Source organism: Carassius carassius, chromosome 47, assembly GCF_963082965.1.
Source record: "Carassius carassius chromosome 47, fCarCar2.1, whole genome shotgun sequence".
Classification (NCBI taxonomy): domain Eukaryota; kingdom Metazoa; phylum Chordata; class Actinopteri; order Cypriniformes; family Cyprinidae; genus Carassius; species Carassius carassius.
Genome location: NC_081801.1, coordinates 20,313,074 through 20,601,431, shown reverse-complemented (window position 1 = coordinate 20,601,431; position 288,358 = coordinate 20,313,074). Strand labels below are relative to the sequence as shown.

At 39.5% G+C, this 288,358-nt stretch overlaps 11 protein-coding genes and 2 long non-coding RNA genes across 18 annotated transcripts in view; 4 read left to right on the top strand and 9 right to left on the bottom strand.

The window, feature by feature from the left end:
- LOC132130232 (protein sprouty homolog 3-like) overlaps positions 1–6,974 on the bottom strand; it is a 7,869-nt gene extending 895 nt beyond the window's left edge. Inside the window, exons 1-2 of the mRNA XM_059541939.1 lie at positions 6,391–6,974; positions 1–2,075 (exon numbers count right to left, since the gene is read on the bottom strand). The exon at positions 1–2,075 is cut by the window's left edge and continues 895 nt beyond it. Of these exons, the coding sequence (XP_059397922.1) occupies positions 1,156–2,007 (852 nt within the window). The 5' untranslated portion in view covers positions 2,008–2,075; positions 6,391–6,974 and the 3' untranslated portion in view covers positions 1–1,155. The remainder of the gene's footprint in view (positions 2,076–6,390) is intronic.
- Positions 6,975–19,624: 12,650 nt separating this feature from the next.
- Positions 19,625–47,463, bottom strand: LOC132130082 (protein POF1B-like). Of its 4 annotated transcripts, XM_059541724.1 has the most exons (15): positions 47,178–47,463; positions 47,073–47,129; positions 46,770–46,976; positions 41,068–41,136; positions 30,166–30,380; positions 29,686–29,719; positions 29,134–29,214; positions 28,609–28,701; positions 27,486–27,599; positions 27,208–27,360; positions 26,447–26,566; positions 25,503–25,631; positions 24,284–24,354; positions 22,449–22,572; positions 19,625–21,599 (listed from the first exon to the last, which is right to left on the bottom strand). In XM_059541724.1, exons 1-14 carry the CDS (start codon positions 47,322–47,324, stop codon positions 22,452–22,454), a joined length of 1,611 nt encoding a protein of 536 aa, XP_059397707.1. In that variant the 5' UTR covers positions 47,325–47,463; the 3' UTR covers positions 19,625–21,599; positions 22,449–22,451. The 4 variants fall into 4 exon arrangements, with proteins under 4 accessions (XP_059397707.1, XP_059397706.1, XP_059397705.1 ...); XM_059541723.1 differs by having other exon boundaries at positions 47,073–47,463; XM_059541722.1 differs by having other exon boundaries at positions 46,770–47,129.
- Positions 47,464–67,278: 19,815 nt separating this feature from the next.
- slc25a14 (solute carrier family 25 member 14) lies at positions 67,279–78,770 on the bottom strand. 3 transcript variants are annotated; one of them, XR_009428679.1, is made up of 9 exons: positions 77,936–78,051; positions 77,057–77,195; positions 75,998–76,092; positions 73,117–73,202; positions 71,004–71,099; positions 70,723–70,847; positions 70,405–70,618; positions 68,270–68,588; positions 67,279–67,995 (listed from the first exon to the last, which is right to left on the bottom strand). XR_009428679.1 is itself a non-coding variant. In XM_059541812.1 (9 exons), the coding sequence occupies exons 2-9, from the start codon at positions 77,997–77,999 to the stop codon at positions 68,547–68,549; spliced, it is 861 nt and encodes a 286-aa protein (XP_059397795.1). In that variant the 5' UTR covers positions 78,000–78,031; positions 78,610–78,770; the 3' UTR covers positions 67,279–68,546. The 3 variants fall into 3 exon arrangements, 2 of the variants coding, with proteins under 2 accessions (XP_059397795.1, XP_059397794.1); XM_059541812.1 differs by adding an exon at positions 78,610–78,770 and having other exon boundaries at positions 67,279–68,588; positions 77,936–78,031; XM_059541811.1 differs by having other exon boundaries at positions 67,279–68,588.
- A 3,303-nt stretch (positions 78,771–82,073) lies between these two features.
- Positions 82,074–83,910, top strand: LOC132130856 (glucose-dependent insulinotropic receptor-like). Its single transcript, XM_059542696.1, has one exon. The coding sequence runs from the start codon at positions 82,795–82,797 to the stop codon at positions 83,908–83,910; it is 1,116 nt and encodes a 371-aa protein (XP_059398679.1). The 5' UTR covers positions 82,074–82,794.
- A 27,230-nt stretch (positions 83,911–111,140) lies between these two features.
- Positions 111,141–114,778, top strand: LOC132130723 (G2/M phase-specific E3 ubiquitin-protein ligase-like). The gene is made up of 11 exons (XM_059542517.1): positions 111,141–111,406; positions 111,499–111,782; positions 111,939–112,002; positions 112,190–112,238; positions 112,336–112,388; positions 112,563–112,649; positions 112,973–113,289; positions 113,365–113,546; positions 113,815–113,987; positions 114,119–114,333; positions 114,419–114,778. The coding sequence occupies exons 2-10, from the start codon at positions 111,653–111,655 to the stop codon at positions 114,315–114,317; spliced, it is 1,254 nt and encodes a 417-aa protein (XP_059398500.1). The 5' UTR covers positions 111,141–111,406; positions 111,499–111,652; the 3' UTR covers positions 114,318–114,333; positions 114,419–114,778.
- A 271-nt stretch (positions 114,779–115,049) lies between these two features.
- Positions 115,050–116,445, bottom strand: LOC132130346 (uncharacterized). Its single transcript, XM_059542034.1, has 3 exons — positions 116,017–116,445; positions 115,384–115,604; positions 115,050–115,270 (listed from the first exon to the last, which is right to left on the bottom strand). The coding sequence occupies exons 1-3, from the start codon at positions 116,271–116,273 to the stop codon at positions 115,080–115,082; spliced, it is 669 nt and encodes a 222-aa protein (XP_059398017.1). The 5' UTR covers positions 116,274–116,445; the 3' UTR covers positions 115,050–115,079.
- A 22,068-nt stretch (positions 116,446–138,513) lies between these two features.
- On the bottom strand, positions 138,514–184,326 carry siah2l (seven in absentia homolog 2 (Drosophila)-like). The gene is made up of 2 exons (XM_059542088.1): positions 183,732–184,326; positions 138,514–139,666 (listed from the first exon to the last, which is right to left on the bottom strand). The coding sequence occupies exons 1-2, from the start codon at positions 184,182–184,184 to the stop codon at positions 139,115–139,117; spliced, it is 1,005 nt and encodes a 334-aa protein (XP_059398071.1). The 5' UTR covers positions 184,185–184,326; the 3' UTR covers positions 138,514–139,114.
- A 6,103-nt stretch (positions 184,327–190,429) lies between these two features.
- On the top strand, positions 190,430–190,671 carry LOC132130098 (uncharacterized). Its single transcript, XR_009428675.1, has 2 exons — positions 190,430–190,509; positions 190,542–190,671. It is a non-coding gene; the product is annotated as an uncharacterized LOC132130098 (long non-coding RNA).
- A 61-nt stretch (positions 190,672–190,732) lies between these two features.
- LOC132130097 (transcription initiation factor TFIID subunit 9-like) lies at positions 190,733–194,735 on the bottom strand. Its single transcript, XM_059541751.1, has 7 exons — positions 194,593–194,735; positions 194,238–194,319; positions 193,972–194,108; positions 193,732–193,866; positions 192,761–192,842; positions 192,450–192,560; positions 190,733–190,972 (listed from the first exon to the last, which is right to left on the bottom strand). The coding sequence occupies exons 1-7, from the start codon at positions 194,626–194,628 to the stop codon at positions 190,809–190,811; spliced, it is 747 nt and encodes a 248-aa protein (XP_059397734.1). The 5' UTR covers positions 194,629–194,735; the 3' UTR covers positions 190,733–190,808.
- Positions 194,736–209,115: 14,380 nt separating this feature from the next.
- Positions 209,116–212,664, top strand: LOC132130573 (ras-related protein Rab-24-like). The gene is made up of 8 exons (XM_059542318.1): positions 209,116–209,250; positions 209,510–209,578; positions 209,657–209,735; positions 210,536–210,603; positions 210,689–210,788; positions 210,887–210,937; positions 211,023–211,082; positions 211,384–212,664. Exons 1-8 carry the CDS (start codon positions 209,134–209,136, stop codon positions 211,446–211,448), a joined length of 609 nt encoding a protein of 202 aa, XP_059398301.1. The 5' UTR covers positions 209,116–209,133; the 3' UTR covers positions 211,449–212,664.
- Positions 212,665–214,578: 1,914 nt separating this feature from the next.
- On the bottom strand, positions 214,579–253,363 carry LOC132130254 (histone-lysine N-methyltransferase, H3 lysine-36 specific-like). The gene is made up of 18 exons (XM_059541954.1): positions 253,229–253,363; positions 251,411–252,035; positions 249,817–249,887; positions 245,273–245,339; positions 244,507–244,630; positions 244,197–244,397; positions 235,539–235,718; positions 235,182–235,338; positions 234,821–235,079; positions 229,141–229,204; positions 227,869–228,048; positions 227,501–227,657; positions 227,215–227,398; positions 216,657–216,920; positions 216,423–216,564; positions 216,234–216,340; positions 215,833–216,034; positions 214,579–215,512 (listed from the first exon to the last, which is right to left on the bottom strand). The coding sequence occupies exons 2-18, from the start codon at positions 251,759–251,761 to the stop codon at positions 214,992–214,994; spliced, it is 3,231 nt and encodes a 1,076-aa protein (XP_059397937.1). The 5' UTR covers positions 251,762–252,035; positions 253,229–253,363; the 3' UTR covers positions 214,579–214,991.
- LOC132130438 (histone-lysine N-methyltransferase, H3 lysine-36 specific-like) lies at positions 227,012–228,104 on the bottom strand. Its single transcript, XM_059542148.1, has 3 exons — positions 227,869–228,104; positions 227,501–227,657; positions 227,012–227,398 (listed from the first exon to the last, which is right to left on the bottom strand). Exons 1-3 carry the CDS (start codon positions 228,074–228,076, stop codon positions 227,125–227,127), a joined length of 639 nt encoding a protein of 212 aa, XP_059398131.1. The 5' UTR covers positions 228,077–228,104; the 3' UTR covers positions 227,012–227,124.
- On the bottom strand, positions 249,049–250,471 carry LOC132130439 (uncharacterized). The gene is made up of 3 exons (XR_009428703.1): positions 250,424–250,471; positions 249,984–250,165; positions 249,049–249,102 (listed from the first exon to the last, which is right to left on the bottom strand). It is a non-coding gene; the product is annotated as an uncharacterized LOC132130439 (long non-coding RNA).
- Positions 253,364–288,358: the final 34,995 nt, after the last annotated feature.

Genomic DNA, 288,358 nt, shown 5'->3' with positions numbered 1-288,358 from the left:
TCAATTCAATCCCTTCTTTCTGTCAGATGACATAATAGTCTCCATTAACCTCATTTTCTATGAAGCATTCAGGGCCAACCAGAGAACCAGAGGAAAGGCAAAGTCCTTAGAAATGCTAATGTCCCATGTATGGCATAACCAGGGAACCACAATGGCTTCATTTTGCTGATACTGCTCAGATCTGATGTTAATCTAAAGCATGGTCCTACAGGTTGTTTGGCCAATTTGTCCAAGAGCTCTCAAAGTAATGGCTTGTATCTCATCCTGAGAGCACTGTCAAAGTTGGACAGACAGTCCCTTTTGATGTTTGGTCCCACAATGTGGTTGGATGCAGATACAGTCAAGGATCCTATCGCTGTTGTTGAGCAGTTGGAAAGCACAAGGGGCACCAGTGGAAAAGAGAGTTGAGGATGTAATAGTGCTTGGGAGAGGTTGGCGTCAGGCTGCCCTGGGCTGGAAACCTGACCAGACAGTTTATCTTTCAGAGTAGCTCCTCTAAAAAAAAAAAAGAGGCTTCTGCTGTCAGCAGATGCCGTCCTGAGACTGCACACACATACACACATACACATATGCACACATACACAAATGCACACACACACACACGCACACACACACACACATCTTTCTTCTTCCTTAACACACAATCATGCACACAATGTCTCTCTTTACCACTTCTCTTGAAACACTTCCCTCTTAAGTGAGCTTAATATTCCGATTTTTTTATGGTCCCATTTTTGGTGTCAAACACAATTGACTTACATAGGCTAGAATGAGCCAGCTTGCTTTTTTTCATTTTCAAGTTTTTTTCATTCAGTAAGGCTAAAGAAGACAGACTCAGTGCTGACGTTGGTTGACAACTTTCCATGTCTAGACAATCCTTTTAAGCAGTACAGCCTCTGCATTAATTCTGATAGCGTACTCCCTGTATGTTACATACGGTTCACATTACCCAACTCTATCCTTGAAATCTAATAAATAAATAAATAGACAAGGGTTTACTAAAAAAAATAGGGAAATAGGATACATGATGATGGACATGATGCAGGGAGGCCTGATTTGTTTAGAGTTGGTCAGTTCATTTAGCAGAATTCCCCAGCTGTTTCAGCATCAGAGGTGTCTCCTAAAAGGAGGATTGCAAGAGGCTCATTCATGTTGTCATACAGGCTTTTCCATTTTTTTACGAAAGGCCGCAGGGTTGGTGGCAGAGATCCTGCGGCACACAGTGTTGGTGTTGCTGCATTGGCAGCCGGGACGGGTGGCACGATCGTAGCCACGCTGGCACAGAGTGAGGCACAGCTTGGCAGGAGGGTAGCAGCACAGGCAAGGCAGGCAGAGTGCCAGGAAGGCCATAGCACTCCAACGGGAGCAGGCATGAGCTGGGGCACAGGAGCATGGTCGGTCAACACAGTTGTCCTCTTTATCTGCAGAACAGTGGTAGAACAGACCCTTCACACAGCACAGGCAGGTGCCGTACTCCAAGACGTTTTCTGCAGAACATAAGCAGCGCTGGCCACAGGTCCAACAGGAGGGCAAGTTACGAGGGGCACAGCACTCCTGGCATTTGCAGTGGCCGCAACGTTCACAGATGAAGAGATGCAGGCCCAAGTCCTCACTGTCAGCCAGTCCTTTGCCCAGAGACTCGGGTTTCAAGTCACCTTTGGGCTGGGACCTCACTACAGTTGCTAGACCAGAATGGGAAGGCGTTAATCCAGTAAGAAGTCTCTGATCCGAAGCAGCACTGCCACGAGACATAGAGCTCACGGTACTTGAGCGACTTAAGTGGGCCAAATGGGAATGTTGGTTCTGACTTTGACTGCGAGACATCTGAGAGTGTCGTTCATTATATGTATAGATGAAACCAACCTGAGACGCATGCTCCATTGCCACAGGGCGTTCCACATAGTCATTATTAGCCCTTATAGCACGGATCTGGTCAATGGACAACACAGGGACCTGCTGAAGATCCAAGCTTTCAGGGTCCATCCGAAAAGGTGGTACTGGATCCATTCTTTTAGGGCCACCAGGGTAGGGGCTGAGCTGCAAGGCTGACCAATATCACGGTACATCGGATAAACCTGTAGCAAGAAAAGAAAAAAAGGCATCATTGTTAGATTCGAAATCAAATGAAATAGTTTAAATTCAGTCTGCATAATGTGTAATTATTAAACAAATGTTCATATGAATACTTTTACTCTTTTCAGATGGTCCATGGCTAAAGCTATGGTTATTATTAGACACAGAGGATTGAGAGATAACATCACTGACATCACACTGTAATTTAGCATCTGTAGAACACAGCTGTTGACACAAGGGAATGGAACCAGAGCAAGGAATTTGACAGCAAATTAATTGTGAGAAACTGGGGAACCCAAAAGACTTAGTGTCAGTGTCCTGAGGTATCTCTTCCTCAGCAGGAGGAATTTGCTCTAGCCCCTCCCTGCAGCCTTTCTTTTGTTAAGCCTTATCCTCCATAAACAGGAACAACATGGCTATTGGAATGTGCATGGAACAAATCAGCATCCTGGAAATTGAGAAACATGCTGCTTGCATTACTGGATGTCATAGCCAAACAAGACCTTGGATTGCACTGGATTAGATAACAATTGGTTTTGCTTTCTTCCATCGAGAAATGTACAGATGTAGAGAAGATCACTTTGTGATGTTTGTCAGACTCTCAGACAGTTTCAAAAGTCAATGTGTGATAAGGATAAATGCAAACATTTTAGATAGCCTTTGAAGAGACTCGACAAGAAAAGAGAACTGCCTCTGCCATAACAAGCAATGGAAATCCATACACAACTCCTAGTCCCCATGTATCCGGGGCACAGTCAGCTGAATTCCTGGCAAGAGCCCTGAATGCTCTCGCAAAAAAAGGTAAGATAGCACTACCCCCCATGCCAGAAACTCAAGATAAGGAGGCCCAGGTCGGAAGCACAAATGCATTTACAAATTACACAGAGGAGGAAAGAGGCGTCCTGTAGAGTAATTACATCAAATCCAGCAGAGAGCTGTAGTCAGGCCCTATCAGTTTATCTAATTGTTGAAAGGGGTCTGCTGTTCATTTCCATGAGCTCATTATTTGGGGCCTGACTTCGACAACAACATTGTACTTTTGGTCTCGGATTTGCAGGCAAGCCAGAAAGGAAGTTTTGGGTTAGCTCATCTGTGTCATGTCAGGCACTTTTGGTTGCATATTTGTTTGAGCATTTGCACATGTCCTCTCCATGTGGTTTTCCTCAAGTGTGTCAGCACTTGGGAGCATTTATCACTTGCGGTTACACTGGAGTTTATTTGGAACTTTCCACTGACTTGCAGTGCTCTTGTGTAAAAACAGACCCAAATTACACCTCAAAATGTTGCATTTCCTGGGCTCTGAGAAAAAGTACAAAGAAAGTTTCTAAACTATCACTTTCCAATGAACTGCCTACTCACCATTAACTCTGTCCACAAAAGTTCCTCTCAAGTGATCATTAATGAAATACCCTTTTATTCTGTGAGTTACTTCCCCTGAGCCAGACCATTTGGAAAGCCACCATCCATTAACCGAAAACCGCCTCCCACTAGCGTTCCCCAACCACCTCCATGCTCACTCTGTCAATGAACATGACACATTTGTAAAATAGGCTGTGAAGCAGAAGACCAGAGCAGAAGCTGCTATATAACAGCCCATGACACAATCTTCCACCCCACCCAAAAGCAGCAGCAAGGGTGCCAGAGGATTGATAAATCACAATCCAGCAGCATTGCAGGCAAGGTGCTGACATCAGGAAGCCCAGCAGATCAACCTGCCACTCAAACCCCCCAACAAAGAGCACTCTACTCCTCCCTGTCGAGACCCAGAACACTCTTTAGCCCGGCATGCCCCAGACCTCACACCAGGGTGAGGCTGTAATGGGGCTGGTGGTCTGGTCTATCATGTCTCTACAGTGGAGCTTGCACAATTGTTTTTTCTTAAACAAATTCTGTGGATAACTGCTACTTAAGTGCCTTCCAAAGTGCTACTGGCTGTTGTTTAGAAAACATTCAGATTTGGGACATGTTGATTCAGATGAAGTCTTCTCATTCGCAAGCTCTTACCATGACCTCTTAAAAGCATTACTCCAAATGAGCCAGCACCTAGCTGAAACTGATTTAGAGTACAGTTTATTTTAATGGGGCGATGACTGCAATTGAAGGAAAGAGGAAGGTTAAACTACACTACTTCAGCATTCATTATGAAATGAGTCTGTTTAAAACAGCTGTCCTGAAGGCAGAGTTTGGGATCTGTTTCTGCAATCCAGCATTCATCCAAAGCATGTTGTTGTTGTTTTTTTTGTTTTTTTCTCAGGTCTCACTTCTGAAGACTCTATCCTCTAGTTTTCGCTGGATGGTTTTATCATTTAAAAGGATACGCTGTATCTGACTCTCCAAACTTGATGGCATATCTCAAATTGGATGAAGTAAAGCAAATCCAATAATCATTCACCACTAATGGCGGTCTGTATTTCTCTTTTTCTTTCAGGACACAGGAGCCCTGATCCAACTTTGTATCACATTTAAACCACTATAGTAGAGGGGAATAGACATGCATAAAAAGTAGAAGGGAGACTGTGAGCACACAAGAAGATAACATATTCTAAGACAACACCTGTTCCAGGTTAAGACACACTTTAAGTCACAGAACCATGCATACAGCTCAAACTAAGCGAGAGACAGCTGCATCTGGAGCACCACAAAGAGAAAAGGAGGGGAGAGAGGGCAGTGTTTACTCAGCCCTGCCTGCCATGAGGGGTAACCTGAAGACAGGCCCCTGCGCTTTGGGAGTATCAGTGCTGAGTGAGCTGTACCTCGCGGCTCTGCCCCGGGGCTCCTTGCACCCGTTACCTTGCACACATCCTTGGCCAGGGTAATCCAATCCAAGGCAGGAAGATGGTGAGAAGAGCATATTATTCATAAACGTCACCACACACCACTGACTGAGAGTAACTTTAAACCGCCAAACAGGGAGGAGAGAACAGGCAAATGAGAAAAGGCAAAACATTTGTCCCGTAAAGGGTCGTTGGACAACAATGGAACAGCTTGAAGATTTTTCAGAATGTTTATCTATCAGTGGGTGTGGCCATCAGGTGAATGAGGTGCTGATGCCACCCGTTTGTTTGGGGGCTGATGGGATGTGGGCCAATGACATCATGCTGTGGTGCTATTTTAAAGTGTCCAGTCTCCTTTCATTGACCCCTGCTGCTGCTGATAAGCACCCAGCAATTCTGCAGTGAGCCATCAGGCCAGTCTGACTTCCTGCAGGCTAACTTTCATTAGAGATATCCATTTTCCATTTCTGCTCTCTCTCTGACTCAGATAGAGTGGCAGATTGGCAATTGCTGACTGAGGGTTGATTAGCTGCTAGTCACAAGGGGTAAGGGCTGAGGGCTTCACAGAGGGCATATATACGCTCCTAGAGGCCAGGCTTAATTGTGGCAGGTCTTGTGTTGTCAGGCACCAGGACCCTGGGATCTGCCCCTCTCACCCCTCTGGGAACACAGTGGGATTGAATGACAATAAACTGTATGAGATTCCGGATATGCAGAATCCGATCCCCAGGAAGGACTGAAATAGACACTGCAGACAAGCAAGTTTGGGTGAGAGAGAAACAGAGAGAGACTGAAAAGAGAAAGGGGGAGGATCACTAAGAGAAAGGAGGAATATATATCATAAAGATAGACTCAGTGAGAGAAATACTAAAATGGCTGACAAACTGTGATGTAAATGTAAAACTGTAATGTAAACATTACAGATGAATAGATTAATATTAATAAATTAAACTATTATGGCAGTATAATCTGAATTAACTGACAGAGTGAGGAACATTTTAACACATTTGAAAAAGTGTTGTTGTAAACCTGCGGCATTCACAAAATTCACATTCTTTTTACCGGCGTCTACTTTAAGAACTTTATCTTTTAGTTCCAAACACACAGAAATTTTGAAGTAGACCGTTGTAAGCATGCATGTGTGCAGCGCTGTCCCCTGTCCTTTCCCACTTCACTTCCAACCTCTCCATCATCCTCTAGCAGCACAAACTGGGTAGTATTGACATCTCCGACCTTGAGGACAATCAATTCCATGCCTTTATGCCTGAAGCCCTGTGCATTGGCTGGGTCAGAGTAGGACTTGTGTTTGGGGAACTACGCGACACAGAGATATTCTCTCACTTGAATAATATTCTACTCCCATTATATGTCAACTAGATTATATTTCATTCAGAGAACATCTAGAATTAGATCAAGAGAATCTCAAGAGAAAACCATTTGAGCTTAAAAAATAAATAAATAAATAAATAAATAAATAAATAAATAAATAAATAAGACAGATTAAGGTTTAGACTAAAAGAGATTTAAATAAAAAAGCACTTACCCCTAAAAGGAGGGAGATCCATTTTGCGGCAAAACAGTATTTTATGTCTGTTTCTTTCTTTATTGTTTTCTTTCTTAACTTTATGTTTTCTTGAGCAGTTCTTCTGCCTCCAAATGCTTCTTCAAAACTGCCCCACACGTGCAAGCAATCCTGGTTCCTTATTGCTCAGTCATTCCCTCTGGAGAACAGCAACAGCCTTTATCAGGGAACAGCTAGAGCACTGCATGTTCAAAGAGCAGTCAGAAGAAAGACACGATTCTCGTGGAAACGAGGGCAACATGTCACACGAAATATCCCAATTTATTTGTATAAGAAACAACAATGTCCCGGGGGCAGAGTAACAGAGAGGAGCTTTGCTTTTCAGAATTACTTCCACATAGCAGTGTGGAAAGAGTACAGCAGTGGCTATGTAGTTTGTCTTCTCTCAGTATGAGCTGAAAATGTGAATGCTAGAATGTCTCTCTCTGACTCTCTGTCTCTCTTTTTCTCTCTCTATCTGTGTACGGTCAGCGCTTCCTGCTCATGCAATCATCCACTCACTACCAGAGTCTGTGTGTGTATATGTGTGTGTGTGAAAGAGAGAGCGAGAGGGTGGGAAACAGTGAGGGAGAGAGGGAGGGGAATGGGACGGGGAGGAGGAGGAGGAGGAGGAGGGGTGGTTGGATATGAATGGTAGAAGGAAGGAGGCTGGGCTGAGGGGGTTGGTGTGAGGGGTACTTGGTTTTGCTGGAGATAGTTAATGGCTAAGTGGCATCATCGGGCTGAAACCCAATCTCTCATTTTCTCCCCCTCAGGAACTGTTCTATATAATTCCCTGAGCTAAGCCTAACAAGATGGACAGAGGGAGGGAGGGAACAGGAGATAAAGAGAGAGAGAGATGATGAAGACAGTGAGATAGAAAAAAAAAAAAACGAAGATATGAGTCAACAATATGATAGATGATGAAAACAATGAGGGAGGGAGATGAGAAACACAATAACTGACAAGAACCTCATAGAGAAAAATGCATCAGTTCTTGGAACCATAAAGAGATGGACAGCTCAGGCGGCATTCTGAATACATATCAACAGATCCATTCGTGCTAATATTATTCTGGGATACAATAGCGCCAATAAGTATTTGGGCACTTATGCTATTGTTAAAAGTATGTAGAGTCTGTGCAATAGTAGCAACATATCGCATTGTAAATGAATATGAACAATGAAGCATGTAATGTAATGATTATGATACTTGTGTGAACTTGAGGAGAAATTACTTCATACATTTATTAAAATCACTTTGACACAAACTGATTAAAAGTCAAAAATAGGGTTAGAAAAATTAAGTTATCTCTGGGAAAAGATAGCATTTGTTTGCAGATGCCACATGGTTTGATAATGTTTCTAATGCAATAAAAAGTTGTTTTAAGTGTCTAAAAGTTTACAACTACATTTTGGGGGACTGAATAAGGGAAATAAGTGCATGGCAACTTAAACTTCACAGTTAATGACCATGTTTATTTCAGGTGTATGAACATCACATGCCAATTTTTACTCTAAGAACTTCATGTGGTTGTAGACTCCACATTTGGGAACTCACTGACCCATTCTGATGTGTTTGTGCCAGCTAGCAGCTGTCCTAGGGCAGGTTACATCCTAGAACAGTGAATAATTCAGTGTCTCAATCGAGTGCATGACAGATTGGAACCCAGCCCATGTTCCTTTCCACATCACTTTAGTCATTGCCAACAGACAACAAACTGCCTTATCATAATAGCAGGGAAATTTTCAAGTATGAACAAATGAAAATTTAGATGAAAGTAAAGATTATTTTTGGTCTACTGTGTTGAAAGCTTTATCATTTTCCAAAATGGAAATAAACAAAAGGATAATGTGAATGCACTGGCTGGAGAATAAAATATACAGGATAATCATATGTGTTTATGCCAGACTATTGATAGCACATGGGAGGTATCTCCAAGGTAACAGGACACATTTTGTGTGTATGTGACCAAATGTGTGTGTGTGTGTGTGTGTGTGTGTGTGTGTGTGTGTGTGTGTGTGTGTGTGTGTCTGTGTGCGTAATGGGGCAGGAAGAGGGATGCTTCCTGGCTTCCTGTCGAGGGAAATAGCTAGGATGGCCAAACAGTGCAGAGAGAAGAGAGTAAATCAGGTTTCTCTATATTAAACACGCTCAAAACGCATGACAGAACAGCTTCAGCCCAAAAAACTGAATCTCCGCATTCAGTTATATATATATGTATAAAAAAAAAAAAAAAAAATATATATATATATATATATATATATATATATATGACAATGTGTAAAAATCCAGTGCAATTAAAAATAGTTAACTATATTTCATCATACTTAAGTAAAAATATGCTACATACTATACTTATGTTAATAAATTTAATATGAATTACAGTAAAATATTTTAAAAGTTATTTTAAGTAAGTTTTAAAAATAGACTTTTTAAACTTAAAAAAAAACGGTCATGAAATTAAAACAAAACAAAAGAAATACTTTCATAAAAGTTCTCACATTTTATTTCTAACAATGTTAAGGTTAAAATTTTATAAAAAAAAGAAAATAAATTGAAATGAACAATTTAAATGTAAATGTATGATTATGTTAGGCTAAGACAGAAAACATTTTTTCTGTCAAACCTATAAATTGTTAATCTTATAACGTATTAGCTGATTTTATACTCGTTATACAGAAAATATTTAATTATTTACAGTTGTTCAAAACTGACCCAAGTTTTTGGGAATATTTATAATGGATTGTCAAAGGCAAGCTCTAGATACTTTATCAAAAGCAATATCAAACTGATGGAAAATGGATAGAAAATTTAATTTTTTTATTACTGAAATGAAAAACATTTTCTAATTTTAATTGATTGTTTTGTTTGGTTTTACTCTGAAAATAAGTCATAATGTACAGGAATCTGATTGGATTAGATCTTTAAGTAGGTGTTTGTCACAAAAATTCAACTGAGTATAAGTATCTGTTTCAATAATATTGGAATGAAGTACAAATTTTCCAAAATAATACATTTATAGCAACGACGTAAAATTACTCCAGTCCTTTTTATCTTCTCCCATCTATATGATGCAATAGCATGTATCCATCTCATTTTCGATCAGTAGGTGTGTGAGTGTGATGGGCAACATTGACTGGTTTGCATTTTCCCCCAAGGCCTGCCACTGCCTCAGCCCATTGCAATCATACTGCCAGGGAGGGAGAGAGAGAGAGAGAGAGAGAGAGAGAGAGAGAGAGAGAGAGAGAGAGAGACAGAGAGAGAGAGAGAGAGAGAGAGAGAGAGAGAGAGAGGCAGGTACTGGTGAGGTACTGGGCCATAGAAGGATCAATGTAAAATGGCCTGGTTAATGACCGGCACACAGCTGACAAAGTCATTCATTTCTGCCGGCACTATGCATTCTGTGTGTGCGTGAACAAGAGGGATTTGCACGTTTGTCTGTTTGAAACCAAAATGAAAAAAGGTAAAATGAGAAAAAGACCAAACAGGCTAGAAAAACAAAAAAAAAGCTCAATGGACTTCTGATGTTGGAATTTGATAAATAGAGAAACTGAGAGTGTTTGTGTGAATGTGCGTGTGTATCCTGTTATGACAGTGTCAGTGTAAAGATCACTTCCCATGTCAAAGCACCACTGCAGATGAAGCTGTAATATTGAGTTACAAAAAAAACCTCACTCATGGCCCTGACTCATCCAGATCGGTTAAAGGGATAGTTCACATTAAATAAATGAATATTCTTTCGCCATTTACTTAGCATCGCCTTGTTCTAAACCTGTATGACTGTGGGACATAAAACTGTGAATTTCTGAAGACCATCTTTTCAATGTAATGAAAGGGAATGATATCTGAGGCTGTCATGTTTCAAAAGGACAAAAAAGCCAGTGTTGGGGAAAGTTACTTATAAAAGTAATGCATTACAATATTGTGTTACTCCATAAAAAGTAACTGATTGAAGTGACCTGACATACAGCTAAGCATGTTGACCCATACACAGAATTATTGCTCTGCGTTTAACCCATCCAAAGTGCACACACACAGCAGTGAACCCAGACACACTGTGAACGCACACCTGGATAAGTTTACACTGTGGTACCCGGGGATCAGTTGGGGGTTCGGTGCCTTGCTCAAGGGCACCTCAGTCATGGTATTGAATGTGGAGAGAGAACTGTACATTCACTCCCCTCACCTACAATTCCTGCCAGCCCAAGACTCAAACTAGCAACCTTTGGATTACAAGTCCAAATCTCTAACCTTTAGGCCATGACTTTCCCAATTAGTTTCTCTTTATGGAAAGTAATGCATTACATTCCTTTTGCGTTACATTTTGTCACCTGAGCTGGGCTTGCTTTGTTTTTTTTTTATAACAAAAAAAACAAAAGTTATATTTTTGGCAACTGTATAGGGCCATTCACACCAAAAGTTAAATTAATAAGCATCTGGCTAAAGCATCTTACTCCCAATTTCTCTCAACATGGGGACAGGAGAGGTTTCCATGAATAAATTGGAAAACGTCTCAGGTTACGAATGTAACCATGGTTCCCTGAGTAGGGAATGAGACACTGCATCCTCTAGGGGGCTCTATGGGGAACACTTCGTCGTGACCCGTGTCTGAAGCATACATTGAGAAAAAAACCATTTGTTGGCCGGCGACTGCCTCTGACGTCACTACCGGCGCGACTATAAACAGGCACCGGGAGAACACGTCATTCCCTTCTTCATCTGAAGCTTGCGTCCAAAGAATGGCAGGGAGCTAAAGGACGCAGTGTCTCGTTCCCTACTCAGGGAACCATGGTTACATTTGTAACCTGAGGAGTTCCTTTTCAAGGGAACTTCGAACTGCGTCCTCTAGGGGGCACTATGGGAAACAAGTATACCCATGCTACCATGCTGAGGGGAGTGCAGGCAAGAATCATGGCGAACACTAAGTACCAACTCTACCATTTCCATGGGAGTTGCCCCTGGGATGTTTAGACGGCTGTCTGTGACAGTACCCCTTAGGGCTAAAGGCCTAAGCTACATACCCAACTTAAAATAAACCCCAGAAAGCAGCCTTAACCCCACACACTCAAGTGGAGCTTATACTTCAAAAACAACTGGTCAAGCCCTCTCATCCTCCTGCTCTGTACCACTGAGCTACGTAAACACCACAGTCTGTATCTGATCACAATTAATGCCCCCAATTAATACAATTTTCCCCACTGCCCCTCTGGCAGCCTGGTCCCGTACACTCATGGAGATACTTACAAATCATCACCCCATTACACGGACATGGGCAAAGATGTGAACACACACACATCAACAAGCCATCAAAACACACCCCAAACTCCTCTCGCAACACACAAACATGCATTCCCTGTCCCCCCTTCGCACCACGTAATTGTCACTAATAGTTTGGGGATGAAGTATCCATATTCCATTAAGTGAATAGAGCTCTCTGATTGGCCAAGCCACTAGCCCCTTGGAATAGCCGAGCTGGCCGCCAGCCAGAGGCTCATTTCCTGCCGTGCTGAGAGCCTCCAGCCACTCCCGCTGCAAATGCACTTCCTGACTATGTATAAAATTTTTATTAATGGCCAGGAGTGCATCAGCAAAGGCTCAGCGAAGGAGAAAGAGAGAAAGAGAGAAAGAGGATGACAGAGATGGATGGAGTGAGGGGAAAGACAGCATTAAGTATGATTGAGAAAGATGATTGAGGGAAGAAGGAGAGTTTCCAGAATGCCCTTTTAAGAACATCTTTAAGACAGTGCAGATCTGCCGTAAGTGTCTGTTCGTCGTCTCATAAACAGATAAAGGGAAAGCAGAGGAAGAAATGGGTAGATAAAATGAAAGACATAACTTAATGAATGAGTATGAGAGAAAACACTTTGAGACTCCAGTATGTCCTAATAAATATTCTGTTTGGGGTCCAAGACAATGGCTCAAACTGTTAACATTTAGGGGTATGCTAGTTTGGAGATACACTCTTAGAAATAAATGTACAACAGCTGTCACTGGGGTGGTACACTTTTGTTCCTATTAGGTTCTAATATATACACTTTCAGTACCAATATGTATCTTTAAGGTACCACAATGGACAGTTTAGGTACAAATATGCACCTTTTGAAAATGTACCACCCCAGTGACAGCAGTTGTACCTTTATTTCTGAGAGTGAAGGCTACAAAACCTAGGTATATTGACTGAAAGGAGGCTGAGAGCATGTGGAAAGATAACACAAATGAAAGCAGTTGCTCACCTTTTCCCTGGAGAGGTCAGGAGGCTTATGACCGGAGATAGAGAGGAAGGAAAAAGAAGGATAGCAAATGTCTAGCCCCCCCCCCCATCAAAACCATGACTTGACGGACAAGCACATTTCTTAAGAAACTGAGCAGCACAGAGTAAGAAAGGTGAAGTGGCTGAGGGAAAGGGCGAAGAGGACTTCAGTGACCCTTGACAGGAGTCGTAGTTATAGGAGCAAGGGGGTCAACAGGTCATTCGAAGTAGATACACTGAGACTTTAAAGAAACTATTCATGCAAACATCAAATTCTGACTTTCTTTACTAGAGTTAGGTATAGACACAAATTACATGATTCGATTGAGTCAGAGTTCCCAATTCAGTTCGATTAATTTGAATATATGTCAAGTCAAGTCACCTTTATTTATATAGCACTTTAAACAAAATACATTGCGTCAAAGCAACTGAACAAATACCCAATACATGTCCAATACAGTACGGCGTCAATTTTCCTTAGGGGAGAAAAAAAAGCTCAGCTGGCTGTAAATTATACAGAAAAATCTGTCCATTGGTTCTATAATAGTGCTTTGTGAAAAAAGAAGTCCACTTAAGCATACTTTTAAAAAGAGCACTTATTATAGAAATTAAAGAATGTACTTGAGTGTGAAGTGAATGTAATGTTTTCAGATACTTAAAATTTAATGTTACAATTAAATGAAAATGCATTATAGTTTATATTTATACTAAATGCTGTTAATTAAACTTAGGAGTGTTCTCTTTTTTCCCACTTAAAATAGGACATAAGTACATCTTATATAATTTCATAATTATTATGTAATTCATAATTATATGTATGTGAAATATGATTAAAGTGTAATGTTGAATGTACATACATGGTAAACTAAAATTTACTTTAATGTCATTCTGTTGAAACTTGTATGACATGTATTTAAATATATTTGCAAATACACATTGATGACGTTGCAATTTAGTGCATTTAAAATATAATAAGTTTGTGTACTTTACATGTGCTTTAGTGTGTTAGTCAACACATCAAATTAAGTGTAGCCTACTTCTTTAAAGCTTGACAAAAGATTAGTATAACAATAATTTAAAATGTACTACAAAGTAAAATGTTTAATTTGACCTCATTACAAAGTGTACATGAAATTCATGAAAATGTACTTTAAATAAACTTAAGATACCTTTTGTATTATATTATAATATACATTATGTTATGTTATGTTGTATTACAGTATATGCAAGTACACTGAATGCAAGTAATGACAGCAGTCTAAATTCAATTGCTATTTCACTATTTTCTAGTTGACTAATGCGTTATGGTCACTGAGGTAAATTATATTGTCGCGTGACAAGGCTGGCCAGCTATAGCTGTATACAGTGTAGAATAAAACTATTAATATATGCTGATGTGACAATGGAAAATGATGTTGGTGATGGGATCAGTCATTCCGCAGAGGAAGCTGAGGGTGTTCTGCTGACATGATATGCGATTATGAATATTAATTATTGAAGTGCAGCAAGAAGTGAGGAAATATGAACCTGGGGCGGAAGCACTTCTGTCTGAATCAGTCTCTCTCACTGTTGAGTGTAGAGTGGACATGGCTTAATAGCACATCCAGAAAAACTTACTCAAAGCTTTTGCTAAAGTCTCTGTTGAGCAGTTTCAAGATGCCCTCAGTTCACCCCAAAAATCTATCTATCTATCTATCTATCTATCTATCTATCTATCTATCTATCTATCTATCTATCTATCTATCTATCTATCTATCTATCTATCTATCTATCTATCTATCTATCTATCCATCTATCCATCCATCCATCCATCTATCTATCTATCTATCTATCTATCTATCTATCTATCTATCTATCTATCTATCTATCTATCTATCTATCTATCTATCATTCTGCCATTCTATCATTCTACCTATCATTCTCTCTGTCCATAAGGCCTATAAATCTACAAGGACTTGTAAATGCTTTCAGAACATTCAAAATATTGCTTTTCTAGTGATACAATTGCATTCCACACATTTATTTGAATTTCAATTCATTATAATTCCGCTTCCTTAAAATCTTGATTGCTACATCAGTTCAAATTCAATTCAGTTCAATTCATGTTCAGAAATTCCCCCACCAAACATAGCATTTTTATTGATTCCAGCATTTATATGCTGCCAGATGGGCAGCTGTGGCCTAATGGTTAGAGAACTGGACTAGTTACTAGAAGGTCGCTGGTTCGAGTCTCGGTGCTGGCAGGAGTTGAGCAAGGCACTGAACCCCCAGTTGCTTCCCTGGTGTTGGATCTATGTACTGCCCCGGGTGTGTGTTCACTTCTCACTGCTCTGTGTGTGCACTTGGATGGGTTAAATGCAGAGCACCAATTCTGAGTATGAGTCACCATACTTGGCAAATGTCTTCACTTTCATTTCCAATCAAGCTACAATTATGTCAAAATATGCAAAACGTTTAAATAGGATTTAGTACATAAAGTACTAGCTAAAAATAACCCTAACAAATGAATTGGCAATTGTATTCCTGCCAGGTAAAAAGTGTAATTTCTACCAAATAATAAATTGAGGGGGAAATTACAATTTTTGAATGAGTAAAATGTTCAAAAAAAATAAAAATAAAATAAAATAAATAAATAAATAAATAAAAACAGGACTACTGTGTATGTAGGTTGGACATTGTTAGGAGACAAATTACAGTATTGAGAGTCTGAAAAATGTGTTTTAAATCCACAGAGACAAAAGGACATGTAAGATGCACAATTGTGTGTTATTTACATCTGAAATACAAAATGAAAAACAAAAACCATATTTTGCATGACATTTGTCTATTTATGCAAAAGCAGCACCAACTGAGCATTGATTAGGTCAGCTACAGCTCAACAAGAAAAGAAAAATTTCTTTTGTTAAACGAGTCTGCGCCTATTCACATGAATCAGTGTCTCTGGGAAATGGGAAAAACAGACTGTGAAAAAAAAGCAAGCATGCAAAGGATTCCAGACACAAACAGACACAACTAAATAAATACAGTGGAGACACACTAGAGAAACAGAGGAAAAAAGATCATGGAACACATGATTTACACAAGAAAAAAAACATATCCTGACACACACACAAGCATCCTCAGAGGAAGCAGCAGCACACACACACACACACACATGCACATTCATGCTAGGGTGGCCCTTATTTTTAGACTTTTGAAATCTTCTGCTCTCACCCGCCCAGTCAACGCCACTTCATAAAAAAAGGAAACATCACAAATTGCAGAGATTGGACTACATTTGGGGTGTGCTCAACAATATTGAAATTCTGTCTTAATGACCATAACAGCCCTAAATTAATAATAATAATTAGACTATTACTAAACTGTGAATACGTTTAAAAACGAGAACACAGAACAGTGTTGTTAGTCTTAAAATGTTAAATTACGTCAGTACTGATGAGCACTAACATGTAGCACTGTTGCGCTTCAGGCGTCCCGAGTTCGAGTCCCAGTTCGTGGACCTTTCCCGATATTGTCTCCCTATCTCTCTCACACTTTGCTTCCTCTCCACTTACTGTCCTATCGAAATAAATGTATAAAATGGCAAATAAAAAATTGTGCTCTGCATTTAACCCAACCAAGAGCACACACATCAGTGAGTAGTGAATACACACACAGAGAACAATGGGCAACCATTTGCTCCAGCACCCAGGAAGCAACAGGAGGTTCTGTGTCTTGCTCAAAGGCACTCAGTCATGGTTACTGAAGGTGGAGGAAAGTGCTGTACATTCACTCCCCCACCTACAGTTTCAGTACTGAGGCTCGAACCCATGATCTGTGGGTTACAAGTTTGACTCTCTAGCCACTAGGCCACAACTGCCCCTCAAAAGTTTATCAGTGAACAAAACCTCTGCTAAAAGATACATTCTGTGAGCATTCCCTAAATGGCATATTATCTGGATGTTTTTTTAGCATACATTACATACCTCTAGTGGAGAAAAAAAATGAGGGGGTGAGAGGTTAACATTTCCAGTAATAAAATAAAATAAAATAAAATAAAATAAAATAAAAATGCGCCCACAAGGATAAGGACTGTGGATTTTGTCATATTTGTGGAGACATATTTCCCCAGAATAAGGTATACCTTGAACCACACACACACACACACACACACACACACACATAAAGCAACCAAGAGAGAAAAACCTTAATGTTTCCTCTTGAATAATCATCTTAATGGTAAATAAAAGGCACTTTATAATTTAATTATAATGCAAAGATGTATAATAAAATACTGTATCTAGCTAAAGTCAAAAGCACATACAAGTGTGCATGAGAGATGGTGTGTGGGTGATAGAAAGAGAGAGAGAGAGAGAGAGAGAGAGAGAGAGAGTGTGTGTGTGTGTGTGTGTGTGTGTGTGATATATATATATATATATATAGAGAGAGAGAGAGAGAGAGAGAGAGAGAGAGAGAGAGACTGAGCAGTGTCTGTGAACCCAATATCCTCTGTGGCCCCAGGGGCTGGGAGTGCACAGCCAGTGCAGGAAGAGATGGGCTGCATTATCCACATCAAAGCTCTGAATTATCAGCCATAATCAATGCCTTTGCATTACAGCCCCTGCTCTCCCAATGCACTGTACAACACAACACGGCCGTGGGATCATCCGGAGAGAGAGAGAGAGAGAGAGAGAGAGAGAGAGAGAGAGAGAGAGAGCAAATGAGTGAAGAGGAAATGTCATTATGGGGGGGGAGTAGGTATTGGTGGTGTTAAGCACCTTGCTGATGGGTGTGGGATGATTTTTTGAATAGGTTCTGCCAAATTTGAGCTGAAGATCTGAACTGATATCTGATTACGTCATTATCTGTTATTGCATCTCTCTTTGTAAATGTTGCAGTATGGTGAAAACAAGCTGCTTGTCTTTCAGGGCAATCATATATGTTTTATTAAATAGACCACTGGTGATGTTATATTTAACAAATTATATTTTTGAATTTCAGCATAATTACAGTACATGCACATTGACTATATATATATATATATATATATATATATATATATATATATATATATACAGGGGCGTAGTTTATGGGGGGGATGGGGGGGAGGTAACCCCCCCAATATTCAAATCCATCAGTTACAACCCCCCCATTATTTCAACATGAAAATCACAGTAGGCTAGATCAAATGAAAAATATAATATGAAAAAATAGAATTCATTTATTTTGTAAAAATAATTTTGTTCCTAATCAAATATGAGTATGTCATAATAAATCAGACAAAAAATACTCCCCCTCCATTGAACCGATTGGTGACGCCCAACCAATGAGTCGCACTTTCACCAAAACAAGCGAGTGGTGTTTGAATGGGAGAGCACACGGTTAATGTTAACGCCAAAAATGAAGAGAAGCGCTGCACAGCGGACTATATTTAACTGCTGGTCAGAGAGGGATGCAAAAAAAAATAAAGCATGTACTGAGAATGAGGTATGATAATATTGTGTAATAGTTAGTACACACCACATATATTTTAGCTAGCTAATCCATTGCAATGTATTTAGCTATAACTATCAGTATAACAAGTTACCAAAGCAGCTGTCTGTTTTGCTAGTATATTTTTCAATAGTGTCTGTAATTATCAACGACAAAAGTATTCACATCGGTGTTTGTTTTCTTACTAAATTAATCTGACTTTTGAACGAATTGGATGAATTAACGATTTAAGTGGTTAACTCATTAAAACAGTGAAACACTGCCGCCTACTGGCGGTTTCAATACTTAATTTCTTTCTTTTGATAATCTCTACTATGTTAGAATTTTATTAATGATGATTACACACAAATTAACAACGTTATGAGGTGTATAATCTCTTAACATGTTTTTATAACAGATTCGAGGTAAATATAGCTGCAGGGTAGAAAAGTCAGCAGAGGGAGAGGAAGAGCAGGTGATCAGGTAAAGAAGATGCCATTCAATCAATAAAATAAAATAGGAAACAGTATAGAAAAACAGCAGTTTTGTAAAGTTAGGCTATACATTAATGCCTTTAATGTTTTAAAGATGTGTTTCCCTTTAGAAAAAAAATTAAAATGCATTAAGGTGGAATGTAAAAATCTTAAAATAAATGTCTAAATGTTGTCTCTTTCATATTTCTATATGTTGAATTTGTAATCAGTTAAAGCATGTTGCCAGATAGATAGATAGATAGATAGGAAGAAATAAATTATCCAATAACAATACACATAAAAAAATTTTTTTTTGAAAAAAATAACGGGCAGCATACAACGTTCAACCCCCCCCCCAATGTTCAAACCAAATCTACGCCCTTGTATATATATATATATATATATATATATATATATACAAGGTAATTGTTTGCATTTTGAAAATGATTATCATAAGAAGCATTTAGAGGGAAATACTTTCATTTACTCCATTTTATGATACGAATGAATCATAATGATAGTCAAGCCGCTTTCAGATGTAATGACCTCATTGTTCAATTGGTTTATTATTGGTTGGGGAAGTTTAATCGCTGTCCTGTGATAGAAAGGAGAAGTTGTTGTTTAGCGCCCTCTGGGGACTAGATTACCTACTTCTTGACTCTTTTCTATACCTACTTTTTACCAATTTATTCTATGGTTATTATTGTTGACTTTTGGTTACTTGAAACTAAATTAACTTTAATAAAGTAAAATATGGAATCATTTTTATTTAAGCTAATTTAATAGAATAAATAAATTAATAAAATCTATTTAGACATATAAGAAAAAGAAAAACTGAACACATTTTGTAAAACTTTAGGCAGAAAACATAAAAATACAATTTAATATAAAATATTCACTGTATACAAATAATAGTAAAATAACACTGATTCATGCTGAAATAAATGTTATTATTGCAATGTGTAAAATTCCAATCTAAATAGAAGTAGGAAACGAAGCTTTGTACTGTGGAGCTCAGAGAAATAAACACCCTCAGGTGTCAAGAGGTCAAAAATCTTTATTTCAAGCACAAACAGTTACAATATGTAAAGTTACACCAACAAAAGAGATAAATGCTGCAGATGTAACGCACTGTAAAGTCTAAGAATTTAAAGGGGCACTCCAACACATTTCAGTAGATAAGATGCATTTAGTCAGGATATCACATTAAACATCTTTTTTTTTTTTTACACAGCATTATTCTACTGTTCTAAGAGAAGAATATCTTTAGTCACATCAAAATGTTGAAAAAATGTCTACACATCCAAGTTACCTGTAATGCTACAATCTACCACTTGATGACATCACAAACCATTCGTTCTTTGCCACTCTCAAGTCTTGCATGCCACTAACAATGGCACTGTAATGTAAACCTAGAAAACTCCACACTCAATACATACATAGCAATTTCCCTTCAAGTGTCAGTCTTATGAAGAATAATAAAGTGAAAAAAAGAAAAAAAATTGATTCATGCACACACTGCAGAAACATTCAGTGCATCATGACAAAAACATCCCAGCAGTTTCAGATTATAAAAACAGAAATGTTTATGGAGGCCCCTATAGCTGCCAGCGTTTACGTAGCAGTTTTTATGTTTGTAAATTGTATATATAATAATAATAACCAATGTTTAGATATAGGACAAAACTGACCATTTGACAGATTTAACTTCCATACAGTATAACTGTGAGAATTTAGATAGCTTACAGAAATCAGTGTTAGCCCATGTTCTACTAACCACTTTAAAACAGTAAAACCCCTCACCAGCTAACATTAAAAATTAGTGGTCTCCCGAAGCATCAGCCAGACTAATAAATAAGCAGATATTTGGCATTGGCTGAATACTGTGTTGGCGCCTCCTTGTGTCAATTACAATATCTGACAGGTTTAGATAATGTTATTTTCTGTTTAAAAATATTCCTTATTTTTGTGTTTGCATTTTCTATGGTTTCCATATACACTACTGTTCCAAAGTTTGGGATCTTTTTTTTTTGTCATTATTATTATTATTTTAAATGAATAGTTTAGAAAGATGCGTTAAATTGATCAAAAGTAACAGTAAAAATGTTTACATTGTTACAAAAAAAATGCATATTTCAAATAAATGCTGTTATTTTCAACTTTCTATTTATCGAAAAAGATGTGGAAAAATTCTTGAGAAACAAATTAGTTTATAACAATGATTTCTGAAGGATCATGTGACACTGAGGACTGGAGTAATGGCTGCTGAAAATTCAGCTTTCCATACCAGATATAAATTAAATTTTAAAATATATTAAAATATAAAACAGTTATTGTAAATCCAAAATAATATTTCACAATTTTTCTGTTTTTATTGTTTCATAAAATAATAGCATCCTTGGTCAAACTTTTATATTTCTATATAGTGGGTCATCCTGCTCTCCAGATATCTGCATGGGCCATTGAAAACATGCATCGGTCGACCACTATGACATATATGTATAATTTTCTACATAAAGCATCACCTCTGTGACATAACAATAAAAAAAGAATAAACTGGCATAATTAATACACCCAAATGAATAAGAAAATCAACAAAACCAGCAATCATCTTTTACATTACAGACAATGCTCAACTTTTATTCCAGTCAAGGTAAATGATAATTGCAAATCATTTTTCGCCAAATATTTACATGCTTGCAATAGTATTGACTAGAGATTACTAAAGGTTGTGGTGCATCATATGAAAAGATGACTCAACAATATAAAAATAACTATCAGTAGTCACACGGTATTGTAATAAACAAGATACTTCTGAAAGACTTTGTGTCAGCTGTTTTAGTTCTTACATCATACGGCATTATCCAATTCCAAAGCATAAAATCTAAAAAGTCAGCGCAACTATCACCAAAAGGAGCCACTGGAAAAAGAAGGCAGCATGTAGGGAGAGAGGAGGGGAATGAGATTTGGATGGGGAAAACAGGGAGGCCTCTAAATCTTCTTCCTGTTCATTCCTGTCAGAAAGAAACAGTTCTTTAAGGATTGGTAATAACAGAACACAAAAAGGAGGAATTCACCAGACAGTTGCGCCATATTTGCATGCTGTATCTTAGTGGGAAAACGTATTCTTATTCACTGACCAACTGATAGCTATCTTATCTAACTCTGGGAATTCCCCAGTCAGCATTTACAATTGCTCGAGATTTGTTTTGCATGGTACTGTGTAGTATGAATGATAAAATGTTGCTGGCAAACTTCTCGGACTTTCTTCGTAGTAAATTTTGAATTTCAGCCCAGTCTGTGCTCATTCTGATATGAATATGTGGAAACTCAGTGGATACAGACACGTTGGCTTCCTTCCCAGAAAGTACATCCAGAAATGAGACCAAAAATCCTTTCTGAAAATATGACTACAAGATTTGTCAGCTCAACACATTCTGTAAAGACATTCTGGCACTGTAGGTGTCGATGGAAACATTCACTGGGCTATAGACCTGAATCATACAGCTCATGTTGAAGTTTACATTTTGTCTTAAATTATAACAAGTGCAAAATCACAGCACCTATATTTTCAGTGGTCTTTTGTTGTGCTTATGCGGAGACAATTCTTCACTTAATTAGCAATGTGATTAAATATGCATTCTGCTTTATTTCATCATTTTGTTTTTTCATCTATTATTGTATATAAAATAATAAAGTAACTGGCAAAAAAAAGTTATTTTGTGACCAGTCTAATGGTAAGTTGGGCTAAAACATAAAACATTTGATCATTTATATAAGCCCAATTAAATGACCATGGTAAAAGGCATTTCTACACTGCTCCTACAGAAATGTGTCACCTTCCAAACAATTTCAAGTCTTACAATCTAGATGACTCGTGAGGTGACCCCCGTACTCTCGATGACGACAGTCCTGTCCTCTTTAATGGGTGCGGTATACTGGTAGTCATCACTCAGCAGACCCAGAAGAGGGTACTGGTTCATGTATCTGTTCCATGATAGGAAAAAGTTTATAATGATGATTAGGACTGAACTGCAGTTTAGTTTCCACATGGTACTTATATGCAATAAACATTAGTGGTGTAACGGTACGTGTATTCGTACCGGACCGTTTCGGTACAGGGCTTTCGGTATGGTGCACGCGTGTACCGAATGCAATATTTTGATTGCGGAACATAGGTACATTTTTGTGTTTCCAAACGAACATATTAAGTGGCGGAAGTCTCCGTGTTCAGCGGAAATCCCGCCCTGCAGCTGATTCTAATGCCGGTGACACACTGGCTGCGTGGCATGAGCGTGGCGTTTCTGCTGCGTGTCAGTTGCTTCGCGTTTTCTGTGTCTTTACCAAGCTGCAACCTCCCGCTCTCTCTAGTGAAGCCAATAAGGAAGTGACTAAAACTGCAATTCATCGACTGGCCGCTTGAGGCTGGCTGCAAAAGAGAGTCAATCCCATAGACTCCCCATGTTAAAATGCCCAACTTTACAGCAGAAAAAAACAAGTTTTCAGCCTGGTGCAAAAATGATTTTGGTCTATATATCTAATTTTGCCCCTCATGACAACTGTGAGGGGGGTAAATTTTTTTTATAACTCATCCGTTTAAATTATATTAAGCCTTAAAGTTCTGCATAATTAAGGGCATGGCCACTTGAGTGACAGGTGAATTGCCACTGCTGTCACAGCCGTAGCGCTAGGTGGGCGTGGCTTCAGCAACCAGCTCCCGCCCTTTTGCCCATTTTCGATTGTCTGGGAGAGTCGCGCGGTGACATGCTGCCAAGATGGCGACGGCTCGCTCTGCACACTTTAGGCTTCAAAAACTCTCTTCAGGAGTCTACGGGTGACGTCACGGACACTACGTCCATGTTTTTATACAGTCTATGGTCTTTACACACCAGAATCATGCCTGACGCGGTGCTGGCGCGCTGCTGCTACTGTAGGTGACATAGAGGGAGGCCGCCGACAGACCAGGATCTTTTCTTCACGACAACAATATCTATACTTCATGTTGAGCATAAATATAAAGCCTAGTGATAAAGGACACCGTCAACAGTATTGACGGCAAAATAGACTATGTTTGACAGGTACAATATGCCAGCGTGTCACCGGCCTAAGGTTTTCAAAAGGCATCACGCGAGTGTGAACATCCCTACAACTAGGAAAAAAAACGATTGTAATTCAAACGCAGCTCCCGTCGGCATTTAAACAGACCTTTGCTCTTAATTCTGATCGGTCCAACGCAATAACAAATCTGAGCAGGTCTAAAAACTGAAACTGTTCATGCTGCACTTTACACTTTGGAAAAGTTATATATATTTTTAAATATGAGCAGGCCTACAAGCTGGGATTGGTAATGCTGCTCTGTAATCATAGTTATTTATTTATATTTTTCATTATATTTTATTATATGATATTGGTTTAAGTATTTTATTTAGTGGAGAACTTTGCAGCAGTATTTTATTTCTTATTCTTTTTTTATTTTATTATAAATTATATTTTATTATTTATTTTATTAAAAAGTATTTTTAAAAAGTGTAAACAAATTGTTAAAAAAAGTTTATAGTAATAAACAACCTGCAGTTTAATGTTTGAATTTCTTTCCCTTACTGTACCGAAAATGAACCGAACCGTGACGTTAAAACCGAGGTACGTACCGAACCGTAATTTTTTCGTACCGTTACACCCCTAATAAACATACACACACCTCTTGGTAACGACAGTCCTCGTTGTACTGCTGGAGTCGTCGATCTTCTGCTGTTTGAGTCGCCTGATTTCCTGAGAGTGCAAGGTCATAGGTCAGAATGAAGTACTCCATTAGGAAAGAAGGAAAGTTATCTGTTCAATTTGTAAAATGAATTCACATTCCTCAAGAGTAATGAGCCTGAGGTAACCCAGAGATGGAGGAAAACGAAAGAATCTCAACTATGACATTCTTGCTCATAATAAGGGTTCTTGATCAGGATTTTTGAAGTCGATCACAGGAAGCAGTATCTGTTTTTAATTTAAGGGATGAAGGAGGAGGGGGGCATTTTTTTGACATTTTTCTAAAATATACAATTATCTCACCTAAATGTTTGATCACGCAGTGCATATTGTAACATAAACATAATTTTAGATTACAAAAAAATATATATAATAAAAATAAGTTGCTCCAACTAATGGATTTGGAGGCTTGGAACCAATTTATACTGTTTTTCAGTTCAAATCCGCATCTATCATAGCACACGTTAACTTACTTAGCATGTATAATGACCAAGAAAAAAAAGCTTCAGTATTCCTTAAAAATAATAAAAACAGTTAAATGCAATTTTAGAATGTGATGCAAACCTGCAATAATTAAAAGTTAAATAACACAAATATCCTTTATGTATTTAAACCCATTTTATTAACCAGTGTCTTTGCTGCTGACCTTCAATGATCCAATTCAGCCATACTAATAGGCAAAAATTACTCTAGATAAAGATTTGTGCTGCTTTTTTATTGCTGAAGTGTGTTAAACTTTCTTCTTTTGTGTTCTATTGTACAGAGGTGAATTTACTTTCTTTTCAACTAGCAAACCCTGCCCAGATTAAAAAAGCAATGCAAAAGTAACATAATGCATTACTTTCCATAAAAGTAACATAATTAGTTACTTTTTTAGGGAGTAACACAATAATGTAATGCAAAAGTACATTTCCCCAACACTGGTTACATAGCATGACAGAAAAGGGTCAAAAAGGCGGCGAATCGACACATTGAGCTTTATGTTTTTCCAGCAGGCATAATGCTGTCTTTTGGTCAGTGATGACGACTATAACCCAAGGAATCATTAGGAAAATTTCACTCATCCGCATCACATGGAAGAACTGATAACAACTGCATTGCATGCTTGTTAAAACAACATTGACAAAGCATTTTATGTCTGTATAATAGTGTTGACGTACCTCCTCCTGGCGTCTGATGAAAGTTTCACGTTGTTCTAGTTTAGACAGAAGCTCGGAGATACGTATCTCCAAGCTGCTGTCAGAGGTCTGTGTAGTGGTGCGCTCGGTCTGGATCTTTATAAGCTGAGTCTAGAAAATAATAAATAAATAAATAAATATATGCTTTATGCATTGAATGTAGAATTTAGTTTTACATCTATTGACTATTGAAGAATTCTACACTATCGTTCACAAGATTGGGTTCAGTTTGATTTTTTATTTACTTAGTTTTATTCAGAAAGGACATATTCAACTGAAAGTAAGTGACAGGGAAGACTTAAATATTAAGCAGCACAATTGTTTTTAACATTGATAATGTTTCTTGAGCACCAGATGATTTCTGAAGGATCATGTGACACTGAAAACTGGAGTAATGGCTGGTGAAAATTCAGCTTTGCATCCCAGGAATAAATTACATTTGAAAAACTATTCAAATAGAAAACAGTTATTTTAAATTGTAATAATATTTTACAATATTACAGATTTAACTGTGATGCTAATCAGATAAATGCAAACTTTTGATTGGTTGAGTATATGACACAAATTGTTTGGCAACCATACACAGCCTATATGGATAATTAACTATATTACTGAATGAAACTATTTATTGAACATTTGAGTCTTTATCATTTGGTCATAACACTATTTAATAAAAGCAATAAGCAACTTAAGGCTGTGTATTATACCAGCTTTACCGTAGTTAAGTGGGTTTTGTCTAGAAACACCATCATCATTTAGTACATTGAGTAAAAATTCATCTCAGTTCAACACATTCATTCAACTCCTTTCCATTTTTTGTTTCCTCCTAGGGATGCCCATATGGACCATTTAATGTTCACGTAATGAAGGTCTGTTGTCAGTTGGTTGAGCATCCCTATTTCCTCCTTATTTACTTATTTATTTACCCGCAGATTCTTGAGTTCTCTTTCCTTCTCCTCTCGTAGATCTCTCAGCATCTGTTCATACTCTCTGGACAGCTCCTGTGTTTTGATTTGGACAGTGGAACTACTGCACTGCCCTGCCAACTATAGAAGAGATAAATCCAATAAATATGACCTTAGAATTTACACAAGATACAAGACTGCTTATAATAGCAGTATTTAACAACAATACTAAAACATAATATGAATAACATGCAGAGTTGGACTGGATGAGAGATTTATTTGGGCTGTGAGTTTGCAGTGTGAATTCAATGCGCTGAGTTTAAATGTCCATGAAACATCTTCCTCTTGAGGTGCCTTTGCTGCATACTTCACTGCACACAAACATGCAGTGTTACCAGTGTAGTTTGCGTCATGAACAACTGACTTGGTGTCGGTTCTTTTAATGAAAAGTTTAGTGAAACATGCCAGCAGAGATTGTAACTCAATGAACCATCCATTTAATTTATGTATATCTGGAAATGAACGGAGAACTACTCTTTTGAGTTATGTCATGTGTATGACAGTTTTCTTTTTTAAATAGTTGTGCATGTAATAACATGCAGGCTTAATTAAATTTACACTTTCACAATCAGTTTTTGTGATAAGTAGTATTTAAATAAAAAAAGTTTTAAAATATTTACAAAAACAGCATTTTTGTTTATTATGCTGCTAGTGCTTTGCTCATTTTGGTCTCTTACTGAACACATGTGATTGAAATACAGTTCATTTTGAGATTTGCCCACCTTCTTCCTGAGCAGCTCGTTCTCCTGCTCCAGGGCCTTCTTGCCGCCCTCCAGTTCTTTAATGCGGAAGTCTTTGCTCGGGTCTTTGCTCTGCATGGTCAGTAGCTGACTTTCTAGAGTACGCTGAGCATTATTACTTTCCTTCACAGCAGCCTGAGAGAAAGAAAGACATGAAGCTCAGAGATGGATCTACAAATGTCATGAGTGTTATTGATGTTGTATTTTTTGCAGAAGTTATGAAAAGCGATTGAGTGACGTTTTATGGTGGCGCCCCCTACCTGCAGTTGTCTGTTGTGCTCCCGTACGGTCTCCATCAGTCTGTCATATTGCAGAGCCTGATCTGCCTTGAAGCTCAGATCTCTCTCCAGCTCCTCCTTCTCACTCTCAAGACGCTGCACGATAAAATTAACACAATAAATCCAAATGCTACCAACCACATGACGCATGGTTAAGGTCATAAAAATAGGCTTACGATTTTTAAAAGGGATCAATGCTTTCCGTAGTTTCAGTTTAAGGCGAAATTTTCATGCAAATTTGTCTGCTAACATGGACAGGCTGATATCTTCCAAAAACCCTGAACAAGCTAAAACTTAAATAAAATATTGATTCAAGTTTAATTTAAATTAAATTTTGTGAGAAGAAAGGGACAGTGATGAATGTTCAATGGTCATAATTACAGCTGCATGGTTAATCAAAATAAAATGAAATTGTAAAATGCCTGGATTATTTTTTTAAATACTGTATGTGCTGCATACTTTAGAGTAAAGATAAGAGTCAAACTCGCCCTCCTAAAACGTCTCCTCATTCTGACAAGCCCCCATGTCTACATCACGATGTTGGAAGATTTGCATATTGCAGCCCAAATGTTCATGAAAGATAGCGTAACTTTTGTTCTCACTGTTGCCGCCACTGCCATGTTGTGGAGATGCTGTTTGTTTCGTTATGAAAGCGAAACTAATTTGTTTGGTCTTCCAAAAGAGGACACAACTAGAAATCAGTGGTTAAGTTGTATTTAGTTGTATTTGTTCCAGAAAAGTTCAACCCAAATATTCAGATGTGTGCAGCGCATTTTACAGAGGACAAGGACTGTTTCCTGAACCAGTAGCCTACAATGCTTGATCACACCATGTTGGCTAACTGACTGAAAAGATGTGCATGTATTTGCAGTGACACAATGATGATGGTTTATGTTTAACTAAACTTTTTTTAGCCAAACAGGAAATGAAAGCTCTGGAAGAGTCACCACTTGCTGTTGTGATATACATTTGTGATATATCTCAATCTAAATGTATGCTTGCAAGAACAAGATGCAAAATGTTTCATCACCATATCTACAGTGGATACTGTTTCTACAGGACAGGAGGCTTTTGGCTGGTTTAGTGGTAGAATAACCATACTCACCCTGAGATCGTCCTGCATATGCACTAGCTCCTCTCGCAGACTGCTGAACGTGGCCATCAACAGACGCATGGTTTTATCAGCCGTCATACGGGTCTAGATGAGAGAAAGACACTTTGTGTCTGAAACTACTTTCGGTATTTAAAATTTTGGGGTCATTCAAAAACATAAAACAAATGATAGCAATAAATCTAATTCAAGTTGAATGTGTCACACATATTTCAGTTTTATAATGTGATATATACTATATACTATACTGATATATACATATCTACTTTTAACGTACTCCCTTGTGAAGTAAGTTTCAAGTATGATAATAATAATAATTAAAAAAAAACTTTATTTGCAATAAACTGAATAACTGTGTGGCTGTGCTGTGCCTGGAGGAACAGGTGTTCCTGGGACAGGCTCATAAACTAATAATCTACTGCTGTTAGAGGTGTCTGAGGGTGAGGTGTACTGAGAGGTGGGTGGGGTTGAGTGGGAGAGGACAGGGCAGACATTCAGAATGTTTCCATACGCTCTCACCTGCAGCAGGTAACGGATTTGCTGCTTAGTCAGTTCAGACACTCCTTTAGGAATGACACTCTCTATTTCTTCTTTTTCCACCTGCACACACACACACATACAGACAGACATATACACTTAAAAATTAATTGTAGATATTCTTCAACAAAGAGCTGCAGGAACTATATTACTATATTAAATGTACAATACATGCAAGTGAATGCTTAACTAATAAAGTAATGGATTATGTATTACAAGCTACTTAAGGTTTTCTTATCAAGAAGTTTATTTAAATGAATGGTCGGCATGATATCAGGACAGCCCAAAAATAATGAAAATGAAATAAATTAAATTTAAAAACATTCTCCTCATAGAAAAGTGCATTGAAGTTACTATGTGTATGAATGAATTACATTTTAAATTTATTTTTTAACAAATGTCAAAAAATGCAAAAGTGATATCGATGTCATACAATAAGGTTTAGAATTAACCAACTGAAACTTGAAATCCTTTATGCAGCATGGAAAACTTTCAGCTAACTCCACAGGAACTGAACAGTTTGCCACTCCCTACCTTGTAGTCAATGGTGGTGTCCAGGAGGTGTTTCCTGCAGAGAAAAAGCACAAATTGAATGAGTCAATAAAAAAAAAAAAGCCTTAAAGCAGAGGCGTCCAGAGGTGCTGCCGTTCTCACAATCATTTCTAAGGTGTAAATTACAGAACCTCTTAACTTGCAAATGATTCACTGGATTGAGCATTGCTCTTAGAAGGTTTTGGACGAGGTGTAGAGGTATCAGGTTTTTGATCAGTCTAATGAGTCATTTGGGAAAGTGACTGCAGATTAAGTGAACAGATGAGATTTTCTTTTTAGATAATGGTCTGTAATTGGTTTTCTTAAAATGTGTCAAGTCCTCAATCATCTAGATTGGCAGGGTTAATGGTTTCTTAGGGTTATCTGCATGCAAATCTTCAACTAAAACACACAGGGAGAAATTTGCTAAGAATGAAACATTGTGCTGGATTGTTGATAATAAATGAAAAGAAGCGCCTCTACCTTCCGCGGATCTTGGCCACATGCTCGGAGATGCAGGTGTGAATATCTGAGTTCTTGCGGTAAACCTCAGCAAGAAGCTCACCAAAGAAGCGGTTGTCCATCTTGGCGACTGGTTCCACATCGATAACCTCAGTCTTAATCTCACAATGGCCATTCTTTATTTCTCTCTGGTCCACAACTTCCTCTCGAATACTTGAAGTCTCCACAAACTCTGACTGGAAAAAGGGTGTGAAGACAGGATATTTTGAGTGGGAGTGCAAAACTTTACTTGAGTTACAAAAGATGCTTATGGTGTAACCAACTAATCAGCTAGGCAAACAAATCAGCTACAGGATCAACGCGGCTCTTCCTTGTAGCATGCAAAATGTGATTCTTACATAAGAACAGGAAACTTCACAAGAAGCCAACAACCTCTGTCTATGTATGCTTAGAAATTGTTCAAGTACGTGTAAATTCTTTACACTAGACTGTGAGTGAGAAACATCAGCCAGTCCACACCTCGAAGAATAGTAAGTGAAACACCACACCCCTGCATATCGACCAGATCAGACACTCCTGAGTGACTTTGCTAACAATAATCGTAAAAAAAAAATCTAACAAAACTACATGCCAGGAGCTGAGTGGACCATAAATATTAAAGGCCTCCTGGGGAGCTGCAAAAAAATGTGACACATGCAGCAACTAAAGCTGTTGATTGGAAGGTTCTTTATGCAAATCACCTTCCAGAAATCATTAGTAGTGGTGGAGATGCACAATATTATTGGCCAATATAAGCATTTTTTTAAATGATCTGCATTGCTCTGATTTTTCAATGTCAACTCAAATTAATTTGTAAAATGCATTTCACAACACATAATGTTCAAAAGCAGCTTTGCAGAACATTATGGTGTTGTAGTGCATAACGTGGGGCACACGAGTATACTGTATGTATGTGGATAAAGTTGGACATACTTAAAAATATACTCCAACCTTATATTAAGAGTTGGACAATAGTATATATATATATATATAATTATATTCTACGATAGAAAAAAAATCTGTCATGTTAAAATTCAAAGACGTTATCCACCTTTTCTATTGTAAAATATCATGTTTTGATGATTGTTTTCTCTTTTAAAATTAAACAATAGTTAAAGCTTGAGGTGTGTCAGAGTGGTCAGGCTGGATTCCACTGATCCGTCAGAGAGAATCAAACATTTAAGGTTCATTCAGGGTCTAGCTTCACCCAGAATTATAAATGAACTGACACTACATGAGATCTTATGTTTAAATATTTAAATCGCGTTGACATAACTGTAAGTCATGTACCCAGATGACATTACTCTAGTCATGATTCTGATCCGTCATTCCTTTGTTTTCAACTTTAAGTGACGTGACATTCAGCCAAGTATGGTGACCCATACTCAGAATTCGTGCTCTGCATTTAACCCATCCAAAGTGCACAAATACAGAGCAGTGAACACACACACACACACACACTGTGAACACACACCCAGAGCAGTGGGCAGCCATTTATGCTGCGGCGCCCGGGGAGCAGTTGGGGGTTTGGTGCCTTGCTCAAGTCGTGGTATTGACGGTGGAGAGAGAACTGTACATGCACTCCCCCCACCTACAATTCCTGCCGGTCCGAGACTCGAACTCACAACCTTTCACTTGCCAGTCCGAGTCGCTAACCGTTAGGCCACGACTTCCCTTTATGTCTGAATCTCACCAAAAATTGCCCAGGTCATATTTCACCCCAAAATCAAAAGATCAAAAAATATATATAAAATTAAACATTTCTAAAGGCAAAACACTACGGGCAAGAAAAAAACAAAAAAACAATGATTTTCAAAAAACAATAACCACCAAAATTTGGCACATTTACTTTTCTCCACAGTGCATACAATCTGCACATTTAATTAGTGTGTTTGTTTCCTGGGATTTAAACGTGTCTTCTTAATGTTGCAAGTTCCACGCTTTACCAGACAAGAAACTGCAGCATTCCGAGTGTATCTGTTCTGTCCAAGCAAAAAGTTAAAATTTAACAGTAAATCAAAGAGTAACTTCTGTCCAGGTGTTTGCAGGCGTTAGCATCTGTTTTTGACAGCGGGTGTGTTGGTCGTTGAGAACATTCCACACATTCTGTGGCAGAAAGACCAGTGACAGTGTTAACTGGGTGTGTGTTTGTGAGTACTCGCTACGGAGACCGCTGTGCAAAACCGGTTTAAAGCTGCAACAACAATGAGCCAAGCATGTTAACAGTTGCACATAATTTGTGGTTTTTAAATGATTAGCTAAAACCTGCCAACCTTGGAAAAATGTTTTTAATACCATCTGTGTATTTTTGCAATAATAATAATAAAAAAGAAACCATACACTCTAGCACACTTTTATTACAACTCTAGAACACTTCTGGACACTGCAGAAAAACATGGATTATCATGCCTACTTTAAATTTCTTTTGAGAGAAGTATTTTTTTTATGGATTGGCCATTATTTAGTGCTATGAATGGAAATCCCCAGATATTGCTCTGGCTGAATTAAAACACAGAATGTTTTGAATGATGAAACAAGAAGACAATAAACACTCGACTGCTACAATGTATAATTTATCTGTGTTCTTCAAGCCAACTTGGGTATTTTCATAATGTATATTTTAGAGATGTATTGATCGATCGGCCAGGGATCGGAATCGGCTGACTTTCCTCATAATCGGCCCAGATCGGTGAGTGACCGAACAAACTCACTTCCTTCCGATTTCGAGCCGGTCCGTTTTGTTACAAGCAGCACATGCAATAATGTAACATCAGCTGGTGTTCTGTCGATTTGTCCTACCCGGTCAGATTTTCCTACCTCCCACTAAAACAGTGGGTAGTACAATTCGACAACCAAAAATGCTAGTGTAAAGTTTTGGTTTATTAACGTCTACACCTACCACAACCCTAAACCTACCCTTACAGTAATGCAAATACAGTAATTATGTGTTATATTCACGGTTGTAGCTAGAAGGAATACATCTACAGGAAACCAACAATAAATATTATTTCCTCCCAATTAGATTGCGTTTTTATTAAAGTCTACACTTACCCCAACCCTAAACCTACCCTTACAGTAATGCAAATACATTAAATATCGTTGTTTAGCATGAGAAAAAGGACGTGATATTGATGTGCATTCTCACACTGTTCTCTCCGACGACCACTTCTTTCACACACACGTTTCATTCGCTCCGGTTAAATGGTGCTTGTATTGCACATTATTTAAGTCATTCCCAGAGGTTTCATGCTTACACCAAAAGCACGCTCAGACTCAAACAGCTTGTGAGACACAAATACCAAAATGAGTGGCTAACTGCACTAAAATGTTCAAATACAAACATTAATACAAAAATATGTCAAAATGCCCATCTTGTAGAGTATCCAGGCAAACACAGTCAGTTTGAGATGTTAAATGTTAAATAGCTGAGAAAGAGAAGGTATTTTGTGTAACAGTATATTGGGTCAGTGGATAAACTCTTAAAGGGACCGCAGTCCAATATTCCTTCCGATGTCTGTGATATAATTCAAAGAACAAAATAACAAAATCACTTTCTACTCTTGAATTAATACATTTTATAACTTTAAATGGTAAGCACTAATTTGAATTTAACTTTTAAGACTACAGAATTTACTTTTGATAAAAATTTACATTTGATTATTTTCTGTAGTATTTCTTATCTGAATAAAAACTTACTTAAGATGAAAAACTTGTGGGTTTTTGTTGTTGTTTTAAGAAATGCATTGAAGAAAAGTAGATTTTTGTTTGTATTTGCAGTCAATTATATCTCTTAGAGAAAAAAAATGCAATCGGCAAAAATCGGTATCGGATGATCACACTAACAAAAAAAATCAGAAATCGGAAATGACCAAGACAATTGCAATTGGTGCATCTCTAGTAAATTTATAATCCACTGTTACAGTTTAGAATATATTTCTGCCTCATTCTGTGATAAGAAGCAATGTACATCAGATCACAAAAGGAAGTTATTTCAAACATTTGAGTATGTTTCAATGATCTATTTTTTGGTCAACCGGTTTAGAAACGCTTCCCTTTTCACAAGACTGTAATGACACATTCATTTTTTTATTAATGTATGTACATTTATAACACCATACTTTGTATAATAATACCTTTGGATCAAATAACATAAATTAGCAAATCCTAATGCAAGGGTGTTTCTAATACATAATCTATAGAAGTGATGGTAATTGGTTTTTGAAAGTCATTAAAACACTATCATGGAGATTTTCTTTTGCTATTTGAGCAAATGGGAATGCAAAAAATATATTTGCGTTAGTCTCCCACTCACAGCTATAAAAGTTTACCCAACCATGGTGACTTCTGCTGCTGAGAAACCTGGGAAATGTGAAAAAGGTCCATTACAAGGGAAGATGTTTGGAGTGTGTTGCTTTTTCAAATGCAGTATGCATGCTATAAGTGGCAAGGCGTTTGCTCATCTCAATGCGTAAACTCAGGGACACACAAAAACAGAGCCAGTTCAAAGAGAAGTAAAATGCACAAAAATTATTTAAATGCAAACTACTAATGTACTGTACTTGCTGAAGAAATCAGTCTTTTTTTGGATAGTTTAGAGTGACAAATCATACCAGCGTCTAAATGTGTACAGGTTGTCACGTCTGTTAGCTGAATGTAGAGTTGTGTGAATTAAAGATTATGTCCGGGTGTGTTCTTACAATATTAGAAAGATAAGAAATAATCAATGATTGAAACATACTTTGGACATTAGGTACTTTTAGCATCATACAAGTTGCAGCAGGTTCTGCACATAGCAAGCAAGGGCACATAAAAGAGTTTAGTGCTTCACAGTTTAGTTTCACTTTCTTTTATATGCAAATACCATCCAGTTGTAATGTTGTACCCTCATTTCCCACAGCAGCATTGAGTAACTTCACAGGAATGTGCAGGAAGTGCTTCATTAAGTTGCAATCTTAAAATAAACATTACAGCAGATCCATACAAAAAAATTTTTATATAGCACCATCTGAAAAATACTTTGTGCTTGGCCTTTAAATCATCTGTAAGGGTTTTAACTTTAAAAGTGACCAACATGAAATCATAATTAGGGCTGTGTCATTTGATTAATAATTTTCATCAAATTAATTGTATATGTAAAGTCAAAGACTGAGTCCAAATCAATTCACACAGGACCTATTCTTGTGTTTTTTTTATTTAAGTAAAGCATAAATTTTAAAGTCATTAAACTTTCTGGAAATTTACATATGGTTGAGCAGGAAAAATGGTGTACATTTGCTTCATGTAATAATTACCCAGGAATTAGGAACCGTAGCTTTAAGTGTCCCTTCACTTTGATGTAAATATATAACTGAATAAACAGCTATATATTATCTAACTTTCTGATAAGCCTATTCGCAAGAATTATGAGAAAACACTGTTTGAAGACAATCATTGCTACTAAATCTGTGACTGTATTTCCTTTCTGGCTTTGACTTTCCACAATATCTTACTGTCTGAAAAATAGGTCAATGTGTGAGCCAAAGTCAGTGAGCCAGTGTAAGAACAGCAGGTCATTGCTTTAATCTACAATGAAAGGAAGGAGGAGGTCAGTTTTCAAGTTGTCTGACCGCAGGGAGCCAGTGGAGCGAGATACAGAAAAAATGAGAGATTTAACATTTAAAGGAATGAAGGTACCTTTTTAAGCATTATAAAATAACATTTAAAAACGATCAGTTCTCATCAGCCACTGTAAAACAATATGATTCCAAACTATTCATAAGGTGATGATTGTTCTAAATGAAAATAAACTGAATTCCAGAAACTTTTTTACTGTTGTTGAATATTTTTAAATAATTTTGCCATTTATAATCAAGCAATCCTGGTTCCTTTAGATTAAATTTAAAAGACAAATGACTTAAGGTCTTAACTGATTTGAAAACAGCCAGTTCAAATGCTCTCATGGTCCCAGGGACTATACGTGTAAAAATATGAATTATATTTGTACATTCTATAATTCCATTGCACCATTAAATGAAAACTTAAAGGTGCAATAGGTGATTGTCTACAGAAACATTTTTTTTGTTATACCGGTTGAAAGTCTCTTCACATCCCGATAGCAATCATTAAGTTAAGTGGTTTAAATTTATTTATCGGTATTCATATATTCTGTAGGACCAAGAAATGTACGTCCAATCAATATGCTCTGTCCAAGTATTTAAAATAGCTTTCCTACCTGCCTGTAAACATATGTATCTGCATACCTCCGCGCACCCTGTTCGCGCAGACAGAATGTCATTAGTGCATTCACGCACGCTGTGCAGACAGAGCTCGAACATCAACAACCCTTCCTTCCTGGTATTGTAGTACTTTTAAAGTTTCTTGCTGGTTAATGACATATGATGTAGCCCAGTAGTTCCCGACATGTCTCTCTTAGTTAACACACCTGATTCAGATGACTAGCTTGAGCTACGTGAATGAACTGTGTTCCAATCGATATGATCCCTACACCATGTTCTTTGCTCCTTACTCCCTGAGCAGGGGTTTACTTCACTTCAGAACATGGACTGGAATTGGGAACCGCTGATGTAGCCTATTGTAGTAATGTTGTCTATGGTATTCTGATCTGTGAGCATAAATGCGTTCAGGGGGCTTGGCTTTGGAGGGCGATTGCAGGGAGGGTGGGAAGTTCACTTTCAGTGCTATCAGGCTAATGTTAGCATTTACCAAGATCTCCTATTGCACCTTTAACATGGTTTTGCATTAAGATTTTAGCTCCAAGTCACTGGTTTGCAAGAGTCAACCCTAAATCATGAGCTGTCAAGCAGTCAAATCATGGGAAAGAGTCAAAGAATCAAGTATTGGATTTTATTCAAGTTCTTAATTTAAACATCTAACTCTTACAAATTAAAAAGCCAAGTCCTTCTAATAACGCATACAATTATGATGACAAGCGGTTTTTCTAAATTTGTTTTTATTAAAGACAATACGCATAAGGCAAAATGTCTTTTGAAAATATAAAACATTTAAAACTTAGGTAAAACAATTACTTTGGGAAAATCTGTGGCAGAGAATTGATCTATATATATATATATATATATATATATATATATACAGGCTTGGGAGGGTTACTTTAAAAATGTATTCCGTTACAGTTACTAATTACTTCATAAAAAAAGTATTCAGTAACGTAATCCAAGTACCACAAAATGAAAGTAATGTAACTGATTACTTTTGGATTACTTCTGGATTACTTCAAGGTCAAATATTTTTTTTTTAAAAACAACAACATTTATTAATTAAGAATTTCACAGCCCTGAATTAAAATATATGTAAAGGACTATACAGACATCTAGTGCATGGTATTGGTATTAGCTACAGATTATTTTGTTTTATTTTCAAGAAAATATAATAAGAAAGAATTTAAGACAATGGAAATGTTTCTTCAACAGGAAAATAGAGAATACAAATTCATTTTTTTTTTCAAGCAAATATAGTAAGAACTGAATTTTTAGACAATGGAAATGTTTCTTCAACAGGAAAATAGAGAATACAAATTAATTTTTTTTTTCGATGAAGAAAGTGTTTTCGTTGCTGGAAGGCACAGTTTGCACTGTACAACAATGTTGTTTGCATTTTCTTCTTTGAAAACAAAATAGCAGCGGAATTTCCATGAAATGAACACGTTTTTGCCCGCGGGCAGCATATCGTTTAGCAGCAGTGATTCAATCTGCGTCTGAGGAGATTGTAGACAGCTGTTATTAGCGCATGCACCAGCGGGTGGCACACGTGACTTGCGTGAGTCATTAATCAAGCTGCGCTTAATATAGTGTTATTATGCCAAAATACTGATTTATTTAGTTTTAAATGAAACCATTGTAATCCCCCAAAGTATACCCCCTTTTTTCAAAATGTAACTATAATCTGATTACTACGTTTTTTGCCGTAACTGTAACGGATTACAGTTACTGGATTTTTGTATCCTGATTACGAAACGCCGTTACATGTATTCCGTTACTCCCCAACCATGTATATATATATATATATTAGAGGTGCACGATTTTGAGAAAAAACCTAATTGCGGTTTTTCTGACAAATATTGCGATTGCGCTGCGATTTTTGCGTTCAATGCTTTTAAGTGCATAAAACCGGATCTGGATCTGGCCACGGCACGTCGACATATTTTACATTTAGCACTCTTTTGCTCTACGTCGTTCTTCGCGAATCCAAAATAAGTCCAAACAGCTGAAGTACCACCCTTCTTGTTAACCAAGTGCTCCCCCGCTTCCTCTCCCGTCACCGAAGAAGTGCCTTCGGCCATTTCTGCGCAGTTACACAAGCTTTTTCTGGAACAATTCGAGGTAAACGTTGTGTGTTAGCTGCTTTTCTGCTGACAGAAAGCCGATGCACTGCATACAACCTTGTTTTCCCATTGCCATTTCTAATTGGCCAGCAAGCCAGGAACGCGAGATTCGACCATTTTGATTGGCTAATAGGTTTGTCACTCAAATGTCAGAGGCGGGGGAAAAAACCTCAGACTCCTGAGGTTAGGTTATTGCGGGAGTTAAAACCTCAATATCGATGCGATAAAGGTTAATCGTGCAGCCCTAATATATATATATATATATATATATATATATATATATATTTATATATATATATATATATATATATATACACACACACACACACACACAAACAAACACATCCAGTGTCATTAAAGTGTTCGTTACCCATTTCTGAATTTAGTTGTGTTCGCTGTATTTGTAGTAGTAATGAAGATTTTCAACAGCAATCAATCAGAGAAATTCAGACAACGATCATATCGAGAAGAATGGATTCAGTCTGCAGTTAGTCATTTTAAAGACGTGTTACAACAAGAGAGTCTCGTCAAAAAAAAAAAAAAATTATGACCGTCATGCAATTGTTATATTCAATATTTGCCTGTTTCGAGGGACAGTGATAGTGTTTTATTGAAACATTGGTGCATTATAGAGAGTGATCCAAGCCTCAAGGAATGTTTTGACAAACCACCTCTTTTAGTGTAAATAAATAAATAAATAAATAAATAAACACCTAATCACCTAAATATTTTGGTTAGAGCTGATTTGAAACCTGCTCTTCATTTCTTGAAAAAAAAAAAACGACCATATTGGAATTACAGATGTGGTAACTGTCAACAGTGCAATTTCACATATAAGACAAATACATCAACCTTTACACATCCTCGCACCGGAAAAAAAATGTAATATTCGAGGCGCTATTTCGTGCAAGACGGGCAATGTAATTTACCCGTTGCATTGCCCCTGTGGTCTACAGTATGTTATATAGGTAAAACTAGCAGACATCTGAAAACTCGAATCTCTGATATATTTGATTATTAATCGTCATTTTACATAGTTGAACCAATTTCTGACCTTAGCAATTATAATAACTTCTGTATTATTGAGTCCACTTCACAATAGTTGCTTCAGTTCTTGTATTACAACATTAAAGAACCTCAGCATTAAGTTACACATTACACTTCCTTCTCATGAAATACTCAAGAACTCAAGTACATTTTTGCATTCATCACTGCATGTGTCAGACCAATAACATCATAATGACATCATGTGAAACTCAATGCTACTTCACATTACAAACCTAAAATTTAAGACCCAAGTGTGTTTGAGTGCAAGACGCCTACTTCTAACAAAATCCTCCTTGATGTACGAAACTTGAAGCTGACGATAAGCTCCCCACTCCTGTCCCAGCATGTCTGCAAGCACAACCCTATGACAACTCTCTTTAAATCATTGCGTGTAATACTTTTCAAACTGCTTTATGAAAGGCTGATGGATCAACCTTACATGGCACACACTAGACGTCCACATCCATTGGTTAAATTCACAGAATGAATTTTCAGCACCAAAACAGATCATCTGAAAAATAAAGCTGCTAGAAAACTGCTAGAAACTCGCAAAATTAATGCAACTATGTTTTGTCTTCTGTTGCGTAACAACTTTTATGTTTGAAAGACCTGTGAATTTGTACAATAAAAATACATACAATCCTTCATAAATTATGGATATGTATAAATGTCAGAGACTGACCTTATGACTCAATACATACAGAAATTCAGTAGCAGCAGGTTTTTCAGTTTAGAGTTTTTTATTTTTCACATTTTGGAATGTATTTGTGATTTCTTGTTTATTAAAAAAGAAATTTTAATCTTACACTGTTTCCCATATTTCATATAGCCTAATTTCATATTTAGATAAATACACACAACATGTAAAAACAAGTACACTGACTTTTGAAAAACGTTATTAGTGTGATCACAGCTCTGTGGCATGTTAAAATAATATATTACATCGTATAAAGCAAGGTGTTTATTTGGTAGTACACATTTAAGCTCTTCCAACATACACCTGTCATCTTCTCATCACCTGCAGCCTGGTTGACAGCAACAGTTGCATTAAAGGGCAACTCCTTCTAACACTTTCCTTGCAATATTATGACTATTATTGGATCCAATCTAAATGGGCGTTAATACATTGCCTCTTCTGGGAACTAAAGAGTCCATTCTTTCTGTCAGACACACCCTAAACCCTGCAGGTACAGCACTTGTGCTCAAACACATAAATTGTTGTCATATTAGCATGTGCGTGCAACTACACACTAAAGCTTGGGTTACATTAAAGCTTGTTCTCCCCGCTCAGCTCAAAAGCCAGAGGCATAAACAAACCCAGGAGAAAGTGTGTGTAATACAGTACCTCGTGTAAAGGCATGAAAGTCAAGTCAAGGGTAAAATAAGGTGTGTGTTTGTGTGGTAACCGTATTGTATTAGCAAATACAAACAGTTTTCTGCCTTAAACATTACTGTTTATATGTGCCTGTTTGCATACATGGTAAACGTTATTTCATTACCTCAGATGGTGCAGGGCTCTTGACTGGACTGGATGACTGGCTAAAGACAGATGATTGTCCATTTATGTCCTGAATACAGAAGAAGATAACATCAATGAATAAGGGCTTCTTAAATGCATTGTCTTGTGCTAAAAAGTCAATATATATATATATATATATGGGCTGGTAATTTAATGTGTTAATTAGATTAATTAATTATGGAGAAAAATAATGCATTAAAATTATTAACGCATTTAACGCACTTGCCCAGCCCCAGACCTATGTGGATCATCTGCCATTTCATACAGTCGATTGATGACTAATATGAGGCAGGGGCAGGGCAACATCTTACTGCGTGATGGGGCCTAGAAAATGTCAAGAAATTCAAGATATGGGGCAAAACGCCCGTTTGAGATTGAGTCTCATATTTACATCACATATTTAAGAAATATCACACAAGAAGTAGGCTGTCCAAGATCACACTAGTGCATAATCATCTTATACAGCAGTTCATTATGAAGTTTATATTGTGTTATTTTAGACAAAATTTTGTCTGTTTTGCTCAATTTTGCAGAACAGAAGATAAAGACAAAGCAGCATTGTTCATCTCCGACCAGCCCACAGCGACATTTCATTTCTTAATTTATGTTTTGAATTAATTTGGTGAACCATTTGGCACGTTGAACCTCTGGCCATAGTCGCATTGGCTTTGAAGTGGAGCTGCACAGACCGATCGGTAGCCTGGGAAAACCCAGACTACTTCCGGCGAATTTCAATTCTCTCTACAGAATAGTCTGGCAAAGAGGACTATCTAGCTCGTTTCTGTGCCGCCGAAATCGCGGCACCAATCAGAAACGTTGAGGCGGGCTTTACACGATGACGACAGCGCAGCGACGGTAAAGCAGATTTTGTACATTACAAAGATGGATGCTGCAGAGGAACATTCGTTCGAAACTGCTATCGCGTCTGTTTTAAGTGATTTAAACTTTAACTTTGCATTAAAACCAGAGCAAAGAACAACACTTGAAGCCTTCATATCTAAAAAAGATGTTATCGCATACACGATACTCTGCATACGTCATCTCCTTCATCGCTCTGATTGGTTTTAGGTCTATCCAATTGCGCCCAGAGGCATTTGAACGAGGTCTGTCGGTGACGCACCTTTAGAAACGAGACGTCTAATAGGCTTTGCCAGACCCTAACTCAGTTTCAACTGAAAAGGGTCTGGTTTTAACCAGGCTAACCGATCGGTGTTTGACATCAAAATACCGCGAGATCGATTCAAAAGCACAAGGATTCGTCTGCTCTCTAAGCTCTTGCGGTTCTTTGATGTCACACACCGATCGATCTGATGGTGATGATCCGCTTCAAGTCGAACAAGCCTAATGATTCAATGAACCATTCATAAAGAACCATTTACTTGACTCCTGAATGAATCAGCCATTTGAACGAATCAAATGAATGAATAAATGACTCGATGACTTAATCATTAAGACATTTACCACCACCTACTGGCAGTTTTAGTTTATTATTTAGAGAATCATTTCATTAAAGAAATAATTGTATATTTTTATAGTAATAATAAAAATTAAGAAAATAAGTGATTAAAGTTATTGTTCACCCAACCAAAAATGACAATTCTGTCATCATTTACTCACATGGGCCAAAAGAGTAGGCTATATGTAATACATTTTGATAAAAATGTAATAAATTTTATCCTTTTTGTAATGCCTGTTTGATGCTTTACACAACAATGATTTTAAATGATCTTTCGGGAGTAATTTCTCCAAATTTGATGTGCAATTAATTCGATTAATTAATCACCATATCATGTAATTAATTAGATTAAAAAAAGTATCACTTACCAGCCCTAGTATAAATATATATATATATATACACACACACACACACACACACATGTGTGACCCTGGACCACAAAACTTCTTAAGTCTCTTTTGAGGTCTCTAAACCTCAAAAGTCTTAAAGGGTTAGTTCACCCAAAAATCTAAATTATGTCATTTATACCTCATCCTCATGTTGTTCCAAACCCGTGAGACCTCCGTTCATCTTCGGAACACTGTTTAAGATATTTTAGATTTAGTCCGAGAGCTCTCAGTCCCTCCATTGTGTGTACGGTATACTGTCCATGTCCAGAAAGGCAAGAAAAACATCATCAAAGTAGTCCGTGTGACATCAGAGGGTCAGTTAGAATATTTTTAAGCATCGAAAATACATTTTGGTCCAAAAATAGCAAAAACTATGACTTTATTCAGCATTGTCTTCTCTTCCGGGTCTGTTGTGAGCGCATCCACTGCAGTGTAGTGATATCCGGTTCGTGAATGAATCATTCGATTTAACCGGCTCTTCTTGAACCAGTTCACCAAATTGAACTGAATTGTTTTAAACAGTTCGCGTCTCCAATACGCATTAATCCACAAATGACTTAAGCTGTTAACTTTTTTAATGTGGCTGACACTCCCTCTGAGTTCAAACAAACCAATATCCCGGAGCAATTAATTTACTCAAACAGTTTACTGACTGAACTGCTGTGGAGAGAGAACTGAAGATGAACACCGAGCTGAGCCAAATAACGAACAAAAGATTGACCCGTTACATAAAAAAAGTTAACAGCTTAAGTCATTTGTGGATTAATACTTATTGGAGACGTGAACCGTTTCAAACGATTCAGTTCGATTTGGTGAACTGGTTCAAAAAGATCCGGTTACACTCGATTGATTTATTCGCGAACCGGATATCACTAAACTGCAGTGTTTTGAAATCTCACAACAGACCCGGAAGAGAAGACAATGCTGAATAAAGTCGTAGTTTTTGCTATTTTTGGACCAAAATGTATTTTTTTTTTAATTCTAACTGACCCTCTGATGTCACACGGACTACTTTGATGATGTTTTTGTTACCTTTCTGGACATGGACAGTATACCGTGCACACAGTTTCAATGGAGGGACTGAGAGCTCTCGGACTAAATCTAAAATATCTTAAACTGTGTTCCGAAGATGAACGGAGGTCTCACGGGTTTGGAACGACATGAGGGTGAGTTATTAATGACATAATTTAGATTTTTGGGTGAACTAACCCTTTAAGTGTCAATTTTTTTAAAATAAATAAGCTTTCCACTGATGTATGATTTATTAGGATCTGACAATATTTGGCCGAGATACAACTATTTAAATATCTGTAATCTGAGGGTGCAAAAAAATCTAAATATTGAGAAAATCGCCTTTGAGGTTGTCCAAATGAAGTTCTTAGCAATGCATATTACTGATCAAAAATGAAGTTTTGATACATTTACAATAATGACAATTTACAAAATATCTTAATGGAACATGATCTTTACTTCATATCCTAATGATTTTTGGCATAAAATAAAAATCTAAAATTTTGACCATACAATGTTTTTTTGGCTATTGCTATAAATATACCTCAGCAACTTAAGACTTAAGATTTGTGGTCCAGGGTCACATACATACATAATATATATACATATATATATATTGCACTGTGCACTAATTTTTGTAACTTGTGTCCTTAAAAGATTTAATGTTTTTTGGTTGTTTGGTTATAAATTCAGATTTAAAAATCTATAGGTACAAACTGGGAAAAAACACTAAATTTATTATATTATTATTATTATTATTATCATATATGTTGCAATAATTATAAGTTATAATTATAACAATATCAAACCTAGGTTAATTTATGTATAATGTAGCCAATATACAGTGAAGTGTTTTATAATTTTGTATGTTTTATTTATAGGGAAGCTTTTAGTTGCCATACTTTTTACTCCGGTGAAGAAACAGAAACTTTGTTGCCTACAAATAAACCTTTGAACATGTCCACCATTACTGCTCAGAAAAAAAAAAGAGTAAAAGAAAAAAAAGATATAGTTCAATAAACATACACTGATTAACAGCAGGGTGTGGTATCAAAACCGTTATTTTGTCAGAGCAGAACCTGATTTGAAACCGCATATTACAGGCTTTTCAGGCTAATTATCATAAAATTTAGCATACAATAGCCTTATACATAGGCTGTAGACCAAATTTTACTGAGAGATGTAGGTCTAGTAATAATTAGGCTAGCTAGTAAGTTTTAAAAATGTGACTGCACATTAAATGGTCATATCTGACACTTTGAATTTCTAATTAAATAAATGTTGTGTAGGTGTGACCCATATTGACTAATTGGTCTGTAAGCTCAATGTCGTTTTTCATAAAACTTGGTAAAATACAATTATGGCTTTATTTTTTAGTCAAAAGTTATGAGCGTGTAAGACATGCTCACGAGCACATTATGTTATTTCACACGCGTAAAAATGAACCTTCAGCTGGCATGATAAAAGTACTCCTGGCATACTCTCATAGGTCTCATTCCCACTCTTCTTCGGTGGTAACTTAACCCAACTCCGTGCTTCCTGTAATGAGAGCTATCAATCAAGGTACAAGGATGTCCCTGTGTGAAAGTGACCAATCATAAGAGAGTCAGTGCCCTCCTTGGTTTCCGCCCCCAAATTGTCAAAAGTCATGTAGACTCGAGGAAGCAGAAATCAGCTGAGCAAGCAGAAATCCACTGCGCGAGCAAAACAGCACTCTGCGAGCAGGATTCCACTGTACAAGCAGAGTTAACCTATTAGGGTGTACTCACACTAGCCAGTTTGAACCGTGCCCGAGTGCGTTCTACCACCAAAGCGCGGTTCGTTTGACTAGTGAGAGTGCTCCGTACCGTGCCTGGGCGCGGCTCGATTGGCCGGCCCTGGCCCGCTTGGAAGAGGTGGGCCAGAGCATGGTTCAGTTGGACTCGGGCGCGGTTCGCATGCAGTGTGAGCGCTAACCGTGCTGGAGCACGGAACAGGACGGGTGGCGTCACGGTTTTGTGACGCTCCAAAAGCTCAGCTGGTACCTTGCAAACCTCCTCTTACGAGCAGCACGATTACGTGAAAATTTTCGCGCCACTAAGGCGACACATCTATTTAACAACAGGCTGTGAGAGTGCTGTGGACCACCGTGGACCAAACGACACAAAATTATCCACAAAGAAAACCGAGCGATGGACTCCATTGTGTTCAGAGAGCGCCGCTCTTCCTGTTTATCCCGAAACCGTCGAGCACCATAATGACGTAAGCGTGCTCCGGCACGAATGCTGAAACCCTATGTGAGTGCAGGCCAGAGGGGGAGTGGGGAGGGGGGACAATCGTACTCGGGCCCGGTTCATGGCAACCGTGCCTAGTGTGAGTACACCCTTAGAGTATGCCAGGCGCTCGCTCGCAGCTACCTGTAAACCTCTCGGTTGTTGAATTTGTGCGCGAGTACTTTTAACATGCCAGCTGAAGGTTCATGCGCGTGTGAAATAACAATGTGCTCTTGAGCATGTCTTACACGCTCATAACTTTTGACTAAAAAATAACGCCATATACAATCATGTTTGGTCATCGGGGGCGCTAAAGAAACCTAAAACTTTTGAATAACATTATGTGTTGACGTTTAACTTCATACAGCTGTATTGACACGACAGCATCTTATCAGCAACCTCTTTTCATTTGCCTTTTTTTTTTCTTCACTTTTCCCAACTACCTGGAAACCCTTTAAGCAGTTACATTGTAAATTCTATATATTAATTAATGTAATTATATTTTAATGACATGTAATCTTTCGATACTAATGTAACACAAAACGAAAGGAAAGAATAAAAAAATTATACTCACTACTTGTCTGTAGACATCGGTTTCGTCGACGCTGCTGACGCTGCTCACGCGCTGAACGTTCTGGAAGTACACAGGTTGCATGACGCGCGGCGCCTGACTCAGGTACATGACTGACTCCGCGGGCCGCCGCTGCTGTTGCAGAGGCATCAGGTAACGCGCACCCCCGTACGTCACGTTGCCGTCCACTTGGCTGTTAATGTACTGGACCTGCTGTAGCTGAGCTCCCGTCTCCACTTGGCTGTTAAAGTACTGGACCGGCTGTAGCTGAGCTCCAGCCTCCACTTGGCTGTTAATGTACTGGACCGGCTGTAGCTGAGCTCCCGTCTCCACTTGGCTGTTAAAGTACTGGACCGGCTGTAGTTGAGCTCCAGCTCCAACTTGGCTGTTATAGTACTGGACCGGCTGTAGCTGAGCTCCCCCGAAATTTACCGTTCGGTAAGTCTTCGAACCTTCGTTCATCCCGACAGGAGTGGATGTCAAGACAGTCTGTGTGCTCGGTTCCGCCACGGTCATTGTCTTCATTGTCCTTACGCTTTGGGAGTACGGTAGAGTCATTTCTGCGGTTGTGTAAGTCCAGAAAATTAAGTAATAAATACCATTGAAATAAAAATGAGTTAGGTGAAGTTAGCGAATCCCTTATGCGTGCCGCTTCCCTACTCCTGAAGTCTCTCCGTTGAAGTTGGTTAAATGAGAAGAGGCGTGTTTCCCTTATCACTCCACCCTCAGCTCAAATATCCAACTATCTGAAACTAAGGCACAGATACTACACTCCTGCAATACCGGAGACAGCGGTTTCATGACAGCATTTCTAGGACCTAGTGCTTGACAATAGTTCAATTCAATAAAAAAGATGTAATTTAAATTTTTAAATAAATCTCTTCTGCTCACCAAGCCTGCATTTATTTGATAAAGTACAGCAAAAACAGTAACATATTTGTACAATTTAAAATAGCTGGTTTGTGTTTGAATATATTTTAAAATGTAATTTATTCCTCTGATATCAAAGCTGAATTTTCAGCATCATTACTCCAGTCTCAATCATTCTAATATTCTGATTATCAATATCTTAAACAGTTGAGTAATTTTTTTTTCAGGATTCTTTGATAAATAGAAAGATACACTATTATACACTATACACATTATACACTATACCATTCAAACGCTTGTAGTCAGTAAAAAACTTTTTTTTTTTGGGGGGGGGGGATGCTATAGAAAATTAATACTTTCAACACATATGTTTCTTGAGCAGCAAATCAGAATATTAGAATGATTTCTGAAGGATCATGTGACTGGAGTAATGATGATAAAAATTGAGCTTTGAAATTGAATTGATTGAAGTGACATTCAGCCAAGTATGGTGACCCATACTCAGAATTTGTGCTCTGCATTTAACCCATCCGAAATGCACACACACAGAGCAGTGAACACACACACACACACACACACACACACACTGTGAGCACACACCCGGAGCAGTGGGCAGCCATTTATGCTGCGGCGCCCAGGGAGCAGTTGGGGGTTCGATGCCTTGCTCAAGGGCACCTAAGTCGTGGTATTGCAGGTGGAGAGAGAACTGTACATGCACTCCCCCCACCCACAATTCCTGCCGGCCCGGGACTCGAACTCACAACCTTTCGATTGGGAGTCCAACTCTCTAACCATTAGGCCACGACTTCCCACAGGAATCACAGGAATAAATCACATTTTAAAATATTTCCACATAGAAAACAGTTATTTTAAATGGTAAAAATATTATAAAATTTTACTGTTTTTGTTGTATTTTTGGATGAAATAAATGCAGGCTTGGTAAACAGAGGAGAATTATGAAAAAAAAATTATTCGGTGCTGATGGCCTCGTGGTCAGTGTGGTCAACGTCAACATGTAGTGCCGTTTTGCTTTGGGCGTCCCGAGTTCGAGTACCAGTTTGCGGACGTTTCCCTAACCCACCCCCTCCAAATATAAATCTAAAAAAGATAAATTCTGTAAAAAAAGATAAATTCTGTAAAAATAAACTTTACTGTTCAAAAAAGTTTGACTGGTATGTTATCCTAAAGTTAATTAATAAGGTGAGTCTTAAATGCTTATTTAGCAGTGATTTCTTGACAGTTTTTATTAGGCTTTTAAAAAAAAATAGTGTTCATATCAATATCAGAATTATATTGTATCGACTGAAATTAAGAAATATATCATGATATAAATTTTGACCTTATCGTCCAGCCACACTGGGACCTTAGCCAATTGTATTCCAACAGATGAGACCTGATTCACACATCAAACAAATTAACAGATGCAAAGACTAGATTCATGGAAACTTTTTAGCCTACACTCTAAATAAATTGTGCTAAATAGCTCTAAAAGTGATTAATTGGCTTGTAATTATAGGGAACCACTTTAAGTGCTACAAAGTGTCAAGTGTAGAACCATATGAGGAACCCTATTCTCCTCCTGAGAAATCAGATATGTTACTCCACTCTAATATATTTGCTTTGAATGGGAATTTATACAATGGCAAAAGCTGTTTTGAATCACTTTTATGCTTTCTGAGGTCAAAAAGTCTTATTTGGGGGCCCTGGAATATTTCCTAATAGGGGGCCTTGGGGGCAAAAAGGTTGAAAGCCACATTATCTTTGGAAAATACACACTGTATTTTAATGTTGTTTTTTAAATCTTTCTAAAGTATCTTGTCCCAGCCACTAACCCAATGGCTGGGTAACACAAAACTACCCAGAACTGGAAAAACAACCCAACATATGAGTGACCCAACAGGCTCAACCCAGCAGTTGGGTAGAAAAAATAGCCCAGCATGTTTTAGAGTATAAGAGACTAAGGCCTAGTTCTCATGTACACAGGTATTTTTATAAACAGAGTTTTTTCCTCCTTCATTTAAATTAAATGTATCATCCATACAAGCAGGGTTTAAAACAATCTACATCCACATGAAAACATAACAAAATATTTCCTGGCATCATATCAGGTAGTTGTCTAAACAGGTGGGTTTATGATGTGTGTAATTTATAGCCTACATTTCACTAACATTAGGCTAGTACTGTTAGCCCCTGCAGTTGGTTCACACCCTGCCGGTGGGTAGATATTGAATTCTTCTTTGCTTAATGATAGTTTGGTACACCAACTTAATTGATATTGAATAAGCTTTTGTCTTAGAACCGATGAACAGCCACTAGGTTATTAGGTTTTTTGAGCGTTAGTGAGGAAGACAAAATAATAATAAATAAATAAATCGTATGAATCGTTTCATTTAAACAAACCCAAAAAATATAAATATGACGAGATTTGAAGAAACGTGCTAAGTTTGCTATTACATTGATTTTTGTGGAGAAATATATAGATTTGTTTTAATAATTATTCATCACTTGATTTTTTTTTTTTAAAGGGGGCATGGGGCTGATTATAGGCGGACCTCCCAAGAGCTTTGACACAATTCGAACACTGCTGTCAAAAGAGCATGCCAAACCAACAGGTGGCATTATAACCCTAACCGTAAAGCCATGTTGGCCAATCCTGAAAAAAGGTTAGCACAGTTATTAGTTATCCAGTGTTGAACAGACTCGCCTTATGTAAACAAAGGAGATAGAGTTCCACAATCTTATGTCAAACAAAGATAAAAGTGCGCACTCTGACATCACAAGCCAAAACCTCTGGTTTCACCGTTCACCGGAGTTTTCAAAAATTTTCAGTTTGAGTGACCTGATCCTGTGTTTGCGTGTGGACGAATGGCCAAACCGCACAGAAAAAGCTACTGTTTTGAAAATACATGTGTTTGTGTTGATAGGGCCTAAGAGAGAGTTAAAGAACCTTCAAAGAACTATGCAGAGTGTTTAACAGGTTCTTCATATGGCAGTGGTTCTATATAGCACCTTAACCACCCAAAAGAACCGCTGAAAAACCAACTTTTGTGTGTGTGTGTGTGTGAATTTTTAATGTAAGAGCTGGATTGAACATGAGGGTGTGAGGTGGTGTCAGAAATCTATATTTTTTATCCTATTTAGCTGTGCAAACAGTACATTGTGACACAAGTCATTCTATCAAAGGAAACTGATTTTAAAAGCAAAATACATACTGAAACAAATTAAGTTAATATTTCAAGAGGGTTACCAATGTGTATGTTTAGTGTTAGGGATTGATTAGGACAGTAATTAAATGTATACAATTAAACAACTAAATAATTACTTAAAAATAATACTACAAATAAAGAATTTAATATATCAAATGATAAAAAATAGTATAAACTGCTAATACATACATGCATACCAAAAAATAAATAAACAAAATAAAATGGAAAAATTATAGGGTCCTAGAACCAGACATGGGGACTTGTGACTTGGTGACTTGGACTCGAGTCGACTCGAGTCGCTATTTTTATGACTTGTGACTTGACTTGACAAAAAATAAAATACTTGAGACTTGACTCGGACTTGGAAGTTAAAGACTCGGGACTTGACTTGACTTGAGACAGGATGACTTGAAAGACTTGAGTGTTAATCACATCATGTTTTCAGTTTGAATATAAAATATACAACCCGAATTCCGGAAAAGTTGGGACGTTTTTTAAATTTGAATAAAATGAAAACTAAAAGACTTTCAAATCACATGAGCCAATATTTTATTCACAATAGAACATATATAACATAGCAAATGTTTAAACTGAGAAAGTTTACAATTTTATACACAAAATGAGCTCATTTCAATTTTGATTTCTGCTACAGGTCTCAAAATAGTTGGGACGGGGCATGTTTACCATGGTGTAGCATCTCCTTTTCTTTTCAAAACAGTTTGAAGACGTCTGGGCATTGAGGCTATGAGTTGCTGGAGTTTGGCTGCTGGAATTTGGTCCCATTCTTGCCTTATATAGATTTCCAGCTGCTGAAGAGTTCGTGGTTGTCTTTGACGTATTTTTCGTTTAATGATGCGCCAAATGTTCTCTATAGGTGAAAGATCTGGACTGCAGGCAGGCCAGGTTAGCACCCGGACTCTTCTACGACGAAGCCATGCTGTTGTTATAGCTGCAGTATGTGGTTTTGCATTGTCCTGCTGAAATAAACAAGGCCTTCCCTGAAATAGACGTTGTTTGGAGGGAAGCATATGTTTCTCTAAAACCTTTATATACCTTTCAGCATTCACAGAGCCTTCCAAAACATGCAAGCTGCCCATACCGTATGCACTTATGCACCCCCATACCATCAGAGATGCTGGCTTTTGAACTGAACGCTGATAACATGCTGGAAGGTCTCCCTCCTCTTTAGCCTGGAGGACACGGCGTCCGTGATTTCCAACAAGAATGTCAAATTTGGACTCGTCTGACCATAAAACACTATTCCACTTTGAAATAGTCCATTTTAAATGAGCCTTGGCCCACAGGACACGACGGCGCTTCTGGACCATGTTCACATATGGCTTCCTTTTTGCATGATAGAGCTTTAGTTGGCATCTGCTGATGGCACGGCGGATTGTGTTTACCGACAGTGGTTTCTGAAAGTATTCCTGGGCCCATTTAGTAATGTCATTGACACAATCATGCCGATGAGTGATGCAGTGTCGTCTGAGAGCCCGAAGACCACGGGCATCCAATAAAGGTCTCCGGCCTTGTCCCTTACGCACAGAGATTTCTCCAGTTTCTCTGAATCTTTTGATGATGTTATGCACTGTAGATGATGAGATTTGCAACGCCTTTGCAATTTGACGTTGAGGAACATTGTTTTTAAAGTTTTCCACAATTTTTTTACGCAATCTTTCACAGATTGGAGAGCCTCTGCCCATCTTTACTTCTGAGAGACTCTGCTTCTCTAAGACAAAGCTTTTATAGCTAATCATGTTACAGACCTGATATCAATTAACTTAATTAATCACTAGATGTTCTCCCAGCTGAATCTTTTCAAAACTGCTTGCTTTTTTAGCCATTTGTTGCCCCCGTGCCAACTTTTTTGAGACCTGTAGCAGGCATTAAATTTTAAATGAGCTAATTAAGTGGATAAAAGTGTAAAATTTCTCAGTTTAAACATTTGCTACGTTATCTATGTTCTATTGTGAATAAAATATTGGCTCATGTGATTTGAAATTCCTTTAGTTTTCATTTTATTAAAATTTAAAAAACGTCCCAACTTTTCCGGAATTCGGGTTGTATAAATTATTTTTAAAAATAAAATTGATTACTCAGCTGGAGTGCAGGCTGAGAATCGCGTTGTCATGACTGGATCAGGACACTATCATCAGTCCTCTCTACCTTACGCACACCACGGCCACTTAGATCAGATATCACATCAACATCTCAGCTTGAGGGGTACAGAGGGTCATCGCTTTTGTCGTCAATGCTTTCTCCTTCTTTCCAAAGCGCTCGGGCAGTTGAGCTCCTGAGGCGTCTGCCGTTGCTAAGCAACCATGACACGCTCTCTCCTTGAAGACGCGGGAATTTCAGCAAAGGATACATGGATTTGCTGCACTAAAAATCGCTTGCAGCAGCTCTGCTACTAAATTTATTATAAAATGGCAATCCATATACAGCTATGATCAGCTGTTCCTTCATCTTGGCTGAGCTTTCAACGTTGTTACGGGAAAGGATGAAGCTGATTGGTTGGTTCTTGTCACATGACCAGCGGTGCGCTTGCGGCTCTCTGAAAAGTTGAGATGTTTTTAACTCGACGCGGTGCGGGCGCGATTGGAAAAAATGAGCGTGTCGCACCGCGTGTGCGTCGCGACCGCGTTGCTTCCATTATGAGCGCGCATACCGGTGGCGCATAGGCTACATGGTGGGATAGGCCACATCGTGCTCGGCTTGCAGACAAGACTCTCTGGAATCTTATATTTTGCAAGTGCAATACCTTGTAATAGAGGTAATGACTTACGGATTTACTCTGAGAGAGAGATTGTGTGTGTGTGTGTGTGTGTGTGTGTGTGTGTGTGTGTGTGAGAGAGAGAGAGAGAGACAGAGAGAAACACACTCGTGCTTCACCTGATGAAGGAAACCAAAACTGAGTCTGACTCCAATCACAACCCCAACACTCAGAAACTAATTGACAAAAATCTGAAGTATAATTATGATGAAAAATGAAAAAATGAATTTGAGCTCCAAACCAAACTCCAGTGTTATTCGGCCCTAAAGAGAACCACAAAACTGGCAAATTACTTATCACTCAAGCAATTAAAAGAAAGACAAATCCTTTCAAAATATCGACTCTGTGATCATGATTTGGAAATAGAGATTGGTAGACATAAAAGGTCCTGGCTACCGAGAGAAGAGAGGCAAACACTGTGAGCTGAATCAAACAGAGGATGAGAAACACTTCCTTCTTGTCTGTCCCAAATACAGCAATACAAGAGAACCATTCTTCCCACAGTTTGAAGCTTTGAATCGTTCATTCTTGTCTCTAAATGACTCAGAGAAACTTCTCTATATACTTGGAGAGAATGAGACGGCAGTCACAATAGCTGCTAAATATTTATACACCATACACACCATACGAAAGGGATAATTTATTGTATTCAACTGTTTTATTTGATATTCTTAATTGTATATAATTACTATTATTAATATTAGAAATAGTATCTGCTGTTGCTATTTTGATTGTATTGTATTTTATTGTAATCATATTTTATATTTTATTCTGTATCTAAATGCTTTGGCAATATTGTAACTCAAATGTCATGCCAATAAAGCAACTTGAACTTGAGAGAGAGAGAGGAGAAATGTAAGAAAGTTTAATGTTGTATGTAAACTGTGTTTGAGGGGAAGTTGTGGCCTAATGGTTAGAGAGTCGGACTTGCAATTGAAGGGTTGTGAGTTCGAGTCTCGGGCCGGCAGGAATTGTGGGTGGGGGGAGTGCATGTACAGTTCTCTCTCCACCTCAATACCACGACTTAGGTGCTCTTGAGCAAGGCATCGAACCCCCAACTGCTCCCCGGGCACTGCAGCATAAATGGCTGCCAACTGCTCTGGGTGTGTGTTCACAGTGTGTGTGTGTGTTCACTGCTCTGTGTGTGTGCACTTTGGATGGGTTAAATGCAGAGCACAAATTCTGAGTATGGGTCACCATACTTGGCCGAATGTCATGTCATGTCACGTCACATCGTTAGAGAGAGAGGAGAGGAGTCTGTTGGATGTTTAGCTGTTATTTGTTTTATGGACTCAATGTTGAAAATGTAAAACATTTCAAACACAGAAGTGAAAAAATAAATAATTTTATGAAGTTACAATTTTGTTTGATTCCATGATGTATTTTACTGAACATGAGTATTTACAATGCAAATCCAAATTATTTTAATTTACTGACAGTTACTTATATATTGTCTTTTAACTTTATTAAGATCAGATTCTGCAGGTAAAATTACAATAATAAGGTGACTTGACTTGGACTTGACTTGACTTACTACAGGACTTGACTTGACTTGACATAACTTGTGACTTGACTTGACTTGCCCAAGAAAAAAATACTTGGGACTTACTTGAGACCTGAAGGTTAAGACTTGAGACTTACTTGAGACTTGCACATGTGTGACTTGGTCCCATCTCTGCCTAGAACTGCATTCCTGAACCTACAAACTCTGGTATTGCAGGAATACCCTGTCCAGGGAGGAGGTAAAATGGCAGCGGATGAGTTAATGACTCTCAAACATACTGTTTTGAGATGCACCATTCCATCTATGAGCTGCTCTATCAGAGTGCCATGAGAGCCCCTCCTTAGAACAACATTTTAAAATCCATGCTACTGTATGGTAAGTGTGAATGTTTAGTCTTTGCGCACTTTCTGAAATCCACTCTGTGGTAAGTTCGCACGCTAGTATTCTGCATTCTTTCTAAAATCCTATATGGTGAGGGCTTGGCGTGGTTGCTTCGTGCCCTTTCTTGAGTTGGTAAAAGCCCCGTTCATCTTGGCCGTCACTCCACCTATGGGTCCTCGGATACCTATCTAAACAGGGTGTTGCTACTAGAGATCTGTTGAGACAGCTCCTTCAGCAAGCGGTAGCCCCTGTGTGTCAGGCAAGACTTCATATAAAATGCTAGGTTCTTAACTGTATCCCTTTAAAGGAATCATTCACAGACAGCCATCTTAATCCTTGTTCATTGTTCAAAGTTGACTACCCTTTCGTTATGTTCGGGATGAAAACATCCACTCAATTAAACTGCTGTAAAAATGTGTCAGATTCATATTTTTTCTCAATTCTTTTGCATAAATCTGTTAATCAACTTCAGTCCTGACCAAACTACCAAATGTTTTTTTTTTTTAAAAATCCAAGATTTTAACTCTTTAATTGCCAAGTTCATAAATGATATCACTGATTTGGGGGGGAAAACACACAAAATAACTTATTTTCAATATAAAAGTAATTGTGACTGGATTTTATTTTTACCTCTATAACAGTCTTGGGCATGTCAAAGATTAGTAGCAACATTGGCTTTGATGCATTTTTAGTTTTTGGGCAGCATTAGATTTAAATTTTTTCTCCCTAATTTGTTATTGGTGGCTGTTTTTGCCCCATTGACTTCCATTATAACGACATTTTTTGATTGCAAAGCCATGACACCATATAATCATGCATTCTTGATTATTTGTGGTTTTCCCTTTTGGGAAGAGGTAAAATTTGTTATTTTTACAGTTGCTCACTAGGCGGGACCATTAACCCTTTAGATAGGCCTGTGCAAAAAAAGGCTTAGTTTCTGGCTTGTATATGGAGTTATACACACACAGTGAGTGTGTGTGTGTGTGTGTGTGTGTGTGAGAAAGAGAGAGAGAGAGAGAGAGAGAGAGAGAGTGTGTGTGAGAGAGACCTTTGCGCACTTACCTTGATGTATTTAAGAAAATCAAAATGTACACCTCATCTCTCAGAACTACATGGAGTAAACAAAAGTGTATTTATGCACCTGCTGCCTTTTGATGGTGGTGATAAGTATAGACTAAACAAAAGCAAAGTATGTGGATTTAAACACTTGCATGCCATCGTGCTGGTCATTTAATTATGAGAAGAGCAGCAAGCAACACGAGAAACGGCTTGACTTGTACTGACGTTTTAGAAATGATTATGCAGATGACCCCCCCAGTGAGCTGCAGCTTATTTGAAGTTGGTATTGCATTTTGGTTCATAATACATTATGTTCATAAATTTGATGCAAAGTAGATTTTTTTTACAGTTTTAAACTAAGTTTTAAACTGGCTTTACCATCAAGAAAAGACGAGCATTTCACACACAGATCATTTGTACTTTTCACCATCAAAAGGCAGCAGGTGCATAAACACACTTCTTTTTTTATTGTTTACTCCATGTAGTTCTGAGAGCATGAGGTGCATATTTGGATTTTTTCAGATACATCAAGGTAAGTGCACAAAGGTCTCTCTCACACCCTCTCTTTCTCTCTCTCTCTCTCTCTCTCTCTCTTTCTCTCTCTCTCTCACACACTCACACACACACACACACACACTATAATTTGCTGTTATACTCCATATAACTCCATATACAAGCCAGAAACGAAGTCTTTTTTTCGATCCAATCCAATCCGCTTTATTTATATAGCACAATTTAAATAAACACAAGGTTTCCAAAGTGCTGTACACCACAACAATAAAAGACACAATAGGATAAAAAGATAAAAGTAATAGAATAAGATAAAACAACATGAAATTATATAAGTAAAATTAAATCAAATAAATAAATAAAATGCACTGCCCACACAACACATTTAAATCACATTAATCACGATTACCTGGTGTTAAAAGCCAGAGTAAAAAGATAGGTTTTAAGCAGAGATTTAAAATGAAACAGTGAGGAGACTTGTCTGATGTGTAGTGGCAATTCATTCCATAGTTTTGGAGCTGCAACAGCAAAAGCTCTTTCTCCTCTGAGTTTTAGCCTAGTTCTAGGCACTGTCAGGAGCAGCTGGTCAGCTGACCTGAGAGAGCAGCTGGGAATGTAGGGGTGCAGCAACTCGGTGAGATACGGTGGGGCAAGGCCATTCAAGGCTTTAAAAGCAAATAAGAGTAGTTTAAATTGAATCCTAAAATGAACAGGCAGCCAGTGGAGTGAAGCTAAAATAGGTGAAATGTGCTCATACTTTCTTGTGCCAGTTAAAAGAGGAGCAGCAGCATTTTGAACCAGTTGCAGACGGGCAATGGAGGACCCATTAACCCCCAAATAAAGTGCATTGCAGTAGTCCAGCCGAGTGGTCACAAAGGCGTGAATTACTGTCTCAAAGTGCTGTCTCTGAAGGACTGGTTTAATTTTTGCCAGCTGCCTTAACTGGAAAAAGCTGGACTTCACTACGGCTTTAATCTGGTTGTCAAATTTAAGGTCAGTGTCCACCTTTACCCCTAGATTAGTAATAATTTGCTTGTGATACTGTGCTAAGGAACCCAGATCAACCAATTGGGTCACAGAAGTGCCACTACCACTAAAGACCATGACTTCTGTCTTTTTTTCATTAAAATGTAAAAAATTAAGAGACATCCAGGCCTTAATGTCATGTAAACACGCTAGCAATGGCTTAACACAGTAGGAGTCTGACTTTCTAAGAGTGACATAGATCTGACTGTCATCTGCATAGCAATGAAAGTAAATAAATGCTTCCTGAGAATTGAACCAAGTGGGAGTAGATAGAGGGAAAATAAGAGAGGGTCAAGCACAGAGTCCTGTGGCACCCCATGAGACAAGGGAGCAGTCGAGGAAACAGAGTCAGCAAGGCCAACACAGAAAGTTCGCTGGGACAAGTAGGACCTAAACCATTCTAACGCTGTACCACTGATGCCCACCCACTGCTCCAAACGAGTAATCAGTATTTCATGATCTACTGTATCAAAAGCAGCAGTCAAATCTAAAAGTACAAGGACAACACAGTGACCCGAGTCAGTAGCTAAAAAGATGTCATTAAAGACTCTTAAAAGTGCTGATTCAGTGTTATGTAATGTTTTAAAACCGGATTGGAAAATCTCAATAATATTATGTTCATTTATAAAGTCCATGAGCTGGGAATAGACAATCTTTTCCAAAATTTTAGAAAGGAAAGGCAATTTAGAAATAGGCCTAAAATTAGCCAAAACAGTAGGATCCAGCCCAGGTTTTTTCAACAAGGGCTGCACAACGGCATGTTTAAAATGAACAGGAACCACTCCCGAGGACAGACTGCTATTAATAACTGTAGTAAATGATGGTCCAATAGTCGGGAAAACCTCTTTAAGAAGTCGAGGAGGGACAGTATCATCCAGAGAACCTGAGGGCTTCAAATGACCAAGAATCTCCTGCACAAAGGGCAGAGTCACAGGCTCAAAAGTGTCTAGAACAGCAGAGCAGGGGACAAACACTGAAGGATCGAAACCAGGGGGTGCAATAAGTGCTTTGGCAGAAAATACTTTATCATTGAAGAAATGGAGAAAGTTTTCACACACAGCCAGGGAAGCATCAATTGCAACAGTCGCAGGTGCATTCAGAGCAGAATTAATAACCTTAAACAAAACACGAGGCTTGCAGGAGTTCAACAGGACAATATCAGAAAAATATTTTCTTTTAGCCTCTCTAACAGTGAATTGGTAATGGCGCCAGCGATCCCTCAATATTTGAAAAGACACTTGTAATTTGTCCTTTTTCCACTTTCTCTCAGCTCTTCGACACTGCTGTCTGGAAGCACGGATGGATTAATTCAGCCAGGGCTCTGACTTAGTTTTTGTCCGTCTGATTTTTAATGGAGCCGCTATGTCAATGGCAGTTTGACAGGGGTTAATAACTCGGCAAGTGCGAGCGGCAGCACGAGGTTTAACTGTTTGACAGCAAACAGTAGCTTCAAACCGTACCGGCATGTGATCAGAGAAAAAAGCATCACAGATCTCCAGATTAAAAACAGGCAAACCATAGGATAAAACAAGATCAAGTGTGTGACCACGTTCGTGTGTCGGCCCAGTTAAAGATTGGAGAAGATTAAAAGAGTCAATGATATTTAGAAAGTCTCTCGCTAATGGATTCTCAGGGCAGCATACATGAATATTACAATCACCAACAATAAGTACCCGGTCATATTTAGGCATAATATCTGCCAAAAACACAGAGAAGTCCGTTAAAAAGTCTTTGTTAAATTTGGGAGGCCGATAAACCACCGCACACAACACCGTGTGCGACTGACCCAGCTCAAACAGACTCAGTTAAAGGCTGGTCGGGGATGACAGCGATATCTGCTTGCATTTAAAATCACTCTTAAAAACAGTCGCAATTCCTCCTCCTCTGCCAGATGTCCGGGGAGAATTAAAATAGCAACACTCATCAGGTAAAAGTTCCGTAAAGACACTGAAATCACCAGCACTCAGCCAAGTCTCGGAGATAAAGAGGAAATCCAGATCCCGTGATATAAAGAAATCCTTAAGGATAAATGTTTTATTCCCAAGTGACCTGGCGTTAACCAGGGCAAACCTAGCCGGAGCTGGTGGTACAGGAAAAACAGCTCACGAGGAAGCACGACACAGAGGCCGCAGATGCTCCAGATTCACTCCCCACCAGCAGAGACAGGGAGAGCAGGGGCCGCGGGGTTGGAAGGCCACATCGGAACCCGCCACCGTAACCAGACAGGAGACAACAGGGTCCAGAGAACGTTGAGCAACACACAGGCGAGGACCAGCTCCATATCCACCTCGATCGGGACGTACAAACACCACCCTCAACCTCACGAGACAACCGCTACGCTTCTCCCCGCGTCGGTATCTTTTTCGTCGAGACGGTAGAGCAGGAGTGCGGCGGAGGTATGATGGAATATCCGAAAGGAAGGGAGGCTCAGCCCCCCCCCCCGTAATAATCCAATTTGCGCAGATTTCCAGCCGTTATTCTCAGATCTAGCAGCGTTTCATACAGCAATAGAGTGTTGACAGTATGTACCAATGTTAGAAACAGCAGAAACACATACAACAGATGGAACGGCTGACGGCATGCCTGACACAATGGCGCCATCTTGCCTCTCTTCTTTTTTTGCACAGGCCTATCTAAAGGGTTAATGGTCCCACCTAGTGATCATCTGTAAAAATGACAAATGTTACCTCTTCCCAAAAGGGAAAACCACAAACAATCAAGAATGCATGATTATATGGTGTCATGGCTTTGCAATCGAAAAATTGAAAAATGTCGTCATAATGGAAGTCAATGGGGCAAAAACAGCCACCAACAACAAATGAGGGAGAAAAATTTTAAATCTAATGCTGCACAAAAACTAACAATGCATCAAAGCCAATCTTGTTACTAATCTTTGACATGCCCAAGACTGTGATAAAAGGTAAAAAAATATCCAGTCCACAATCACTTTTTAAATTGAAAATATGTAATTTTGTGTGTTTTTTTTCCCCAAATCTTGGTAATTAAAGAGTTAAAATCTTGGATTTTTAAAAAAAAACATTTGGTAGTTTTGATCAGGACTGAGGTTGATTAATAGATTTATGCAAAAAAAAATGAAAAAAATATTTATCTGATACATTTTTACAGCAGTTTAATTTAGTGGATGTTTTCATCCACGAACATAATGAAAGGGTAGTGAATTTGCCCAGAGTGTACCGTGAATTTTCGAAATATTTCAAAGCATTTTCCCAAAATATGGGTCAAAATAAGATTTGTCACCAAAAATCATTCCATTAGCTCAAACACAGAGAAAGTTGTGGCAAAAATAAGACTCAACTTTACCCCCTAGTGGACGAAAACGTCCCCAACAACGCATAAGGGTTAACCTCCCAGGGGCAACTCCCATGGAAATGGTAGAGTTGGTACTTAGTGTTCATCATGATTCTGGCCTGCACTCCCCTCAGCATGGTGGCGTGGGTTTACTGTTCCCCATAGCGACCCCTAATGGACGCAGTTCGAAGCTCCCTTGAAAGTGAATGACGTGTTCTTCTGGTGCCTGTTTATAGTCGCGCAAGTAGTGACGTCAGAGGCTGTTGCCGTGTTTCCACTGTCGAGCTTAAACCAGGTGTGCTAGTGCGTGCCAGGGCCAGTCGTGTTTCCACTGTCATTTCCGGGGCTTGATCGTGCCTCGCCGGGGCTTCCTCGGGGCCAACGGCCAGGGATTTTTGGCCCGACGAAAGATAAAAGCTTTAACACCAGTATTAAAGACTTTTTAAAATAAGTTGATATCAAAACTCACTCTTAGTCAGCAGCGAGTGTTTGAAATAACTTGATCCGATGTGGGTTATGATCACCATACAAGGCAGAAATATTTAAAAGCGATGTAAAAGACTATGCACGATAAACCTTAATATTACCATAGTAAACATGGTAAATGCAACCACTTGGAGAAATAAGACGTCAGCTTCTTATTCTCTATCACAATTGTGTTTTTATTTAGTAACATATTTTATCTGTCATAAGTCTCAAGAGTTTAGCTCCGCGTAGAATATGTCATCAAAATAAAATAATGATTTTTGTTCGGGTGCTTTTATAAAAATAGAGAGTCAGCTCTGCGGATCATAACAAAAAGCAGCTATAACACCAGCATTAAAAACTTTTTTTAATAAGTTGAGCTCAAAACTTACTTTCAGTCGGCAGCGTGTGTTTGAAATAATTTGATCCGATGTGGATTATAATCATACAAGGCAGAAATATTTATAACATTACCATAGTAAACATAGTAAATATGACCGCTTGAAGAAATCAGACGTCAGCTTCTTTTTCTCTATCACAATCGTGTATTCATTTAGTAACTTATATTATCTGTCATCTGTTATCTATCAGTCTCGTTTCGAGAGTTTAGCTCCACGTTGTCTATCATAAAAATATAACAATGTTTTTTTTTGTTTTTTTTTTCGGGAGCTTTTATAAAAATAGAGAGATTATCATTCATTTCAAATGTGACATATAGGCTACTGTGGCTACAAATAAACAGAAACGGACTCGAGCGTTTAAAATAAATAAATAAAATACAAATAAATTTATTTCTGTGTGATTTAATTTTGAGTCCTGATAAATTAATTCATTATGATCAATGTATCACTTATTCTATAGTAAAACAGCGATGCTTTTGAATATGAAAATTTAACAAAGCATACAAACACAAGGCCACTTTTATCATGTTCGTTTTGTGATCGCGCTAGTTCCAGTGACTTATTTTTTAGTTTTCTGATAACTTCTCTTTGTTGGTGAAATGATGAGGTTTCGTGATGTGTTCCTGAGAGGCGTGTAAATGGCGTGTTTTAGTGATGCACAGCGGAGCTTCAGGCCCGACTGTGGAAACCCTGCGCTATTCTGGCCTCGGTGCTACTGGCCGGCCCATTTGAAGCCCTGGCTCGCACTGGCCTGACAGTGGAAATGCGGCTAATGTATGCTTCAGACAGAGGTCACGAGGAGATGTTCCCCATAGCGACCCTTAGAGGATGTAGTGTCTCATTCTCTACTCAGGGAACCATGGTTACATTCGTAACCTGAGACATTTTTCACTTATATACTGTGGCTGTATTAAAACCTAATGCATTGTCTACATGTCTACATAACATTTCTGGTCAATTTTGTCAACTTAGGTGCAACTGCAAATTTGCTGGGGGTATTAAAGATCACTGTTGGCACCCCCCTGTATATTCTGTCTCCTAACACTAATCCTCACAGGAAACTTTTTCAAGTCAATAACTTAGCCTCTGAATTTTTTTTTATTATATCTGGGTGATGTAATTTGCTCACAAGTTCAGTTGTTTCCCATATCATTTTTAACTGCATAACTTGCTTGTATGCATTAGCAGATTATTCCAAAAGCCCAGTAACTTGCTTGTGCTTGGAGGTATTCAAACTTATCAGGGGCTAAAAATGTGCAACTTTATTGCCAAGTGTGCAAAGGAATTTGTCTTGGTGACAGATGCTTCCAATGCAAAAACAGGTCAACAAGTGACAAGACACAGATAAAAATACACAACTGATAAAAAGACAGTAGACAGTATATTGTATGTACAGATGTGCTATATACAAATTATGCAAGGGAATGTGGATAGATGTAAGATTTATTAAACCAATAACATATGTATAATAAACATAAGTATAGATTCTTAGGTATTGCACGTTTTATAGCTTCGCTGAAACTCAAACATGAACATGATGATGATAGTGAAATGCAATCTTTAATAAATCCACAGGCAAATAATACACATTTTTCCTGTTTTTTTGTTTATAGTGGAAGATGTCTGTGTGGCGGGGTAGGCTTGGTTCAGCGAGATCTGCAACAAGAGAGAGAATGAGGAGACGAGCGGTGGTAAGTGGATCAAGTGAAAGACGATTAACACCTGGGTCTCATTACAGTGATTGGCGTGGGGAACCGGCATTTAAGCCGGCGGAGGACCGACGAAGAATGAGAGAGTTGGGGACTCGTGGGAGTAAGGAGCTGGAGAGCTACATAGACAGAGACACAGACACGAAGACTGCAGTAGTGCAACGTAGAAACGGACCGTGAAGGGCACGCGCATCTGGCGCGATTGTTTATTTGTTTTATTATTTGCTAAATAAAGTATCCCACAAGCCCCGTACGCCGACCCCGGTCTGCTTCCTCTTTATAAGACTGAACCTTATCACAGTCTGCCACTTGGAAAACAAACAATTTTAAAATGAAAATGACATGATATTACCACTAAAACAATGGCTTCAGAGGATCACTCATTGGCTCATTAATATGGAAGCATATGGGTAGCAATATTCAATTTGGAATGTAATATGCAAAATGACAATGCAATATGTAAAATGGCAATGCATTTCTGTATTTACATTTACATTTTCCAATACATTTGTGCAACGTTTGGTGCAAAATGAAAATTCATTTTCAATTAAGAAAAATAGCATTTGAATGATAATTTTGCCACAGTTTTTGCTTGAACATGTTATACATATCTAATAATTTCTGTAATACATTTTCATTTTAATTTTGCAACTTATAAAGCGTTAAAGTTAGTATTCATTTTACATATTAAAACTAGTTTGTGAAATGGCAAATGAAAATTATGTAATTTAATTTTCATTTTCATTTTGCACCAAACGTTGCATAAATGTATTGGCAAATGTAAATGTAAATACAGAAATGCATTGCCATTTTACATATTGCATTATCATTTTGCATATTACATTCCAAATTAAATCTTGCTACCCATATGCTTCCATACATTAACCATTCCCACTCCCTAATATAATTATTTTTACTTGTTTTGCTTTTGGATTTATATATTGAAATGTAAAAATAACTTCAACTTTAAGTTCAACACAGTTTTGTACTTTAGTATGAAGTAGCAAAAGTTTTGAAAATACTCATTGGAAATACATGAATTAAACCTATTCACCTTTTGGGATTTTTATATTTGGTGGTGAAATTTGACTATTTTGCATCTCTGTTAACAATCTCCTCAGTTTCTCTTGAATGTAAATCGAACATTTATTCACAAACATAACACTTTTTTATTTATTTATGATAGGTTAAGCTTACCAATTTAGGTTTGTTAACTTTGACTTGCTGTCCATATTTTAATGCATTGTTTTCCCGTCTTTTTCTATTCTGCACTGACTGTGTTTGTAACAATATTGTTGAAGGGAGAGCAGTTGTGTACACACTTGAAAATAAAACACATTTTCGAATTAATTTAAAATGCTAAACAAATGCTTTTTTTTTAATGTCATTAAATAATAATTTTGACAAATTGGCAACCCCTATCTTAACTCACCTAATATTTCTGTTTTTCAGATTGTACACTAATTATTTGTGATTTAAACTCAGTGTTTAGCCGTAAGTTTTATATGGGTTAAAAATATGGAGCTATATTCACAAAACATTTTAAGGTTAAAAATAGCTTCTAACTTTCCAATATAGGATAAACTTTTAAAAATAATGGATGTGTCAATCCTAGTTTTAGGACTCATAAATTTTATGCTTTTGATTTTACAAAGTATTTTAGAAATAAATTCAGCTTCTATATCTGTGAAAAGTTAGGGGTAGTCACAAAGACTCCTAAGTCACGAAGAGCAAATCACAAACAATCCTAAAAACCTCAGAACATAAACATCTTGAAACATTTTATTATAATTTCCTTTCAATTTATGTCCTTCTTTTCATTTATAAGTTGGGCAAAAAGTAACAACTGTTATTGGTTCCAGTTCGGATTTCTTCTATGTTTGCACAATGTCTTAATATCAGCCATGATTATTCTAATCTGTTAAAAAGGCTGCCTATATGCAGATCTGTGTAAAAGTTGGTCTCAGCAGCTTTGTGAACAGGTTTTAAGAGGAAACTCTTACCTTAGAATTTCTTCTGCTATTTATGAGAAGTCTTAGCGGCTGGTAAGATAAAATGGTTTGTGAACTCCGGAGCAGGCTAAACCCTATGTAAGTGGATTGTTTCTTTAATTGCTTGATTGCAGAATGATTTTATATATTATCATTAAAATGAATCACACTTTTTTTTTAATCCAATGCCTGTAACTTCATAAACTGCATTAACAACTCATGCATTAAATACAATAATCATATGTTGTTGTTGAACAAGTCATACTATTATTTGCTTCTACGCCTCAATGGGACTAAATGGGACCTATAACAAGCAACTTTCAGTGAACATCGTATTTATTGTCAGGGTGCATAGTTACATTAGACAAAGCAAAAAAGAAAAGAAAAAAAAAAGGCATTCTTGATACAATTAATTGTATATTCAAGCAAAATATCATAATAAATCATGTTTGTTCTCATCAAAAACACTTAACCAAAAGAGTGGATCACAAAGAAACTGGCAATTGCAAGCAATTATAGAATATATTAATGTTTGCTGCAAGCTGGGAAATAAAACAAAATAAAGCCATTACATGATATATTAATGTTCAATATTTAATTTCCAAATATATATACTCCATTTAATTCTGCACAACTTCATTATCTCTCATTTAATCGAATGTATTTGGGTAATAAGTTCTACAATTTTCCCTAGTTGTACAACAGTATTGTCAGAAAAATTCATCCTGATTTCAATTATACATCCAAACGCACACCCCACAAATTGAACGTACCTCTACACAAAAGCACCTTTCATTAAATGAAAGCTTAAATAAAACAGTATTTAAAAAAAAAAATTTTTTGAGCAAAAACAAAAAAACTACTGAGAGAGCATGAGATACAGCATAAGAGGTTCTCATCCTTATGATCTGTGAGTGACTTAACAGTAAACTAAAGTTAAAACATGGATGCATTGTTTAATGTGGTTCTTGGTCATTGCTACATAATGAAATTAGCATTTTCAAAAAAAGTTATCTAGAGAGGAATATATCATGCACCATGCTGTAGTCACCAATCTAGAAAAATCCAAAGTTTGGGAAAAAGCAATTATAACGAACATGAAAACCCCTGAATAACCCAAGCATTACATACATTAAACTTGTCCCCTTAAAGTCATATGAAGAACAGCTTGACCATATAACTTAAGCAAGAATGTTTGCTTAGAGGTTTACAGTACAGTCTGATATGCATGTTAAAGGTTATGAACAATATGGACAGTAAATTATAGCAGAAGTACAACACTTCATGTTTGGCTAGAATACCATAAAAAAATCAGGCAAAGGCATAAATATAAAAGCAGGAAGTGGTAAGCCTTGAAATATGATGACATACAATGATGAATATGTAACAGTACTTTCCCAATAATAACAATAATAATGTCACTTTTAAAAACCAGCAACATCAGTGCAGTTCTGGTTTAAAACACGTTCACTTTGGCAAAGAGGCAAGCAATAAAAATGCAAATGACACCCTTTTCTACAAAATCTGGTTGAAAATGAACAAACAAAAACTATATGTGCTAATATTTTATTCTATAGTACAGTAGCAGTATTTAAACACTTTTGACGGCTGCCAAAATATTTGACATTTTACATGTGCTTCTCAGAACACACGCAAATAAAGACATCACTGAAAAAAAGTAAAATAAAAACTTGTGCAATATCACAAGTGCTTAGAATTCTGTGCATGTTCAAACAAACTTCTAACCCATTTTCATGGAGCTTTTCACACGTCCTTGACATAATATGGGATACATGAAGCTTTTTTCACATGTTGGGCCTTCTAAGCGTAACAATTTCTGAGCAGTTTTGAATTAAATGTGACAAACTTGCACAAGAACAGACTTAGGCTACATTGAAATTGGCTCATGTTTTATGAATAAGGCCCAATGATCTCAACGATCCAGGATATGAGGCCACACATCTCCCTTTACTAGTTCCTTTGGTATTAATTTGGGCTGCATGCAATTTTGCAACATGCCAATTTCTATCATATCTGCAGTCTACAGATGAAGCAAAATACATACATCACTGAAGCTGTGTCTGCATGTTAAATAAGGACAATGTCTAATTAGGAGTGCGTGGACCTCAAATATCCCTGCTTATATTCAACAACTGCATTCAGTTCTACACTAAACTATTGCTTTGCATCCCCCACATGGCGGATGTGTTTTTAGTAACTTATGCTACAATTCTAGACTCCCAATCCAGTGTAGAGAAACTATGCCTCGTAGTTTCCAGTTTTCGCTATAGCCCTTTACCTCAAATATTCACCAGTGCTGCTCCTATCTGACCAAGCATATATGATGAAAACACCACTGGGCCTAAGAACATGGCGGGGATGGACAACATAGCTGCCAGGATTGAAACACAAAGCATTTAGGTTCAAAAACAAATATGTTTAAATAGGTCAAGTATGTACAATGCAAATGAGAACAAAATACATTTTCATTCTTAAATAAAAATACTTATAGGTGCGTGACGGAGAAGGGATGGTAAATGCTGAAGGACAGAAGCCCCAGACACATACACACAGCTCTACAATGGAAGCTTCTTCAGCTGCTCAAAGGTGATGAAGAACTGAAACTTAAGTCAAGGATCACAAGACGACCATTACAGACTCTGTAATAATTTTGGACATTCTGGCTGTGTGAGATTTTGTTGTTGACAGACTATATGAAGTGCAAGTTGTAAAGGCTCTGCCCTCTTCTGGAAAGATGGGTGTGGAAGCAGCAGCTAATTTGCATTTAGTTAAACACTATGTTTTTGACATCAAAGTGGTGCAAATTTGACATGCTATAATAAATGATCTCTGGGGTTTTTCTAGCTGAAGTTTCACAGACACATTCTGGGGACACCAGAGACTTATAATACATATTGTAAATGGAAGCATGCATAATAGTAAAGTAAATGGCTATATTTAATAATATAATACTTGTGATATATTTAAGGAACAGTTGTTCCAAAAATTAAAATGCTGAAAATGTACTCACTATCAGTCCATCCAAGTTGTAGAGGAATTTGTTTCTTCATCTGAACAGATTTTGTGGATTTAGTATTACATCACTCCGCAAGTAAAAGTAAAAAATATCCTTATGGTGCCCCTGATACAGTGTATGCTACCTGCGTTCAGCTCATAATCTCCTTTCTTCGTGTACAAAAAGTATTCTATAAATTATTTGCGGTTAAACCACTGATGGCAGATGGACTATTCTGACGACATCTTTCATACTTTTCTGGATCTTGACCGTGTAACTTACTTGGCAGTCAGTGGGACAGTCACAAGCCTCCAAGTTTTCATCCAAAATATCTTAAATTGTGTTATGAAGACGAAGTATCCCTTTTAAGTTCCTTTAACATCTTAATTCATTTATTACAGAATCACAGCCTTTTACTTTACAGGACATTAACTGATGGACTGGAATAGTGTGTTTTATATTAGTGGAATACTGTGTATTTTTTTTTTTTTTTTTTTTTAAATCAGACTCTCATTTAGGTGGCACTCATTCACTGCAAATGATCCATTGGTGAGAAATTTTGATTTACATAAACTGAAAAATTAGAGTTCATTTTTGGATGAACTATTCTATTAATGCAAACACACTTACACAGCACATTTTTTGTGGCTTAAGTGTCCAAACACTTTTTGTCCATGTATAAAAACAGCCAACAAATTGGGGGGCAATTATATGCGGTCAATTAAAACGGGACAGAAAACGGTGTACTAACTGTAGTAAAGAAAATGTCTCATGGCTTGGGTGAAAACGACAGCTAAATTCATATTGTAATATGCTGACCTCTAGTGGATGAACTATTACTACTATTACATTACAAAACCAAGGACATTTTTAAGTGCCCCATTATGCCACTTTTAAGGTTTATTTTGTTTAATTGTATAATATTGTTTTGTGAGTCTCCTACAATAGGATCACATGCATGCAAAGTAAAAAAAAAATGCTTTAGTATTTTACAAATATGCATGTAACCACCTAATTTTCCACTATTTCCACTATTCGTTCGAAGCAGTTCTAAGATTCAATCTCTCTAAACGCCCACCGCCTTAGTTTCGTACTTTTGAATGCTCGATAGAAAATATAAACATCTGTTAATTATTATACTTGTGATTCAGTGGAGCCAGCTGGTCCAAATAAACAGGATACTGAGCCACATTTCAAGAGTAAAAATTTAGTGAAACTCCCAGAGTATGAATATTTAATGGATCAGTGGTAGAGCTAGCAGCACAAAAGGTTGTGGGTTCGATTCCCAGGGAACACATGTTAGGTAAAAACAATGTTAGCCTGAATGCACTGCAAATCGCTTTGGATAAAAGCATGTGCTAAATGCATAAATTTACATTTTTTAATTTAAATCAAAACATTTTATTGTTAAAGGATACAATTATGTTCCAGGGCCCCAGACGAAGCCAGTTGGGCCAGAAGCCTTTATAGAGAGCAAAAAATCCTTCATTTTTCCAGGTCTGCATGAGTCCATCCAGCGTACCCTTGTACATAGGGTTACCCGCGAGCACACGTTGATTCATCATACGTGTCCTCACCACATCCACTGGGTTGGAGGCTAAAGCACCTGCCAGACCACACGCGAAACTGGAACTAAATAAACAAAAGAAACTACATGAATCCTCAAGAAGTCAAAGTTTGTGCCGTATTAATAAATCAAATTTTGAATTAAAGCAATTACTGGTAGAAATGCTCACATGAAATGAGTTAACACAGTGTCTCCCATGAGGCCTGAATGAATCAAATGCTTCTTGGTGATGTCATAGACTGGCAGCTCTACACCCACCACGATGGCCGCTCTCTGTGCTGTAGGAATTACACCCTGAAAACAATGTAGACAACAAAGTATTAAAGCAAAACCTATAATGTGTTGCATTTAAAAAGCTGGAATGCTAATGAATAACTCAGACAACCTATGGCCACATATTTTAAAATCTCAACACCGATGTGCAAGATGAGACATAACGAAAGCACTCACCCTCCACAGGCCTCGCGTGCCTTCAGTCTGGTAAATGTTGATGAAATTAGACATCATGCTTCCCTGTAACAGGCTGCCTTGAGCCTGCATGCGAATCTGAAAAGCAGAAGAACATAAGAAAAAACAAACTCTGTGATCTGTGTTGTAAAAACTAAAATTGAGGTTAAAGCTAAGGCCAGAAACACATTTAATGCAAGTTTGTACACAGTGCAACAGGCATACATACTAAAGCATGGGCATCTGAACTATTGTATGTGGGTGGGACAAGACCTACGATATTCGACCCATTCACTTTTAAAATCTCTAATTCAGTTTACAGTTCTGTTCCCTTTTCAGAGTGCCATCAGTCAAATCCATTCCATTTGAGGAATGCCCTTATGAATTAAACTCCATTCTGCATTTTAGCTACAGCCTTGAGATCCACACTACTGCCACCTCAAATTCACTCTACTTGGCTCATTCGGAGTCCATTTAATTAAACTCCATTCTCCGTTTTCACCACTCGTACCTGAAGAACTCCTACGACACAGCATCTTGGCATATCTGCTGCTCAGGGGTCTGTTCTTTGTTTGTAGATAACTCCGTTGGCTGAATTTTATTTTTGATGATTTGACAAGATGCAGGATTGTTTGGTTCTTTGAAGCTCATCCTGTAGTTGCGGTCATATCAACAGGTCCGTTAGCTCAAACCTTCTCAGGAGCAGCCTTATTTCATGTAAACCTAGGAGTTGTGATCGATCATCAGTTAAGCTTCACAGACCATATTGCTACAACGACCTGGTCCTGCAGATTTGCCTTATTCAACATTAGGAAGATTGACCCTTCCTGTCAGAGGAAGCCACACAACTTCTTGTCCAAGCTCTTGTTCTCTCCAGACTGGACTATTGTAATGCTCTCCTGGCGGGCCTTCCTGCATGTACTATCAAGCCTCTTCAACTGATCCAGAATGCAGCAGCGAGAGTTGTCTTTAATGAGCCTACTTCAATCTTATGTGCCCTCCAGAAGCTTGTGTTCTCCAAGTGAACGACGCCTTATGGTGCCTAACCAAAGAGGTTCAAAATCGCTCTCACGGACCTTTTCCTGGACTGGTGGAATGACCTCCCAAACTGAATTCGAACAGTCTTTACTCATTTTCAAAAAACATCTAAAAAGGCACATCTTTTTCGCCAGTACTTGACCAACTAATACTAGCACTTACCTTTTCTTCTCTATACTATTCTTGGAGGAAAAAAAAAAATCATAGCTACGTGTTCTGTCCTAGACTAACTGAGACTTGTCATGGCACTTGTATACTGTTGTTGTTCTCTAGTTTGTCTGATTGCTTCTATTGTTCTCATTTGTACGTCGCTTTGGATAAAAGCGTCTGCTCAATGATTAAATGTAAATGTAAATAGGATTAGTTTGTATTGTTTGAAGTGAAGGTGATGCTGAAAGTCTGTCCCAGCCGCTGCTATTTTCTTACAATTGTACCTTTATTAAACCAGGGGAAAATTTAAAGGATGATCATTTAAAAATTACTTTGCAAATAATTAAAATGTTGCATGATCTATAATAATGCACACAACCAATTTTACTCATTAAGATATTTATTCCTGAAGGAATTGTATTGCAGTCAAGCACATATTAACTTTACATGACTGGTCAATTTCTTGGTCAATATTTGGTATGTGGCTTATATATATATATATATATATATATATATATATATATATATATATATATATATATATATATATATATATATATATATATATATATATATATATATATACATATACACATACATATATTAGTATGATTTCGTAAGTTTGTATGCATTTCATTTATTTTCATTTTGATCAATATCTATTCATGACTTTTAATGTCATTCATGATTGAAAATTATTTCATTGAAGATTAAGAGAGCTGAGTATAATATTGAAAACAAATATTATTACATAGCCACACAAAAACTACATTTCACATTTTTTAATTATTATTTTATAGCAAATAACATATTTCATTGACTAAAAACATGTATTAAGTTACAAAGATACAAATTATATTTCAAATAAATATAGTTATTTTGAAAATTCTATTAATCATGACTTGAATGAAAATTTGAGTTTAATTACCTTTAGCACATCAGTTGGATTTGCCAAAGAAGATGACAAAACTCCAGACACCACACCACAAAACACATTAATCACCATAGTCTCATCTGAAAAAAATAGTAGCAATTACATTTAGAATGTCCTTCAGTATGTTTCATTAAAAATAAAGAAAGAAAAACAAACACACACACACACACAGAACAAAAACAGTTTAACAATTCAACAATGAATCAGTAATTAGGCAGAAAAAAATTACAGACAACAATCAAACGCAGAATAACTCATTTAAGAATCACTCAAAAAGCCCTTTTTTTGTAAGTAAGGTCTTGTTTCACTATTTTAAGATGTAGCAGCGAGACTTTATAGATCAAGGCACCAATGACAAGAGAGATGAATGTAAAAAAAGTGTGTGTATATTATATATATATATATATATATATATATATATATATATATATAGTACAGACCAAAAGTTTGGACACACCTTCTCATTCAAAGAGTTTTCTTTATTTTCATGACTATGAAAATTGTAGAATCACACTGAAGGCATCAAGGGCTATTTGACCAAGAAGGAGAGTGATGGGGTGCTGCGCCAGATGACCTGGCCTCCACAGTCACCGGACCTGAACCCAATCGAGATGGTTTAGGTGGTTCAGGAGTGTGCAAAGCAGTAATCAAAGCAAAAGGTGGCTACTTTGAAGAACCTAGAATATGACATTTTCAGTTGTTTCACACTTTTTTGTTATGTATATAATTCCATATATAATTCCACATGTGTTAATTCATAGTTTTGATGCATTCAGGGTGAATCTACAATTTTCAGTCATGAAAATAAAGAAAACTCTTTGAATGAGTAAGGTGTGTCCAAACTTTTGGTCTTTACTCTATATATATATATATATATATATATAAAGTGCTGATCAAATTTAGAAAGATAGAGTAGTTCCTTGAACAACGTGTCCAAAAGTCAGAAAAGCCATTTAGCTTGGCCAGAAGAGTCTAAATACAGCCTGTTCAATACAATAAAAAACGACTGCAGGCCTAGCTGTGGCCTTTCTTTATGGCAAAGATTCAGGTAATACAGATATTGTTTGCAGAAAAGAGAAGATTTTTTAGCATGTCAGATGGAAATTGCTGGCACCAGTACCAGATACGGTAATGCTAGAGACGTGTTTGTCTGCCGCTTCAGCATTTTTTGTTTGGACCATAAATTAGTGATTGTGGTTACACCTTGTTTTGTAATCCAGAATTGGTAGAGCTAGGGTTGAGTCGTAACGGTGGAAAAAGTAGCTAAATGCTAAATAAGGGTCCAAAAAAAACAACAACTATTCCTTAAAACCCTGTTATGTACCAGACACCAGACAAGCAACAGCCTCAGGTGAGAAAACAGAATAAAGTTCCACTGAGGTTTGTTCCTGCATGGCAATCAGGCACATTTGAGCTTCATTTTACAATATTTAATGTGCTCTATGTATGTGCTTTGATCAGTGTTTATATGAAAATAAAATCTTAAATTTACGGAAGTCCTAAGATGGATTATTACTTTTTTTTTCTTGTTTCATACTACAAAAAAAAGCTAACAGTATTATCATAATACATTAAAACAGTTCTTATGATTATTTATGAGATGATACAGCATATTATAATGTTTTTTTATAATGCATTATTCATTCATTATAATGCCTTAATATCCTTACAATGTATTATAAAAAAATCTGTTTGTAGAACCCACAAAAAAAGTATGTATTTCTGATTTGTAAAATCTGTTCTGCTAAAATCTGAAATTTCATTTCTTCTCGAAAAATGTTTCTCATCGAGGGAATGGTAAAGAAACCAGAACTGTAAGAGAATCCTAATAAAAATCATTACATTTCTTACCATTCATTGCATTTGTAGCCCTAATCCCTATACAGATTGAGGAGTTATTTGTGGAGTAAAGTGAGAAGAACAAAAAAAATTATGTGCCCATAGAATAAATTTGTGGAATGGGACCTTGATCCAAAAAATTTCACTGTGAGAAGATCTACTCATCACAATGGTACAAAAATACAAACAAATATTGTGACACTCATTGTGATCACAGCTTGTTAGGACTAACTCAAATTAGCCCATAAGAGACAGAATGTATTGTTCTTTGCAACATGCCTAGTTGTAGGCATTGCGGCAGTGTTAGGTAGCTAATTAAAATGTATTCTTACAAGTGAGTGATCTGAAATTTGATTATAAGCAACTATTAATTACTAATGCATATCCACACAAACACTACTCAGTCATGACAACTAAATAAATACTAGACTATGTAACTATGTAGAGTATGTTAACAGTATTGCTTCTCTAATCTAATCTATGGATGCTAATCATGCATTTGCTCTCTCAAATATTAATAATGGTCTCATATTTAAAAGACTAATGTGCTGCTGACAGAAACATGCCATACTTTTAAATTTGGTTACAAAGCAAATGTGACTGGACGTGTGCAACAGGCTTACATCATGCTGTATGACACGGTAGTGACTAATCTATATCACTAAACACATTAAGGCATAGATAATTCTCCGGAGACAGTTCACTCCCTATCTCACAGAGCTTCTGTTTAGTCATAAATTAAGTTATCATCTAATGAATACAGTTTGATAAAGTTAAATAAGATATGTCTAGACATGAATGATTGCGAAATCCAAATAAAATGCTGAAATTTCAGGACAGCTAACCTTACAAAACTGGTTCAGTGAGTCAAACATATGATTTCAGTGCCATGACTGATAATAGAAACTCACGTGATTTCATTGAAGATATCAACAACAAGTGGAAAACGGGATGTTCTCTTCTCATAATGTAATGTTGAATGGAAAAGATCCTGTACAACTTCAACAGTATCAAAGCATTCATCCAATAAACCCACCTTCTGGATGACTGACAAACAGTTTCTTTAATGTGTTATATGTACCGATCTTGATTGTCCCATAAGAAGCTTGTCGGAGGACTGCAGGAGAAATTCTGTAAAAAAATAAAATAAAATAAAATCACAACTTCAAGGTCAATGCTTTATTTCCATACTGAGAAGACAAAATATATGCAAAGTTTGGTTCAAAGAGGTTCAAGTTCAACAGTAGTTTCTTTCACAAGAAAAGCAGTACATGAAATTTGATTCTTTTTTTAACAGAAATATATTTGCTAGACGACTACAGCATTGTCCCATTTCATAACTGAAATTTAGACAAATATCCTGCATATTCAATAACTTTTTTTTTAACAGTACTACAGTCACAAAATTACAACACTTTAAAAAAAGGATCTCCCACCGTCCGTCCTATAAATTCAGTTCCAGTCCTGCTCCAGCACACCTGCCTGCAATAATCAAGTAACCATTGGGACTAATTAACTCTGAACCCTTAAGTAACCCTGGAGACTTGCTCTTTTTGACTCAGGAAGAGCTGAGACTGGATGAGTCCAATTCACAAATGAATCATCCTGTAAGATTTGCAATCATCCTATAAAGGTTCACTGAAAAGAATCCTTCACAAATCAAATCAAAGTTCAATCAAAAGTTCAAATGCTAACAAAATAGGAAATGACAAACTTACTAACTGTAAGCTTCTGGCCAGAAACAGAAACACATTAATATGCGAGTTGATGGTTTGAAAAACAAGACGCTCAGTGACACACAGACAGCACGACTAAGCTAAACTCAAACGACTGCAGTCTTCTCATGCCAAAGCAGTGGGCCAGTTTCACTTGACTCAGCTCCTCTACAGACCCATGTGAATTAAATATCATCTATATTTAGAGTTTATTACAGCTACCAGCTGTATTTAAAACCCTTGAACCACTGCATGAGTTGCAAATATTCCTTTATAACGGAACACAACCATGATCTTCAGAAAGTATACAGTTAAACACAACAACACTGATGCTGTGCAAATTAAGCATTTCTTGTCATATTCAAGTAATCTGCACTCACCCAGAGTACAATGCCCGGATCCCTTCTTCACGGCCAATCCTCAACAAAGCGTGGAACATTCCCCGATATCGGACCTCCATACAGTGCGTCTGCCCTTGAACCTGGAGCCGTGTTTTTGTGAGATCAATGGGAAACGTACCTGCAAGATTTAATCATCAAATGATCAATGGTGATTTAATAATAAAATCTTATATACTTTAAGTATACTAGTACTTTATCTACAAGCAGCCACGGTTGTGAATGTATATTGTATAATATGTGTCATATCTATTGCCCCACCCCCATTTCAGACACTTTCACTGTACACTGTGTGGTGGGAATATAGTTTTATTTATATTCTGCAATGTTATGTTGAACAAGAGTGTTCTTGCATTAACAAATCAAGGCTAATTTCAGTCCCTCCATGTGGCAAATACAATGACTGATTCAATTGATACAGTTGTACAAATCTATATAAGAGTATATTTCAGTACAACAACTAATAGTACCAGCAAATAGTAATAATAATAATAATGATATTACATAATTATAATAATGTTACTAATAAAAAAAGTTATAATGCATATATTTTATTGTTTAATTTTAAGTGTGTCAAAAAGCAGAAACATATTTCAATATTAAAGTTATTAGACATGCAAAGAAAAATAACCAGTTAACTAATATATATATATATATATATATATATATATATATATATATATATATATATATATATATATATATATTATATATATATATATATATTCTCTCTCAAATATTAAGATGCATTATGGCACTTCCATTTGAGATAATAGTTTGTATTAACAGCTTTAATGAAGAAGTGATCTGTAATAGATGACGAAGATGATGTAAAAACAGCAGGTGCACAGACAGACTCACCGAATTCTGCGACAATTGAGGCCATTCCCCCATAGACAAACGGCTTCCAGTTCAGGTTTGCCATTTCTGTTGCGGCTCCTTCGGCTTGATGGAGTCCTATTAAAAACAGCAAAAACCCCAAATAGGAACAGACCAGCTGTTTTAATCTCACATTGTACAACATAGCGCTACCCGTGTGTGTTCAAGCCTGTCCTGCCAGATGCATAGACAAATCTGCACCGGAATAAGACGAACAGCATTAAAGATTCATTGCAAGCGCCACAGAAAATTTGCGGAAATTCTATTGGTTGTAAACGCTGTCAATAATTTTGTCGGCGATCCCGATTGGTCAAAATTATCTCATGTTCCACCTACTTCCGCCGCAAAGGAGGTTGAATGACAGAAAGCAAAGTATCGCCTATTTTGATCAAACCGTGTGACATTTAACTTTTTAGGTTACAGTTTAAAATTAAAAATAGCAGCTTATAGTCACCGATATAAATAAGATGTGCCTATGTTGTGGACGTAGCATGAAAGATCGCTGTACTTGGTTCCGTATCGAACTGCTAACGGCTTGCACAATAAACGTTAACGTTAGCCAGGTAACGTAAGAGCAGAACTTCTCTCACCATTAAAAAGTACAAAACTGAGTAATCACGACATTCTAGTTAATATCATCTCGTGAGCTCACATACCTGATTCTTGGTGCTTCAGTCACCTCTGTTATTTTATTTTGGACTCCATCATCTCGACCACATGTAGGATCACAGTACTTTTCGCAGTCAAACTCCAGGAGTGCATACGGCATTCAGTTTACCATCACGTGTCTCTAGCAGGAACTAAACTCGCCGCGACCGGAAGTTCCGGCCCCGAATTTTGAAAGGGACTAGACTCCTCCACCCCCTCCCCTTTTCAATGTCACCCTGCCCAGGGGAGCAATCGCTGATGTAATCGTTGATGTTTGTTTTGATTTCATGTAGTGGCCCTCATACACGTATGTTTTCATTTATTAGTTCACTAAAAATAACAAGAGTTCAAAAAAACTGTTGTAAACAATATTTAGTAACTTTTACTTTTTTTCCACTATATATATATATATATATATATATATATATATATATATATATATATATATATATATATATTGATTTCAAAGAAGTGAAACAATTAAAAAAATATATTTGCTAGTGCTACCTTTACCAATAACATTCAACATGAAAAACATTCAGTATGCAAAGCAGATAATTTAATTATCTGTAAAAAATGTAAAAAGACACATACAGTATGCAAAGCAGATAATTTCATTATCTGTAAAAAATGTAAAAAGACAGATTAATCTAAGCCACTTTTAGATCCCCTTACAACCTCACGTTTCCTTCTTTCATTTTACACTTAGTCTATATAACATAATCTAGCTTCTTGCAGTCTACTTGAAGACACTCTGAAATCTTGCTCTCTAGCGCTGAACTGAGGAGGGTCTCCTGTCCCTGATGAGCATCAACCCTGATCTTGAGGTTCACTCACTTCCTCAAAAACTTTCTGCCCCTCCAAACTGTTTTGCTAAACAATTTTTATTCCTGTGCCCTCATGAAGGCAACATGCCTCTACAATTTTTGGACAGGTTTTTTTCCCTTTTTTGAAATTTTCTCACTGAAAACAAATGATACACATTATCAGACATCTCTAATATAATGGTGCTACACAGTGTATAATTTATATACATATATTTATAAATATCTAAATAAAGTTGTAAATGCAGGTAGTAAGTAAGATTCTGTAAAATATTAGTAAAAACACAAAAAAATGTTGTCATTAAACACTTTCACTGACCAAAGTTTACGATTAATGGTACAAAAACACAATGTTTTCCTTAAAAATGTAAGTTATGTTTACAAAGACATGCATGGAGCTGAAATATACTGTAATAAGCATTATTACATACATTTTTTCATTTTGCCCACATTAAGAAATGGTAAAATTTTTTATTCAAGGTTAGCTTGTGTTGTCTGTAGTTTGCATTAGTTTTTGTGGTGCCATACCAATTAAACCCATATATATATATATATATATATATATATATATATGTATATATATATATATATATATATATATATATACATAAAATTATAATAAGTTAATTTATGAAAATAATCTGCTCTACAAAACAATTTGTAATGTATTTCTTTGTAAATTAATGTAACTGAATCACAAATCATTTAGAGTTTGTAGTTCATTTGCTTAATTCTTTCTCAGTCTATCATTCAGCATTCAGTGAGGCTAATGTAATGGCCTTGAGATTAGCTTTGTGCACATTTCGTATCTCGCATGTTGTAATGCAAGCAAGATTTGTCCATCTATAACAGGACTGTGCTCCTACTAATACACACCAGCATCATCCGCAAAGAACACCTCAACCTGCAAAGAGATCACATAAAGTGTCATTACCTTCCATTGTAAATCTCTCTTATAACTTTTTATGGATCTTTATAGACCATACATTTGAACACACAAACTCACTGTGAATAAGATGCACCTTTTAATGATGTTCTCAGGCTCAAATGACCAGAGTTTTATGTCAGTAATGCTGATTTCATAAAACATCTATAGATGTTCATTGTGGTTTCACCTTCCCTCTGAGTCAGTTGTGATGTCACAGAGTGGTGCGTAGGAGCCTCATCACACGCTGATACAGCTGCTGAACCACTGATAACAGATTTCTGCAGCACACAAAATATGTTTTGATTTACAGTTATTCATACACAGAATTTACACAGCATTTATTCTATTATAAGGTATAATTTACCCTTTCAAAATAAAAACAGTAATTTACTCACTCTCAAGTTGTTACAATTTAAAAATCTATTTGACTTCTTCTGAAACACAAAAAGTGTTTTTGTCCATACAGTATATATCTTGTGTGGACAAAAACAGCTGAAACATTGAAAACTCATTTGTAATTCTCATTTGTAAATTGTTTAAGATAAAAAGGTCTGTTAAATGAATAAATGCGATTGTTCAAAATATCCTTGACAATTAAGATGAGATGCTTTCATAGTTCCTGTACCCATTATGATCTTCTATAAATGCCTTTCAATTTAAAATCTGAGGCATCATAACCTTGCTTGCACTCCTTTACAATCTTATACAAAGAAGAGGATCCGGTGTCCTGGCAAAAAATTCAGTAACATAGCATATCACTCGTGGGATCGGTAGCTGGTACAATATATTGTTGTTTAGTATAATATGTCTGAGATTATTATATATTTATTTATTTATATATAAATCCCAAACCCAAATGTCCCCTGAACCCTACAGACTAATTTAACAAATCCATAAAAATAACCAAAAACTCACCGGGCACCATTTGACACGCAGTTGTTTCTGTCCGGGTGAAGGCAGAAGAGTGATGCCAAACAGTACTCACAGCACAGCAACATGGAAAGCAGCCTCCTCTTTAAAGACATCTTCTGCCCAGTGCTCTCAACAACCTGAACAATCTTTAGTATTCCTTTCAAAGAGCCCAAGATGTACCTTATTTGGGCAGCACAAGTAAAGATGGCCAGTGATGTGTAGTTGAGGGATGGGCACAGTTTGGCACAAATCACATCCAGGAGCTTTCTGTGGGCAGAGTGTAGCAGTGGGCACAATAACTGCTGACCAAAATCCGCTTTCAGTAGCAGTGAACAGTCTAGTAGGGGTGAATAACATTGCTACATTGTTGACCAGTGGGAGTCTGTCTTTACTGTGTAGCACTGTCAGATCTTTCCTCGGTATGGACGACTATGTGCAGATTGTTAAAAGTCAATTATACTTGTGTGGTTTTAAGTCCATTGTACTTGAGGGCTTTGACTCATTCTCATGACTCCAGAGGGAAGTTGAAGAGGTCATTCATGTGGAATTAATGTGACTGATTTGTCTTGGTCCCAAAATATATCCATATATGTGCACTGACCCTGACTCCAATTATAAAATGTTAAAGGGTTTGGATATGGTAAATGTTTTTTCATTCTTCTGTTTATTTTTCAGAGTTTGTTCACTCATGAATAATCACAGTCATGCTGTTAGTGTCCAAGCCCACTTTTCAAACCCAACCCCCTCTTCATGTTCATCAGTTTCTCTTCCCCTTTTTAGTTTGTTCAAAGTTAATAGACTGATGCTGGAAGAGAAACATCTCAGATTTACCAACAAAACGGACACAGGCATATCAACTCATTTAAAATGAAAGAACTAATCTTTTGTCCTCATCCTGAAGCCATCCAAATCTAAAAGATGCATTAAAGATCCAAGAATGACCACTGGGAATCCTTCTTCTGGACTTCAGATGAAATATGTTCTCCGTTAAATTTATTGGACTTCTCCACTATGAGATTGGATTTTCATGAAAAAGGAGTTCATCTGCTTCTCATCACTTTTTCAGGCAAGGAACACTCTTAGACATCTGAGAAGTATCCTGAGAATATTTAAAGGATAAAGATTTGATCAATATCCATTATCTTTGCACTTTAGGTGGTGTTTGAGGACATTACCCCCTTCTATGTAAAGCGTTTTAAGTGACCAGAAAATTGTTATATAAACATAAGGAATTATTATTATTATTATTTAGTAAGGTAAGGTTGTAAATTCTAAATAATCACATTTTCATGGATATAGCCACCTCCAGTAGGAAGTATGTTCAGATGGGACCTGGATGACAGCCAAACAGAACAAGGGGTGGATAAATGAAAGTACAGCAGCAAAAGAAGGAATATGTTATGTTTTTCCCAATCTGAGAAAAGAAAATCTACATTTTCATGTCCATTTCTTCCTCTTGAAACCATCAGTATCTTGGTCAACTTTGAAAAAAATAAATTACATTTGATGTAACATTGATCGCTTAGAACATGACTCAGGAGACATCCTTGGAAACTATGAGGGAGAACTATGAAGTGACATCACCCATTCCACAGCTCACAACCCCTGCTGTAATAGAAAGTGAAGTTGTGGCCATGGGCTATATTCTTAGTGTTGGATCCATTTTGATTATCTCCACCAACCTTTTAGTCTCCATTGCCCTGGTCCTGCTCATCCGCAAGAGGGGCTACCGGAGTTGGTGTTTTGTCTTAAACCTATCCATCGCGGACATCCTAGTTGGCATGGCAATCACTGGCATTGCCACTGATGCTCTCAAAGGAACCACAGCCTCCATGGAGAAGGACATTTGTTTGTTGCGCATGACCTTTATCATTGCACCCTCTGCAGCCTCCATCCTAACCATGTTCTTGATCTCACTGGACCGCTATGTAGCTATAAAGTTGCCTCTGCGCTATTTGCAGTTAATGAATAATAAGATGATTGCTGGGGCTCTGGTTCTCATCTGGCTCATCTCGATGTCTGTGGGATTTTCACCCAGCATTTTGAAACCATTGCAGAAGGAAGACTATCACAAGGTCTGCACGTTCTTCTCCGTCATAGAGCCCAAGAGCATTATTGTGGTCTTCTGCCTTTTTTTCTTTCCACTGCTCTCTGTCTTTATCTATTTTTACATGGACATCCTGAAAATTGCATGCGGCCACCAAAAGCGCATCCATGCCCAGCAAGCAGGGTCACACTTTCTGACGTCTAGTCATTACTGGGGTCACGTAAAAGCCCTGCGGACTGTCGCCATGCTAGTTGGTTGCTTCACACTCTGCTGGTGCCCTTTTTTTGTGGTCAGTATTGTGCAGGCATCATGTCCAACTTGTAAACTCTATCACATTTTGGAGAACCATCTCTGGCTGTTGGGACTCTCAAACTCCCTTATAAATCCCCTTGTTTATGCCTGCTGGCAGCGAGAGGTGAGAAACCAGCTCTGTGAGATCTTTGCTCATATAAAAGTCAGGTTGTGTCTTGTGACACATTCTGAGACAGCAGACAGATGCCTCACAGACCACCCGACTGTCACTCAGGCAGTGATGTTTTGTGACAAGATGATAGCCACCCCGTTAAACTGCAGTAGGTATTTCACAACTCCCGAATAACATCTGGAAAATATTTCCAATATATTGGGAATGTCCTTTCAGTCCACTGACCATAGGAAACTGTAAAAGATCTACAAAACTGCTACATCCCTTAATGGATGTGAAGCCCAGTGCATTTGCCAAGTCATGTCAGCATTATTTATATAGTGCTTAAAAAAAACAGATTGTGTCAAAGCAACTGAAAAACATTAATTAGGAAAACAGTGTGTCAATAATGCAAAATTACAGTTAAAGGCCGTTCATCATTGAATTCAGTGATGTCATCCTCCAGCTTAGTTCAGTTTAAATAGTATATTTGCAATCATTTGCAATCAAGTCAACGATATCACTGTAAATGAAGTGTCCCCAACTAAGCAAGCCAGAGGCGACAGCAGCAAGGAACCAAAACTCCATCGGTGACAGAATGGAGAAAAAACCTTGGGAGAAACCAGGCTCATTTGAACCTTTAGAAATTTTACAGATTAGACAAACATATTTCATAAGGTATAAAAATAAAAAGTTTGTTTAACCACAGCATATTTTGTCATCACTTTACTATGACTGCATTTAATTTTAGTCTATTAATATCTATCTATCATATATATATATATATCTCAGTTGGCCTATATCAGTTGAGGGGCCAGTTCTCCTCTGGCCAGGCGAAACCAGCAGTTCATTTCCAGGCTGCAGCAAAGTCAGATTGTGCAGAAGAATCATCAGTTTCCTGTGGTCTTGTCCCAGTGGTCATCTGAGACAAGGTCTTTACAGGCGATCTGTATCTGGGGCTCTAGGTGTCCTGGTCTCCGCTGTCTTTCAGGGCTGTAGAGGTCCTTTCTAGGTGCTGATCCACCATCTAGGCTGTATAGAGACATGATGGGGTGACCGCAGTGACCCTCTGATCTGGATACAGACTGGATCTGGTGGCTACCGTGACCTTGGAATAAGAGAGAAACAGACTAATATTAGCGTAGATACTATTCTTCTAATGATGTAGCAAGTACATCGGGTGTTATGGGAAGTGTTCCAGGGTTCCAGTTAACCTAATTAATGCAGCCTAAAAATCCTTTAACGGATTTGGATATTAGAAGTGTATTAGTGTGTTATGTGTAAAACAGGTCTTTAATCTAGATTTAAACTGCAAGAGTGTGTCTGCCTCCCGACCAATGTTAGGTAGGTTATTCCAGAGATGATCTGACGCCCGCAGTTGATTTTGATATTATCAAATTGCCAGAGTTTTGAGAATGCAGCGGACGTGGAGGACTAAGTAATAAGCAATATTTTAAAATCTATACAGTGTTTAATAGGTAGCCAGAGCAGTATTGACAGAACCAGGCTAATATGGTCATACTTCCTGGTTGTAGTAAGAACTCTAGCTGCTGCATTTTGAACCAGCTGGAGTTTGTTTATTAAGTGTGCAGAACAACCACCCAATGAAGCATTACAATAATCTAACCTTGAGATCATAAACTCATGGATTAATATTTCTGCATTTGACATTGAGAGCATAGGTCGTAATTTAATGAGATGGAAAAATGCAGTTTTACAAATGCTAGGAACGTGGCTTTCTAAGGAAAGATAACTAATCCTAACTGATGACGAAGAATTGACAGAGCAGCTATCAAGTCTTAGACAGCGTTCTATGTTATTACATGCAGAGTTTTTAGATCCTATAATTAACACAATTAAGAAATTACTCGTCATCCAGGTTTATATATCAACTATGCATTCTGCTAGTTTTTCAAATTGGTATCTTTCGCCGGGTTGCATTCACTGCCACGAATTGATGGCGGTCATATAAGTATGATTTAAACCATGCAATGTGCTTCCATTAATGCCAACAAATTTTTCTTGTCTATACAAAATAATGTTGTGGTTAATAGTATTGAATGCATCACTAAAATCCAATAGCACTAACAGAGAGCTACAACCATGATCAGATGATAAGAGCAGGTCATTTGTCACTCTAAGGAGAGCAGTCTCAGTACTATGATACGGTCTAAATCCTGACTGGAAATCCTAACAGATACCATTTTTCTCTAAGAAAGAATATAAATTGTTAGAATGCTACCTTTTGTAGTATCTTGGACAGAAAAAGCAGATTTGAGATCTGTCCAAATACAAAAGATGCCGATTTATTTGCTTTCCTTTCCCACCTGCAATGAACACATTATTTTCAAAATATAACCAAACCACTAAGTTTCCATTTTTTCCAATTTTAAATGACTGTAAAAAATTTAACACTATTTGTTTATGTTTCTAGAGGGATTCTCATCATCATTGTCATCTTGCCCACTGGGGGTTATAACAGAGCCCATTTATTAAGATTTATAAGGCAATGTTTTCTGTAAAAAGGTTTCCTGCAATATTCATTGTGAACAGCACAATATAAATAAATTATAACAATTCAGTTGACAATGTTTCTCTTCTTGTATATCTACCATTTGTCACGGTTGGTAAACCGTGATCTCTGGGTGTTTGCACTTTGTGGTGAAGTCTGTGTGTTTCGCGTCTGCACTGATTAGTTTGTGGGCGTCTCCGTTAATTGTCATCAGCAACAGCTGTCACTCATTACTCATCTCCTATATATTGGCTTGTCTCACGTCTTGTGTTTGTGAGATCGTTGTTTAATGTCGTGTACCCTGTTTGTCGGCTTCAGTGTTGTCTGCGTTGGATGTCTGTGTTTTCCCAGAACCTCATCCACTCTACGCACTACCACTCAGCTACAAACACTTAACTCGCGTTTGTTTCCAGCCTTTCCTTCACCCTACCGTCACACCATTGCAGATAAAAAAAATAGAGATTAGCTTTAAATAAAAACCTATTTTAGACTTAATATGAAGTAAATATATTTTAATATATTAATATTTAATATTTTAACTTAATATTTAATATTGACCTAAACATTAATATCACACTTACATAAAAATATATATAATGTAGCTATTTGTAGTCCCCACAAGAGGACATTTTCCAGAATGTTCTGATTCAAGGAAGAAACCTATTCTGTTAAAAAAGATAATTTCAAAAGGAAGTAATGTCTGCCACCCTCATGTACTGTACTTCTTCAGGTGAATTAAATAAACATTTAATGGCCAGTGAGTTTAAATGAACAACTACACAACTTCACAAAGCTTAATAGCCTAAGTTTTAAAGTTTAAGTTATATAAGAAACATTTCTATATTTATTTTGAATGTTGATACATTATATGTATCTAAATATTTTAAACACAAGCACATGCATATATATGAATTGCAAAATTCATCATTATTAATAGTGTTTGTGTCAATCTCCTGCTTTCACCTCTGTATGAGCTGAATTACAAATATTTGTAATAGAATGTTAAAATGTAATTTGAAGACATTTTTTCAAGATTTCAAGTTGTCATAAGTGTCCCTGATTGAAGAATCATACATTCTTATTTATGTAATCACATTAATCTTATGATGCTGATGCCACAACAGAATAACAATACTGGAGATGATAAACACTATATATATATGTGTATATAGTGTATATATGTACATATATGTGTGTGTGTGTGTGTGTGACAGAGTGAAATATATATGTCTATGTAATAATATTTGAATCCATTTAAAAAGGTTAATCAAGTGTAAATATGTTATTTTAGTAATTTTGTGTTAATCGGTGATCAATTAGTTTAGTCCAACAATTCTGCGATCGATTGCTGCTGCCTTGTCAACCAGTAGGGGGAGAACGCTACTTGGGAGAACTCACAGTGTTCCTCCATTACACATTAGTGATGGGAAGTTCGATTCTTTTCCACGAACCGGTTCTTTTCACGGACGGTTCGATTCAATAAACCGGTTGAAAAAACCGGTTCAGCGGTTCTTTTATGCTCGACGTAATGACGTCATTGGCGATGACGTAATGGCGTCACGTCTATCAAACATTCAAATATATAAAGTCAGTAATCATAACTTTAGTCAGTTTAAAACCTCATAATCATGAAAAGTTTACAATTAAGTTTTGCAACAATGCACCCAAATACAGTAACAGCAATAATGTGCATACAAGGATTTAAGTCTTGAAGATATAAAGTAAATAAATTAGGTGTCATCAGCGCAGAAACCATGATCCACTTAGCATACATAATCCATTACGATGTATTTGTTATCATTAAATGAACTTACATTTCACCAGATTGCCCTTCATTCAAGCCCTCGGTTTACCCGCGTTCATAACATTAGCACAGAATCAGTTCAGAATCAATCACCAAAAGAACCAGTTCGGTTCAGACACGCAGTGAGTCAGTTGGCTTCACGCTGAATCACACATGCGCAGTATCATCATCTCCTCAGTTCTTGAATCGGACGCGTCCGAAAGAAACATTTTTCATTTCAGTGTACTGATGATCCGAAAACCGATGCAACCGGTTCTTGACTCGAGAACGAGAATCACTCTAACCGGCACGTGCTGCAGTTCAGTATCATCAGCTGCTCTACTCGTGTTCATGTTCTGTTTACTACAAACTCAATTTGTGAATGTGTCATCATTAACTATAAATACAGTACGGATATTTCATAAATCATCCCTTATTCCTATTAAACATAGAGTCTTTAGAGTCTTAATTATATTGTCCAACTTCCCTGAAAACCCCTTTTGGCCTATACATTATCTACAATATATAGATTAGAAACATTCATCTAAAAAAAAAAAAAAATCACACTTTCCGATGTTTAACAAAATACTTAAAAAATTACACGCATGCGCAGTATCATCAGATCATTGGTTCTCAAATCGGACGCGTCCGAAAGAAACGGTTTTCGGTTCAGTGTACTGGTGATCCGAAGTCCGATGCAACCGGTTCTTGACTCGAGAACGAGAATCAGCTCATCAGTTCTCAAATCGGACGCGTCCGACAGAAACGATTCTCGGTTCAGTGTACTGGTGATCCGAAAACCGATGCAACCGGTTCTTGACTCGAGAACGAGAACTGCTCCAGCAGTGAGCGTGTTCGTTCGTCATCTGGCTAGGCTCGTGTTCATCTTCAGTTCGGTCTTCACAGCAGTTCAGTCAGTGTACTGTTTGAGTACATGAATTACTCCGGGATATTGGTTTATTTTGACTCAAAGGGAGTGTCAGTCACGTTAAAAAAGTTAACAGCTTAAGTACTTTGTGGAGTAATGCTTATTGGAGACGCGAACCGTTTCAAACGATTCAGTTCGATTTGGTGAACTGGTTCAACCAGTTCACTAAGAAGAACTGGTTAAATTGAACGATTCGTTTGCGAATCGGACATCACTATTACACAAAAAGTTATCAGTCGAGAAGCATCGTGAAGTGTAACTGATTAATTCTCTCCCCTTTTTCAGGTATTAATTCAAATTCTTTGTCAATATAGTATGAGTTCAAGGTAAATGATGTTTAAGACTGTGCAGATGTCATTATATCATTGATTGCATTCTAATTAACCTGTTCAAAAGTGTAATTAGTTCAGAGATGTGTAAGCGCTGAGCTCCATTTTGAGTGTTAATTGCACGAGGCCCAGATAATGGCGACAGGTCACATGCTCAGCCATTAGCATTAAATATTTAGTATGCAAGCTTGTGATTGTTTAATTGTGCTCATTTAATTCTATTTGTTTGATTTGCTGGAAAAATGTGAATATATTGAGAAATGTAACTGAAAAGCTACTTAACACAGAGAGTTTGAGACATCTATGCACTTTGCGATAAAATAATTCCTAAGAGCACTTACATGTTTAGAATTGTTTGTGGTAGTTTATATCTATGTATCTGGTTAAAAAGAGTAAGAAGTGATTTCCAGATGTTTACAAAATGACTAAATTGCTAATTATAAATTAGCATGATTGATACTAAAAAAAATAATTGCTAAAGAGAGTACATTGTTAATAGCTTTTGTCACAATTACTGAATGTATGTGCAATGAAGGAAATGCCAATGTTGCTGTTTTGAAAAGTTGTTTATTGTTAACTGTTATAAAAAAAGAGAGAAAGAAAAAAGATTACACAAAGTTATCAGTGGAGAAGCATCATGGAGTGTGACTGATTAATTCTCTCCTCTTTTTCAGGGGTACAACATTTGGAGGCACCGCTGGGATCTACTCTTCGGAGTGCGGTGGTCACTTACCTGGCAGACAGCTTCTGATGCAGTACATCCCCCCCTAAAACAACACTGGCCAACAGTGAGGTGGAAAGAGTTCCTGCAGTAAAGGCAAGAAATAGACAAAATAACCGTAGCCCTGAGGCCCCGTTAGTCTCAGAAGTTCCGTTAGTCTCAAATAAGCCCAGTACTCAGCGAAAAAGTCCACTCTAGTGTCACAATGGAGACAACAGTGCTCGAGAAAATGCAAGATGAGGTTATCACCATGCTAAATTCCCTATCAAAAGACAAGCTTCTAAGTGTTTGTGAATTCCTTCATGTGGCAGAACCTGAGAAGATTGTATCTAAATCTTGTATGTCTCTGACCTCCTACATCCTCCAACATCTCGAAGATATCACTGAGCTAGAAGATGGTGGCATGTCTGAACTGTTAAGACTGAGAGATCAAATTATAGAATTGAATACAGTCACAGAGAGTGAGACAGCAGGCCAGAGTGAAATCACTGAAAGAGGTAAATTACAAAAGGAGTTAGATGAGCTAAAAAGTGCAATGAAACAAAAACTAAGTTTAATCCAACAATTAGAAGAGGTAAGCACAAAACAAAGCATCATCCAGCCTCAATTACAAATTGCTGCCCAGCCCCAACAGTCAGTCAATGCCCAACACTCAAGCCCACCTTGGCGCAAAGATTTTTAAATTTCTGGACAAATCGGAAACCCAGGCCAAAGAGAGAAATTAAGTTTTTCAAGTTCGGCACATCAAATTGAGGACGGCCTGAGCAGAGGCTACCCAGACCGTGAGATTGTGGATGCAGTTATTCGTGCCATCTCTCCAGGCTTACAGTTACGAAGCTATTTAGAAGGAAAACTGGTTAAATCTTATGTGCCCTCCAGAAGTTTGCGCTCTGCAAGTGAACGACACCTTGTGGTGCCATCCCAAAGAAGTTCAAAATCACTCTCACGGACCTTTTCCTGGACTGTGCCGAGCTGGTGGAATGACCTCCCAATCTCAATTCGTACAGCTGAATCTTTACTCATTTTCAAGAAACATCTAAAGACTCATCTTTTTCGACAGCACTTAACCTACCAATACTAGCACTTTTCCTTTTCTTGTCTTTTCATTTATTAAAAAAAAAAAAAAAAAAAAAACCTGGCTATGCGTTCTATATTAGACTAACTGAGACTTGTCATGGCACTTGTATACTGTTGTTGTTCTCTTGTTGACCTGACTCCTCTATTGTTCTCATTTGTAAGTCGCTTTGGATAAAAGCGTCTGCTAAATGATTAAATGTAGTGTAAATGTAAATGTGGAAAGCCAAATCTGACTCTTCCTACACTCAGACGAATTCTGTGCTCTCACTTCCAAGAAAAGAGTGCAACTGAACTGTATAAGCAACTTACCTCAGAATGCCAAGGTAACAAAGAGAATGTTAAATTTCCTTATGCGTGTTCTTGACCTGCGCCGGAAAATCTTGTTTGCGTCTCAAGAAGCAGAATCAGGCCTCAAGTATGACCCAGCATTAGTTCAAAGCATGTTTTTCCATACAGTACTCAACCGGTCTCCAAAATGACAGTGTTAAAGTAGATATGCAACCCCTCCTTCTTGACACAAAAACCACAGATGAGGCTCTGTTGGAGAAATTAAACATTGCTTGTGCTAATGAGGCGGAAAGACAAAAGCAAAAGAAAACCAATGTGCAGCACACAACGACTGTTGTCCATGCAGTTCAGTCTAATGATGTAACCATTGATAAGAAATCCAGTGCAACTCAAAGTGCACCAAATTCATCTTCCCATGTGCTGTCAGAACTGAAAGAACTGAGAACTGATGTAGCTTCACTCAAATCACTCAGTGCTGAAATATCTCAAATCAGAGAAACATTGCAGCAACCAGCTTTTGTCTCACCACAGTGTCTTGTTCCTGCACAGGGCGTTCCTGAAAGATAAGTCATTCAGTGTCAATTGCAGCCATATTGGGCATCACCGGGCACCAACCAAATGAGAGTGAATACTCAGTTTCCACCCCAGTATATACCCCGACAATACTATGCACCCCCTACTCATTCCCAAGCAAGAAAGTGCTTTAATTGTCAGCAACAAAGAACAGAGGACCGTTGCATGCATTGTTTTAGCACTTCCAAGCAGGATGCAGAATCTGTGGCATTAAGCCTTCAAGAGAGAGTCCTTTAAATGGAGAGCGGTTACTTCCGCGGGACAGGGAGTAACCAGACCCGCTAACCAGTCCCAAAGATGTGCAGCCTGTGAAAAAACAGAGAAGCAAATTAAGCAGTGCTCACGATGTAAAAAGATACTGTATTGTTCTCAGATCTGTCAAACTCACCATTGGACTGAACATAAGCGAACTTGTATCAACCCACCAAGACCAGTTTCAAATTCCAACCTGACGATGAGTGTCCATTCCTCCTGCAGTACTCGAGTTAACCAGTATTCCCCTGTGACATCACTAGTTGGGAGGCAATGTCTTGTTGAATGTTACCTGCATGGCCATCAAATTCAAGCACTGTGGGACACAGGCTCTTAGGTGTGTGTACTTGATGAATTGTGGAAACAGGAATACCTATCGGAAGTCCCACTGAGAGATGTTTCAGATATTCTCGAGTCTCCAAATATGTTGAACATATCTCCGGATATGTTGAAGTGACTTTAAGACTAGCGTCACAGACATCTCACCATACCGAGCATGTCATTCCCATACTCGTGGTGAGGGGTCAGAACCTCTCACACCTTATCATAGGTTTCAATGTGATAGAACAAATTGTGAACTCCATTGAACAAGTCCAGCCAAGTACTGTGAGCAACAACATGCTTGAGAGAACTGTTAAAGCCGCATTCCCCAGCCTAAAGAGGAGCAAAGTCCAGACATTTATCAAACTTGTGAGTGCAGAGAGCTCATGTGAATACACCGTAAAGACCATGAAAGGGCATGCTGTCATTCCCAAATGAAGTACGGTACAGGTCTCGTGCCGAGTGTACATGCTGCCAGTTAAGGAGGATAGAACACTCATTTTTGAGCCTGATGTGAATCCTTGCTGGGCAGATGGGCTTGAATTCAAAGAAAGTTTAGTAAGGCTGAAAAGAGAGGCTCCAACAAAAATCACAATTATACAAGGTATACAATGACACTGATCACGATATCACTCTAATGGGCCAGCCTCCGATTGGTACAGTACAGCTTGTCAAGAATGTCTTCCCTGCTAGAATGTTTGGAGTGCCAGAAAACCCTACCACTGTTGGGGTATGTCACATCCAGGCTGCGGAGAACTGTCATGACAACAACAATACTGATTCTTTGGACCCGCCAGTCGATGTTAGCCACCTGAGTGAACATCAGAGACAGGTAGTACAACAAATGTTAAGAGAAGAGTGTCAATCATTCTCTAAATCAGACAACGACATTGGGTGTATCAGAAATTTGCAGTTGAGTATATCACTTAAAGATGATGAGCCAGTCAGTCGCACTTACATGTCTGTGCCAAAACCTTTGCATCGCGAGATGAAAGAATACTTACATCACCTCATAGCACAAGACTGGATTGAAAAATCCAACTCCTCATACTCGTCTCCAGTTGTGTGCATAAGAAAGATGGCAGTCTCCGTTTATGTATTGATTATAGAGATCTAAACAGAAAGACTCATCCGGACAGACAACCAATTCCAAGGGTACAAGACATTATGGACAGCCTAGGTGGTAATTCCTGGTTCTCTTCACTAGATCAAGGGAAGGCCTACCACCAGGGGTTCATGTCAAAGGAAAGTAAGCACCTTACAGCGTTTGTGACACCCTGGGGCCTGTATGAATGGGTGCGTATTCCTTTCGGGCTGACGAATGCTTCTGCAGCCTTCCAGCGATGTATCGAGGAGTGTTTAGATGGCTTGCTGGATGAGATCTGCATTCCATACCTCGATGACACCTTGGTGTTTAGTAAAACCTTTGAGAACCACGTCCAGGATGTAAGGAAAGTATTGCAGAGGCTTAGACAACATGGTATCAAACTTAAACCGAGTAAGTGTCTGAAGTCTGCTACCTGGGTAGGATAGTCTCTGCAGAGGGAAGTATAGTTGATCCTGCAGATACAGAAGCTGTCAGAGCCCTGAAAGACAAACAACCAAAGAATGTGGGTGAGTTGAGGAAAATTCTTGGTCTGCTTAGCTACTACAGACAGTACATTAAAGATTTCTCTCGAATAGCTAGCCCTTTATATGACCTGTTAAAAAGTACTCCAGAAGATAATGTTCACCTGAAAAGGAGTCCGAGACAATCAAAGACAAAATGCATTAGAACTGGTGTTCCATCGAGTAAGCCCATTACCTGGACTGAACAACATCATAGCACTCTGGAACCGCTAATTGATTGTCTGCTACAGCCTCCCGTATTAGCTTTTCCTGACTTTTAACAGCCTTTTATACTGCATACAGATGCGTCAGCTCAAGGGTTAGGTGCAGTATTATACCAGAAACAAAGTAAGAAACTTTGTGTAATTGCTTATGGATCACGCACTCTAACGGCTGCTGAGAAAAATAGAATTTCTTGTTTTAAAGTGGTCAATCACTGAAATATTCTGTGATTATTTGTATTATGCGGCAACTTTTACTGTATATAGTAGGGGTGTAATGGTATGTGTATTCGTACCGGACCGTTTCGGTACAGGGCTTTCGGTACAGTGCATGTGTGTACCGAATGACCGGATGCAATATGTTGTGTGCAGAACATATACATTTTCGTGTTTCCAAATGAACATATTAAGTGGAAGTCTCCGCGTTCAGCGCAAATCGCACCCTGCAGCTGATTCTAAGGCCGACGACACACTGGCTGCGTGGCGTGAGTGTGGCGTGAGCGTGGCGTTTCTGCTGCGTGTCAGCTGCGTCACGGCTGCTTCGCGTTTTCTGTGTCTTTACACACCAGAATCGTGCCTGAAGCGGCGCTGGCACGGTGCTACCCCTTTGTCTGTAAACGTAATAAAAGATGCTCAAATGAATGACCAGGATATCAGTCCTGTATATGAATGCAAATTGTCTGGTACAAAACCAAAAGTGAGACAACTCAGAACATACAGCTTAAAGACAAAATGTCTGTTTTGTAAATGGGGAAAACTTATCATTAATCAGGATGGTATCCTCTGCCGAACCACTTCCACACGCACACAATTGGTCTTGCGAGAGCTTCACGATGAAATGGGCCATCAAGGTACAGAACGTACTCTCTCACTCATCCATGAACGTTTCTTTTTATGGCCACATATGCAGGCAGACATTGAGTATTATGTCACAAAAACATGCAGATGTCTAAAGCAGAAAAAGCCTTGTCATGAGACAAGAGCCCCATAAAAATACTGTGACATCACACTGTTATACAAATGCTAAGAACGCTCAAAGAAATTCAAAAATCTAACTGGAAAGACTCTTTAAATAAGTTGCTGTATGCTTACAATTGTACCCACTCAGAAGTCACAGGGTTTTCTCCTTTTTACCTTTTATATGGAAGGTCTCCAAGACTGCCTGTCAACATGTTGTTTGGACTGAATTCAGAACCTCCTACCTCTAATCAGAAAGAGTATGCGGAGAAATGGAAACATGGAATGGAAGAGGCATATAAAATTGCAAAGAGAGTGTGCTAAAAATCTGCTGACAGGAGCAAAAAGAACTTTGACAAAAAGGTGAGTAGCACCACATTGCAGCCAGGTGATCGTGTTCTGGTAAAGAACCTAACACCGCGGGGAGGCCCTGGTAAAATTCATAATTTCTGGGAAGTTACTTCGTATGTGTCTGCTCATGGACCGTCGATCTTGTTGCCGCCTGTTCAGCAATACTGTTATCATTTGCCTTTTGTGTATGGAGTCCACTAATGAGGGGACATGAACTCTTAAATGTGCATTGAGACTGTGAACTTGAGTGAGTTTCTTTGCATTCTTACAGTTTGACATATCTAGAGAACTGATGGACTGTTTTTTTTCTTAGGAACATTTAAATGCTGGAAAACGGAACATTGACTGTTTTTTTTCTGAGGAATATCTCCTTTAAGAATCTTTGAACTTTGAAATGTTGAGAATACTATGGAGTGTTTGCCTTTTGGACTGTAATCCTGAATAGGCTGTTGGACTCTTGAAAGCCAAAGGAAATATGGACTTTTGTTCCATGCCTCTTTAAATTTTTGCACTTTGAATGGACTGTTCTTTTTCATAAGCTGTTGCTTTAAAAGTGAAGTATTAAGTCCATGGACTGTTAAACTGTGACATTACAAAATTTGTGTGAAACACAAATGGGACTAAAAGAATGTTGCGGTTTTGAAAAGTTGTTTATTGTTAACAGTTATAAAAAAAGAGAGAAAGAAAAAATATTACACAAAGTTATAAGTGAAGAAGCATCGTGGAGTGTGACTGATTCTCTCCCCTTTTTCAGGGGTACAACACATACATACATTTTATATATGCATTATCTTTGTTATTTATATGTAGTCCGCTCACCAAAGTGAAACTCATGAAATGAATGAAAAAGAGGCTGAACGAGATGTCAAAGACAGTGTGTCCTGGCATTCAGTCTATAAGGACAGCGTCTGGATCTTTATCGGTGAGTGACTGGTTAAAATCATGGTTGTGGGCCATGCAATGATTGTAAGGATGCACAGGTTGGATACGAGAGATGAGATTCTACTTCTGACTTTGCACGGTGATCCAAGGTCCTGGGAAAAGCAGAACAAGGACACAGGTTAGCGTAACACAAAGGGGAGTATACGTTATGTCTGGCTTGAAGAGACTGTTCCTGTTGGAGGCTTGATGGGGAACTGAGGTACGGGTGAGTGCTTTTATGGTGTCCTTGATTGGTTCTGTGATGCAGGGCAGGTGTGGCTGGTTAATAATCAGGTGACTGTGAGCGTTGGTGATTGGTGGAGACCGGGCTTGCCAGATCCCTGACACTACCCCCCCCCTCCAGGGTCAGTGCCAGCAGACCTAACTCAGGCGCCGTGGGGGTCTACCTCTGGGTCGCGGAGCGGTATTTCGGTATTCTGGAACAGGTTTTTTCTATATTCTGGGTATGAAAGTATGTGAGCAGGTTGGGGTCGAGGATATCTTGACGAGGTACCCAACATCTTTCCTCTGGTCCATAGTCCTCTACCAGATACTCCAGTCGCCCACCACGACGTCGGGAGTACAGTAGCTCTCATACAGTATAAATGGGTTCAGCGTCAATGGGTGGAAACGGGGGTTTGTCGTCAGGGACTGGGTCTGTGGAAGGAACAGAGACAGGAGCGTGATGGGGTTTTAGCAGGGAAATGTGAAAGCTGGGATGTATCCGATATTGAGCAGGTAGGCGTAGACGATACGTGACAGGGTTAATTTGTCGTTCAACGGGAAAAGGTCCAATGTACTTAGGGCTGAGCTTTCTGCAGGGTTGTCTCAAATGGATATCTTGGGTAGAAAGCCACACCAGTTGACCAGGTTGGTACATGGGGTTCGGCCTTCGGTGAGTATCAGTAAAGCATTGTTGACGATTCGCGGCTTGTTTGAAGATGCTGGTGGGCCTGGTCCCAAACCCTCTCACTGTTCTGGAACCAGGTATTAACAGCAAGGACTTCAGAGGGCTCACCTAACCAGGGGGTGGAATGTTTTGTTGAGCTTGTTCTCGGAGCATTTCATCTAAGTCCCACTGAATAGGATTTACAAACAGCTTGTTCTTTGATCCTGGGCGATCTGAAAGTGAAATCTGGTGAAGAATAAAGCCCACCTGGCTTGACGAGGATTGAGTCTCTTGGCTTCCTTCAGATATTGCAGGTTTTTTTGATCCGTTAGCACAAGAAACGGCTGTCGGGCCCCCTCCAGCCAGTGTCTCCACTCTTCTAACGCCAGTTTTATGGCTAGGAGTTCTCGGTTGCCCATGTCGTAATTTTTCTGCAGGGGACAGCTTCCTAGAGAAGAAGGCACAGGGCATAGGTTTAGTTGTGTTCTCTGGATATTGGGAGAGGATGGCGCCGACGCCAGTTGTGGAGGCGTCCACCTCAACTATAAACTTTCTCGGGACCTGGGTGTTGCAGCAGGGGGGCTGTGGTAAATGCATCCTTTAGTGTTTGGAAGGCTTGTTCAGCTTTGCGGGTCCATTGGAGAATTTTGGGTTTTCCCTTTAAGAGAGAGGTAAGGGGGCAGTAATCATACTGTACTGATTAATAAATCTGCGGTACAAGTTAGAGAAACCCAAAAATCTTTGTAGCTCCTTGATGGTCTTGGGTGTTGGCCATGATGTAATGGCTTGGGTCTTCCTATTATCCATCCTCGCCCCTTTCTTGTTGATTATGTAACCTAGGAACTCAATGGACTGTTGATGAAAGACACACTTCTCAGCTTTAACAAAGGGAGAATTATCTGAGACCTTGGAGTACTTTGGCAACATGATACTGGTGATCCTTTTCATTAGGTGAATAAATGAGGATGTCATCTATATACACAAGAGCAAACTGGTTCAGGTACTCATGGAGAACTTCGTCCATGAAGCTTTGGAAGATGGAGGGGGTGTTTACTAGACCATACAGCATCACCAAGTATTCGTAGTGTACAGCAGGGGTGATGAAAGCTGTTTTCCACTCATCTCCCTCTCTTATTCGGACCAGGTTGTATGCTCTCCGTTAGTCCAGTTTTGTAAAGATACGGGCGTCCCGGAGCGGTTCGAGGGAAGATGGGTTTAGTGGAAGAGGATTGCTGAACTTTACAGTTATTTTATTCAAGAATCTGTAATCAATGCATGGTCTCAACCCTCCATCCTTCTTCGGAACCAAGAAACTAGCCGCTGCTGGAGAAGTTGATGGTTGGATGTACCCTTGTCTTAGGGCTTCCTCCAAGTATTCTTTCATTGCCTCTTGCTCAGGGATGGATAGGGAATAAATTCGCCCCTTAGGGATTGTCTCTCCTGGAACCAGATTGATAGCGCAATCCCATGGGCGGTGTGGCGGAAGCTTGGAGGCTGCTAGGGGGTTGAAAACATCTGCAAAGGAGGCATAACAAGGTGGGACATTGACAGACTGGTTCTCCTTGGGACTTTCAATGGACATGTAATTTACTGGCATAGTGACAGGCTGATTATCAACATTTGACATGTGATGACTTACTTGGGCATTTTGACAGTTATAACCCCACTTAAGTATTTTTCCTGTCGTCCAATCTATAAAGACAGACAGAGTATCAGCTCGGGTGTTCTTTGATCCTGGGCGATCTGAAAGTGAAATCTGGTGAAGAATAAAGCCCACCTGGCTTGACGAGGATTGAGTCTCTTGGCTTCCTTCAGATATTGCAGGTTTTTATGATCCGTTAGCACAAGAAACGGCTGTCGGGCCCCCTCCAGCCAGTGTCTCCACTCTTCTAACGCCAGTTTATGGCTAGGAGTTCTCGGTTGCCCATGTCGTAATTTCTCTGCAGGGGACAGCTTCCTAGAGAAGAAGGCACAGGGCATAGATTTAGTTGTGTTCTCTGAATATTGGGAGAGGATGGCGTCGCCAGTTGTGGAGGCGTCCACCTCAACTATAAACTTTCTCGGGATCTGGGTGTTGCAGCAGGGGGGCTGTGGTAAATGCATCCTTTAGCGCTTGGAAGGCTTGTTCAGCTTTGCGGGTCCATTGGAGAATTTTGGGTTTTCCCTTTAAGAGAGAGGTAAGGGGGCAGTAATCATACTGTACTTATTAATAAATCTGCGGTACAAGTTAGCGAAACCCAAAAATCTTTGTAGCTCCTTAATGGTCTTGGGTGTTGGCCATGATGTAATGGCTTGGGTCTTCCTATTATCCATCCTCGCCCCTTCCTTGTTGATTATGTAACCTAGGAACTCAATGGACTGTTGATGAAAGACACACTTCTCAGCTTTAACAAAGGGAGAATTATCTGAGACCTTGGAGTACTTTGGCAACATGATACTGGTGATCCTTTTCATTAGGTGAATAAATGAGGATGTCATCTTTATACACAAGAGCACACTGGTTCAGGTACTCATGGAGAACTTCGTCCATGAAGCTTTGGAAGATGGAGGGGCGTTTACTAGACCATACAGCATCACCAAGTATTCGTAGTGTACAGCAGGGGTGATGAAAGCTGTTTTCCACTCATCTCCCTCTCTTATTCTGACCAGGTTGTATGCTCTCCGTTAGTCCAGTTTTGTAAAGATACGGGCATCCTGGAGCTGTTCGAGGGAAGATGGGTTTAGTGGAAGAGGATTGCTGAACTTTACAGTTATTTTATTCAAGTCTCTGTAATCAATGCATGGTCTCAACCCTCCATCCTTCGGAACCAAGAAACTAGCCGCTGCTGGAGAAGTTGATGGTCGGATGTACCCTTGTCTTAGGGCTTCCTCCACGTATTCTTTCATTGCCTCTTGCTCAGGGATGGATAGGGAATAAATTCGCCCTTAGGGATGGTCTCTCCTGGAACCAGATTGATAGCGCAATCCCATGGGCGATGTGGCGGAAGATTGGAGGCTGCTAGGGGGTTGAAAACATCTGCAAAGGAGGCATAACAAGGTGGGAAATTGACAGACTGGTTCTCCTTGGGACTTTCAATGGACGTGTAATTTACTGGCATAGTGACAGGCTGATTATCAACATTTGACATGGGATGACTTACTTGGGTGTTTTGACAGTTACAACCCCACTTAAGTATTTTTCCTGTCGTCCAATCTATAAAGAGCTGGTGCTGAATCAGCCAAGGATGGCCTAGTATTAGTTCTGCACAGCTATTGGGAAGTATGAGAATGATTGGTGCAATCTGAGATGTTACATACCCCTTATTGATCACTTGTGACTGCATAGATGGAGTAGGAAGTCGGAGTGCAGGATTTAGTCCTCATTGATATACAGTTAGTAGGGCCTTTTCATTCCATCCACTTGCTGCGGCCAAAGTGCGAAACTCAAGGGAATACTCGGAGACGGTCCTTTTGCCCTGTTGCAGATTTAAGAGCTGATCGCTGACCGAGGAATCCCCCCCCGGACGTCCGAACACTTCCTTGAAATGGCCGATGAAATTCTGTAAGGAGGAGGTGATTGTGGATTCTTGGAACCATAGTGCTTCGGCCCATCTCAGTGCTGGTCCAGACAATTACTGTATGATAAACAAGATCTTTGATCTTTCCGTAGCGTACTGGTGTGCGTGCTGCTCGAGTGCAAGTGAACATTGTAGCAGAAACCCACTGCAATCTTCCTACCTACCGGAGAAGGGCGCTGGTCGGGATATCGAGCTTGCCATACACACCAACATGGGAGTGGGACTAGCGGAAGCACTATCCTCCGGCTGCGCTGAATTCATCCTTGTTGTTGATTAGGTCAAGCCTACTGTCAGGATGGACTCAGGACACAGATTTAAGGTGAATTCAGAACTGTGTTTATTTAATAAAGGTTCAAGTGCTCAGTGTATATTCATTTCCTTAGTGCACGGTGAAGCTCCACTCTTTTAGTGCAGGCTGTATGGTATTCACATGCAACGGGGAATCACACAGGGGAGTTCATACGGAATATAGACGTCAAAGCCACAGTCATTGATCACTCACTAATGTTCTCTTCCTTCTTATAAGCCAAAGACAGTACCAGCTCAGGGTAATCACAGGAGACTACAGCGACCGTTGAATCACTTGAAGTTGCACGGTGATCCACGGTCCTGGGAACAGCAGAACAAGGACACAGGTTAGCGTAACACAAAGGTGAGTATACGTTACATCTGGCTTGCAGGAGCTTAGGAGACAACTTCAAAGAGACTGTTCCTGTTGGAGGCTTGACAGGGAACTGAGGTACGGATGAGTGTTTTTATGGTGTCCTTGATTGGTTCTGTGATGTGGGGCAGGTGTGGCTGGTTAATAATCAGGTGACTGTGAGCATTGGTGATTGGTGGAGACCGGGCTTGCCAGATCCCTGACAGATATAGCTAATTATTTAGACTACTTTAAAAAGAAAGTCCAGAATTACAAAAAGATATGATTTCATGCTAAATAAATCATCACAATCAATCAAGATAAACCTTCTGGTGTTGATGAACTGGATGTTAAGCTATTAAAGATGGTTGCTTATGTGAGTACTATGCCTATATGTTATATTATTAATTTAAGTTTAGAAAAACGTGTTTTTCCTGCTAACTGGAAAAACGGTAAAATTGTGCCTCTTCCTAAAAACAAAAGGGAACATTTCTCTGGGAAAAATGGCAGACCTATAAGTATCCTGCCAATTTTGAGTAAGATTACGGAGAAAATAGTCTATGATCAAATTAATTTGTATTTCTCTAAAAAATGGTGTAATGAAGTTCTTTAGTGGGAAGAAAGAAGCGACCAGGGTTGGCGTTGGAGACTCGGTTCGTTTATTCAAAGTAAGCACAAAAATAAAAAGAGCACATCCAGTGCATTCAAAAAAATGAAATAATCTATCAATCTCTCTGGGTTTCTCTCCAAGCAGAGCATTGACCAAGTCTCCATCTGTCTCCATCTGTCTCTTCCAGCATATATTCCAATCTTCCTTGTAATGGGTCTATCCAGGCGAATTACTGCAATCAGACACAGGTGTTCATCATTTTGCACTTAACCCATTTACTCACCGAGTTCGTCTCCAAATCTTCTCTCCCGCTGCAGACTTCGCTGAACTACACCCCATAGCCTCAAATGGGTTAAATTTACTTTATCAACATGCTTATAAGAAAGGGCACTCTACAACGACAGCCTTAGTTCAGATGACGGATGATTGGTTGAATGAAATTGACGATAGAAATTTAGTTGGTACTGTAATGTTAGATCTGAGTGCAGCATTTGATTAAATTGATTATGATCTATTATTGAAAAAATTAAGTTGTTGTGGATTTGAAAAGTGTGCAATCCAATGGATTTATAACTATCTTACTAATAGGAAGTTTAATGTACTGTTTAATAGGGATGGGCGTTTTCCGCAAATATCACATTCGAATATTTGAGCTCACAAAAAAAACGAATATTCGTTTATTTAAATTAAGTTTAATGAGACAGACGTTATTTTTCAGCAACATTTATTGTTTCCGTCATTTTTGAAAAAGCTTACACACAATAAGCTTGAACATTACACATCGTGTTTTGTAGCTGAAAACCTTTAACAATGCGTGCAAACAAACAAAAGTATAGATTAAAAGAAAAAAAAAGTGAACAAAGATAAAACGTAAAGCAGCCTGCAGCAATTAGGCTATTGTACAGAATGTAGCTTACACTTATTTTTGAAACTTTAAAAACTGTCAGCAAATCTTATTTGCTTTTTTTCTATTGTTTTACATGATCTTGTTAAGAAACATGGGCATGTAAACATGATTGGGGGAAAGTCGGCTCCTTAGTCTGTTAACAATAAGGCCGGCCGCGGAGAAAACGCGCTCTGACGGCACAGACGTTGGCGGGACTCACAAATAACGGTGTGCTAAGCGAATAAGTTTTGTGAAGCGCTCCGTGTTTTCATTTCACCACTGAATGGGATCCTCATCTGGTGGAATACATGGCTCCAGCAAGAACTGTCCCCACTCGTCTCGGCTGGACTCTCTGTAACTGGCTTAGCCTTTTCCGATGAGTGGGCATTGAATCCTCTTCATCGTTGGTGACGGCGGCTGCATCCGCACCACTCGCATCAAGGAAAATGTTCTGATAATGTTCAAACAGTTTTTTTTTTCTTACTTCTCTCATGCTTTCATCGAGAAACCTGAGATGTTTGTGCCGAGGGTCTAGGGCAGACGTGAGAAGAGGAGTTTTCACTGCATTCTCCAAGTTAGCGGTGTTTATTCGTTGCTTGAGAGATGCCGCAACAATGTTCTTGAATTCTGTCACTTTCTGTGATTCTCCACGGCATATTTGAAGTACTGTAGAAGACCACAGTTCTTATTCATTAATTAATTATTTTTTGCTTGCATACATCTTCAAATATGCTGTGGAGAATCACAGAAAGTGACCGTATTAGGTTTTATTGTGGACTTTTTTTTTTTATGGCAAGCAAAAATATAGCGAAATTCGAATATCATTTTTATTTATCGAATAATTAGAGCAGAACGAATATTCGAATGTTCGACTATCCGTGCACACCCCTACTGTTTAATAGTAGTTATTCTGAGACAAAGGTTCTGAATTTTGGGGTGCCTCAAGGGAGTTGCCTAGGATCACTGTTATTTTCTATTTTCATTAATGATTTGTCTTTTGTTTTGGGGTGTGCCACTATTGCCTTATATGCAGATGACTTGACTATTTTTGTGTCTGATTATGACTCTACCAGACTTAACAATGTATTAAACAATGAAGTAAAATTAATTGAAAATTGGAACATAGAAAATAAATTAATTATTAATGTTGCGAAGAGTAAATGTATGATGTTGGGATCTAATCATCTTTTAAAAGATTCCCCTGCTCTGAACTTGTCAGTTGGTGGTTTGATCATTGAAAAAGTGTCTAAGGCCAAATTGCTCGGTGTGATTGTGGACAGCAGGTTGACCTGCAACGCTCAGATAAAACTTATATTGGCAGGAGCATGGCTGTAGTTCGCCACTGCAGGAAATGCATACCAATTCGCATACGGAAAACTTTGGTGGAATCAGTAGTTTTGTGTCATCTGGACTATTGTTCCATCATTTGGGCTACAACTACAGAAAATAAGTTAAACAGATTACAGATTGCACAAAATAAAGCTTCTCGGCTTGTCCTAAAATGTTCTTTTAGAACAAGAATTGGGGACATGCACAATCAGTTAGCATGGCTTCATGTAAGAAACATAATTAATTATTATCTTATTCAATTCTTAAAAAATATAATTATTACAAAAGCACATTCAATTATTTATAACTTTCTACATTTCTTCAGTTATGTTCATACTCATTCCACTCGTCAATCAAGTGAAGGGCGTTTCTTGTTACCTGTCTGTCGAACAAATCAACTGCAAAGAACATTTTGTTTTAGAGCAATGGTGGCAAGGAATTCGCTCCCGTTGTTTTTGGTTTCAGAGAGTCACAATGTTAGTTTTTCCAAAAGACTGAGTGAGATTGAATTTATTTACTTTGGACTAATTGTAATTATGTAATTAATAATGACTACATAATGGGCTATGGCAATTGAAATTTGATTTTTACTATTATACTATGAGAGTGGTAATATTTCGTATTTGGAAGAGCTTATGTTGTTATTGTTATGTTCACTTTATATGTGTTATGCTGTGTTGTGTGTGTGTGTTAGTTATACGATTTAGAAGATGTTGTGTGCACTTCTGTATTTGTCCTCATTGTTGTAATAAACAAAACAAACTACAGCTAGTCCAAAATGCAGCAGCAAGAGTTCTTACTAAAACCAGGAAGTATGACCATATTAGCCTGGTCATGTCAACACGGCACTGGCTCCCTATCAAACATCGTATAGATACTAAATATTTATCGTATAGATAAAAGATATTGCTTATTACTTATAAAGCCCTGAATGGTTTAGCACCTCAGTATTTGAATGAGCTCCTTTTACATTATAATCCTCTACGTCCGCTACGTTCACAAAACTCAGGCAATTTGATAATACCTAGAATATCAAAATCTCTTTAACCTGGCTAACACATAACATACTAATATGCTTTTAATATCCAAATCCGTTAAAGGATTTTTAGGCTGCATTAATTAGGTAAACCGGAACTGGGAACACTTCCCATAACACCCGATGTACTTGCTACATCATTAGAAGAATGGCATCTACGCTAATATTAATCTGTTTCTTTCTTATTCCGAGGTCACCGTAGCCACCAGATCCAGTCTGTATCCAGATCAGAGGGTCACTGCAGTCACCCGGATCCAGTACGTATCCAGACCAGATGGTGGATCAGCACCTAGAAAGGACCTCTACATCCCTGAAAGACAGCGGAGACCAGGACAACTAGAGCCCCAGATACAGATCCCCTGTAAAGACCTTGTCTCAGAGGACCACCAGGACAAGACCACAGGAAACAGATGATTCTTATGCACAATCTGACTTGGCTGCAGCCTGGAATTGAACTGCTGGTTTTGTCTGGTCAGAGGAGAACTGGCCCCCCGACTGAGCCTGGTTTCTCCCAAGGTTTTTTTCTCCATTCTGTCACAGATGGAGTTTCGGTTCCTTGCCGTTGTCGCCTCTGGCTTGCTTAGTTGGGGTCACTTCATCTACAGCGATATCGTTGACTTGATTACAAATAAATGCACAGACACTATTTAAACTGAACAGAGATGACATCACTGAATTTAATCATGAACTGCCTTTAACTGTCATTTTGCATGATTGACACACTGTTTCCTAATGAATGTTGTTCAGTTGCTTTGACGCAATGTATTTTGTTTAAAGCGCTATATAAATAATGGTGACTTGACTTGACTTGACTTGTACATCTTTGATGTTAATATTTTGGTAAAAATTTTTAAGACCCAAGGAAGAATAGCTACTGCTTAATGGAGTAGCTAATGGGGATCTAAATAATAAACAATAATAAATAAACAAGTTGACGGTCTAACTAAAAAATATTCGGCAATGGGCTTCAGAAGAAAATCAGAAGATCAGGCCCTTTTTTTCGGAACATGCTGCACAACTCCTTGCACAAGATTAATTTTTAAAGAGCCGAAAAGAATACACGTCACACCTCTGTTTATCAGTTTGCGATGGCTACTAATAGCTGCTCGCATAAAATTCAAGGCACTGATGTTAGCATACAAAACCACCACTTGCTCCGCACCCATTTACCTTAATTGATTACTTCAGACTTATGTGCCCTCTAGAAGCTTGCGTTCTGCAAGTGAACGTCGCTTAATTGTGCCATCCCAAAGAAGCACAAAGTCACTTTTACGGACTTTTAAATTAAATGATCCCTCCTGGTGGAATGACCTGCCCAACTCATGACTTGTTATAGAACTTATATATCATTGCTGTTTTTGTTGTTTTTGATTGCTTCCATTGTCCTCATTTGTAAGTCACTTTGGATAAAAGCTTCTGCTAAATGACTAAATGCTTCATATACACTAAAATGCTCTTTGTATTGGCCAGGGGTCTACAGTTTTGCTCCTGGAAGCTACCATCGTGCAGATTTAATCTCCAACCCTAATCAAACACACCAAAACCAGCCATACAAAGTCTTCAGAGTTAGTTGAAAATAACTGACGGGTGTGATGGAACTGAAGTCTGCGGGAAAGTAGCTCTCCAGGAGCAGGTTTGGAGATACTGCCAGATGGTGGCGGCATTCACCTGTTTCACACTAAAAGTGTGCTTCTGTACAAAATAGCATGATCTCAGCCTTTCTCTGAAGCCCTCTAGCACACAGTACAATGATGCTGATTTGTCCTCGTCAAGGTTCAGTGATGTAAATTCATTGTTTTCATCTCACAGATATTTGCCAGATTAAAGAGTACTGTTTTAAAAATGTGAAATTTTTTAGTGAATTATGTATTTATATAACAGTTTTTTTATTATTATTTAATGCCATTCCAGTCAGCACTGTATGTAAATATGTTGTTATCTGCAGGTGGAATTCCATATGAGCTGACAGGAGATGACATCATCTGTGTTTTCTCTCAGTAAGTCATAATTCCTCACACCCATATTTTTCCCTACATTTCAAAGACGTCTTCGCTTGTTGCTAAAGAAGTCAGTACTTCAGTTTTTTTTCCTCCTAGCGAAGCTTAATTCTCCTCTGTGCATGTCAGGTATGGAAAGATTGCCAACGTCAGTTACAAAGATAAAAACACTGGCAAATCCAAAGGATTCTGCTTCCTGTGCTATGAAGATCAAAGGAGCACCATTCTGGCTGTGGATAACTTTAATGGAATAAAGGTGAAAGGCTTATTCCAGTTGCTTGTTCAGTTGTGTGTTTACTAATGGAATATATTTTAGTTGTTGAAAGAATCGCATTTAACATTGTTATATACAGTTGCAATCAAAATTATTCAACCCCTCTTGACCTGCAAGACATTTTGCTGCGGACAACAACATTTTATGAAATCAATTTAACAAAGGCATCAGTAAAGTATTAGAGAAAGTTTGTTTGTACACTTTTGAGTGATTCTGAGAATGGAGCATTGATGAATCATGATAAAATTCAAATTGGCTCTAAACATTCATGTTCAAAATTATTCTTCAAAATATACTTTGTGCAGAATCTTTTATTCTTTAAAATCACCAAAATAATCAATAAATGCTGTCTTTAAGTGTTTAGAAGCTTTTGTCCCCTCTCTACTACAGTCTTGGCCCATTCCTCGCCTGAAAAAGCCTGATAATCTTTGGTTTTCACATTGCCACTGCTGTCTTCAAATTCAACCAGATATTTGCAATGAGAATTAAGCCTGGAGACTGAACAGGTCACTCAAGAACATTCTATGACTGATCCCTGAACTAAGCAGTGGTAGATTTGGATGTGTACTTTGTGATGACTATCCTGCAGGAAAGTCCATTGATCATCAGCTTCAGTCTTTGCACCAAAGGCATCACAATTCTTGTCAAAATGGCCTGATACTTCAAAGAATTACTGATATCCTTCATACAGTCATGATTTCCACTACCTTCTACAGTAAAGAAACCCCATAAAGGCAGACGTACACGGTGCGATTTTTGCTGTCGTATGAGTTCGCATGCGATTTTTTTCAATCGTGTGGAAATCGCGTATGCTCGTATGGTCGCGGCTCGTATCATTTGCGATGAATTACGAGCCGAGCAGAATCAAGTCAAGTCACCTTTATTTATATAGCGCTTTAAACAAAATACATTGCGTCAAAGCAACTGAACAACATTCATTAGAAAACAGTATGTGAATAATACAAAATGATAGTTAAAGGCAGTTCATCATTGAATTCAGTGATGTCATCTCTGTTCAGTTAAATAGTGTCTGTGAATTTATTTGCAATCAAGTCAACGATATCGCTGTAGATGAAGTGACCCCAACTAAGCAAGCCAGAGGCGACAGCGGCAAGGAACCGAAACTCCATCGGTGACAGAATGGAGAAAAAAACCTTGGGAGAAACCAGGCTCAGTTGGGGGGCCAGTTCTCCTCTGACCAGACGAAAGCAGTAGTTGAATTCCAGGCTGCAGCAAAGTCAGATTGTGCAGAAGAATCATCTGTTTCCTATGGTCTTGTCCTGGTGGTCCTCTGAGACAAGGTCTTTACAGGGGATCTGTATCTGGGGCTCTAGTTGTCCTGGTCTCCGCTGTCTTTCAGGGCAATAGAGGTCCTTTCTAGGTGCTGATCCACCATCTGGTCTGGATACGTACTGGATCCGGGTGACTGCAGTGACCCTCTGATCTGGATACAGACTGGATCTGGTGGCTACGGTGACCTCGGAATAAGAGAGAAACAGACAAATATTAGCGTAGATGCCATTCTTCTAATGATGTAGCAAGTACATAGGGTGTTATGGGAAGTGTTTCCGGTTCCGGTTTACCTAATTAATGCAGCCTAAAAATCCTTTAACGGATTTGGATATTAAAAGCATATTAGTATGTTATGTGTAAGCCAGGTTAAAGAGATGGGTCTTTAATCTAGATTTAAACTGCAAGAGTGTGTCTGCCTCCCGAACAATGTTAGGTAGGTTATTCCAGAGTTTAGGCGCCAAATAGGAAAAGGATCTGCTGCCCGCAGTTGATTTTGATATTCTAGGTATTATCAAATTGCCTGAGTTTTGAGAACGTAGCGGACGTAGAGGATTATAATGTAAAAGGAGCTCATTCAAATACTGAGGTGCTAAACCATTCAGGGTTTTATAAGTAATAAGCAATATTTTAAAATCTATATGATGTTTGATAGGGAGCCAGTGCAGTGTTGACAGTGAATTTGTGACGTGTGCGGTTGAACAAGCCGATTTGTTGATTTATTTGAAGTTGACCAATCACGAACTAGGAAAACCACAGAAGAAGAAAGGCGATGACGGCAATGCCACGGCGATTGTGGACTATTGACCAGGAGGATGAACTCGCTGAAGTCTGACATGAACAGCGAGCGCTCTATGATGTTTCTAGCAACGTGTTCCAATGCCTTTTTAGTTCTCTCTCTCTCTCTCTCTCACACACACACATGTAGTTTACAGGGACTCTCCATAGACGTAACGTATTCTATACTGTATATCCCCATACACTACCTCTATCCATCACGGAAAATGCATGTTTAAAATTTCTATCAAACACCGTATAGTATTTTTTAAAGCCATTTGGTTTACGAGGGCACAGGAATTGTCCTCACAAACCATGTTTACATTGTAATACCTATTTCAGATATTTATAAACCATATACAAGAACACACACACACACAGGGTGACCAAACGTCCCGGTTTCCTATCGCTGAAAAAAAACCTGTAAGTTACGTGTAGGAAACAGTCATGGCTCGTATCAATATTTTACATGCAGTTATGAGAGAGGGAGAGCAGTTATATTAGGCGCGTTCGACTTGAAGCAGCGCTGCACAGAATGATCTACGGTGGCCGAGAAGGGTCTCAACACATACAAACGCCACAACAACTACATATTCAGAAAACACCTCCAAATTCAGAAAACACATACAAACGCCACAACAACTACATATTCAGAAAACACATACAATTTCAGAAAACACATACAAACGCCACAACAACTACATATTCAGAAAACACATACAAATTCAGAAAACACATACAAACGCCACTACAACTACATATTCAGAAAACAACTTCGTCGATTTCACATCATGTACTGTACGCTGCAAATATTCACAGCACGAGCAAATAGGGAAACAAACTGCAAACTGCAAAGACACAACAGAAATGGTATTATGGGGGGCCATAATCAGTGACGGACCCGCATCCATCCGGTTGTCTTCGAGCTATCTGAATGTGCGCTTTTGTTGTTTATGGCTACAAGAGGTAAGTGTTTCTCTTTTATTATGACAGACTTGTCGATGTGCTCTGATACCGTGTTTTCAATATATTATCCCCATAACGTATTAGTCCACTGCCAACGTTGTTAGCTGGAAACTAGCTGGCTAGCTCGCTTCTGGTCACTAAAGAGATGCATTACTGACGTTTGTACATTGATGTCCTGATATATGAACTATTTATTTTTCAGATTGAAATGTTCTGTCCGTTTTGTGCTGTGCAACTGGGGGACGCTCCCAAGTTTTGCCCGTCGTGTGGTCTGAACGTGGGGTTCCTTACGGAGCTTCCATCCACGTCATCAACCGTAGGCCATGGGCCTACAGGAAACATCCCCTTGTTGTGCTCCTATTCCACTGTGCTGCATTGAATTGTCCCGTGGTTTTAGCTGTCAGAAAGGCGACAATTTATCAACCAATCTCAAATCATAGCTATAATGAATCAGTGTGTGTGTGTGTGTGTGTGTGTGTTTGTGAATGAGACAAGTATCCAAGGAAGAGCAGCTCAATTCATGAGGTTCAGGGAAGTTAAAGAGGCTGAGAGGAGGACCTTTTCAAAGGCTAAAAAGAAACAAAACATTACGGTCAAGGTAAGCAAATATGGAGGTTTAAGGTCACAATGTGACTATTACACACAGTCTTAAACATGTTTTTTTCTTCTTTTTTTATCTTATTTCTGTAGATTTCGATTGGCATAATGACCAGAACAAAATATGGGTTAAAACCTATAAGAGGGAAAACCTTGCCATTAAATGTTGAACCCCTGTGGTCATCAAAACAAATTTTGCCAGCTGCTATAAAAAAACAGCAAGATTTTAATCAAGACACAATGTACGATGGAGAATATGTCCTGGTCTATCCTGAAGGCTCTCAGGTACAAAATATACCAGGCACAGACAGACCCTTTGTCCTTTGGAAAGGCTTACCAGAGGATCGTACTGTACATCTGCCCCCTTCAGGATTTGAGTAAGTATTGAAGTACATGTATGTAAAATAATAATAATTATTGCTAATGGTTGGTTATTGAGTGAGTCCTTAATTTAATTCGAGCTGGTTGAAAAATTGCCATATATTTTGCATATACCTAGCCTAATAATGATGAATCATTTTCTCATTTCCAAGGTCATGGAGATGACTCATCTTCAGAATCCGATGATGAAGCATTTGCTAGGCTTCCAATGAAAATGTAAGTTTCTTTCGTTATTTTGAGACCTGTGCTAGCGATTTTTGAATATCCACATATTTCACAGCATTCTTTTTTTTTATTATTGCTATAAAGGAATAGATCGAGCATGTTGTGCTCTTTAAATCATATTAACAATTACTTATATTATGATTTAAATTAAATGATTCAAATTATTTTTTTGTTTTAGTTTACCAAAACAATGTCCACCAACAATGTCCAGGCCATCTGATGGGCAAGTATGTATTATTCTGTAATGTTATTAAGTTTATGTTAATGATGTGGTGATGTAATTATTGTTCATTTGTTTGGTGTTATCTCTACCTTCATCAACAGGCCAACAGAGCAGGAGCAGAACCCAAAAACACCACATCATGTGACTTCTACAAGTAAGTCACAATGGATTAAAATTGTTCTTCATTGCAGTAATACTTTTGGCTCTGGGTTTAGCATGAAATATCGACTGCTGAATGTAATGTATTACAGTACCAAGTATAACACCTTTTTTACTGTAAGTTCACAACCATCTTGTTTTAGTATTTCATTGTTCCTTTAATCCACAGCACATATACCAAGATCTATGCACCAGTTGTCATTGACAGCAGTTGCTCTGATGTTGAGGACGTAGAGAATTTTCAGGAGGAAGACAGGTACTTTGATAGAAATAATGCTGTCAACCTTTTTTCTTTCCCTCTAATGACATATTAAATAGTTCAAGCTACATTGGGCATTTATTTACCTGGTTTCTGTTGCCATACAATTATTAAAAGTAAATATTTAAATTGTATATATTTTTTTACTTACCCCTTAACAGAAAAAAAATCTGGCAGAAATGATTGAAAGCTTCATGCTTATGCCCATCACATTTCATCAAACTCATATGGTGTTCTCACTGTAATGGGCCCATAAAAGATTTATATTTTAATTATCCGCATAAAAGGCAGTGTTAATGTTTCTCTTTCTTGTGTTGCAGAGACAGATATATTGGACTGACGGCTGCAGACATTCTGTCAAATCTGTCATTCAACATAAACACAAAAAGCTGTAGCAGGTTAAATATAAACCGTGCTAATGTCTGGGATGGTGCTCTGAGGGGATTCAAACATTCCTCATTTGACCCCACCTGTAGCCTTTTGGTCAAATTCACTGATGACATCAGGCAAACAGAGGAGGCTGTGGACACAGGAGGGCCTACGCGGGAATTTCTGACACTCTTGATGGATGCCATTAAAACCAGTAGATTTTTTGAAGGCAAAGATGATGGCAAATACCTGTCATTTGATAGCAAAGGTAATTCGCTTTTTGTCACATTTTGACAGTATTATAAATCAATTTGAACTAACTGTGGAACATTGCCAATGTTAGCTGCAGAAAGTGGTGAGTATTTCCATGTTGGAAGAATGGTTGCGGTCTCCATTGTACATGGTGGTCAAGGGCCTCGATGCTTTTCCCCAAGCTTCTACCAGTACCTGGTTGGTAAAGTGAAGACCATTGAGGCCCCAATTGAGGATATACCTGATACTGAAGTCAGGAATGTTCTCCTTGAGGTAATTATGTGTTTCTAAGCATATTCAAGAAAAAATATTTTTATATATTTTGATGAACAATCAACAATATGGACACCCCAGTAGCTTGAAAAGCCAGTGTGATACTGGAATAAAGCCAGTGACTTCCATGTTTGTCACTAATATGTACAGTCTAAATTCCAAACAAGACAGACTCCTGTCAAAGAGAAATTTAAAATATTCTATAGTCTCATCCTTTGTGACATGTATAATGTAATTTTGTCTATTCATTGTTTTTATTTTACTCTAGATTAAGAATGCTAGAACATTGGAGGAACTCGTGGAACTCGCAGATAAGCACTCCAGCATGCTTCAGACAGCAGGATGCTATAAATGCCTGAGGACACTGGGGGATAAGGAAAAAGTTGTGGATGGTTACATCCAGTGGTACTTTACCTACCGCAACCATGTTTCCTTCCAGAGGTAGGTCACTCTGACTACTTTGTAAGAATTCAAAAGAGAATTTGAATGAAACTTAAATGAGTGTCTAACAAATGGTTAAGTCAAAAGTGAGTCCTACTGGCAATAGGATTAATAACCCAACCCGGTTATAGGTTCAAGGATGGCCTGGCTACCCTCAACTTTTTCAATGCTCTGGAACAGCATCCCTCCATTTTCCTGCCCTACATGTGTTACAGTGTGGAAGACCTGACAGCCGAGAGTGTAGAGTCACTGTTCCGTCCACAATTGAGCCCAACTGGTAGCTCAAATCACCATGAGGAGGAGAAAGTGCTTGGCTACTGGCTGGACTAATTAATTGCTGTAAAAGGTATAATTTTCTTTATGTTGTTTAAAGTGAAGTCCACAAATGGATGATAAATCTTAATGTGTTTCATTACTCCCAACCCCCACAGAGGACGGGTCAGGGATGTCTCTGGAGGACATTCTAATGTTTGCAACAGGCCTGAAAGAAATCCCAGCAGCAAAATTAATACCACAGCCTCAACTCACATTCCAGAAACACTCAAGGTTTCCTGAGGCTAATGTCTGCGCTAACACAATAAAACTCCCGATCTTACCCTCATATGAAATCTATGAGGAAGCCATGAATTATGGAATCAAGAACGCCCCTGGATTTGGGCTCCATTGAGGTGTCAATCAGAAATTAACATTCGTGGGAAATTTGCATTACTGTTGTTACTGTTTGCATTGCACTTTACTGTTTGTACTGCTACATTGTTTACAGAAATCCAATGATTTTTTTATAAGAAAAAAAGTTGCAAGTATCTCTATTTGGAAACTTTTTGTGGCAGATTTGCATTGCTCTTACTGTTCGCACTTTACTGTTTGTCAGTACTGTCACAGTTTAAAGAAATAAAATAATTTTTATAAGAAAATGTAAGTTTGTCTATTCTGAAACATTTTGCAAGGGCCGTCAGAATGAAGTTAATTTGTTGTTGCATAAATTGGTCATGAAATGTTACCGATCTAACATGAAAGTCACCTTCAGCTTCAGCATCAGTCAGTCAGTCAGTCCTCTCTCTGTCTCTCTCTCTCAAAGACCAGCCATTTCCTTCAGTCTAATGTAGTTGTCAACAGCAGCTGGCCAGTTGATGGGTGGAGCGAGCTGGCTCTGTCTCTCCAAGTTGGCAAAATTTGCTTGGAGGTTAGCATCTCCACACAAACTGTTAGTGGGTGGCAGAAGGTCTTTGAACTCCTGTAACACTTGGGGATCCACTGGGAATCCACAATCCCTTCCACCAAACCTAAGGCCGCACAAAAAACACAACAGTGAACTCATTATGAATCGTATTTAAATCTCAAATTGAAAACAACCAAACATTTATTGAAAATGACAATACAGGTGCTACATACAAACCTGTGAGGCAGGTGGTACGTGGTCTCCGGTTTTTTCCAGATGGACAGAGAGACTGACGGACAGGCCTGATTGTATGGTTATTCCAAAGCTCTCGGTGCTCATCAAGCTCTTTCTGAAAGATGCCCAGGAACACATACCATACAAGGCACTTGTGTTCATGGGTGCCGTTGAAGTAGTGTCTCTCTCTAAGGTCACTGAATAAATCCATCCAGAACTGTGTCCTAATAATGGAGTTAAAGTATACACAGTGATTTCAGTTTTGTATAAATGTTTCTAACACAAATACTTTAAAAATTATGTGACTGTCTTGGAAAACAACATTCTGCACTGCATTCACCAGCAGAATGTTGGACTGTCAACACTTGTTTCTCGTTATTACAATTTGAAACAACCACCCACACTAATCCTTTTACTTGTCATAACTATTGCACAATCGACAGTACACAGCCTAATCCATGAATGACGCTCATATAAATAAGCCTACATTTTCAAAGTCAGCATTGTATGGTGCCAACCCAGCATAATATTACGAAAAGATTACAGAAATATCAAACAGTATTGAAAAATATGTATGTGTGTGTATATGTGTGTAAGTCTTCTGTTTCACACCCTCTATAACATCTAAAAACATACCTCTGTTTCCTGAAAAAGGACCACCAGCTTTCAATCCTTTGATTGGCAGTTGAAGTGCCATACATGTGGCTGAGAGAACCCGCAAATTCATCAGTGTGGTCCTCTCTTAAAGAACAGTGGATGGCATCCATGTCTCCGTTTTCTGTCCCACAGTCTGTCCGAAGACGAGCCGGAAGGCCACAGCTCGAAACACACTGCTGGTAATGGTGAGCAATTACTGCAGGGTCGTTGTTGGTGCTACCACTACTGAGCCACATAACCCGCCTTGAATACCCATCGATGCAGCCACTGATGGCAATCCCAAAGGGCTTGAGCTTGTCATAGTCATCCACGTGCCACACCTGATTGGGTCCTGCGGCGCAACAGGATCGCCTAACAAATCTGCGCCTATAACGGAGAGATACTCCTGTTGGATTTAATAATCTGAGGGCTTGCATGACCAGCTAACAACGTTGGCAGTGGACTAATACGTTATGGGGATAATATGTTGAATACACGGTATCAGAGCACATCGACAAGTCTGTCATAATAAAAGAGAAACACTTACCTCTTGTAGCCATAAACAACAAAAGCGCACATTCAGATAGCGCAAAGACAACCGGATGCATGCGGGTCCGTCACTGATTATGGCCCCCCTGGAAACATTTGCGTTGTGTCTTTGCAGTTTGCAGTTCGTTTCCTTATTTGCTCGTGCTGTGAATATTTGCAGCGTACGTGATGTGAAATCGACGAACTTGTTTTCTGAATATGTAGTTGTTGTGACGTTTGTATGTGTTTTCTGAATTTGGAGGTGTTTTCTGAATATGTAGTTGTTGTGGCCTTTGTATGTGTTTTCTGAATTTGGAGGAGTTTTCTGAATATGTAGTTGTTGTGGCGGCGTTTGCATGTGTTTTCTGAATTTGGAGGTGTTTTCTGAATATGTAGTTGTTGTGGCGTTTGTATGTGTTGTGACCATAGACTGTATAAAAACATGGACGTAGTGTCCGTGACGTCACCCGTAGACTCCTGAAGTGTGTTTTTGAAGCCTAAAGTGTGTAGAGCGGGCCGTCGCCATCTTGGCAGCGCGTCACTGCGCGACTCTCCCGGACAATCAAAAATGGGCAAAAAGGCGGGAGCTAGTTGCTGAAGCCACACCCACCTAGCACGACGGCAGTGTCAGCAGCGGCAATCCACCTGTCACTCAAGTGGCTACGCCCTTAATTATGCAGAACTTTAAGTCTTAATATAGTTTAAACGGATGAGTTAAAAAAAAATTCAGCCCCCTCACAGTTGTCATGAAGGGTAAAATTAGCTATTTAGACCAAAATCATTTTTTGAACCAGGCTGTAAACATGTTTTTTCCTGCTGTAAAGTTGGGCATTTTAACATTGGGAGTGTATGGGACTGACTCCCTTTTGCAGCCAGCCTCAAGCGGCCAGTCGATGAATTGCAGTTTTAGTCACTTCCTTATTGCCCTCACGAGAGAGAGCGGGAGGTTGACGCTAGGTTGTGACCCTTCTCGGCCACCGTAATGATCTCCTGTATGACATCAAAGTACCGCGAGAGCGATTCGAATGCATTGGATATGTGTGCTCTATTATCGCTCTCGCGGTACTTTAACGTCATACAGTGATCCTTCTGTGCGTGCAGCGGTGCTTTAAGTCGAACGCGTCTATCAATTTCGTGCGATTGCTTCTGGAATTCACGGGTTGTAAAATCGCGTCGTATATCATCTCGTCCGTACGATTTTCAGATAAACTCACTCGTGCCGTGTGCGTGGACATACGATCTTCCGACCATCCGAATTCGCACCGTGTACGCCCGCCTTAACAGGACTGATCCACTTCCAAGTTTGATGATAGAGATGGTGTTCTTCTGCTTATGAGCTTTGCCTTTTTTGCAGCAGACATACCGCTGATCCATGGGTCCAAAAAGTTCCAGTTTGGTCACATCATTCCATAAAACATTCCTCCAGAGCTCCACAGGTCTACAAAAATGAATTTTATCAAGTTTAAGTTGACCTTTTGTTCTTCTTGATCAAGAGTAGTATTCTGCAAGATGTCTCAACATGTAGACCATACTTGTCTAGTGTTCTTCTTACACACTGCATTGAAATGGTTTTACTCCTTTCATCGGGTCATCTTGCAAGTCTTTGGCTTTACATTGCAGGTTTTTCTAGGAACTGTCAATGTCTTGGAAATCTTCTTATAGCATTAGCCTTTCTAAAGTAATACAATATTTATTTTCTTCAGCTTTTTTGAGATCTCTGTTTACATTTTTGCATGGGCACATGCATGGGCTAACTGTATGTGAAACAGCTCAAGCTAATTCTGTTTTAATAGAATTTCTAAAGGCTTAATTGTGTTTTGAGACTGTTTTATTCCCCACCATGCAAATAAGTGATTTAAAAACAGCAATGTTGAATAGGGGTTGAATAATTATGACATGGCAGTATTATTAAAAAACTTATAACTAAAAAAATATTACATTATATATTGACAATATCACTTTTTATCCTGGATCTTCAGAAAAGCTTGTATTTTTAAAGTACTGCAGTCTCTGAGAGGTAATTTTAATTGCAACTGTATATATTAATGTCGATAAAGATGATGAGCTCTGGACATTTTTAATATATGGATTAATCTAAGCAGAATTAGCCAAATAAGTCTGCATGTTGTTACACTGTTTCATTTGAAAAAAAAAAAAAACTACCTTCAAATACACCGAAAGACCTTCACAACAACTCAAAATAAAAGTCTGGTTTAACTTAAAGAAATTATGTCAGAGAGATATTACTATTGTATGATAAAATATAATAATAGTAATCATATTATTTTTAAGGAATATCATACAACTAAGGTATTTTCCATTAATTTATACATTTATGATGTGAAAATGCAACGATTTGTTGTAAATTAATTTCATTTGATTACATTTTAAAAGAATGATCAAACTGTTAACATTTTATTCATTTCATTAGACAAATTTTGTATAACAAATTTGTACTGAATCATAAAACAATCTAGAAAAAAAATAAAATGGTAAATATCAATATTGTATGATATGGAAAAAAAAAATACTGGCCATACCACCCACCCTGTGTCAAGTCAAGTCACCTTTATTTATATAGCGCTTTAAACAAAATACATTGCATCAAAGCAGCTGAACAACATTCATTAGCAAAACAGTGTGTCAATAATGCAAAATGACAGTTAAAGGCAGTACATCATTGAATTCAGTGATGTCATCTCTGTTCAGTTTAAATAGTGTCTGTGCATTTATTTGCAATCAAGTCAACGATATCGCTGTAGATGAAGTGACCCCAACTAAGCAAGCCAGAGGCGACAGCGGCAAGGAACCGAAACTCCATCTGGTGGCTACGGTGACCTCGGAATAAGAGAGAAACAGACTAATATTAGCGTAGATGCCATTCTTCTAATGATGTAGCAAGTACATCGGGTGTTATGGGAAATGTTCCCGGTTCCGGTTTACCTAATTAATGCAGCCTAAAAATCCTTTAACGGATTTGGATATTAAAAGCATATTAGTATGTTATGTGTAAACCAGGTTAAAGAGATGGATCTTTAATCTAAATTTAAACTGCAAGAGTGTGTCTGCCTCCCGAACAATGTTATGTAGGTTATTCCAGAGTTTAGGCACCAAATAGGAAAAGGATCTGCCGCCCGCAGTTGATTTTGATATTCTAGGTATTATCAAATTGCCTGAGTTTTGAGAACCTAGCGGATGTAGAGCATTATAATGTAAAAGAAGCTCATTCAAATACTGAGGTGCTAAACCATTCAGGGCTTTATAAGTAATAAGCAGTATTTTAAAATCTATACGATGTTTGATAGGGAGCCAGTGCAGTGTTGACAGGACCGGGCTAATATGGTCATACTTCCTGGTTCTAGTAAGAACTCTTGCTGCTGCATTTTGGACTAGCTGTAGTTTGTTTACTAAGCGTGCAGAACAACCACCCAATAAAGCATTACAATAATCTAACCTTGAGGTCATAAATACATGGATTAACATTCCTGCATTGAGAGCATAGGCCGTAATTTAGATATATTTTTGAGATGGAAAAATGCAGTTTTACAAATGCTAGAAACGGGGCTTTCTAAGCAGGGCTCTGAACCGGTTCAAGGAATGAAAATGAAAACCTGGAAACGTTCATGAATTCCAGAAGTAGCCTACTGCATGCAAATGTCATGCTGAAGCGAGCGAGTGAAATGTCCGTTCAGCTGTGAGGTCAGTATTAATGGCAATGCACCGCCCTTAGAGTTTATCTGAAGATATGTGAGATGAATTCAACAGATCACACACCTGCAGCACTTCTGTGAATGGAGAAAACTGAAAAACGAACTCATATAGGCTTACATAAAAACGAATATAGGCATATAGGCTACACTAAATATATTTCACTTAAATCATATTGACAGATTAACAAAACGAAAGAAAAAGTGTGCTAAATTTCGGTTCATTGTGACACGTTCCAGAGTTTTCGGAAACACGAAACTGCAGAGAGAAGTTTTCTTTATTTTGCAAAAGCTTTACAGTTTTAATTATTTTGTAAAAGCTGAAGTTTTGAACACCCTGATGTCTTGCTTAAACCAATCAGCTTTGGTATGACCATCGTGCTGACACAACATCGTTTTGCTTTATTAAAGCCTGTACATTAACGAAATAAAACAGAGTTAAAGAAACAAATAAAAAGTTAGACTGCTCCGTTGTACCAACATGTTGCGTTCAGAGTGACCGCGCCTCACTGTGCTGATAAAGCCGATTTGAAGGATGATGTTTTATGTAGATAAAAGTACAAATAATAAATAATATTTTAGCATCCAGATACGTCTGGAACATGGAAACATCTGGATTCGTGCGGATGAGAGATGCAGGCATCAGCTTCAGCTTAAATTAATTTGTTTTTGGATTGACGTTTTTATAGCCTAAACTTGTTCTGTTTTCGAGAGAAACTAATAGCTGTTTTTATAATGCTTGTAAACATTTTGCTTTAGACTACAGGCATTTTAGCCTTCATTATTTCTTAAAGTAGGCCTAATAGGCTAATAAAATGCAATGCCGCAAGTTTTTTTTTTTTTTCAATTTTTCACATTTACGACTTTCAATCTTTCATCCTTGTGTGTGTTTTTTTTTTTTTACAATGCAGCAAATATTTTTAAATATCTTAAAAAAAACTTTGATGTCTTTAAAGTGTTGATAGATTTATTTATTTAGTAGGCTACATTTGGCCAAAATCTAGAAAAGATGACTAACCACAGCCTATCTGTGACCATTAGACCATTGACTATCGTTAGATCTCTATTTTTTCTTTTTGAGTTTATTATTACATTACTATTTTTGTAGGGAGTGAAATTTAAGGTTAAAATTAATGTTCTATAACTTTAAATAAGATAGAAAGGTAATATCGCGAGAACAGAGACCCGCGATTAGAATCGCTGGAGAGAATAGTCTGCGCGGAGTGCGCGCACGCGCAGTTATGAAAGGTAGTTAGAGAGAGAGAGAGAGATGACGCACACTGTGTAATCAGATGTGGCTTATTCCTAAAGTTCACCTCTTCATGTTTAATAAATCAAGTGTTATGATCTGCCGAGCTCCCTGTCGGTGTCCTCCTTCCAACAAAGCCAGTGAGCTAGCGCACGTTAAGAACTGTAAAGCCTGCATATAGAAACGATGCGCCTTACATTATTATTAGGCAAATTATAGAAACATAATATTGTTTTTAAAAAAAATAACGTTATTAACCGGTATTTTTTCCACACGAAACGGTTTCGGAACGGTAATAATTCAGAGGAACGCAGGAACAGAAACGTTAAAATATCGATTCTGCTCGGAGAACCGATTTAATTTTCTTTTCGTTTTCAAGCCCTGTTTCTAAGGAAAGATTGCGATCAAATAGCACACCTAGGTTCCTAACTGATGACAAAGAATTGACAGAGCAGCCATCAAGTCTTAGACAGTATTCTAGGTTATTACATGCAGAGTTTTTAGGTCCTATAATTAACACCTCTGTTTTTTCAGAATTTAGCAGTAAGAAATTACTCTTCATCCAGTTTTTTATATCGACTATGCATTCCATTAGTTTTTCAAATTGGTGTGTTTCACCGGGCTGCGAATAAATATAGAGCTGAGTATCATCAGCATAATAGTGAAAGCTAACACCATGTTTCCTGATGATATCTCCCAAGGGTAACATAAAGTGTGAAGAGTAGCGGCCCTAGTACTGAGCCCTGAGGTACTCCATACTGTACTTGTGATCGATATGATACATCTTCATTCCCTGCTACGAACTGATGGCGGTCATATATTGATGGCACTGATCAAGGTCAAGGTCAAATTTATTTATAAAGCACATTTCCAAGCAGTCATTACTGCCACAAAGTGCTGTACAGAAATTCATACCAAACATAAAAACATACTAATTAATCAAAAAGAGAAATTACATAGGCAACATGTCCCAATAATAATAATAGTAGTTAAAAACACATGTAGACATTTTTACAATCAAACATCACAACGTCACAGCTCGTATTGTATTAAAAGATTTTTCAAAAAGATGAGTCTTTAAAAGCGATTTAAATGACTCAATAGAGCTAGCTTCCTTAAAATTAAGGGGAAGAGCATTCCATAGCTTAGGTCCTGCAACAGAAAATGCTCTGTCTCCTCTGGTTCTCAGTCTAGATCTAGGACAGTCTAGAAGTCGCTGGTCATTTGACCTAAGTGCTCTGACTGGGGTGTGCATAGTCAGCAAATCCGCTAAATAAGACGGTGCTAATCCATTTAAAGATTTAAAAACAAATAATAAAATCTTAAACTGGATTCTGAAAGCAACAGGCAACCAGTGGAGGGACGACAGTACCGGAGTAACATGATCAAACCGTTTTTTCCCTGTCAACAGGCGAGCGGCTGCATTTTGTACTAATTGTAAATGGTGAATAGACGACTGATCTAAGCAATAGTATAAAGAGTTACAGTAGTCCAAGCGATTTGTAATGAGGGCATGTGCAACTTTTTCTAGTTGACTTTGCGGCAGGTACAGCTTCACTTTCCCCAACAGTCTAAGCTGAAAAAAGCTTGTTTTAACTACTGAACTAATTTGTTTCTCTAACTTAAAAGAACTATCAATAATGACTCCAAGATTTTTTACAGATGGGCTGTAATTAGGGAGTAATGGGCCTATAGCCCTGTTTAGACCTGAGATATCCGGCTTCCCAAAAATTATAATTTCAGTTTTTTTGTCATTTAAATGTAAAAAATTTAGTGACATCCAATCCCTTATTTCACCCAGACAGTTACTCAGTGCTTCAATAGAATTGGTTTTAGAATTTAGAGGTAGATATATCTGGACGTCATCAGCAAAGCAGTGAAACGAAATTTTGTGTTTCCGGAAAATTGATCCCAAGGGCAGCATATACAATGAAAACAGGACTGGGCCCAAGATAGAACCTTGGGGCACCCCACTATTAATTGGAGTTTTCTTAGAGTAAAAAGGTCCGAAATTTACAGAAAAAGATCTGTCAGTCAGATAAGACTTAAACCAGTTCAGAGCTGTGCCTTTGATACCTGCACAGGACTCAAGTCTTGACAGTAAAATCTTATGATCGACCGTATCGAACGCAGCAGTCAAATCTAAAAGAACCAACACAGCAGAGCTACCAGAATCAGAAATTAAGAGGAGATCGTTAAATACTTTTAGAAGTGCGGTTTCCGTACTATGACCTGATTTAAAACCTGATTGAAATTTTTCAAATATATTATTTGATTTAAGGTGCAGTAGAAGTTGCTTATAAACTACTTTTTCTAATATTTTAGACATAAAAGGCAGCTTGGAAACTGGCCTGTAATTAGACAAGACAGAGGGGTCTAAATTGTGTTTCTTTAGGAGGGGTTGTACAATGGCCTTTTTAAAGGTTACCGGCACAGAACCTGTTAAAAGAGACATATTTATCATATTTAAAATATAAAATCCAACAGTGTCAAATACATCTATAAAAAGCTTTGCAGGAAGGCAGTCCAATGAACAGACAGAAAGTCTTAAACATTGGATCGTCTTTAACAAATCTGAAAGCGATATTGGGATAAAATTTTCAAATATACCTAAGCATAGCAGTGTAACACTGGTGCAGTACAACATGTTAATGCCCTAATACTGGACACCTTATCAGTAAAAAATTCACAGAATTGGTCACACAAATTGGTGCTAGGAATAATGCCGATGTGTTCAGGAGGGTTAATTATCCTATTTAGTACATTAAAAAGGACTTGGGGTTTATGACAGTTGTTTTGCACAAGAATCGACATGTACTGGGTCTTTGCAGCTTTAACAGCAGACTGGTATTTGGACAAGCAATTTCTTAAAATCTCCAGAGAAATATAGAGCTTGTCTTTTCTCCATTTCCTCTCAGCACATCTACATTCCCTTCTGAGAGCACGAGTGATGTCATTTTGCCATGGCTCTCTATTTAAATTAGACTTCTTGCTCTTTAGCGGTGCTACTGAGTCAAGAATTTCAGTACAAGTAGAGTCAAATAAAGCCACCAACTCCTCAATGTCCTTGAATGAAGAAATGTCTCGAGACACTACTGGAGAGGTGTCAAATGCTGCAGCAAATAATGAAGCCGTAGATTAATTAATTATGCGCCACTGACTCATAGGGAAGCACGACTTGCTTTGAGAGCACGGCAAAGAGACAGTAAATAAAACTGGCATATGGTCAGAAATACCTGCATCTGAAATGTCCTTTATGGACACATTTAAATTGTGTGACAGTACCAGATCGAGAGAATGGCCCTTGTTGTGAGCAGGGGCGGACTTTACCATTAGGCAAAGGTCGGCAATTGCCTTGGGCCCCGAGCTATCTAGGGGCCCCCAAAATGCCCCATTAACTTGCTTAAAGATTTTTTTTTTTTTACCTCGTGCAAAATATATATTTCTAAAACTCCATTTGCGAAAAATGGCATCAAATCATTAGTGTCGCAGACAGGAGCCCCCCCCCCCCCACCTCACTACATTGGACTATTCCATTATTTCACTTACTGCGCATCTGCGAAAGTGATAGGCTGTAATGCGCCAAAAAACTGACGAAGAAGTGATTGACAGTGATAGACAGAGTGTACAGAGAGAGAGTGTTGACAGTAAAAATGAAGCGAAGCTACCCAAGCGGTGCTGAAAAAAGGAAGAAATGGGAGGAAAGCAAAAAGTTTTTAGCAAAATTGCCGAAGGTAACAAACTTTTTTGTGATGCCCGGCCCCCGCTGACAATGACAACAACGCTAACACCATCACGACTGTTAGCACTGCTGCTAGCGTGGAGGAGCTACCCGTTGCCGCCGGCGCCGACAGTGCTAGCCCAGGCTGCTCAAGCGATATTGCTGCTAACGTTACATGCACGGCAATTTTACAGGATGAGGAGGATCCTTCAACTGCAGCTGCAGGTAACAAAACTTCCGCGTTCACTTTCAGTGACAGTTATAATAATGATTCAGTTGAGACAGTTTCAGTTGAGTTTCAGTTGAGACAGTGAGAGAAGAAATCAGGGCAGTGAAAAAATTTCTTCAGGAATTTCGCAGTCATGGATTTCATTCTGCGAAAACAGATGCCAGGGAGATAGCAGAGAAGCTTGAGGTGGAGATGAGCTGGCCTGGGGTGCGTCAGAGAAGAAAAACCAAACAGTTTGAGTATGAGGGAACAGAGCGGACTCAGTCAACTGCAGAAGATCTCTTCAAAAGAGAGTATTTTCTACGTCTATTAGATACAGCTCTTGTCACAGTAGAGAACAGATTTTCCAACATGGAAATCTTCTATGAGCTTTATGCATTTCTCTACTCACTCGACACAATGAGAAGCACTGAGAAGGAAGGGAAGCTGGATGAATGCTGCCACAGATTAGAGCAAAGGATGGATGACATTGATGCAGAAGATCTGAAGCTTGAGGTTAAGGGTGCAGTTAGGTCATTCCCGCCACATGTCTCATCACCATTTGAGATGCTTGACTATATATATATAAAGAGAATTTACTTGACATATATCCAAATTTGAGTATAGCTTTCAGACTCCTCCTCACTCTCCCTGTTACAGTAGCTTCGGGTGAGAGAAGTTTCTCATCACTGAAACTAATCAAAACGTACCTCAGATCAACTATGTCACAGGACAGACTGTCTGCTCTAGCTGTTCTCTCCATCGAGCAGGAAGTCACTGGATATGGGATCAGTGATAGCAAGATTTGATGAGGCCAAAGCTCGCAAGGTCAGATTATAGTGCTTTAGGCATGACAATACAGACACTCACTCACTCACAGACTCACTCACACACACAGACTCACTCACTCACTCACTCACTCACTCACAGACACAGACTCACTCACTCACTCACTCACACACACACAGACTCACTCACTCACTCACACACAGACACAGACTCACTCACTCACACACACACACAAACACACTCACTCACACACACAGACACACTCACTCACACACACACTCACACACACACACACACACTCACTCACACACTCACACAGACACACTCACTCACACACAGTCACACTCACACACACAGTCACACTCACTCACACAGACACACTCACTCACACACACAGACACACTCACACTCACACACACAGACACACTCACTCACACACACAGACACACTCACTCACTCACACACACACTCACACACACACACAGACACACACTCACACAGACACACACTCACACACACACACACACACACACACACACTCACTCACTCACTCAAACACACAATCACACTCACTCACACAGACACTCACCCACTCACCCACTCACTCACTCACTCACTCACACACACACACACACACACACACACACACACACACACACACACACACACACTCACTCACTCACAGACACACTCACTCACACACACACACAGACACTCTCACTCACTCACTCACTCACTCACCCACTCACCCACTCACTCACTCACTCACTCACACACACACAGACACACTCACTCACACACAGACACACTCACTCACACACACACACACAGACACACTCACTCACTCACACACACTCACACAGACACTCTCACTCACTCACACTCACTCACACAGACACTCTCACTCACTCACTCACTCACTCACTCACACACAGACTCACTCACACACACACACTCACTCACTCACTCACTCACTCACTCACTCACTCACTCACACAGACACACACACTCACACACACACACACACTCACTCACACTCACTCACTCATTCACTCACTCACTCACACACACAGTCACACTCACCCACACAGACACTCTCACACAGACACACTTACACACAGACACACTCACACACACACACACACACACACACAGACTCACTCACTCACACACACAGACACACTCACTCACTCACACACAGACACACTCACTCACACAGACACACACACACACTCACTCAAACACACACTCACTCACACAGACACACTCACTCACACACACACTCACTCACACAGACTCTCTCACACACACACTATCACACACACAGACACACTCACTCACACACACAGACACTCACACACACAGACACACTCACTCACACACACACACTCACTCACACACAGACACACTCACTCACTCACACACACAGACACACTCACTCACTCACTCACACACACAGACACACAGACACTCTCACTCACTCACACACACACAGACACACTCGCTCACACACACAGACACACTCACTCACTCACACACACAGACACACTCACTCACACACACAGACACACTCACTCACACACACAGACACACTCACTCACACACACAGACACACACAGACACACTCACTCACACACACAGACACACTCACTCACACACAGTCACTCACACAGACACTCTCACACAGACACACACACTCACTCACTCACACTCACTCACTCAAACACACAGTCACACTCACTCACACAGACACACTTACACACAGACACACTCACACACACACACACACACAGTCACACTCACTCACACTCACTCAAACACACAGTCACACTCACTCACACAGACAGACACACACACACACACACACACACACACACACACTCACTCACTCACTCACTCACACTCACTCACACACACAGACACTCTCACTCACTCACTCACTCACACACACAGACACACTTACTCACACACACAGACACACTCACACACACACACACATACTCACTCACAGACACACTCACAGACACACTCACTCTCACACAGTCACACGCACAGTCACACTCACTCACACAGACACACACACAGACACACTCACTCACTCACTCACACACACACAGACACACTCACTCACACACAGACCAAAGAGAGAAGAAGAAAAAGATAGGCAAAGACCAAAGAGAGAAGAAGAAAAAGACAGGCAAAGACCAAAGAGAGAAGACGAGAAATATGCAAAAACAGAGACAAGGGAAATGAAGAAATGGTCAGAAAAAAATGGAGAGCAGGAGAAAGTCAGTGAAAGAAAAAAGGTAAACATTTTAAAAGGTAAGTTATTTTTACTAAAATGATGTCTCCATAATTGATCACTTATTGTCTTGTGTGTTTCTTCTCACTTTAGTAACACAAGACAGAAGTCCAAAAACAACATGTAGCAGCAAGCAGATCCATATAGAAGATACTATCAGAACAACCAAGGTAAATGACAACCAATGACAGCTCTTCCCTGTGTAAATAGACAGTACATATTATTGTACAGAGAAGATTTTATGTAAATACAATTTTACAGAGGATACATCTGTTAAACAGAATGTTGTTCTGTGTTTTTTATTTTTCTTCTTTTTTTCTTACAGATACAACTCCAGATGTCTATACATCATTGCTGTGTGAAGACTGCTGAAGAGAAGTAACAAGTAGGGCTTTATTTATTTTTTTTGAAAATAAGGATTGACAAAAGGAGGGAAACGAGATGTAGAGGGCCCCATGTCTGTGTTTGCCTTGGGCCCCAAAATGTCTAAATCCGCCCCTGGTTGTGAGTCGGGCCATTCACCGATTGAGTGAGGTTAAAAGAATCCAAAATGTTTAAAAAATCCTTGACCAAAGGCTTAGAAACACAACAAACATGAATATTAAAATCACCTACAATTAAGAAATGATTGTAGGTTAGAGCAATACCAGCCACAAACGCAGAAAAGTCATTAATAAATTCCTTGTTAATTTCTGGAGGGCGATAAATGAGTGCACATGCCACTGATCCATGTAATTTAAGTTTGAGTTCAAAAAGTTGGAGCTCAAAGCTCTTATATTGATTACATGGAGTTTTTTTTACAGTTCAGGCTGGATTTAAAAATTGTCGCTAGGCCTCCACCTTTACCCGTTGTTCTAGGACAGCTAAAGAAAGAGCATGACGGAGGAAGGAGCTCTGAGAAGGGGAATTACTCACCGGGTTGAACCCACGTCTCCGAAAGAAGCATACAGTCAAGCTCCCGGGATCGAAAAAAGTAATTTAACATAAAAGTCTTGTTAGACAATGATCTAACATTAATCAGTGCCAAATTAAGAACAGTGTCCTGTGTGTGTGGTAGTTTGGCTCGAGCCAATGAACGGAGATTCATGAGATCCACGCCGCGCTTGGCCGTTTGTGAACGCCGGGGAACAAATTCCTCCACTGGCACACGCAGCTGATCCACAGCGACGACCGCTTCAGGTTGTATCGGGAGTAGCCACCTCCTCTTGAGGTACAAAGAAGGACAGACAGTTGGTAAGAAGAAGTCGTGTTGAAATCCCGGTCCATTTTTCCGTGTGTACCGTATATATGCTCTTGCTCTTGCTCTTGCAACCACACCACCTCGCTTTCTCCGCCTTCTGTGGCGTTTCCTCCGCGAAGCTGTACTGGAGGTAAGCTGCAAATACGCCGGCAGAGCTGGGAGTGTAGAAGGGAGTGCATCCGAGGACTGATTCCCATAACTAACATTCGTTGTCCAGACAGCATGTTGATCACGAATAGAAAAAAGAGTTTGGCGATCGTATACAAACAGAGCTGTGACATTTTGATAACTTAAACTAATAATAACAAACAATAAATAAAATAAAACCGGGAGACGCTGCGCCGTGCACACTGCTGGCACCATCATCCACTGATGGCACTTCCATTAATGCCAACAAAGTGTTCGTCTATGCAAAAGAATGTTGTGGTCAATTGTTTCAAACACAGCAAGCACTAAGATCTAATAAAACTACTAGAGAAATACAACCACGATCAGATGATAAGAGCAGGTCATTTGTAACTCTAAGGAGAGCAGTCTCAGTACTATGATACGGTCTAAATCCTGACTGGAAATCCTCACATATACCATTTTTCTCTAAGAAGGAATATAATTGTGAGGATACCACATTTTCTAGTATCTTGGACAGAAAAGGGAGATTCGAGATTGGTCTATAATTAACTAGTTCTTTGGGGTCAAGTTGTGGTTTTTTGATGAAAGGCTTAATAACAGCAAGTTTGAAGGTTTTGGGGACATATCCTAATGACAATGAGGAATTAATAATAGTCAGAAGAGGATCTATGACTTCTGGAAGCACCTCTTTTAGGAGCTTAGATGGTATAGGGTCTAACATACATGTTGTTGGTTTAGATGATTTAACAAGTTTATACAATTGTATATAGTATCCTCTCATATAGTAGAAAATGAGTGGAACTGTTCCTCAGGGGGTCTATAGTGCACTGTCTGATGCGATACTGTAGCTGAAGGCTGAATGGTTACAATTTTATCTCTAATAGTATCGATTTTAGAAGTAAAGTAGTTCATAAAGTCATTACTGCTGTGATGTTGGGAAATGTCAACACTTGAGGCTTTATTTTTCGTTAATTTAGCCACTGTGTTAAATAAATACCTGGGGTTATGTTTGTTTTCTTCTAAAAGAGAAGTAAAGTAAACGGATCTAGCAGTTTTTAATGCTTTTCTGTAGGATAGGTTACTTTCCCGCCAAGCATTAAGAAATACCTCTAGTTTTGTTTTCCTCCAGCTGCGCTCCATTATTCAGGCTGCTCTCTTTAGGGTGCGAGTATGCTCATTATACCATAGCGTCATACTGGTTTCCTTAACCTTCCTTAAGCGTAAAGGAGCAACTGTATTTAAAATGCTAGAAAAGAGAGAGTCCATAGTTTCTGTTACATCATCAAGTTGTTCTGAGGTTTTGGATATGCTAAGGAATTTGGATACATCAGGAAGAGAACTTAAAAAGCAGTCTTTTGTGGTAGAAGTGATGGTTCTTCCATACTTGTAACAAGAAGTAGAATTTACAATTTTGGCTATATGAAGTTTGCACAAAACTAAATAATAGTGGTGGAAATTATGATTCTTTCTAGAGATTCGTTCATTTTCAGTTCGTTCACCAAAATGATTCGTTCAGAATCGTTCACTGATTCGTTCAGTGATCATTTTTTCGTATTACACAAATATGCCAGCAGGTGGCAAAAAAGGGTGTATTATGTGTTTTGTCTTAAGTCAACAAACGTATTCACTTGTTACAAAAACTGACCTGGCTTTATAAAAATGTGTGCATAATCGCATTCAATATATAAAGTCTTAAGTTGTTCAGATGAACAAAGCACGAGGTTTTCTTGCCTAATTAGCATTTTAATTGTTTGATCAGATAGGTTGTATATTATATATTCACATTCATAAATCGGGGGATTAAACATTGAGTTTTGTATGCTAAATATCAAAACAAGCGTATGTGCACAGTACCTGTAACTGCTCTTTGCATTTTGCGAGATTGACATGCTAAATGGCAGACTAACCCGGTTTACTCTCATTCATTTCATTCACGAACGACGTATCCGTTCATTCAACTCATTCACGAACGACATGTGTGCCAGTTCAGTCATTTCATTCACGAATGAGATATACTAAATCATTCAACTCGTTCACGAATGACATAAGTATCAGTTCAGTCATTTCATTCACGAACGATAAGATCTCTAGATCTCGTTCAGACTCATATGAAAAACTAGCTCATTGAAGGGCGTATTCGTTCACTACATTCAACAAATCAGATGCTCTGTCACATCTCATAATCGAAGGCTATTGGCTCGAGGTTGAGTAATTCTTTGACAGGATGAAAATGTTCAGTTACCCGGTTCACCGAGCTGCGCATGCGCTGCTAATAGCGCCACGCTGCTGTGGAGGGAGGAACTTCAGTGAACGAGAAATATGAGTCAGTGGATTGCGTGAACGAGAACGATTCGTTCACCCAAAAGAGTCATTCAAAAAGAACGATTCGTTCACGAACGACACATCACTACTAAATAATGATCTGAGATATCATCACTTGGCTGCATAATTTCAATACTATCAACATCAATTCCATGTGACAGTATTAAATCTAGAGTATGATTTCGACAATGAGTAGGTCCTGAAACGTGTTGTCTAACCCCAATAGAGTACAGAATGTCTATAAATGCTGATCCCAATGCATCTTTTTCATTATCAACATGGATATTAAAATCACCAACTATTAAAACTTTATCTGCAGCCAGAACTAACTCGGATGTAAAAATCACCAAACTCTTTAATAAAGTCTGTATGGTGCCCTGGTGGCCTGTATACAGTAGCCAGTACAAACATAACAGGGGATTTATCATTAACATTTGTTTCTCTGGATAATGTTATATGAAGCACCATTATTACTTCAAACGAGTTATACTTGGAAGTCTGCCCTCTGAGAAATCATGAAGACGTTGTTATAAATTGAAGCAACACCTCCCCCTTTGCCTTTTAGACGCAGCTCATGTTTATAACAGTAATGGGGGGGTGGACTCATTTAAAATAATGTAATCATCAGGTTTTAGCCAGGTTTCTGTCAAACAGAGCACATCTAGATTATGATCAGTGATCATATTATTTACAAAAAGTTTTTCGTAGAAAGGGATCTGATATTCAATAAGCCAAGCTTCATCATTTGTTTATCCATATTGCATCTGTTTTTTATTTGTTGGACCTCAATTAAATAATTAATCTTAACTTGGTTTGGACGTTTTTTGTATTTTCTAGTTCGGGGAACAGACACAGTCTCTATAGTGTGATATCTAGGTGAAAGAGTCTCTATGTGCTGAGAATTAGCTGACCTCTGTGATGTGAGACAGCTAGCAGTCGGTCGGTTTAGCCATTCTGTCTGCTTCCTGACCTGGGCACCAGTTAGTCAAGTATAAACACTAAGACTATTTGCCATATTTCTAGAGAGAAGAGTGGCGCCACCCCAGGAGGGATGAGAACCATCTCTTTTCAACAGGTCAGGTCTGCGCCAAAAGCTTGTCCAATTGTCTATGAAACCTATGTTATTCTGTGGGCACCACTTAGACATCCAGCCATTGAGTGATGACAATCTGCTATGCATCTCGTCACCACGGTAAGCAGGGAGGGGACCAGAGCATATTACAGTGTCTGACATCATGCTTGCAAGTTCACACACCTCTTTAATGTTATTTTTAGTGATCTCCGACTGGCGAAGTCGAACATCATTAGTGCTAGCATGAATAACAATCTTACTGTATTTATGTTTAGCATTAGCCAGCACTTTTAAATTTGCCAAGATGTCAGGCGCTCTGGCTCCCGGTAAACATTTGACTATGGTGGCTGGTGTCTCTATATTCACGTTCCGTACAATAGAATCACCAATAACAAGAGCACTTTCATCAGGTTTCTCGGTGGGTGCACCACTGAGTGGGGAGAAGCTGTTTAATGTTTTGATCGGAACAGAAGAGCGGTGTTTTGACTCATGACTATGCTGCCTTACTGTTACCCAGTTGCTCTGCTGCAGGGGCTCTGTTGCCGGAACCGAACAATGTACAGGAATCCCTGAGCTAGACGCATCCAAAGCCGTACCTAGAGCCCTTAATTCTTACTGTCCTCAATTAAAGTTTGGATGCATGTCTCTAATTCTGAAATCTTCTCTGTCAGCCTAACTATTTCCCTGCATTTATCACATGTGAATCCCTCATCAGCGACAGAGATAGATAAACTTTACATATGGCAAGAGGTGCAAATAACAATAGCAGGAGAAGCCATTACTCACCGTGCTTGATGAAATATTCTTACCACAGTTGTTTGATGAACTTGTGAACAACTGGAGCGAGAGAGAGGAGAAAAGAAAACAGCGATAGGTTCGAATGAAAACGCTAATGACAAGCTAACGAGTGCTAATGCAATGCAGGTGTACTGCACTCACGGATATAAAATAAAAGTGAACAATCAAAATTAATCTGATAAGATCGATCGATCGATAATATCAGAAATATGGTGTGAATTAAGTTATATTTTATCACTTTAAAGAACAAAGAATGATAGTAAGATAAAGATTCTAGAGAAATAAAAAATGGCTACACGGAGCTACGATTAGCTACAGCGATGAAAAAAAGACAAAGGAGAAGAAAGAGAAGAAAATGACACTAAAGGAAAAGAAACATGAGGCATGGACTGAGAACAAGATGGAGAACGTGAGAGAGAAAGGGAACGAGAGAGACATTGGGATTGAGACAGAGGGTTTGCCAAACACAGAGATTGCAGTTGTGAAAGAGGACACAGGCGAAATTGAGCACATACTAATTTGACTATTTTTCTTCTTTTTTATATATATATATACAAAATTGACTTTTTGTGTGTACCTCAGAAATGTAAATAAATGTTCAGAATTTTTTCAATATCTGTCTGGAATAATTTACTATATAATAAGCTATTAAAAATAGAGATAAAAAGATAAAATGCTGGTTCTTAATGAAACTCCATCTAAAAATACAAACAGCTGCCAAATAGTAGGTCATCATATCTTTGGATGTAGGCATCTTCTGTAATCGTAAAATTTTAGCCACCGTCACAGTATTTTCCAAACTAAATAATGTGAATATTTGCCATGAGAATGATCATATCAATTCTTTAATTACTTTCTCAATGTAATAGTTAAAGGAACAGATCAAAGGCAAAACATTAGCTTTTTACAGCAAAACCATTCAATATGGCAAATAAATTTACAATAGCTTCTAAAAACATGAAGTAAAAGTAGAATTTGATGAGAAATCATGTCAAATATGTTGCAGTATTGGTTATTGAAATGGTCGTGATTTCTGTGTGGTGGGTAGTGTGTTCCAGGTTTTGTTTACAAAATTTATTTTAAAGTCAGCATGTAATGAAAATTCATCCTGCCTATTTTATAAGCACGTCATTGATGTTTTTGTGAATAGTAAATAAAATAAAAAAAACAATTCTTAATCAAAATCTTCTGACAGATAAATTAATCATTTAGTCTACTTTATACCTGCCATTTATTTATTTTTGTTTTACAGTCAATTGCGACCGTGAGTTTAAGTCTTTTTGGAAACATTGTATTTACGACTTGAACGCACCTGAACGCCAATTATGACTTAAATACACATGAACGCCATCAAAAGTCGTAATCACAGGTGGAGAGAGATTATTTTATTAAAAACTCGCTATCTTCCTCCGATCAAATGATTTGTATGCACCCAACATCATATTTACGACTTCCCAACTTGTAAATATGAACTTCCCAGTAGCACTTGACTGCACCACAAGCTCACATTCAGCAGATCTGACTACATTTAATCAACAGCCAATGAACCGCCCTACATTTTTTCTGTTTTAATAATCGGGTTTGCATCACAAAATGGAAGAAAAGATGTCACTATTTATGTTTCATTGTGACTTTAACCATCAATTTAAAATACTTTTTTTTTTTAATGTATTTGGAATAACTATGGTTAGGGTTTTTTATATTGATAGACCTGTAAACTCACATGCTAGTATTTTTATCACTGATTTGGCACAGAAAACATTTAATTGTTTCATTGCCATAAACCAGGGATAGGCAACTCCTGTCCTGGAGGGCTACTATCCTGCAGAGTTTAGCTTCAGCCCTCATAAAAAAAATCACCTGCCTGTATCTATCTAGTAATCCCGAAAACACTGATTGCCTTGTTCAGGTGTGTTTAATTAGGGTTGGAGCTAAACTCTGCAGGACAGTGGCCCTCCAAGACCAAAGTTGCCTATCCCTGCCATAAACCTTAAGTATTCTAGTCCTTGACAAAAACATGTTTATTCGCAAGTTCATTAGGATGTGGTGCTCAATATTGATCGTGATGGTTTGATTGTGAGGCTTGGCACACAGCTCAGGAAACCACCTGCTCACTTCATTAAAAAGCATTTATTCAGTTTTGTGTTCACTTCTGTATAGGGGAGTCTAAAATGCCATGGGAGAGAGACAGATGGCTGGTGGTCTCTTTTTGACATGGTATGTCTTGTCTCTGTTTTGGAGATACAACAATCTGCAAAAAGCTACAACTGGTGAATGGTCACATCAGAATTAAGACATCAGAATATATCAGTGTATTATTTGGAAATCAAAACACATTAGGCTAAATGTGCAAATTGAACATGGTTAGTTTTTTTTATTTGTGACTAAATTGTTATTCTTTATTGCACAAGCTTTGCGTTGTCAGCCCAATTCTGCAGAAGTCATGCCACATAGACCTGGAAGCTTAGAGCTTCCTTCAGGGCTTGTATTCTACATGCAGGTGTTCTGTCCTGTTCAACATGCATTTGATATTTTTATTCAGGACTTAAAATGATAAAGATTCTAGTCACCATCAATTTGGATCAACTGCATAATTTTATATTTTTAGAGGAATGAGACATGTCCTGTAAATACCATAAGAGACTCACTTACTTTGAAGGCATCTAAAAAAAAAAAGGTGTTTCAGTTTGAAATTTCAGATTAATCAAGAAAATGTAAAAAAAAAAAAAAAAAAAAAAAAATTTCCTCTAGGAATGAATGAGCTAGATTTCTCATTTGCATATTAAGTTGCCATGACAACTGCATGTAGCGAGAACAAGTGTCGGGGACAAGACTCTATCCACATGTTTGAGGAGTGGAGACACTGACCACATGAACACTCTTGGGTCTCTAAATGTAAAAATTAATCAACGAAACAGAATACATTTGCTCCACATTTATAAAACATTTAATTTACATTTGTAAATTATTTTCCAGGAGTGAAATAGCAGACAGATAAAGAAGAGCTGAGGGTGTCAGTTGTGCATCAAACTTCGATCTCTTCACAGAACCACCCACATTCAGGTATATCGATGCTCTTCTTCCACAAACATCTTCAAAGTCATCAGAGGTATTTGAAAAAAGGCTTGGTTCCATTCTTGAACAGTGTAAGTGAAACGGTTACTGCAGCAGGTTTTGGGGGCAAGCTAGAATGACGTGCCATGTCCTTCCCACTCATAATGCCACTTTGTAAAATGTAAGTCTCTTTCAAGACACTGGAGGTTTGGAGGATAGTGACCTGAACTTGACACGGAATCCTAGAAGGCAGCAGACTCTAAAAGACTGAGTTTGTATACAAGTAAGGCATTGTGGGTTTCATTGACCAAAGAGGAGAGTGAGTGATTGCTCAGATCTTACTTGGTTTAAGAGAACTAGAGTAAACAAAGCTAGACTAAATAATTTTTTAAGAGACATAACAACAACAACAAATATCAATAAAACTAAAGTTGTTTTTGTGTTTTTACAAAAGCTTTTCTTAACCTTAAAGATAACCTCAAATATAAAGAAGGAATAAGTACAAAGACAACAAAACTAATTAAATGCGGACACTTTATCAACAAGAAAATAACATTGTGCGCAGTCTAATTTTTTTTTACATAACAGTCACTGTTGACAAGTACGCTAAAAAGCAAAGAAGTAACACCTATATAAAAACAGTTCACTCAAAAATGAAAATTCTATCATTTCCTCACCCTTGTGTTATTGAATCCTGTAAAGAAGTCATCTATCAAAATGTGTGAGCTGTTCTTCTTCATACAATTAAAGATTTTCATTAAATAAAATAAAATAAATAATTCAGTCTCTGCCTCAAAAAAAGCTATCGTAAGCCTTCAGAAGACTTGCAATATATAGCACAGGTTGTATGATCTGAGTTTATCCTGCTTTGTTTGTCCTATTTGGGGCTTAACAAGCCCCAGTTCCATCCACGTACATTGTACTGAAAGAGAACAGCTGAGATATTCTAATAAACTTCTAGGTTGGTGCTCCACAAATAAGGGTTATAAAGCATTTGGGTAACTAAATAACAGATTTAATCATTTATAGGTCAACTATCCCTTTAAAAAATAAATAAATAAAGAATAATATATAAATATACCTATGAATATGTAGCATTAAATCATGGGTAACAAAATTTGAAAAGGTTGGCTGTAGTGCTGTCATTATATGGAGCTTATGATCAATATCTCTATTGATCACAAACCAGTTCTCTCCTCTGGATAAGAGAGGACCCCAAAATAACTAACTTTATTATTGTCCTTATTTACGTCTTGCAACATTGACAGCAGATATGGTGTTTTTTTTTTTACAAAAAAAAAGGAAAGGAAAGGAAAGGAAAGGAAAAAATTTAATGAAGAGGTCAGATTCTTGCCTTACAAACATGGTGGCTATGTAGTCATTTTTGCAAGTGTATTTTATTTCCATGTACACCGCATTTCCACCATGAGCGTTGTTTTATCAAGCCGATATACAACCATGAAATTCAGAGGATTACCATTTATATTGCCATGTAAATTTTCCATGGTTTCACTCAATATCCAAAGACAAAAACCAAAGTAGTCAGTGCAGTTTTTGTACATATAGGTTTTATAAGCTTCTGAGGCAAATGTTACACCTTCATGCCCTAGACTCTTTCTAAGTTAGCATTTTGATTCTGCGACAATGGTCATCCTCACCTGTACTTTTAATCGAAGGTATAATCAGAAAGTTGAGGTGTTTGTATCCTTGAAGAAATTCTCAATTGCACCAATGCCTTCAACTGATAGCAACACCTGCACACTCCCCGCTTCATTTCCAGAAGGACTCCTGCCATCCGTCGAGCATACCAACCCACTAGTGAATCTGGATAGTGTGTGCTATTTTATCGGATGACTCTTGAACATAAATATACATTAAATGTATATATCTCCCAGCCGTTGCCTTCAGAACCTGCAGTCTGACAGGGAGCAGAGGTTGTCCTAGGTTTGGGTCACTGGAAAAAGCATTACGCTGCCACCTCAGCACATAGAGATGGTCACGTTGATACCCAGGTTACCGTTGTCTGCAAACAGGTGGGCAATGGAGGTATCAAATACAAGACAGTCACTGTTCATGATGGCCGCTGCTACACCATCATGGATCGAGCGTGGCGTGGCTTCCCATGTGAGCCGCCTACGGTTGCCATTCAATTCGAGGCGGTAGGCAAAGTTCTCCGCTTGCTTTCGCGTGCCAATGAGCAGCACGATGGCAAAGAACTGCTGGTGTCCCTCGTATTTCTCCTGCTTCTCTAGAACCAGCATGAAGTGGTGCCCGAAACATGACTGCATCATGACCCAGTCCACAGCCCCCGGTAGATTAATATCCGTGGCCAGAAAGACAATGTCCTCGCCCTGTAAGGTGGTAATGGATTTGTGGGCATGCATGAGATGTGGCATGACGGCCTCCAGGGAGCCCTGCCATTTACAGGAAGCCCCGGGGCATGGGCAGGTGTACGGGCGGAACTCACAGACTTCTTCATGCTCTGGCTTCTCGCTGTGGTGGAGGGACAGCATACATCCAGCGGAGGCATACTGCGAAAAAAGAAAAAAAAAGAAAAAAAGAGACCTGCATGAGTCCTGGTACAAAAAAAAAAACATTTGAAGAGAGATACTTAATGACTGAAAGAGAGAATAAAGAGAGTTCGGATCAAGAGCGCTCAGGTAAGTAATGGGACAACACTGGAAGTTACTGATGATGAAGGACAAATACAGAGTAGCAGGAAAGGTGAGTGGGAGGCTGAGCAAAGAGGGGGAAGGGGAACTAGGATAAGGGGATTTCAGGAGGGCAGATCAAGGACACAGGCAACAGGGAATAATATAGGTAATATAGGTAAAGCAAAGAGGGAACTATGCAATGTGTTGAGATATGTCAGTATCATTAGAAGTGAATCCATATTTTGCCTAGAGTAATCAGTCTGTTTGTTTGTGTACCTGCCATAAAAACGAGGTTCCTGCTAATCATGTGTCAAGCTGTGACACCACTCATTTTTTATGCATGTGTCCATGCAGTTTGGGAAAATGAGTGGGATGGATCGTGTTGCTTCAAGATGAATAGCCCAGCAAGGCTCTCTTAGATTATCTCAGGAAGGGAATAAAAATGAAGGTCAAATATGAATGTTACCCCAAGCTGCCCACTTTGCTGGAAATGTGCACACTGAATGACTTTCTTTGATCACTCTAAAACCAACATTTATCTCTCTGACTGGCCTACAGGATTGGACTTGCAACAACAAAAGGTGAAATCCCACAATAACCTGATAAACGCCCTTCCCGGGGGAATTTCATCAGCTTAGCAGAGTTGAATTCAAAACAAGGCATTTGGCTCAAATTATGGGTAAAGGTTTAGAATTCAACTGAAAAATGTCAGACCTTTTACAATGCAACAAAGAAAGTAAATCCCTGCATAAATGGGCTGGAGAAAAGGCAAAAGGCAAGATCAATTATATCTTAGTATGTCTTATGTCTTCGTAAAGAACTAAGACCAAATGAAAATACTTTTTAAACACACAAGCTAAGAAAATGAATTTGAGAATTTTTTTTCCCAATTTAAAATAATTTTATAAAGTCTTGTTATATTCTTTCCAGAAAATCTATGTAAACTTAATTAATCAGAGTTAAATAATTGCACCACAGGACAATCCGTTTCTATCAGGTTAAAGCAAAGCTGGAGGTATGAGTGTACAGCCCACTTAACGCCCACCCCCACCCCACAAGGGTGTGCCTCAATATCTGCCAATTTAATTATTAATCTGAGTGGTAAATGACTGGCATGTCTAGCAAAAATCAATCAGTGTCAGCCGTTATCCAGTGGTCCAGAAGGCCCTAGAGGCCATAACTGCCTTAATACACTGACATTTATTGTCAAAATCTGTTAAGCAGCAGCTAGGGAGAAATAATCATTGTATCTCCTTCACATTACACTGGGTTTTATTAGGACATGGCCTATGTCCAAATAACCTCAAATTCATCATTCTAATCCTTTCTCATTTCCCAGCCTTTCTTTTAAGGATCAGACCATCTGACTTTTGGAGGTGTTGAAGGTTTATGCGGTCTATCTATTCCCTCCCAATCAGACAGTTATCCTCTTATCCAGCTTTTTAATGAGAGAATGAGAGGATTTTGAGCAGTAATCCTAAGGCAGTACGGTGGAGATAAAAAAATCTGTCTAAAGCCTGTTGGCACTGAGAGTCTTGGTGTAAAAAGGAATCGTATCAAGTTTCTGTTTAAGGTACACTGTTGATTGTGTGGTTTTATGCGTATGTGTGCATTCAGTCACTACTATACCTGATTCCAGCTGTGAACTTTTCAAAGCAACCCTGTATATCATTTACCTTGCATTGATTAGCCCTTGGAGCAAACAAATTAACTGTGTTTCAACAACGCATTGGAACACTCAAGTCAATGGCAGCTGTACCAATATGCCCAGAATTAAAAAAAAAAAAATCAATTCCATTAAAATGAATGGAGGACCAAAATAAAAATGCATTTGCCTGACAAAATAATAAGTAAAGTAGCCAAGACAGCCCTATGGAGATGCATAGACCCTGGGCTGGAAGCTTAGCTACTGAATTATTCACAAATTTCCGCATTTAAGTTGCAAATTGTACTTTAGCCAAGAGGGGAAGTCATTGGAAATGCAAATTTTGATGAATGACAATGAATTCGGACAGTCTATTAATTTGTATCTTTTTGTGTTGAAATGGAAATATGTTTTAAAATCAAATAATTAGGCTAACTCAAATAAACCAGAGCATGAAAGGGGCATGTAAGAATTACAGTCTTTAGCTGTCTTTTGGTTCTAATCTTACCCTAGGCTAAAATGCTTTTTTTTATTTTTTCTTAAGAATATTAGCAGCAAAGAGCTTATGTTTTTTCTAAACACAGCATCTGGGTCTGGATATTTCTCAATGTACAACAAAAGAACCCTAGACCTTAAAAGAAAAACTTAACTAAGTCCTTAAAAGTAGTTTGCTGCAATAAATTGACATCTACGTACTTGCATGCCAATGTACTTGAAGGCCAAACAGACGAAATAACATTTACTCAAAGTATGCAAGCAACATGCTAAACTTAGTGATTATAACAAGTTGCGAGATGAACACATTGTGCTACAAGTACTGTTCAGTTCAAGGGTACCTTGGGCCTCATTCCAAGAAACTATTGATGTTTCCCATACACCTATTCAGAGCAATGCATGAGAGACAGGCTTATCTCTCCTCCATTATCAAGCAGGAGGACCTTGAGTTTCCATCACCAATGTGTCAGTTATAAAAAAAAAAATCCCTAGAGTTGGAACCCAGGACAGACGAGATGGCATCGTTATAATCTCTTTTCCCTTCTCCCTCAAGGTCAGGGTGAGTGCATATGAAAGAACGCGTTCTTAAGACCAAGTGAGCCCACCAGCATCTTGGTCCCCTCTTGGTCCTCCTGTCTGCACATGACCTCATCACTGCTAGGATGCGGCTGGGCTCAGGTCATAATTATAATCAACTCTGTGGGGCCCTTCAAATAGCCCAAGCGAAAGGCCCGTCCATCAGAGAAATCGGATTTCTCCTAATCAGTGGCAAGCTGTCGCACCCACTTCTACCACTACAATGGAAAGCTAGACACTCGCTTTCCCTCTCTGGAATCAATAGCAATTTAGTTAAAAGTTTCAAAGCTGAAATCAGCCCAGTGAAGGCCAGAGTAGTAAGGTTAAAGGGGGGGGGGGATTCTTGCTTGCTATCTTCTCACTCGATTCTTCAATTACATTTAAAGGTGTTGTATGTAAAATTTGTACTATTTTGTTCTCCTTTGAAAATGTGCGTTCTGGGCAGGAATGACAGTCTCTGTTTTGGTTTGTGAATCCCACCCACTGCCAGTTTACCCAATTGTATTTTGGCACCCTGGATTGCCAGTTGGCAGAAAACACAGCTCATTTAATTTCATTTATCATTAAATGCACTCATTCCTGTTCGTGTTGTCAACCTGGCAACCTGCGTGTGAATTAAGTCTGAGGAGAGGGGGCCGGGTGAAAAAAAACCTCTCCAATATTTTGAATTTGGACTGCAATACTTAGTTCAACCACTCAGTGTCAATCCTACATACAGAACCTTTAATGTTTTTACATAGCAATTAGTGTAATGTGTCTATATACATAGTAGTTTTGTCACGGTACTAATATTTCAGTATTCGGTACCGATACCAGTGAAAATCCATGGTTCTCTGTACCAATTTGGGTTCCAAAGCAAAACACAAAAACATGCTAATTAAAAAAAAAAAAAAACTTTATCACTAAGAATAAAACCAATGCCATTCTTTATACTAATTTACAATTGTGTTTAAAGTTTTTCTACAAGTTATATAATTATGAAAAACAGATAAGTTTCACCCCAAATTTTATTTGTCTTTTAATTAATGACATTTAAACACATTAAATTTTTTGGTATATAAAGGGGATTTGCTATTAAAATTAAAACATGGAAGAAATATTGTGTGATTTATTTTCTTTAAAAATTTACGTTTTATAATTTTTTTTAACAGTAGTAGCAGTATCACATACATTCTACTAAATAATAGTAATATTTCTAGCACAATGCCTTTATGTAAAAATAAACTTTTATTTTGACAGGTTACTACCTTTAAATTGACACTGGTTTTACTCGAATGAAATGGTAAAATGCTTGTGAAGTGACTCAGAACAGTTCTGGTGATGTTGTTTATGTGTTTATGTCCTCATTGAGACGGCAGATGCTGAAATTACTGCAAGCATCACGCGCTTCAGTCTATGTAGTAAACAAACCCGCACATCTCTGCCATTCATTCATTCAAACAGAGACGCGCAGAACATTTACAGATACTGATCCATATGGAGATTTGATTTGATTAATTTATGCTAACTTTGACAAATTCCGCGACTGTCCATATTAAAATGTAAGTTTAATTTTCATGATTGGATTTTGAGATTCCGTCTGCGTTTTCTCCTTCGCGGAAATCATAGCGCTGTATGCGTCAAGAACCGGGTTGACCAGGCACTCGCTACCACCGGTACTTAAAGAAACCTGGTACAGTCACATTTTCATTTTTTTAGTACCGACTTGGTACCGAAGTACTGGGTCTTTTGACAACACAAATACATAGTATAATCGACATTGAGCACTGTATCAAAGACTTCTGTACAGAAGGACATTTTTAGTGAGACAGTAAAGGGGTGGTTGATTGCGATTTCACTTTTTTAACTTTAATTAGTTTGTAATGTTGCTGTTTGAGCATAAACAATATCTGCTAACTAAAAGTTAAATGCAAACGGAGATATCATCTTTGAAAATTCTGGCTGTTTAATGCCTAAAAAACGGCTGGTAAGTGACTACAACGAGCTTCTTCCAGGGTCCATTACGTCACAAACCCAGATAAACCCCGCCCCTGGGAACATGCATGTTGTGCTGCTTTAGAGAAGAGGAAAAGAAAACTGGGGTGCACGTAAAAATCTGTTCATATATGAATCGCGATTCTGTCTTCTAATGATTCTAATGGATTCACAAGTTTCAAAACCAATGTTCTAAAGCAGCGGTTCTTAATTCTGTTCCTCGTGTCACCCTGCTCTGCTCTCTCTCTCTCTCTCTCATATCGTCAGATCAGATCCAACAAACTGTTCCATTTATACACTCATTTTCACAAAGCAATGAAAGCGTTATACATGGACGTGCGTACGGTCCATGTATACGGTCCAAGCAGTAGCATTTACAAACAACAGCGTATCTAAAAGTATGAGACAACAACAAACAAACATACCATTAAGAGCCATGCTTGCACAGGTATTGTGTGATCCTCTTCATTAATATTCTTTTGCATCTAAATCGTGGTCAAACTGATAAGCAATAGAGGATGTCATTGTTTACAATACAACCGGAGCACATTCTGAGCTTGAGGGGCAGGATTTAGAGGGGCGCTCTAGAGGCGGTTTAGCGAATCACAATACGCTGAGCCAGCTGATCAATCTCAGCCCATGGCATACTTCTGAAGGAAGGGCTTCATAATAACAGGAAATAAGTCGAGCCGTTTGTCAGAGAAGGGACAGATCGGTGTGGAATAAAGGTAAATTATGTGAAAAATTATGCATTTCTAAAAGAACAAAGCATGAACGTATTAGACCTAATCATGCCTAGAAAAAACACAGTAAACCACCCCATAAAAAAATTATAATAATAATTTCTGATTATTATTTCTGCTTTTGAGAATGATTACATAATAGGCCTTTTACAAAAATAAAGTCAAACTGTGTCAACTTTTATCAAAATGTTTAGTACATTAAGTCTTTTACTAATTTTAGAATGTTTACTTTGAGGCTAGCTTCTTTGTGACTTCATTGTCATAACTTTTAATCTCATGTTTTACTCGTGTATACTCAAAACTCTGTCTTGAGAAAGTATTCTATTACTATTATATTCTTAAAAGCATGATTATATTCCTGTAAGCAGTGCAACAATATTCCCCATTGGTGGTGCAACTTCACTTCCTATTCCATAATGCTTTCCTGAAATTGTTTTTTTTTTTTGTTTCCTATACATAATGTGCATGCTATGCTGCCAGCTGACATGTATGGAAACAATAAAAATTAATGAGGGCAAAAAAAATCTGTATATTCCTACATAAAACAGCAATTTATTTCTTAAAAACAAAATAAAAAAAAAACATTGATATATTGAACATGGAACTATGATCTTACATACTCACCTTGCTTCCTAGAAGTGGTTTGGTATGACAAACTGGTCGATTTGTGCCTGTGACACAAACACCTCGTTGTCGTGGCCAACTAAGTAGGCACCGCAACTGGGACAAATCCCTCAGGAGTGGAAAACAGGAGGCCGGGCACAACATCACTTCAAATACAACCCTACAATAACTCTTCAATCAAAATGTTTTGAAACTTGTCTTTGCCTTGTCGGACAAAATTAGACAAATGGAATTCGAACTTCTGCACCCAAAATTAAACCCAAAGTAATGCTTTACATGAACAAGAAAACTATTTGGGGTCTCTCTATTCACTGGTAGAGAAAGTCTTAAGAATCTTGCAAAGTCCTGCAGAGGAAATGTATTTCAAATGTGTGAGGAATGAACCTACTGACCTACTAAGAGTCAAGGAAGCAAACCGAACACTCTGTACTCTTTCACTCAAGCGAAAACACCATTCCCACGAGTGCATTTGAACAAGTGCAAGTGTGTACGGCAGCGCTGAGCAATTACATCAAATGCCTCCCTGTTTACCTCTGATTCCGACAAGGATGCTTTTGTGCCCTGAAGGACACAGCCAGGATAGACCACGTTTCGCTTCTACTGCCAAAACACAGGCCTCGCGGACCCGTTAAAGTGACGCAGCCTCCTCGTATGGTGGCAGACACATGCACACAACAACAGTAAAACCAAACAAACAATCTATTGATTCAAAACATAAACCATGGACTGCACTGTCCCCTACAGGACCAGAGACCCATGCTGTGATTCACTAGCGGTACACAAACTGTCATCGTTGAAACACCTAAATCCCAATTTTAATTCTGTTCTCATTCCATGCAGATGCAAAAAGATTATTTCCTCTCAGTTCCCAATTCAGGATTTTCAGCAAACGCAGGTCAAATCAGTGAAGGCAGGTTATTTTTTTGAAAAAGCTGTCAGGATAGATCAGCATCCAGTTGAAATGGATCAGGCTCAATATAAAGCTTTTAAACTGAGTCAGAGATTCCAGGTAAGATGTTGTAGCCCCCAGGAAAGCATCAGCATCGTCACATATTGTGCAAGTTCCTACAAATACAGATAGACAAGTGACTGGGATCCCTGCAAAACAATATTTTCTCCTTCCTTTCTTTCTACCGATCTCCTCTGTTGTTGCTGCACTCTGGAGGGTGACAACTCAGAAGAGCTGCGGACGCGGAAAACATTCTGGACTGCAGAACACTTGCACACGACGGGAGGAGGTGGGGGAGGAGGAGGAGGTGTGTGTGTTTGTGTGTGTGTGTGGTGGGGGGGGGGGGTTCTCACCTACCCATTCCTCTGCTCATGTTTTTTTCTGTCTTTGATGCCCATAGCACAGCCATTTGGGGACTTCAAGCAGAACATAATCTACAGGATTTCATGTTAGATTTGGGCTCGTTTATTCCCCTGCGGTACTTTGAAGGGCATAAATATGAACATACACTATTTATACACTACACCATTCCGTGTAAGCCATAAGGGAAAAAGATGATTATGAATGCATCATGAATATCTAAATCATCTATGCTATATAGAGATGGGAATATATTTATACTTTGGCTATAGAAAATAATCACCCCCCATTAAAATAAATCACATTTTGTTGCTTTGCAGCCTAAAATGAAGACAGAAACAGTTTTTGTTTTTAGCTTTATTTGCTCAGTGCATAACTTCCAAGTAAAAAATATAATGCCAACATGTCATTAAATTTTTTTTAAAAACAGAATCACTGAGTTGGAACAAGGATCACCCCCCTCCTAAAAATGACTTGTAGCTAATCTCCTTCTCAATGGCACACAAAAAAGCCATTTGACTTTCAACTGTGATCAGCTCATTTTGAGCTTTCCTGGAGCATTTCAGCCCTTGGTAGAGCAACTGAAGCAAACAATCAACTATGGGTGGGAAGGCACTATCAAAAGATATCCAGGATAAAGCTGTGGTCGGGGACAAGTCAGGATATATATATATATATTAGTGGTGGGCATAGATACATTTTTTTTAATCTAGATTAATCTCACTGTGATCTTAAAATTAATCTAGATTAATCTACATTAATCTAGATTAAAATGGCTCATTCGAATTCTGCCCAAGGCATTTAGAATATGTGTGTTACCCTGACAAACAGTAAGTCTTTGAGAAGGGGTTTATCAAGCTAGGTGGTGCATTAGAAAAGGGGCTCATCTCCTGTTTCCAAAATGCATCACAAAGTGCTTGAAAAAGTAAACTAATTCCACATTGCACAAGGATCAAACAACCTTACGCCTGTTTCACACATACTCCGTCTGCAGTGCGTATGCGTTGCATAATTTTTTTACGCACCCATGTTAACAGATTCCAGTTGTGTTCCAGGAGCGTTGAATCTGCAGCAGTGCAGCGATCGTTTACATACCGAGTAGAGAACTGCAAACGCGTCCTGTGTGAAAGCACATCGAGTCCATGCTGCACCACATACTTAATGCTCATATATATATATATTTCATTTTCATTTCGGTTCATTCTTGCTTTAAAAAAAATCTTCAGGTTCCGTATGCAGAGCAAAATGGGAACGGTCCAGCATTTAGCAATAATTATTATTCTTGATTTTTTCAAACTACTAACACTTTGCATTTTTGAATTATGCCTTATGTGTGACCAAAAATTGAGCATTTTCTGTTTCTGCTGTTTGATCGCGCTGGTGTCTCATGCACATACTCACTGGAAACAGCTGTCATTCACCAGACATTCAGTGTTAGCAGCGGTCCACTTACTCCACATATTGTTAATTATGATTTTTTTTCCATGGATAGTGAAACACGCGTGAACAACAAAGCCTATTTTACCTCATGAATAATACTTAAGCTTCAAATGGGCAACATCACGAATATGGAAACGGATTTCTCCCGGTGAGAGAATGAGAAAGCCCAACCTTACCTTATGCTTAGCTTTAAATTATTATTTTGTTTGTTTATAGCTAAGCCTATATTATTATATACTGCAATTATATTTATCCATTAGAATTCTATATTTTTAATTCTTGTTTTGTTCTGAAGGATTTGTTGTAAAGTGAAGGGAACTAAATATATCCTGTTTGTAGGCTACATGATAACATTATTAGGCCAGCCGTTATTATTTCTAAATGTAATAAAATGCAATTTATACATGAATTATATATATATATAAAAAAAAATGCAGCAAACGAAAATAGGTGATTAATCCGTTAAAATGTAACCTATACACGACTCATATATATTTCTTTTCTCTCACAAACTTAATTTATTTTTTAGCGTGTTTAAAAATAAATAAAGAAAACATGCAGCAATTGAAAAAAGGCGATTAATCCGTTAAAATTTGTTACTCTGGGTTAACAGTAATTATAAGTATAATATACTTCAGAGCAGAGCCTGCATGGGCCTAATCTAGGCTATTTTTGTTTCGTTTTTTTCCATTGCATCTGAAAATTACTTCATTCATCACATTCATTTCACACGCTCTGGCGCAGATCCCCCTCTCGCGTTGCTCCGCTATCGACGATTTAAAAATGTTAGAGTGTTAAGATAAATGTTAAGTTCATTTAGGCTATTTAACATGCACTGTGACATTTTATCCTTTTTAATTTATAAACTCCTTGATATTTTAAAGTTAGTTCAATAGTATTTAAATTCAAGTTTAAAAATAGGTTTTAACTGCTTAATACCAACAACCATACTGCATGTGAATAAATAAAATGCATACTTTTCATAACATTTCATTATTCATAAAATGCATAACATTTCTGGTGTTTGGATTTGTACTTCAATATAATGAGCTCCAAGTTTAAGAATAGCCCTAGACTGGTTCTCTCTCTTCCCCTCTCTCTATTTAACAGCATTAGCTCAATAAAATACGTCTTCCTTCAGGTAGAATGAATGTTTTCCTGCTTGCTAAATGTTGGTCTCATGATCAATAAGTTGTATTCGCCTCAATCTGATTCAGTAAAGTCAAACTGCAGACAGTGAAGCTGCATCACTGAGGGCGAGTACTGCATGCTGTGAGGCAGGAACAGAGGATTCCGCTTGGTCTTAAAGCCTTCCTCAAACATCCACGATAACAAACAACAATGATTTTTGTAAAATAATGATTAATTATTAATTGATGATTTGTTATTATCATTATGGTCTTGTGAAAATAATAATATGGGCTGCAAGAAAATAATGAATACAAAGAGTAGTGCTGCTGAGTGCAGGCATGTTTCAGCTGAGTAACACACCGTTCCTCGGAGCCAAAACACAGACCGAATTCTGTTCAGCTGGAGGGGGTTGGGTTTTGGGGGGTAGTTATGTATAGTTTGTGGGGGTCGAGATAAAGGCGTGAATCTCTTGCTCTTTCATATGGACAGTGTATGAGGCTTTCAAAGTTGCTGAACCTGTTAATATAGGACTGTTGTTTTGGTTATAGACTAAAAAATGGTCTGTCCCCACGTAAGATTTTTCTAGTTCTAGTCGTTCATTTGTTATATTCAACTAATCAGAGGTTTATATTAAATTTACATAATCAAATCTTAATATATTCCGCGCTCAAGCACATGCATTAAGTTTGCCACAAAGTACATGCAGAAGTAGCCTAATAATTGTGAAAAATGAGACATTTTAATTATTTATTAATAAACAAATGTTTTCTTGTCTGATGCAAGATGAAATTCAGTGCTGGCTCTCTCCGACAGAGAAATGCAACATTCACAGATTGTTGAATGTTGAATAATGCGCCCTGTCATTAATGCGCATTAATAATTTTTGCACAAATACTTGCATATGAATATTAATTCACATTTTACATTACAACGTAAATTATTTTTTACATGCAATTATCCAAAATGAAACCAAACAAGATTTGTAATGAAGATACAATAAATAAGAATAAAAGCTGCACACCTACCATCACACGTGCAGTGCAAATCTTGCACATATTTTACACACCTGCATTTAGATGCAGCTGCCTTATTTTTTTTTTCATTAAATAATATGAAAGCAAGTAGGGCTGGGTGATAAATCGATTTTATCAATTAACTCGAATTTGTAATTTACATCGGTTTGTTTGAATGAAAATCGGTTTTCTTTTTAACATCCACCGACGCACCACTCAGTTCTCCTGTAGTTCAGAGTGGCTCAACCCTCCCCCGCAAGTCTGACAGAGACACGCCGCTGAGCAAAAGGATAAGCGGAGCGGTGTGATTCTGACTGGAGCCTCCATCACGAGTACAATTCATGCCAACAGCCCATAATATAACTGCATATTCAGCAAGAATTCATGTTAAACATATTTAGCTATGGCTTGATCAGGTTATAATGACTGCAATAGTCGAGCGGGATGTTAAAGGCTATATGAGTTTGTCTGTTTCTTTTACTGATTATTTTCGGGTTAAAGCATGATTTAAACAGATAAAGCACATTCACACGCAATCGCTTTAGCAATAATGCATTCAAACAAATGTGATCTTACAGTGCTACATTATCAGTAGGCTATTTGATTTTGAAATCTTAAAGAAATTAATCGATCTGTTTAGATAAAATAACTGACAAAAATGTAGTTATTTTCCTCACAAACAAAATTTGCACAGCTGATGGGCTAGTATTAACAAAAAATAAATAATAAAAATAATATATAATAAAAAATAATCATAAAATAAAATAAAGTTCTTTCCAGCATTAAGGTAATAACATTACAGTTTTTTATCATCTTGTCTCAGTTATAAGTTTAGAACTATATTAAAACTTGTTTTGAAAAATGTCTTTGTCAATTGAATATTGATTTTAAAATCGATTTAAATCATAAATCGGATTTTTTTTTTTTTTAGGCCATATGCTATCGCCCAGCACTAAAAGCAAGTAAAGAAGGCTCCCTTTAAAAAATCACTTTTGTTGTCAGTTAATGAAGCTCTTTTTTACATCGTGTGCAATTTGTTGATTATAATGAGAGAACTTGAGTTTAATCATGATGACGGTTTATTTATCCGTCCATTCTTTAGAGTTTCAAAGATTTAGCTAAATCGTGCAGGTTTAATTTATTCGTTTCTTGTTTTAGGCTAATTAGGCATAATTAATGTGAACGAAATTATACAGCGCTTCACGTTTAAACATGCAACAATTTCTTAATCAGTTTACAGACAAATGTCTTTTTTCCAAGAAGTTATTTGTCAAAATAAAGGAAAGGTAACGAAAAACAAAAATGCATGTTGTTTTATTAAAGGATTTTTAAAATATAAATTAAAATATAGGCATAATATATGAAAATATTGACATTGCATATTAATCCATGTAGCCTACCCCCTAAAATAGGCTACCACTTTTAATGCTCAGATGCAAAGTAAACCACAATTTCTTTTGAATAATATAACACATAATTCATATAATATAAATAATACTGCACACCTTGTAAATGTATCAAATCTAAAATATGGTTTAATACCATGTAGCTTAGAGAAAATATAAATATAAAATATATGGTTTAATATAATGCTTGAATTCGTTCTAATAAATGCACATAACTTCATAAGTACCAAACTTTCATCTGTGAATATTACATTTTAAATATATTAAATATTTTAACTATAGTCTTTTTCTTTTCTTTTCCGTGACTGAAGCCGTCAAATGTAACACATCAGCGAGGCAAAACTGACGTCTATTTGCGAAAATGTGCTGTGATGCGCTTGTTTGATAAAAAGGGCCTTTAGGCTGTCTACTTAGTGTGTGTGTGTGTGTGTGTGTGTGTGTGTGTGTGTGTGTGTGTGTGTGTGTGTGTGTGTGTATATATATATATATATATGCTTTATCAATGCCCAGAAGCTAAGGTATTTGGTACAACACAGATCCTCCCTGGTTTAGGATGTCACTCCAAACTGGATGAAAGAACCAGGAGGAAACTGGTCAGATAGGTTACCAAGAGGTCTACGGCAACTCTGAAGAAGTTGCAGGAATTTATGACAAAGAGTGGTCATTGTGTGCAAGTGACAACCATATCACAAATTCTCCAAAAATTTGGCTTGTATGGGAGGATTGCATGAAAAAAGCCACTCCTCAGGAAAGGCCACATGCAGTAAGACTGAGCTTTGACGCATGACACAACTTGAAGATTCTCATGCAGATGAGACTAAAATGGAATTATTTGTCCTCAACACCAAATGTGTCTGATGGAAATCCAACACAGCTCACCATCCAAATAACAGCATTCCTCCAGTAAAGCATGGAGGTGGTAATGTCCTGTTATGGGGGTGTTTCTCTGCAGCAGGGACCGAAGCACTTGTCAGGATAGAAGGAAAAATGGATGGGGCAAAATACCATCAAATTCTTGAGGAAATTCGGCTGCCCTCTGCCAGAAAGTTGTCAATGGGAAAAAAGTTTACCTTCCAACATGACAATGACCAAAAGCACACAGCAAAAATGAGCATGCAGTGGTGAATGTCCTTGCATGGCCTAGTCAGAGCCCAGACTCAAACCCCACTGAAAATATGTGAAATGACTTGAAGACTGCAAACCACAAACGGTCAAGGGGCCCAAAGTGTGCCAAGAAAATATACCCCACATTATTAAACCACCACCACCAGCCTGAACTGTTGAGACAAGGCAGGATGGATCCATGCTTTACACCAAATTCTGACCCTACCAGCTGAATGTTGCAGCGGGAGCGGCACCCTGTGTGGTCTTCTGCTGCTGTAGCCTATCTGCTTCAGGGTTCGATGTGTTGTGTGATCAGAGATGGTATTCTGCATACCTTAGTTGTTACATGTGGTTGAGTTGAGTTACATTGAGTTACTGTTGCCTTTCTATCATCTCTAACCAGTCTGCCCATTCTCCTCTGACAAGGCACACAAGTGCCGCTCACTGGATATTTTCTCTTTTTCGGACAATTCTAAATCATCAGTTTTTGAAATACTCAGACCAGCCCATCTGGCACCAACAACTAGGGCTGGGTATCGCGTCAGATCTCCCCAGCTGTGTATTCATATCATTGTAGTGTGACGACAGAGGTTGAAAACACCACTAGCGTCGGCTGCGCTTGTGTAAACAAAACACCATCAGCCATTCATTCATTGCGGAAATTATGGTGCCTTTGTGCGTGATGTCAAATGCTTCTGCAGATATTTGTATTACAATAGAATTTTACCTGAGCATTGCAAATTACACATATTGCTTTGTTCTTGTCAACAGTATATCTGCCATTATGAGAACTGAATGAGTGACAGGCTTTCTGTTGTAAGATTGCGCAAGGTAAATAAGAGGGTGACACCTAGTGGAGAAGACTAATGAAATGATTCATATTAATCGGATCTTCTTTTAAATGTTTGCTGAAATAAATACCAGAAAAAAAAGAAATTTGTGGCTTTTGAGAATCGATATCGAAATCAACTTCATTTATAAAAAATAAATCATCGAAAAATCCATTGCCCTGCCCCAATTCTCAATATTACATTTGTGTGTTTGCCTGTAAATAACCATACCATGCACTGGATTTTCTTTACTGAAGCACAGCTGACTTGCTGAATATGATATCTCCTCACAGCTCCAGCATTTCGTATTTTTACCCATTGTCCATTTCCCTTTCATCCACCTCCTGCAATAGGGTTTAATTTGAACCTGAATTCACACATATGTGCGGCTGGAAGTCTGTAGATCTAGCCATCACTAACACAGGTTTTATTTACATTCAAGCACACAGAGAAAGACAATCGGTCTCACTGCATTCTACTCATCTTTACCCCCTTTCACTTTCTGGGTGAGAGCCCTCACAGACACACACACACACACACACACACACACACACAGCCATTCCGGCAAATACACAGGTAAAGTGTTCCGGCAATTGTTCCCGGGTCGCTAGATTTTGCACGTTCACAATGCCAGTGATTACCCGGGATTTGTGTGTGCTTACACACACAACCTGTAAAGATCCCTTAACGACACGTGACATCAGGGCGTGACGTGTAATGTACGAGTCGAAAACGTTAGGCCCGTTATACTTTCACTGAAGCAAGCGAACGATCTCAGCGTCAGTGCGGAAAAGGGAGGAACAAACTGATCTCTGCTTCATTGTAGTTTGCACATATTTTTTCGTCACAAACGTTGATCTTCCTTCAAAACAGCTGGTAAAAGAGTCGCACGATAACGTGCGTCATCACTTCGACACGGCATTAGATCTGGCTTTTGTTCACACAGCGCTCGTCCCGGGTGGAACCCGGCAATGTTACTAGGTCCCCGAACCGGGTTCAATGCCGGAATCAATCCCGGGACGTGTTTACTTCACACAGAAGGCGACCCGGCAATGTTCCGGCAATTTGCTGGGTCCGACGTGCAGTGTGAAAGGGGCTACACAGGCCTCATACCTCTTTGCTTCCCCACAATGGAAAGGCCGCCTATTTTTAGCCTGACGATAATTGGCAGCACAATTAGGAGGTTACAATTAGAGGGGTATATGAGATGGAGTCTGACACTTGCATTCTCATTTCATTACAACCTCATGCATTAGCAAATTACATTGTGTTTATCACTGACACAGAGAATACAAGTTTTGCTTGTTGTCGTCAGATTTTTAAAATCATGCTGAGGACATATCGCACCAGACAGCAGGATTGGATATTTGTTGACATTTCTACTGACACACGTTATACAGTGTCATACTACCGAGCCCTAATGAGCATATGGGCATGCACACACACACACAGATGATGAGCTAAAAAGGGTGTATCTCTCCAGCTAAAGAGCCTGATGTGATTCCATTTGGACCCCATGATGAGAGATGAAAGATATGTTTGAGACGGATGGAGACAGAGAGAGCTAGACTTGCCTTGGGTTCTCAAAACCAGGCAATTCAATTAAGCGATGGTGCCTGTGGATTTATGGGGCATGAGTGATTGACCCATGATTGCAGTTTAAATTTAATGTTCGCTGAGCAAGGACAGAGACCGATCGTATGGATACTGCTTCGGCACAACAACATGTTTTCACAGTCTTCAGTATAATAGTATGTTTGCTAGTGGCATGCTATAAATGCTATTAAAAAACAAAACAACCTCAAAACAAAACAAAAACACAAAAAGCTAAACAAAGCAGATTTATGCTAAAGCCATACCTGAATAGCTCAAAGAAAACCCCCTATCAATCAAATAACTGTAGCCCCCCAACAAAGAGCGCTCAAAGACCCATGTGAGACAGTGATGGGATGAGATTGGCAGTCTGCCAGTATGTGCACACTCCAAAATCACTTCCATTTCTCTTTCCTGCATACATATGTGCAAAAGCAAAAGAGAAAATAGCAGCTCTTACACAGACATGAGCAAAATGTAAAGAGCTGAGAAATGTGGAAATTTTAGGGTTGACAGAGTGTGAAATGTAAATGATGGAGAGACTATGAAAGGAAGGAAGAGAGAGAGAATAAATTATAGCCGGGACGTTTTCTCCTCCCAAATTGGAAGCAGCAGTCAACATGGATACTTCCATGTGGAAGTGTCTGGCATTGTACAAATTTATATACTGCCACAAATCATTTAGTCTAAACACCATTCATTATGCCGACTCACATGACATTTAAGCCTGGTTATATTATAAACTACGGATGTGATTATAGTGTAATAAAACATCCATCCACATGGCAACTAAAGGCCATGTAAAACGGAAAACTAGTGATGCACTGACATTTCCTATCTGACCTGCATTGTATCCCCATTCGGTGTCTCCTGTTTCATCTCTACTAGCTATCAATAAAAAAAAAAATAAAAAAAGCACCAAAATAAAAAGTACCAACCGAGTATGATATGAAAGAGCAATAGGTTTTCATATTCTTTTCCAAATGTTTTCCACGTTCACAAACAACATTCAACCTTTTCCTGACCAAATATTTCATCATGACAGGAAAAACAAATCACTGGCTTGAAAATCTGTCTAGTAGCATTTCCTACCATCAATATCTTCTATTTCTCAAATCCTAATTGGGTAAAACAAGGTTCAATTGCACTTTTATTTAATTTGAGTCCCATGTATGACAAACTGCTGTGTCCCCTTGAGTTTAGCTTCCTGGGAGTCATTCAGTGCAGGCAAAATAGTCCAAGCTGCCCGTCTCTGCTCTAAATGGCCTCTGATTAAAAGGCTCTGTTAAGTGAATGGCTGAAGCAGCTGGATGGGGTCTGGGTGTAGAAGAAGGGCTACAGAGAGAAGATGACTGAAATAGAGACAATTGAGCTATCCCATTAATCTCGCCTGACTTCCTTTTACCTTATTCACATAGAGGAACTGGATCGGTGAAGGGAATATATTAAGCCATATATCTACAAAGAGGATTGGTGGCTCTCACTTAGCTTATTTAACCCATCCATGGATTTAAGGTAAGTGCTCACTACTTTCATTGGATGAGGAAAGGTCACCCCGTAAGGGACTGATTACAGCTGACTAAAGAGCTCACTGACTGTACTATAATGGACATTAAACAAAGTTTAGGGGTACACTTATCATATTTTAAAGACAACAGAAGAAATTAGGTAATTAGACAAAAATGTACTCAAGTCCTACTTTAGTGGATTGAAAAACTACTCTTGAGTTCAACTAAATCCATTTCATCTACTAAATTGTACTAGTTTAATCTACTTCAACTACTTAGTTTAACTGTAAATAACATGCAATTAATGTTAGTGTCTGAAAACATTAAACTAATTTTACACTTAAGTATGTTCTTTAAAAGCACTTAATTTCCCTAATAAGTAATCTTTTGAAAGTATTCTAGAGTTTGCTCCTTTGAAGCTTTGTCATTAAGAGTTCAATTAACCTATTAACTTTTAAACGATTAATTGCTTTTTCAGTGGATTGTCGTAATCCCATTACCCTGTCTGGATTCCACGATGAGCCATTTTCCTTGTGGCCAGTAAGCCATGATCGCTTGAAGGTTGTGGCCCTTGCGTTGAATCATACACAAGGCAGATGGCGCACCATTGAACAAGCCAGGCAGGGAGGGTGAGGACAATGTGGTCAAGGATCGCTGTGTCCATAAGCAATGAAGAGTGACTCATCAGTGAGCCCAAAAGCCAGATACAAAATTCTGGTGACATGGCACCAAAGTTCAATACTGTTTTCAATAGGCATCCTCACATCGTACAACAAGAGAGCAGGAGGAAGAAGCCGCTTGGGTAACTGCATTCCAGAGAATCAGATAATCCAATTTGAAGATGGAGCAAAAGTATGATATTGCTCTGTGCGAGATGAAAATCAATTTTGTTCATATATTTAAGAGCTGCAGGAAATGTAACTACAGTGTTTACGGGAATGTGCTATTACTTTGTGCTGCCTTATGAAGTAGAGGAGGTAAATGTCTGAAAATGCCACCACATTTAAAAAAAAAAAAAAAACATGCTACAAGAACATGTGCCAAGTATTGTAGATCAAGGCCTCCACAATAACATAGCTGATTTGGGGAGACCGAAAGAAACAATAAAAGTAATAATATTCTGATATAAACTTTACACATTAGATAGAATAAGCTTCCATTAGTTAGTTTACTACTTTAAATAACATGAACTAAGCAAGAACAATCCTTCTACAGCATTTATTAATCTTAATGTTATTTTCAACATTTAGTAATGCATTATTCAAATCAAAAGTTATGCTTGTTCCATCCATCCATCTTCTTCCGCTTATCCGGGGCCGGGTCGCGGGGGCAGCAGTCTAAGCAGAGAACCCCAGACTTCCCTCTCCCTAGACACTTCCTCCAGCTCTTCTGGGGGGACACCGAGGCGTTCCCAGGCCAGCCGGGAGACATAGTCTCTCCAGCGTGTCCTAGGTCTTCCCCGGGGTCTCCTCCCAGTGGGACGCGCCCGGAACACCTTCCCGGGAAGGCGTCCAGGAGGCATCCGGAACAGATGCCCGAGCCACCTCAGCTGACCCCTCTCGATGTGGAGGAGCAGCGGCTCTACTCTGAGCTCCTCCCGGGTGACTGAGCTTCTCACCCTATCTCTAAGGGATCGCCCAGCCACCCTGCGGAGAAAGCTCATTTCGGCCACCTGTATCCGGGATCTTGTCCTTTCGGTCATGAACCAAAGCTCATGACCATAGGTGAGAGTAGGAACGTAGATTGACCGGTAAATCGAGAGCTTCGCCTTGCGGCTCAGCTCTTTCTTCACCACGACAGACCGGTACATCGACCGCATTACTGCAGAAGCTGCACCGATCCGTCTGTCAATCTCCCGTTCCATCCTTCCCTCACTCGTGAACAAGACCCCAAGATACTTAAACTCCTCCACTTGAGGCAGGAACTCTCCACCAACCTGAAGTGGGCAAGCCACCCTTTTCCGACTGAGGACCATGGCCTCGGATTTGGAGGTGCTGATTCTCATCCCAGCCGCTTCACACTCGGCTGCAAACCGTCCCAGTGCATGCTGAAGGTCCTGGCTTGATGAGGCCAACACGACAACATCATCCGCAAAGAGCAGAGACGAAATCGTGTTGTCACCAAACCTGACCCCCTCCGGCCCCTGGCTGCGCCTAGAAATTCTGTCCATAAAAATCATGAACAGAACCGGCGACAAAGGGCAGCCCTGCCGGAGTCCAACACGCACCGGGAACAAGTCTGACTTACTGCTGGCAATACGAACCAAGCTCCTGCTCCGGTCATACAGGGACCGGATAGCCCTTAGCAAAGGGCCCCGGACCCCATACTCCCGGAGCACCCTCCACAGGCCGCCGCGAGGGACACAGTCGAATGCCTTCTCCAAATCCACAAAGCACATGTGGACTGGTTGGGCAAACTCCCATGAACCCTCCAGCACCCTGTAGAGGGTATAGAGCTGGTCCAGTGTTCCACGGCCTGGACGAAAACCACACTGTTCCTCCTGAATCCGAGGTTCTACTATCGGCCGGATTCTCCTCTCCAGTACCCTGGCATAGACTTTCCCAGGGAGGCTGAGAAGTGTGATCCCCCTGTAGTTGGAACACACCCTCCGGTCCCCCTTCTTAAAAAGAGGGACCACCACCCCGGTCTGCCATCCCAGAGGCACCGTCCCCGACTGCCACGCGGTGCTGCAGAGGCGTGTCAGCCAAGACAGCCCCACAACATCCAGAGACTTGAGGTACTCAGGGCGGATCTCATCCACCCCCGGTGCCTTGCCACCGAGGAGTTTCTTGACTACCTCGGTGACTTCAGCTTGGGTGATGGACGAGTCCACATCTGAGCCCTCAGCCTCTGCTTCCTCAATGGAAGACGTGACAGCGGGATTGAGGAGATCCTCGAAGTATTCCTTCCACCGTCCAACGACATCCCCAGTTGAGGTCAACAGCTCCCCACCTTTACTGTAAACAGCGTTGGTAGGGCACTGCTTCCCTCTCCTGAGGCGCCGGACGGTTTGCCAGAATCTCTTCGAGGCTGACCGATAGTCCTTCTCCATGGCCTCACCGAACTCCTCCCAGGCCCGAGTTTTTGCCTCCACAACCACCCGGGCTGTAGTCTGCTTGGCCTGCCGGTACCTGTCAGCTGCCTCAGGAGTCCCACAAGCCAACCAGGCCCGATAGGACTCCTCCTTCAGCTTGACGGCATCCCTTACTTCCGGTGTCCACCACCGGGTTCGGGGATTGCCACCTCGACAGGCACCGGAAACCTTACGGCCACAGCTCCGAGCGGCCGCTTCGACAATGGAGGTGGAGAACATGGTCCACTCGGACTCAATATCTCCAGCCTCCCTCGGGATCCGGTCGAAGCTCTGCCGGAGGTGGGAGTTGAAGATCTCTCTGACAGGAGACTCGGCCAAACGTTCCCAGCAGACCCTCACAGTACGTTTGGGTCTGCCGAGTCTGTCCAGCTTCCTCCCCCGCCATCGGATCCAACTCACCACCAGGTGGTGATCGGTTGACAGCTCCGCCCCTCTCTTCACCCGAGTGTCCAAGACATACGGCCGGAGGTCGGATGAAACGACCACAAAGTCGATCATCGACCTACGGCCTAGGGTGTCCTGGTGCCACGTGTACTGATGGACACCCTTATGCTTGAACATGGTGTTCGTTATGGACAAGCTGTAACTAGCACAGAAGTCCAATAACTGAACACCGCTCGGGTTCAGATCAGGGGGTCCGTTCCTCCCAATCACGCCCCTCCAGGTGTCACTGTCGTTGCCCACGTGGGCGTTGAAGTCCCCCAGTAAAACGACGGAGTCCCCAGTCGGAGCACTTTCCAGCACCCCTCCCAGAGACTCCAAGAAGGCCGGGTACTCTGCACTGTCGTTCGGCCCGTAGGCACAAACGACAGTGAGAGACCTATCCCCGACCCGAAGGCGCAGGGAAGCGACCCTCTCGTTCACCGGGGTAAACTCCAACACATGGCAGCTGAGCTGGGGGGCTATAAGCAAACCCACACCAGCCCGCCGCCTCTCACCATGGGCAACTCCAGAGTGGTGAAGAGTCCATCCTCTCTCGAGGAGTGTGGTTCCAGAGCCCAAGCTGTGCGTAGAGGTGAGCCCGACTATCGCTAGTCGGAACCTCTCAACCTCACGCACAATCTCGGGCTCCTTCCCCACCAGTGAGGTGACGTTCCACGTCCCTAGAGCTAGTTTCCGTGTCCAGGGATCGGGCTGTCGAGGCCCCCGCCTTCGACTGCCGCCCGATTGTCTAAGCACCAGCCCCTTACGGTCCCTCCTGTAGGTGGTGAGCCCACGGGAAGGCGGCCCCACGTCGCTCCTTCGGGCTGAGCCCGGCCGGACCCCGTGGGGAGAGGCCCGGCCACCAGGCGCTCGCATACGAGCCCCAACCCCGGGCCTGGCTCCAGGGTGGGGCCCCGGCTGCGCCATACCGGGCGACGTCACGGTCCTTAGATTTAGTCTTCTCATAAGGGGGTTCTGAACCGCTCTTAGTCTGACCCGTCGCCTAGGACCTGTTTGCCTTGGGAGACCCTACCAGGGGCATATAGCCCCGGACAACATAGCTCCTAGGGTCATTCGGGTACTCAAACCCCTCCACCACGTTAAGGTGGCAGTTCAAGGAGGGGTTATGCTTGTTAAAATTAGTTAATGCACTGAATTAGAATGAACTAACAATGAATAACTGTATTTTCATTAACTAACATTAACAAAAGATGGATAAATACAGAAATAAATGTATTGTTCATTGTTCATGTTAATTAATACATTAACAATAACTAAAGGAACCTTATTCTATCTAATGTGTAAAGTTTATATCAGAATATTATTACTTTTATTGTTTCTTTTGGTCTCCCCAAATCTATCTATCTATCTAAATGCATCGATGTCAGTACCAGTCGGTAGGGCTGGGCAAACACGGGGAAGAGGAAGTGATGCGTTTGAAGATTGCATTTGTCGCCATGTCGTCGAAACACTTATTTAATCTCGGAGTCCAATCACCTTTGTTTGGGCTTCCCAGGGATGCTGTACTTCGAGATCAATGGTTAAAATTTATGTTTAACTCGTTCCCGAAAATTATAATCAACATGTAAAACTATGTGCAGCACATTTAGCTGATGACAGTTTCCTCAATCTCAATCAGTTTAATGCTGGATTCACACAAAGATTATTCTTGATAGATGGAGCAGTTCCCTCTTTGTCTGGAGAAGGCGTTGGTTATGGACCACAACCGGTAAATGTATTTTTTTAAGTGTATATTTTATTATCCCTTGTGGATTGTTCAAATTCACTACCCTTTCGGTATGTTCGGGATGAAAACATCCACTCAATTAAACTGTTGTAAAAATGTATCAGATTCAAATTTGTTTTTCAATTTTGTTTGCATAAATCTGTTAATCAACTTCAGTCCTGATCAAAACTACCAAATGTTATTAAAAAAAATCCAAGATTTTAACTCTTTAATTGCCAAGTTCATAAATGATGTCACTGATTTTGGGGAAAAACACAAAAAATTAATTATTTTTAATATAAAAGTAATTGTGGCTGGATTTATTTTTAACTTTTTATAACAGTCTTGGGCATGTCAAAGATTAGTAGCAACATTGGCTTTGATGCATTTTTAGTTTTTGTGCAGCATTAGATTTACATTTTTTCTCCCTAATTTGTTGTTGGTGGCTGTTTTTCCCCCACTGACTTCCATTATTACGAAATTTTTTGATTGCAAAGCCATGACATATGACACATGACTATTGCAGCAGTTAGAGATCTATCCGTGTTACAGACCCAGGTCAATATAACTTCGACCTGATATGTAATGATTGGTGCAACATTAATGCATTTAAGGGTTAAACTTTTTTAAAACAACTTTGTTAAAACATTATGTATTTTTTACAGTTTAAAGTCTTAAAATGTCTTACATTTTACATTATTAAGCCTTAAAAGTCAAATGGTCAACAATTTAATTGATGAGGTCTTAATTAATATTAAATTTTAACGTTATCTCATCTACACTGATCTCTAGAAAGTTGCCATTTGACTACAGATATTTTAACATTTTTGTTTCTCGGCTATTAAAGTTGCATCACCAAAAAAAAAAAAAATTTGCATTTGCATACAGAATAGGGCAGCACATACAGCAATATTTGTTGTCTCTCCATTGAAACCTTACAACATTTAACAACAAAATTAACTTGATATCATTGAGCCCAGCGTTGCTCACTATTATTATCTCTGCAGGTGTGAATGTCCTGGGCAGAAGCAGGAGGTATTATGATGCATGAAAGGTTTACATACAACAATTGCCATTTATTGACCAGATGGATCCTTGAAGTATAAAGACGACCACATCGTACATTACCTCTGGTGAATGTATAGATGCCATTAAAAGCATTCTGCATTAACCTTAATGCTTCTCTTGGGTCATCCTTTCACTCTTTCACTCATTTCTGTCATGCTTTGCTCTGTGAAGTTCATATGTCAATGTGCTGACCATGTCCTTTCTCAACACAACCTGCAAACACGCACATGCAGTTTGTGTGTATGCAGTTGCAGAGGGGCAAGCGAGTTACCCTGTGAGCAACTCATCTGTGAAATTAATTACGGGCTGCTCAGTGCTCACATTCATTCCTCCAGTGATGTGATGAAGGGGCTGCAGCTATTACTGGAGGGGGTGGAAACGCTGTGTGCTAAAACTCTCAGCACAGCTCATGTGTGAGAACTGCCAATTTTTCAATAATCCTTTCATTTCTTTAATTAATTGACAGTGAGTGCCTTGAGAGCGCTTCGCATGTGTGTGTAGGCTACATTTGTATAATAGTGCATGTGATATATGTCACACTCAGTAGCACACTCAATATAAGATAGAGGTAGGCTATGTGTATGCAGCAATACATTGTGCATTGGTACCACTGAAACACATTTTACATGACACTTCTAAGAATGAGATATCACCATTATATAATAATTAAATGGCAGTAAAAGAGATATTCACAAAAATTTAGGTATTGTTTATATAAATTATAAATACTAATTAGAAATAAACATTTCACAATATTTTAATATTTACTCAATTTAAATGTAAGGTTTTATACAAATAAAAATAATCATTTAAATAAATTAATATAAATATAAATTAAATAAATATATTATATTATATAAAAATATAAATGTTTGTTTAAATAAAACCTAGCTAATTTTCAATAAATAAATAAAAAAGTGTACAATATATTTTAATTTCAATATTAAAATTTTTGTAAAGAATTAATATAACTAATACAAAAATAATTTGTTAGTTATTTATAATGTGTTAATTTATTATTTAAATCTAAAAACAATAAGCCGGAGATTATTACATATTGACGATGACTTTTTCAATAAACATTTAATGATATATTAATATTTTACATATTTTTGTAAATATTTTATATAAAAGAATACAAAGTATTGGTTAATATTTCTTTTAAATTTATAAAAAAATTAGAAACTAATTTAATTTGAACAAATCTATACATTTAAATTTTATTTTATTGTAAAAAAACAATAAAGACTTTTTTATTATTATTATTAAAGACTTTTTAACAAATTTACAAGGCTTTCAGTAGATTCTGGACCTGACACTTTGGTTTAGTAATTAAATTGAGGTTTTCAAAGGCAGCAGAGCTTTGTGTGTTATGTACACAGATGATTGGAGGAGTGTTACACTCAGTGCTGATATCAATGTGATACATGTGCAGTTGCCAGGTGTCACCAGTGTTCGCCACACTGGGGTGCTCTCTCCTATAAACGGTGTACGGTGGGGGATCATAAACTTCTAATTCGCCTTTGCAAACCTCTATTCATAGTGACAGCAACGTGTGTCTTAAACCCGCAGAACAAGCTGAAAATAGACACACATTAAAATAAATACCCAAGACTTAGGGGACTAAACTTATCTATGTCTAATCTTGTTACGTATGCCAGCTGGACACAGCCACCCGCTGCCAGAGCCTGGCTTGGGAGGAAAGCAGATCAGTGACAGTTCTGAAAAACTGCTCCCTTCCTGCCAGACTCTGTGGGCCGTGCTCCAAACGGACATCCTACATGAGGTGTGCTACTAAGACATCTGAGGAGACACAGTCTTCCATTTCCACTTCTACCAAAGCGTGCATTTCTTATAAACCAAATAAATCATTCTTGGGAATGTAAAAAAAACAAAAAAAAAAACTCACGTATATTTGTCATACCTGTTGTATGCTAAAAGGGAACTATTTCAGGTTTAAGAATGAGTCTAAAAAGTTCATGCAGGGTAAAAGAAAGAGGTTAGGAAAAGGAGGCGGAGACAAACAGTGCAGTCATAGGAATAAAAATAATAATAAATCAGAAATATAAAAAAATTGGCTTTTTAAATGGCAAGGAAGTTAAATTATGATTGTAAAATGTAATGTGGTGCAAGTCTACAAAAACGTTATATTTATGAATTAATAACTGAATGAATTAATAATACAAAAATATTTGACCTTGAGATTAAGATTATGTACACGTACATGCACTCTTTAACTTTACTTCCTTTTTGAGCCAACTAAGGCGGCTACCATTCCAAAGCCATGACATTCTGCTTTTGCGCAAAGTGCCAAGCTATTCGCTAACACCCATTAATGTCACTCAATAATCAGTATCTTAGGACAATGGTCACAGATTGGATTTAAAATAAAAAATGAAATGCTGTGTGAAAAAGAGAAAGTAATTTCAGAGGCTGTTTATGTAATTACATTTTCATAAAATATTATTAAAACCAACACTTATTTTCATTTAGAATAACATACACCAATAAAATCTGCAAAGATAAAACAGTAAAAAAGCATATAAAAAAAATGCAAATACTGCATATTCAAAGTCAACATGAAGTATTTCGATCTTATTATTTCGAAGATTCTTTGAAATTCTGTCATCATTTATTCACCCTCATGTAGGGGTGGGTGCTATTATGTTGCTCAATGATATCAACAACCTTTATTTATAAAGCACATTTAACACAATAAAAATTGATCCAAAGTGCTGTACATCGTGCATAGCAGGACTACACCTTAAAAAAAACAACAATTACAAATTTCCAAAAGCTAAAGAATAAAAATGTGTTTTCAGAGTAGATTTAAAAAAACATGATAAGGAAGAGCATTCCAAAGCTTGGGCCCAGCCACAGAAAAGAGACGCGAGTCCAACGGTGTCTCTCTAGAAAGTGCGCGAAATATCGACTTGGTTTCAGTTATGATGCAAACAAGATCTTCTCCACATTGATGTTCTCTTTTTTTGTAGTGGCTTCAACTGGATAGGCTAACATAACCTTATAATGCAATGCCACATACATCGTCAACGCATCTCGTGCGCCACTGATAAAGATCAAGTATACTTCGGCGGACGGTGCGCGTACACGAGGTGAAAGATGAGACAGCAGATACTGCGTGTCGAGCTCGTCCGCCTTTGAAAGTTGTGTAGACACGGCTGTGCGCGCGGCGAGATGGAATGGAACACAGACTGTGAAGTACCGGGACTCATAAGGCAGCTTCCTTAATGCACACCTAAAATTCGAATGCAACGTTTTTGCATTCGAATGTGGATTTTTATTTTAAATTCGACGAATATTCGAAAAACGATTTTTTTGACAGCCCTAGAAAATCGTCTATGCGATTTTTTGTGGTTGTTGAAATTTAATCCTAAACACAGCCATGCTGAAGACTGTAGTAAATATTTTGCATTATGTCAGTCCACTCTGCTTATTGTTTTTCGAAAATGTTGCACTCCTGTTTGTCATTGTGCACGTAACTTCACGCCAATAAATCATCAGAAATATTTGTCTTTACCAATATATTGAATCTTTACATTCCTCCTGCCTGTTGTCCGTGGATTTACCTATATTTGGTGTTATTTGCCGTATAAAACTTATTTAGACATGCAAAATCGATTTTACAATCGATTCAATGAACACTTGTCACTCAAATCAAACAGGATTTTTTTCACAAAAGTGACAACCCAAGAAAGCAAAGTAAACTGTCTCTCATTTGTAGGTTGCATTGACATGTAGCGGTGGATGCAAGTAAAACAGTATAACAGTACCTCGTTTTTTTTTCTTCTCACCTGAAATTCATGCAATAAACATGTTTTTGACAAAGATTTTGATTTGTTTGTGGTCTATATAGCCTGCATCAAAATGAGGCACGGGTTGAAGACCCAGTCAGTGACGTCACGATATGCTAATTTGTTTAAATTCATACCTACGTCATCACCATCACAAAAATGTACTTTTTTTTTTTTACATTGAAACTTGAAAAAAAAAAAAATAGACCGACCTACCAACCCTTTTTTTTTAATTATTTTTTTTAATTACTGTTACTGCAAATCAAAATATTTTTAAGGATGGCCTGAAGGGATGCCAAAACAGGAGAAATATGATCCCTCTTTCTAGACACAGTCAAAAATATGGATTTTGCTATACCGCGAATACGTTATATATTCATGAATTCAGATTTTGCATTTATATTTGTAAAATTTGGTAGGCTTTGCAAATTTCAACACAAATGACGATAATGATTCGAGGCAGAGTTAGTTTTTATGCATTTACATCTATTTGATTTTATTTAAAAACTCATATTTTTTAAAATCTATACATTAAAAGTAAAACTCTAAAAGATTTAATCAATTATACAATTTATTTAATGCAATTAGTTAATAAATACTAACATTGTTTGAATAATAAGAGTTATAAAACAAACAAGATTCTGTTATTTAAAGTTTATGTGATTGGTTTTCATCAAAGTTATGAAAAAAATCCATTTGGGAAACAGGAAACGACGTCACTTTCGCTGGACACAAGCCCTCGGGATATTGTGGGAATCCATCACACACATGTTGGTAAGTAATCCGAAAACATCCTTTGTTGTATTGCTCCTGTTCTAATTATACATTTTATTTTGCATCGAGTGTATATAATATTAATCCATTTATGATAAGTTTTATGTAGTTTGTGATTTTTTAAACGGTTTTACTTCATTTTACCGGAGAATACAGAAGCCCGCGTTAGCATCGTAACTTTAGCTAGCTTGGTCAAACAACTTTAAAATGCATCAAATTAACCATTTTTAGTTACTTTTTTTCACTGCATTTTTTGTGGCAGGTCAACGGCTTCATTGGAAGAAAAATCTCTGCAGTCTCCCCGGAAATCCCTCCGTCCTAAAGCACAAAACCTTACCCCAAGTGAAGGGTTGACCCATAATCAAGTGAGAACAAGAATACTTGGATAATTTTCAGATATTATATTGTTGTTGTTACATTAATAGGAAATTGCACAACTGGAGATAAAAATGCATTGTGTTGTTAACATTATCCACAGCCTTGTGACTTTTTTCCAGGCTTTTAGGGGGTGATCAGGTCTTAAGGTCATTATCCTGAACTTGCATCCATTCCATTCTCATGAATGCATATATGCTTGTGTGCTTTAATGAAAAGTTGTGTGTGTGTGTGTGTGTGTGTAATATTATATTTTAAGTGTGTGTTTATACATTTCAGGACATTGAATCCAGAGAGGCAGAGGAAGAAATGGCAGGAAAGACTATGGGCATCTACAAAGTACAATCAGAGGATCATGGTCAAGGTGATGGACGCTTTACTGATGTCTGTGTTGTGCCTGAAGGTGTGGAGGTTCTCCACAACATGTGAGTGTCACTCATGCATTTGTTATGTTATATGGCCTGATCTACGCGCTCAATTTGAGCTAACCTAAAAGCCTGAAGTGTACATTTGAGGTGTACCAGAAAATCCTGATGGACCTGGACTCAACCAAGCTTTCCCCGAAAGTACAGACACTGAAACTGAAATTGCTCCAGTGATTTGGCTGGCAATAATGAACTTATACAGCCCCTACCCATTTTCTTCTCACCGTGTTCCAACCCAGAGATATGTTAAAATTATTTCCTAGTTCTTTAATGATACGTTAATTAGCAATAGCAACTGAAAATGGATCTCTGTAAAGTTTTATTTTTATTTTTTATTTATTTTTTTGGGTGTCCAAGCAGTCATGTGATGTTTGAGTGCGGCTGTGTAAGTGGGTTCATGGATGGTTTCCTAAATGTTGACTGATGTTAACTTCCAGAGTTTTGTATCAAAGAAAAATATAAATAAATCTAATTCTATTTTTTTTTTTGTAAGATGGGCAAACAATTGCATAAATGTGAAGCATTGTTTAATTTGGTTTAGTATATAAGCATACATTAAACATGATTCAAATAAATGTTATTTAACTTTTTTAATTATCCTGATTTAGTTATCTTAATTATTATGCAATTTATACAATAAACTATGTATTTTAAATAAACTTTTTATTATTAATTTAGAATAATTACACTTTACATAAACTAATTACATAAACCTGAGGATTATGCATTTAAAATAAGTAGGTTTTATTATCCTAATGAAAATAAATCGTATAAAGTTTATTTGGTAGATTTGTGTTAAAATTATGAAAAAAATATAAATGGGAATTTGTCATGTAATAAAATTACATAAATCTTAAATTTTGGGTGAAATATTTCTGTGAGTGCATAGAGCATTGTAACAGACCAAACTAATAGAGCGAAAATCGCCTATTCCAGTGGTTCCATAACTGAGGGATAGTTTATAGTCAGCAGATTTTTTTGCAAAATAAACCTCTGCAGGGTGATAAAGACTACACTGTATAATTTTCCAGGTATCATGTGGCCACTTGCCGGATAAGGAAATAACCATGTGGCCACTTGCCGGATAAGGAAATAATTGAGCGCAAAATATTAATTCAACATATTTTAATTACCTAAACATGACTCGCATTACCCGCTTGAGCGCTCCATTATCAGTTGTAGCAGTTGTGGTTGTATCAATAACAGACCACTAGATGGCCCGATTGAAGAATCAGAGTTGTATTTCAGGGAGTCATGTAAAAATTAGTGCTGTCAATCGATTAAAAACTTTAACTAGATTAATCACACATTTTTTTCTGTGATTAATCGCAATTAATCGCAATAAAAAAAGAAATGTTTTTGTACGTTTTTAATATATTTTTTAATGTAATAATTTCACAGTTAATCAAATTAATGTAGAAACAACATAAAGACAGTATATTTTAAATACTTGTTTAAATGGCATCTTTTTATGAATGAAGGCCAGTATTACTGATATTAATACAGCTACTGATTTTTTTTATTTTTTACATTTATTATTAGGCTTCAAAAATATAACAGTTTTTAATTTTAGTAAACTTAAAACAATGCTAACATAATAAATGTCATGTTTACTCCTGCCCTTCCTGTCTTAACAGTTAGGAAATATACAGAAATGTAATAAAGTTATCAAAGTTATATGCAGTCTGCACTGCATAAACTATAAATTAAATAGTTAATCCTTATTAAAACTACAAAAGTTATTTAGTCAAGAGCAGCGAGTCATTTTCTCTGTTCCCTTTGTTCTTTAACTTTACTGACAGGAAGCTTTATTGGCTGCTGTCCCTTTAAGAGCAGACAGACACGCGGATCTCACCGTTTATATACTGTCTATGGATCTCGCCTCATTCTCTCACAACTCTTTTTGTTCATTTTAGACTTTATATAAATCATTTAGGATTGCTCTTATGAGGATAATCGACAAAACTGGCACTTTGGGATGTTTATTGTTAGTTCAAGCGCTTAAGAGAACTGGATTCTGGCGCCCTGTCTATGCATTGTGTGTGTGTGTAGCCTACAGTACGTGTGTATGTGTCACATAAGGGCATTCACAGACAGTGCATTCTCTTTTGTCTTGCCACGGTTGAAATGTTTAAAAGCATTTAAATGAATAAGTGCGTGATCATATAATGTAAAGCTAGCCAACGGATGGCAGAAAATACGGATGCTGCGTTAATTGCGTTAAATATTTTGACACGTTAAACCAGACAAAAATTAATCGCATGCGTTAACGCGTTAACGTTGACAGCACTAGTAAAAATATAAATCAGGAGTGCCCAAACTCAGTCCTGGAGGGCCAGTGTCGTGCAGAGTTTGGCTCCAATTCTGATCACAAACGCACCTAAACTAGCTAATCAAGCTCTTAGTAGGCATGCTAGAAATTTCCCGGCAGCTGTGTTGAGGCAAGTTAGAGCAAAACTCTGCAGGACACCGGCCCTCCAGGACCAGGGTTTGGGCACCCCTGATATAAATGAACGATGTATGGTTCTGCTCTAAGTGACTACACCAGGCACGGGTGGCTTGATTTGACAAAAGCAAATGCGCACCGCGACGCAACACAACAAATCCATGACAGTAAAATGATGCCCAGTTCCATTTCTGATGTACTCCAGCACTCTGACACAAAGAACAATTTCAAATATTCATATCTAATTACCAACTATAACAACTTTTAATCTTGCTGTTTCCGCTACTGCCATGTTGTGGAGATGCAGTGTGTTTCGTTGTGAAAGCAAAACTACTTTGTTTGGCCTTCCAAAAGAGGACACAACTAGAAATCAATGGTTAAGTTGTATTTACAACATTGTTCCAGAACTGTTCAACACAAATATTCAGATGTGTGCACTGTGCAGCGCATTTTACGAAGGACGAGGACTGTTTCCTGGAAGAGTAGCCTACAAGAGTAGCCTACTGATGGCTGGTACAATGCCAGTGTCTGTTTCTATAAAAAGGTGCAAAACCAACTTTGCAAGAACAGTTTGGCGCTTCTGACTCACAGCCTATAAGTATGTTTACATTAGGGCTGAAACGATTCATCGAGTTACTCGATTACAAAAATTCCTCGAGGCAAAAACTCTGCCTCGAAGCCTCGTTAAATTCCTATGACGCGCACTATACATGCAGGGATCTGATTCACACGGACAATTGCAAGAGAGTATAGCCTAAAAAAAAGAACCCCCTCACACACACACACACACACACGCGCATGCACCCTCATCTCTCTCACACGCCAGTCAGACCAATCGCGGCAATGCATCACATATGCTTAAACTTTTATGTAGCCACGCAACAATTTCAGCATCAAAAACAGACCTTTGCTCTTAATTCCGATCAGGCCAACGCTATAACGAAATCTGAGCAGGCCTAAAAACTGAAACTGTTGTTGCAGCACTTTACACTTTGGAAAAGTTATATATTTTTAAATATCAGCAGGCCTACAAGCTGGGATTGGTAATGCTGCACTGTAATCATATTTATTTATATTTTTCATTATATGATATTGGTTTGAGACAGTATTTTATTTAGTGGAGAACTTAATAGCAGTATTTTATTTCTTATTCTTATATACACATATATATATATATATATATATATATATATATATATATACACACCCTAACAGGAAACATTTTTTTTTAACTTTCTCAAAAAACTCATTCTGTATGGATAAGCATTTTGAAAAATGGGGACATGGGTTATGTCCTCATAAGTCACCCTCTCCTTGTAATACCTGTGTCATACCCATGTCATTATACAAAGTTGTGTCCTGATATGGCACAAAAACATGCACACACACACACACACACACACGTTGCTAGGTTACCATGGCAAATAGGCTCACCCCAGAAATTATGTATTATTTGTTAGTAGTGTGACAAGTCAGCTGCCTCCTCCCTGACTGTCATCGGCACCCCGTCCTAAATCGTCGCCCTTCACCAGGCTCCCGACAGGAGTGGGTATATGAGAGGAGGGGCACTGGACGAGCCAGGGCTGGTGCCATGTGATGGGGCACACCTGATGTGAATGGAGCCTCATCACCGCCGCTGTTTAAAAGCCCAACGCACCTCTCCTCGGGAGACCGGTCTCTTCCCTGTGCATGCACACTGGTGTCCACCTGGGTCCAGGAAGGGTGCGTTGAGGGACTCCCGCACCACCAGAGACGTGAGCCGCTGGACCCGTTTACACGGCCGACGGGCCAGGATGCCGGGCCGTCCATCCCCTGGAAGCACCGCGTCCAACGAGCAGCATGCGCCGCTAGAAAAAGCTGCCGCCCCTCGCGCCCCGGACCGGAGTGGGGAGCGCGTGCAGCCACCGGACTCTGCCCCTTACCTGGACCCTTCCTCCATGAACACTGCCCGACCCACACGAACCCCGCAGCATGACGAGGACACCAGATCCCATTTATTTTGGACACTCTCCCCCTTTGGCCACTTTTATTCCCTCCTTTTGTTTTATTTTCTGTTAATAAAAGCCTCTCCGAGGCCTGACCCCACGCCCACTGTGTCTGTCGTTGGCTCCTCCCGTTACAGTAGCCTAATGGTAAATTCTGCAGGTGTAGAAATCTACATAAAACAGATATTTTCAATACCTCTGTTTTTTTTTTAAAATAAAAGCCAAATGCTTGATCATTTTACAGCCACATCATTTTCGTTATGCATTATTTGTTTTGGTTGTTTAAAAACACAAAAGAATTATCAGATTAATCGATTAATCGATCGATTAAGTGCTAGATTAATCGATTACAAAAATAATCAATAGCTACAGCCCTAGTTTACATATTTAAAGAATTTGCCACTGATGGTTCAAATGCTAGATTTAAGCAGTGTAAAGCAGCACTTGTTGTTTATCATTTCTCAAATAAAAAAATGCAGACATGGTTTTATGTTTACCCGCGTAAACCCGTAAATTGACAGTATAAGTTACTATAATCAGTAATTATGTGCCCACTTGATGCTACAAATGCCTCGTTTGTAATGGTTTTATATTGGTGTTGTCTCGTCGTGCCGGGACACGGCATCACAGTATGGTAAGGGACGTAACATTTCCGTCACACGCTTGAGTAATTCGGCCAATCACAATGCACTGGATGGCTGGCCAATTAGAGTACACTTCGCTTTTCAGACCGATGAGCTTTGTAAAAATGTATGCATTTCAGAAAGGCGGGGCTTAGAGGAGCAACAATAAAATCATGTGTTTTTTTAACCTTAAACCACATAAACACACTGCATTACATTAAATACACAAAATAATGCTTTTTAGCAATGTTATATGACCCCTTTAATTCTTATTAGGGCTGTCAAAAAAATTCAGAATTTCGAATATTCGCCAAATTTAAAATAAAAATTTACATTCGAATGCAAAAACGTTACATTCAAATTTTTTGGTTAGATTATTGTAATGCTTTATTGGGTGGTTGTTCTGCACGCTTAGTAAACAAACTACAGCTAGTCCAAAATGCAGCAGCAAGAGTTCTTACTAGAACCAGGGAGTATGACCATATTAGCCCAGTCCTGTCAACACTGCACTGGCTCCCTATCAAACATAAAATATTGCTTATTACTTATAAAGCCCTGAATGGTTTAGCACCTCAGTATTTGAATGAGCTCCTTTTACATTATAATTCTCTATGTCCGCTACGTTCTCAAAACGTAAAAAAAAGCAATTTGATAATACGTAGAATATCAAAATCAACTGCGGGCGGCAGATCCTTTTCCTATTTGGCGCCTAACTCTGGAATAACCTACCTAACATTGTTCGGGAGGCAGACACACTCTTGCAGTTTAAATCTAGATTAAAGACCCATCTCTTTAACCTGGCTTACACATAACATACTAATATGCTTTTAATATCCAAATCCGTTAAAGGATTTTTAGGCTTCATTAATTAGGTAAACCGGAACCGGGAACACTTCCCATAACACCCGATGTACTTGCTACATCATTAGAAGAATGGCATCTACACTAATATTAGTTTGTTTCTCTCTTATTCCGAAGTCACCGTAGCCACCAGATCCAGTCTGTATCCAGATCAGAGGGTCACTGCAGTCACCCGGATCCAGTACGTATCCAGACCAGATGGTGGATCAGCACCTAGAAAGGACCTCTACCATCCCTGAAAGACAGTGGAGACCAGGACAACTAGAGCCCCAGATACTAGAGCTGCAACTAACGATTATTTTTTCTGTCGACTAATCTAACGATTATTTTTTTGATTAGTCGACTACTCTAACGATTATTTTTATTAAAATAAATAATTAAATCTAATGTTCTTTTTTTGATTAGCTAATGAATCCTTTGGATAACTTTACAAAAAAATATAAGTACAACTTATAATATAATATTTCAACCTTTATTCATTTTCAACCAATGTGGTTGAAGTTTTTACAGTATACAAAAATAAAGAGGCAAAGAAAATGATTTTACTATGGTAAATATGAGTTTACGATAGCGTTTATAATTAAACCACAGTAGCCACAAATTTAAAGTTGTCTGAGACGTCATGAAATGTTCTTTAGCATCACAAACCATAAAATGTAGTCAGGGTTCTGCTATGGTTTAGCATGGTTTCCAAAGATCTGGAGCTGATTCGGGGTAGCTCGGTGGTTTGTGACTGTTGTCTCGCGGCGCACTGTCTTTTAAGGGGCCATTCACAAGTTCGTTATTTCCAATGTAGACGCGCGGTATGCTCATAATGGAAGCGACGAGGTCGCGACGCGTACGCGAAAACAGGCGCGTTCTCAGTGTATTGAGTTAAAAACATCTGAACTTTTCAGAATGACGCAAGCGCACCGCGGGTCATGTGACAAGAACTAACCAATCAGCTTCATCCTTTCCTGTAACAACGTTGAAAGCTCAGCTAAGATGAGGGAACAGCTGATCATAGCTGTATATGGATTGCCATTTTGAAATAAATTTAGTAGCAGAGCTACTGCAAGCGATTTTTAGTGCTGCAAATCCATTTATCCTTTGCTGAAATTTCCACGTCTTCATGGAGAGAGCATGTCATGGTTACTTAGCAACGGCAGACGCCCCAGGGGCGCAACTGCCCGAGCGCTTTGGAAAATAAGGAGAAAGCGGCGCGACTAGAGTTTTACATGCGTTTTTAGGCGCGATATGTGAACGCCCCTAACGCGTGTTCGAAACCAGCGCCAACACAGACTTACTTTATTTTTTATTTTATCCTTACTTCAGCCGCTACGGGTGATCATACCAATAACTTGTAATCTTTACAAGAATATCATAATCATGCAATGAGCAAGTTTGCGTTTATTAGACACTTAATAATATCACATCAGTTTGTGCTTTTAAAATCGCCGAATCGCTGGTAACCAGTTAAACCGTAACACCGGAGAGCGCCAGGATGTTTTCCTCTGAGGTGCTCGTGCATCGCATTTGTGCTGCCGTGGTACACCATATCGGTTTTGCAAAGGGCCATTTTATTTGGCATCTTTAAAGTATTCCCATACTTTTGATAACAGTGGTAACTGTTTTTGTGATAGAATGCAACTTTCTCCATTCCCAGTATGCCATTACGCGAGATGTAAACAGTGTGATGCGTTGACGCATTTCACGCACTTCAACGTATTTTTGTAGTCGACGTAATCGATGACGTCGACGCGTCGTTGCAGCACTACCAGATACAGATCCCCTGTAAAGACCTTGGCTCAGATGACCACCAGGACAAGACCACAGGAAACAGATGATTCTTCTGCACAATCTGACTTTGCTGCAGCCTGGAATTGAATTACTGGTTTCGTCTGGTCAGAGGAGAACTGGCCCCCCAACCGATCCTGGTTTCTCCCAAGGTTTTTTCTCCATTCTGTCACCGATGGAGTTTTGGTTCCTTGCCGCTGTCGCCTCTGGCTTGCTTAGTTGGGGTCACTTCATCTACAGCGATATCGTTGACTTGATTGCAAATAAATGCACAGACACTATTTAAACTGAACAGAGATGACATCACTGAATTCAATGATGAACTGCCTTTAACTATCATTTTGCATTATTGAAACACTGTTTTCCTAATGAATGTTGTTCAGTTGCTTTGACGCAATGTATTTTGTTTAAAGCGCTATATAAATAAAGTTTTTTTATTATTAAATAAAAAATTGCCTGCACGCGGGCGGGGTGCGCGGCTATCTGCATGCCCTCTTGATGACGAAAATGACATAATGCAGACAGTGCGTGGATGCGGACAGCCCAAGTATATTTTGGCCTTTATCAGTGGCGCACTAGATATGATGACAATGTAAGTTTCACTGCATTATAATTTTCTTGTTTGCCTATCCAGTTGAATCCACTAGATGCAGCGCTGCTGCAATGTTCTTTCAAATTACTGTGGAAAAAGAGAACAACAATGTGGAGAAGACATTGTTTACCATCAAAACTGAAACCAAGCCATTCACACAATGCATATTTCGTGCATTTTCTAGAGGGACACCGTTGGACTTGCGTCTCGCACAAGAGAGCCGGATGTTTAGAAAGCCGTGTAAAATGAATGTATGTTCAACTTTTTAAAAACATTTCGAGAATTTATGGTGGGGTTTTCCCCATTCCACTGCCTCTCATGTTTTTAAATGTAAAATGTACTCTGTGTGATTGGCTTTCCGCGCTATGTATAAAACTATGCATGCATACATGACACTGTTTTATTTATAGTTGTTTAAGCAACTTAATTAGAATTGGTTTATAAACATTATTTAAGTATTATTCACTTAACAGTCATGTATTCTAATGCTTTTATTAAACGTGCATTAACAATATTTTGTTGATATGCGTCCTCTTGTGGCATCAGGAGAGAAGCAAAAAGCTTTAAGCCCTAACTTTTAAATTATGTTTTTTAAATTCATATATAATTCGAATTTTGATAATATACAAGTTAAAAATTCTAATTTCGTTTTTCAGCCATTTTGACAGCCCTTATTCTAATGTTAATAGAAAAAACACTGCAACAAAATAAACGGTCATAAAGGTTTCAAAACTGTATCACCCAAAAAAAAAAAAAAACACTAGACAATATGATATACTGGGCCCTATTTTAACGATCTGAAACGCAAGTATCAAGCGCAAAGCGCAAGTAACTTTGTGGGCGGGTCTTTGGCGCTGTTGCTATTATGCCGGCGGAATAAATGACTCTTGCGCCCGACGCAAGTTTCAAAGAGGCATGTCTGAAGTAGCTTCATAATTCAGAGGTGTGGTTTGGGCGTAACATGAAATAAACCAATCAGAGCTTCATATATCCTTCCCTTTAAGACGAGACGCGCATATTTCATAGCGGATCGATATTTTAACGGCGGATCTTCCAAGGCGCGCGCCAGGTGCGGTGCAGAGCTGAGGAGACAGATGTTCTCGTCTGGCCATAAAACACAGGTGACATTGTATGGGGATAGGAGAAACACAACCTAATAAGCTTTGGTTTAACAGGCATATAATAATTTTGTAAATGTGTAATCTAGATTAAAATGCCTATTTTTCAAAGAGTCCTGGCCGAGAATTGACAGCATTTACAGATTGAAACAACAGCAAATCAATGATTCTTCTTCGCGTGACAGAATAATATATTTAAAATGCCAATATATTATTCCATTCAAATGGAACTGCGTACATAAATGCCATTTTTTTCCCAGTTCGGTTCTTGCAAGTGAAACGAGAGTAAAACAATTATCAGACCAGAGGGAATATTCACAAAACCATTTTTAAGACAACCTAAATAAAAAGGCAACAATCCCAGAATAGTTTTAATAAATATTTCGATAAAAAATACATTTTCCTTCTAAAATACAAAAATGACCAGGATAAATTATTATACAATTTATTATTTAGAGTTAAAGGCTTACAATCGGATTTAAATCTTAAAGCATCCAGAGAAGAAAGAAGTAGATAGGAATCTAATTCATACACCACATAACTGTATATAAGTAAAGGCAAGACATAGTAGAAACTTCTCTTTCTTACATTTCATGTTTCTAAAATAAAACCCAAGCTTTATTTCATTTTTTTTTCTTTAAATGAGTTATGTGAGACTCAAAAGATAATTTATCATCGATAATGATGCCAAGATAATTAAATTATTTTACCAACTTAAATCACATTGCCTTGTGAAGTCTGGAGAGGAATGCACGCACACACGCTACACTATGGCCATTGCGCGCTTAAAATAGCATCTGATAACATGCGCATTGCGCCATTGACTTTAGACCAGGTTTTTTTGGTTAGTTGCGCAAACGTTTTATTGAACTGCAAGATAGCATCAGGGACTATTTGCGCCGGATCACGCCTTCTTTTTTGCGCCGACCCGCCCAGTGAGCGCAAATTCAATCTGTAGTTTGACAACGTGCGTCTGTGGAGGGAAAAGTCCGCTTTGCGCCGGTGCAAAATAGGAATGATACTTGCGTCAGTGTACAAAGTCAATTGCGCTGGGTGCAAGATAGGGCCCACTGTCTTTAAAGAGCAAAGTTGCGGTCATTATGGAGTGCAGCATATGGCACAGTCCCAGAATGATTGTTTTCACAACACCCCTCCACAATAACTGAGGTCCCATATACTTTAATTCTGTTGGTACAGTGCATCGAATAACTAGCTGACAAAGCCCTTTGCTAAAACAAGAGCGGATCCAGCTTTACATTCACTACAAACGTTGAGGGCTGTTTTTCTTTACTGATGGCTGGTATCACTCTAGAGACTGCACTACATCACGTACCAGTCACGTCCTGATTACAGCAACTGTAAAGGAGGAAACTTTACCCTAGGAAATAAGAGAAGTGATCAGCTTTCACAGGCCAGTGATAACAGAGAATACAACTTTAATGTACTGATGATGCATTCAAGGTGTTTTAAGTCAGTTAAAGAGAAAGAAAACTTAAAACTCAAACTGCCCAAAAAGTGTATTTTTTGTAAACTGAAATTAATTTAACCGCATTGTCAAGAGACATCTTTAGTTTAGACGGATCTTTCTAATGCCATCTAATTGATCAAATAATGATCACAATCAAGTTATATTAGGCTTTAATAAGACGTTTAAACCAAGCAATCACACTTATTTCCACTTTCAGTAATTGCTCCAGTAAAAGTATGACTGATCCTTGTTTGACAATATTTCAGCAATCACATTGTGTTTTTTTTAAATCAGCTGTTTAGAATCAGAAACACAAATTTTGGAATTGTTAATGAAACCGTTTTGACACGATTCAGTTAATCTCCTAGTTAATAAATGGTGACATTTTGTTGATTTCGCATTGTGTTCTGCGAAATCAACAAAATGTCGCCATTTATTAAAGGGGGTCATATGATGCTTTTTTAAAGATCATTATTTTGTGTATTTGGTGTAATAGAATATGTTGATATGCTTTAATATAAAAAAAAAAAAAAGTATTCTCAAATACTGTACATTATTGTATGTCCCGCCTCTCTCAAACTTGTACCATATTTTTCGGACTATAAGCCGCACTTGAGTATAAGTTGCATCAGTCCAAAAATATGTCATGATGAGGAAAAAAAACATATGTAAGTCGCACTGGACTATAAGTCGCATTTATCTAGAACCAAGAGAAAACATTACTGTCTACAGCCGAGATGGGCCGCTCTATGCTGCTCACTACAGGAGCACTGAGCAGCATAGAGCGCCCTCTGGCGGCTGTAGATGGTAATGTTTTCTCTTGGTTCATTTCTCTTGGTTCATGTCAAATTAATTTTGATAAATAAGTCGCACCTGACTATAAGTCGCAGGACCAACCAAACTATGAAAAAAAGTGTGACTTATAGTCCGGAAAATACGGTAGTTTTCTACAATGTCCCTCCTTCCACAAGCACAGTCTGCTCTGATTGGCCAACTGACCCAGTGCATTGTGATTGGCCGATCACTGCAAGCACACGTTATATAACCCCCTTTTCCATAATTGTGAGCTTCTTCTTTCAAAATAAATGTAAAGACAGTTAATAATGACCTTACATTTACCATCATTTCAAGCTGGAAAGAGGAACAGAGTCACCTGACAGACACAGTGATGAAGCTTGTATGCGTTTACAGTACATAAGCCACTTATGGTTAATAAGACAGCTGACTCCACTGTGTGACCGTCTCTGTGTCTCTCTCTCTCTCCCTCTCATACACACGTGCAAAACTCAGCATTTGATCTCAAGTTGAAACTTGAAACTCAGCAATCAGTCAATAGCAAATAAACTAATAACATATTTACAGTAGCTGATTCAGAAGCGCCAGATTGTCGTAGCAAAGTCAGAATTACCTCCTCTCCTAGGTTCACATAACTTTGCTGTTCTGTTGCAAGTAAGTAAACTTAAAAATTCCTAGATGCATCTACTTTTGGAAGGCCAAATAAAGTGCTTTTGCCTAGATGCAGCATCCCCCTGACATGGCTGCTTCAACACTAACTGCGGTTACTGAAACCACGCCTTCTTTCTTTGCGTGAACATTTGGGTGGCATTACGCAAATATTTCCACATTGTGACGTAGATATGTGGAGGCTTGTATAAACTAGGTGTTTTAGGGGGGCGTGGCAGAGTCTTGACTTTGATAAAGAATATCTCTTTGGATTTGAGACTTTTTTTTGAAGTTTTTTTTTTAAATTTGAAGTCTTTGCAACTTTACCAATCTTCATTATGCACCAAGAGCTTGTAACACTCCAAACAGAAAAAAAAACCTGAAATCGCATCAAAAAACACGATACCATGAAAAGTTATTGACACAATAGTGTGGTAAAGAAACATATAGGCCTATGTATGCAACAATAAACCAAAAATAAACAAGCGCTCTGCATTTTTTATTTTTTTCTGTTGTGTATGACTACTGGTCATTACACAACATTACCGATTCCGATACTAGTATCGGAAATATCACCGATACCACAACAAATTCTGGCATCGGCAAGTACATGAACCCATATACCGATCCGATACCATTTTCTTAAACAAGACTTAGTTATGACCGCTAGCTTTGCCTAACCGCTGCAAGGTTCTTCTTCGCTGCTCAGAGTGCATTGCAAACACAGGAAGTTGTGCTGTGTTGCCACAAGCAACCCCTGTTTCAAGCAGAGAAGATGATATGAAAACGTGTTAGCAGTATGTCCGCTGTTTAGCAGTATTTCAGACTGGACCAACCAGACAGTAAAATGGCGACTAGGGATTCCACAAGTACTGGCACTTCACTACTAAGTCGGTGTTGAAAATTAAAAAATGTAATGATACCAGCGTCTCGGTAGTAAGTTACCGACTCCCGAGTATATTCAGTACCTGCAGTTGCATTCAGTCGCTTCCGTGTTAGTCTAAGCGCAGGGCTCCAGACTGTAGCCGAATATATACTAGTGTCTGTGAATATTAAACTGCAAAATACTATTTAAATATTACTCCTGCAAATACTACATCTCTGTGGGTGATGGGCTTCTCACTTCATGAGAATTTACCATTTCATTTGAGAAAACTCATATCATGAACACAGACACTCCAAGATCTTCATTGGAACCCATCAAAATAAATGTTCGGTTTAACCAAAGTCCTTTTAGGCAAGTCGTGCCACTCGGCCGCCATCTTTGCAACGCCTCCGGGCAGCTATTTCAGACTAACAAGACCAGGCTCCAATCTAAATGAATGGGCACAGAGTCAGAACTGCACTTTCACTGGTCACTGTGACATAAAAACTGCATGTATAGAAACAGCAGTAAAATATGATAAAAATCGCTGAAAATTTTTTATGACTTTGCCCCAAAATAAGGTTTAAAACGCCTTTTTCCCACAGGTTATACTTTTACTACACATGCTCAACTGTGCGCGTATGTCAGTGGAACCAGACGATAGGCTTAAATGTTTCCCGGCTTGACTTTTAAAAACAGATGATTGGCTTTCCAGTGGGAGGGGCGGGACATGTGCCATTACGGGTTTTCCTTATATAGTTGAATGGAGGATTGAGGAAGTGGCATGTCTCTTATAAATTGTCTCTGGTTTAACATGAATAAATTGACAGTATATTAAGCTACTGTTGTAACCTACAGTAGATTTAGCTAGGTCTCCATGTAGTAATAACAATACGTCTCTATTAATAATAATAATTATGCCTAGACGGTTGCTTGTTTTTTACTTTTGTTGTAAAGAGATTATCTGATTAATACATAATTTTTTATATTCCTATACTTATTTGTTGCAGTTGTTTATACAGTTATATTGTAAAACTAAAATACCTTTTTTAGTTTGCGGTGTTCGATTTTTGGCTGCATTTGAAGTTCTTTTTCGCTTAAGAAAATAAATAATATTACTGTCAAATTCATGTCAGATAATAAAAATAGTGTAATAAATACAGTAGATCACCATGTATTTGTTCATGTTTTATTAAGGGATAAGTCTGAAGCACACCATAAAATAATTCTAGCAATTTACACAGGGCTAGTAGTATATACAGATGTATATACAGATGCACACTAAGTTATAGGATCAGTACTCGGTATCAGCCGATACCCCGAGCCCAAGTATCGGAATCGGGAAGAGAAAAAGGGTATCGGAACAGCTCTAATTTGCCAGTGAGATTTTTTTATATATACAAATGACTAAATATTATGCTGTGATAGAGGAAAGTATTTAACATGGAATCTATACACACTTCAGCTGGATGTGTCACTGGAAATATAAAAGGAGACTTAAAAATATGAATGAAGCAGATGTGTTGCATCTTGCCTTGATGCAACATACACCTGTGGCATCTGAGCTTTAGTTACACGATATGACCACACATCCTAAACTCATGTGTCATCATACTGAACTGAATGAAACAATGTTGCAGGCAACTTTGGATTGGTTATGACAGCAGTTGTTCTTACCTTACACGGAAACGGCAGAGTAGATGCAACTTTTTCCATTGCCAAGTTCCTTATGCTCGGCGTGAGAGGGCCACGACAAGTTGGACAACAGCTGAGTTTTTGCCGACATTGGTTACACACCAGATGTCCAGCCTGGCACTGCAAGATCGGAGGCAGCACATAGTCGAAACACACCGGGCACTCAAACAGCGCTGTCAGCTCTGCTGACTGTCCCGGTAGGGCAGTAACTGGAAGGGATACAGCGGCCGCGGTTACCGTACCAGAGCCCGCGACAGAGCCGGACACCCCCACGGCGGCTGCTGCTGCGGCTGCGGCGGCCGCGGCGGTAGCAGCAGCTGCGGCGGCGGCTGCAGCAGAGGCGGTTGCTCCTCCAGAACCTCCATGCTTACTTCCTCCTGCTTTACCAGCTCCGAGTCCTCCTGCCGCACCACCCGCAGAGGACGGACGGCTCATGGTGAGGAGTAGATCTCAAATGGTGTAAAGCCCAGACAAGTTCAAGCCCGAGAGCCCCACCGTATACCCCCGACTGGAGACAGACTCTGTTCCGAACAGCCTCCAGTCCCCCACGGATACAACATGGCCGCCATAGTTTGAGAGCGAGTAACGATCCTATTGGATGAAGGTGCTTTGATTGACACTCTCCTCAGCCAATCGGAGAACCGCTTTTGATGTCTACGTAAGAGGTGCTGGAACATGTAGTAATTACGTGAGTGATAATAACAAATTGGGTAATACATAGTCATTCTTTTAATTTATTAAACAAGATATTCAAAAGATAAATAATTCTGCTATTAAAATGTGCGACGAAGATATTTCTGTAAATGAAGTACATCACTGCATTAAAAACTCACAAAACAAACAAACAAACAGGATAGGCTATGCACAAAAACGGATTTGGACTGACAGTCTGAGCAAGGCTTAAATCACCTGGGAATGATTGTTTAATTAGTGAACATTATTAATATATATTTTTTGTTAGCAGTATTTAGAGAATATGACAAGGTTATATACCCAATTAATTGGTTTGCTAACTTAATACTGCTAATTATGTATTTAATAAATGGATAAAGAACTACCTTAAATCTAAAGGCAAAATTTGGAATATCATCCTTTATACAGTCTATGATAACATCCCTGAGTACATTTTTGCTAAATTAAGGGCGCTAGAATTTTTATTTATTATTATGAATTTTTTATTTGGATTTATTATTATTATTATTATTATTATTATATTATTTATTTATTTTTAATTTTGTTCCGGTAAAGCTTTCTTCTTTTCATTAACAGGTTCTTTTTTTATGGATGGTTTTTAAGCCTAACTTTTCTCCGCCTAACAGTTTCTTTGGAACAAGAAATATATCGTGTTTAAAAATGAGTAAAAAATAACTTATTTTTTTAATACATTAATTTATACATTAATGCTATAATCTTGGTGAGACAGTTATTCAAGAATAATGGACATCTCTTTAATTATTGTGAATTCCTTATTAGATTAGATTAGATTCAACTTTATCTTCATTGCACATGTAGGTACAAGGCAACAAAATACAGTTAGTATCTAACCAGAAGTGCAATAAGCAGTAAGTACAGAATATACAAGGTCTACAGTATGTACAATAACTATACAGATAAGGCAGTATTATGGACGTAATTTACAGATTTTAAATACTATCAGCATGATATACAGATAGGTGTACTATGAACATACTATACAGATGGATTATGTAAAAGTGTATGTACACTATAGTTAGAAACTATGAACATATGAACATCATTTACACTAGTGCAATGGACAGTAAAGTGTATAGAAAATATTTCAGTGTGCTTATTATTATAATATCCCTGTCCCAGACTAAAGAGGACAAGGACAACCCAAGTTGTTATCTGCGCTCAGTTCAGAAGCCTGCAGCTCTGATGGTATGGGGTTGCATGAGTGCGTGTGTGATAGGCAGCTTACACATCTGGAAAGGCACCATCATTGCTGAAAGGTATATCCAAGTTCTAGAACAACATATGCTCCCATCCAGATGTCATCTCTTTCAGGGAAGACCCTGTACTTTACAACATGACAATGCCAGACCACATACTGCATCAATTACAACATCATGGCTACGTAGAAGAAGGATCTGGGTACTGATATGGCCAGCCTGCAGTCCAGATCTTTCACCCATAGAAAACATTTGGTGCATAATAAAGAGGAAGATGCGACAAAGAAGACCTAAAACAGTTGAGCAACTAGAAGCCTGTATTAGACAAGAATGGGACAACATTCCTATTCCTAAACTTGAGCAACTTGTCTCCTCAGTCTCCAGACGTTTGCAGAGTGTTATAAAAAGAAGAGGGGATGCCACACAGTGGTAAACATGGCCTTGTCACAACTTTTTTGAGATGTATTGATGCCAAGAAATTTAAAATCAACTTATTTTTCCCTTAAAATTATACATTTTATCCGTTTTAACATTTGATATGTCATCTGAAATGTGAAATTTGATATGTCATATGAAATTTGAAACTTCCACATCATTGCATTCTGTTTTTATTCACAATTTGTAAAGTGTCCCAAATTTTTTGGAATCGGGTTTGTATTCCCTTATATACAAATCAGTTAAGAATTAATGGTGTGAAAATTACAACATAATAACTTATATATAAATATGTAGAACCACATTATTGCCCAAATGCAAACCTTTTTGGAATTCAATATATTCAATCAGATTGAATGAAAAGAGGACTGGAGTTTACCTGATGAATACGGTCTCACCAATGAAGTTGAAGAAATTGCATATAAAGTCATTCATTTCATTTACCCAGTGAGATAAGTAGTCACATTTTTTTAGAGACTTGGAGACATGTGTCTATTGTAACTTAGAAGAATCCATAAAACACTTATTTTATGAATGTGTATTTACCCAATAGTTTTGGATAGATATTGAATATGGAATATTTCAATTTACAAAATAAAAGATTCAACTCTCTTGAAAAGATTGTTGTATAAAAACAAGAGTTTGGAGCAAAATTTGGTGATTAATTTAATAATCATGTGTGGGAAATATCATACAAAAATGCACTAATAATAAATAAACCTTACATTATTTAAAACTGAACTTAAGCCTTACTTTGAGGTTTTAAAAGATGTTATAAATAAAAAAGCAAAAATTATGTATAGTATTTATTTAATCTTTTTCTTTTGGAAATTTCTTGCAAGTTATCCCCTGTATAGTTTAAATTTTTAATGTTGGTTCCTTTGATGTTATGAATTTAATTGATAATAGATGAATACACTGTGATCCTCTATATATGTATGTCACTGTTCTCGTTATGCAATAAAAAATAAAAAATGAAGAGAAAGTTATTCCGTTACTGTAGTGAAGAAAGAAGCAAACAGTGGCACTGTGGCCCTTTCAACAAGACCAAGGATGTTTCACTATTTATGGAGTCAGAAGACTGTTGCATTTATAAGCGTCAAACTAAACCATTTTTTATTAGAATGAGTTAGACTAAGTCTTAATAAACATTTTAAAAGGGCTATTACTGTATATGGATTGAGGCATAAAAGGAACAAATGAATGACATTATATGAACATTATATTTAATACCTCTAATAATCCCTAATCTTTTCTGGTTCAGTAAAGTATTTTTCATGTATGAACCTGCTTGGGATGCACAGAAAAAAAAAGCACATGAGTATGCTCAAACATTAAAATTAGCTGTTTTAAACATACATTTCAAGATGCATTTACACGTTGAAATACACATTTCAGTAATCCTGGGTATTCCTGATATGTACATCTGATGTAATTTGTTGTTTTAATGTGCATTTAACCAGTTAAAAAAATACATTATCAAGATTGATCATACCAAATCTGATGACCAGAAGCATGGACATGCAAGAAGAGTGTCTAAATATTCAATATGTATTATAGTATCCTATAACTACATAGGATTAACATTTTATTTTATTTTTCACATTTAAGAAGTTTTAATATTTATTCCTGGAGTAAAAGCACATGGATCTTTCCCTGTCTAACCACCTCCCTCTGCTGGCATTTCATTGATTTATTAAAAATACATTTTAATTTTATTGCACATAATGAAAGTATGCATTAAATTACTATCCTTGAAATGCTTTCCGTCCACACATCAAAACGTTAAAGGTTTTTTTCTCTCTCACCACATTAAACCAACTTAATCACTAAATTTGTTCTATGTAAATAAATTATAAATTTTTATTGTTTATTTGGGTCCCCATTAGCTTCCACAAAGTAGTTGCAAATATTCTTGGAGTCCATATGTGGATTGTGTGTATATATATACACACACACAGGTGGTGGTCATATAATTAGAATATCAAAAAGTTTATTTCACTAATTCCATTCAAAAAGTGAAACTTGTATATTATATTCATTCATTACACACAGACTGATATATTTCAAATGCTTATTTCTTTTATCTCAGAAAATTAGAATATTATGAAAAGGTTCAATATTGAAGACACCTGGTGCCACACTCTAATCAGCTAATAAACTCAAAACACCTGCAAAGGCCTTTAAATGGTCTCTAAGTCTAGTTCTGTAGGATGCACAATCACGGAGAAGACTGCTGACTTGACAGTTGTCCAAAAGAAGACCATTGACACCTTGCACAAGGAGGGCAAGACACAAAATGTCATTGCAAAAGAGACTGGCTGTTCACAGAGCTCTGTGTCCAAGCACATTAATAGAGAGGTGAAGGGAAGGAAAATATGTGGTAGAAAAAAAAATGTACAAGCAATAGGGATAACCACATCCATGGGGAGGATTGTATAACAAAACCCATAAAAAAATGTGGGGGAGAGACACAAAGAGTGGACTGCAGCTGGAGTCAGTGCTTTAAAAACCACTACACACAGACGTATGCAAGACATGGGTTTTAGCTGTCGCATTCATTGTGTCAAGCCACTCTTCAACAACAGACAACGTCAGAAGCATCTGGCATCAAAAAGGACTGGATTGCTGCTGAGTGGTCCAAAGTTATGTTCTCTGATGAAAGTAAATTTTGCATTTACTTTGGAAACCAGGATCCCAGAGTCTGGAGGAAGAAAGGAGGCACACAATCCACGTTGCTTGAGGTCCAGTGTAAAGTTTCCACAGTCATTGATGGTTTGGGGTGCCATGTCATCTACTGTTGTTGGTCTACTGTGTTTTCTGAGGTCAACACAGCCGTATACCAGGAAGTTTTAGAGCATTTTATGCTTTCTGCTGCTAACCAACTTTATGGAGATGCAGATTTCATTTTTCAACAGGATTGGCACCTGCACACTGTGCCAAAGCTACCAGTACCTGGTTTAAGGACCATGGTATCCCTGTTCTTAATTGGCCAGCAAACTCGCCTGACCTTAACCCCATAGAAAATCTATGGAGTATTGTGAAGAGGAAGATGTGATATGCCAGACCCAACAATGAAGAAGAGCTGAAGGCCACTATCAGAGCAACCTGGGCTCTCATAACACCTGAGCAGTGCCACAGACTTATCGAGTCCATGCCACGCCGCATTGCTGCAGTAATTCAGGCAAAAGGAGCCCCAACTAAGTATTGAGTGCTGTACATGCTCATACTTTTCAGTTAGCCAAGATTTCTAAAAATCCTTTTTTTGTATTGGTCTTAAGTAATATTCTAATTTTCTGAGATATCGAATTTGGGATTTTCCTTAGTTGTCAGTTATAATCATCAAAATGAAAAGAAATAAACATTTGAAATATATCAGTCTGTGTGTAATTAATGAATATAATATACAAGTTCCACTTTTTGAATGGACTGAACTAAATAAACTATTTGATGATATTCTTATTATATGACCAGCACCTGTATATCTATACACATACATATAATAAAATTACACTAATCACATCACAAAATCATACCTATAGACCTTAGCAGTAGCAGCACATTACAACTGAATATAAACATATCTTTACATTTTATTCTAAACACGTGCAATTACTCTTTCGTATTGAGTTGAGTTGAGCCCCTGGCATGTTTTATAATCATGCCTAAAACCCACATTTCAAAGTGTTTATATATATATATATATATATATATATATATATAAATAAAAACATGGTGTATGATACTTGATTACCTTATGAAAATATACCAGCAGTCTTAAATGTAATTTATCCTTCACTAACAACCATGATTATTATCTATAAAATAGGCCTGAAGTGGATAATGAAGCACTAGCCTGGCTCCTCTGTTCTGAGACATGTTGTAACTAAATAGATTAAAGTGAACAGCCTTAGTTATATTATTATTATGATTTAAAATTATAAAAAAAAAACTTTCTGCATTTAAAATTAACCCATTAATTCGAACCCACTTAAAAATTGTTTGCAGCCCATCACTTTTTTTCTGAAGCTCAGCTGATGTGCTGCAGAAAACAAACATTGTAGAATCATCTGCATACATAACTATGTTAGCATTATCAACAACATATGGCAAATCATTTATGGTAATAGAAAACAATAATGGTCCTAAACAACTACCTTGTGGAACACCACAATAATTATTTTAGCTCCTGAAAAAGATCCATTATAAAACACTTGCTGTTTTCAATTAGAAAGATAACTCCCTATCCAGTCCAGGACTTTAAGTGAAAAACCATAACATTTTAGTTCAGCCATAAGAATATCAAGATCAACAACATCAAAAGCTGCTGTAAATTTTTATTAGAACAGCAACAACCAGCTTCTTATCATCTAGACATGCTTATCTGTCATGTTTATAAGAGCAGTTCTCGTAGAGTGTCCTGTTCTGTAAATGTTTTCTCCAAAAGATTACTCAAAACAGGAAGTACATTAATTGGTCTACAATAAGAACCTAAAAAGTCCGTTTTTCCATTTAAGCTTGTGAAACTAAGCTAAAAGGGAAATTGTGGAAAAAAAAACAACAACAAAAAAAAACAATTTATATGAACAATAAATGGTAATTAACTGTTATTCACTAAGAATCTAAACAAGACAAGACTACTGAAAGGCATATTCATAGTTATTAATTGCTTATTTACAGAATCACTTCCTTATAGTAAAAAAACCACAGTAGGTCATAAAGCATCATAGTCATCCTCATCTTCATGCTTCCTCTTAAGAGAGGTAGCGTCACCAGATGAATTCTGCGACACCATATTAGTAGTAATGAGGATGTTCTTGGAGCCAATGAGAGAGGGATTGATGAGGACATTTTGAACTGTGGGAGTGGTAGGAGTAGCTGTGAAAACAAATTAAATCATTAATATTTAATGAGTTTACCTTACCACCTCATGTTCTTAAATCTGGCATTTTTTTTATCTCTCTTAGCTCAATCAATAGCTTAACTTTTGATCTGCTCACTAATTTGGCACAAAATCTTCCATATGGTCCTCAATATAAAACAAAACCATTGGAGACCTGCTTATTCTTGAAACTTAGTACCTGCAGGGTTCATACACATTATAACCTTTTCATTTCCATGACTTTTGAGACAATATTCATGACCTAATGTTCCATTATTTTGCAAGAATACATCTTGAATAAATTGAATAAAAATAGAATAAATCTATTTATATTTATCATATCACATTAACTAAAATGTAGGAATAAAAATGCTACTTATTTACTTTTGATTTGTTTTAATAAGAAGTACAAGCTACGACTGTGCCAAAGGTTACACCAAGCAAAGAACGTATCACATCACTGAATAAAATAATTGACTTAACCAATATTATCAACTTGACTCAGGACCTGTCCTGAACTTCATTTAGGAAATCCTTCAGGTCTAAACAAGTAGCCTAGTATTCAGGTACAGAAATATACAGAAAAAAAAACAGATTAATTCATAAAATACAAATTAAATTTAGTCAAGAGCAGTTATTGAACTTTTTTAATTTTTTTGTCTTTTGTTATTTGATTAAATTTAATGACAGATGGCACAGCTTTATTAGGTTTCTGTCTCTTTAAGACCAACTACACGAATACAGTGCAGTGTACTGATACACAATACAACTGCTTACATCCACTTAAGACAGAGCCGACTGTGTCTATGAGGATACTCACCAGGATGGGCATTTTGAAATAATTTTGCGTGTATTTGGCCACTTTAGCACAATAAGCTGCGGGAAAATAACTTAATTTGGTACTCGCAAGGTGTTTGAGGCAGCTTTATGCGCACACGCTTTGTGTCTGACTGTGAGAGTCTCTGGACCGCACAAGTACCGAATGATTTTAAAAGACTTAAAAAGATTAACAAATGATCATGGTTTTGTGATGACGCAACACTGGCCTGATTAGGCAAGTGACAATTCTGTCAACTCTTATAGCGTTGACGAAATGCGTTGATGTGAATCCGTTTTGAGAGAGTGAAAGAGAGAAGATGAGACAAATCTGAATCACTTTTCATATGACTGGTTCGATCAGATATTTTATGTGGACTTATTTACATTTAACCTACAAGCTAGATTAAATAAATGTTTGCAGGAATTTCCCGCATTATAAACGTGAAATGTAAATGTAAAACTAGACATTTTATGCACAATCCCAAGAAATTCAAGAGTCAAATATATATTGTATTACACAGAGATTTGTGAAATAAATTTCCATGACTTTTCCAAAACGTTCTGGGTTTATACATTTTTTTCAAAAGCTTTTTCAGGGCGGTCTTAAAATTCCATGACATTTCCAGGTTTTACATGACCATACAAATCCTGTACCTGATTTGACCGAGGCAGCCTGCGAAGAGGGAATCTGAACTGTAAAGCGCTGGCCGGTCAGTGACACAGGCGTCCCCACTTTTGTCCCCACTGTCTGCACTGATGGTGTTCCTGTGGAAAATACAATGATGATCCTTTAAACTGAGTTTTAGATTTTGCACTTGTTCACCACAGAGAAAAAAAAACAAAGAAAGTAAAACATGCTCCTCTTGTAATAGGGGAGCTCAGTGAATGTATACTGGAAATCATGTGCAAGCAAACTCAGACGCTTCAAATTTTTGAGTATTCTTCAAGTATTTAGAATAACTGACCAAGAGTTGGAGTGCTTGGTCTACTGGACACTGCCCCCACACTTAACCGTGGCACTGTTATCCTGCCCGCAGACGAAGACACCTAAACATCCAAATCAAAACCATATCAGACTGAACACTGTGCCATACATTTTAATTTATCTTTCATTTTTCCTTTGAAAGGCTTACTATATTCAACTAAAACAATAAACAATAAATCAAATTGAAACAAAATATTTTAAATTATTATTTTATATTAGAAGACAACATTTTCCTTTTTCACTTAGTTTACCTTGAACTAAAATAACAAACTGAAATAAATAAAAACTATACAGACATCACCAAACAAACAAACAAATAAAAATGACAAAAACATAAAACTAAAATATTAACTTAAAAATGTAAACAGAAAATACAAAAACCTAATTCAAAACATTAATACAAACTATAATACTATCTAATATATAATACTATATTAATATACTATAATACTATACTATAATAATACTATACTAAACTAACACTGATTTCTATATAAGATCCAGGAAATTAATAAAATAACATGCATATTTCTAATGAATAGACATTTTATGCAAATCTCTCCATTATATTGAGATAAAATGGTTCATAAATATTATTATATGATTCAAATGCTTCTGACAATAGACCATTAACCTTGTTGCGAACAAAATTTGCAAATGTGACCACACTTTTAGCCTGTTCATCACAATTGACTGGAAGAGTAATGTGAATTCATTGGTAAAAGAGCAGGATCACTGAAATCAACTCCTAAAAACAAACATAGGGATTTCAAATATTGTTGCAAATAGGGACCTTGGAGTCAAAAAAGTTGAGAAACATGCACTACATGTACAATAACAGTAGTAATACATCACGTGCCTTTGTTATAAGGCATCCCTAGGTGACCTAATGCAAACTTTAGATGCAAACTACAAAAACCTTATATTATAACATATTGTTTAAAATAATACCTTTTTCTGCAAGGACTTAAGTCTGTAGTTTGGTGCGGTGAGACAGTAGCGGTCTGGTGGAAGTCGTGGACCTGTGTATGGTTTGATCAGGGGCAAAGGAGTTTGGTTCTTCTGCCTTGCAATGTCCAACAGAAACTGAAACCATGGACCAACCACCACTATTAATTACCAGAAGTCACATATGTGTTATGCATAAAAAAAAAAAATTAAAAAAAAAAAGAGTAACAAAAAACAATTTACATCTCGTGGTGGAGGAGATATGAATGACTGATCCACTCGACACTGGATTGCTAACTTTATATCATCTGCATCCACAGTAGACTTCTTGGCATGGGTGGAGTATATTTTTGCATCTTCAATTATAGTTGTTACGTATCCTAGGGGTAGGAGGGGGACAGCTAACTGTTAAAATGTTATTGTACGACTTACTAGAACAGAACAGTAACTGCTGGAGTTTGTTAGAGCATTTTACAATATGCTGAAGGGTTAAAGTCATCCTGACTTACTGTACGTAAACTCCAGCATTTGATTGATCACTCTGGGCTCGTACTCTGTGATTCCCATGTCTTTAAGAATCTGCATCATAACCTTTGAAGATAATAACCAAATAAAGCAAAAATTAATCATAAATACATGACCTGTGTATAAATAAAAGTATGGTAAATTATAACACATTGCTGAATTAAAAATGCATTACACGGTTAACGTTGTTACCAGGTAGCGTGCTAACGCAAGTGTGTGCACAAAGAAGAATAAAACATACAGACGCTTTTTATACACATGCTGCTTTAATCACTTTGGTTTAAAAACAATAAATGTTGCACAACAAGGAGATAAAACAGTTTCTGAATCATTATTTACCTGGGCATCTTTAGGCACTGTTTTCGGAGACGCCATTTTCGCAAGAGCTCCGATTCTCCTCACCAGAATAGACCAATAGACACTAGTCAGGTTGTGTTTCTTCTTCGTGTGATTTGCGGCAGCTTAGACACTTCTAAGGCATATTGCTGCCCTCCTCAGTTCATCAGAAGAACTCCATCTCATAAATTAAATCCTACTGATCTATAATAATATAGAACTATATATAGAAAAAGTGTCTAGTCTTTGTTTATACCGACCACTGATCTATATATATCCATAATTCAGTCTTAATCCATAGTCTTAATCTAGTCATTACCACACTATCCCTCCTCTATTATCTTGTGTATGATTAATGAAGGCTGAATTGAAAAATGTCAGCCTTTATTTCCTTCTTCCCATTCTTTCTGCCATATTTGCAAGATATCAACGAGACCAGATGAAACTTCTAAATTATCTAAGCTAACAGAGTGTGTTAAAAATGTAAAAGATTGGATGACCAATAATTTTCTCCTATTAAATTCAGATAAGACAGAGATATTAATTATTGGACCAAAAAACAGTACACAGAATCTAGTAGAATACAATTTGCAACTAGACGGATGTACTACTTCCTCTACAGTCAAAAATCTGGGTGTTATGTTAGACAGCAACTTGTCTTTTGAAAACCATATTTCCCATGTTACAAAAACGGCATTCTTCCATCTTAGAAACATTGCCAAGCTACGAATTATGTTACCTGTTTCTGATGCAGAAAAGCTAGTTCATGCATTCATGACCTCTAGACTGGACTATTGCAATGCACTTCTAGGTGGTTGTCCAGCATCTTCAATAAACAAGCTACAGGTAGTCCAAAATGCAGCAGCTAGAGTCCTTACAAGGTCAAGACAATATGATCATATTACCCCAATTCTACAGTCTCTGCACTGGCTACCTATTAAGTTCCATATCAGTTACAAATTATTATTACCTACCTATAAGGCCCTTAATGGTTTAGCTCCTACGCACCTAACTAGCCTTATACCACGTTACAATCCATTACGCACCCTAAGGTCTCAAAACGCTGGACTTTTGGTAGTTCCTAGAATAGTCCACTAAAGGAGGTAGAGCTTTTTCGCATTTGGCTCCCAAACTCTGGAATAGCCTTCCTGATAATGTTCGGGGTTCAGACACACTCTCTCTGTTTAAATCTAGATTAAAAACACATCTCTTTTGCCAAGCATACAAATAATGCATCACATAATTTGGGACTGCAGTTGTATCTGTTCAAATGCGCATTCTTAATCTATAGCTTGGGTTAAACTAATTAATTTTACTTTGTTGGAACAGCAGCTATGCTAATGATGTCTCTGTAACTAGGATTTACACAAGCTCCAGTCTGGATCCAGAACACCTAAGAAGAGATGATGCCAACCCCTCAGAGGACCTCAGATGATGCTAGCCCAGAAACAACATACAGAACTAACAAATATTGCTACTTACTATGCAATCACATTCGTCAATCGTTCATTTGTTATCTGGCTCGGCTCTGTGTTCATCTTCAGTTCTCTCTTCACAGCAGTTCAGTCAGTGTACTGTTTGAGTAAATTAATTACTCCGGGATATTGGTTTGTTTTAGCTCAGAGGGAGTGTCAGCCACATTAAAAAAGTTTACAGCTTAAGTCATTTTTGGCTTAATGCTTATTGGAGATGCGAACCATTTCAAACAATTCAGTTCGATTTGGTGAACTGGTTCAAAAAGATCCGGTTACATCGAGTGATTCGTTCGCGAACCGGATATCACTAAACTGCAGTGTTTTGAACTCGTTCACAACAGACCTGGAAGAGAAGACAATGCTGAGTAAAGTCATAGTTTTTGCTATTTTTGGACCAAAATGTATTTTCGATGCTTCAAAAAATTCTAACTGACCCTCTTATGTCACATGGACTACTTTGATGATGTTTTTCTTACCTTTCTGGACATGGACAGTATACCGTGCATACACTTTCAATGGAGGGACAAAAAGCTCTCAGACTAAATCTAAAATATCTTAAACTGTGTTCCGAAGATGAACGGATCTCATGGGTTTGGAATGACATGCAGGGGCGTCACACCCGTGAGGGATATGGGTGTTTTAACACCCACACTTTTCCCGGTGAGAGGGGTTCAACACCCGCACGTTTTCTGCAGTTTCTGCAGGAGGCGGGAACTTATGGTTATGGTTATTTACATCTCCCTTTTCCAGGTACTTTGAATGAGTGTTTATGCTTTCCAGGTTTTTAAATAAGCTTGATATGTGTTTGGGAAGATGTTCTGTTATCGTTTTGTTGACATGTCGAGTGTTTTCGGTATTATATTTCGTTTTTTAGACTAATGTTAATTGCTATTATTGGGATATTGTTCAGCAGCTAGCTAAATTCATTTCCCTTTCATAGGTCACTTCGATGCTGCGGTGACGTCACCGTATGGGAACACTTCTCGGTGTGATGAATGTCTGAAGCCCTATACCATCCCGCCAATCCTATTGGCCAAATAGCGCTTGGCACCGCCCTACGCATGCGTACGCATCGTATACCTGAGTGCGATGCGCTATTTCGCTCAGATTTCATTTCCTTCAGGAAAGCGAATCATCTGTGCCCTAAGGAAACCATCTCGCGTTCTCAGCGTTTTTTTCTTTGAGCAGTGTTCAACTCCTCTTCGCGGACGCGATGAGTCAACGAAAGGTAAGAGCCGTATAACGGGTTTATCACGGGGAGGCACTCATGAGAGGTTCGTTTAGCAGCCTCTCTACATGTTCTCTCCGTGATAGCCTGCGACTACAGTTCTGCGCTCTGGAGTGTATTTTCTATAGGTCGCCTCGCCTCTAACCCCCACCGTTACACTTCTGCGGTCGCCGAGGCGCCGCACGAGGTGGTGGTTTGGGGCGATGTGTGCGGTTTGGACTATGAATACAGTGATGCGCTGAAGTTTTTTCCACTTTGCTCGGTCTCCCCGACTCGAGTGTGTTAAAGGAGCATTTCACCCGTGGGAACATTGATCTTCATTGAAAGTGGGTCATATATGTAGTCGAAATCTATTAAAACTTTCGAATTTGTTGCCTTTTTGACCGAGTTATTACAGAAAGTAACTTTAGGGCTCATTTGTATGTAAAACCACAACTCCCACAATGCAACACATTTGCACAGCTCCATAAGCCACTCCCACTAATCCAGAACACCGCTGTTAGGCTGTTAGGCGATATTGTCTACAAGACATTGAGGACACAGTTAGCGATGTATGGTATTTACGTGCCACAGTAGTAAACAATGCCACAGTAAGCTTTTTGTGCATTAAAAAAGGTACTGCACAAACAGTTTACAGTTGACGTTACGTAACTTATTAACCGGGAATCATTTCGTGATAATAATGCTTGAAGAAATTGTGTACATTTCACGTAATGAATAATAAATAAAATTGAAACACTTATTTTACAGTTAGACGTCCATTTGTCCCTGCAGGCTTCGGCTGGCGTTTCCAGTTTACCTTCGGAATTCTGAAGTATGTCTCCAGGACGCCTCTGTCCATATGCGGGGCGAAACTAGGATGGTTCACAATGCAAACATCCGTGTCCTTGTCTGCCTCAGACATTTCTTCGAGGAGAAATTGGCATCTTTCAAATTCTTGCAGCAGACGGACTCTAGCTCTGTGTCCGTAGGCGCACAACGAGAGCACAGCCACCACCAGTCCGCACCAGCTCGAGCACGCCCGGGCTCCTCGGACGCGACAGGCAGGTCTCCGGCCTCGGCTGCAGCCGCCGCCTCCTGTTCCTCCATCAGCCTCAGCTGCTCTGCGCTATATTGTGGCTCGTATAGATAGCCACGAACATCTGTTTCGAGCAACAGACTTTGAAAATCCTCTTCTTCCGTATCATGAGTTGTTCCTCCAGTCATTCTCGTAAATCTGACTCCATAAGCGCTTGTTAGCTTAGCTACTTAGCTTCCAAACAAGATGGCGGATTTTCATTTTCGTTTCTGTAAGTTTAGTCCCACCCACTGATCTGTAATAGGCCTGTAGGGTGAGTGGGTCCCACCCCCTGGAATAATAATAAGCTAGTGTCTGTAGTCTCTACACTTTTCAATGAATTTTGACTTCCTGCTTATTATGACGCAAAATTACGATTTTTACGTCATAATAAGCAGGAAATAAAAAACACTTAAATCCTTATTTCTCCCATCTCAGGGAAAAACAAAGGAAAAATCCATGATCATTATAATATATGACTGGGTTTCTAACAATACAAAGCTAAATGCAAATGGGTGAAGTGATCCTTTAATCAGCAGATTTTCTTTTACAAACTATGTTTGTCCACCGCGGCTTTGGACTCAGAGTAGGCTCTGGCCGGCACATGCGGTTCTCGGAGCGGACAGGAGAAACGCGCCTCCCCTTCCTCAGTGAGCTGTTGAATGTGGTTACCCGCGTGGTGGATAAACTATCCCCCCCGTGAGCCGCTACACTTCTTCACGGACCTCCACCAAGAGGTTTCGAGGTCCTGGAAGCAGCCTTAATCAGCGCACGTCACGAACGCCGCGGGTTTCGCCACCATTGCTGACATGGCAGACTGCTGTTACACAGCGATGCCGCTGGTGGACGAACTCTCTAGCCGAACGGATCGCGCCGAACTCGGCCGCGGACTAAAGTCGAAGGTGCGTCGAGTCGCGTCTAATCTCGGCAAATTTACTTCACTTTATGGCATTTCTTAACGATAAAAATATATCAACCAGAGGCTGTGAAAAAGCTGCGGGGGGCAACAGATTTGGCGTTAAGTGCTACCAAACATACTGCCCGAGCAGTGAACCGTTCTATCACGGGGATGTTAACGGTCGAGCGCCACCTTGGCTAATCTCGCCACATTATAAAAACCTGAGTTGGACGGCAAAAGCCTCTCGTCCTCAATCCCCTTACAGCAGTTCCTATACTTCGGCTGTTCGTCAGGGACTGTGCCCTCGTGGCCCGATGTTTATCTTGTTGGATTAAATCCTGCCGTGGTTACGCTTCAGGATTATTACACAACGAAACGCAGCGACTTTGACGCATGCGCTTCCCTTCCTGTTCGTCAGGGACTGTGCCTCCATTAGAGAGCGCTGTTGGACCGCTAATGCACATCCAACCCTCTCACTGCAGTCCCCATGCTCTAACACTGACTGTCTCGCAGCAAAGGCACCTCGAGCATCATTGGATCGAGCTATCACTTGAGCGCCCCCTCAGACACTCTGCACAATCCAGCCTTCAGTTTTGAGGGATGGCACAAGAGGCTGACTAAGACGGCCTGTTTATGATGGCTCACACAGCTGCCGTAATCACGCTAGCGGTGTGGCCCGATGTTCATATGTTGGATTTAATACTGCTGTGGATACGCTTCAGGATTAGACATAACAAAACGTAGTGACCTTGACACATGCGCTTTCCTTGCTTATGGATGCTGTGAGCTTTCCGTGCTCGGACATTAATGCATGTGGGAACGCTGCAGGCGGAGGCTTAAAAGTAGACCCCTCTCAGATAGAGTCAGGTTTTACAGCCGCTATTTTGGTAAAATAAATAAAAGTTACGATTTACTCCGTTTGAATCTGGCACTCAAGATGAGCAAAATCAAGATGTTAATGGTAAAGACTATTTTGTCCCAGATTCAACCAAACAGTTGGTTTGTCACGATCGATCTGAAGGATGCATATTTTCATATTCAGATCATCAAGAGACACAGGAAGTTCCTCAGATTCGCTTTACAGGGCAAAGCGTATCAAGACTGTGTTCTTCTTTCGGCTTAGCCTTGGCTCATCGAGTATTTTCGAAATGCATGGACGCAGTTCTGGCCCCGTTACGCCTCCAAGGCATTTGTGTATTGAATTTCCTGGACGATTGGCTGGTGTTAGCACAATCGCAGACTCAAGCACACTCCCATCGGGATCTTGTGCTGAATCATCTAAACAGCCTGGGCTTATGCACAAATTTCTAGAAGAGTGTTTTAATTCTCTCTCAGCGGATAACCTTCTGGGAATAGACTTGGAGTCTCGCGCAATGACAGCAAGACTGTCTCTCCCGCGCGCTCAGTCTCTCGCGTCATGCTTGCGTCACTTCAAAGTGGGTCGCACAGTGACGGTGAGTTTGTGCCTCAGAGTTTAAGGTCTAATGGCAGCGGCATCCCCTGTATCCATCTGGGCTTACTTCATATGCGCCCTTTTTAGTGGTGGACGACAAGCCGGAACATTTCACCCCGTTTTCTTCCGCATTGGATGATTTCGGTGACACGGAGGTGTGTTATGTCAATAAGACTATGGATTTCAACCGAATTCCTTCTAGCTGGAGTTCGGCTGGGGATTTGTGCTTCCCGAGCACGATGGACATGTCTTTGACCGGTTGGGGAGCTGTTTGTCAAAGAAGCCCAGCTCACGGAGTATGGACGGCCACAAATCAGTTGGCATATAAACAGGTTGGAATTACTGGCAGTTTTTCTAGCTCTCCAGTATTTCTCGAATCTGCTGATCGGCCGTCATGTACTACTCAGGTCAGACAACATAGCGGTTGTGTCTTATCTGAATCATCAAGGATGATTAAGCTCTTGCCCATTGTGCAGGCTGGTGAGAAATATTCTTCTTTGGTCTCAGAACAGATTTCTGTAGATCCGAGCGGTTCATGTCCAGGATACAGCTGGACAGAGTGGAGCAGCTGCTGCTGGTGGCTCCGTGGTGGCCCACACAGCCGTGGTTTGCGGACCTGGTCAGTCTGTTAGCGGGCTCTCCATGGGAGATTCCCCTCAGACAGGACTTACTATCGCAAGCACAGGGAATGATTTGGCACCCAAGGCCAGATCTATGGAAGCTGTGGCCGTGGCCTCTGAGCGGAGTGAGTTAATATGTCCCGGTCTTTCTGTTGAAACCACCGAGACTATAATGAATTCTAGGGCAGCTTCTACGAGATGCTTATATGGAAACTGTTTACGACCTGGTGTGGAATTCGTAATATGGATCCGGTTTACTGCCCAGTGGCTTCAGTACTGGAGTTCCTAAAAGACCTTTTCTCTGATGGAGTAACGCCAGCCACTCTGAAAGTTTACGTGGCAGCCATTTCAGCTAACCACATATATATAGATGGTGCTTCAGTGGGCCGTCATCCGCTGGTCTCTCATTTTATACAGGGTGCGCGACGGCTGAGGCCTTTCCGCCCTGTGCGAGTTCCTTCATGGGATTTATCCATTGTGTTGCAAGGTTTATCAGGGCATCCGTTTGAGCCCTGTGAAACTATACCGGATAAAATCCTGACTTTAAAGACAGTTCTTCTTGTGGCTTATCCTCCCTCAAGAGAGTTGGGGATTTACAGGCTCTTTCTGTTTCGCCCTTGTGCATGGATTTTGCACCAGGCTCTGTGAAAGAATTGCTGCGACCGAGGCCTAATTATGTCCCTAAGGTTGCTTCGAACCCTTTTCACTTTCAAGAAGTGGTCTTGGAGGCTTTACCCCCTGCAGAGGCGGGGTCAGGGGAGATCTGAGTCTTTGCCCTGTCAGAGCGCTGAAGACTTATGTTTATCGAACAGCTCCATGGCGTGAGTCCGACCAGCTTTGTCTGTTAGGACACAAAATAGAGGCCATGCACTCACAAAGCAGCGCATGTCCCATTGGCTGGTGGAGACTATATCTTTAGCCTATGAGGCGCGCGGACTCGCTTCGCCCTTAGGAGTTAGAGCTCATTCCACGAGAGCAGTGGCTTCATCACAAGCTTTCTCAGTGGTTCTTCTATATATATGTCTGTGCTGCGGCAGGATCTTCCTCACCGAGCACTTTTGTCAAGTTTAACAGTCTAGATGTGAGGATGGCTCCTGGCTCCCGGGTTCTGTCTGCTTGAGCAGATGCTTTCCTTGGATTACAACTATCAGGTACGTCAGGCGTTATAGTATAGGGTTCCCATACGGTGACGTCCCCGCAGCATCGAAGTGACCTATGAAAGGGAACATTTCGGTTACGTATGTAACCACGGTTCCCTGAATAGGGAACGAGATGCGCGACGAGGTGCGCGACGGCTGAGGCCTTTCCGCCCTGTGCGAGTTCCTTCATGGGATTTATCCATTGTGTTGCAAGGTTTATCAGGGCATCCGTTTGAGCCCTGTGAAACTATACCGGATAAAATCCTGACTTTAAAGACAGTTCTTCTTGTGGCTTATCCTCCCTCAAGAGAGTTGGGGATTTATAGGCTCTTTCTATTTCGCCCTTGTGCATGGATTTTGCACCAGGCTCTGTGAAAGAATTGCTGCGACCGAGGCCTAATTATGTCCCTAAGGTCGCTTCGAAACACTTTTCACTTTCAAGAAGTGGCCTTGGAGGCTTTACCCCCTGCAGAGGCGGGGTCAGGAGATCTGAGACTTTGCCCTGTCAGAGCGCTGAAGACTTATGTTGATCGAACAGCTCCATGGCGTGAGTCCGACCAGCTTTGTCTGTTAGGACACAAAATAGAGGCCATGCACTCACAAAGCAGCGCATGTCCCATTGGCTGGTGGAGACTATATCTTTAGCCTATGAGGCGCGTGGACTCGCTTCGCCCTTAGGAGTTAGAGCTCATTCCATGAGAGCAGTGGCTTCATCACAAGCTTTCTCAGTGGTTCTTCTATATATATGTCTGTGCTGCGGCAGGATGTTCCTCACCGAGCACTTTTGTCAAGTTTAACAGTCTGGATGTGAGGATGGCTCCTGGCTCCCGGGTTCTGTCCGCTTGAGCAGATGCTTTCCTTGGATTACAACTATCAGGTACGTCAGGCGTTATGGTATAGGGTTCCCATACGGTGACGTCCCCGCAGCATCGAAGTGACCTATGAAAGGGAACATTTCGGTTACGTATGTAACCACGGTTCCCTGAATAGGGAACGAGATGCTGCGGTCCCGGCCGTTGATTGTTTGTTGATTAGCTGAATACTTTTGTGGATACTTACCTGTTGTGTTTGATTGTTACGTTACCTGTTGAGGAGAAAAAAGTGAAAAATGATGACATTGTTTGCATACCTGTTGAAGAACTATGAAAGAAAAGTGTATATTATTTTAATGTTTAAAAACAGTAAATTGTTACATTATTTATACTACCAGATAAAAAGCTTTGTGTGGGCCTATAAATATGCTTGAATAAAGCACCACTTCCTTAAATATTTTAACCAACATCTCTCCTTTATCCTTACTATTAACTGCTTCTTGCCCCTCAATCTGTAAAACTGGTACTTTAACTGATTTATTCACTCAGTCCTGACATTTTGCATAATGATCATAGTTTCCTAACATTTGATTCCATTCCTATATTCTTTATAAAGAACCACAAAATTTGTGCCAACTCTCTCTCTCTTTGTCTATCTTTTATGACTCTTCAACCTTTGGCTTTAATTTCTTATATACAATTGCTTGTTCTTCTGTTGGGTTTTTCCCCCATCTTAAAGCAGTGAGCTGCCTACCTAGACAGTAATTAGCAACCGTAGGTGGTGTCGAAACAGATCAGCCACTCTGGATGAAGAAACTATGTGAGTGGCAGAGACAAGCAGCCAATTACAGAGAAATAATCAAATACTCAGCCAACAGTGACAAGTATAGGTCTCTGCAGGAAAGTAATGAATGTTACCAGATCAGGGTGTTTTTAAACCATGATACCTGATTGGCTGACGTCATAGTGAAGGTAGGTTTAGGGGTGGGGTTAGTTAAGGGGGATCATTTTGATTGAATGATTTAGAAACACCCAGCAGTTTGAAAACACCCACAAAGTCATAAAAGCCCACTTTTGCTCTGCAAAGTGACGCGTCAAAGTGAATCGAACAGCCAATGAAGAGTTCAATCCAGATCTTATTGAGTTTGAGCGCTAAACCCATTTTGTGATAGGAAATTTATTGAAATTAAACGTGCCCATGTTCAGTTTCTTACAACCACGTTTTAACTCATAAAAAGTGATTTTGAGCCTAAATGTAATTAGCATTTTCATTAAACAATAAAAAAAGTATATTTAATAACATGCTATTAAAAAAATTCACGTGCTTTGATAAAACTTAAATTAAGTTGTAAACCTATTTCCAGCACATTTTACTCCTGAGACTTCTGCGATTCCCCCATAATTGCTGTGAGGCAGATTCATCATACATTGCTATTTCACACACACACACACACACACACACACACACACACACACACACACACACACATGAATTTGTTCGGTTATGTCTTAAGTGGAAAAAACAGTTTTGAAAAAAAAAATGGGATGTGTATTATTTTGGATGCGTTCATCATCTCTTAAAGTGTCCGCGCCCAATTTAGCTACTGGCTGTAATGTTTATCCAAGAAAATTAAAGAAAGAAAATTACTGCTCTTGACTAAATTACTTTGTAGTTTTAACAAGAATTAATGCACAGTCAAACCAACAATTATTCAGACACCAGGTATAATTTTTGATATATTTTTTTTAGGTGCAGGATACTATAATACATTTATGCAAGTGAGTACTGTATAGCAAAATTAAGTGAACTGTGACATATTATACCCAAAAATTCTTCATAGAGTGGATTATTAGTAAAATTGATTAATAATAATAATGATGATAATAAAATTGGGACCAAAAATTATTCAGCACCATGTTTTGCTTATGTGTTTTTTTCCTGAATTGCTAATGCAACCTTTTCACACCGCAGCCTGAAAAAAAATTAAGCATTGCTTGGTAATTGGTCAACAAAGTATTGATAGTTGAGTACAACCCGAATTCCGGAAAAGTTGGGACGTTTTTTAAATTTTAATAAAATGAAAACTAAAGGAATTTCAAATCACATGAGCCAATATTTTATTCACAATAGAACATAGATAACGTAGCAAATGTTTAAACTGAGAAATTTTACACTTTTATCCACTTAATTAGCTCATTTAAAATTTAATGCCTGCTACAGGTCTCAAAAAAGTTGGCACGGGGGCAACAAATGGCTAAAAAAGCAAGCAGTTTTGAAAAGATTCAGCTGGGAAAACATCTAGTGATTAATTAAGTTAATTGATATCAGGTCTGTAACATGATTAGCTATAAAAGCTTTGTCTTAGAGAAGCAGAGTCTCTCAGAAGTAAAGATGGGCAGAGGCTCTCCAATCTGTGAAAGACTGCGTAAAAAAATTGTGGAAAACTTTAAAAACAATGTTCCTCAACGTCAAATTGCAAAGGCTATGCAAATCTCATCATCTACAGTGCATAACATCATCAAAAGATTCAGAGAAACTGGAGAAATCTCTGTGCGTAAGGGACAAGGCCGGAGACCTTTATTGGATGCCTGTGGTCTTCGGGCTCTCAGACGACACTGCATCACTCATCGGCATGATTGTGTCAATGACATTACTAAATGGGCCCAGGAATACTTTCAGAAACCACTGTCGGTAAACACAATCCGCCGTGCCATCAGCAGTTGCCAACTAAAGCTCTATCATGCAAAAAGGAAGCCATATGTGAACATGGTCCAGAAGCGCCGTCGTGTCCTGTGGGCCAAGGCTCATTTAAAATGGACTATTTCAAAGTGGAATAGTGTTTTATCGTCAGACGAGTCCAAATTTGACATTCTTGTTGGAAATCACGGACGCCGTGTCCTCCGGGCTAAAGAGGAGGGAGACCTTCCAGCATGTTATCAGCGTTCAGTTCAAAAGCCAGCATCTCTGATGGTATGGGGGTGCATAAGTGCATACGGTATGGGCAGCTTGCATGTTTTGGAAGGCTCTGTGAATGCTGAAAGGTATATAAAGGTTTTAGAGCAACATATGCTTCCCTCCAAACAACGTCTATTTCAGGGAAGGCCTTGTTTATTTCAGCAGGACAATGCAAAACCACATACTGCAGCTATAACAACAGCATGGCTTCGTCGTAGAAGAGTCCGGGTGCTAACCTGGCCTGCCTGCAGTCCAGATCTTTCACCTATAGAGAACATTTGGCGCATCATTAAACGAAAAATACGTCAAAGACGACCACGAACTCTTCAGCAGCTGGAAATCTATATAAGGCAAGAATGGGACCAAATTCCAACAGCAAAACTCCAGCAACTCATAGCCTCAATGCCCAGACGTCTTCAAACTGTTTTGAAAAGAAAAGGAGATGCTACACCATGGTAAACATGCCCCGTCCCAACTATTTTGAGACCTGTAGCAGAAATCAAAATTGAAATGAGCTCATTTTGTGCATAAAATTGTAAACTTTCTCAGTTTAAACATTTGCTATGTTATCTATGTTCTATTGTGAATAAAATATTGGCTCATGTGATTTGAAAGTCTTTTAGTTTTCATTTTATTAAAATTTAAAAAACGTCCCAACTTTTCCGGATTCGGGTTGTAAATATTGTCATACTAACAGATGTCTGAAGTTTTTTTTTATTGTAATTCATTACATATCTTTCTATCAATGTTATCTGACATTATCAAGATTAATTTGTTCTGACACAGTTGAACTCTGAGTTCATGTCATGTTTTATTACCATTTTCCAAACTATAGCAAATAAACTGATAATTTGATAAATTTTGAAGGCGTCTGAATACATTTTGGTTTGTATATTTCATTTTTACACTGAAGATTATGCAGTGCTATTTTACATTTAATTATTTGGTTTCTGTTCCTGGATACCTACACACTTGAAAAAAACTTAAAGCTGCAGTCCGTAACTTTTGACGCTCTAGCGGTTAATAAACAGAACTGCTTGCGTCTTGCGGAAGAACATTGTAGCCGGAGCTACTTCTCTCTGTTTATGTCTATGAAGAATCACAAAGGTACCGGGTTACTCCGCCGCAGTACCCCCGAAGCAATCTAAAATAGTCCAAATATAAACACTTATTATAGATGTACCCTAGTGATTCAGGACAGGCTAAAAACACGGTTTGGGAAATGGATTCATGGTGTACTCGCTTATTATATACAATTTGTAAATCTTGAACACAAAAAAAGTTACGGACCGCAGCTCTGATTGGTTGTTTCTTACCGGGAGAGGTGAATTTCTGCAAATGGCAATAGGACCACTTTTTCACAGATTATCTGTCTCATATTCTACTGTCAGGACATAATGACAGGTTTCACAAATACATTTTTACAAAAGTTACCTACTTCAGCTTTAAATAAATAGAACGAACATACAATCAAACAATTTCAAACAGGGCCTTCTGTTACAACCTTCTCCGGGGCCCCGCAAACCCCAGCTAAGTCCCTGCACACACACACACACACACACACACACACACACACACACACACACATTTTTTTAACGCCTCATACTCCATTCCAGTAGGTGGCGGAATATGCATTTGAAGCTGGTTTGCCAACCGCAATTAAACGTCAAAGAAGAATAAGAAGAAAACAAACGCACACTAGTTTATTCCAGCTAGCAATACACACTACAGTTCCTCATTGACCGAATACGTAACACTTGTAAGCCCGTTCACTGTAGTTTTCCCCATGTAAGCGAGGAAACATGGCTTGGAAGTTCTCTAGCTCTACTGTATTTAGTGAAAGCTAAGCTATTCTCTTCTGTCGTATTAGGGTGAAAAACGTTCCACATATCACTTAACGTTTTTTTATTTATTTTTTTTTTAAACATGTTCTCAGTTCGATGTGTCCTGTGATTCGCTCCTTATGTGTTTACACGTCAAGTAGTCTTCAGTTTTTTTTATTAAGAGCTTTTGTGGCACATCAGTGTGTTTTGCTAACTAAACCATTAGCCACCCAGACACAGTATTTGTCTGTCAGTAGTCACTCTGGAACTCTGAAATCTAGTCTACAGATACACCGAGAGCATAAGTTAGGTAAGTGAAAAAACAAACAAACAAACAGTGAGACCGCCAGTTATCCTGAATTGTGTTTCATATGGATACTATTTTGATTGATATACTTAGACAGATTTACTTAAAAGCTAGCTCTGCACGTTTGATGTAACGTTAGTAACTTAGTGACAGAAATCTTATAAAAACAGCACTTTAGTGTACTTTTAAAGAGACTGTATAATTATTATAATTGTTTTTTTTTTACGGAAATAATATACTTTAAAAAAATATATACTTACGTACTGACTGAACGTGCAACAATGCTTTCGAACACTTAACTGCATGTTATGTGCATTTAAATGAAAATGTATTTATGATAATCAAAAGTATAAATTTTTTATTTCAAATTGAATGTAATATATTTAAACATTTGTAATTACGTATCTGTAATGATGTTGCACTTTAATACATTTAAAATATATAGATTTTAAATGCAATATTAAATGTCATACTACAGTTAAAATTTTAAATAGCCTCAAGTACTTTGCCTTTACTTTAATATTTCAGTCAACTACATGGTGATGAAAGTGAATTCTCCACCTAAGTGGCATTTTATTTTATTAACATTTTACCTGCTAGTACAGATTTCTTTATATTGCAATAAAAGTGCACATTCAATACAATTATCACTCTTCTTTCCATCAGGATAATACTGTTCATATCTATCAAGTTGTAATATGCCTTACATAAACCCTTATGTGAACTTTTATACATTTTTTTTTTTCTTTAGTGTCTTTCTACAAACTCACATAATCATGACTGCCATGCGGGTGGATGCTAAGGTGGTCATGCTTGGCAAAGAGAGTGTGGGTAAAACCAGTCTGGTGGAGAGATACGCACATCGCCGGTTTCTTGTGGGACCATATCAAAATGTAATTATGTGTTAACATAGCAACCTCTAGAAGTAATTAGTCCTTCAGAAGCGTTTGGTCATTTTCAATTGGTCTATCAATGATGTCTATTCATGTGTCATACTATAAACCAGCTCTACAGGTAAAGCCACCTTCTACTGATGTTAATGTATTACTGTGTGTTTACAATGACCTGATATGATGTTTTTAGCCTTTATGTGTTCATGTGTGTGGTGTTTTTCCTGTTTCTTTTTTTATGAATTGTTTTTGTCTCATTAAGACTATAGGGGCTGCATTTGTTGCGAAAGCCCTCAATGTCGGAGACAAGGTGATTACTCTGGGAATATGGGTAAGTGTAGTCACTAGGGATTTTATATACGCTGATCAACCAGTCATTAGTGAGTTCATGTGTTTAATTTCATTTTAGGACACTGCTGGGTCTGAACGCTATGAAGCAATGAGCAGAATTTATTACAGAGGAGCCCGTGCTGCCATTATCTGCTATGGTATATCCCTCTCACAGTTTGACGGTCTTGTCTAGCAGTCAGGTGACATTGAGCAAGGAAATGGCTCATGCTTGCTCACTCTGTGTACATTTTAAAGTAGTTATGAGTCCTGCTAGGAAGTTCATGTGTTTGGATAAAATAAGTTAATCAGAGGTCCATGTAAAATATAGAGAGACCGAGAGAAAAAGTACATTTTATGGGTGTCAAAGGTAAATTAGATAATGTTTAATAATATTATTAATATATTTTATTTTAATTTTATTTAATATGATGTTACTTTTCATTCTGCATTTTAAGGATTTGCCCATAAATTTAGATTATTATTTTTTATTACTTCATTCTGTTATTTTTACTACTATTTTATACCACTCTATTTAGTATTTAATAGGTGTTTAATAATAATAATAATAATCTGCATATAATTTTTTTATTTTATATAATTCATCCAAAAGCTGTTTTTAACTATTTGCTTAGTATAATGGCAATTTAAAAGTCAATTATTTAGTTTTGGAAACAGTTTTTTTTTATGTAGTCTTTATAATATCATACTTAATATTTTTGTCATACATTTAATTATTATTCTTATTTTTTGTTTTTGACAGAAAAGGCATTTTCTCATTACATATGTCCTTGCTGAATAAAAATTTAAATTTCTTTAAAAAAAACCAAAAAAAAAACCTTTTGAACAGTAATGTACATGGAAAAATCATAAGAAAATTAGCTCCTTCACTAATGGAAAAGATTAAAAACATCTCATTTTTATCCTAAAATTTGTGGCTGTTTTTCACCTTCACACTTAGACTTAACTGACAGCAGCAGTTTCGGAAGGGCCAGGTTCTGGGTGAAGGAGTTACAGAACTGTGAAGAGGTAAAATAGACCCACGTCTCACAGAACATGAGCATCTCACAAGATTATTCAGCACAGCTTCATGGACACATTATTTTATTTTCAGAACTGCAAGATATATTTGTGCGGCACCAAGGGGGACCTCATTGAAACCGATCGAAGTATGCGCCAAGTAGACTACCATGATGTTCAAGACTTTGCAGATGGTAAGCTTGAGTGTGCAGTTTTTGTTTTTTTATATCCAACTACTACAAATCATTTCAATAAAACAACATTAACTTTTAACATTTACTTTTCTTTGTAGAAATAGGTGCACAACATTTCGAGACCTCCAGCAAAACAGGAAAAAATGTTGGTAAGTGATGTTTCAGTTATATTTTTGTGTAACATGCAATTTGATACCAAGAAGTTTCACTTCTTGTTTTTTTTTTTTTTTTAAGATGAGGTGTTTCAGAAAGTGGCTGAAGATTTCAGTAGCTATGATTTAGAGTTCATGCAAGGTGAGCTGAAAGTGAAATTTTAAAAAAGATTTTACACTTTACAACCTAGTTCTGTGTGTTTCAGGTACAAGGTTCAGTTACTTGTTGATTACCATTAGGATGAAAAGCACAAATGTTTTTTGATACAATGAACTAAGTAAACTGCTTGCAAAGAGCGTCTTTGTGAGGAAACAAAGGTGCACCCCTTTAGCATTAGTAAATAAGTTATTTTGTAAATTGTATAAATAATAATAGAAATAGAATTGATAACACAATGTGATTGTTTTTATTTTCATTTATTTTTGTTATTGTATCCTTACAGAGGAGAAGGGAGTGGATCTTGGGAAAAAGAAGGACTCTTATTTTGACAACTGCTGCCATAACTGACATATCACTGGAAAAAAACTGCTGTATCATATGATCTGTTTTGGAATGACTGGAGGCTCACCATCTTTTATACTCCTAAAAATATCAGCTGGATTTTTTTCTTTTATAATTTTTTTCCCCAGTGTGCAGTATGTTGATGGGGTTCTTGGAAATTAAGAACATGAAACATTCCACTTTTTCCTGTGTTCAAGCAATTAACTCTTTTTTTTTCTTGAACATGTTTTTTTTTTTTTTTTTCGTACCTGAGAATGTTGACTGAGGCAAATATTAACAAGTGCATGGCAATCCGTTTTACCAAAAAGAAAAAACACAAAGCAAGCTTTAGGGACAGACTGCACATTGCAGGTTATTGTTGCCAATTTTAACAAACAATGCCTTGAGTGATTAATCAGTGATTTTTATTATTGAATGTGTCTCCATTTTATAGATATTTTGAGGATCTTAATGTTTTCAGCCTTCTTTTATCACACTGCACTCATGTATGAAGAATTAATTTCATATGTCCACACTAAACCGGAGCCATTTGCAGTTTTCACAAATCTGAGACCAGTTCAAACATTTTTCTTGGAATGATAAAGATTTAAAAGTCAGAAAAAGTCAGTTTCCAATTATAGTATTCTTGAATTGTTATGAAGCTGAAAAGTTGATGTCAAGAGTTACTGGAGTCTTTTATAATATCATGGTAAATTTGATATCTGGAAGTATCAACTCCACAACAACAAAAATGTTTCACACACAAGGTTTCACAACACAAAAGTTTCACTTAGTTTGCAATGTTTGATAATGGAGCCCATAGCTTCCTGTATCGTGGTTGTCCATTATTTGCAGTTGACTGTCTGACAGGTCTTTACCATGTTCCAGAAGCGAGTCAATGTGCAGCATTTGATGAATGGGATGTTAATGTTTACAGTGTTATTTTTATTATTATTTAATTTTACTTCAATGCAATTTGGGTAAGATTTTGTAAATTGGTACACTAAGTTGTCAGTTGTGAACATGTTTGTGTGACTTTGTACATACAGCTTTAGTTCACTCTCAGTTCATATTGTGCCTGTATTAAATACTGCTCAACAGGCCTGTAGCTAAAAATATGGTTGGCATATTTTACATGTCAGTCCAAAGAGATCATATTTTTTGTCACTGGATGTCCTACAGGAAAGAAGGACAATATTACGTTACTTTATTACATTTACTGTGAAATTACATTAAGATTATATATATATATATAAAGTCTGAGCTTGTGAAGTTAAACAGCTGGTGCATCTTCAATTTTCTTTTTTTTTTTTACCAATTTTGTTAAAATGAATCAAAATAGTATGAGCAAAGCAGACCAAGTCATTTAAGACTGCCAGATATTGGAATGCTATATCAATATCAAGCATGTGTGCAGCATGCTTGTTAATACTTTAAATTAATTTGGAACTTTGAGGGGTAAAAACTTAAATACAACATTGTGTTTTACAAAAAAAAAAAAAAAATTCCACATATATTCATCCTTTGCTGCCTATTATTGCTTGCCCTCACATATCTTAAGTTTTATTATTATTATTATTATTATTTTTTTTTTTTTTTGTAATATCTCTCACCAAAATAATTTTACCATTCTGCCTGGACTTGAATTTATTTAATTGATTATAAATATTTTACATTTATTATGTACATTGCCAAAACCTTATGTGTCTTCTGTAAGGTGAACTTTTATCCATATATGCCGTATAAAATGAAAATGTAAAAAAAAAAAAAAAATCAGCCCAGATTTCATAGAAATTAAAGTAAAATTATTAAATGAAATGATCTGAAATGGAATCACATTAGAAACTCGCTGCACTTTCAGTATATTTTGCACTAAGAAAATCAAATAGATTTCAAAATTATGTGATTGTGACACTATTGTAATGACAACTGCCCAAGATTCTGCCCAGAAATCTAAATTTCTGTAATACAGACTTGAAATCATCCTGTCTGGAAACATTTCATTATTATTATTAGACCCACAATTTAAGCTTTTGTTATCAGCATATATACAATTAGTGCTACCATTATGTGTTCTTACATTTTACAATATAATTTGTGTGTGTGTGTGTTACAGTAATGAGAAATGTCTTTTGTCTGCATGCTGATCAACTGATATCTAATTAGTGTTGCAATTTAAAACAGTTGAATTATCCTGAAATTATACAACATTTTCTTTGTGCAAAATATGTTTTTTACCCCTTTTGTGAGATTTACAGTTCAACAGCTCACATTTTGATTCATGTCAATTCATGTCTGGAAAATGCAATAAATTAACCCAAAAATACAATTCTGATCAAATGGATAGAAGGATGTTAAAAACAGCATCAATGAAGCAACAAGTGTGTACTGTTGTTTATTCTGTACAAAGCACTACAGCACAATTAAAGTCTATAACAAGGCAACAGATATTTTTCCCTTTTGCCCAAATTTTGTCTGAAATGTACTGTGGAATGACTCTTAGAGCAACGTTAAAACTATTACCGGTAAGCGCAATTATACACATAAATACAGTTTAAGAAAAAAAAATGAAATTCTGTTCATCATGAGAGAACACTTGAGCAGTTAGATGGGGGTGAGAATTTTCAGGAGTGTAGATATGCAACAAGCCACAATCATTTGTCCTAGACCTTAGCTTCACAGAAGACTAGAGTGATTTTGTTGCCAATAATAGTGTTTTACACTATATGGTTTCAGTTCAAAATGTACTGTATGTTAAACATTATTTAAGATATCATCAGCCTTTATAGAAAATTTAACATGAATTTACTAAATGCCAAAGACTTGACTGGGGGTATTATCAGACTTGAAAAGCCAGTCACCTTCTCCTATAGAGATTTAATGTATTAAACTATATACAGCAAGATAGAATCATCCTTTTGATTATCTGACAGTCCAGTTAAGAAATCTAGTACATAGTTGCACTTTCTCAATGACTGGTTGGGACAGGATTTCCTGTTTTGTAACTGTTGGATGCCAAAAAAATAAAAATCACACAGTTCATGTTTAAAGTCACAGAATAATTTATACCAAAGAATTTTGGGAATATCAGTGGATATGATCAATCATAACAGTTCCTTTGTGAGTTGCATCAAGTTCTGGATTTTGTGCCATGTTTTGCTTTTGTCTTCACATGTTAGCAGGCGAATTCTGGATTATTATAGAAAGGTACTTCAAAATTATTATAAAAATGTCTTCAAGTTATTTAAACAGTTGTCTAGGATCAAGACACTGGCATTTAAATCTTATTAATTACGATCAATTTACTGCACTCTTAAGTCCAAAGTAAACTATTGGTTCTGTTCAGTTCTTGAATCATTTTTTCAAAAACATTGCGTCATCTTCGTAAATCTGTGTCCTCTCCATCAAAGACCATTAAAGACGGAGATGCAAACAGTTTTGTGAACCATATTCAAATATGTTGTGAAAAGCTGAAGCCACCAGATACCCTCAGTGAAAGTAGTGCAAGAAAACTATAAATGTATGTTGGGAAATGTAAACTCAGGTTAGTTTGCTTCTATAGATTAAACCTTAATACTTCGTTTTCTTCTTTATCATCAATCGTTCCAAATTCTCTTGAGTTATGCTCTTCTCACCATCCCTTTCTAATTGTATCAAACTTTCTTCTTCTTCTGCTTTTTCTTCTCCATATGGAGAAATTGGTGAATATGCACAGTTTAAAGGCATGTCAAGTGGTGGAGGGCTGCTGGAGGGGCTAAAGGAGACCTGAGGGGCTACATCAGGGGGAGATGGAGCCTGCGGGACAGCTGTAGTGTTTAGGGTTGTGGATTTGGTTTTGGTTTTGGCAGCTCTGATGAAGTTTATAGGGTATTTAGTCATGAGTTCCGGGGGGTATTCCCGGATCTCACCAGGCTCCAGTGGCTCTGGGCCGCAGGGGTCATGCTCACTGCATGACAAGCGGCCATCCAGTTTGGATCTAAAAAGCATGCCATCTCGATGTTTGGCACAATAGGAGCTAGGGCACATCTCACAGAAAGAAGCTGCTTCCTGCCCACACAAGTCACACTGATGCCAAGGACACTCCCAACGGCCTGAAATGCAAAACAAGTAACACACCGATAATTGAATAATTCCCTCAAGTGAGCTGTTAACAGCTGCGAGAGGTCAGATTGGGTTTGTGAATCAGATCAGTTGATTCACTGAAAAGATCTGCCTCACAAATTAATCAGATATCATTTTGTCTTAATTTACAGTGAATAATATTAACTTAAACTTCATCTGTTCCTCACAAAAAACTGTCATATGATTTCAGAACACTTAACGCATGATCGTGTATGAACATTTGTTTTTTCACTACTGTAGTGACTTCATGCAGTGAGAGGTCCCTGTTTGAGACTACTTCAAGACTAACCTGCAGGTCTCTTGTTGAGATTGAGGCAGTCAGCGTGGTAAACCTTAGGACAGCCCGGCCTCTTGCAAGATACAACCTGTCCTCCATCTCCACAGCTAAAGCACTCATCTTCTCGCTCCTTGATTACTTCCTGCTGGGATTTACGCTTCATCTGAGACTTCTTCTTCAGTTTACGGCCTTTGTCATCTGATGCGGGGTTGTTCTGATAGACAAAGAGTTGATTTCTATTTACAATCACTTATCAAAGCAGACAATATTTAGATACCAAAAAATGTTTCTGTGAAAAATTACATGACCATATTTATAATCCCAACCAATTATCAGTTTGTCTTTAGTTATGACATGATATTATACTGTTATAAAATGATATAACCCCTGGAGATCATCTCCTTACTCCTTACTTTTGGCCTTACTTCCAGGAATCCACTGCAATTAGATGCACCACACTTGCACACTGTCTTCCCATTGCCCAGACACTCAAGGTTATAGTTGAATGTTAACTCAGTGCCTTGGAAGAAAACATCAGCACTTATTTTTTTGTGCGAAAGTAATTCAAATGCAAGGCTGTACTATATAAAAAGTTTACTTACCAGCAGGGATATCTGTAAGTGCAAAAAGCCCAACATGCGTGTCTCCGTTGACAGTCCATTTTTGCGTCTCACAGTTTGGCTGACAACTGTGGTTCATAAAGCGGGCTTCATTTCCCTTGGGCCCGGCATCAATTATTCGATCCTTCCAGAAAATGCAAAGCAACATATTAAGTTTCCCATAATCACAGAAATCAAAGAAAAAATGTAACTAGTGGTGTAGTTTTAAAATCTAACCTTGTCAAATGTAAGCATGTAGAAATTGCAGATATTGTTCTCCTGAGCACGTTTAATCCGGGTACGACATTCTTCCTCATCAATCACCTCTCCAACATATTCGTTAACAAATCCTCCCTTGGGTTGAGCATTGAAAACAAAGAACTCGTTAGAAAGCAGACTGGACAAACTAAAGCTATTTATATACAATTTCACAAATACAGTGGCTCTCTGTATATACAACACAAATTCCAAAAAAGTTGGGACATTTTGTAAAATGCATTTAAATTAAGAATATTTTATTTAATTGCCAAAGGTACAAATAAAAGATTTCCAATGTTTTCACTGACAAGCTTAAATGTATTTTGATGATGGCTGCTACACACTCCAAAAATGTTGGGACAGAGGCAAAATAAAAGTTAGAAGGAACAACCCGAATTCCGGAAAAGTTGGGACGTTTTTAAAATTTTAATAAAATGAAAACTAAAGGAATTTCAAATCACATGAGCCAATATTTTATTCACAATAGAACATAGATTTACATTTAATCATTTTACATTTAATCATTTAGCAGACGCTTTTATCCAAAGCGACTTACAAATGAGAACAACAGAAGCAGTCAGGTCAACAAGAGAACAACAACAGTATACAAGTGCCATGACAAGTCTCAGTTAGTCTAGTATAGAACGCATAGGTAGGTTTTTTTTTTTTTTTTTTTTTTTTTTTTTTTTTTATTAAAAGACAAGAAAAGGAAAAGTGTTAGTGTTAGTTGGTTAAGTGCAGGCGAAAAAGATGAGTCTTTAGCTGTTTCTTGAAAATGAGTAAAGACTCAGCTGTACGAATTGAGATTGGGAGGTCATTCCACCAGCTGGGGACAGTCCAGGAAAAGGTCCTTGAGAGTGATTTTGAACTTCTTTGGGATGGTACCACAAGGCGATGATCACTTGCAGAGCGCAAACTTCTGGAGGGCACATAAGATTTAACCAATGAGTTTAGGTAAGTTGGTGCCGTGTCAGTGGTCGTCTTGTAGGCTAGCATCAGTACCTTGAATTTGATGCAAGCAGCTACTGGTAGCCAGTGTAACCTGATGAGGAGCGGAGTAACGTGAGCTTTCTTTGGCTCATTGAAGACAACCCTCGCTGCTGCATTCTGGATCAATTGCAGAGGCTTGACAGTACATGCAGGAAGGCCCGCCAGGAGAGCATTACAATAGTCCAGTCTGGAGAGAACAAGAGCTTGGACAAGAAGTTGGGTTGCTTGCTCTGACAGGAAGGGTCTAATCTTCCTAATGTTATATAAGGCAAACCTGCAGGACCGGGTAGTTGTAGCAATGTGGTCTGTGAAGCTTAACTGATGATCCATCACAACTCCTAGGTTTCTAGCTGTCCTCGAAGGAGTAATGGTTGATGAGCCCAGCTGTATAGAGAAGTTGTGATGAAGCAATGGGTTAGCTGGAATCACCAGGAGTTCTGTCTTCGTAAGGTTAAGCTGAAGGTGATGGTCATTCATCCAGCCAAAGATGTCACTCAGACAGGCTGAAATGCGAGCAGCTACCGTCGGGTCATCTGGTTGGAATGAGAGGTAGAGTTGGGTGTCATCAGCGTAGCAGTGATAAGAAAAGCCATGCTTCTGAATGACAGATCCTAATGATGTCATGTAGATTGAGAAGAGAAGTGGTCCAAGTACTGAGCCTTGAGGAACCCCAGTAGCAAGGTGGTGTGACTTTGAAACATCACCCCTCCAAGACACACTGAAGAATCTGTCAGAGAGGTAGGACTTAACCCACAGGAGTGCTGTTCCAGAGATGCCCATCTTTCTGAGGGTGGACAGGAGAATCTGGTGATTAACAGTGTCAAAAGCAGCAGAAAGGTCCAGTAAGATGAGTACCGAGGATTTTGAAGCTGCTCTTGCTAGTCGCAGGGCTTCAGTAACCGAGAGCAGAGCAGTCTCAGTTGAGTGGCCACTTTTGAAGCCAGATTGGTTGCTGTCCAGGAGGTTGTTCTGTACAAGGAATATAGAAAACTGGTTGAACACAGCTCGCTCAAGTGTCTTTGCAATGAATGGAAGAAGGGATACCGGTCTGTAGTTTTCAAGAAGCGCTGGATTTAGTGATGGTTTCTTGAGCAGTGGGCTTACCCGAGCCTGCTTGAATGCTGAGGGAAATGTTCCAGAGTGAAGAGAGGAGTTGATAACGTGAGTAAGCGAAGGTATGACTGAAGAAGAGATCGCTTGAAGGAGGTGAGTGGGGATCGGATCAAGTGGACAAGTAGTAGGATGATTGGACAGGAGAAGTGGGGAGTGGGGAGAAGGAGGAGAAAGAGTGTGCATCGGTCATTGTGAAGTTGTCCTCAGTCTGCGGTGTGGAGAATTGGCCGCTGATGGATCTCGTCTTATTTGTGAAGAAAACTGCAAAGTCGTCCGCTGTAAGAGTCGATGGAGGAGGTGGTGGCGGCGGATTAAGAAGAGAAGAGAAAGTCTTGAAGAGTGTCCGAGCGTCACAACAGCTGTTAATTTTGTTGTGGTAGTAGGATGTTTTAGCCGTGAAGACATTTGCAGAGAAGGAAGAGAGGAGAGACTGATACACACTGAGGTCTGTAGAGTTTCTTGATTTCTGCCATTTCCTCTCTGCAGCCCTGAGTTTAGAGCGATGTTCACGGAGAACCTCAGACAGCCAGGGGGCAGATGGGGCAGTGCGTGCTGGTCTAGACAACAGTGGGCAAAAGTTGTCCAAGCAAGATGTTAAAGTGGAGCAAAGAGTGTCCGTAGCGCTGTTCGTGTCCAGAGCAGAGAACTGAGAGAGTGCAGGAAGTGAGGATGAAACCACAGAAGATAGGCGAGATGGAGAGAGTGAGCGTAGGTTCCGTCGAAAGGTGACCTGCGTTGGAGTGTGAGGCACTTCAGGAGTAAGTGCTAGGTTAGCAGTAATGAGGAAGTGGTCTGAGGTGTGCAGTGGAGCAACTGAAGAGTTGTCCACAGAGCAACAGCGCGTGTAGATGAGGTCCAGTTGGTTGCCTGATTTGTGAGTCGCTGTAGTAGACACTAGCTTGAGATCAAATGAGGCGAGCAGAGTTTTGAAGTCAGCAGCCTGGGGTTTATCTAGGTGGATGTTGAAGTCACCAAGCAGTACCAGAGGAGTACCATCTTCAGGAAAGTTTGATAGCAGCACATCCAACTCCTCCAAGAAGTTTCCCAATTGACCTGGGGGACGATAAATGACCACAAACTGGATTTTAACAGGGTGGGTTACAGTAATGGCATGTGATTCAAATGAACCAGTACCTGTAGGTGATGGCTGAAGATCAAATTTCCATTCTTTTGATATAAGGAGACCTGTTCCTCCACCCCTCCCAGTGGTACGAGGAGTGTGGGAACAAGTGAAATTAGTGGAGAGGGCTGCAGGGGTGGCAGTATCTTCAGGTTTGATCCAAGTCTCTGTCAGTGCCATGAGGTTGAGACCGGAATGAGTAGCAAGAGAAGAAATGAAGTCTGCTTTGTTAACTGCAGACTGGCAGTTCCAGAGACCAACTGGAATAGAGAGCGTAGTAGTAGAGGTCAGAGGGACAGGCCTTCCTGCGACGTCCATAGCGTGCTCTCCGAGTGTTAGTAGTGATAGTAGAGATCTGAAAGCACATAGTAAGATATTTGAGAACAAGGTATACAAAAAGTAACGAAAGAGGAGAAAAGCAATACTCAAGTGCCCTGTCGGGGTCCTTGCTCGGTGGAGTCGTGCAGGTAGAGTCGATCGTCTTTACACTCGTCGGTCTTCACACGAGGAGGGCTCACACGAGGGCTGCCGCGACCGCTGCCGCGGTGAAACTTAGCGCTTTTGTATTAGCCTGATTACCTGTGATTGAAGTCAGCTGGCCACGCCTCACTATTTAGCAGATCGAAACCAGGCAGTCCCGCGATAGCCAAACGCAAAACCAAGCGCCACTTTCAGCACGTATTAACTAGGGTAAGACACACACAATTTAAACCAAAAAACTTTCCTAGCAATGACGATCACACACTAGTCTGATGAGAAAACAAGGCAAAACACTCACAAGCTGCTGTCCTTCTCTGTAGCTCGACTGTTTCTTCTGACAAGTGCTTTCTATACAGCTAATTAAGTACTTTCACTGGCTTTGGCCACGCCTCACTATTTAGCAGATCGAAACCAGGCAGTCCCGCGATAGGCAAACGCAAAACCAAGCGCCACTGTCAGCACGTATTAACCAGGGTAAGACACACACAATTTAAACCAAAAAACTTTCCTAGCAATGACGATCACACACTAGTCTGATGAGAAAACAAGGCAAAACACTCACAAGCTGCTGTCCTTCTCTGTAGCTCGACTGTTTCTTCTGACAAGTGCTTTCTAAACAGCTAATTAAGTACTTTCACTGGCTTTGGCCACGCCTCACTATTTAGCAGATCGAAACCAGGCAGTCCCGCGATAGGCAAACGCAAAACCAAGCGCCACTTTCAGCATGTATTAACCAGGGTAAGACACACACAATTTAAACCAAAAAACTTTCCTAGCAATGACGATCACACACTAGTCTGATGAGAAAACAAGGCAAAACACTCACAAGCTGCTGTCCTTCTCTGTAGCTCGACTGTTTCTTCTGACAAGTGCTTTCTAAACAGCTAATTAAGTACTTTCACTGGCTTTGGCCACGCCTCACTATTTAGCAGATCGAAACCAGGCAGTCCTGCGATAGGCAAACGCAAAACCAAGCGCCACTGTCAGCACGTATTAACCAGGGTAAGACACACACAATTTAAACCAAAAAACTTTCCTAGCAATGACGATCACACACTAGTCTGATGAGAAAACAAGGCAAAACACTCACAAGCTGCTGTCCTTCTCTGTAGCTCGACTGTTTCTTCTGAATCTTTTGATGATGTTATGCACTGTAGATGATGAGATTTGCAAAGCCTTTGCAATTTGACGTTGAGGAACATTGTTTTTAAAGTTTTCCACAATTTTTTTACGCAGTCTTTCACAGATTGGAGAGCCTCTGCCCATCTTTACTTCTGAGAGACTCTGATGGGGTGACGGGGGTGGATAAGCTCATAGAGCTGGACATTCTATCGGGATTCCAGATTAAGGAGGCGTGGCCAGTAGAGGACACCACGGAGAATCCCTGACTTCATAAGTTTAGTAACCATTCATCAGTCACTGGCGAGAATGAGTTCTCTTTTTCGGATCCCGATCCCATGCAGATGGGCAGGTCTTGTCTTTGACAGCAGGAGAAGCAGAGACGCAGAGAGAAAGGTACTTTTGCTCTTACTGTGGAGCCGCCGGTCACATCGTTCTGCAGTGTCCAGTAAAAGCCGGTGCCCGCCAGTAGGTAAGAGGTTACTGACGGGTGGAGCAACTTTAAATAAATCCTCTTTTCAGTTATCCTTCTACCGGTTCTAAGGCTGATTTTACATTCACTAACTTTTTACTGTGAGGCTGTGGTGGATTTGGGGGGCGGAGGGTAATTTTCTAGGCATTAATGTTGCAAGAAGACTTAAAATACCTATGGTGGAGCTCTCTCAGCCCAAGAAACTCTACCGACCTCAGTGTGTATCAATCTCTCCTCTCTTCCTTCTCTGCAAATGTCTTCATGGCTAAAACATCCTACTACCAAAACAAAATTAACAGCTGTTGTGACGCTCGGACACTTTCTCTTCTCTTCTTAATCCGCATCCACCACCTCCTCCATCGACTCAGCGGACGACTTTGCAGGTTTCTTCACAAACAATACAAGAACCATCAGTGACCAATTCTCCACACCGCAGACTGAGGACAACTTCACAATGACCGACGCACACTCTTTCTCCTCCTTCTCCCCACTCTCAGAGATGGACATCTCCAAACTTCTCCTGTCCAATCATCCAACTACTTGTCCACTTGATCCTATTTGCTCACTCACCTCCTTCAAGCGATCTCTTCTTCAGTCATACCTTCGCTTACTCACGTTATCAACTCCTCTCTTCATTCTGGAACATTTCCCTCAGCATTTAATCAGGCTCGGGTAAGCCCACTGCTCAAGAAACCATCTCTAAATCCAGCGCTCCTTGAAAACTACAGACCGGTATCCCTTCTACCATTCATTGCAAAGACACTTGAGCTGTGTTCAACCAGCTTTCTATGTTCCTTGTACAGAACAACCTCCTGGACCGCAACCAATCTGGCTTCAAAAGTGGCCACTCAACTGAGAATGCTCTACTCTCGGTAACTGAAGCCCTGCAACTAGCAAGAGCCGCTTCAAAATCCTCAGTACTCATCTTACCGGACCTGTCTGCTGCTTTTGACACCGTTAATCACCAGATTCTCCTGTCCACCCTCAGAAAGATGGGCATCTCTGGAACCGCACTCCTGTGGGTTAAGTCCTACCTCTCTGACAGATCCTTCAGTGTGTCTTGGAGGGGTGATGTTTCTAAGTCACAACACCTTGCTACTGGGGTTCCTCAAGGCTCAGTACTTGGACTACTTCTCTTCTCTATCTACATGATGTCATTAGGATCTGTCATTCAGAAGCATGGCTTTTCTTATCACTGCTACGCTGATGACACCCAACTCTACTTCTCATTCCAACCAGATGACCCGACGGTAGTTGCTCGCATTAGTGTCATTTCTAGCTGGATGAATGACCATCACCTTCAGCTTAACCTTACGAAGACAGAACTCCTGGTGATTCCAGCTAACCCATTGCTTCATCACAACATCTCTATACAGCTGGGTTCGCCAACCATCACTCCTTCAAGGACAGCCAGAAACCTAGGAGTTGTGATGGATCATCAGTTAAGCTTCACAGACCACATTGCTACAACGACCCGGTCCTGCAGATTTGCCTTATACAACATTAGGAAGATTAGACCCTTCCTGTCAGAGCAAGCCACCCAACTTCTTGTCCAAGCTCTTGTTCTCTCCAGACTGGACTATTGTAATGCTCTCCTGGCGGCCCTTCCTGCATGTACTATCAAGCCTCTGCAATTGATTCAGAATGCAGCAGGGAGGGTTGTCTTCAATGAGCCAAAAAAAGCTCACGTTACTCCTCTCCTCATCAGGTTACACAGGCTACCAGTAGCCGCTCGCATCAAATTCAAGGTACTGATGCTTGCCTACAAGATGACCACTGGCACAGCACCAACATACCTAAACTCACTGGTTAAATCTTATGTGCCCAGCTGGTGGAATGACCGCCCAATCTCAATTCGTACAGCTGAGTCTTTACTCATTTTCAAAAAACATCTAAATACTCATCTTTTTCGCCAGCACTTAACCAACTAATACTAACACTTTTCCTTGTTTTCTTGTCTTTTTATTTATTTAAAAAAAATATTGACTGTGCGTTCTGTACTAGACTAACTGAGACTTGTCATGGCACTTGTATACTGTTGTTGTTCTCTTGTTGACCTGACTGCTTCTGCTAAATGATTAAATGTAAATGTAAATCTCCAAGGTGGCACTTAATGGTCAGCCATTAGTCTCATTAAAACTAATCATCTCTAGACAACACTCTGAGAACATTGACTTTCTCCTTACTGACACTCCTGCTGCCCCTGTGGTTTTGGGGCATCCCTGGCTGGTGCTCCATAATCCCCACTTAAACTGGGGAAAAAATACTGTCTTGTCCTGGAGTGAATATTGTCATGCTTCATGTCTGTTGTCTGCATGTTCTCCTGTGTCTTGTTCTATGTTTCCGGATGATCACACTGACCTGTCTAACGTGCCATGTGAGTACCTCGACCTGAAGAGAGTGTTCAGTAAGTCTCGGGCTGCTTCTCTACCTCCGCATCGTCCCTGTGACTGTGCTATAGAACTATTGTCAGGTATGTCTCCGCCTAAAGGCAAATTATATTCGCTTTCCAATCCGGAGAGGGAGGTCATGGAGAAATATATTTCTGATTCTCTTGCAGCCAAGATCATCCGCCCCTCTTCCTCTCCAGTGGGTGCAGGATTTTTTTTTGTGAAAAAGAAAGACGGCTCTCTTCGTCCCTGTATTGACTATCGAGGGTTGAATGACATCACGGTGAAGAATACTTATCCTTTACCGTTAATTTCGCCAGCTTTCGAGCGTGTGCAGGGGGCGTAATTTTTCACGAAATTGAATCTCCGTAACGCTTATCATTTGGTTCGCATAAGAGAGGGGGGTGAATGGAAGACCAGTTTTAATACCCCCAGGGGGCACTTTGAATATCTTGTTCTTCCTTTTGGCCTTTGTAACACCCCTGCGGTATTCCAAGCACTCGTCAACGATGTGTTGAGAGATATGGAAGATCAGTTCATTTATGTCTACCTGGATGACATACTGATATTTTCTCATTCTCTCCAGGATAATGTTCAACATGTCAGGTGAGTGCTTCAGAGGCTGTTAGAGAATGGGCTTTCTGTCAAGGCGGAGAAATGCGTTTTCCATGCACAGTCTGTACCTTTTTTGGGATACATCGTCTCGGCCGAGGTGATGCACATGGATTCCGACAAGATCCAGGCTGTGTTGAATTGGCCAACCCCAGAGTCTCGTAAGGCCCTGCAGAGGTTTCTGGGCTTTGCCAATTTCTACCGGCGGTTTATTCGCAATTTCAGCCAGCTAGCTGCTCCTTTGACTTACTTAACCTCCATCAAGACTGCTTTCAGGTGGTCTAGTGCAGCGGAAGCTGCATTTTCAAAACTCAAAAGCTGTTTCGTTTCAGCTCCCATTCGTATTGCCCCTGATCCTTCCCGGCAGTTCGTGGTGGAAGTTGATGCGTCAGAGGTGGGGGTTGGCAGGGTTCTATCCCAGCCTTCCCTCACAGACGGTAAGGTGCATCCTTGCACATATTTTTCTCACCGTTTGTCCCCCGTCGAGCATAATTATGACATTGGTAACAGAGAGCTGTTGGCAGTCAAGCTTGCTTTGGAAGAGTGGCATCATTGGTTGGAAGGTTCGGGGGTTCATTTTGTTGTTTGGACCGATCACAAAAATCTTGAATACATCAAGTCTGCTAAAAGATTAAACTCTAGGCGGGCTCTTTTTTTCGGTCGTTTTGATTTTTCTATTTCTTATCGTCCAGGTTCTAAGAATATAAAACATGTCGCGTTAGCCCGTATTTTTGATATTTTGGATCTCCCGTCTTTTTCCGAACCCATTGTACTGCAGAAAGTGTTTATTTCTGGAGTCACGTGGGAGATCAATTCGAAGGTTTGCACAGCCTCTCAAGGAGTAACGCCCCTGTCCGGATGCCTACCGAGTCGGTTGTTTGTGCCAGAGGCTTTAAGGTCCAAAGTTATCCGATGGGGTCATTGTTCCAAGGTAGCCTGCCATCCTGGGGTTAATCGTACCAAGTTTATTGTTAAACAACGGTTTTGGTGGTCTTTTTGTTTTGGCTTGCTCTGTCTGTGCTGTTTCGAAGTCTACCAATCGACCCCCTGCTGGACTCCTTCAGCCGTTGTTAGTTCCTTCGAGACCCTGGTCCCACATTTCACTAAATTTCGTTTCGGGTCTCCCTCCCTCACAGGGAAACATGGTGGTTTTGACTGTAGTGGATCGGTTTTCGAAGGCAACTCATTTCAATCCTCTGCCTAAATTACCTTTTGCCAGAGAAACAGCGGTTGCTGTCATATATCACGTTTATCACTTACATGGCCTCCCAATGGACATGGTCTCTGACAGGGGGCCAGTTTGTTTCCAAATATTGGAAATTGCTGGGGGCGGCTGTTAGTCTTTCTTCTGGATTTCATTCTCAGAGTAATGGTCAGACGGAGAGGGCCAATCAAGACCTAGAACGAGTGTTGCGATGTTTGGTTTCTCAGAACCCCTCCTCTTGGAGCCAGCATCTCTCATGGGTTGAGTATGCACATAACTTGTTATTCCTCGCCCACCTGGGATTCCTGCACTGGGTTAGAGTTACTGCAGTTTGAGCGGTCTGGACCTTATTCCTCGCCCACCTGGGTTTCCTGCGCTGGGTTAGAGCTACTGCACTTGAGTGGTCTGGACCTTATTCCTCACCCACCTGGGATTCCTGTGCAGGGTTAGAGTCACTGCAGCTTGAGCGGCCTGGACGATATTCATCTGGAGTTATGCCATCATCTTCCTACGTTTCTCATTGCTTGCTTTACTGAGATATGCAAAATAAACAATTTTTGCCCTCGCACTTGGATCTTGAGACACGATCATTGTGACACTTTTGAGACATTCTTTAAAATATTTTCTTTTTTCACAGAAGATTGACAGTCATGAAGGTTTGGATATGAGGGTGAGTAAATGATGAAATTTTTTTGATAAATATTCCTTTAAAGGTAATATTTAGAAACCTTGAATGTTATTAATGATTTAATTTAAAATGTCTAAATTGGCTTTCCTAAATTGTAGCATTTAAAATGATTGACTTTTTGCTTTCTTTTTTATTTTACATTTATTAATTCAGAATTTTCTAGAACATTAATATGGGCAATGACATGAATAATAATTATAGATATCAATTTTAACACCAGTCTTAGTGTTCACTGAGCTAAAAATGTTAATTTGACTGTTTAGAAAAGTTGTACGGCACTTGCATTATTAATAGCAATAGCAAAATGAAATAATTTATGAAAGATACCTTTCTTATAAGTAGAGTCAACCCCCTTTCCCATTTTCTCTTTACTGTTGGCATCGCCCTCCATGTAAGGAAAAACACGGGCTTGATAAGTCCAGAGGTAGTCATTAGAGCCAAAGAAAAGAACTGGGAACTCTCCGACATCATGTCTAATGCGTAGGATATTCTCGGGAATATCTTTGGGATTGCTAACCTCTGCCGGCCACCATCTATCAAAGAGTACAGCAGAAACTGTTGTGTACAATGATTGTAAAAGCCAGGAATTGATGACATTAAAAAGGAAGTTAAAAGTGGCTTTTTTGGTTGCTCACCTGTAGCGGCCAACTTTCACCCACACTACCTCCTTGTAGTGCAGTTTATTTCCAGCACGACAATCATTGCAGTACCAGCTGCCTTCTGGCATGTCGATGTTCAGACACTCTTGGTGAAGTGCTGCAGGACATGACTCGCAACACAGCAGACTACCTCCTGCAGAGAGAAATGATACAGATACAGAGAGGAAGTGATAGAGAAGTGTTTTGGATGAAGAAATGTTTCTGATAAGGTCAAATAAAGTGAACGTGAAAGGGAGGTTCTTTAAGCTGAACTTTATAAATCATCAAGGGCTTCTAAAGCCATTTAAAATAAATCAGAGGTTCAAATTGTAATGAAGATGTCTGTCCAAGGCAGCTGAACTAACCTTCTGAGCAGACGAAGCACCAGCTGACGTTGACATGCTCGTGGTTGTGGCAGCCTTTTCTTGGTGTGAAGTGATTGGGACACACAATGTTGCTGTGGGTTAGAGTGACACTCCCAGCAGGTATGCAGTAATCATTGGCATGATATGCTACAGGGCATCTGATACAGTGGGTTAGCTGGCCTGAGACACAAAATACAGTGAATTTCATACAAGCACGCAAATTTCAAATATGTGTGATTTAGATACTCTAACATTACTAGAACCAGGAAGTATGACCATATTAGCCCTGTTCTGTCCACACTGCACTGGCTCCCTATTAAACATTGTATAGATTTTAAAATCTTGCTTATTACTTATAAAGCCCTGAATGGTTTAGCACCTCCGTACTTGAATGAGCTCTTGTTACATTATAATCCCCCACGTCTGCTGCATTCTCAAAAAACCTAAATTATCAAAATCAACGGCGGGCAGCAGATCCTTTTCTTCCTTGGCGCCTACACTCTAGAATAACCTACTTAAGATTGTTCGGGAGGCAGGCACACTCTTGCAGTTTAAATCTAGATTAAAGACCCATACACGGACTTGTCATGAGGGCGTGTGCTGTCCAGTTAGCAGATATCTTCACCAACATCTTCAACCTCTTCTTGAGATTTACAGTGATCCCCACATGCTTCAAGCAAACCACCATCATGCCTATTCCCAAAAAACAACTGCCTGAATGACTACCGCCCTGTAGCACTGACATCAGTCATCATGAAGTGCTTCGAACAGCTAGTCAAATCCTAGATCTGCTCCTCTCTGCCTGACACCTTGGACACATTACAATTTGCTTACCGGTCTAACAGATCCACTGATGACGCCATTGCAATGGCCATACACTCTGCCCTGGAACACTTGGAGGGAAGAGACACCTTTGTGTGGATGCTGTTCATTGATTACAGCTCTGCATTTAACACCATCATCCCTACCAAACTTATAGCCAAACTGAAAAATCTGGGTCTTAACAGTCACTTATGTAACTGGGTCCTGGTCTTCCTGACCGGCAGACCCCAGGTGGTTAGAATTGACAATCACACATCCTCCTAACTTACACTGCACTGGTGCCCCACAGGGATGTGTACTCAGTCCTCTCTTGTACTCCCTGTTCACTTATGACTGCTCTGCTAAGCACAGCTCCAACATCATCCTTAAATTTGCTGACGATACAACTATCCTAGGACTCATCACTAATGGCGATGATACATTCTACAGAGATGAGGTTAATGCACTCACAGCATGGTGTGCTGATAACAATCTCTCTCTTAAACGTCAGCAACAACAAGGAGATGATCATGGACTACAGGAAGTCACAGATTGCGTTAGCACTCGTTAGCTTGTCATTAGCATTTTCATTCGTACCTATCGCTGTTTTCTTTTCTCCTCTCCTCTCTCTCTCTCGCTCCAGTTTTTCACAAGTTCATCAAACATTTAAGAGTAAGAATATTTAATCAAGCACGGTGAGTAATGGCTTCTCCTGTTATTGTTATTTGCACCTCTTGCCACATGTACAGTTTATTTATCTCTATCGGTGATGAGGGATTCACATATGATAAATGCAGGGAAATAGTTAGGCTGACAGAGAAGATTTCAGAATTTCAGAACCGCCGGTCACATCGTTCTGCAGTGTCCAGTAAAAGCCGGTGCCCGCCAGTAGGTAAGAGGTTACTGACGGGTGGAGCAACTTTAAATAAATCCTCTTTTCAGTTACCCTTCTACCGGTTCTAAGGCTGATTTTACATTCACTAACTTTTTACTGTGAGGCTGTGGTGGATTTGGGGGGCGGAGGGTAATTTTCTAGGCATTAATGTTGCAAGAAGACTTAAAATACCTATGGTGGAGCTCTCTCAGCCCAAGAAACTCTACCGACCTCAGTGTGTATCAGTCTCTCCTCTCTTCCTTCTCTGCAAATGTCTTCATGGCTAAAACATCCTACTACCAAAACAAAATTAACAGCTGTTGTGACGCTCGGACACTTTCTCTTCTCTTCTTAATCCGCATCCACCACCTTCTCCATCGACTCAGCGGACGACTTTGCAGGTTTCTTCACAAACAATACAAGAACCATCAGTGACCAATTCTCCACACCGCAGACTGAGGACAACTTCACAATGACTGACGCACACTCTTTCTCCTCCTTCTCCCCACTCTCAGAGATGGACATCTCCAAACTTCTCCTGTCCAATCATCCAACTACTAGTCCACTTGATCCTATTTGCTCACTCACCTCCTTCAAGCGATCTCTTCTTCAGTCATACCTTCGCTTACTCACGTTATCAACTCCTCCCTTCATTCTGGAACATTTCCCTCAGCATTTAATCAGACTCGGGTAAGCCCACTGCTCAAGAAACCATCTCTAAATCCAGCGCTCCTTGAAAACTACAGACCGGTTTCCCTTCTACCATTCATTGCAAAGACACTTGAGCGAGCTGTGTTCAACCAGCTTTCTATGTTCCTTGTACAGAACAACCTCCTGGACCGCAACCAATCTGGCTTCAAAAGTGGCCACTCAACTGAGAATGCTCTACTCTCGGTAACTGAAGCCCTGCAACTAGCAAGAGCCGCTTCAAAAATCCTCAGTACTCATCTTACCGGACCTGTCTGCTGCTTTTGACACCGTTAATCACCAGATTCTCCTGTCCACCCTCAGAAAGATTGGCATCTCTGGAACCGCACTCCTGTGGGTTAAGTCCTACCTCTCTGACAGATCCTTCAGTGTGTCTTGGAGGGGTGATGTTTCTAAGTCACAACACCTTGCTACTGGGGTTCCTCAAGGCTCAGTACTTGGACTACTTCTCTTCTCTATCTACATGATGTCATTAGGATCTGTCATTCAGAAGCATGGCTTTTCTTATCACTGCTACGCTGATGACACCCAACTCTACTTCTCATTCCAACCAGATGACCCGACGGTAGTTGCTCGCATTAGTGTCATTTCTAGCTGGATGAATGACCATCACCTTCAGCTTAACCTTACGAAGACAGAACTCCTGGTGATTCCAGCTAACCCATTGCTTCATCACAACATCTCTATACAGCTGGGTTCGCCAACCATCACTCCTTCAAGGACAGCCAGAAACCTAGGAGTTGTGATGGATCATCAGTTAAGCTTCACAGACCACATTGCTACAACGACCCGGTCCTGCAGATTTGCCTTATACAACATTAGGAAGATTAGACCCTTCCTGTCAGAGCAAGCCACCCAACTTCTTGTCCAAGCTCTTGTTCTCTCCAGACTGGACTATTGTAATGCTCTCCTGGCGGCCCTTCCTGCATGTACTGTCAAGCCTCTGCAATTGATTCAGAATGCAGCAGGGAGGGTTGTCTTCAATGAGCCAAAAAAAGCTCACGTTACTCCTCTCCTCATCAGGTTACACAGGCTACCAGTAGCCGCTCGCATCAAATTCAAGGTACTGATGCTTGCCTACAAGATGACCACTGGCACAGCACCAACATACCTAAACTCACTGGTTAAATCTTATGTGCCCAGCTGGTGGAATGACCTCCCAATCTCAATTCGTACAGCTGAGTCTTTACTCAATTTCAAAAAACATCTAAATACTCATCTTTTTCGCCAGCACTTAACCAACTAATACTAACACTTTTCCTTGTTTTCTTGTCTTTTTATTTATTTAAAAAAATACTGACTGTGCGTTCTGTACTAGACTAACTGAGACTTGTCATGGCACTTGTATACTGTTGTTGTTCTCTTGTTGACCTGACTGCTTCTGCTAAATGATTAAATGTGAATGTAAATCTCCAAGGTGGCACTTAATGGTCAGCCATTAGTCTCATTAAAACTAATCATCTCTAGACAACACTCTGAGAACATTGACTTTCTCCTTACTGACACTCCTGCTGCCCCTGTGGTTTTGGGGCATCCCTGGCTGGTGCTCCATAATCCCCACTTAAACTGGGGAAAAAATACTGTCTTGTCCTGGAGTGAATATTGTCATGCTTCATGTCTGTTGTCTGCATGTTCTCCTGTGTCTTGTTCTATGTTTCCGGATGATCACACTGACCTGTCTAACGTGCCATGTGAGTACCTCGACCTGAAGAGAGTGTTCAGTAAGTCTCGGGCTGCTTCTCTACCTCCGCATCGTCCCTGTGACTGCTATAGAATTATTGTCAGGTATGTCTCCGCCTAAAGGCAAATTATATTCGCTTTCCAATCCGGAGAGGGAGGTCATGGAGAAATATATTTCTGATTCTCATGCAGCCAAGATCATCCGCCCCTCTTCCTCCCCAGTGGGTGCGGGATTTTTTTTGTGAAAAAGAAAGACGGCTCTCTTCGTCCCTGTATTGACTATCGAGGGTTGAATGACATCACGGTGAAGAATACTTATCCTTTACCGTTAATTTCGTCAGCTTTCGAGCGTGTGCAGGGGGCGTAATTTTTCACGAAATTGAATCTCCGTAACGCTTATCATTTGGTTCGCATAAGAGAGGGGGGTGAATGGAAGACCAGTTTTAATACCCCCAGGGGGCACTTTGAATATCTTGTTCTTCCTTTTGGCCTTTGTAACACCCCTGCGGTATTCCAAGCACTCGTCAACGATGTGTTAAGAGATATGGAAGATCAGTTCATTTATGTCTACCTGGATGACATACTGATATTTTCTCATTCTCTCCAGGAACATGTTCAACATGTCAGGTGAGTGCTTCAGAGGCTGTTAGAGAATGGGCTTTCTGTCAAGGCGGAGAAATGCGTTTTCCATGCACAGTCTGTTCCTTTTTTGGGATACATCGTCTCGGCCGAGGTGGTGCACATGGATTCCGACAAGATCCAGGCTGTGTTGAATTGGCCAACCCCAGAGTCTCGTAAGGCCCTGCAGAGGTTTCTGGGCTTTGCCAATTTCTACCGGCGGTTTATTCGCAATTTCAGCCATCTAGCTGCTCCTTTGACTTACTTAACCTCCATCAAGACTGCTTTCAGGTGGTCTAGTGCAGCGGAAGCTGCATTTTCAAAACTCAAAAGCTGTTTCGTTTCAGCTCCCATTCTTATTGCCCCTGATCCTTCCCGGCAGTTCGTGGTGGAAGTTGATGCGTCAGAGGTGGGGGTTGGCGCGGTTCTATCCCAGCCTTCCCTCACAGACGGTAAGGTGCATCCTTGCACATATTTTTCTCACCGTTTGTCCCCCGTCGAGCATAATTATGACATTGGTAACAGAGAGCTGTTGGCAGTCAAGCTTGCTTTGGAAGAGTGGCATCATTGGTTGGAAGGTCCGGGGGTTCCTTTTGTTGTTTGGACCGATCACAAAAATCTTGAATACATCAAGTCTGCTAAAAGATTAAACTCTAGGCGGGCTCTTTTTTTCGGTCGTTTTGATTTTTCTATTTCTTATCGTCCAGGTTCTAAGAATATAAAACAGGTCGCGTTAGCCCGTTTTTTTGATATTTTGGATCTCCCGTCTTTTTCCGAACCCATTGTACTGCAGAAAGTGTTTATTTCTGCAGTCACGTGGGAGATCGAGTCGAAGGTTTGCACAGCCTCTCAAGGAGTAACGCCCCTGTCCGGATGCCTACCGAGTCGGTTGTTTGTGCCAGAGGCTTTAAGGTCCAAAGTTATCCGATGGGGTCATTGTTCCAAGGTAGCCTGCCATCCTGGGGTTAATCGTACCAAGTTTATTGTTAAACAACGGTTTTGGTGGTCTTTTTGTTTTGGCTTGCTCTGTCTGTGCTGTTTCGAAGTCTACCAATCGACCCCCTGCTGGACTCCTTCAGCCGTTGTTAGTTCCTTCGAGACCCTGGTCCCACATTTCACTAAATTTCGTTTCGGGTCTCCCTCCCTCACAGGGAAACATGGTGGTTTTGACCATGGTGGATCGGTTTTCGAAGGCAACTCATTTCATTCCTCTGCCTAAATTACCTTCTGCCAGAGAAACAGCGGTTGCTGTCATATATCACGTTTATTACTTACATGGCCTCCCAATGGACGTGGTCTCTGACAGGGGGCCTCAGTTTGTTTCCAAATTTTGGAAAGAATTTTGTAAATTGCTGGGGGCGGCTGTTAGTCTTTCTTCTGGATTTCATCCTCAGAGTAATGGTCAGACGGAGAGGGCCAATCAAGACCTAGAACGAGTGTTGCGATGTTTGGTTTCTCAGAACCCCTCCTCTTGGAGCCAGCATCTCTCATGGGTTGAGTATGCACATAACTCGTTACCAGTTTCAGCTACTCGTCCATCTCTCCTGTCTAGTTGTTGTTCCTGTTCCTCCAGTGGATATTTTCTGGATCTTATTCCTCGCCCACCTGGGATTCCTGCACTGGGTTAGAGTTACTGCAGTTTGAGCGGTCTGGACCTTATTCCTCGCCCACCTGGGTTTCCTGCGCTGGGTTAGAGCTACTGCACTTGAGTGGTCTGGACCTTATTCCTCGCCCACCTGGGATTCCTGTGCAGGGTTAGAGTCACTGCAGCTTGAGCGGCCTGGACGATATTCATCTGGAGTTATGCCATCGTCTTCCTACGTTTCTCATTGCTTGCTTTACTGAGATATGCAATATAAACAATTTTTGCCCTCGCACTTGGATCTTGAGACGCGATCATTGTGACACTTTTGAGACATTCTTTAAAATATTTTCTTTTTTCACAGAAGATTGAAAGTCATGAAGGTTTGGATATGAGGGTGAGTAAATGATGAAAATTTTTGGATAAATATTCCTTTAAAGGTAATATTTAGAAACCTTGAATGTTATTAATAATTTAATTTAAAATGTCTAAATTGGCTTTCCTAAATTGTAGCATTTAAAATGATTGACTTTTTGCTTTCTTTTTTATTTTACATTTATTAATTCAGAATTTTCTAGAACATTAATATGGGCAATGACATGAATAATAATTATAGATATCAATTTTAACACCAGTCTTAGTGTTCACTGAGCTAAAAATGTTAATTTGACTGTTTAGAAAAGTTGTACGGCACTTGCATTATTAATAGCAATAGCAAAATGAAATAATTTATGAAAGATACCTTTCTTATAAGTAGAGTCAACCCCCTTTCCCATTTTCTCTTTACTGTTGGCATCGCCCTCCATGTAAGGAAAAACACGGGCTTGATAAGTCCAGAGGTAGTCATTAGAGCCAAAGAAAAGAACTGGGAACTCTCCGACATCATGTCTCATGCGTAGGATATTCTCGGGAATATCTTTGGGATTGCTAACCTCTGCCGGCCACCATCTATCAAAGAGTACAGCAGAAACTGTTGTGTACAATGATTGTAAAAGCCAGGAATTGATGACATTAAAAAGGAAGTTAAAAGTGGCTTTTTTGGTTGCTCACCTGTAGCGGCCAACTTTCACCCACACTACCTCCTTGTAGTGCAGTTTATTTCCAGCACGACAATCATTGCAGTACCAGCTGCATTCTGGCATGTCGATGTTCAGACACTCTCGGTGAAATGCTGCAGGACATGACTCGCAACACAGCAGACTACCTCCTGCAGAGAGAAATGATACAGATACAGAGAGGAAGTGTTTTGGATGAAGAAATGTTTCTGATAAGGTCAAATAAAGTGAATGTGAAAGGGAGGTTCTTTAAGCTGAACTTTATAAATCATCAAGGGCTTCTAAAGCCATTTAAAATAAATCAGAGGTTCAAATTGTAATGAAGATGTCTGTCCAAGGCAGCTGAACTAACCTTCTGAGCAGACGAAGCACCAGCTGACGTTGACATGCTCGTGGTTGTGGCAGCCTTTTCTTGGTGTGAAGTGATTGGGACACACAATGTTGCTGTGGGTTAGAGTGACACTCCCAGCAGGTATGCAGTAATCATTGGCATGATATGCTACAGGGCATCTGATACAGTGGGTTAGCTGGCCTGAGACACAAAATACAGTGAATTTCATACAAGCACGCAAATTTCAAATATGTGTGATTTAGATACTCTAACATTACTAGAACCAGGAAGTATGACCATATTAGCCCTGTTCTGTCCACACTGCACTGGCTCCCTATTAAACATCGTATAGATTTTAAAATCTTGCTTATTACTTATAAAGCCCTGAATGGTTTAGCACCTCCGTACTTGAATGAGCTCTTGTTACATTATAATCCCCCACGTCTGCTGCGTTCTCAAAAAACCTAGAATATCAAAATCAATGGCGGGCAGCAGATCCTTTTCTTCCTTGGCGCCTACACTCTAGAATAACCTACCTAAGATTGTTCGGGAGGCAGGCACACTTTTGCAGTTTAAATCTAGATTAAAGACCCATAAAGACCCATACACGGACTTGTCATGAGGGCGTGTGCTGTCCAGTTAGCAGATATCTTCACCAACATCTTCAACCTCTTCTTGAGACTTACAGTGATCCCCACATGCTTCAAGCAAACCACCATCATGCATATTCCCAAAAAACAACTGCCTGAACGACTACCGCCCTGTAGCACTGACATCAGTCATCATGAAGTGCTTCGAACAGCTAGTCAAATCCTAGATCTGCTCCTCTCTGCCTGACACCTTGGACACATTACAATTTGCTTACCGGTCTAACAGATCCACTGATGACGCCATTGCAATGGCCATACACTCTGCCCTGGAACACTTGGAGGGAAGAGACACCTTTGTGTGGATGCTGTTCATTGATTACAGCTCTGCATTTAAAACCATCATCCCTACCAAACTTATAGCCAAACTGAAAAATCTTGGTCTTAACAGTCACTTATGTAACTGGGTCCTGGTCTTCCTGACCGGCAGACCCCAGGTGGTTAGAATTGACAATCACACATCCTCCTAACTTACACTGCACTGGTGCCCCACAGGGATGTGTACTCAGTCCTCTCTTGTACTCCCTGTTCACTTATGACTGCTCTGCTAAGCACAGCTCCAACATCATCCTTAAATTTGCTGACGATACAACTATCCTAGGACTCATCACTAATGGCGATGATACATTCTACAGAGTTGAGGTTAATGCACTCACAGCATGGTGTGCTGATAACAATCTCTCTCTTAAACGTCAGCAAGACCAAGGAGATGATCATGGACTACAGGAAGTCACAGATTGCGTTAGCACTCGTTAGCTTGTCATTAGCATTTTCATTCGTACCTATCGCTGTTTTCTTTTCTCCTCTCCTCTCTCTCTCTCGCTCCAGTTTTTCACAAGTTCATCAAACAACTGTGGTAAGAATATTTAATCAAGCACGGTGAGTAATGGCTTCTCCTGCTATTGTTATTTGCACCTCTTGCCACATGTACAGTTTATTTATCTCTATCGGCGATGAGGGATTCACATGTGATAAATGCAGGGAAATAGTTAGGCTGACAGAGAAGATTTCAGAATTAGAGACACGCATCCAAACTTTAATTGATGACAGTAAGAATGTTAGGGCTCTAGATACGGCTTTGGATGCGTCTAGCTCAGGGATTCCTGTACATTTTTCGGTTCCGGCAACAGAGCCCCTGCAGCAGAGCAACTGGGTGACAGTGAGGCAGCATAGTTGTGGGTCAAAATACCGCTCTTCTGTTCCGATCAAAACATTAAACAGGTTCTCCCCACTCAGTGATGCACCCACTGAGAAACCTGATGAAAGTGCTCTAGTTATTGGCGAATCTATTGTAAGGAACGTGAATATAGAGACACCAGCCACCATAGTCAAATGTTTACGGGGAGCCAGAGCGCCTGACATCTTGGCAAATTTAAAAGTGCTGGCTAATGCTAAAGGTAAATACAGTAAGATTGTTATTCATGTCAGCGCTAATGATGTTCGACTTCGCCAGTCGGAGATCGCTAAAAATTACATTAAAGAGGTGTGTTAACTTGCAAGCATGATGTCAGACATTGTAATATGGTCTGGTCCCCTCCCTGCTTACCGTGGTGATGAGATGCATAGCAGATTGTCATCACTCAATGGCTGGATGTCTAAGTGGTGGCCGCAGAATAACATAGATTTCATAGACAATTGGACGAGCTTTTGGGGCAGACCTGACCTGTTGAAAAGAGATGGTCTTCATCCCTCCTGGGGTGGCACTGCTCTTCTCTCTAGAAATATGGCTAATACTAACTGGGGCCCAGGTCAGGAAGCAGACAGACTGGCTAATCCGACCGTCTGTTAGCTGCCTCACGTCACAGAGGTCAGTTAATTCTCAGCACATAGAGACTCTTTCACCTAGATATCACACTATATGATGTTCTCGTTAACAAGGTTCGGGAGGAGCGCATCAGATACTTAGCCTAATCAACACAGGTGGACCACAATCTAGTAATCAATCCCACAGTATAAATATCGCAGACTTACCTCTATCCATCGACGGTTAATCGGCATCCCTCCTCCACCCCATCTCCTCACTTCCAGTTCACTTTATAATTAGACGGGGAAGGGGGGTACTCTAGGTTCGGGCCATTCCCGAGCTCGGAGCCCTTCCCCGGACAGCATGCCAAATACTCACACCATACCTCAGCTAATTATATGCAAGCGTGAACTCGTGAAAGAGACTGTGTCTGTTCTCCTAACTAGAAAATACAAAAAACGTCCAAACCAATTTAAGAGTAATAATTTAATTGAGGTTCAACAAATAAAAAACACATGCAACATGGATAAACAAATGATAAACCTTGGCCTATTGAATATCAGATCCCTTTCTACGAAAACACTTTTTGCTCTGTTTGACAGAAACCTGACGATTACATTATTTTAAATGAGTCCACCCCCAAAAACAATGTTTTTAGGATTTCTCAGAGGGCAGGCTTCAAGTATAACTTGTTTGAAGTAATGGTGCTTCATATAACATATCCAGAGAAACAAATGTTAATGATAAATCCCCTATGATGTTTGTACTGGCTACTGTTTACAGGCCACTAGGGTACCATACAGACTTTATTAAAGAGTTTGTTGATTTTACATCCGAGTTAGTTCTGGCTGCAGATAAAGTTTTAATAGTCGGTGATTTTAATATCCATGTTGATAATGAAAAAGATGCATTGGGATCAGCATTTATAGACATTCTGAACTATTGGGGTTAGACAACACGTCTCAGGACCTACTCATTGTCGAAATCATACTTTAGATTTCACATGGAATTGATGTTGATGGTATTGAAATTATGCAGCCAAGTGATATCTCAGATCATTATTTAGTTTTGTGCAAACTTCATATAGCCAAAATTGTAAATTCTACTTCTTGTTACAAGTATGGTAGGACCATCACTTATACCACAAAAGACTGCTTTGTAAGTTATCTTCCTGATGTATCCGAATTCCTTAGCATATCCAAAACTTCAGAACAACTCAATGATGTAACAAAAACTATGGACTTTCTCTTTCCTTGCATTTTAAATACAGTAGCTCATTTACGCTTAAGGAAGGTTAAGGAAAACAGTCTGACACCATGGTATAATGAGAGTAGCCTGAAAAGGCAGCTGAAAAAGCAGCCCGAAAAATGGAGCACAGTGGGAGGAAAACAAAAATTGAGCATCGTGTTAGTTCAGTCAGGCCACGTTAGTCACGCTTGCATCATCTGACAGTCAGCCGTTCCTGACGTGTACCAATCCAGTCTCGACACTGATCACCTGCGGTCTATTTAAATTCCCATTCTTCAGTGTCTCTTCCATCGCATCGCTGCTTGCAATTAACTCCCTCCTCCAACCCCAACTCCACCAACTGAACCTGTAATCTGATCTAACTTTGTTCTTTCTTTACAGTCTCTTCATTGGAAGCAGTCTCTATCACATTCTGTTTACAACTCATGTAATTGTGAATTGTAATTATGTATGCTTATAATGGTTCTGTTCTGTACCCCGGGGGGTTTGTCTTGCTGCTCTCCCCTCTCTGTCCAAGCATGGCTGCATGGACAGGCGTGTGGAGGGTTGCCCAGAACATAACCATACCGCCAACACTAACTGTATGCAATTATAATTGTCATAAATATACTTGACGGAAGTGGTCCTGATTGAACTAGAGGTATTTCGTATTGCTTGGCGGGAAAGTAACCTATCCTACAGAAAAGCATTAAAAACTGCTAGGTCTGATTACTTTTCTTCTCTTTTAGAAGAAAACAAACATAACCCCAGGTATTTATTTAATACAGTGGCTAAATTAACGAAAAATAAAGCCTCAACAAGTGTTGACTGTGGCAGGGGGGGCGTGGTTTAGGGAAGTCTGCAGCGGGAGAGAGAATCAGGTGACGAGCGGTAAGTGAGTGGTTTGGGCAAAAATTATCATCACTTGTTTCTTGTTCTAGTAATTGGCGTGGAGAGAGTATAAAACGCCAGGAGAGCCGTCAGCTACAGTATCGCATCAGACAGTGCACTATAGATCCCCTGAGGAGCAGTTACACTCATTCTCTACTATAGGAGAGGAAGAATTGTATAAACTTGTAAAATCATCTAAACCAACAACATGTATGTTAGACCCTATTCCATCTAAGCTCCTAAAAGAGGTGCTTCCTCTTCGGACTATAATTAATTCCTCATTGTCATTAGGATATGTCCTCTCATTAAAAAACCACAACTTGATCCCAAAGAACTAGTTAATTATAGACCGATCTCGAATCTCCCTTTTCTGTCCAAGATAATAGAAAAGGTAGTATCCTCACAATTATATTACTTCTTAGAGAAAAATGGTATCTGTGAGGATTTCCAGTCAGGATTTAGACCATATCATAGTACTGATACTGCTCTCCTTAGAGTTTCAAATGACCTGCTCTTATCATCTGATCGTGGTTGTATCTCTCTATTAGTGTTATTGGATGTTAGTGCTTCATTTGACACTAATGACTAAAACATTCTTTTGCATAGACTAGAACACTTTGTTGGCATTAATGGAAGTGGTTGTCATGGTTTAAATCGTACTTATATGACCGCCACTAATTTGTAGCAGTGAATGAAGAGGTATCATATCGATCACAAGTGCAGTATGGAGTACCTCAAAGCTCAGTACAAGGGCCGCTACTCTTCACGCTTTACATGTTATGAGATATCATCAGGAAACATGGTGTTAGCTTTCACTGTTATGCTGATGATACTCAGCTCAATATTTCTTCGCAGCCCGGTGAAACACACCAATTTGAAAAACTAATGGAATGCATAGTCAATATAAAAAACTGGATGACGAGTAATTTCTTACTGCTAAATTCTTTAAAAACAGAGGTGTTAATTATAGTATCTAAAAACTCTGCATGTAATAACCCAGAACACTGTCTAAGACTTGATGGCTGCTCTGTCAATTCTTCGTCATCAGTTAGGAACATCAGTTAAACAAACTACAGCTAGTCCTAAATGCAGCAGCAAGAGTTCTTACTAGAACCAGGAAGTATGACCATATTAGCCCGGTCCTGTAACACTGCACTGGTCCCTATCAAACGTTGTATAGATTTTAAAATCTTGCTTATTACTTATATAGCCCTGAATGGTTTAGCACCTCAGTATTTGAATTAGCTCTTGTTACATTATAATTCTCCACGTCTGCTGCATTCTCAAAACTCAGGCAATTTGATAATACTTAGAATATCAAAATCAACTGCGGGTGGCAGATCCTTTTCCTATTTGGTGCCTAAACTCTGGAATAGCCTACCTAACATTGTTCGGAAGGCAGACACACTCTTGCAGTTTAAATCTAGATTAGAGACCCATCTCTTTAACCTCTTCTCTCTTAGCGGTCACTGTAGCCACCAGATCCAGTCTGTATCCAGATCCAGGGCTGGACTGGGACAAAAAATCGGCCCGGGCATTTTTGCCCAGACCGGCCCACTATATGATCATAAACACCACCCATCTTTGCACGCCCTTAATTATATGCATACCAATTCCTATTCATTAAAACCACTAATGCCATGTAATGAGTGAGTATAGGAACAAGTGAGAGTTAACAGATGAAATAAGTAACAATTTTATATTTATTAATACAGTTGAACTATACTCCACAGCGGTGAATCCTAAAACAAGCTATAAGCGGCTCAGGCATAGCAATACCAGTGTTTCTTACAGGATTTTTGTTAAAACTATGGTGGTGTGTCCTCGGTCCTTCTAGGGGGGTTCGGGGGCATGCCCCCCGTGAGAAAATTTTGTGCATTTTAATGTTAAATTCATTAATCTGGTGCACTTTGAGAGTTCAAAATTAAAAGCTCCAACCCATTTTCAGTGTGCAAATTAAACAAAGAAAAATTCAAACCTCTTTTAGTTACAGTGTCTATTTACATTACACCTATACATAATAATAGTTATAATATTAATCCAATGACAGTAATAGCCATATTTTGTAAAACAAATGCACAAAAAAATAAAGGAAACTTTCTTAATTAGTTGTACCAATTTCTATACTTGAAAGAGATAAGCACATGATCTTTTATTTTGACGCAAACTGCATCAAGCTTTTATTTTGGCGGAAAACATGGTTTACAAACGCCTCTTATTAAATTTCTAGTGAATTGCGGTAATCGTCAACTATGCAGATGTGGAAATAATCTACACTCATGACATGGCCTAAGTGTTTTGAAAGTAGTTATGCTTACTGCAGGCTCTACACTTTCTCATCTCTCTCCTGATCCTCCGTCCTCACTATCATCATCTGCCACAGGAGCTGATGAAGGTCAGAAAACATATATTTTGACACAGTTTACAGTGTCTGCTTTAAGGGCCTGGTTCTATTTTTTCACGCTATTTATCTGCACATTCCTTGCGTTTCTTCTCCATCTTTTTTTACAGATACACACTGACACTGCTGCCGCTCGCTCACTCGTTTAAAGTTGTGATTGGGCCAGCCCAATGTCAATCAAGAAAAGAGCCAATGGGCCGCTGATCTACGTGTTTCATGGGCTGGTCTGTCAGAAAAAAAAACTAACACTGACTTTGACCAATGCATTACACCGGCACAAACCCAGCGCCGCTAATTAAGCAAAGCAAAACAAAACAAAACGAATGGGCCGCCGATGTACAAATTTTATGGGCCGTTTAAAAAAAAGTATGAGTATGAGATATCGGCCCAAAAAGCACGTCGGCCCACCGGGCAAATGCCCGGTATGCCCAATGGCCAGTCCAGCGGGTCACTGCAGTCACCCAAATCCAGTACGTATCCAGACCAGATGGTGGATCAGCACCTAGAAAGGACCTCAACAGCCCTGAAAGACAGCGGAGACCAGGACAACTAGAGCCCCAGATACAGATCCCCTGTAAAGACCACTGGGACAAGACCACAGGAAACAGATGATTCTTCTGCCAATCTGACTTTGCTGCAACCTGGAATTGAACTGCTGGTTTCGTCTGGTCAGAGAAGAACTGGCCCCCCAACTGAGCCTGGTTTCTCCCAAGGTTTTTTCTCCATTCTGTCACAGATGGAGTTTTGGTTCCTTGCTGCTGTCGCCTCTGGCTTGCTTAGTTGGGGTCACTTCATTTACAGTGATACTGTGACTTGATTGCAAATGATTGCACAGATACTATTTAAACTGAACTGAGATGATGACATCACTGAATTCAGTGATGAACTGCCTTTAACTGTCATTTTGCATTATTGACACACTGTTTTCCTAATTAATGTTGTTCAGTTGCTTTGATGCAATCCTTTTTGTTTAAAGCACTATATAAATAAAGGTGACTTGACTTGACTTAAAATAATAATGGTTAACCATTTAAAATGACAGATTTAAGTTTTTGGTGTTTTAGTTTAAAATTAGTTAGATATTTGTCCTGATTTGCAGTCTGGAGAAGGTTAGTTATAGTCAATGTTAGTTCCCAAAAGTCATAGTCAGGTCTGCAGATTTCACCGAAGATTGTGTAGTAGTGTATGATAGGCATAGACTGTGGTTTTTAATCTTCATTGATTCCATCCAGTTGAAGTTTGATTATTTTCTGCTGATTTTAGAACACATATTGTTTTCTTTTGTTACGTATCTCTTAGCAATGAGGCACATTTCTACATGAGTTGTGTTTAAAATGACTTTAAATTCCAGTAATGTGTGATCCTCAGTCTTCTAGTACATGATGGCCAGTTTTTCTGTTTAACCAAAGTCTGCATGTGTATGATGCCTAGTGTTCTGAAATCAGTTCAGATTTGTTAAATGGTGTAGTGTACTGATGCTAATGAACACTGCCCCAACAAAAGCAACATCTAAACATTGTTGTCATGATAATAAGGTAAATGTCCCTGCCAAATCTATAGAAACAAATGTACATTTCTGTATTTTCAAATGTTTAAACCTGCAGTAATAAAAAATAACCCCTTGCCCACATTTTATGGACTTAATATTACACATGAAAATATATTTCCATTCTCAGATGAAGTTGTTGGTTTTTGTTGGGGCAGTGCAAACAAGCATTCATATGTAGCATCACCTGATGCAGAATGTAACTGCTTGAACCACAACAAACCTTTAGATACGGATGGATTGGTAGGGTTTGTGATGAAACATGATAGGCAGGTGTGCAGAGGGCAACGAAAAGCCCGGTTCAGAGGTACTGTGGGTGCATGGCTGGCAGCACACTCCCCATGGTAGAACTTCCCACATCCTGGAAGCATACAGCGCCTGACGTCCTCAGCCAGGCTCTTACAAGAAAAGCATGAGTGTATACCTATTAAAACGTTTAAAAAACCAGCTGTCAAAGAGCAGTAAATCTGTAAAATTATGTCAAGATTTTTTATTTAAGTTGTTAAAGTGTGAATTATAAGGTAGGCTCTTACCAGATGTGCACTCCTGACATAGAAATTTCCCTGAAGGAAGTTTGTTCTGGCCAGTGCATTGTAAATGAAATGCCCCACAGCATTGCCCTTCACACAGAAGGAGATCTCCCTGCTTCTCACATGCCTTCAGAAACAGCAGAGACATTCACTGAGATGTGTCCCAATATACCATGGCTATTATCACTCCTCCTTAGATTAAACACTCCTCTTTTAGTCTTAAATATTGTCAGTTGTCATTTCACATGGATGTACAGCATAATAAAAAGATCTCTTGCAACTATTTTGAATAAAAATACAGGTTATTGTCAATAATTATTGTGATAATCCAGTTATTTCTCATTTATCTTTGTTTCATTAGTAGCAATAACTGTTAGTTAGAATAAAGGCCAGTTCAGTAAGGGACGGTAACTGTTATGATTACTATGACATTTTAATAATCATATTAATTCTATGCTAATCATAGTTTGATTGTATGCGTTTCTACAGCAACTGTGTTTTCTCAAATGTCCAAGAAAAAAATAAAAAAGATAGACAATACTGGTTAAATGATAAATACCAATAATGGCAACTCCAAAGTCCACACCACAGCTACAATAACGATATATAATTATATCAATTAAATAATTTAGATTCCTTTTTTTTAGCTGATGAACACATTAGAAGCCACCTGACTGTAACGAGCTTAAGCATTTAAAATGGCAGACAACAAAACTGTTATCAACTGCTGGTGTAGTTATCAATAGTTACCTTTCTTAGTTACACCTACCTGGCACACATTCTCCTTGAATAAAGTGTTGCCACCTTTCTCCCCTGAGAGCCTTTTATCCGAGACTCTGTCACAGTGTCTGGGTTGTGTCCCTGGGTTTCCACTAGATGTCCCCCTTTCTCACGGTGTCTGTCACCTTATCACTTCCTGTTCCCTTATTTGGTCACCTTCCTCCTTGTTAGTAATTGATTGTTCCCCACCTGTCTCCTGTTCCCTCATTATCCTTCTGTGTATTTATACCCGGTCTGTCTGAGTCTGTGTTACAGAGTCCTTGTTTAATGTCCTATAGTTATTCATGTCCGTCGCTTCTTGCCTTGCTTTGCCTTGTCTTCGTGTCTTGTTTATGTTCGATATTCTGGTTTTGACCCTGCCTGGACTGTTTACCCCTTTGGTTTACCCTTTAATAAATGACTTACCTGCAATTGGTTCTATCTCCGTGCCTCATTGGATCCCTGCCGTGACAGAAGGACTCCGTCACACTAGGAACCAGCGGTATGTCATTTTTCCGTTCCCCAGCCAAGATGGCGGAGCGGCGAACCAAGTACCTTCGGTTGATCGCCCTCCGCCAAGAGGGCAATGAAGTGGGTGCCCTGGCTCAGGTGTTCTTGTCCCTGGCCGAGGGCATGGGCTACAACGATGCGGCCCTCAAGGACTATTTCAATGGCGGGCTGGATGATCCAGTGTCTCATGAGGAGATGGCGCAGTTAGAGACACTGGAATTCTGGGAATTCGTGCGCTACCTGCAGCATCGGCTTCGGTGGGATGCCCCAGCCACTTCGGTCTCTTCCGGCGGGATGGTCGTCAGCCCAGCACCACTGCCCAGGATGGCAACCAGCCAAGTGCCACAACCCAAGATGGCCACCAGTCCAGCACCACTGCCCAGGATGGCTAACAGCCAAGCGCCACAGCACAAGATGGCCGCTAACCCAGCGCCAATGCCCAAATTGGCCACTTTTCCAGCGCCACAGCCCAAGATGGCCGCCAGCCCAGCGCCAATGCCCAAATTGGCCACCGGTTCAGCGCCACAGCCCAAATTGGCCACCGGTCCAGCACCACAGCACAAGGTGGCCGCTAACCCAGCGCCAATGCCCAAATTGGCCACCGTTCCAGCACCACAGCCCAAGATGGCCGCCAGCCCAGCGCCAATACCCAAATTGGCCACCGGTTCAGCTCCACAACCCAAGATGGCCGTCAGCCTAGCACCACAGCACCAGATGGCCGTCAGCCTAGCGCCACAGCACAAGATGGCCGTCAGTCCAGCGCCACAGCACAAGATGGCCGCTAACCCAGCGCCAATGCCCAGATTGGCCACCGGTCCAGCGCCACAGTACAGGATGGCCGCCAGCCCAGCGCCAATGCCCAAATTGGCCACCGGTTCAGCGCCACAGTACAAGATGGCCGCCAGCCCAGCACCACAGTACAAGAGGGCCGCCTGTCCAGAGTCATGGCCCAAGATGGCTGCTTGCCCAGCGCCGTTGCACAGGATGAGAGTCTCAGTTGACCCTCCGGAGTCGAGTCAGGTGCCAGTTGACCCTCCGTAGTCGAGTCAGGTGCCAGTTGACCCTCCGGAGTCGAGTCAGGTGCCAGTTGACCCTCCGGAATCGAGTCAGGTGCCAGTTGACCCTCCGGAATCGAGTCAGGTGCCAGTTGACCCTCCGGAATCGAGTCAGGTGCCAGTGAACTCTCCAGAGTCGAGTCAGGTGCCAGTGAACTCTCCAGAGTCAGGGCTAGTCACCGCTGATCCTCCAGAGTCAGGGCTAGTCACCGCTGATCCTCCAGAGTCAGGGCTAGTCACCGCTGATCCTCCAGAGTCAGGGCTAGTCACCGCTGATCCTCCAGAGTCAGGGCTAGTCACCGCTGATCCTCCAGAGTAAGGGCTAGTCACCGCGGATCCTCCAGAGTCAGGGCTAGTCACCGCTGATCCTCCAGAGTCAGGGCTAGTCACCGCTGATCCTCCAGAGTCAGGGCTAGTCACCGCTGATCCTCCAGAGTCAGGGCTAGTCACCGCTGATCCTCCTGAGTCAGGGCTAGTCACCGCTGATCCTCCTGAGTCAGGGCTAGTCACCGCGGATCCTCCTGAGTCAGGGCTAGTCACCGCGGATCCTCCTGAGTCAGGGCTAGTCACCGCGGATCCTCCTGAGTCAGGGCTAGTCACCGCGGATCCTCCAGAGACTAGGCTGGTCACCGTTGACCTTTCAGAGTCAAGTCAAGTCACCGGTGATCTTCAAGGACTGAGTCAAGTCACCGGTGATCTTCAAGGACTGAGTCAAGTCACCGGTGATCTTCAAGGACTGAGTCAAGTCACCGGTGATCTTCAAGGACTGAGTCAAGTCACCGGTGATCTTCAAGGACTGAGTCAAGTCACCGGTGATCTTCAAGGACTGAGTCAAGTCACCGGTGATCTTCAAGGACTGAGTCAAGTCACCGGTGGTCTTCAAGGACTGAGTCAAGTCACCGGTGGTCTTCAAGGACTGAGTCAAGTCACCGGTGGTCTTCAAGGACTGAGTCAAGTCACCTCTGATCTTCAAGGACTGAGTCAAGTCACCTCTGATCTTCAAGGACTGAGTCAAGTCACCTCTGATCTTCAAGGACTGAGTCAAGTCACCTCTGATCTTCATGAACAAAGGCAAGTCACCAATGATCTTCATGAGCAAATGCAAGTCACCAATGATCTTCATGAGCAGTGTCAGGCCAGCACCAATCTTCTGGAGTCCAGTAAGGACACCAGGGGATTACCAGAGTTTCGTTGTCCCATTGATCCAGCCGCACGGAGGTCTGCTCCGCCTTGGGGGGCTCTGGTCCTGACCACATGGCTGTGGTGGTCTTCTGCTCCGCCCTGGGGGCCTTCCGCCCTGACCACACGGTTGTGGGGGTCTTCCGCTCCGCCCTGGAGGACTCTGGCTTCGTCCACAAGGACGTGGTGGTCTTCTGCTCCGCCCTGGGGGGCTTCCGTCCTGACCTCACGGTTGTGGTGGTCTTCTGCTCCGCCCTGGGAGGCTTCCGCCCTGACCACACGGTTGTGGTGGTCCTCTGCTCCGCCCTGGGGGACTCCAGTCTCCACCACACGGACGGTGTGATCTTCTGCCCCGCCCTGGAGGGGCTTCATGTTGTTTTTTGTTTTTGTGTTCACTCCTGTCCCTGTTCCTCTCTGTGAGCCTGGCCCTCCGTCCCTCCCCCTGAACCTCCTCCGGTCCTCCTCCCTCCTGGTCTCTCTGTTTTGTGTCTACACTTCTGGTATCTGTTCCCCATGATTTTTTTTTTCTGGCCCTCCGTCCCTCCCCCTGAGCCTCCACCTGTCCGCCTCCCTCCTGGTCTCTGTTTTGTGTCTGTCGTGGAGCGTCTGGGAGCCGCTCCGTAGAGGGGGGGTACTGTCACAGTGTCTGGGTTGTGTCCCTGGGTTTCCACTAGATGTCCCCCTTTCTCACGGTGTCTGTCACCTTATCACTTCCTGTTCCCTTATTTGGTCACCTTCCTCCTTGTTAGTAATTGATTGTTCCCCACCTGTCTCCTGTTCCCTCATTATCCTTCTGTGTATTTATACCCGGTCTGTCTGAGTCTGTGTTACGGAGTCCTTGTTTAATGTCCTATAGTTATTCATGTCCGTCGCTTCTTGCCTTGCTTTGCCTTGTCTTCGTGTCTTGTTTATGTTCGATATTCTGGTTTTGACCCTGTCTGGACTGTTTACCCCTTTGGTTTACCCTTTAATAAATGACTTACCTGCAATTGGTTCTATCTCCGTGCCTCATTGGATCCCTGCCGTGACAGACTCCTTCATGGGATTTCAAATGTTCTTCTCTTTCAGAACACAAGCCATAACTAGATTCAACCATCTGAAAAAATGCCACCTATTCAGGTTAGTTAAATTAGTGAGCATTTAGGAAGGTTGATTTTATTTATTTTTGATTGAATTATTTGTATTGTGGTACTGAATGCTGCATTTCAGATTTTTTTTTATTTTTTATCAAAAACATTTGTTTTATTGAACACATAATGCTGCACATGATTGACATGCTAACAGATTATGTGAGATGTTATGCTAATTACAGTGGCCATATTATAACGCACCAAAAATTAAATGATCTTGCACTTTTATAGCGCAATATAGTAAATGAGCACTGTGCGATGTCCGAACTGATTGCACTGTATTTTATGTATACATTTTCAAAGTTTTTAATTTCCTTATTTTATTTTTGTGATTATTTTACTTTCTTTTATTTAAAGCTCTTTGAATTACTATTGTGTACAAAATGTGCTATATAAATTAACTTGCCTTGCTTAGTTCCATTCACACGTAACAGAAATAAAATTTGGAAATAGAACAATGAATCGTTTTAACAGTACATGAACACTGAGGAAGGTTCTGCGTGACTGAAACATTTGTTGATTTTAACATGCACTGAGCACTTTTTTTGCATAAAAAGAAAATAAGATTGCTAGTATCTCTGCACGTAATCCTTTTATTTGGATACACAGAAAACAAATTTCAAGATGAGCTTGGTTGCTTTTTGATGGATTCCACTTTGTAATGCGCACCTTTCTAATACTTGTGGCCAGAGATGATGTTGTTACAACATCCACCTGTTGACCATGCCTGTGTGTTCTTGCAGCTGTATGACTGGTTGATCAGAAATCTTCATTATGAAGTACAGTAGCTGTAATAATGTGGCTACTAAGAAATAACAGAAGTGTAAGACTAGCTCATTTTACTGACCTCTAAATCTGAGAATTTGAGATCATTTGAACCATCCTTAGCTGATTCTGGGTTAACTGCATTAGGCATTTCAGGGGCAACTTCTGTCTCCATCTCTGGGCTTTTAAAGATTAGGGCAGTTGTGGAGTCGACTGGCTCAAAAGATTGCTCGTTCTTATTTTTTGATGATTGTCGTCCAATCCCTTCATTTACAACACAATTGAAATACACATTCATTCAAAAGACAATCAAGGCACCAAATAGAATGACTGAAAAGACGAAATTACAATCTCAGCTCTTCTGGTATTCCTAAAAAAGCCCTGCTTTAGATTTGAGACATCTTGTTTCCAGAAGATTATTTGAGATTCAGGCTTCTTCACATTTCCAACATCAATGGCAGAAAAGCTCATGATTTAACATAACTGAAATTAACATAACTGAAATTTGAAAATTTCATAAACCTGAATTTGTAGATTGTCCAGATGAGCAAATCTTCTGTGACTTCACCTGTGAATGATAATGCTATAAGCCCAATTTTTAATTTATTAGACTAAACAGTAGCACTCTAGTTTAGGGACCAATTCTCACTATTAACTAGTTGCTTATTAGCATACATATTGCTAGCATATTGCCTTATTCTGCATTACCATATTTTAGATCCTTAGTGTCTGGAGTTTTCGTCTTGTTGGCGTCCACTTCCTCTCACCATTGGGAGATTGTTAAACTGATATCCACCCACAAATATATAAGTAGATCGCTCAGGGACCCATGCCTGTTCTTCGGGTTCCCCAAATGTCTTGAGGAAATACTGGCGATTGGTCCTATCTGGTGGCTCTGAAACACAATCGCAAATATAAGGAAGGACAATTAGATATACTGGGGTGGATTATGTTGAAAAAAAAGCGATTGAAAAAGTTGTGAATCTGGTTCATGAAGTTAGAAATTTGTGTTCTGTTGTTTTTGTCTCCTGTGATTGTATACTTACCTTTAATTCTGTGGTAAACTCCCTCAATTGGATAAACAGTCACCTGACATGGCCACCATGGTCTACGGTTGAATTTAGCCCATATTAGTTTAGCCTCCAAGTATTTCACTGGTGGTAGAGCCTTTGTTTTAATTTTTTTTTTGTCTGCTGGTAGACATCATATATGAATGAGATTAATCTACAGCTGAATAGTTTCAGTGTCACCTTTAAAAACATTTTTCATAATATATTAAATATGATTAATTCTCTCCCCAACCATAAGAACAGTTTCGAATTGTAAAAATATACTGTCCTCTAAGCTAATTATAATGAAAATTCTATCAATTCGTTCTATCAACGTGTAAGATTTTACATGTTCCTCATTTTAAAGGCTAGCACCACAGTTGACTGTAGTATGAAGAGATATCTAAAAATATTTGTAGTGGTTTGATGTTGGGGGTGGTCGGACAGAACCAGAACTTGCCATTATAATCCCAGCAGGCCTGCACACAAGAGAAGAAAGCCCACAATCCCTTGTAGACTTTTCCTCAAATACAGCTTCTTGCCCCAAAGACGAGCGACCCTTTGAAATTTTGCTTCTAGGCTTGACATCCAATTTTGACTTCAAATTTGTATTTGTTGTATGGTCTTTTGTTGAGCCACACGAGGCTCTTTCCAGTTGAGATTCAGTCTCTGGATTCATAACTTCCTCCTCCTTCTCATATTCAAACAGAATTGACTCAAAGTGCAGTCCATTTGCAAATGGACTGGATGAGTCCAGACTAAAATCAGGGCTGGGTGGGGATGTGCAGCTGTCAGTCGAAGCTGCATCCATTTTGAGACAGACGTGTCAACAACTCAGTCTGGCTACCACGCCCCCATCTGAGTTCCTTGTGTGTGCACTGTCCCATAAGCCTTGTGGGTCCCTGTCAGGCAGAAGCAGGTACTGATTCCCAAAGGTCAGATTGTTAAGGCTACTCTATGGATGATAAGTGAATAAGCTTTGGCTCCTAGACTTAGACAGATGAGACAGGAAGAGCCCGTATAAAGCCAAGTGGCTCTCTGCTGGATGGTGATGTTTTCCATGTACTTTCAGGTGGATCAGGCACCTGTGGACAGGTATGGCGATATGTTGCATTACTGAGAGTATGCCCATGTGTTTGAAACATAATAGCACTGCTTCCTACTTAGAAAACAAATTTGTGTTTACAGATAAACATTCACTTCATCTGTGCATTTAAAAAACAGTTAGAGCATAACAATTCTAAAATGAATGCTGATAACAATACACACCACTAGTCAAAGTTTTCACTTGACTGAAAATGTGTTAAAAATGCATTTAGATTTAAAGGCTTATGCTTAAATGCTTGAAATTAGATCAGCAGACTCATTTGTGCATGCTTATTTGTGAATTCTTTAAAAATTGTAATCAAAATTATACAAATATAAATATAATTAGCAAGGAATAGCAGTAATAGTAAATAAAAGCTGCCAACAGGTGCCCAGCATTGTTGTTTGCCTTTTAAAAAATATATGAGATATAAAGAAATATATTCATTTTATGTTTATATAATTACATATTTTCACTTATTTAATAATTATTATGCTGAAAACGTTGGGCTAAAAGCAGTTCTTTGTCTCTAATCCAAAACATTACATTTATTCTGCTTTAACCTTTCAGTGGTAGACATAAGTGTGGTGGTGGTGGTCTTGCTTCAGCAACACTTCCTTATTCATCTTTAGGGAATTAAAATTCTGGTATAAGGCAGTATTCATATTTCCAACAATGATGGCAAGAAGGGCAAAGCTACCTAAACCATTATACTGCCACCACTGTTCTACATGGGTGAGATGAGGTTCCCATTATTTAAGTGTTTTGGTTTTGCCAACTGTTCATTAAAACCAAAAAGCTCAATTTTTGACTGTGCACAAAATATTCTTCCATTTGTCTTCTAGTTCATCCAAATGGCCTTTGTAAAATTTCAGATGGACAGCAATGTTCTTCTTGGTGCTGCATTAGCATCTTCCTTGCTGTTCTTCCTGTCTACCTGATGGCGGGCTGACAAACCTTAGCCAATGTCCTGAAGATCTTACCCTGAGGTTCTTTGTGACCACCTTGAATATTAGTCTATATGTCCTGCTTTTGGAGAGATTTTTGTAATTGACCATTTCTTGGTAGACTAAGAGAGTGCATTTTAAAAAAAACAGAGTTCACAGAGTTACTTCTGTCTTCTACTTTAGTATTTCGTTATTTTAAAACATACAAAATGTTATGCCTAAGAAAACGCCGATGGAATCTTACCATTTACATTTTGGCCAATGTCACTGATATTGTAAATTCTTCATTTGTGTCCGTGAAATTAAATTTTTTTCCAAATTGTGAAAGTGGATCAAGAAAATCCCAGCCGCAGCTGCAGCAGTAGGCCAGAGAACCCGAGAACACATTCATACTACTGTATCATCTATCTGCACCTTCAAAATAAAAACACATCAAACTCATGCATTACAACACTCACACAGAGAGGAACCTTTCCAGTGCGCGATGTCTGAGTCACAACGTACCCCTTGTGTTACGATACTGACGTTGTACTTTTCATTTTCAATGATTATGGTTTCCTTGCTGTCGACCTGCCCCTGGTTCTGTTTCAAGCCCGTGACTGTATGTCTATCGGCACGGCAACCCAACCCCCTGTGTGAGGAGCTCTCCTCAACTCGTGTGTTTCACTTTATCCTAAAATATAATTGTATATTTCATTAAAACGCTCAAATGTACGTTTAATCTAACATTTGGCGTTTTATTAATCCCACTCAATTGCAAAGAAACTGTGCTCTTGTAACGAGCTGACATTTCTAACCTTAAGTGTTATTTTCCTTAATACTCCTCTTCTGAAATAAGCATTTTACCCAAACCTGGAAAAACTGGGAACCGTATAAAATTACGCGATTTTATTTAGTTCAGCTCTTGCTCATTCAAGATGGAGTCTGCCGTGTGCTGGCAGAGGCCACAAAGTGTTAAATTTCGATTTGGAGTCGGGCTTTATAACGTTACATTCAAGAAGTTGTGACTCGTCTTTCAAAGACATTTTTTACATTAGTATTGATCGCGTGAAGACACGTGCGTTCAGCAGTGCTGCACAATAAACTATGGCTTAGTGGTATTTGTATCTGTATATACTAAAATTATTTTGTGTAAGTCATACAGAAATACCGTGAGAAACGCAGCACAAAGCACATCTCTGTTTCATTCGATCACATCTCAAGCATATGAAAATTACATCGGAACTGTGTTGATCCTTATGTCATCTGGAAGTCTAAACATGTAAACAGCACTCTGTCGTTTGTCTTATTTATTTATTTTCTAAGGAGAGTGAAAATGGAGGAGTAGCTAGCCTACGACATCATCTCGACGATTGTGGCCGAGTTTTATGAATGTGACACTGGAGCGCTTTAATGCGACGAGCAAACAGATTTAGATACCGTTTCAATACGTGACAGCGATAAACATGACTGGTGCTTTACACTATGTCTGTTCCAAATCCTGCATCACTCAAAACCTTTACTTTAGATAGTCCCGAGAGGTTTATTATAAGGGAGTGCGTGTTTGAGGTTTGGGAACCGTTATCATGTCGACTGAGGACAGTCCATAAAGATGTTCCTCGCTAGAACATCAAAAGCAGATTTGCGAAAGATGTCAAAATTAGTGTGGAGCTGAGGGAGAAAGTGTTTGAGCGCTGTCTGTGGGCCTACTGCTTTCGCCTCGCCTGAACAGCGCCGCACCTGACAGAAAATACACCCGAGTTCTCTTACGAGAGTTCTCTCGTACTGCGTCTTAGCTAAGATGCTACGGGAAAAGTCTCTTTTCACGTAATACTGATGAAAAAAATTATCCTTAATTTTTAATTTTTGTAAAGCGCATTTGCAGCAGCACACAGCCATAGGCGAGACGGCTCGCTCGCTCATTGGCTGCTCTGCGGCAAGTGCACAGCCTATCGAGCGCAGGCTGATGCCACTTCCCGCCGAAACGGGTGTGGCCCAACCTTATAAAAGGAGTTCGAAAAGGCTGACTCACCTAATTTTTCATCTCTTCAGCGAAGCTCACGCATCGCTGGATGACGGAGGAAGCAAGCGCCGTCTGAGAAGCATATCAGCGGGACGAGCCATTCTGAAGCTGCTGGCCTTCGCCGCCTTCCACTGCCGTTCCTGCTGCGCTGTCCGGCGCCTATATCCTTTCAATTCTGTTATATCCAGCTGTTCTTTATGCGTGTGTGTGTGTTCGCCCTGCGACACACACTCGTAAAAGAGCTTACGTCTTTTTTAAGATGCCTTCCTGCGGCTCGTCAGAGCCCCACTCAGCGAGGGAGACCGGTACATCATCTGTGTCTCCTGCCTGGGTGAAGATCATGCAGCGCTCGCGCTCGCTGACAGCGGATGCCCTCACTGCGAACTGTTGCCATGGTGACTCTGAGGACTCGCTTGTCCTTTTTCTCTGAGCCTGCATTCTCCGCTGCGCTGAGGCGCCGTAAAAGCGCCGCTTCCAGAGGGCTGGGCGAGCTCCGAGGATCTTGCGCCTTCTGCTCAGAAGCCCAGCAAACGAGCTGAAATCGAGAAGGAGCCGAGGCGAGTGCTCACGCTGGCCGCGACGAGTCTCTGCCTCGAGTGGCCTCGATAGCGACGCACCTTTGTCCGCCCTCTGCTGGACGGCGGACGAAAGCGGTGTTGCCATCTGAAGCCTGCTGCATGACGTCACCTCTGCTCGCGCAAATCTTTTCTGCTGCTGAGCAGGCTGCGTCAGCACTTCACACGATAGCTGCTTCATCGAAGCGCCAGTGTACGAGTTCCGCTGTGGCCGAGCTCTGACCCAAGCACGCCGCTGTTTCAGTTCCAGGAATTGTGACTGTCTCAGCGTTTTCTGCAACGCGCAAGCCTGCACGGTTGCCCGCTTGCCTCTACACAAAAACCGTTATCACGGCTGCCCAGATATTTCTCGAAGGAGGTGTAATTTCTGGTGTTCCGGCCACGGCTGATGGTGCTATAAATGTGGTGACGATGCCCACTGCTCAGTGCCCATCTCCACATATAAGCACAGCCCTTCACACAGGGCTCGCGCCCATAAAAGCGATTCAAGTCGATCGCGCGCACTGCATAGTAAACGTGCCCACTCCTCAGTGCCCACAATCACTATGTCACACGCGTCATGTGGTTTCTGTAAAAATGAAACCGTGCACGTTCGTCCGGCCACGGCCGATGGTGCTATAAATGTAGTGATGAAGCCCACTCCTCAGTGCCCATCTCCACATGTAAGCACAGCCCTGCACACAGGGCTCGCGCCTATAAGATCGACTCAGATCGGTCACGCACTCCACATGGTAAACGTGCCCACTCCTCAGTGCCCACGAACACTATGTCACACACGGCGCGTGGTTTTCTGTAAAAACGAAGCCCGTGCACGTACGCTCTGCCCAGGCAGACAGCGAGTCGAAAGCAGTAAGTGTGCACACTTGCAGCCCACAGTTACTCGCAGACATCACGAGTCCCACGAGACCCGCTCAGCCCTCCCTCAATCGGTTATGCGCCGGGACGGGGTCGAGGAGGAGCGATCTGCCCGCTGTGATCAGCGAGCTCCCCGCCTCAAATGCCACAGGCGTAACGCCCATGTTACAGCACACGAAAGCGCCGCCGTTGCCCAGTCAACAGAGCGCGCTTCGCATCCAGCCCTTAGCCATTCATGCAGATGCATGTTCAGCGCTTCCAGGGGTTTTCGGATTGGGTGCTAGGCATTATAAGGAGAGGCTACTCGCTACAGTTTTTTCGACGCCCTCCGCGCTTTGTAGCGCGCGTCGAAACCATGGTCAAAACACGCACATACTTCAGGCCGAAATATCAAAACTGTTGAGCAAAGGGGCTGTAGAGCCTGTGTCTCAAGCTCAAAGCGAGGGGGGGGGGGGCTGTACAGCAGATGCTTTCTAGTGCCCAAGAGAGACGGGGGTCTCAGGCCCATACTGGATCTAAGACAGCTGAACAAGGCATTGGTGAAACGCAGTTTCGGAATGCTTACGACCACGAAGCTCCTCGCGCATATTCGCAGAGGAGACTGGTTCATGTCAATAGATCTGAAGGACGCGTATTTTCAAATACAGATAGCGTCAAGTCACAGGCGATATTTGAGATTCGCTTTCGAGGGCCAGGCATACCAGTCATGCCGTTCGGCGTGTCCGTAGCTCCTCGTACGTTTACGAGGTGCATGGACGCAGCGCTCGCTCCTCTCAGACTCAGAGGCATGCGAGTGCTGAACTATTTGGACGACAGGCTGATTCTGGCTCAATCACGGGCGGAGCTCGTGGAGCACAGGGCCGTTTTACTCGATCACCTCGAGAAACTCTGTCTCAGTGTCAACTGGACGAAGAGTTCGTTGAACCCCAGTCAGACGATACTGTTTTTGGGTTTAGTTCTGGACTCACGTTCCATGACGGCGCGGCTGTCACCACAGCACGCGTTGGACATTCAGCGCGCGGCGAGTTCTCTCCGCTGCGGTGCGACCGTTTCGCTCAGAGAATGTCAGAAGATGTTGGGTCTCATGGCCTCAGCATCTCCGGTTCTGCAGTTGGGCCTGCTCCGCATGCGCCTCCTGCAGTTCTGGCTGAAAGCGCGGGTATCTGGTCGACTGCATCTCAAGGTCAATCAGGGCTGCGTTACAGCCCTGAAACCCTGGACAGCAAACGACTGGTACCAATCAGGTGTAATCCTGGGGACTTCCTCGAAAGTGAAGATGGTGTCGACGGACGCCTCCACTTCGGGATGGGGAGCGCTGCTCGAGGGCAGACCGTCCTTTGGCCTGTGGTCAGAATGGGAAAAGCTCCAACATATCAACTGTCTGGAAATGCTGGCAGTGGAGAACACGCTGACGCGTGTTTCTGGGTCCAGTCAGGCTGTCCAGAAACAACATTCCCTCGGGCGAATGGTCCGGCTGTTGTAGGAGAGATTTGGCAGGGCGGAGGTGGACCTCTTCGCGTCCCACGAAAACGCTCACTGCCCCGCGTTCTTTTCCAAGAACGAAAGCGCGCTGTCACGGAGATGGCCGTGCTGCCCGCTTTATGCTTTCCCTTCCATCTCCCTCCTTCTGCAGGTGATAGAACGGGTGAGAGAAACAAGATGTTCAATGCTGCTTGTAGCACCTTTTTGGAAGAACCAACCATGGTTCCCAGATTTGATGCGGTTAGCAGGCATCGCCCCATGGCCAGTGCCATTGAGAAGGGACCTCCTCTCGCAGGCCAGGGGCTCGATTTGGCACCCTCAACCGGAGTTGTGGTCCCTCCATGTGTGGGCGCTCAACGGTTACCCGCTGATCTCTCAGTGGGAGTGCTAAATACCATCACTCAGTCTAGAGCTCCGTCGATACGACGGTTGTATGCCTCGAAGTGGTCGGTGTTCTCCAGCTGGTGCACAGCTCGGGGATGTTCACCCCTTAGTTGTGAGGTGATGGAGGTTCTCTCCTTCCTACAGGAGCTGTTGGATAAGGGCAGAGCCCCATCCACGCTCAAAGTTTATGTGGCGGCCATCGCAGCGTTTTCTGAAACAGCGCTCGGTCAGTCAATGGGAAGGAATGATTTGGTCATCCGCTTCCTTAGAGGAGCTAGGAGGCTGAATCCTCCCAGACCTCCGTCAGTCCCTATATGGGACCTCGCGGCGGTTTTTAGAGGCCATGAAGGGTCCCCCTTTTGAGCCTATCCAATCGATTAGCCTCCAGCATCTGTCGTTCAAGATGGTATTCTTGTTGGCTCTTGCTTCAGTGAAGCGTGTGGGTGACCTGCACGCGCTCTCGGTGAGCCAGTCGTGCTTGGAGTTTGGGCCTAGTGACTCAAGGGTCATACTCAAACCTAGGCGCGGTTATGTGCCAAAGTCCCTCAACACGCCGTTTCGGACTCAGGTTATTGCCCTGTCTGCCCTGTCGGTGTCAGGAGAGGATGGAGACTCGAGTCTTCTTTGTCCTGTTAGGGTTTTAAGAGCTTATGTGTCTCGCTCCGCTGTCTTTAGACAGACTGAGCAGCTGTTTTTCTCGTTCAATGGATGTTCCAAGGGAATGGCTGTTTCGAGACAGACTCTATCCAGATGGATAGTTGACGCCATATCGTTGGCTTACGCTTCCAGGGGCCTTCAGTGCCCACCGGGCGTCAGAGCACACTCCACGAGGGGCGTCGCCTCATCGTGGGCGTGGTCTACTGGGATCTCCTTGCAGTATATATGTATGGCGGCAGGTTGGGCCTCGCCGTCTACATTTATCAGGTTCTATAACCTGGAGGTTCCCGCCTTGCAAGCAAGGCTGCTGTCGGTATAGCCGAATCAGGGCCATGATGGGAATTCTGAGTTCGTGAGCGTTATGCGCTGCCGACTGTTATATGAGTACGAGAGAACTCTCGTAAGAGAACGTACTCGGTTACTAACTTAACCTCGGTTCTCTCTAGAAGACGGAACGAGTACTGCGTTCTCTGCCGTGCATACGATTCACTCTGGTTCGCTTCGGTGATTAAATAAATCAGGTGAGACAGCCTTTTCGAGCTCCTTTTATAAGGTTGGGCCACACCCGTTTCGGCGCTCGATAGGCTGTGCACTTGCTGCAGAGCAGCCAATGAGCGAGCGAGCCGTCTCGCCTATGGCTGTGTGCTGCTGCAAATGCGCTTTACAAAAATTAAAAATTAAGGATAATTTGTTGCTTCAGTATTTCGTGAAAAGAGACTTTTCCCGTAGCCTCTTAGCTAAGACGCAGTACTCGTTCCCTCTTCTAGAGAGAACCGAGGTTACGTTAGTAACCGATTACGTTCCAGTAAAGTTTCCCATCCTCATTTATAATCTATACATATTTCTCAGTCGAATATGGCAGGCTGTACTTTTAGCCTAATTCAACACATCTGAAATATTGCACACTGACTAAAATTAAAGATTAGCCTACTGTTTGATATTAATAATTTGGCTATTCTGATTTTTTTTTCGTGTTGTGTTGAAATTTGAACAACATTAAATATCATTAAAACTTTATGAATTCTTAATTATGACAATAAGAAAATAAACGAATAAAGTTGGTCTAAAAATTAATTAAATATTGATAAATTAACCATTTGTGTAAAAATAAATGTTGAAGAACTTTGGGACACAGTTTCAGTAAAAGATATGCTATCTTTTTTTCATATTAAGTCACTTTGGGATTTCATATCTATATTGTTAAGTCTAGCTCTTACACTGCTATTAAAAATCAACAATAGGCCTATACATCTTAAACCTGCACTTTTTGTTTTTTGAGTATTTCACAAATACTCTCTAATTTCTTTTGTGTCTGGAACTGCAAATAAACCTCAATAACAGCACTACATATGCAGTTTAGTTAAGTATTGCCTGGAGCTCCATTGTACCCTGTCATATTAAACACTGTGTGTGAGGGGTTGAATCCTAAAGAAAAATGCAATATGTTTTTAAATGCAGTCATTATATATATATATATATATATATATATATATATATATATATATATATATATATATATATAAAACATTGAAAGCTGCATAACATAGGTACCAAAAGGCTAAAGCCGAAAGGTCCATAAAGGCCACATAAATGGAACGCTTTTTGTTAAGGTAATTTTATTTAAAAAAAAATGTTTTATTTGAAAAATAATAATACAAAAATGAAACAAATTATACAGAAACTAAAATATTTTGCCTTTTAATGCAAAACAAAATTAGTCCTTTTGAAATTCATAAATAACATGAATATTATATTGCTGTTTTGCTCATGAATGTCTTTTTTATTTTGCTCTGTTCTGATCAATTAACTACGGAGCCCCGCACAAGAAAAAAAAAAACTGGAGCATTTGTTTTTGCTGATTATATTGCAAGAATTTTGTTTATTTTGTATTTATTTATTTATTTTTGTAGACATTTAGTGTAAGAACAAAATCAATCAGAACCTGGATATTTCACTTTGACTAAAAGCATTTAAATCTGATAAATACAACAAAATGTTAATCCAATAACTGATATTATTAGGAAATTTGCATATCATTAGGTTAATTATAAGAAAACAGAAGTTTTAAACAAAGTGACTTATATGTAAGTGTTATATTTTAATTGAAAGCCTACTTAAAAATCTTTACAAACTATCAAATGTAGTAATAAATTCTACTGACAGGGGGCAGTACAATCCAGCAAAATATTTAAGGAGCACATTGCCCTGGCCCCTGACCCAAATAGCACTCTTAATAGGAATTTGCATTCACTCATGGATGTCCATGAGGTCTATGCAATTGATATGTTACATATTTTACTATTTATGATTTCCCACATCATTGCATCCTCTTGCAGTGTCTGTAGTCCAGTGGACTACTTCCCCACAGTATATGTGGCATTGTTATCAAAAATGTTGGGTGGCATTTAGGACAGGGCCATGGGGTCTCCTCTCATGCTGATGAAAAGGGGCTATCCTACATGTTACACCAGTAAAGAGCAGCTGATCTGGTGAAGGTCTCTGGTTGTCGCCGTTCTGGTTGTCGGTTGTTCCGTTCGAGTTCCGGAGGCCCGCATTTATGAGTCTGTGTGTAGAAGTCTTTTCCTGTTGTTTGAGATTCCACTCTCCACCCCCGTTGTTTTCCTCCTTGACCTCTGACCCTCCCCATCCCAGCTGACAGCTGTCTTCATTTGTGACAGCTCTCTCCTGCTTTCTATCTGTCTAACACTCTCACTGCTTCCCTCCTTTTCCACATCCTCTATTACTCAACTTTTTAAACATCCCAGTTTCTTGAATGATAGCACAAATTGGCATGAGTGGTTGAGAAACAAAACTAAATGACTCACTCAAAGTTTTATTGTACATCCTGTATAAACAAAGACTGTAGATTAACAGCACAAAAGTTTACAGAATCTTAATGCACAGCAAACTGTTCACTTCTGGACAGAAGGATGTAAACGCTACAGCTTTGATTTTAAACCAAAAACGACATAGTTAAAACATTTTGCATGCTACACTCGAGCCAACTGACTGTAACGAATGACATCTTAAGCTCAACTTGAGTAGGGTTACGTCCTGTCTTGTGTTTGGTTATGATTCAGAGCGAGTTTTAAACTGTTGCCATGTGTGGAATCACATGAAGCAAAGAGTCATTCTCTCCACTAGATGGAGTCAATCACTCTTTCATAGATGAGGTGCAGGCTACTGTACGAAGATCATTCTGCAGTGAATACTTCCTGTTATTTATAAGCTTTCAAACACATATCCATTTTTATTTATAGAATTTGTTTAATTTTCTTACACAAAGTTTGCTTGGCTAAATATTCAAATTTAAATTCAAATTTAAATTAAAACCATTCAGATGCATATATCATCTCTAGACTTACATTAGAAATAAGCAAATTTTGGGCGGATGGCAACAGTTGCCAATGTAAGATTGGTCAAAAATGTTTAAAAGGTATAGCGAAAGCTTTTATTTCTCTCTTTTTTTGTAGCAAAATCTCAATTTTTATTAGTTTATGTTACACCATATTGTTCATACCGTTCACTGATTCAACACTTAGTATAGAGTTGATACAATTGTAAGCCAGAAAGAAATAAAAACATAACTGTTCTTGACTGCTCACACTAGAGTACACTTCTGTCCTCATCACTCAAGAACTTGTCCACCAATAAAATGGGCCTGTAATGCCAAACAAGGCACAAAACCACACAACCGTCTTGATGAACCAACTCCCGCTTCCTGTAATGGAGGACCATTAAAAAAATGTAATTTCAATTACCCCTACCCTGTGCTATCCAGAGCCTCTGTCTTTCATTATGGACACTGACTTGCCCACATGCACACACATAAAAAATGTGGTGAAAAGAAGAGGAAGTCTTGAGGACTTTCAAAGCACCATTGGCGGGGAAAGCCTCTTTTGCCCGGAGAATGGGAGCAAGATGAATAACACGCACAGGGAAACAGCCGCCTTACACAAAGTGAACTGGAGTAGTCCATTCTAGTCGGGCGAGAGGGTCGACTTCTTCAGGGAGCATGAGGTGCAGGGGGAGCACAGGACCTGCTCTTAATGAGAAATTCCTGGGGATTTGGAAGGGAGCAGAGGTCTTCATTTTCTCACTGCGCCCACATGCTCCTGAAAATGGGAGGTGTGGGCTTCTTTTGAGTATCTGTGGGGTGAAGGAGGGGTGCGCTATTGAGATGAGGATGGGTTGGGGGTGGAGGTATGTGGTGAGATTATGTATATGAGCTTGGGGCTCACATGCGGACCGCCACCTCTCATAGCATTGGGAGACCAGGGCTTTTTGATATCCCTCTGAGAGCTAATTCTCAGAGTGTCTAATTAAAAGAATAAGCAGGGAAGATGAGGAACCTCATTTGCAGCTGGGCTGCCAGGAGCTCTGCTAAGAGGCCCCGGGGCTCCTCACTTATTTACCATGCAGTGCTGAGGGCATCTTGGCCTGAGCTCTGAATCGGAGGGGCTGGACATTGTGTGAGGACAACTGCGGAGCTCCTGCTTGGACAGAGTACAAACAAACCCTATTGGGTGGCTGACGGCTGTTCAAGGCTGGGGATGGCGTCCCCCTTTGGGACTCTGGGTCTGAAGGGCCTCTGCATGTGGGAAGCCAAGCAGTTAGAGCCAGGACACAAAGCCCAACATGGGGCATGCCACAAAAATTAGCTGGAGACTCGCGGCTTTGGTGATTCACACCTTTACAGAAATCTCTTCATAGAGTGTATTTGCAGATTTTTGTAGAATTTAGCACTGTATGGGGTGAAAAATGCAGGGCTAATGTAATGACTATTTGTTGTATTTTGAGATGCAAAACCACTTATAAAAAACTTTATTCTTTATGTCCAGTTTGGGCTGTTTTTCAACATTCATGTCTTAGTCCCTGTATTTTAGCAAAACTGATAGCTCTGAGAAAAGGTCCAGGAAAACCAGAGATTAGATGTTTTCAGACTTGGTCCTCTTTTAGCTTTTTATGCAGATGAAGGGTATCTGAAGCGTCCATCTTTGAGTTTGTGTGTGGGTCAAGGACAGACTTATAATTCAGAATCCCTAATTTAAAAGGATAGTGAAAAATCTGCAATTGTTTTCTCACCCTCATGTCCTTTCAAACTCATAGGACTTTCTTTCCTCTGAAGAACATAGAAGATATTTTAAAGAATGTTCTGTCCATGTTATTAGTTAATGTGACCTACTTTCAAGCTCCAAAATCTACATGAAGTTAAAGTGAACCACCAGCTGTATGGTGTCTTCTGAATATATATACATATATATACTGAATATATATATCTTCTGATATATTCACTTTCTGTGATAAACAGATTGATGTCCAAAATTGCAACATGCACCTCAAACATCATAAAATATGAGAACCAATGAGGTTTGATGTTAGGTTTGAAACAAGCATACACAGACCCATGTGATGCTGATCAATGTTCAGATTTGATTGGAACTTGAAGGTTTTGGACCGCATTGACTTTGACTGTATGGACCAAACGACTGAAACACTATTTAAAACATCAGCTTTTTTTGTTACTCAGAAAAAAGAAAACCATATGAGTTTGGAATGACATGAGGGTGAGTAAATGACAAAATTTCTGGGTGAACTAACCGTTGGATACAACTTTACACATTTGCATCAATCGTAATATATTTTTTGAGTTTCAGTGTCGATGAAGTGATCCTGCAATACTCAACATGGCCGAGCAAGGCTGATAAGAAAGCTAACCAGAACAAGTCAATGGTGTGAGTCAATTGAAATGCCTATTGATATCTCTAATCACTCTTATTTGGACGTGCACTTTGCTCTCTCTCAGATCTAATCTGACCTGGTTTGCCTGAGCTTGGCCCATCTCCAATGTCTGCTCTATAGGCCAGAGCAAAGGGCAGACCTGCGGGGCAGAACACGAAGAAGGTGTTTCAGCAACGGTCTGCCCTGGAGGATGAATCTGTTCAATCCCTCTTTCGCAGACAAAAGCCAGAGGTCTCAGTTTGGCCTCTGTACAAAGACACTGTGCTACTCTTGGCAGAACTATAAACATCCTTTCCTTTATGTGGGACACTTGCCGTTGGTTAAGGAAGGACTGGAATAAACAGCACCAAGATGTTCTTCCTCTCGTAAATCTCATATGTCCAATTAATTAGTTTATTAAGGTGGGGGGAAAGTGTGCGCCTCCTCTTGGTTGTTTCCAGACAGGTTTAATGTGCATTTAAGACTGAACAATGGGCTGCTCATTCATATGCAAAAGCGAGGTATACGGAGCAAGCCAGTTTTTGTGGGCAATGACTCAGTCACCAATTGAGGGGCAGTGGGGCATGACGAGAGGCCCTCCCTGTATCTGCCTGTTGCAGCTCTCTCTGCTCCGAAAAAAAGAAAGGGCTGGTCTCTACCCAGTGGGATGGGGTGGTGGGGAGAGGACAAAAAGCACAGCCGTGAAATGGCGCTTGTAAAAGACTGGCACCGGCTCCCTCATTGAGATGTCAATCTGAATCGTGGTTCTGTGGGATGAGGCCTGTCATATAGCTGTTGATGAGACAGTAGAGGGTTTAGGGCTTTTCATTGGTGTGGATTGACAGAGGTGGGTCACGATCTGATGCTGTTGAGAACCTCTTCCTTCCCACTGCTTAATGCAATCGTGTTTCTGGATGGTTTATACTTTTATATTTCATTTTGTTTGGTAAGTTGTCCTTTGCCTTAATGACAGCAACACTCAAGCCGCATGAATGTCACAAGTTTGTGTAGAATCCCATAGTCATATTATCCAGCATGATTTGAGAACAACCAGCAGAATATATATATATATATATATATATATATATATATATATATATATACATATATATATATATATATATTATTCTACAATTATCAATTATTTTCAGTCAGTGAAATGTGTATTTACAACTGGCCTTTTTAAACCTGACTGTCTTTTGGAGCTTGACTTGACACATATCTCCTTTAATATATCTCTCACATTTTATCATGTCATTTTTTTACCTACTGTTCTCCAAAACATTGTTAAAATTGTGAATGAATTTAAATCAATTTAATTCACTGATGTAGTCACAAAGCCCAAATAAGAAAAGTGATTAATATGTAAGATCTAAGACAGTTTAATTGCAGCCAGTTCAGGGAATCACTAGAGTGTGACAGTACCAGTGTGCATTTGTGTGTGTGTGTGTGTGTGTGTTTCTGAGAGTGACAGAGATGTCAGTACTACTTGCTTCAGAATTGAACCTGATGGACAGAGAGACAAAGAGACTGTGTGTGTGATTGAGACGGAAAGACAATATAGATGTTCCTTAAGGCTATAAGAGTGGAAGCTGACCGACAGGAGGCGATAAGAATGTTAGACAGAAACAAAAGGAAAAGAGGCCTCGGAAACAAAGCAAAATTTTATTAACCTAGCTTTGTGTAAATGTCTTTATTTGTTTAACTTAAATTGCAACTTTTTAAATGCAAATATGCGGAAGATGGAAATAAAATGACGGATGAATAATAACTCATACTGATTGAAAAAGGAAAACGTCTGTCATCATTATGGCATGTTACATGTCAAATGTAAGCAAATTATTCTTAATAAGTCTTATCTTATTAAGTGTAATTTCCACTTCATCAAATGAAGCAACAAAATATGTAAACAGAACTGTTTCCAAACAGGTTTCTTAAACACTCTCTCTGTCTGCCATTTGGTCAGACAAACAAAAAGTCCTGGCCCAAATTCACACCATTGCTTGGGTTGCTTAGGACACTTAAACAAATACAGCATGATTCAGAACTGCAGTGCTGCATGTTTTCAGAGAAATCATCTAATTAAAGGCTTTTTTAACCAGAAATTGTGTGACTTTTGCTTTTAATATTTCTTTAAATTCATTAATGCAGAAGCAGCAGTAGCCTATACATCTCTGAAGAAGGTGAGGATTGTTAGTGTTTCTGTTGGTGAATATTGTGTATACTGATAATTTCCAATCGTGTTTTTTGCAGAAGAACAGATTTTATTATTGTAATGATAAAAACCTTCATATTCATCCAGAAGAAGGAGGCAGGAACCGGCGGACAATCAAATGAAACTTTAATAATCACAAAATAAACAAAACAGCGCACCAGCCCCTCACGGACGACTGATGCGAACAAAATAAAACCAAAACCTAAAATAACGCCCAGGCCTGGTCCTCTCTCATCCTTCAATGTTGTCGCTCCAGTTTTATATCCTTCCATCTGCTATGTGGGACTCGAGACCGGTGGTTGGTCGTAGGTGTCGCCGATTTCCCAATCACTCCACCGGCCTCACTCGTGTTCCCACATCCCTCGGCCCCGCCCCACTCGTCACATACCCCCATCGCAGGCCGGGGGGCACCCTCGAGACTGCACTCTACTCCCCCCCCCTCCCCCCCTCCCTCCAGGGGGGACCGCTCACGGGGACCTGCGGGAACCTGGGGTAGGACAGACGGGGCGAGAGAAAAGGAGATGGAAGGAGGAGCAACAGAGACGAGAGAGGGGAGATAGGAAAAAAAAAAAAATTCCGGTTCCCAGACGCACTGCTGCTCGGCCCTCCGCCAGCTGGGTGATCTCCTCCGTGGTGCCTGGCGGTGGCACTGGATGGCCCTCGGCGGACGGCACGACACTCCTCCGCAGCCCGGTGGACGGCGACGGCTCCTCCGGTTTTGGCCAGCCGGCAGGAGTCCCCCGTTCCCTGCTCCTCCCCGTTCAGGCGGACGGCAGCAGGCTCCGGCTCTCTGGCGAACGGCGCCGACTCCTCCGCTCCCTCACAGACGGCAGCCGCCCCTCCATATCGTGGGCGGCCGGCAGCGAGCTCGGCCGTCCCCGGCAACTCACTCCAGCCCACCGCCTCGAGCGTCCATGGCGGCATCCTCCTCGCCAGCTCGATGGCACCGCGGATTCACCACAGCGGCGAGGGATCTTCAGCAGCGCGTCCTTCCTTCGCCCGGGTTTCGGCACCACTGTAATGATAAAAACCTTCATATTCATCCGGAAGAAGGAGGCGGGAACCGGCGGACAATCAAATGAAACTTTAATAATCACAAAATAAACAAAACAGCGCACCAGCCCCTCACAGACGACTGATGCGCACAAAATAAAACCAAAACCTAAAATAACGCCCAGGCCTGGTCCTCTCTCGTCCTTCATTGTCGTCGCTCCAGTTTTATATCCTTCCATCTCCTATGTGGGACTCGAGACCGGTGGTGGGTCGCAGGTGTCGCCGATTTCCCAATCACTCCACCGGCCTCACTCGTGTTCCCACATCCCTCGGCCCCGCCCCACTCGTCACAATTATAATTTCAGTTATGTTTAGATTTTGTTGGATTTGGTCACTTACATTTGAAATCCTTATATGAAAACATTATTTTCTACTTTAGTTAACTGTTATATATAAAGATTATAGTTTTGCAATAATGCTTAATCACTATAACACAACTAATTTACTCAGATTACAGGTTTCCCATTGCTGCTGATTTTAAAAGTTTTGCAGCTTTTCTCTTGATGGTCAAGGCTTTAGACTATGGTGGGAAGACCACGTTCTAGGCCGCACAAAAGGGCAATGTCAATCTCACCATTCTCACAAGCTTCGCCTTGGAGACTGACATTATTGGTCATGATGACACTGTTCATCATGTCACTCATAAGGTTTGTTTTAGGTCATTGTCTCCACTAAAAACAGGAATGGTTCATTGGCTTCCCCTCTTCTTGTCTTCCCTTTCAGAGTCTGCAGTAAGCAATCCGAGGGATATTTAACCACACTCATTGCCCTTTTTTGCAAAACTGCCTCAGGTTCTGGTTTCATGATATATGAAGAAATATACCATATTGTAGTTTCCAAAATACAAAAGTGACATGAACAATATTCATTTAGCCTTAGTGTTTGTTCTGCATATATTCTGATTTATTGCAAGACATCTTGTTTCTCATGTTAGTCATAGCGGTTGTCTTTGTTTGGATGATGGCGAAACAAAATGTTTCTGTTTTTGTACTCACAGTATAAGAAATTAGTTTGTTTTTCTGAGTTGTGAATAAATTCATTTTTTCCAGATGGCCTATAAAACCATTTCAGTTTTAAATGAAAATTGCTGCACCATCTTGGCATAATAACCCAGGTGTGAGGAAATGTGAAGAATTTTTTATTTATTTATTTTTTTGAGAGGAAAAAAACTATAGTAAATATTTTAATGTACATTGATTTTCTGTGTCCTTGACTTTTGTGGACACACTAACTTTACACAGTGAGTCTTTCTCTGCACCAGCATCTGAGGAGAACATCTCTGTTCAAAATGTGTGACAAGTGACAAGAACTTAGAAACAGGGACTTGTTCCACATGCGGACATGTGGAACAACTTTGGTTGTGGGCGCAAAAACAAAGAATATGTGTTCCTGCTTTTAAAAATGGAAGGCCTATATTTTAGAGAAGGGTTTGTGCCTTCGAGAGCAGCTTGTTTGTTTAGACTGGAGGTAGTAATGTGGTAGAGGGAAACCAGGGAGACATGTGAGGAATGCAGCCGAAGCCTGACTTGGCCCCATCAAAGCCAAGGACTGCTGCCCAGGACACTGCTGCCCTTCTCAGAGCTGTCCTCTACCAATGCACCCCTCCATCCACAGAGAAAGAGCCTCTCTGACGGCCCTCTATGGAGCCTAATGGCCTCTCAGAGCCTGAACAATGAGGAACAGTGTGGATGGATTGAGACCGTTAGCCTCCCTGTGCATGTCTCGATAAGGCTAAGAAGTGTCTCTGAGGATGATGAAGCTGTGTTTTTTGTGTCTAGTCTATAAGCTGCAATAATTTTTACATATGGTATTTATTTATCTGGTTCAGAAACTACAATGATCTCAGTTATGGTGACAGCATAAGTTACAACATTTAATATAAATGTATAATTGCACAAAATGAAAACCACTTTGAATATGAAAATGTAAAACTGAAATTTACAAACAAAATAAATAGTGAATGAATGAATGAATGAAAACATGTAATTGGCATTTGAAGGTTTGGTGAAAAATCCAGTGAATGGGAACACAAATAAAATGTTTTGATCGGAATGAATTCTGAATGAATGTTAAATCGTCCAAACGATCTGATTCAGTAAATCACTGAAAAGAGAAAATCCATTCTTTGAGAGTAGTGGTCATTAGGAATCAAATATTTTGTTAGATCAAATTATTTTATAATACTGTTTGAATGAACTGAATCACTTAAATAAATGAAGAGAAAAGATATTGCGGGAGAGTTTTGAACATTGTTATTTATTATTATTATTATATTTTGTTTTACTTTTTGTTTAACCAATTCATTTTGATTGTCTGAACAATCAGTCCACTAAAGATAAAATATAATAGAACGGATATTCTAGAAGGGTAGAGGACTTATCTTTAAATTAATTTTGAATCACTTTGCTTATGAGCTATATGAGTTATGAGCAAATCTATGCTGATCTGAAATCAGCTAAGCTATTGTCTCCCTATACTGAAAAGGTTTGAAAAGCAATGAATCTTTTAGATTCTTGATACTACTCAACTTATGCAAAGGTTTTGTCATGATTTACAATCTGGAAGTCAATACTAGTTGCAAAAGTCAAAACCGGTCTCATTTTTGTAAATTAATTATTTTTATTCATTTTTATTTTATTTCTATTTTATTTTTATTTTATTTTTTCTTTCTTAATTAATTAATCTATTTATCTATATTTTGCTTCATACTGGCTGTTTTTGAAAGGCCAAAAAAAAAATCCACATCTTTTGATTGTCACATCCTACTGTGACATTGGACATACAGTATGTTTTCATTGCTGCCTATGAGATCCCCCTATCCTGTGTGATTCTGTGGCAACTAAGCTAAAAAATAAATTACCATTTGGAAGTTGCAGTTGGTGGTTAGCTGGTTGGTGTAAATGTATGTTTTTGAACATCTTTTGACGTTTACTTAATTAAAAATTAGTATTGTAGTAATTCAATATTTTCATATCACCAGTTATCACCAGAGTTCTCTTTATTTTGTCATAGATCATTAGACCGTTATGCTGCTTCAGAAGCCTGTCTTTTAGTGTACGATCCCCAGTTTTTCTCTCTGTTTACAGAGTCTCTCTATTATCTCTATTTACAAGGTGCCTTATTTATTTCGTGTAGTGTATTCTAGACAAAACTGGGCCAGACAGTTGGCAACATGCCCGCCATTTTGTCACTTTGCCAGCTGGCCAGCTGAAACTAGGTGGTTGAACAGGTTCAGGAAGATTGGAAGATTTCAACACCAACACCAAAGGAAAAGCCAGGGATTTCTTGCAGAGTGTGAGAAAAAAAAAGATTAATGTTGAACTAAAGGGCTGAGCAAACACATCTTAAGGTGAAGACATAGCTTCTGTCTGAGCATTTAAGCAAACATACTGTGTGCTGTATCATGTGGATCCGTCAGTCTGTCATGTCCTCACGATCACTGGCCCAACTGTCACCTCTCGTTGTAGCGCCTGCTGCTGACAACATGTCTGGAAGCACCAGAGTGGACGCCATTTGTTTGGCTCAGGCTAAGAAAGCATTGGCAGTTTGTTTTAATTACCCCCATGCTGGGTCTCCTCGCTGGGCTCCGTATGTGAAAGCTGGCCCTCACCCATAACTCTGCCAAACGGAGGTCCAAATCACGTGATCTGAGATCTCTGCACCTGAGGAAAGTAAAGCAGATGAACCATTGACTTTTCAGTTCATGTTAATGACAAAAATTGATTGTTATGTGCACTTCCCCTAAATTCCACAGCTCACATGTTGTTTATTACATATAACAGTATAACCTTTACATGGGCACACTGTGGACTAATGAATGTTCTTATCTTGACCTTGGTCCCTGTAATTAATAATTTCCACAACACAGAGATGCGGGTACAATGCCTTGACCTGAGAATAATAACAGGATTTCATGGCTGTAGATGAAATTGCATGTGGTCTTGCCTTCTGGTTCCAAATTGCAGGGGTAGACAGAAGCTTTGATATTTGTAGCGATGTTTGATGATCAAACAATACCTCTCGTGTACCTCATTCGACAAGCTTATCTAACCTCTTTGAAACCAGAGGCTCCTTTCTAAACTAGCAGCGCCTTGCTTTACAGCTCTAGCTAACTGTTGGCTTTATGTAACAATTAAGTCCAGACTTTCAAATCAAATATAATGTCTATGGCACAGGCTGTAATACTGCATTCCATATAATTAAATTAATATAATAAAAAATTTTAGCAGCATGAGAAACAGGGCAACGGAATATAGTCCTAATATGGTCCTAATTTCCATACATGTTCTTAAAAAGTACATGTTCTTAGCATTCATGTTAGCAAATGTTCTTTAGGGAAATCTCTCTGTGTGGAAAGGCCCTTCAGTTATCGCAAAACATCCTGTACTGTTCATACTTGTACAACTAAAGTGTTTTCTACGCAGAAGTCATGATTACCCAAATGCTTTTTATAATACTACATGGAAGCTATAAAAGGACCCGCCGTTCATTTGAGAATCATTGATAGATGCTAAGTGAGACACAGTTCAAAGATCTGGCATAGATTTTATTAAAACCCTCACAGACACCAAAACCCTTATCATATCCTGTCATTTGAACTCCTTTAAATCGAGTTTTACGCACATAACACAGGCAAGGCTGGGCACTGTGGTTACATCAGAACACAAACACACATACACACAAAACGGGTAAAAGCAGCTTCCTGTCCGGTAATTACACACTGGTCTCGGAGACCACTGTTTGGAAATTGAAGTTGTCCGACAACTTTCCCAGAACAGCCTTTGCAGTTGAGAGAACAGGGAGGCTGACGAGCCCCTCTGCCGTTTCCTGTTCTGGCCTGCCGGGCCAGACGCGTGCGAGTCCTAAGCACATGTCCGGTTTACTGTAACGGCACTCATTATGACTGGAGGTACGCACAGGAAACAGGACATGGGCCGTCTCTCTGCATTCTACTTGTTTAGTGCAATCTGCTGCACCCCAAAAGAGAGAGAGTGAATGTTTTCGTGTTGAAGGGAGAAAAAAAAATGTTTCCTGGTTTTAAGCGAATGTGACTATTACAGAGGTATTAATGCCTGCAGATTGCATGCTTGTTCCTGTCCCCGCATCCGCCCGCACTTCTCCAGCCACAGCCGTGAAATTAGGACCATGTGTTCTATGCACTGCTCCAGTTCGGCAACAAGACACAGGGCTGTTTTTCTTTCTCGTTCCTTCTGCCGGAACTGCGGGCTCGGGAAAAAGTTGCACTAAACACACACACCTCGTGCTTCCAATACAAAACACACATTTAGTGTCATTATGTAGTCCCTGGGATCTCAGTGGACGTATTTTCTTGTAATTCATATTAAGGGGCACCCTTATTTATGTTTGGGTGTTTTTATGTTAGTTATTATGGAGAATGTTCATCATTATCTTACCTCATCCTCCCTAATTGTAAAACTGTGGTTGTATCTTGAACTCCACACTCATGCTAAATATATAAACTACTTGGAAGCAGTTGGAACAACACATTTATCAATGGATCTGTGATAGTTTGGCACTTAAATACAGATTTATAATTTTTTTTGTGATGATATCACATAAGATCTTTCTCAGTCCTGATACTATCAACTACAAAGAGGTTTTATGGGACAGTTCGTAGAAATTCTACATCAGCCATGTTTTCTAATATTAAGAGCTCTCAACGGGGGTGTGGGGGCATTTTCGGGTGCTGTTGTTGAGTATGCGAGGTGGAAACTTAACTTAAAAAAAGATCAGAATATGCGTATCACAGACTGACATTTCTAAGTTGCTGGTGATATTTCTTCTTTAACCAGGTGTGGACGTATCTGGCCTCATGCTGAGAGCACAGATTGATGAGTTAATAATCTGGAATGGGAGTGCCGTTGTATTTCTCCTCAGTCACAGTCTGTAGACTTTGATTGCACTGATTTGTCTTATCCAGCATTGGTTTTCTTGGGGGAGTGTGGGAAGACCTCGGTTTCCCAGCATACCAGGCAGTGATGCACACATGGATTCTCATACGCTGGATTGATGAGCTAAGTAAGAGCATCATCACCCCCAACCTCTCACCTCTCTCAGGTCACGCTCTCTCTCCATGCCTCCATCTTTCTCTTGCTCTCCATTTCTTCTTCTGGTTCAGGCATCGTTTCTCATATGTTTCCACCTCAGTTTCCTTTTTGCACATGAACTTTCAACCTTCCTTTAACCTAGCGCTCTAATTAAAATTAAAACAGATTAGTCTCTTCCCACTTCAAGAATGCTTGAGGAATGTGCCAGGAATGAGTGGAATTCAGCTACAGCACACAGGATCTACTTTGTCTATTATATAACAATAAAAGTTATTAAAAAAATAAATAATAATAATAATAATAACATAACATCTACATGTGCTGGTCATATAATTAGAATATCATCAAAAAGTTGATTTATTTCACTAATTCCATTCAAAAAGTGAAACTTGTATATTATATTCATTCATTACACACAGACTGATGTATTTCAAATATTTATTTATTTTAATTTTGTTGTTTATAACTGAAAACTAAGGAAAATCCCAAATTCAGTATCTCAGAAAATTAAAATATAACTTAAGATCAATACAAAGAAAGGATTTTTAAAATTATTGGCTGATATATATATATATATATATATATATATATATATATATATATATATATATAGAGTACAGACCAAAAGTTTGGACACACCTTCTCATTCAAAGAGTTTTCTTTATTTTCATGACTATGAAAATTGTAGATTCACACTGAAGGCATCAAAACTATGAATTAACACATGTGGAATTATATATGGAATTATATACATAACAATAAAGTGTGAAACAACTGAAAATATGTCATATTCTAGGTTCTTCAAAGTAGCCACCTTTTGCTTTGATTACTGCTTTGCACACTCTTGGCATTCTCTTGATGAGCCTCAAGAGGTAGTCACCTGAAATGGTCTTCCAACAGTCTTGAAGGAGTTCCCAGAGAGATGCTTAGCACTTGTTGGCCCTTTTGCCTTCTGTCTGTGGTCCAGCTCACCCCTAAACCATCTCGATTGGGTTCAGGTCCTGTAACTGTGGAGGCCAGGTCATCTGGCGCAGCACCCCATCACTCTCCTTCTTGGTCAAATAGCCCTTGATGCCTTCAGTGTGACTCTACAATTTACATAGTCATGAAAATAAAGAAAACTCTTAGAATGAGAAGGTGTGTCCAATCTTTTGGTCTGTACTATATATATATATAATATTATAATTAACTCGTTTTTTCCAGACATGTTTTACATTCTTGGATTAGATCAATGAAGTTTCAGATCAGGTATACAGCTCCTGAAGTTTATATGAAAAACCTTATTTTGTGTTCAGTTATATATATATAAATGTAGAAGTCTTGAGAACATTACTTGAAAATGCTCTTAACTTTAAATGATCACCACAGATGAGGACGGAGACATGCCGGAGCTTTGATATTTCCAAACAAATGGCCTCTGATATGACCCTTTCACTAGATAAGGGCAAGGTCACAGGAGAGCAACTCCCAGGATTCATCAGCACAGGAGGGACATAGATAGACAGAAAGATAAATGAATGAGAAAGTGAGAGATTGACCGGGCATCCACTCCCTGAGGCCCAGCGGAGATCTGACCCCTCCACCTGGGTAAACATTCAGTGCTGATCAGGGGGCTAAAGAATGCAGCAACCAAGAGACGTGGACTCAGGCTTTAAGGGAGCGAGATTTGGGGGGTCAGTTCTCCACAGGGACTGCTAGCTATCTGGAAGGTCAAGTTTATTTTTCCTGTTTGGTTGGGTGAAGGTTGATGGTGTTTTAGGAGGGGGCGACAGGGTGGTCAAGAGTTGAGAGAGAGAATTGTAACACATAGTCAAGTGAGGACAGGAGATCAGACATTACAATGGAACAGCATAAGATCATCTGGTCCGAGTCAAGATGTAGCCAAACAGGAAATACAACAAATGCTTAGTGCTTAACACATGTCCTAGGCTCCTAGCTTTTCAACTTATCTCTGTGACTGATGTAAAGCTCATCTTCTGCAGTCTTTACAGGCCGGGAATCATCTCATGTTGAACAATGATGAAAGAGAACCAAGTCACTGCAAAAGCAGATGGTTTTTCATAAGTGTTTATAATGTTCAAGTATAGAGTAAAATGTTATGAATCAGTTTTCTATGACCCCTAGATCATGAGAGGACCAGACTAGGTCTACTTCAGAAGGTTATGTGTTTTAACACAGGGACCATAAACTTTAAGTCAAGTGTCACTGATGGTAACATTATGGATTTTTTAAAATTCTTTTGTTTGCACATCTTTAATTGTAAAAATATTTAGCTTAAATGATTCCTTTGTACTATGGACATCATTAAATGTTTACAGCACTTTCCTGACTGTGCAAGAGCAATACAACTAAAACAATAAACACATTTATCCATAATCAATGTCTAACAAAAGGAAGATCTTTAATGTTGATTGACAAAATTCATAGGATGATTTACTTAAATGGTTAGTCCACCCAAAAATGAAATTAAGACTTACTCATCCTTGAGTCATCCTATGTGTATATGACTTTCTTCTTTCAGACAAATCCAGTCAGAGTTATATAAAAAATTGTCCTGCTATTCCAAGCTCTTATCATTTCAGTCAGCGGGTGTTGCAGTTGAATAGTCCACAAGTCGTCAAATAAAGAGCATGCATTCATAATAAAATGTGCTGCACATGGCTCCAGGGGGTGAATAAAGGCATTTATTTAAGCAGTTTAAGCGGAATGAGCTCTGTGTGAACAAAAGACAGAACTAATGCCATATAGAGTGTGTCGTATTGATGACGCACGTTATCGTGCAACTCTTTAACAGGTGTTTTGAAGGCAGATCAACATTCGAGACAAAAAAATATGTGAAAACTGTAATGAAGCAGAGATCAGTTAGCTTCTCACTATCCACGCTGAACCTAAGATTGTTCGCCAGCTTAAGTGAAAGTAAACGTGCCTAGCGTTTTCAACTCGTACATTACACGTCACATCCTGATGTCACGTGTCATAACGGGACCTTTATGGGTTGTGTGTAAACGCACGCACATATTCCGAGGCAGTGTGATCACTGGCAGTGTGAAAGGAGCAAAATCTAGCGACCCGGGAACAATTGTTGGGACACATTTCCCATGTATTTTCCGGAATCGCAGTGTGCGGAATCGCAGGATTAATCTGTGTCATTCTGTTTATTCGTCAAAATGTTACATTTTTGTTAATCTCTTTACATTAATTTGTGGATCATAATCTATTTATTGGGAATAAATCAACAATTCTACTCCTGTATTCAATTCGTATCATTATTTTAATGTGTCATCTTCCCCAACATTAAAGGGAAATCAAAAATGAAATATCTTGATAGCTTGAATATGTCTCCAAGACACAACTGAAGACCTGCTTACTTTTCTGTTGAGAAACAAAACCAGAAATCTCCCGTCACTAATGCTTTAAACTGTACTCAAATTTGCCAAGACATCAAAGTCTGCATTCAAAATTAAGACATCTCAATACCAAATCAAACATTTATAATACTTCCAGGAGCATTTTATAGTCTTATATGTCAGCTATTGTCTTATATATGTCTATTTTACCTCTCAAATTTTTGAAGAAACATTTGAGAAAGTTTATACCTTAAAGAAGAATAACTGAGAATGCCATGAAGTCACGTGGGCAATGAAAGAGCAACCTCTGAGCAATAGGAACCTTTGACAGGTATATTTGATCACAATATTGCATTATTTTGTCAATGTGTATATAAGGAGTCAAACTATTGGTCTAAGTAATTGCTTCTAGCCACAGTCAGTAAACTGAAACCTGGGTTTTAGATACAGTTCAGGTCATGGGAACATGGGGCTTTTATCTTTACGAGTCTGGCTGATTGTCCACGGCAAAACCCAATGAAGGATATAAGGGCTCCTTTTGTAAGACTCTCATTAAACCCCACAGCCTCCCCAGTGTTGTTTTTTCCTCCTCGCCTCCTGTTTATTTAACATCCTATCCCACTGCTATGGATAACACTATCCAAAAAGCCTTAATCCGTTTCTCCTTTGCCATAGAAATGACATTGGCAGATAAAAACAGAGGCCTATCTCTGCAAGGTACCTTTTAAGACCAGGTCATAGATAGCTGATTATAGGACAGTGTGAAGGTTGTCTTCCAGGCCTTGAGATAGCACGTTTTGCACTGTAACAGAGTGGTTGTGGTGTACTTTGTATCATCAACAGGGCTTTGACTGTGTCTTTGTTCAACAGCAGCCTATATCGCAGTTGTGTTTCTAATTAAGCTGGAGAGATGGAGACAGACAGGCTGCCGGTTGCCTCCGACACTCTGGTGTGGCGCTGCTGTAAAAAATTTGCTCCCCACACTTCCTTACCTATGCACGGTCTATGATCCTAATCTTTCATTCCTGTGCTGGAATTCGGGTTGAGTTCTTAGAGCTGTCAGTATTTGCTAGTTGTCATACTTAATTTGTTAATTGGGATATTTACACACACACACACACACACACACACACACACACACACACACACACACACACACACACACACACATATATATATATATATATATATATATATATATATATATGTATAAATGAGATGATAGTAGGTTAGTTAATACTTGATCTGAATCCAGTGAGACCAAAACTGTTGTGTCAGATAAGTTGCAAATGTGACATGATGCTTTTAAAAGGTAATTAAGAACACAGTCTTTAAAATCAAAGTTAACTCGATTATGCTATCCATATAATTGTAAATAGTCAAGTGAGAAACTCACAATGGCATTTATTCTGACACTGACAGACAATTCTGTAAACATAATTAAAAGATTATAGGTCTCCTTTTTTTAATCCTTTCTCTTTTCTGCTATACCATGTCCTCTCCCCTTTCATGCATCAAAGACCCCCTTATCTGTCTCCCCTGAGGTGCTGCCACACGAAAGAAGGTGAGTGGACATACTGCTGCTTATCTTGTTGGGGAGGCCACAGAGATAAAGCTTTGCTTTCCCACCCATCTGACCAATTTCATACTGACCCCGATTCTCCCACTGCTCAGCCTGTGTCACCCATTAAAATAAAACTTTTGAGATTACATCAGACCTCAATGTATGTAAGCAGATTTCACTCTTTGCCACCTCAAGCTAAAAAAAATGCAGATAGTGGCTGTATTTTTGTCAGATTATGAAAAAAATAATTACATAAACTATTATATAATAATATATTGTATAACTAGTTTTATTTGTAAAATTAATTGCTTCCAGCATAACTTTTAGCTTTTCACCCTTAATTTTTAAATATACAAAGTATATCCATCTCTCTAAATACTGTACAATGCAGTACACACATTTATACCAGTCTCATCTTATCTCTGATGATGCAAAAATAATAAACAACACCAAATCCTAACCGATAATCTATTTTTGTGCTTGCTTCCCACCAGAGAGGTGCCTCACACAAACTAAACTCTTCTCAACCACTCCTCTGCAGGGTTATCTCTGTTGGCTTCAGGCTTAGCACTTGGAGCCAAGCAGTCCCACACAGACTCCACCCCAGCAGTCCTGATAAAATGGCACAACAGAGGGGGGCTGCAAAGTGGTGGGACAGCATTGATAATGCCTGGGGGAGAGATCACAGGAACACATTCCCCCTTTGATAAAACATGCTGTACTACTGTAGAGCATCACTTACCAGGTTCACATATCATACAGTCCTGAATGCTGAAAATTACTGGTGACATAATGGCTGTAGTGAGCTATTGCTATATATATATATATATATATATATATATATATATATATATATATATATATATATATATATATAATCACACTGAAAGTAAGATATTAAAGAGCAGGTCATATGGGGTTTAAAAAAATTATTGCATGGGCTCTGAGGCTATACCGCGGACTTTACACATATGGGATCCAGCCCTCTCCAAGTATTCAGCGAGTGAGGGATGGAGTAGCTCAACAGGTTCTACAGTACGGACGGTTTTAGCAAGCCGACACTAACCCGGGCCTCTCAGTGCCACTACCCGTTTGAGGTGAGAACATGGGAGGATACAAGCTCCACACAAAGGCTATAGAATCTGGAGGGAGACAGCCTTCTGCCCTTTCTGCAAAAAGGAAAGCATGACCCTGATAAGGTACCTCCGGGGGTCTTCTCAATGAGAAGATTGCCACACGATGAACCGGTTCCACTTCAAGGTGTAAGCATCTCGTAGATGGTGCTCTTGCCGAATTGATGATGTCCACTACCTCTTGGGATAGGTCACCAACAACCTCCGCATCCCGTCCAGGGACCAGACATGAAGTGTGTGCCACAGGGTGCCCCATCTCTGAGTTAGTAGATCCTTCCTCAGAGGAATCACCCAGGGAGGGACTGTCGCGAGGAGCACTAGTTCGGGGAACCAGGTTCGAGTGGGCCATATGGCACGGACCTGCTCCTTGTCCTCCATGACCTTGCACAGCATCTGTGCAAAAAGCTCAGTGTGGCAAAAGCATAATTGTAATTGTGTGCCAGTGCATCCATGCTGAGTGTTCCCTCAGTCAGGGAGTAGAACAACTGCAGCTAGAGGTCTCTGGAGAGGCAAACAGGTCTACCTGAGTGGCACCAAAACGTTGCTAAATCAGCTGGATGGTCCGGGGATGGACTTGCCACTCTCCCGGAAGAGTAACTCGAGACCGCTCGTTGGCCATACGATCGAGCAGGCCCGGAATGTGAATGGCATGAAGTGACCTCAGAACCTTCTGACTCCAAAGGAGGTGGTGGTGGGTGAGTTGAGACATGCGATGGGAACGCAGACCATCTTGTCGGTTGATCTACGCAACGGTTCGGACCAGCACGTACTTGCCTCGTAAGTGCCCTTAGAGATGGTTCAAGGCAAGGCACACTGCTAACAACTCTAGGCAATTGATATGCCAGTGCAGATGGGGGGCCCGACCATATCCCCGACACTGCGTCCCCAATGTAGACCCACCCCCCTTTTTTCGAGGAAACGGAGCCTGGCCCCCAGCTTCGAGATGCTAATCTTTCCACAATGGGAAAATGACTCATCCATGAATGCCACCTCAACATGTTTAATGCCCAGACATGTGAGGCAGCAATCGTGACCATCACGGTCACCAGGTAACGACCGCATGCAGAAACGCACGGGTGAAACGGCATCTTTAAAAAGATGAGCCGTCATTTTACAAAGACCCACACGTGTAAGCTCTTTTAGAGAAATAGCTCTTTCAGGCAAATACTCTTTTAGTGCTCAGGCACACAGGGGAATGGCCACTTACAGCAAAACATGGGGAAGTGCAGCCTGAAGTGTGCAACTTACTCAACACAGAAACGACCACCACTGTACTGTACCACCAACACCAGAAGCTTCCAAGAGTAAGTTGAAATCGTAGCTCACTGAAGAGAATTGGAAGGAGCCGAATGATGTTGTTGCTGAGTTCTGAAGTGAAAAGCTGGTATGCATTGCACCTGCTGCCTCTTTATGCTCACGCTGTGATCAGCTGCAGCTGGATGCAGTAATTGCATGCCAATGTGTATTGGCTCGTTTAGTTTACACTCAAAGTAAATTGGTCTCTTGAAGCGAGATCTCAATTCATCAGTCACCGACATGGTGTTGAGAGTGACTGTCTGAGAGGGAACTAATACACATAGTTTTTTTTTAAAGAATTTATCCTCTTTTGCATATCAATAGTTTTTTTGTTGTTTTGTGGTGAAAAACAGTTTTTTTTTACAAAAGTGATGCAATGCAAATTACAAGTGTTTAAGAATTGTGAAAAATCCCAATTATTTAGGATAAAAATAAAATCCAATATGTATAACAATAAATAATAGCACATTTATTGTGAATAGAGTTGAAAACTGTTAAAGTCCCACCCATGTATTATATAGTCGAGATGGTCCTATATTTTACTCAAGAGACAACAATAACAGAACATAAATTTTGACTTAACATGCTACCAAGTAAACTCAGGCGTTTAAGCTATATGGGCACAAAAATAGCATTTAAAATGTTCTGTTGGACATTTGATGTGTGTTTGTGTGTGTGTGGGGTGGGGGGTTACTTCTTTACAGTTTTTTTTTTGAAGTAAGGCATTCAGGCAGTCTCTAAGTCTTTTTGGTGGGCAAGAAAAAATAGCTGAAATGTATTTTGGCGCCACTCTTCTATACCAAACCACACAGTTGTCTCTAAGATGCCAACTTCTGTGCTGTACTAGTGCTGCATTCAGTCCCTCTGAACATGCTTTCAGTTGCTTTATTAAGAGCTTTTTCAGTAGTGGGTCTACATTAAATATATCTTTGCCCATAAAGCTGGCATTGAAGTGAGATGGCCTCAGTTGAACCTTGTATTCAGTCACTTAACTGAAGGAGGGGGACATGCCTGATGTGAGTAGATGTGGTAGAATCATGGGCATGCCCCTGTTCCTGCCTCGTCCAACCTGCCATTCACTCTGAAGTCAAGTCAAGTCACCTTTATTTATATAGCGCTTTAAACAAAATACATTGCGTCAAAGCATCTGAACAACATTCATTAGGAGAACAGTGTGTCAATAATGCAAAATGACAGTTAAAGGCAGTTCATCATTGAATTCAGTGATGTCATTTCTGTTCAGTTTAAATAGTGTCTGTGCATTTATTTGCAGTCAAGTCAACAATTTCACTGTAGATGAAGTGACACCAACTAAGCAAGCCAGAGGCAACAGCAGCAAGGAACCAAAACTCCATCGGTGACAGAATGGAGAAAAAAACCTTGGGAGAAACCAGGCTTAGTTGGGGGGCCAGTTCTCCTCTGACCAGACAAAACCAGCAGTTCAATTCCAGACTGGAGCAAAGTCAGTTTGTGCAGAAGAATCATCTTTTTCCTGTGGTCTTGTCCTGGTGTTCGTCTGAGACAAGGTCTTTACAGGGGATCTGTATCTGGGGCTCTAGTTGTCCTGGTCTCCGCTGTCTTTCAGGGATGTAGAGGTCCTTTCTAGGTGCTGATCCACCATCTGGTCTGGATACGTACTGGATCCGGGTGACTGCAGTGAGCCTCTGATCTGGATACAGACTGGATCTGGTGGCTACGGTGACCTCGGAATAAGAGAGAAACAGACTAATATTAGCGTAGATGCCATTCTTCTAATGATGTAGCAAGTACATCCGGTGTTATGGGAAGTGTTCCCGGTTCCTAACTGGCACACCTACGTTCCTAACTAATGACGAAGAATTGACAGAGCATCCATCAAGTCTTAGACAGTGTTCTAGGTTATTACATGCAGAGTTTTTAGGTCCTATAATTAACACCTCTGTTTTTTTCAGAATTTAGCAGTAAGAAATTACTCAACATCCAGTTTTTTATATCGACTATGCATTCCATTAGTTTTTCAAATAGGTGTGTTTCATCGGGCCGCAAAGAAATATAGAGCTGAGTATCATCAGCATAACAGTGAAAGCTAACACCATGTTTCCTGATTATATCTCCCAATGGTAACATATGAACATAAAAACATAACATGAACATAAAGCTCCCTCGTCAACCATGGGCATGCCCCTGTTCCTGCCTCGTCCAACCTGCTATTCACTCTGAACATAAAGCAGCCTGGTCATGTGCAAAAGCCACAAAACACTTGTATAGCACCCTCCATTCTGCCCACATCACAATCGTTCCCAAATGTTTAGTCCAAAAAATAACCTTGAAGAGTTTCCTGTGTGTTTTAGATATTCTTTGAGATTTTTTGGAGGTTTGAGGGTTGTACAGGAGCTAGCATGAGGTCAATCTGCATTGAGACAATTAAGGAATATAGTTCAACTACCATGTCAGTTGTCATTTACTTTCATGTTTTCATATTAGGGGTGTAACGATTCACTCGTTTTCTCGATACATCGATTACAAACCCTGACGATGCATATGCATCGATCTTGAAACATGATTTTTGAATCATGAATCGCCGATCTCGGACAGTAATCGATTAAAAAAGCTAAGAATCGAATGAATCGTGATTTCTATAGCGATATACTTTCAAAATATATATACATTAAGTTACTACAAGCACAAATTAATGGAGACATTTAACAGTGTTCGTGAATCGTGCCTCTAATCTGTCCTTCACGCGCTCCACTGTTTACCGCCTGAGACTGTCACAGGATTGCACTCGCACTCCGTTCGTCTCTGACACAGCTGACGTGCGATCTATAGGATTTGTGGCCAGTAATACTAAAGTGAATTAGCTTTACTTTTCTGTAGTTTGTCAATGGCTCTCAGCATCTTACCGACAGCGTTACCCGAGCAGTCGAAAACTGTATTTATTCTATGGACGGAGCGGAAATGTAAGTGTCTAAATCATATGCACAGTTTCATTGAATGATAAATATGTTTAAACAATGCGGATGAACCGAATGTACGAAGGAAACTGTTAAAATAATCACAGCATTAATGACGACCTTGAAATAAGAGCACAAGGTTTATCTGAAAATCAGATGCATGAAAGTAGCTTTAGCAAACAGACATCTGGTGCATTTTCTTTCAGGATCATCATTCGCTGATGGAGAGGAAAAGTTAAATAGCTAGCCTACTATAGCATTTTATTTTGTGAAAATCAGATAAAGAAGTTTTCACACACAAAAAGAGAAGTGATCTCACTCTCATAGACGTGCGAGCCTTTATCTGCAGCTAAACTGAATAAAAGCAGAATGAACTGATGAAACTTTAAAAAAACCCACAATAAATAAAATTTATGAATGATGCAGTTCTAAGTGACATATAATTACAGAACATAAACTATAAAGTATATATTCTACCTTATTCTGTGCAGAAAATTAAAATAATTGCTAAATAAATGTAGCCTAGTATAGAAAACAATCTATAAAATAATATTGATTACAAATGATTGATTATTGTCCAGTAGTGTATTTGATTTCTTACAGCTAATTAAAAGTAAGAAAAATAAGAAAATTCCTTGTAAAAATAAATAAAAATAAAAATCAGAATAATTATGAAAATACATAGGCTACATACATAAAATTATTGTATTTGATATTTCTGTCACTTCTGAAATGATAGCTAATGCCCCTGGTGTGACAAAATGTTAGCCTATACATAATACTCTTTATGCTCTTTTTTTAAATCTTGCATTACATACATTTTTACGTATGCCATTTTGCATCATTTAACTAGCATTTAACAATGGACAAAAGTTTTTTTTTTTTTCTTTTTTTTTCTATGGTTCTCTAACCATAAAGGCTGCTGTAATTTGCTCCCTGACTAAGCATTTAAAGATTTTAGGGGAAACATTTAAATAATCCTTTGAATGCACTTAAAAATGCAGAATCAAATCGTTATAACCGAATCGAATCTAATTTAATTGTGAATCGAATCGAATTGAATCGTTCTAAATTTGCAAAAATCGTTCTTGAATCGAATAGAAAACCTATGTATCTTGAATCAAATCGCATCGCTGCCTTCCCAAAGATTCACAGCCCTATTTCATATATATTTGTGTTCCCCAGAAAAAAGAAAATAATAAATGAGAGTGAATAAATGATGACAGATTTTTTGGTTGACTGCTCGGACACTAATGGAAGAGAACTGAGCTGAGCTGGTTAATGACATCACTGAATCAACAATGAACTGACTTTAACTGATAAACTTGACAGAGTCAAGTAAATTGTCCACATAAACTATTTTTTCTTAAATTATGAATCAGTGTTCAATTACAGTATATAAATACCAGAATGAACCAATTCAGTAAAATAAATCAGATTTTCCAATGCCACGTTTGAGAGACAGGATAGTTAAAAAAAGCGCTTTTGAATTTATTCACAATTATCACCATTCACACCAGTCAAAAGGGGAGCATTTGCAATATGCAACAACTATTTTCTTGTTGAGGGTGAAATAGTGTGCATATTTAAGATTAAGCTGAGGTTAGTATAGAATATTCTGATTTACTGGGCCAAATAAATGTCCGGATATAGTCAGCTTGTGTAGTTTTACACATACTATTTACTGAGACTACTGGAATATTGTCCAGCTAAAGAATGTAAAGATGATGTTCCATGGATGTAGGGGAAGGTGGGTTTCCTAAGTTTTTACAGAAAGAAACTGTGCATTGAATTCCATATCACCTCATCTGCAACACAAATTCACCCTAGTGGTCAGTTAAGAGATGTGTCAACCTCTGACAAAGCCTGATTGTTTGAAAGAAGTGATAATGACATTCAGGAAGGTCATAATAATCTGCCAATGCAAATGATTGACTTTCTTTCTTGTATCCATCTTTCCTCCGCTTTCTTTCTTTTAGATTCTTGTGCACAAAGATGCCTTTGAGCCAGATGGGTTCTGTCTCTGTTGCCCTCTAAAACTTAGGGAGAAGTTCAGGAACTATAAGGTCTTTGTGAAGAAGCTTGGGAGAGTGAGAGGAAAGGAAGCAGGGAGGGTGCTCTGGAGGAGAAAGAGGAAGCTGTCTGACTGTAATTTACAGCCCTAATAAATACCCTCTCTTTGTCACCTTTATTTATATAGCGCTTTAAACAAAATACATTGCGTCAAAGCAACTGAACAACATTCATTAGGAAAACAGTGTCAATAATGCAAAAATGATAGTTAAAGGCAGTTCATCATTGGATTCAGTTATGTCATCTCTGTTCAGTTAAATAGTGTCTGTGCATTTATTTGCAATCAAGTCAACGATATCGCTGTAGATGAAGTGTCCCCAACTAAGCAAGCCAGAGGCGACAGCGGCAAGGAACCGAAACTCCATCGGTGACAGAATGGAGAAAAAAACCTTGGGAGAAACCAGGCTCAGTTGGGGGGCCAGTTCTCCTCTGACCAGACGAAACCAGTATTTCAATTCCAGGCTGCAGCAAAGTAAGATTGTGCAGAAGAATCATCTGTTTCCTGTGGTCTTGTCCTGGTGCTCCTCTGAGACAAGGTCTTTACAGGGGATCTGTATCTGGGGCTCTAGTTGTCCTGGTCTCCGCTGTCTTTCAGGGATGTAGAGGTCCTTTCTAGGTGCTGATCCACCGTCTGGTCTGGATACGTACTGGATCCGGGTGACTGCAGTGACCCTCTGATCTGGACACAGACTGGATCTGGTTGCCACGGTGACCTCGGAACAAGAGAGAAACAGACAAATATTAGCGTAGATGCCATTCTTCTAATGATGTAGCAAGTACATAGGTTGTTATGGGAAGTGTTTCCGGTTCCGGTTTACCTAATTAATCCAGCCTAAAAATCCTTTAACGGATTTGGATAATAAAAGCATATTAGTATGTTATGTGTATGCCAGGTTAAAGAGATGGGTCTTTAATCTAGATTTAAACTGCAAGAGTGTGTCTGCCTCCCGAACAATGTTAGGTAGGTTATTCCAGAGTTTGGGCGCCAAATAGGAAAAGGATCTGCCGCCTGCAGTTGATTTTGATATTCTAGGTATTATCAAATTGCCTGAGTTTTGAGAACGTAGCGGACGTAGAGGATTACAATGTAAAAGGAGCTCATTCAAATACTGAGGTGCTAAACCATTCAGGGCTTTATAAGTAATAAGCAATATTTTAAAATCTATGCGATGCTTGATAGGGAGCCAGTGCAGTGTTGACAGGACCGGGCTAATATGGTCATACTTCCTGGTTCTAGTAAGAACTCTTGCTGCTGCATTTTGGACTAGCTGTTTTGGACTAGCTGTCTTTAGCCTCTAACCCCCATATCTGCCCGCCGGCTCCCTAAAAACTTAATCATTCCCTTGTTGCCCCATCAGTAGTCCTCAGCAAGGCATATGCTGTCCTTGTGCCCCACTGAATGAGGCCAACATCGTCCCTACTGTAAAAGCAAACAGCTTCCTCATTATCACATGTCTGTGCCGTCACACTGGCCCAGAACTGTGGCCCACCCCTGAGTGATTCCACCAGATATGGATGCTACCCCCATTGGTATTTAAAGGGTTAGTTCACCTAAAAATGTAAATTATGTCATTAATTACTTACTTTCATGTCATTCCGAACCCATAAGTCCTTTGTTCATCTTTGGAACACAAATTATGTTATTTTAGATGAAATCCGAGAGCTTTCTGACCCTCCATAGACAGCAACACTACCACACTACCACATTCAATGCCCAGAAAGGTAGTAAGTACATCATTAAAATTGTCCATTTTATGATTTATTTCATTTTTGGGTAAACTAATTATTTGAGAACTGGTGTGAACTACATAAGTTTGGATCTTGATACAACACAAGGTGCAAGTTTTCGAAAAGTGCAATTTTGTTGCAGCTTTTCTCTTAATGGCAATGCTCAAGTGATGGACAAAAACCCTGTTCCACGTTGTGGAAGAATAAATCTGAGAGGGTAAGTTAGGGAGTTTGGAACTGTCTTTATCATTCTTGAGCTCTGCTTTTTTATCTATGAGCTGTTAAATG

Coding starts and splice junctions, on each gene's coding strand:
- LOC132130082 (XM_059541721.1), bottom strand. CDS start 47,324: ATGACTCTACCGTACTCCCAAAGCGTAAGGACAATGAAGACAATGACC. Junction 29,215..29,685: donor ACACCACCATTGACTACAAG/GTAGGGAGTGGC, acceptor GTGTGTGTGCAG/GTGGAAAAAGAAGAAATAGA. Junction 26,567..27,207: donor ACGAGCTGCTCAGGAAGAAG/GTGGGCAAATCT, acceptor TCTCTTCTATAG/TTGGCAGGGCAGTGCAGTAG.
- slc25a14 (XM_059541812.1), bottom strand. CDS start 77,999: ATGGCAAACCTGAACTGGAAGCCGTTTGTCTATGGGGGAATGGCCTCA. Junction 77,196..77,935: donor CTCAATTGTCGCAGAATTCG/GTGAGTCTGTCT, acceptor TAAATCTTGCAG/GTACGTTTCCCATTGATCTC. Junction 68,589..70,404: donor TGGGGCCCTGGAACATAATT/GTATCCTTTAAC, acceptor CTTAAGTTTCAG/TTCTTCATCACCTTTGAGCA.
- LOC132130856 (XM_059542696.1), top strand. CDS start 82,795: ATGACTCAGGAGACATCCTTGGAAACTATGAGGGAGAACTATGAAGTG.
- LOC132130723 (XM_059542517.1), top strand. CDS start 111,653: ATGGAGAATATGTCCTGGTCTATCCTGAAGGCTCTCAGGTACAAAATA. Junction 112,389..112,562: donor ACATCATGTGACTTCTACAA/GTAAGTCACAAT, acceptor TTTAATCCACAG/CACATATACCAAGATCTATG. Junction 112,650..112,972: donor AATTTTCAGGAGGAAGACAG/GTACTTTGATAG, acceptor CTTGTGTTGCAG/AGACAGATATATTGGACTGA.
- LOC132130346 (XM_059542034.1), bottom strand. CDS start 116,273: ATGTGGCTCAGTAGTGGTAGCACCAACAACGACCCTGCAGTAATTGCT. Junction 115,605..116,016: donor TCCTTTTTCAGGAAACAGAG/GTATGTTTTTAG, acceptor CTCCATTATTAG/GACACAGTTCTGGATGGATT. Junction 115,271..115,383: donor ACGTACCACCTGCCTCACAG/GTTTGTATGTAG, acceptor GTGCGGCCTTAG/GTTTGGTGGAAGGGATTGTG.
- siah2l (XM_059542088.1), bottom strand. CDS start 184,184: ATGAGCCGTCCGTCCTCTGCGGGTGGTGCGGCAGGAGGACTCGGAGCT. Junction 139,667..183,731: donor CTCTGCCGTTTCCGTGTAAG/GTAAGAACAACT, acceptor CTTTTTTCGCAG/TATGCCTCCGCTGGATGTAT.
- LOC132130097 (XM_059541751.1), bottom strand. CDS start 194,628: ATGGCGTCTCCGAAAACAGTGCCTAAAGATGCCCAG. Junction 194,320..194,592: donor CAGTGCCTAAAGATGCCCAG/GTAAATAATGAT, acceptor TTATCTTCAAAG/GTTATGATGCAGATTCTTAA. Junction 192,843..193,731: donor TTAAGTCCTTGCAGAAAAAG/GTATTATTTTAA, acceptor TTGGATGTTTAG/GTGTCTTCGTCTGCGGGCAG.
- LOC132130573 (XM_059542318.1), top strand. CDS start 209,134: ATGACTGCCATGCGGGTGGATGCTAAGGTGGTCATGCTTGGCAAAGAG. Junction 209,736..210,535: donor TGCTGCCATTATCTGCTATG/GTATATCCCTCT, acceptor CTTCACACTTAG/ACTTAACTGACAGCAGCAGT. Junction 210,789..210,886: donor TGTTCAAGACTTTGCAGATG/GTAAGCTTGAGT, acceptor TTTTCTTTGTAG/AAATAGGTGCACAACATTTC.
- LOC132130438 (XM_059542148.1), bottom strand. CDS start 228,076: ATGAAATTCACTGTATTTTGTGTCTCAGGCCAGCTAACCCACTGTATC. Junction 227,658..227,868: donor GTGCTTCGTCTGCTCAGAAG/GTTAGTTCAGCT, acceptor TTCTCTCTGCAG/GAGGTAGTCTGCTGTGTTGC. Junction 227,399..227,500: donor GTGAAAGTTGGCCGCTACAG/GTGAGCAACCAA, acceptor ACTCTTTGATAG/ATGGTGGCCGGCAGAGGTTA.
- LOC132130254 (XM_059541954.1), bottom strand. CDS start 251,761: ATGGATGCAGCTTCGACTGACAGCTGCACATCCCCACCCAGCCCTGAT. Junction 244,631..245,272: donor TCAAGGAGAATGTGTGCCAG/GTAGGTGTAACT, acceptor CTGTTTCTGAAG/GCATGTGAGAAGCAGGGAGA. Junction 216,341..216,422: donor ACTTACAGATATCCCTGCTG/GTAAGTAAACTT, acceptor TTTTCTTCCAAG/GCACTGAGTTAACATTCAAC.